The sequence below is a fragment of the Poecilia reticulata genome, chromosome 17, assembly GCF_904066995.2.
Source record: "Poecilia reticulata chromosome 17, P_reticulata-male-v2, whole genome shotgun sequence".
NCBI classification, from domain to species: Eukaryota; Metazoa; Chordata; class Actinopteri; order Cyprinodontiformes; family Poeciliidae; genus Poecilia; species Poecilia reticulata.
This window is the reverse complement of record NC_088846.1, coordinates 24,412,927-24,677,729: the sequence shown is the minus strand read 5'-3', so window position 1 is coordinate 24,677,729 and position 264,803 is coordinate 24,412,927. Positions and strand designations below refer to the sequence as shown.

Here is a 264,803-nt window from a genome sequence, read left to right as displayed (position 1 = left end):
TACAAACCCAAAATAATCTGGACAATTTATTCACAAAAGAAAATAACAATATCCTGCTTATTTTGTACTAGAGGAGAGAAGTATAACTAGTTTGGCTGGATAAGGGAAACAGTTTTTTCCAACTGCTGACTATCAAGATGAACGGTGCCTGTTATTGCGCAACAGCCAGCCTCACCTAAACCCTCTCAATTCTCAGAGTGACTATTGACCAGCTCTAATGGGTCGGAAAAGTCTCTAGTAACATGCTTTGTTTTTCATTCAGTGGGTAGAAAATCCAGAAATTTAACTCAAGTAAGGGTAAAAGTACTTCATAATAAAATTACTCAAGTAAAAGTAAAAAGTACAGTGTATTAAAAATACTATTAAAAGTATTTTTACCCAACTCTGCACTTATGAAATTAAACTTTTCCTCATATTATACTGAAAACTTTGCAAGGGACTAATGAAATATAAACGGGTGAAAAACTAATTTCCTCTGAATGAATCCAGAGACATTTTCTGCTGCAGTGCTCACGGTTCTCACCTTTGTGTTTGGAAATTTCAGACTTTATTCAGTGAAAGTTTTATTTGTCCAACACACATAAATAACAAGGCAGTTCAAAGTGCCTTACATGACAAAAACATAAAGAATTTGGACTACAAACTATTATTAATGCTTATTTTTGGCAAAGGCATCTCTAAACAGGTGCCTTTATTTGAAATAATTCAGTGCTTCAGCAGTTTTGCAGTTTTCTGGAGGTTAGTTCCAGAGTAGAGGACTGTAAGGACTTTAAACTGGGCTCTATTTCCTGGTCTTAGTTCAACAATATGTCTTATTGACTGTCCATGTTAAAATAATATGCATTAAAAAATCTGATAAAATAGATTGTACCAAAATATTGTATTTTTCATTGTAATGCAAAATACAATGTGCATTCTAATAACTCAAAACTCTTAGAATGAAAGATTTTAAGTTTTATTTAGGTTGTCAGCAGTTCAGCTACTCCCGGTTTGACCCCAATATTTTGCCCTGTGAGGTAATAAAATGTCTGTATGCTTATGTTTTCATTTAAACTCCAAAGCTTCCTCTTCGTTTATTTTTGGGCAAGTTTTTGTATAAACTCTTTTAGTTGCACAACATTGGCAAAATGGTCTGAAAAGTCGACCACATCCAGCAGCTATATTACTAGAGGATGCTACTTATCTTTGAGCAAAGTCAACTTGATTAAGAACTGACAGAAGCTTGCGTTATGATTTTTTCACGATGTTGGTTGGTTGGTTGGTTGGTTGGTTGGTTGGTTGGTTGGTTGGTTGGTTCAAATGCAGGAGGCAAAGGCACAGAGTACATTTAGGGAAATTTAAAGAACAAGATGAAGAATAAAACTTACAACAAAAGACAAGGTGAACTTAGGGGGCCAGAGCAAACAGGAATCCAAAAAATAACGACAAGGAGATAACAGGAGTGCATGTGAGGATCTGGTGGGGAATGAGTGGAAATGAGAGGCTTAAATACAGTTGAATGCTGACCAGAAGACCTGGGCTGATGAGTTAACTCACAGGTGTCAAACTTAAGGCCCGAGGGCCAAATCTGGTCTGCTATTGGTTTTTATTGGGCCCTCTAGACTCTAAATTACATCAATAAGTTCTTCCAGTTTTCCACAAATCTGCAAAATTCACACAAAATCAACAAATTTCCACATTTTTTCTAATTTTACTGCATATTCTCTTCAAAATTGGTCAGAAACATTGAGCTTAAGCCACCTCAGCCTCACTTGATTTTATAGTCTGTAATTGATACGAGTAATAAAAAGTCACATTTATCATCATACATTATTGTAAAAATTCCTTACAAACATTTCTAAATTGGCACCACAAAATCTGTCATTTTGATTGCAAAAAAATACAAAAAGAATAACAAAATTCGAGAGGAACAGCTATTTAGTGATATTTTAATAGCTTGGTTATAAAAAGAATGTATTGGTTTTATCAATACATTCAGACACAACAGGCCCTTTAAGAAAATTCTGATTTTTGTTCTGGTTCTGCTCTCATCCCCAGAACCAGAAGCAAACATGGTTTATGCACCATAAATCTTGAAAAACCCGTTTGAACCATTGTAAATGAAACATTGACCAGCATGATGTGTAATGATGATTTTGATGATGACAATCGACAAAATGTAATGTTTGTTACTGGTTTTCTCAGTAGTTGACCATATGATGTGTCTTTGACATTTATGTTTTCATTTCTAGATGCAGAAAAGATATTGAACATACAGAACGACACAACCTTTTCTGTAAGAGGGAAGCAGGAACTTGGTTCCCTTTATCTGTTCCATGTAAATATTTTTGCCTCTCTGCTCTTTCAGTTGGGGCTTGATGTAATGAGAATATATGCATCAAAGCTGATCGCTGGATCTTTACACTTTGACTTTATAATGGTAAGATTGTTTTGTTTGGGGTTGTTTTAAAGTAAGTTTGCAAGGTCGCCTATAAAATTCAACTATTAATTTAAATATAATTCCAACTTTTGCCCTGCATACAATTATCTTAAAGATAAAATATTTGTATTGAGTAAGAATGAGTTTAATTCAGAATTATTTTGAATTAAAAATCTTAAATTTTCTAAATCAATCCATGTGTTGTCTTTGACTTACCCAAGTTTGGGTTGTAGTTGAAACAGGGAAGGAAACCCAGACCTCTGTCTTCCTGCTCACTCTCTCCAGCTCTTTTTGGAGAAGCTCAATGAGTTTTGAGGCCAGAAGAAATAAATATAACATTTTCCTAATCTCACACTGATGTTGGGTCTCCTCCATAATAGATGTACTATATGTCTAGTTTTTCACATTGTTGACTTGAATGAGTATTAGTATTCATGCCTGGTTTGATAAAACATTTTCACTATTCCTTCACTTTTTACAATGTTTCCTTGTTGAATTTATTGAGTATTAATGCACAAGAAGAGAAGAGTTGAATCCAAGAGAGTATTTGGTTATTATATTCGTCTTCTCCGAATGGTGTTGCTGTTCAGTCTCGCGATATCTCGATTCCCGGGTTATTTAACATTAATGAACGCGGGAAAGCTTTTCCCGCTTCAGAGTGTTTCAGCGTCGTCATTCTTTAGCTGTTTTAGAAGCAGTAACATGAACTCTGATATTCCTCGTCCCGTTTTCACCGATGGTAAGTTTGAATTTGTTTCTCTGATCGGCTGCACTGTGAGTTGTTGTGTGTTTTGCTGTTAGGTTTGTTTTATGAAAATAGCAGCGTGGCGAGCAGGAGGTCTATGAACATGAGGCCTGTGTACCGTAGACAGAGTTCGATAAATCTTCCGCTGCCATCTAAAATAACTTTTTCATTTAAAAAGTTACAACATTTAATTTTAATAAAGTACTTTAAGTTTAATTAAAAAGCATCTATTTTTTTCCTGTCGTTTTCTTTTTCTTTTTACAATTTGAGTTAATTTAAAGATTTGCATCATTTTATCTTGGTTAGTTGTTGAGGCTTCTTGAATACCGTTGTGTATTTCCTGAGTCAATGTTTCATTTGATAGTGTTGGGAATGGAAATCCCAATCGATGAATCATAATTTGTATTGACACACGGAGCATAAAATCAGCCAAGAAAAGCATTCAGACTTTAATTATTTTATTCACTTTCAGCGCTGAAAGGAGACGCTTTTACCATTTCATTCGAGAAGAGTTTCTAAAAAAGTCTGTGCAGCGTCTGAAGAGAAGGAGGAGGGTAGCTGATTATATGGACTGAAGACACTCCCTGAAATCTCACCATGTCTCTGTGGCCTGAGAAAACGTTTCTTTTTCGTGAGAAATGGACCTTGGTGTCTAACAGAATCAAACATGTAACTCTTTACTATGGGCCCTTTGTCTAACAGCGTGTGACTCTTTCTCGACCTTGGTAAAGCGTCTCAACATTCCCCCTGTTGGGCTCTAAAAGAGCCCCAAAAAAGGAAGACAAACCCTAGAGTAGACACTGTCCCTTCCGGAAAACATCCCCCGAGGCTTTTGCAGATGTTGATATACATAGCTTCATTTCAAGTATTGATGTTGTCTTTCATTCATTTCATTTCATTTCATGTCAATTTTGGAGGTAAAAACGGACAGGGCACACGTATGCCTCTTAGGCGGTGGATCGCAATCACAATGTCCCCCTTAGAAGCTAATAAAGAATATGTAAAGAAATAAAATTTTAAAGGATGTTAGAGTTAAGATTGGAAAAAGGAAATTCAACCCTCCATGGCATTTACTGTTTCTTTTTTGTGGTGGGAAAAAAACGTTGCCTTGCAGTCGTGCAGAGCTTCGTAACCTTCAATTACACATCAATCTTAATTTCAGACCGTAAATTATCATTTCATTTTTGATTTTTGATTTATTTATTTTTAAACCAGATTTGTTTGTTTTTGGTTGGTATTAGCTCAGGTCAATGCTGTGCCATAGAAGGTTAAAGAACTGTAAAAAAGCAAAATCCGAAAATGTTTTCTGTTTTTTCTTTAGTAATAAAAGTTAAAAGAGATAAATGTTATATTTAATGACACATGAAATGGTTAAAAGTTATATTGAAGGAATTGTTAGAATGCACTGCAATGCAAATTGAATGAAATATTAGGATATTATTTCAAAACTTAATAGAATGCCAAAAGAAATAAAGTATTGGGTTAATATTTTCAAATGAATAAAATGTAAATGAGTAAGAGTTACTAAAATGCAAAATCAATAAAGTGTTAGGTAACACGCAAAAAGTCAATAAAATGTTAGATTAAAATTTGTTTTAAAAGTTAAGAACTAAAACATAAACCAAATTTAATAAAAGGTAAAATGTTAAGATACTATCCTTAAATGTCAAGGAAGCAATAAGGAATAATGCGTAAAACGATCTAGTAGTAAGTTAATAAACCAAACTTATTTGAAATTTTAAATATTTAAAAGTTAATGAACCACAGAAAGGATGTAATGTTAAATGGGATGGTAAGAAAAGCTTAGAAGTAATGAATATGGAAAGGCACAGAACATACAACTAACACTAAACAGCAAACCAATAAATAAGGATCAAGGCAGCACAGTCAAAATATACTGGTATGAATGAACTATGATGAGGAAACAAGTAAAGATGCTTTCTAAGTAAAATGTAATAGTAATAAAGTTTAATCATATCAGTCTCTCTATAGCGAGACCTATCAATGTCAAATCAGTTTCTGCGTGTGTCCAGATGTTGAGCCGGCGCAGCTCGATGGGAAACCTGACAGGCCCGCGAGGCTTCAGTGGCGTTTCAGCTGTAAACTGGTCCACCAATCGTGGAAGGCGCCACAGTTCCAATCCCGGCACACCGAAAGGATTGGACTTCATTCTGCAACACAAAAACACAACACAAAGGGAATCAGTGGATTATATAAAGAAAATTAAAGTGAAGGAAGCATCTATTTTTGTCACTAGATACTAGTACTGGCCTTAAACTCTGGAAAGCTGAAGTTCCACGGTCGTCTTTTGGTTCTGGGAAACCATCTGATAGGCAGGGGGGGTTCTATTGGTACCACTGCTCTTCTCTATGTTGGAGGTGATGCACTGAACAGCCAAGGACCTCAGGCAGGGAGCAGCAGAATCCACAGGTGATGAAGAGAGCAAGGAAGATTATTTCAGGTTGTGCATCTTCAGAATGTTTTTTCTTTCTTTCTTTTTTTATTTTTTGTTAAAGGCTGCTCTTTGAAGCTGAAGATCAGGTTTTTTTATATACTAAGCCAACAGAGCATCAATATATCAATAACATTTGTTATTTAAGTTCTCCTCTTAATAATAGTTAAAGAAATGCTTAAATTAAGTTACACATTTCAACTTTTAAAAATAACATTTCTTGTTTTAAGTGTTGCCATACTCATAGGATCAGACAAAATCAGAAACCAAACAAAAATCATGTAAAAGATCAGATTATGAAATGAATGTGCAAAACTGCCCACAGTCATGTTTTATCAAAGGAATATCATTTGAAATGTACATATTATCCCTAATAGAAACTTTACCACAAATCTTAAATCATCTATAAATCTTTTGCTTTTGTTATTTTAATTAAATTCAATCAAATAGTCCTCATTTAATAAGAAGTAGCCCGCTATACTAAAGGCTTGTAAAATATTATCAATAGTGTGAAACGTTAATGATCCGTATTAAATTAAGATTATATTCCATTCATGTAATAAAAGACAACCCTGTTTTGTCTCAAACCAAAAACTGTAAATTATGATTATGAGAAATGTTTAGACATTTTAGACAGACCTTGAATCAATAATTACACATAGAACTAGAGTTTTAGTTTTATTCTGTCAATCTGTTTGACCCGCTTTAAGCAGTTCCATAATTGCTCATTTGTAAATCCCAATTTAGACCAATTTACTTTGAATCTTCATTTATCTTCTCATTTTAAAACCTCATATATTATGATTAGCCTGTTTTACGAGAATAAAGTTAACCCTGTCACTCCTTTAACTGCCTTAGTTTATTTTCAGCATGGTTTTAAATCCCAAAAGTTCAACACTTTTAACCTTTGAAAAATTGGTTCTTTTGAAACCCTTCTATAAAATATTTATCTAACTGAATTACCCTCTTTTGTAGTGTTTAATCGATGTTTTGGGGAGAAGTCTGATACAACTAGATTTATTAAGTTATATAATGTTCAGGTTAGACCTTTCTGCATGACTTGGTTAAACAATTTATTTTGAATTATAGCAAGAGAGAAGCAGCAATCAAACAATTTATTTCATGTTTTTGTAGAAATCTATTTGACACATGACACCATTGTTAATTTTAATGTATTCAATTCAGAATATTCAGTATTACTTTGGAAACTCATTCGCATAGTTGACCCATTTGTGAATTTTGATTTAACCTTTTATATTTTGCTGAAGCCCAAAACTGAAAATTTTCTCAATATATTAGATTAACTCACAATTTGTAGATTAGATTAATTCCATGCATCTCCCCCTGTTTCTGTATCGAAACACTGTTTAAGTGTTTCGCCCAAATTTTCTTTCATTGCTAACTATAACAGTTGGGTGTAATTTAAACAGGGTGCTTACACCTCAGTGAAATAATTGAATAGTTGATTGAACATATGTTCAGTAAACCCATAATTTGGTTCAGTAATGTTACGTGGAATAAAGTGTCCTAGGATTTAAAATGGAGTCCAAATAAATCTAAATCATTACTTAAATAGCAGTCCTTATATTTATAGCCACAGTAATTTGAGCCAAATAGATTTTAGACTATCCTCTTTTGTATTCAAAGTGTGGCTGGTTGTGCTTTTGTAAATCAGGAAATTAACAATTTTTACCGTACTTTTATCCTTTTTCAATCGTCGTGCTGGAGGAGAAAAACCCATTAGCCAGATGTTGGACAATCAGAGTTATAATCATTCAGGCAAACAAAATATTTCTGTAAGCTGCAGAGTTCTAACACCCTGCTGCATCGGGCCTTCACTTGTACCATTAAACTTATCCTGGGGGGTCAAATAGAGGTCAGAATGCAAAGGCAGTAGACCATGAATGTAAATAAACAGTAAACACTGTAAATAAACTAAGGTGAGAAAAAGTGGCATCACACAATTCGAAAATTCAAGAAAAACCATTAAAAACTACCAAGTTTTATTGGCAGCCATTTTGTCTCCAACCTGTAGACTGAGTGGAATCCCAGGGGCCCCGGAGTCCAGGTCACATGACCAGAGGCGTAGAACCCAGGACCAACCAGGGCAACAGACAAGCAGGACCGTCTCTGAGTCTCAGTCCAACTTCACATGTGATGTTCTATTTGCCCCATCAGAAGCTGTCCAGGGCAGCATTCAGTCCCGCTGTGCAGAAAAATCTGGACAAAGTGTGTGGCCCCCCTTGACAGAGCGAGGGAGAGACGGAGAGATACAGCATGTCAATGTTTTCAAACCTCCGTCTCATGTCGGGCAGAATCCGGTGGCCTTTTCTGCCATAGGAGACCCTCAGAAACAACGGCTGGGTCTCGTCCTTTAGCCAGGTGTTTCCTCAGAGATCACAGTCAAACATCCAATGCGAGATCCTGCAAGCTGCAATCCGTCCTCATGTGACAACAGGAAAAATCAATCCAACCTCACTGACCTCTGTAGAAGCTGTAAGAATCGTCCAATAGGTCTTTGCCCTCAAACAGCAGTCCAGCAGAAGATGGTACAATTCATAGGTGTAGAAAGTGCAAATGTCCAAGTCAGCGCGGCTAAGAACAGCAGAGGGCTGATGCCTTTTCTCCTCGCACGGCCCTGAACCCGCAAAACCTGGCCCCCATGGTCCCCGTCAGACCACAGGAAGCAGCACTGCCAGAGTAAAACACAAAGTAAATTAAGAAAATAAAAGTGTATGCCACCTTTTGCTCACATAATTATAAATTAACTGTCTTTTCTGTAGCTTGTGATGTAGATGAAGATTTGCCTCTTTTTTTTGTTTCTTTTCTTTTGTTTCAGCCAGGCTCAGGGTCACTGGAGCGGCTCAGATAACGTCCACTGCCTCAGTCTGAGCTCAAAAGATAAAATAGAAATGCATTAAGATGATTCACCCTCAGATGTTTCAGAATAACCGGTTGTAGACCCAACTCCTTTCAAAAATCAAACTCTAAGAAATTATTAAACATTTTGACAAAATTTAGTATTTCCAGCTTCATACACTTTTCATCTATGATTATTCAAATCATATGTAAAATAATTAATTCAATATGTACAATTTTACACAAAGATCCTTGTGATATCGCCACACTTAAGACAACCAGTTAATTTCCTTAATAATTGGTCAAAAGAAAACTGTAATCAGTTATTCTTATTCCATTAATGAAAATATTACCATTATCCTGATATTTTTCAAACTGCTGAGTGTTGTGTTTATGTATTGTTTTCTTTTTTAGAATTAAAAAATTGTTCACATTTTGTCAGAATTTTTCTCCATGTCCCCTTTGGGGCTCCGTAGAATTTAAAGTACTTTTAACCAGAATGTTCTCAATGATAGCAATTACAACTGTAACTTTATACAATTAAAATTAGAGGTGATGCAGGAAACCCATCAATCTGAAAATAAACATGGCATAGATATTGATTATAAGATTATAAGAATTGAAGATATTCAATTTTAAATTACCAATTTTAATTTAGTAAGAGCTTCTATATAACTCTGTATTTCAGTCATGCAGGAAGGCACAGTATGAGAGCGAGCTCAGTGAATAAACTCACAATATACCAATGTCAAATGAATACATTCATAATTAACCGTATCTTTAAACCGACTAGTAATTAGTCTATTTCTTCTCCACCCCCTGTTGATATAATTTAAAAATTTGAAAGCAATTTTGCATTTACTTTTCTCCAAAACTAAAATTTTACAGGGTTTCACAAGTTTTCCAAATCATCTATCTAGATTTGAAAGTAGACTATCAGATGTTTTAAATGTAAAGTTTTATCAGAAATGTTTTATCTTTAGGTAGTTTTATCAGAAATGCTTTATGTTTATCATTTCCCCCTTTTGTTTTCTTATGTAAATAGAAAACAAACATTTCTGACAACAACATTTCTATTGTTCTCAGAAATATTTTTCAGAGATTCTTTTTCTGTACATATTTCTAAAATGTCCAACTGAAACTGTACTGCAAAGGCCAAAAGTTGTATTATTTTAAAGAGTTCAGATCAGAATTTGGATTACTTTCCTAAAAGGCCGTGTCAATGTTTATTTTGAACTGACAAAAGATAAATTGATCAGATTTTTCTTTTGTGGCAGAGGAGCAAAAAATGTTAAAATTAAAAATATTATGCAGTACTGTAAGATGTCATTGCGTTTCAAATCGAATGTTTTGTTGGACTTGAATTTATGCATCAATTCAATCAAAATTTAAGGCACACAAGTGTTGTGGGCCAGTTGTTGTCCAATTAGTTTGTTTTTTTACATAATCAATTACTATTATATCAATTTTAAAAGTTTCATCATGCCCAATTTGTGCCTTTCTACCAAGACACACATGTGTTTCGAAAGCAGCAGTTAGTTCAGTTAGTAAGTTAGTTAGTTTTGTTTTTAGAAAATAAAAACAACAATAATATTAATAAAAATGAAAAGAAAATAAAACATGTCAAACTAAATGAAACAGTCTCGTAATGAATGCTCTCTGGTTTTAAACCAAAGCTGAAATGTGATTATTCCTTTTCGAACATATTATTTCCCACTTTGAAGTAAGGTAACCGAATTATCTAGATTTAGAATCATTAATTGTCTTTGAGACAAGAATATGTTGTAACCAATGTAATAAACCATAATTGAATCTAGGGCTGTTTCATAATCACCCTTTGAATCAAACACATACTCATATTTATTTACCAATTCAGTTCCCTCTTTAGACATTTTAAGGTTATCAAGTTTCAAATGAAAAGAAATCCTGTTTTTGGTAAGATAATGAGAGAGAAAATATTGTTTAGTCCATGATAAAGTTCAAGTCTGCTATAAACCTCAATTTTCAAGTTTCATTAAGTTTAAATTTAAACCCCTCTACAGCTAAGCCGAGTTTCAAAAACTTCAACCCATTAGATGTCACTTTATTTTGTTTATAACTTTTCCTGTTATGTAATTTCATTCATCTTTCATTTAGTTAATTTTCCCACATGTGAAAATAGTGAATTGTGCCGGATAAGTTTAGTTCCAATCAGTTTTCCCTTAGCGTCATTTATTCCTTCCAGCCAGTATTTTCCCTGAAGGCTGTCTGTTTAACAGGTCGCCTCCTTTCTTCTGCACCAGGTATTCTATCCCTTTTTTTTGTTTTTCTCTTCTTCCCTTATTTTGATATTCATCATGCTCCGCCAAATAAGTTATTACTGGTTCTATTTGCTCACAGAGCGTAATCTATGACCTGATGCCCCACTTTGGATCGTATTTTTCCTTTTTCAAGTTCACCCTCCATCTGTTTAGGCTCAAAATTTAGACTCAAAAATCACCTCTTATATTCTTTTTTTTGCGGTTTCGCTCGCACGGCGGCGAGGTAATCAAACACAACAGAAATTCAAACCGAGCAGACAAAATCAAAAACCTCCCACAGATTATAATTTCCCAATGTTGACCATGGTTTTAAAACACATTGCAATAAACAGAAAAGAGTACATTTAAACACATAACATCTGCTTCAGCGGCAGAAGCTTACACACACAGCTGACAGATACAAACACAGCTGACAGATACACAGAAATGGATCCATGCTTTTCAGCTCCTATTTTTGTCCTCTTAACTCTTATTATTCAACAGAGGATCAGATCGCGATCAACCTTATCTCATTCTTATCCTACAGTGGACCCTCTCAACACTTGGCGTTTCTTGAGTAAGTCTCAGATGGCTAACGCGTTCTTTTCCGAGGGCAGTACTCCCAGGATAAAACCGACAAAACCTAGCCTTAACCTTTCCCGCGTCCAGGAAAAGCTGGGGACGGCCAGTTCCCACTGCAAGCCAATCAACCTTTACACCTAAATCTTCACACCTAAAAACTACTTTATTTCTTCACACCTAAATCTACTTTTTCTTGTTTATACTCCTATGAACAGTTAAACATGTAGACAGGCCAGTGAATTTGAACAGAAATGTAAAAGCAATATGAAATTTAGAAACAGTGCAGACGACGGCTGATAACTGAAATTTATACAGACCTGAGAAACAGTACAATGGTGTATATTAAGGAACAAGTGTCCTTACCTTTCATGTGGGCCCCACACCAGAGTACTGTTCCGGAAAGCCTGCGCCTGAACGGCCAGTCCAATCTCTGCTCATGTGTCAACACAAAACCATCCTCTGCTACCAACTGTTGGGAATGGAAATCCCAATCGATGAATCATAATTTGTATTGACACGCGGAGCATAAAATCAGCCAAGAAAAGCATTCAGACTTTAATTATTTTATTCACTTTCAGCGCTGAAAGGAGACGCTTTTACCATTACATTCGAGAAGAACTTCTGAAAAGGTCTGTGCAGCGTCTGAAGAGAAGGAGGAGGGTAGCTGATTATATGGACTGAAGACACTCCCTGAAATCTCACCATGTCTCTGTGGCCTGGGAAAACGTTTCTTTTTCGTGAGAAATGGACCTTGGTGTCTAACAGAATCAAACATGTAACTCTTTACTATGGGCCCTTTGTCTAACAGCGTGTGACTCTTTCTCGACCTTGGTAAAGCGTCTCAACAATAGTAAATGATTAATTTATATATTAATATTATTAACTATTATTATTATTAAATATAGAATTAGCTTAATAAAATTAATCTTTTGTTTTATTCATTTCTACTGTCTTCCCTGATTGAAATGAAAGCTAAAATGGCTTTCATCCGAGGTTATGAAAATGGAATAAAAATGATCAAATTACATTAAATATACAAATTATATAAGTAAGAATTTAAAAAGATAAATATCAGTATGTCAAAATACTTTATGTAGAAAATGAAAAACAAAGCTGACTGAAGATTGACTTGGGTTTTTTTCTCCTTTTCAGTCCTCAATGGAGACGGGAACCACCGTCTAATTAATACAGTCAGGAATGCATTCCCCACATTGCGGGAGCTGACAGGTGGAGCTGCTCAGCGCCTACCCAGAGCTTATAAGCTCCTACCCATAGCTGCTCGGTTTCTATACAGACCTACTCAGTTTCTATACAGACCTACTCAGTTTCTATACAGACCTACTCAGTTTCTATACAGACCTACTCAGTTTCTATACAGAACTGAACATCTGCCACCCAGAACTGATGAGCCACCCAGAACTGATGAGCCACCCAGAACTGATGAGCCACCCAGAACTGATCAGCTGCCACCCAGAACTGATCAGCTGCCACCCAGAACTGAACATCTGCCACCCAGAACTGATCAGCTGCCACCCAGAACTGAACATCTGCCACCCAGAACTGATCAGCTGCCACCCAGAACTGATCAGCTGCCACCCAGAACTGAACATCTGCCACCCAGAACTGAACATCTGCCACCCAGAACTGAACATCTGCCACCCAGAACTGATCAGCTGCCACCCAGAACTGATCAGCTGCCACCTAGAGGTGATCGGATTATCTAATCTTTTAACATAAATTATTTTTTCACCTTCCTTTGTTGTTGATGAAAAAATATTGGATATGATTAGAAAAACGATTTCAACAAATGATCGTAATAAAAGTCTCACAGATCTATAAATGGTGATAAAGTTGATCTTTAACTTTGAACTGCCTTATTGCTGAAAATGTGTTATATAAATAAAATGACATTACCTTTTGAAATTAAAGAATAACTTCAGCTTCTGTTCATGTTTCTAGTGCTAAGACTTTGGAGAAATGGGATACGTTTCCCTCTGGGAACAGGCCCACTCAGTTTCCTTAATGTGTTCGTCAAACCGGTGGATCTGACCTCTGAACATATTCAGTTCAATGTTGGCTTGTCAGGTGAGTTCAGATGGACCTCATCTTTATACTTTTCATTTTGCTGTAGAGGAAAATAATAAATAAAATAATATCCTGATCCACATTGAGCTTAGCTTTAATGTTTAGAAACAAAATAACATCGGGTTGTGTTTATTTCTGTTTCTCTTCAGTTTCAGTTCTGCCTTTTCCTCTCACTCTGGGTTCGGTTGGCCGTGACATCAACTTGGTGAACCGACCCTTTGGACTTTTTCAAGCCAGAGTTGACTTCGCACGTGAGTTCAGATTGTCTAAACCTTTTGGACTTTAATTTCTGTTTTCCGTCATCCATGCTGGTTGAGGAGGAATACTTTGTTAAACAAAGACATATATATCCAGACAAAGTAATTACATTTAATAAAAATAAATGTAAGAACACATTATAGAATTAAATTGTCTTCAGTTAAAGCTGCTCAAAAATGTTAAGAGGTTTTTGACGAATCTTTCATATTTTAAATTTTTTTATAAAACAATTTTCTTAATGTGACATTTTTTAATTTATTAGTGTATTTATTTTTGCTAGATGTGTTCAGATTCAAAACCGTGGATGAAAAACCGAGTCCTCATATCTGTCTCCTCTACAGGTCTCTCCTTCGAGGACGGAGAAATCAGAGTCTATTTTCCAGTGACGATTCGTTTTCAGAGGGACTAGAAATATGACCAGCCTGCTGCAGAAGGTGAGGATGGAAATAGAGCTTAAACCAGGGAAATGGTTTAAACCAAATGTTCAAGTCAAAAGTATTTACAGGTCAAAATAATAATAATAATAATAATAATAATAATAATAATAATAATAATAATAATAATAATAATAATAATAATAATAATGCAAAGATTAAAATGGAAGCAAGCAACAAAAGATTTTATTCTTTGATTTTTTTTTTGTAGAAAGGGAATGTTATTCATTGTAGATCCAAAACTTTAGAACTTTAGAACGATTTGACACATCATTTTCTGTCTAATAATAATAATAATAATAATAATAATAATAATAATAATAATAATAATAATAATAAATCAAATAATTTTGGGTTTAATTGAGCAAATTTATCCTGTTACAAGAAAAAGATTTGCATTATTGTCTTTCAAAACACTTGCCATATCTAGCCAAGTTTAATAAATTAAATAAAAGCTGATTTAGGAACAGCAAAAGTAGTTTTTTCAGTAAAAGTCTAAACGGATTATAAAAGCTTGGTAAATACTTTGTGTTGTACTTAACATATTCTATTGTAAGGAAATAAAATAGATTATTATTTTACTCTGATTACAAATAAAAAGTTTGTATCTGCACCTGTGATGGACAGGCTGAATCTGTATCATTCCTGAATTGCAGTTGGGAGCCACACAAAATCACTCCAAGGGCCACAAATGGCCCTCGGGCCGCACTTTGACTCCCCTGGTTTAAGCTGTCTTTGTGTTCAGACTACCATACTTTATGGGATCATATTTTGTAACCTGACATGGTGAAGAAAAGCTAAAACTTGATTAAAGAGCAGAACTTTAAGTGGTTCTTAATCGGTCACATTTGAGGTCTTAGGAGACAAAACGCTTCATGAAAACAGTCAACATGACTCTTGTATCAGGATACAGTGACTTACAAAAGTATTTAATCCCCTTTCGCTTTTCCACATGTTGCCATATTACAAACACAGACATATTTCATTGGAATTTAAAGTAAAAACAAAGCAAATTGTTATACATTTGTAAAGTAGAAAATTATACATGATTCAAAAGATTTTTTACAAATGAAAAACTGAAAATCTGATATGAATAAGTTTTCAACCCCCTGACTCCACAGAGTCGGGGGGGGGGGGGGGGTTGCTGTAACTACAGCTTCGGGTCTTTAGGTTTTGTCTCTAGCAGCTTTGCTAGAGACAATATTTTAGTGACAAAAATATTTGCCCATTCTTCTTTGCAAAACAACTAAAGCCCAGTCAGATTAGTTGGAGAAAGTTTGAGAACAGCAGTTTTCAGGTCTTGCCACAGATTCTCGATTGGGTTCAGGTCTGGACTTTGACTGGGCCATTCTAACACATGAATATGTTTTGTTTAAAACCATTCCATTGCAGCCCTGGCTTTATGTTCAGGGTTGCTGTCCTGCTGTAAGGTGAGTAGATGCCAACAGGTTTTCTTCCCTGTATTTGGCTCCGTCCATCTTCCCATCAACTCTGACCATCTTCCCTGTCTCTGCTGAAGAGAGTTACCCCCCAGAGCATGATACTGCCACCACCATATCTGACAGTGGGGATGGTGGATTCAAAGTAGTTATTAGTACTCTGCTGCACATAGTGTTTTGCCTTTTGATCAAAACGTTTAATTTTGATCTGTTCTGAACAAAGCTCCTTCTTCCACATGTTTGCTGTCCAACATGGCTTCTGGAAAACTGCAAACAGGACTTTTTATGGTTTCCTTTAAACTATGACTTTATGCCACATTTCCACAAAGGTCACATTTGAACAATGATGACTATTAGTTGTCCTGTGGACAGATTCCCCAACCTGAGCTATGAATCTCTGCAGTTGGACCAGAGTCACCATGGGTCTTTTGGCTACATCTCTGATCAGAGCTCTTTAGGTGGACAGTCTTGTCTTGTCTTGGTAGGTTTAAAAGTCGCCTTGATAGGGGACTTTTCTCCTTTCGTGTTCAGCGTCTTTAAATCCTGATGAGGAACTCGAAAGTTATTCACCGAGACCATTCACACCCCATGCACTTCTTCTCACACTTTCTTTGACTTTACAAACAAAAGATTGACGGAGCTACACAAAGAAGGGCATTGTTGAGAAATGGAGCCACTCTCTTTCCACTTTTGGATGGTGACATCTCTCTGAGATGTCCAAAGCTTAGGAATTTTTTTTTTTAGCTTAAACCTGCTAAAATATTCTCCACAACTTTCTCCCTGACCTGACTGGTGTGTTCCTTAAACTTCATGATCCTGTTTGCTCCTCAGGATTCTCTTACCCAACATCTGAGATTAGATAACACACACAGCTGGACTCCATTTAGTCATCAGACAACTTCTGAAGTCAATCAGAGAAAAGGGGGCTGAAATCTTTTGCACACCGCACTTTTTAGTTTTTATTTGAAAAAAAAAATCATGCTTTGAATCATGCATAATTTTCTTTCTACTTTTTAAAAAAATTCCAATGAAATACAAAAATATTGATGTTTGTGGGTGTACTATGACAAAACATGGAAATGGTATGAATGATTTTGCAAGTAACTTTATATGGGTTAGTTTTCACAGTAAAGTCGGACCTTTTTGTCATTTTGGGGGGTTTCAAACAAATACAACATGTGAAAACAGCAAAATATCACTTATTCTAACAACCCTTTGTAGGACAAGTCCTACTTCTGTATCACACTTCCCACTGTTAAATTCCATTCATTAAACTTTGTTTCTGCAGTTTAATCCCACTTCAAAGTTGTTTTCTTTGTGGATCTTAATTTTCAACCACCACATAAAGGGAGATGGATTCACATTTTCAGAATTATTGTAATAATAATTGTAGATATTGCCACATGTAATATAGTTGCCTAATTTCTTTCTACATATGGCTGAGAGAATAAACTAAACTTTGTTTTCTTTTTCGGGGTGTCCTACAGGTGAAACTTTTTCCAACATCATCAATGTTGCATCACATCTTGGTTTTTATATCAGAAAAACAACTTAGGAATGTTTCCATCTTCAAATGTCTTAAAGCGCCTTCTTATTATACATGAGGGGTTGACAGTTAATCAGGATGAACAAAATGTTTTTTGTTAATTATTGCAACAAGGTTTATGTTTAGGCCAATGATTTTCTCAATACAGGATTCTCTTTGTATATTATGGCTGCAGGAAACAAATGTGTAACTTTAACATGTAACATTTGACATGTTTGATATGCTGTAACTCTATTGACGGTCAGTCCTCTGAAAGAATGCTGTACTTGATCAAAGTATTCAATAAAAGTATTCAATAAAAGCATTTCAAACATCAAACCAAGTTATTTGTGTTCTTATCCAAAAGCTTATGAAAAATCTGTGCTTTTGTAATATGTTGTTTTTGTTTAAAAACATTTGCATGAAAATGGGAACTTTTTAGTCCATGGGCCAGACCATTTTTTGTCCATTTCAGGGTGGCAAAGTCTATCAATATTTTTTGAAAAGATACATGTCTCTAGTTAATATTTTGGTATGATAGTCCTTCCAAAATGGTAGCTGAGTCATGGTTATCATCTCATGAAGTAAACAACCCCTTTGGAAAAATTTTGTTTTTTGAGACTCGTGTATCTCTTGTTTAGGGTCATGGTATGGGCATTTGTCAAAGGTCTATAATGCAATATTTGGTATCACTCTTGGCTTTCATTTGAATCAGGTTTTGAGTCTCTCTGACCAACACAGAGGTCATTAGAGGTCGTTAAACCAACAATAATACACATTTTTCCACACCTTTTGACCAAACTAGATAAATTTATTTCATCCCAGTGGTATCCAGGGACATCAGGGACACAAGAGTTCATGACTAAAATACTCAACAGACTCTAATGAATCAGAAAATGTATGATATACCTACACTGTCTGCCTATGGGAGGCGATTATGAGCTGTAATTTGAAGTTACAGACTTGGGCTATAACCTTAACTGGTGTATATGTTGGGGGTTTGGTGGGGGGTTGTTTAGCGTGCCTCTTGTGTCTAGTTTGTTAGTTATAAAACAGTTAATCAGTAATAGAAATGTACACTTACATAGACTTTAGGATTTTTATCAGATTTTGTGAGCATTTCCATCATGGGCTACACAATAGTAGCTCATGATGGCCACATAGAGACACAGCAGAATGAGGGAGAATACCACCCTCATTAAATGACAAATTCTGAGGTAAAAATAAAAAAATGATTATTTTCAGATGCTTAGCCTACTATGAGTACTTACTTATGAGTACTACTTACTTTCCACAAAATATCATGCCTTTATTATTATATTACTAATTATTGTTTATATTTGAGCACTGTAATATCACTGTATTAAAATACACATATTTATTTTCATCTATGCTCAATATAATATTTATATTTTAAACCCCTGAAAGGTTTCTAATTGTAACCCATAATTTCCCATGATGTTTTTCAGTAAATATTGAATCTTTGCCTCTCCCAGACTGTGGATAAACCAAGAAAACAAAGAAAACTGCCAGTGAAGAAAAGGGAAGGGTTTTAGCTTTTCAAGAAAAGCAATAATGAAATTAAAGGACCAAATAATGCAAATTTAATGGAAAAAAATATACTTTTGCTTTTCTCTGCCAATCTCACAAAAATCCAGCAGGTGGCGATAAGACCTTCGTTAGTAATCCCAAGAAGGAGAAGAAGAAGAAGAAGAAGAAGGAGAAGAAGAACGGAAGGACGATCATGCTACAAAGCTAATAGTGTCAATAATGGTAATCATTTTTCAACATACACGCTATGTTTTACAAAAATAACATTAAAATATCAATCTGCTTACATGTTATATTAACATTGCCGTAAACCTCATAGTTACTCTGATAGCAGCTAGCATCGGTGTTAGCATTTAGCGGCTAGTCAACAAGAGACGTTTTAATGCTTTTATACAAGCCCTGGTGTTTTAAGATGCTGTGCTTTGTGATGCTGTGGCCTCTTTGCGCAGGGATGTTTCACATTAGCGGACAGCGGATTAAATCGGGATTTTTCGGATGCCTTGGCATAATTAAACCTGAATTCGGTTTCACAAAATCAGTAACTCATAAATTTACCATAGTAATGTATTCTGTGAAGTGGGTCTGCTCCAGTCCAGGATGACAGCCGGTTCTGGAACTTTATCTGTTCAGTCAACGGCCAGAAACTAATGTTTTCTTATCTGATTGGGTCTTTTTAAAAGCATCTTGCTTTACAATACCACTTACTCATTTTGGTATTCAATTAATTATTATCATTACTTTAACATTTTAAGGTTAGAAATTGTTCATTTTGAAACGAAACATTTGGACTCTTGTTACCATGTTAATTGTGTTTCTGAAGACTACTGTTCCAGTTTGACAGAAAGGCCTTTAATAGACCATTGCAGTGAGGAGGTTAGAGAAATGACTGATAAAGAAATAAATGTATCATTGTAATCAAGTCAATCGATCCGCTATTGTTGCATCCGTTTTTTTTATCGAGTATGATGTGCTTCAATTCTTCATAATCCTCAATTAAAACATGTTGTTTTTTTGGTGAATGGTTTGGCGTACGCAATTTATCTAGTGCAGCTTCAGTGAATCTGTGATCGATCTCATTGTTGAAGAAATCTGTGGATGCTCCTTCACCTGACTCAACGTACCTGCTTCTCCTGAGCCTGGTTTGGACTTTGTGAAACAGATAAAACCAGGATGAACTGATGGCCCTATTGTCAAGCCTGAGTTTATCGCTTATCCTGGATTTCAGAATCCTCTGATACAACCCTCTGTTCTTGTTTTGTGTTTTTATGTCAGAGTGCTCAACTAAAAGATGTCATCATCAAGCCTGACGCTCCCAGCTTTCTGCTGCTGGACAAACATGCAGATTACATCGCAGCCTATGGCTCCAAGAAGGATGACTATGTGAGTAAAACCTGTTTACACCCAGACCACAACTGGAAACTGCCCAGAAAGTTGTCAGTCACATTCATATACGTTGATATTTATTATTTTAATCAGTCAGGAATATCCACAAACATAGAAAACTTAGTTTTCAACTTTCATGACATCTAAGATCACATAGGGATCCCCAGAACCAAACATAAAGCAGTTATTCAGCTTGTATGCATCACAAACCTGGAACAAACTGCCAGAAAACTGCAAAGCTGCTGAATCACAGTTCTTTTAAATCAAAGTGAAAACCCCACCTGGTTAGAGTTGCTTTTGAACCATAATAAATGAAACATTTACCAACTTTTTGATATGTAATGATCAGACTTGGGTAGTAATTAGCTACATTTACTTAATCACGTTTATTTGAGTAATTTTTGGGGGGAAAAATTACATTTAGGAGTGTTTCTACTACACTGTATTTTTTACTTCTACTTGAATAATTTTTATTATAAAGCATTTCTACTCTTGAGTAAAATTGATGTATTTTCTACCCACTGAATGAAAAACAAAAATGTTTTAACCAAATATTCACCAGATACAGACACACACCTGCAGGTTTTGTTAAAGTTTCCTAAGTGTTTTACTGAAAAGAAACTGATCTATACAAATGAACTTGATTTAGTTCGAAACTAGGGAAAGAAAAACAACAACTACCTCTTATTAACCTGATCAATGCCTGGGCTGATCAGGCATTCATCAGGCCAGATCAAAGCCTGATCTTCTGATGTTTCAGTTGAACTAACTCTGTTGAACCAACCAGGAGTACACGCTGTCGGAGTACCTGAGGATGAGCGGCATCTACTGGGGGCTGACGGTGATGGACCTGATGGACCAGCTGCACCGGATGAACCGCCAGGAGATTGTAGATTTCATCAAAGCCTGTCAGCACGAGTGTGGCGGCATCAGCGCCAGCATCGGACACGACCCTCACCTGCTCTACACCCTCAGCGCCGTCCAGGTGAATCCTGATGGACTTTCACTCTGAACTTAATCATATTTGCTGATCTGTTTGGATCCTCTGTAATTATTTTGTTGTAACAAAGAGCTGTTTTATCAGGTTTTTCTTTTAGTTTAGATCAGAGGTGTCCAAAATATGACTACTCATCCCCTGATCACAAGTCAAGAATGGTAAAGATTTGACCAACAAAATGGAAAGCAATTAATGACCCTAAGAATTTGGAACTTATCAGTTTTTCTTTTAATAAGGCAACAGTTTGAAGCTCTTTTTATGTTTTAGATCTTCATCGATTTACACATTTAATAAAAAATGGTTTAATGTTGAGAAAGTAAAACTGAAAAAATCACAAACTATTTCTTCTTTCATCCATTTTGTGTCCCAGCAGTAATCTAAATTAGCCAGTTTTTTGGGGGTAAACAGTTTGTCCCCCCTGGTTCAGACCGACTGTCTCTGTCTCTCAGATCTTGTGCCTGTATGACAGTTTGGACGCCCTCGATGTGGACAAAGTGGTGGAATACGTGAAGGGGCTTCAGCAGGAGGACGGCTCGTTTGCAGGAGACAAATGGGGTAACAAATATCTAATATAAGTTATTATTCAGATCATGATCAGCTCGTATTTTAATCTTATAATTTGTAAACCTTATAATAACCTTATAATTTGAAAACGTGAACGATCTGAATTGCTGGATTTCCTTCAGTGCTTCTTTTACTGCTTTGTGTCATTGTGTCAATTTTCAAATAAATGTGTTTTTGTGTGAGGGTTTTTGTGTTTTTAAAATGTTCACTTATTTGTTTTTATTTCTTTTTATGGGGAAAAATAGGCAAAATAGTAACTAAAAAGCTGTAATGTTGCCTTTAAAGTTTGGAATTAAAAATGTCAGTAAATAAAGTGTCAATGTTTTTATTACATGGATTTTACTGTAAGGTCAACATTTATAAGACTTTTTCTGTCTTTTCAGGAGAAATCGACACGCGGTTTTCGTTCTGTGCTGTTGCTACGCTGGCATTGCTGGTATGTTTGGTTTTATTTTGGTCCAGTTTTGAGAAAAAAAAATCTTCATAATCATGTTTAGAAGCAACTAATGCAGGAAATATAAAATAGCTGCATTGTAAAGTTTTGAAGGTTCTGTATTTATTAAAATAATCTCTATTTGTCAGTCAGTGCTGTTTTGTTTTTAAAGAAATAAACATCTAAAAACTAAACAGTTAATTGTTTCTTGAAATGAAGTACAGTGAACGTATCCCGTCTTGTTTCACACTTAAATGTTTTCTGATAATTAATGGAAACCTGAATACATTTTGAAAAAAAGAATTTTTTTATTTTTTTTTGTCATTTTATGCAAAACAACCTTGAAATCTAATTTTATTAATTTTTACTATCTGTGTAAACACATTAATCTTTACTAAAGGAAGAAATGCTTAACGCCAGATCTAGCTTTCGCTACTTTCCATCTGTAAATTTAATCCGTCCAACGTGAATTAAATGAGCCAATCACACCAAACATTGTTTTAATTAAATCATAATCATTTACACATCACTACATTCTGCATAGATACTGTCAAACATGGTGGTGGCTGTACGATGCTCTGGGCTTGTTTAGCTGCTTCAATGTAACCGTGACGTTTGATCCATCTCTGGATCCTTAAAAAGAAAAATATTCAAATGTTTTGAAGTGGCCTAGTCAAAGTCTAGATGTGGCATCAACCTAAACTGACTTTTCATGCTTAGAAACCTTCCATGTGTTTCGGTCTAAATTCTTCCACCAGTTAAAAATCTGACCAATGAATTCTCAGGTTTACATTTTTATCAATTATTAAACTAAATCATTTATTATCAACAGTTTGTATTTGCTCAGGTTACCTTTGATATTTAAATTTGTTCAGAACATTTAAAGTGTGACCAAAGAAGAAGCAGAAACTTTATAAATTAGCAGTTTTGTACGGCAGCTGAACATGAACAGGCTAGTTAGCGTTAGCTTGTCCTGATCCGTCTCCGTCCTCGCTCAGGGAAAGATGGACACGATAAACGTTGACCGAGCCGTGGAGTTCGTCTTGTCTTGCATGAACTTCGACGGAGGTTTCGGCTGCAGGCCGGGCTCAGAGTCTCACGCGGGTCAGGTGAGTTCACACCTGGACACTTTTAAAACTTCGCCCTTTATAACCAAAACAAATCAAAGTCTCTGCTGATACATGCTTTAAATTAAAATGTGAGAACTGAGAGGCTGTTGGTCGCAGAATGAATCCATTTATCTGTGTTTGTCCATCAGATTTACTGCTGCACCGGTTTCCTGTCGCTCACCGGTCAGCTGCACCAGCTCAACGCCGACCTGCTGGGCTGGTGGCTCTGCGAGAGGCAGCTGCCGTCCGGAGGCCTCAACGGGCGACCCGAGAAGGTTTGTGCCCTTCAGATGAACTTTCTCTGCTCGTTAGAGTCATAAGGCAAAAATAAGGCATTTAAATGTACCTGAGCACATTTAAAAAAGGGGATTATTACAGGTTTGTTGTTGTTCTTTAATGTTTATTAAGGTTTTTGAGTTTGGATTAATCAGATATCTTGAATCAAATTAACAGAAAATGCAGAAACTTGTCCTTTTTTTATTAAAAACAAAGTCAATATGAAACTATCAGTGTTGTTTGATATCTTCCCTTTTTTCATCTAATCTTAGGCAAAATATGTTTATTTGTAAGTACAGTTTATTATTTAAGATGCTAGTCAGCTGCTTCCAGTTTTAAGGATACTACATTGTTGCCATGGTTACACTTTATAACTGTCTGATGGTAACAAAGTAAGAGCAGAAATCCTCCCAGCTGCACGGCGTCAAAAACCTGTGGGAATAATTTACCCAAAAATGAACCAAAATCTAGAAACTGAACAAATCAGATCCAACCAAGTAGATAAACTCCAACAAGCTGCTGGATTCTAGATTTATAAATCTGGTTCAGAAACCAACATTTATACCTCAACATCTCTTACAGTATTATTCTCAGTTCACATTAGTAAAAAAAATGTTAAAAATGAACAAACTTAAAAATATTTTTCCCTGTTTAAGACCAAAAACGGAGCCACTGAAGAACCTTAACTCTCTTTATCGACTTTTTCTCTGCATCAGTCAAGAGGCGTGTTGATCTAAAATGATATTTCCTGTAGCGAAGTTTCAGCTCAGATGTTTGCGATCACAGCTGGTCGTTCAGACAAACCTCCGTCTCTCTCAGCTTCCAGACGTTTGCTACTCTTGGTGGGTCCTGGCGTCTCTGAAAATCATCGGCAGGATTCACTGGATCGACAAAGCCAAGCTGCAGCGCTTCATCCTGGCCTGCCAGGACGAGGAGACGGGAGGATTCGCCGACCGGCCGGGAGACATGGTGAGGAAAACGACTTCCTGCTGCTGATGATGATGATGCTGCTGCTGAAGCTTCACGCTCTCAATTTATGTTCCTGTTTTATACAGCACCTTTTGAAAGCATTGCCCCTTTAAAGGTTTCTTCTTTATTTTTACTTTGTTGTCACATAAAATAACCTGAATAAACACAAAATGCAGTTTTTCAATTGAAAAGAGTAAAACTAACTTCAGAAAAAGATTTATCTACTAAATCATGAATAAACAGCAACTAGACACCAAATTAGTTCAGTTTTACTAAATACTTGGGCTGCAACTAGTGATTATTTTAATAATTGATTATTCTGTCAGTTATTCTGACGATTAATTGATTAATTGAATAAGAACATTGACATATTTTGAAGATCTTTTTATTTAACTACTTAAATGTTTTTAAACAATATTAGAAAGGCATACAAAAATTCAAGTAAATAACTAAATTCATTTTAAATAAGAAAATGAATATTGTCTAAAATGCAAAAGCATTCATTTAGTGTTTGCTTGATTATTCGTAGAAAAGTCAGGTACAGTTTATTGCTGATCTGTTGGTCATGTGATCAGAACTGGTCCTAATCTCCTCCACAGTGACGTTAATCACCAGTTAACAGATTTTACAGCCATTTTGGGTTTGGATGGGCATGTTATGTTTCCTCAAACCATCAAAATCGGCTGAAACCTTGAAAAAATGAAAGACATTGTTGATAATCAACATTGAAGGATTTCATTGTGCATCGGCGGTTTGACCTCTTGACCCCTCCTCTTGCAGGTGGATCCGTTCCACACTCTGTTTGGTGTGGCGGGCCTCTCGCTCCTCGGCGACGAGGCGATCAAGCCGGTGAATCCCGTCCTGTGTATGCCGGAGGACGTCCTGCAGAGGGTCGGCCTGCAGCCCGACCTCCTCAGCTAGCGCCCCTTAGCCAACGCATCATCATCATCATCATCATCATCACGATGAACTGAAACGCTGCTCCGCCCCCAGCCTGAGTCATTACCACTACAGCTGCTCCCTGGATGCAGATGGAGAACCGCTGCTCTGCTTTTCATCCATCTGTGTTTGGAAGAAACCGTCAGAAAATGACATTCCTTCGTTTCTCAAGCCGTTTTTAGGAGGAAAACCTGGAAATTTCACTCATTTCCTCGCATTGCAGCCACAAACTTCACTGCAGTTTATTGGGATTTTTTTGTGATGGATCCACTGGAAGTACTCCATAGTTTGTGAAGTAGAAGGAAAATGTTACATTTTTACAAATAAACAAATTAAAAATGTCCAAAGTTGATGTTATTCATCCTTTTATCAGCCTAGAGTTTAGTTATGGATGTCAGGATGACCTGAACACCACATGTTGCTCTTCTCAGGCTTTTATTTGTGAAAAATATTTACAAGTTTCACAATTATGTCTTTCTTTGTATCGATCTAAAACACAAAATCTCAATAAATACTTAGTAGTTTTTGGTTGAAATGTAAAAACATGAACATATTTTGAGGGGCTTCTACTACGACTGCAACGATTATTTTAGTTATCGATTAATCGATTGTTCTGACGATTAATCGGATAGTAAAACTGCCACATTCTGCAGAATTTTTAAAGTGTTTAATCATTATAAATCATTGATCAGAATTTATTAACAGTTAATTGTTTATTTAAATGGTAGTTTAATCACAATTATTCCAACAATCACTTATAGTGATTAGTCAATTCAACTGATCATGATTAATTGTCTCAATAACAGATTAATCACAATTATTTATTTCAATAACGATTATTTAAATAATCGATTAATCGTTCCAGCTCTCGTTTCTGCCCCCCAAACCAAAAATGTTTTCCAGTTTCATCATAAAAGAATTTGAGTTTCTTTACAGGAAAAGAAAAAATGTCAGAAGATTCAGTTTGTTGTGCTCAGTAATGAAACGGCCTATTTAAAGTAAGAGCGTGTCTGTGGAGTCGCTGCACACCGTTTTATGTCTCCATCACACCAACGTGAGCGAAGCTGCTTTGATTTTAACTAAATGTTATGTTTGATGTTCCAGTATTTATTGAAACCTGTCGCTCTGCAGGAAAATGTTCACTCAACAGATTCTTCAGTTTCGCTCCACATCCGTAAATCACTGTCAGTAATAACTGCTGAGTGTGTTTTGTTATAAAGCTTTATGAACGAACATCAGTGTTTTAATGTCCGAATCCAAACTAAAAACTATGATTTGCTAAATTAACAGTTACTATAGAAATAGTTTGTTTATAAAAGGGTTACTATGTTTTAATAAATTAAAATCAATTAAAAAGATATTTTTGTTTCTCACTTCTTCATTTGATGCCTTTAAAAAAATCTTTGTTTACAGAATATTTCACAACAGTTTATAAAATCTGCACTGATTTCTGACTAAAGCCAAACTATTTCCATTATTTATTTTTTATTCTTAAGATCATCTAACTATATTTTTACCCCGATTGAATTGAAATAATTCAAATAGTCATTAATAAAATGTACAGCTTAGAAGGATTTTTTTATTTTGCAGTTTTCAGCTGTGAAATTGAATCATTTCATCTAAGATTTAATTCCATTCATCCATCCATTTTCTTTCACCCTTGTCCCTCAGTGGGGTCAGGAGGGTTGCTGGTGCCCATCTCCAGCTAACGTTCCGGGCGAGAGGCGGGGTCACCCTGGACAGGTCGCCAGTCTGTCGCAGGGCAACACAGAGACACACAACCATGCACACACACACTCACACCTAGGGGCAATTTAGATGGACCAATTAACCTGACAGTCATGTTTTTGGACTGTGGGAGGAAACCGGAGTACCCGGAGAAAACCCACCATGCACAGGGAGAACATGCAAACTCCATGCAGAAAGACCGGGGCCGGGAATCGAACCCAGAACCTTCTTGCTGCAAGGCAACAGCTCTACCAACTGCACCACTGTGCAGCCCCAATTTTTAATTCCTTGATACGTTAAACGTTTAAAGTCCATTTTGATTGGTTGATCCTGAGTAAACAACTGCAGAAGCATTTAAACATTTTGTCATGAAGTTGAAAGTATTGTGAATGTTGTTTTTAAAATTCTGCCATTAATGTGACATTATTTAATCTATCAAACTAAAACAGGCAGGAGTTTATTACAACAAACAAAAGTGATGTTTTTTGGAAGGAGTTCTGTAAAAATTAAAAAAAAATAAAAATCTGTTATTTGTTTGCAACGTTTTGGCAGAAAATTAGCTCCATGAAGGAGATTTTTGATATTTTGAGTGGAAAAGAAACCCTGCATCTTCATATTAGAGGCTTTAGCTGCTGCTTACCACTAGATGGCAGCATCGTCCTTTAAACAGACTTTTAGTTAATTTAATCACATTACATTTATTGTTTGACGTCTAAAAGCAAAAAAACTTCAAATAAGGAATAAAACCGGTATGTTGTTGGAATAATGAGCTTAATCTGGAGATTTTATCTGTTAATGTTTTTAAAATCATAGTAAATTAACCGAAAAAAAGAATGAATGTTATTAATATTAAATTAATATCTAATATTTGGCTCAGTATTGAGCGACAGAGTGAAGCTGCTTTTGCACTGAAAAAACACAAAATCTTACCAAGAATTTTCTAGTGCAAATTTCAGTAACATTTTATTTGAAGGGTTGAGCATAAGACTGACATGACACTGACAAACATGACATGACACTGTCATAAACATGACATGACACTGTCATAAACCTGACATGACACTGTCATAAACATGACATGACACTGTCATAAACATGACATGACACCATCATAAACATGACATGACACTGTCATAAACATGACATGACACTGTCATGATCATCAATAAGTCTTTATGAATGTTTATGACTGTTGTCATGAAGTGTCAATAATGACACTTTTAATGCAAAGTTGCATTAAAAGTCCATTAAAAATGCCAACTTTGCATAATTTTGTAAATTGATAATTTAATGCAAAATTGATATTTTTAATGGACTTTTAATGCAACTTTTAGAGCAACTTTGCATTAAAAGTGTCATTATTGACCGAATGACACTTCATGACAACAGTCATAAACATTCATTAAGACTTATTGATGTTCATGACAGATGTCATGTCATGTTTATGACAGTGTCATGTCAGTCTTATGCACAACCCTTCAAATAAAATGTTACCCAAATTCCTTATGTTTGAAATAAGACAAAACTAACAACTTGTCAGTAAGACATAGCAGCTTGTTTTCAGTCTGCTTAATATTGATGAAAACGTCTAGTTACACTGGCAAATAAATTCCTTTATAACAAGATATTTTTCCATGTTATCAGTGAAATAATCTACTATTGGAACTGAAACTTTTTCATCAATATAAAGGAATAATTCCTGAAATATTATCTGTAAGTTAGTTTTGTCTTATTTGAAATGTGTTATGATATCTGAGCTACACTGAAAAAAAGGAAAACATGAGGACCTCTGTTAGAAGTGATCAAATTAAGTTTATCCAAGTAAAAATATCAAGTGTCTTAAATAACTTTGACAAACTTAATTTGATTAAATCTCGCAAATTAGCTGAATTTTTAAAAGTTTGAGCTCTGTTGTCTTTTTTCAGTGTAACTAGACCAAAAACACTTTCTAAGGTTTTGCAGAGTTTTTATGCAGATTGTTTCTCTTCCTCTGTAGCAATTTGGCAGGAAGTCATCATGGCTGCATCTCCATCTGCTGGCGTGTGATTTGTGACTCGTGTCTCGGCTGCCAGGAGGAATCAGCGCTGTGGTGTGGATGCATCGCCTCCTCTGTGGCTCTCGGGGGCCTCCTGGGGCCCCGCGGACTGGCAGCTCAGTGATCTGCTGCGCGGCGTGCATCACCGTCCCTGTGGGGTTGGAACGGCATGATGGAGGAGTTTCTGTCCGGCTCTCAGTGGCAGCCTGTCAGAGGATCCCAGTCGTGCTCTGGGAGAGTTTCTGCATTCAGCACTGAACGGGTCAGACAGCTGCACAGGAAACTTTTTCAATTAAATGGAATATTACTAAGTTCTTGTTTGAGATTTCTAATGTTAAACAATAAATCAATGGGTTTTGGTTAATAAATGAATATTGTTAAAGACAAAAAGTATAGTACTTGGTTCAAACAAGCATACAGAAAAGGATGGGGGCCACTGAAAAAAAAAAAACAGAAAAGGAAATCTGACTTTTTCTTCCCAAAAAGATTAAAAGCAAAATTCTGAGAAAAAAGTAAAAAAATAAAAAAGATTTAAGAGAATGGTCAGAATTCTGAGATCAACATCAGAATTTTGAGATTAATGTCAAATGTCAGAAAAAAATCTGAATTTTGAGAAAAATCTCAGAATTCTGAGATTAAAGTCAGAATTCTTTGAAAACAAGTCAACATTTTGAGAAAAGTCACATTTGTGAGATTAATGTCAAAATTCTAAAAAAAAAACAACCTGAATTTTGAAAAAAAAAAAAAAAATCTGAATTCTGAGATTAAAGTCAGAATTCATATCTCTTCAATATATGAAATAATATTTTAGAATAATTTTGTTAGAGCCCTGCGACAGACTGACGACCTGTCCAGGGTGACCCCGCCTCTCGCCCAGCTGGAGAGGCACCAGCAACCCTCCCGACCCCACTGAGGGACATGCGTGTCAGAAAATGGATGGATGGATTTTTGTTAGATGTATCTAAGTGTTTTGTTTATAATTCTGCTTGATTCCTGTAACGTCTCTTTAAGTTTTTAGAAAAGCGTAAATATGATCCAAAGCTGTTTGGGTCAATAAATAAGACACTCATAAAGGACGTCGTATAGCTGAGCCACTGTTTGGATAACAAACTGTCTTGGTTTTTCCCTTATTTGATTTGATTAAGCCTGAAATAAGAACTTTAATTATTTCTGAGCTTCAATATCGTCAGACAATATGAGCAAAGGAAAAAATATAAAATACTTCCATAAACTTAAACTGAAACAGAAAAAAGCAGCCCATTAAGCATTGAATCATTCTGCAGGACAAGTACAAATACCATTAGTTCACATTTTATAGTTTAATATAAATTACATTATCTACATTTTGTATTGACTGTAATTAATTTTTATACGCATGCTAAATCTGCCATATATTTGAATGATTTTAATGATTTCTAATGTATGTTGTGTGTTTTTAAAGGAAGAGTAGCTGGGTGTAAAGCCCAGCAATAAACAGTTATTTATTATTTAATCTATTTATGCAGAAAAGGGCCTGGCAGTCTGGAAATGCCACTGCTGCTGGTCTATGCATCGGTTTTTATTCCACAGCTCCGTCTGAGTAATTAGAGGCAGGTGATTCTCTCCTCCTCGTGACGGAGATGAGGACGGCCCCCTGCAGTGCAGCTGAGATAGGAAAATCACACTTTCCCGGGAACAATCTCTAACAGTTGGCTTCAGAATGTCAGACAAATAATGACGTGATAGCACAAGCTGTACGGAAAATCATTATCACCACTCACTAATGGGACGGCGGCGAGAAGTCTGCAATGTTCTCATATGGCTTGAAAAGACACACTGTCTTGTTTTTGGTTTGCATTTGTCATTGTAATTTATCTCTTTTTTCAATCAGAAACTCCCATCTTTTAAGTTTTAAAATGCACAAATATTCTCCTTGTTTGCTAAGATCTCTTTTCAGTGTTTAAGTCCAGACTGAAAACGTGTTTATTTTCCCTGCAAAACCAGTAAAAAAAAGAGAAGATTCACGTTTTTGGATAATCGCTGCAGCTGAATTTAAATGTCTTGGTTTCTGTTCCTGATAACTTTAGAATTGTCTTATTATTTTTACCTAGGTAAATTTTATTTTTTGTTTTATAATTTATCTGCCTGTGAAGTCAATGTGCTGCTTTTACTTGACTGACACTCAGAAGTTGTAACTTTTTTACTTCTGGGTTCAAATTATGACTCCAGTATATTAGAAAAAACATTTATTGCGATACATCAGTTTATAATTGCGATTATGATATTGATTTTGATTAACCTGGTTTTCCTTACCATTTTTTTCTTGTTCTCCTATTATAGTTTCGACACCATGTTTTGTGTCCATCTGTTTATCTGGGATCGAGTTGCCGTGGTAACAGATAAAAACAAGAAGGAAACGCAGACATCACTCGCTTTGCGTTCATGAGTTATTCTCCCTAATATTCCCACATAGATGAACTTTGTTCTGTTTCCTGAGGTTTCTGTCACTTATCGCCTCCCAAACAGTTATAAGCCAGTGAGTTTCCATCATTCCTTGTCAGATTATTTCATTTTCCTATTTGTAATTAAATATACATTTACACTAATTTTATGTTGCACTCACGAAACAGACAAGAGTTCTTCTTCAGTTTTGGAAACTTTATTCGCGCCAGACTGCGTGTATCTTTTTGTAATTGTTCTCTCAGATGCACAGAAACAAAACCGTCACAAAGTTTCTTCTTCCAGTCGCTTCCAGAGCTACAACTTTACAACTTTACAACTGAGTAAAGTTGTAAAGTTGACGCTACTTACGCTACAAAACAGTGATGTGGCAAACAGCTCAGACTCTCCAAAACCCCCAAAGCCTCATACACTTAGCTCATACACTTATAAAGAGTGTTTGATCCATAACTTAAAAAAATTCATAATTAAAATTAATAATTTTAATAATAAAATAGCTACAACTCAAATGTGATTTTTATTTTTTGTGTATCCGACTTTTCACGGTAGTCTGAACGACCCAATTCCGATCTTTTTACTCATAGAAAAAGTAAATCTGATTTGTGTCACCTTCATAAATGTTATTAAATCGGATACTCGTCTGGTTTCAACCGTCATGTCGCGTTCTTTCTTACTTTTACGTCATTAATGTGAGTCATGCGTCATAATTCTGCGCCAGAAGAAGCCAGGCGCGGTTAATCAGGACGGAAACGATGGCTGAAAATTATAATTATGAACTTATTAAAGTTGTAAAAATACTCCTAGAAGTAAACAGAAGTAAATGTAACTAGTTGCCAATCAACTCTGCACGTCAGAACAGAAAACCATCAACAAATTCAAGTTCAATTATGCTGAAAGCAGTTTAGCTACAGTTAGCATGCTAATCACGTATTTTGTGCTAGCTGCAGCTAGCATGTATGCAGCTTCTCTTGCTACATGGGATTTCCCTGCTGCAAAGTGAACCTGAGTTCTGTATGAATCTCGGTGTTTATTTAGCTGACGGACGGGCAGCAGTAATCTGCGTGGCCCCTCCGTTTCGTTTCTGGGCAGAGACAAAACGACACGTCCTGGTTGTTAGGCTACCGAGAAACCCCACCGGCGCTCATTAGCGGGGAAGAGACAGATGAAGAGGACGACGCGGAGAAGGAAGTGTGAGGAAAAGAAGCAAGGAGGAGACAGATGGATGGATCACAGCCCTCGACTCTCAGTCATGTTTGTTTGCATAGAAAGCAGCAGCGCATTCTCCTCCCCGTCTTCCTCCGGGTCCTGTCATCCTTGCGCTGTCTCTCAGCGCAAACTACCGCGGATGAGTCCACAGGCACAACCGGCATCCACAGCAACACGTGCAGTTTAAAGGAACCTTTGCATACAGATTGTTGTTATTACCATCTTGTTGCTATTCTCCACCACCATCTGAAACCAAGGACTGACTTTGTGCTGTGAAGTAAATCAGACACGGTTGTTTTGTTTACATTTATTTCACAATTCACCTCACGTTAACCCTGAAATGGACAGACACTAAGAGCCCGCTGCGCGGAACCCCGTGGGAAACCTCCTGGTTATTCAACGCATTATGGATTTCTGAACTCTTCCTGAGTTGAAACATTAGTATTGTCTCTAAATTAATATGAACTTGTTTTCTTTGCATTGTTTGAGCTCTGGAAGCTCTTCTTCTTTTTCATCATTATGATAATTTCTCATTTTCTGCAAATACATTTTTTGCTTGGAATTTCGGAGACATGTTGAAAGTAGTTTATAGAATAAAAGAACAAAGTTCATTTTACTCAAATATAAGAGTAAAATCAGAGAAACTGATCAATTTAAGTAGTGTCTTAGTTTTTCATGAATCAATGTGATTTTTCATGACACATTTTCATAATTTTCTTAAAGACCTTTATTTTAAACTTTAGGGTTTGTATCCCCCAGAACACACTGCCCATTTGTGGTTTAAACATATTTGCATATTTCTAATAAGTTATTAAACAACTTTTATATTATTGTAAGCAATGAATCTACCATGTATGTTTTGCATTTTAATAATAAACAATACCACAAATCAGCGTCAATTCATTTTATGTATCAGGAAGTAGTGAATGTCTCAAGTCAGTTTAAAAAAATTAAGTTCAACCCAATCCTCCATGTAGCGACAGTGGAAAGGAAAAACTTTTAACAGGAAGAAACCTCCAACAGAAGCAGAGCCGTATACTTCAAGCATCAATCTGCCACCACCCTTAGAAACGCTGCAACACCCTGAATACATATATAATATACAGTTAATTAAAAATAATCCACATTTCAGGGTAAAATAAAGCTTAAGATCGATTTAAATAGTACTTTTAATGACTCAAAGAAAATCTAAGAGTAACTATTCCTCTTTCGTACCCCTAACTGGGAAACGTGACATTTCATGTCTTATCTAAGCTGTTTAAATTTAAATTTTTTTTAAAATTCAAAAATATATATTTAAGCCCTCTTGGAGGATGGCATTTAAAAAAAAAACATTTCTGGATTTTCTACTCACTGAATGAAAAACATGTTTTAACCCTAAATTCATCAGACAGACACACACCTGCAGTTTTTTATTGAAAGAAACTGATTTGGAAACATTTTCTTTTGCCTGACTTTGTTAATTTTTTGTTATTTATATTAATTATTGCCATTTTGGTGTTTAAAATACCAAAGATTTCCACTTAACCTTTTTACTTTGGTCCGTCTTAAAAAGTTAGTTTTGTCTTATTTCAAAGATATTTGCACCTTCTAGACTAAAATTCTTGGTAAGATTTTGTGTTTTTGAAGCGTAAAGTAGATATTACATTCATACAGTTGATTAATAAAACCCTTGAGAGCGGAAATAGAGAAAACCTGCAGCAGATGAAGAGGTGGAGATCGAATCAGTCGCTGCTGATCGGCTTCAGCCCGATTCCCTCTCAGTCATCCGGGTGTTGATGTTCAAAAGGCCATATGGTGATTAGATTTTAATTTCTGCTTCTTCTCAGCAGCGACGGAGACGAATCTGTCAGAGATGATTCATCTTCATGAACAAAAACAAACTGCTTTGTTTTTCTCTCCTGTGTTTAGATTGTGATTCTGCTGCAGAAAGCTGCTTCATGTTGCTGCTGAAATGCGAAACCAAACAATTTTAACAAACTTAAAATACAAATAAATAGCTGCTTCTGTGTGTGATGAGTTTGTCTTAAAAATATTGAAGATATTTTCACATTTATATAAAAACAGTTTTGATTTGATTGGTAAAATAATATTTAAAAGCAGAAAACTAAAATTTCCACTGAATTTCCACAACAAAATACAATATTAGAAGTACTTTTTGATTTTTAGGTTTTAAACTATGTGAGTCTTCATTTTATTTTATTTTTTACATAATTTTCTACAAATGTCTAGATCCCACAGAAGAAATTGTGTCTATCCTTTTCTACTTTTCTTTTTTTTAACAAAGGTTTACAATAGAGGTGTGCCGATCGATCGGCCACTGATCATAATCGGTCGATTTCCATGAAAAAGTGTATGATCGGTGATCGGCGATCATTGGCTCTTGTTGCCGATACCGATCACCTGCATCTCATTTCTCAGCCTGTCTGTGCAGCTGGTCTCCTCTTTCCTTCACACTGCACAAACGCGCAGCAACAAATCCTAAGCGATGTGGAACTATAACGCACTGAGTGAATGGGGAAGTTTGCGTGTTGTGGCGGAAAATTGAAGCACGTCAAAATGCATCAACACAACGAATCTTATAAAAACAATGCCATATTGGGGGGGTTTAGCTACATCGAGGCTCACTGCAGTAAAAATGACATATGGAGGATCAGATAGCAGGTAAAGCAGCGCGCAGCTACAAACACTCACCCGGATTAGCATGACGGTCATAAAGCTAAACAAATAACCCGCAAAATTATTTAAGTCTTTGAGCTGCGATGTAAGACGCTAGTTCTGCTCTCGCTGTTGAACCGCTGCTATGCGCTACAGGTAGTAATATTTCACAGACGGAGCGCCGCTTCTGCTCCACCTGGTAGTGACTCTCACACCGAACCTCTGCTTAAAGCTGCAGCATCTAATCTAAAAAATACATTTTACATACGTATTAAAACTTTCGCTGTCCTAACATGAGACACATAATATCTAAAAAAATAATCGATCTCCTCCCTGTTCTCCATAATTACTCTGCTCAGTCAGAAATAGCCAATCAGAGCTAGCAGTAATCAGCTAGCCGCCATGCTAACAGGAAGTTTTGATTCAGTAACTCTGGATTGTTTATTGTAATGGATCCTATTTTTGCCTTTGAATGTTAGGTTTTATACTTGAATTTTTTGGGCAATGTTGAGAGGTTTTATTTTGACTCTTTGCATTATTTAGCCTCTTCAGAGCCTCCATATGTTATCAGTCTGTTAAAGATAGTATTATTGATAGCAGTACAATTTGCACAATGCCTGTTTTGTTTAGTTTTCTTCTTGGAAAAAGTTATTAAAAACAAGTTTTTGTCTAAATTAAGGTGAATTCATGGTTCCTTTTTCCACATAATGTAACCGGTAGTGTTTATGATAAAATAAAAATTATGTGATCGGTATTGGTGATCGGTATCGGTGATCGGCCCTCATGGGTGATCAGAATCGGCAGGAAAAAACCTGATCGGCACATCTCTAGTTTACATAACTAAAAATAGAAATAGAACAATGGTTCTTTAAAAATGACTATAGTAGAAATGATTTTTCCCCTAAAAGGATTTGTGGCTCTAAACAGGTTCTATTTCTCTGGGCTGAGCGTTGCAGGCTGCAGGTTCTTCTTGAGTCTACAGGCCACATAAAATCTTATGGAGCACCAGATTTGGCCCCCATACCATCAGTTTGACACGTGTGTTCAACAGTTTATTATGACGTCATCCTGGCAACTCGGTTTGCAAAGTGAAATATTTTACATGAATTAATTACATGAGCCATAACAAGACCCCTCCTGATTATTAAGTCATTGTCCCGTTACCTAGCAACCAAAGCGGAGCTCCTCCCACTTCGTTACTAGAAGATTTTGGTTGGTCAGTTGTTTTTACCCATGTTTATGCTGCATAATGGCTGCTGAAAAAGGCAAGTCTTTTTTGTTGTTGACTTAACATCCAGAAACCACATGCTGCATTATTCTTGGTTGTGCAGGAGGCTCCACTTCTGCTTTTCAAAGATGTACAGTTGTATAATTAGGCATCTGTTTGTAGCCATTTTCATGTGTGAGTGTAAACACTGAGTTTGCCAGCAGTAGATTATTTAGATTTAAAATGACAAGATGTCATAAAACAGCTCAAAATAGGCAGAAGACCCCTCCTGATTTTAATCAGACTAAAATCTGATCATCTAAGAATGATTTTGTGTAAAAACTATAATGAATTTACCAATCCTAACCTGTTTAAAGAAGCTAAGGGTCTCCTTACATTTATGAACTAATAAGGAAAGAAGTTACTTTTTCACACAGTGAATCATTCAGATCATTTTTTTAATATTAATGAAGGAAATACTCATTTGAAATCTGGAGTTTTGATCTACTTTGGTTATATTTGTCACATTCATGGTTACATTGATGCTCATGCGAGTAAGTAGTTGAACTTATTGGATATTTTTACCAAAAAATTAAAATACGAACATCTGAGAAATTTTAAGCTTTGTGTTTTTTATTTACCTATTTATCTCTCCTTGGTAGCCAATAACCGATAAACCAATAACTTTCTTCTTCAAGTTATTGGTTTTGTGGCATAATATAGAGGTTTAATGCATAAGTTGCAGTTTATGAATTTATGTCTTAAACCTATATTATGGCATCTCAATGGGATATTCAAGCTTAATTAAATACAATAATATGATTTTAGTCTCTAAAAGTTTAATGAAAATATTATGTAAAAAAGAAAAATCATCTCATCTCTGTCTTCAGTCAGAGGCTTCTTCAGATTCGCTGTAATACAGACTGCTACAGGAGGTTTTTTTTCTCAACTAATAAGAGTAACATTTCATTTTTCTTTTGGATCAATAAAGTATTTTAGAAGTAAATTGAATCCACTTTATAAGCGACTTTGACAAAAAACAACTTTAATAAATTGACTATAAAAGAAAAAGTTTTTTACCTGATGACAGAAATTTGTGAAATTATTCACGTTCCCATTATTTTCTATTTTTACCATTTCAAGGTGTTTTGGAGAACATTTCTCTTTATCTTATTAAGGAAAAGTCATTTTCAAATTATAAAAATTGATCACAGATTATATTTCTTTCAGCATCTCTGGATCAAATTCAAAACAAGTAAAGTGAAAACCATTTTTCCACTGCTCTAATACTTATATTGAACACTGATTGGTTATTTCAACAACCTTCTGAACTGTTTGTGCTCCTGCTGCCGTTTTACTCATTCTGCTCTTCACAGTCGATGCAAATGTTGTGTTACGCAGTGAAACTTTGTTGTGCAGAGCAATAATCCAGCTCCACTTCCAATATGAACCTCGGTGTAATTTATCTTCAAAATGTCACTGCTGCAGGATAATTTAAATGTCTTTATAGGATCAAATTTACATAATGCAGTGCAATGCAATATTTCAGCTCTCAGTGGACCACAGTGCTGTTTTGTATTTTAGAGCGAGATTATTAGTTAGATGTTGACAAACTGCGCAAAATCACACAAAAACTAAACAAAAACAAACATTAATCAAAATATTTATTTTACCTCTTTATAACAGAAACTATAGAACAAATCCTCCATTTACTGTTTTCTTTGTTTTTACCGCATTATGTTTTTACATATATATTTTTTATATATTATTTGGTTTTCTGCAAAAATACAGAAAACAACTCATTTGTGTGAATCGTGAAGATAAATTACACAAGTTGGTGTCAGAAAGACAATCCAACATAAAACATAAGCCAAATCACAAACATGGCTTCTATACCTCATCTGTTGAGGCCAGAGTTAAACTCAAGGCTCCCGGGCCGAATCCGGACCGCCATAGCTATTAATGTGGCCCTCAAGACTCTAGAGCACAGGTGTCAAGCTCCAGTCCATGAGGGCCACTGACCAGAAACTTTTAGATATGCCTCTGCTGCACCACACCTGAATAGAATAATTAGCTCATTAGCAAGGCTCTGGAGAACTGATCTACACAAGAAGGAGGTAATTAAGCCACTTCATTCCAGTGTTTTGTACCTGTGGCACATCTAAAAACTGCAGGACAGCGGCCCTTCAGGAATGGAGTTTGACACGCCTGCTCTAGAGCAGGGCTGGGCAATCCTGGTCCTGGAGGGCCGGAGTCCTGCAACTCTTTAGATGTCTCCCTGGTCCAACACGCTTGAATCCAACAGCTGAATCACCTCCTCAGTGCAGGCAGGTTCTCCAGAGTCCTGCTAACGACCTCATTATTTGACTCAGGTGTGTTGAAGTAGAGGTACATCTAAAAGTTGTAGGAGACCGGCCCTCCAGGCCTGGAGCTGCCCAGCCCTGCTCTAGAGGGCCACATAAATAGAATGTCAACATGACAGTTGTCTGTTTAACTATTATTTTACCAGTTAAATCAAGTCAATTTGTATACAAATATATTTGTGTAGTACTAAATTACATCAATGTGAAAAAAAATGTTTATTATTTAATATTATAGCTTTCTGTCTGCATACAACTGTATAATATAACAGGTAAATAAATTTTTTGAACATAATCATGCTGGGATAATTATCAGCAGATGCACAACTATACAATCATACCAACATCTTTCACACAAAGGCAGAAGTAGAGCCTCCTGTATGGAGTGAAAATAGTCTCAAAATGCATGTGCAGACTATTTTCACTCCATACTCCTGCAGTGACTAATGGTAAATCAACAACAAAGCAATAAAACCAGCTGACCAAATGTTGCATCCTAAAAGTACTGTATTTTAATTATTGCTATGTTTTTAAAGTTATGGATAAAAGTCTTTTTTTAAATTTATTTAATATACACTGCTCAAAAAAATAAAGGGAACACTTAAACAACACAATATAACTCCAAGTAAATCAAACTTCTGTGAAATCAAACTGTCCACTTAGGAAGCAACACTGATTGACAACGGGGACCCTCGTCGGGTCAATCAGTGTTGCTTCCTAAGTGAACAGTTTGATTTCACAGAAGTTTGATTTACTTGGAGTTATATTGTGTTGTTTAAGTGTTCCCTTTATTTTTTTGAGCAGTATATTTTATTTGCCTTGTTATTTTTGTTCAGCTGCAGAAGTTTTGCAGACTCTGAGACGCTGTGTGCTTTGTAGTGGAAGTAGCCTCAGTTGTAACGTTGTAGCTCTGGGAGAATAAACTTTGTAACGGTTTTGTTTCTGGTCGTCTGTCTGGCTGCTTCTGAGAGAACAATGACAAAAAAGATTCGCAGCAGGGGGCAAATAAAGTTTTCCAAATCAGAAATGGAGTCCTGTCTGTTTCATGAGTGCAACTGAGAGCTCAGCTTGGCAACATCACAGTCCCCGTCAATTTTAACATTTTGAAAGGCTGAGTGTTTTTTTTTAATTAGTTGGGATGTTTTTAGATCCAAATTGAGGCACAAAAATGTGCAAAAAGTGAATTTTGTGTAGGCTGATGAATCTGAAGCTTGGACTTACAGGTACTGTAGCCCAGGACTTTCCTAACCCTCCAAGATTTTTCCTTTTGTTTCTTTTTTAATGAATACATATTTTGCACACATTGTACTTCATATAAAACTATTGAATCTATAGGAAAGTGGGGGGAGCTACAGACTAATTCATGCACATATAATTTTAGAGAACTGATGAGTTTCTGCTCCATACATCACACTCCCCCCCTCAGACCCTCCAGACTAGCAGCAGCAGTAAAAACCCAGAAATTCTGAGACTAATAAAAATTCAGAATTTTCTGAGTTTGACAAGTCAAAAAATTAGCTCGAAAAAGTTTTTCTGAAATTTTGAGATTAATCCCAGAAATTTTTATATAAAAACCAATAAAAATTCTGAGTTTCAAAAGTTGAGAACTTTTGACTTGGAAATTTTCTTAGTTTCAAAAGTAAAACATTTTCTACCTTTGAAACTTGGAAATTTTGTTGTTTTTTCTCAATCAAAAATGTTCAACTTTTGGAAATTTTCTGAGTTTCAGAAGTCAAAACTTTCACTTTTGAAACTCAAATGTCTGTGTAGCCCGTGTTTTTTCTGAGAATAAAATTTCTCAGATTAATGTAAATATTTTTTTCTATCAATTTTTTTGACTTCTCACATTCAGAAATTGTCTTGTTTGTGCAGAGAATATCTGTGAATTATTTATGTGGCTAATTTTTGATTTCTCAAACTCAGAAATTTCTCTGTTTTTTTTCTCTAAAATTTTCTGAGATTACTCTCAAAATTTCTGACATTTTTCCATCATATTCTACTTTTCAAGCTCAGAAACGTCCCTGTTTCTCTTGAAAATTTCTGAAACGAATCTAAAAATGTCTGAGTGTTTTGGCAGTAATTGTCTTCTCTTTTTTTTCCCTACCCACGGCCCTAACATTTGACATGTCTTCATGAGGCGAACACAGCGGCTTTTTGTTTCTCTTGGCTCCTCTCCTCATGTTGATGTTAAAGTAGACAGATCAGGTGACTAAGCCGGGTGGGCGGGACTTCTGCGCCATCGACCAATAGCAGCGCAGAACGCGAGCAGGCTCCAGCAGCGGCGGCTCTGTGGTACGCGTGGAAGAGGAGGGGGACGAAGCCCGAGAGACACGGAGAAATCCAAATAACGGTACACTCCAACATACATGGAGCCCGCCGACCGCCGCATTTAAACCGTCCCGCCTCCAAAACCGCTTCCTGTAATGTTTACGTTTGAGGAGACGGACGCGGCGAACGCGTTTTAAAAGCCGAGGGACGGCAGCGGTCCACCATTGTGCGCGCAGAAATTGGAAGAATGGCCTGGATGTGGAAGGTAAGAGCTGCTTTCTCCCTCTCATTCCTGCTAAAAAAAATAATTAAAACGAGTGGACATATGGAGCCCGAGACGTGGGTAGGTCTCCGTCTGGGAGTGTTTTAGCTGACGGATGGTGAAATGCGAGCCGAAGCAGCAGCATGTGTTTGGTGGGAAAGATGCTCCATGGAGGTAATTAACCCCCCCGGTTTACATCAGATGTGGGCTTCCGGTTTTTTTTCTTATTGTTTGGTGATTTTTGGGGGGTTGTGTTGTAGGTGTTTTGTTTTTATTTTATTTCCAGCATCTGGTGTGCTGTCGGGCAGGTGAAGGCCAGCCAGGCTGTGAGAACAGCATCCTTCAGGTCCAGGTGTTTACATGCTGAGCTGAAGGGAAGTAAACAAACGGGATCCTACTCTGGAAACTCACGTATTTAACCAACACTGCATTTCAAACTAGAAATCATCATGACCTACATTTCCACAAAATAAACACATTACCTGCAGCATCTGACAGTTTAAATTCTAGTTTTTTTGTCTGTAGCACCAATTCAGAGCAAATTTAATCCAAAACACTTTTTAAATTGATGGATACAAATTTATGCATAGTCCAGATTAATTTGCATAATCCATTTTAATCCATATGGTAAATGAAGTTTCAATCGAGGGATACCCAGCCGAGCATGCATGTGGCGACAGTGGACAGGAACAAGTTTGTATTATATTTAAGTTAATTTACTATTAGCTTTTGGCTTAAAATGCAAAAATGAGTCTAAATTTGACAAAAAAAATCATGAAATTTGGTCGAGCAGTCTCCTGTCCTGGGAGAATGATTAGGAAATGCTTCATGTCAAAAATTTCTGTCGACTTTGGCAGTAAAATTGGAAAATATTTGGTGTAAAAATGAAATGTGAATGTGGATTTCTGAGCTGAAAATATGACCTGTTGTAAACAAAAGGTATTTAGTTTTAAATGACTGGTTAATCTCATTCTTTTAACTTTTAACGGTATTATCTCAAAGGCTTCGTCTTGCCACTCTGCAATAAAGAGCAGAGTTTTAGATTGTCTGACTTGTAGTTAACCTGAGCTGTGGACCTTTGCAGCTCCTCCAGAGTAAACTTTGGCAATGTTAGTGTTTGTTTCTGTTGCCAGAAATAACGATCCAACAACATGAGAGAAACTCTTTAATAAAGAGACTGGAACAATTTCATTGTTTTATTTGACCGTTTGTTTCATTTGAGTTTTTATTGGCTTCAGTTGTAGTTTTCGTCTGTTTCTGGTAACGAGAGTCAAACGCCAGTTTTAGTTAGTTTTTCTTTTTTTTCTTTGCAAAGTCTCTTTTTGGTTTTGTCCGTTAACAAAAATGTTTTTGTCATTTTGTTAGTTTGATCCTTATCTTCTTTGCTTATCTCTTTGCGAGCTGCACTATTTTCATCAAACTGTTTATTTATGTAAATTTTTATGTTTTTGATTAATTTTTTTTCTTATAAACCAGATTCCATGTAATGTTTTTTTTTTATATATATTAGCAATTAAATATTCGTGGTTCTAATTTTTAACCAAACAGAAAAATTCAAGATTTTAACAGCATCAGTGAATTTGCTGTTTGACGCGTTTTCAGTAGCGATGCTCCGATCAGGTTTTTGCTGCCGATTCTGATTCCGATCACACATGAGGGCCGATCACTGCCGATCACTGCCGATCACCTGGATTGGCTGTTAATTTTATCACTGTGAAAAAGTGTATGATCACCGATCACAATCGGCACACCTCTAGTTTTCAGACTGAAAACGTCAGTGCTACTATGTGATCTGGCAAAATGGAGAAATGATCTGGCAATAAATTCACCTAATTTAGACACAAACATGCAAAATACTCGCAGGCACAAAACAGCAGCTTTTCAGTCAAAAGGACTGAAAAACCTGCGACCAGTAAAATAATATTTAACAGTAAGACTCTCAGTTCCATAAATTATACATTAGTCAAATAAATCTGCTTTTATCAAATAATGTCAAGTAATAAAGAAACATCCATTCAGAGTCAAATGCCGGTTGCATCAAAATAAGCAATCCTGAGTTACTGAATCAAAACTTCCTGAGAGCAAAGCTTAATGCTGGTTCTGATTGGCTCGCTGAGTAATGCTGGTTCTGATTGGCTCGCTGAGTAATGCTGGTTCTGATTGGCTCGCTGAGTAATGCTGGTTCTGATTGGCTCGCTGAGTAATGCTGGTTCTGATTGGCTCGCTGAGTGATGCTGGTTCTGATTGGCTCGCTGAGTGATGCTGGTTCTGATTGGCTCGCTGATTATTGCTGGTTCTGATTGGCTCGCTGAGTAATGCTGGTTCTGATTGGTTGGTTCTGACTGAGCAGAGTAATTCTGCAGAACAGGGAGGAGGCAGAGGAGATCCATTATTTTCCAGATTATCTGTCTTACGTTATAGTGAAAGTTTTAAACTTATGTAAAATCTTTTGTTTGTTTATTTACCTGCTGCAGCTTTAAGCTGAGCTTCGGTGTGAGAGTTCACTGCTGATTGGAGGTTGAACAGCTGTGAAATATCCTAGAAGCATTTTATTTAAATTATTACTGTTTTTCTTAAGTTATGGATAAAACACTGTTTTATTCATTTATTTAATATATTTCATTTGCCTTGTTGTTTTTGTTCAGCTGCAGAAGTTTTGCAGACTCTGAGACGCTGTGTGCTTTGTAGTGGAAGTAGCCTCAGTTGTGACTTTGTAGCTCTGGGAGAATAAACTTTGTAACGGTTTTGTTTCTGGTCGTCTGTCTGGCTGCTTCTGAGAGAACAATGACAAAAAGGATTCACAGCGGGGGGCAAATAAAGCTGCAGAAACTGAAGAAGAACTCTTGTCTGTTTTATGAGTGCCAGTATCATGTGGCGGCGATCCAACATCGAGGGCAGAACCAGCGTTTTACGCCGCCGGCTTGATGAATAATTTTTCGGGTTATTTTGTTTATCTTTCTGACCGTCATGCTCCTCCTGGTGAGTGTTGGCAGCTGTGCGCCGCTTCACCTGCTGTCTGATCGCTCCGGATGTCTTTTCTTTCCTGCATTGAGCCTCACATCAAGCCAAACTCGAATCAAGTGCTTGTTTTTTAAATGCCATAGTAGATTCGTTGTGTTGATGCATTTTGACGTGATTTTCTCTCGAGGTAATTTTCCGTCGAAACACGCAAAATGACCTCAGAGCTTTAAATTTCCACACGACAGGATTTGTTTCTGCGCGCCTGAGCAGTGGGAGGGAGAGAGGAGACCAGCTGAGAATGAGATGCAGGTGATCGGTTTCAGTGATCGGCGATCACCGATCATACACTTTTTCACAGAATTTGGCCGATTGTGATCGGCGGCCGATTGTGATCGGCGGCCGATCGATCGGCACACCTCTAGTTTTCAGACTGAAAAAAATTTGGATTTTCAGTTTTTATTCATTCATAAGCAGCAAGACAAACCACTGTTTTCAGTCTCCACGTGTCATGTATTTGAGATAATGAACACCAAGCTTTCTCATCTGTAATTATTAACACTAACTGCGGTGTTGACAAATTTAACTTGAGTTCTGGGAGAAACTTAATATGATTTTAACAGCAGTAAGCCCCTGGTAGTCTGGGGTCAAAAAGAATAGAAAAAATCAGCTTGTTTGCAACCAAAGATCAATAAAAAATAGCAGAAGCGGAATATAATAGGCTTGCAGCACAGTTTAACTCTGCCAAAGCTCATTAAGTGGCGATATTGAATTATCGCCCCTCTAATCCATAGCAGAGTCGCTCGATGCCATTCAGCTCAGTGTGTTGAGGTTTTTATTTCCAGCTTTTACTTCATGTGTTGGAACGACTCTGCTGGGTAAATCTTAACTTACAAGCCACCTACGAGATTTCTAAACTTTCTGAGCTGTCAGTCATCTAATACCCTCCTCCTCCTCCTCTTCCTCATCAGGAAACGTTTTTCCCGCAGTGTTTTACTTCAAAAGCTTCACATCGTCTGCTGGTTCCCCTCGTTATCGCAGACGGCGCTTAATTTCACACCAGATTTGGCTGCATAGTGTGTTAATATATTTCAAAACCAGGGAACAAAGGAAAAATAATTACACTGTACAAAGTGCTGAGCGACTGAAGGAAATGCAATCTGGAGGTGGACAGCAGAAAATGAGGTGTGGCTTCAAATTAAATGTCAGTTTTTATGGTTTAAGTTCAGACGCAAAGTTTCATGAAGAAGTTTAAGGAGAACCTGGATTTTTCCGTTTCTGACTCGTTAGACGTCCTTATAAACGACATTATGAACGAGACGCATTCAAGATTACAGATTTGATGTTGCATCAAATAAATCTTTGTGGAAAAATGTTCAATATCATTTAAATTCATCACAGTAATGGTCAGAAATGCATTCTGTAAGGGCCAGATTGTATTTCTGCTAAAATATAAACGAATAGCGGATTAAATAATCAATTTTTTCAGATTGATCAGTCCATACAGGATCCTGCTTTTGCTTTTGTGATTTTTTTGGAATCAACCGATTTACTGGTTTTTTGTTAGAAAGTTTGCCATATTTGTGCTTATGTATGATGGTCAATGTGACTTATAACATCAAGAGGCTGAGACAGCAGAATAGTGGAAGTAAGAAATACTGCCACCTGCAGGTGGAAGTTAGCCTCACTAAAACCAATGTTTGTGACCATTTTTACTGAAAATGTGCAATAAAATCACTGTTATGCTTTAACATGAAAAGAATGTGGGAATCTGTTAATTTTACATGAATTTCCAAGGTAGCAAAACAGCTAAAAACTGGAGGGACTGATTCGTCTGGAGTCTATATGTCCACATAAAGAGCTACGGCGGGCCAGATTTGGCCCACAGACCTCATGTTTCACACATGTAAGGTTACCAAATGTTAAATCTAGAGCTAAAACGGTTTAATCAAGAGGAATCGATTCTTAAATAATCACCAGATTCATCATTAACTGGAGTATACAGACTTTAAAAAACCAACATATTCAAAGCAGTAATTAAACCCAAACTGTACAATTGAGACAATTTAAAATGATGAGTTTCTCTGATTTTACTTTCTGTGTTTGAGTAAAATGAACTTTGTTCTTTTATTCTATGAGCTCCTGACAACATGTCTCTGACATTCTAGGAAACATTTAGTTTATATTTGCAGGAAATGGTCAAAATAACAAAAAGATGCAAAGAAAATAAGTTCGTGTTCATTAGAAACAACAACACTAATGTTTTAACTCAGGAAGGGTTCAGGAATCAATAACTGGAGGAAGAACCAGGAGGTTCAGTGCTGTGGCTCTTAGCTGTACATATTTTACATTTACAATAAAACTCCTTCCTCTGTCAATATGCTTTATCCAAAAATCCTCAACTGGTGTAATTTTAGCTTCACCAAGGGATGATTGCACTTTAGGCAATAAAATGTTTATTTTCTTCTTTAAAAAAGAAATTTAAATATTTGTTTCTGTTTTTTTGCATCTCTTAATGTATTTCTAATATAAAACAGGTTTAAGTGGTTAAATTAAAAATCTGCAGATTTTTTTTCCAATTGATTAATTAATCGTCAGCATAGTTGATTACTAAAATCATCATTAGCTGCAGCCCTAATCGAATCGTCGTCTTTAGGAGCCGTTAGCAGATAAAGCATGTTATATAATTGTTGGGTTGCCATGTTTTGGTGTGATCTGTGCAGAAACATCCATCCATAATGACGCGAGCGAACTCAGCTGTTGATCTCTCATCTACGCCTCGGCGTGATTCAGGATTCCTGCGGTTTTATGTGCAGGATACCTGCTGAGCGCCGCGGTGCACGCAGAGTTCCCACCGTTGTTGGGTTGTGTTTTAATTGAGGAGAGTTCAGCCATGAACGCCGACTGCTCTGCAGCTCGAACCTTCAAAGCAAAAACACAAAGCGTAACCAAGTATTTCTGTCTAGTTTCTATTGAAATAACACAAAACTAAATTACTCTGGTTTCTGGAAGACATAGGAGCTTATTTTAAGTAAATAATTACTTAATATTGATGAAAAACTGCTAGTTCTACCAGCAGATTATTTCACTTGTCCAATAAATACTTTCCTAGTGCTGGAACTTGAGCTTTTTCATCAATATTAAGAAATTATTGATTTAAACAAGCTGCTGTATCTTGCTAAAAACTAATTTGTAAGTTAGTTTTGTCTTTTTTCAGTGCACTAAGTAAGCTTGTTCTGCAACAATTAGTTGCTGATTGTTGCAGTTGCTCAATAAATCGCATGATAAATTAAAGTGAACTCAGTAATTTCCATTCGGATTATTTGTATTTTTTGAAGAGCAGTTTAGTTTACAGAGTCTTGATAATCTATTTTATTTCTGGTTTCAGTTGTATTTGCTTTTTTTTAATAAAAAGTTTTATTTATTGTTTTCAGTTCTGGTGTTTTGTTTTGGATATTTAAAATATCTTCCAGATTCAATAACTTGCATTATTGTACAATTATTAATAAAATACTTGCATATCATCTCAAAACAACAATATTATCATTTATTTCATTGCATTTTGCTCTTATATCTGCTAAGACTTTGTGTTTTTGCAGTGCATGTGTGTGAGACAAAGGCTGATTTGAAGATTTTCATTAATTAATGGGTTAACATGCAAACAGGCTCTCGTGTGTTGAGAGGCTTTGTTGCAGCTTTTTGTGAGAGTGGCCCAGTTCTTACCAGGGATGAATGGAGCTTTTTACAGAGTTCCTCTTGTGTAACTACATAAAAACCTAATAAGTAGGGCTCTGTCGTAGTTTTAAATAAAGCACAGGACTCCAGCGAGAGGCTGAACGAAGCTGGTGCTCTGGTTTAGATTTTTGTCTTCTTTTTCCCCCTTGAGACGTTTCACGCTTTTGTCCTTTTTCCTCATTTTGGACCCTGAAGCTGTAAGATTCCTGCATAAAACCTTAACGGTTAAAAACATCTCCATTGTAGTTAAATAGGTCTCTTCATAAAATAATAACTAATTTGTGAAAGTATGAATAACTTAAATCCACGGGGATTTAATTAGTTTTGTCTTTATAAGTTAAGCGGATAAAAGACATGGAGTTGATTTGATGGGTGGTGATTGTATGTGGGAGATTTTTCAGAAACAGAAAAGTTGCTACAATATTAGCAGTGGGAGAAAATACAATTTGATTCAACTTAAGAAAGAAAAGATGGCGGACTCAGACATGCAAAACCCCCCCTGGACGTCCAAGAAGCTAGCAAGCAACTTTAAAGAGTAAAGAATAGAAAAGTTAGATTAAACTTTGTTAAAAAACATCCGAAAAAGTCAACGCAGTTCTGGAAAAAATATTCTTTGGATGGAAGAAATCCTGCTAATAAAGGAACGACAGCTGTGTTTCCATTACAAATGTGCAAAAAACTTTGTCAATAAACACTATTTAGCAATTTCAGTGTTTGTATTGAACAGGAAACACAATTAAAATCACATGTGAATAAGTTTGTTCACGCAGTAAAAATAACATGACATGCCTTCATTTTCCTACCACTTCCTGTTGTCTTTATTTGTCGTTTCCAACAGTAGCAACATCCTGTGGTTGATCATGTGACTTGTGATGCGAAATGTTTCCATTGCAGAAAATACGTTACACCATCCTGGCAAAAATGTTTTATTAAAAAATGTTAACTTTTAAAAAAAAATTCCCCTTTAAAAAAACCAAAAATAGCGAATAAAAAAATACCAGTAATTATTTTAAATGTAGTTGTCTACATTTTAAATGTAATTAAAAGTATATTTTATTTCATATTTAAAAACGTATGATGTTTAAGATTTTATTTATGAGATAATTTATTTTGTAAATAAATTATTTTTGTAATTTATTTATGAAAATAAACTAATATTTTATTTTTACAAATCCAATTGTGCAGTTTTATGGCTAAAGGAAATGAAGCTACTGACACAAACTAAAGCCAGCCAGTATTAATATTTAGCTCTTCCTCCTAATAAACATGTCTCAAAAATCACTTTATTAAAACAGAGGGACTCATGTTGATGCTCTTATTTTGAAATGTAACAGGAGATTTGTGCTATGAAGGCAGGAGAAGACGGTGCCAATGTTGGACCGGCTGTCACAATCTGTCCGAAGTAATTATATCCAAGATCTTCTGATATAACAGTAAAGTAGTGAAACTAAATAAATAAATAAATGAATTGGAGGCATTTCCGTCCAATCAGGTGTGGTCCTTCAGAAACACCTTCCTTTGGAAATTACTAGTTCATCTGCAGACATCCCTACTTAAATTGAGCTAATATTTTATTTATTAAAGACTAAGGTTTGGATAACAAACATCAACTGAAAGCTGCAGCAGTAAAAACCGGGCAGAGCGTCAAAAATGAGGAAATCCCTGCAGCATCTGGTGATTTCCACAAGTTAAAGACTTCAGGCTGTTTCTGCCCGCGAAGGAGTTTTCAGACAAGTATTAGAAATTAACGTTTTATTTCCAGTTTTTTTTTAAATTTTGCCCAATTTCTTCTATACATCCTGCTTATCATTCTGTGTTACTGATTTATCAGTTTATACTAATTAAACTGCAGAGCAGATTTTATTTTTATTTTAGCAACACGGCAAAAACACCAAAATCTAACCGAGTATGTTGGTCCAGTTTCCAGAGCAGATATTTCAGTTGAGGAAAGTTAAGTTGGACAAAACTAAGTCATTAGTAGCTTTTCAGCACAATATAGCAGCTTGTTTTAAGTCAGTAATCCCTTAATATTGATGACGAACTACTGGTTACAAGTGAAACAATCTGCCAGTGCAGCAAGACACAAATATGGATTAGAGAGATGGGGGGAAAAAACCCTGAGTTTTATCTTAGAATTTAGTCTGAGAGTTTAGATGTTAATCTCAAAATTCTGACTTTTTTTTCTTCAGAATTTTGTTTTAGTGTCAGAATTCTGACTTTTATCTTAGAATTTAGGTTTTTTAGCCCAAATTTTGACTTTTTTTCTCAGATTTTTTATTTTAATCTTGGAGATAAAAATCAAGAAAGTAGTCTGAATTCTCTTCTGTAGCAACAGGTTGACTTAACATCCCTTAAGTAGAAATGTTTGCACATATTATTAATGAAACTCAAAATAACTTATGCATTTTTTGAGAAGAAAAAGGAGAAATCAGATTTCAGTCCAACTGTAGCCGAATCCTCTTCCATCTTTGTCTCGCGCTCTGCTGTCGCCGTCCATTCTCTGAACCAACAGGCGCATTTAAGCATGCGGCTGCTTAAATGTAACCTGGATCTGTGGTGCACACACACACACACACACACACACACACACACACACTGACATGCTGCTGCAGATAGGGTTAGCTTTATTCCCCAGAGGTGATAACCTTCCTGCTGTCTAATCCCCCAGAGCAGCAGCGGCAGCAGCCAACACCGTGCTCACACAGGGAGATCATATCAGCATCCAGGAAGGATTTGCTGGATCGGACGTTGTGCAGCCGGTCTTGTTGTACAGGTGCTCTCTAATCCTGCAGTGTTTAATCGAGTGCCACTCTGAAAGTTCAGCTTGCTTGAACTTTGCTGACAGGAACTACCAGAGCATAACTTCTTTTCTTTTTTTTTCCTCTCGTTGGGAGAAAAACACAAAGAAAAGACATCCGGGGTTTAATGAAAGAGTTGATATGGCAGCCTGGAAATTAAGTTCTGCTCTTTAGTTGTAGCTGCGGTCAGCTGCCTAAAATTACATGTCACTCACTGCGAACCTCTGGGCCATAACCCCTATTATTACTGTACAAGCTTTCACAAAGGAGCTGTAATGTCGACGCTGAAGTTTTACACTTTAATTATCCCTGAACTGGAGCTCACAGAGGACATCACACTGGAGGGAGTGAAGCCATATTTCTGAAATTATTCGTCTTGACATTGCAGAAAAATACTCTCCAGTCAATACTGTAAAATGGTGTTTTTCTGTGTGAAAAGTGAAGAATGTTGCAGACTACATTGACCAACCAGCGCATCCACTGGGCATCGAGTCGGGTTTAAAGTTTGGTGCTGAGCAGTTCAAGGTCTGAGGCTGTTTGTTCAGCCTCTTCTTTCAGGTGGAAGAGGCTGTATTTTTAAAATTTATGTCAACAGAAGCATCTTAGAGAAGCTGAAACAATGGATGGAGACAATATTTAATAACTGGACACTAGTTAGAAGTTGTAAGATTCAAGAGCGTCTCTTTACATGAGCGTCAGGCCAATCAAATCAACTTCCTGTTTCTCGAGTCGATCTGCTTCAGGATAAAAATTTACACAAAACTGAAGACATTTCAGCAGATAAAGTTTGTTAACCTTCTTGTAATTTCATCTGTTTCAACTGGACGACCACTTCAGACGCTGACGTGTGTGTCGGCCATGTTTAGAAGAACAAACAAGGCGTAGTACATGTGACTGCGTGTCTCCCTCTGTGCATGCGAGTCGCTTTACGGCACATAAACAAGTTTAGCAAAGTCCAGGTCATCAGCAGGTCACTTAATCCATGTTTGTTGGTGCAGGAATGCAGCTAAAAGTTTCAAAAATTGACCCCTGCTGTTAAATGTTTGCAGTGGAGTCTGATGGTGGTTGCATTAAAGGGGAAGTATTGTGCTAAATGCACATTTTATATGTTTTTATGCTTCCATTTGGGTCTTAACTGTTACTAAAAACAGAACAAGTGCTAAAAAAACTCCAAAAAGTAGATTTTTGGGAATAAATTCTTCTCGGTATCTGGAAAATGAGCTTTTTTCAAAAACCTTTTGAATGTAATGTCACAAATCAGCAGGCATAGCCCGTTACATAGCAACCCAAGCAGAGCTCCAGCATGTTTGGTCAGCTGGTTTTACAGATGTAGTGATGTACAATGGCTGCTGGAAAAGACAAAAGTTTTGTTACTGACTTGCTGTCCAGAAACCACTTGCTGCATTCTTGTTGATTGTGCAGGAGGCTCCACTTCTGCTTTTCAAAGGTGTATGGTTGTATAATTGTGCATCTGTTTGCGGCCATTTCCATGTGTGAGTGTAAACATTGAGTCGGGAGGTGATTTTGATTTAAAGAGACAAGACGCAATAAAACAGCTCAAAGTACGACAAACTGATCACAGTTAAATTTTGTAAAAATGACTTTATGCAACAAAAGTGTGTAGCCCTTAGAGCTATCCTAACCTTTTCGAAGAACAGGCCACCTTTCAGGTTTTTATGTGAACCACAAAAAGAAATAAGATCTCAGTGAAACAGATGAGCATGAGGACCTGAGGTGGTAGCAGATCGAGTCAGACTGTCTTTGGTCGTGTTGTAAAATCTTCTATTTTCTTTCATCTTTTATTTGATTGAGGTAAACTAAAGCTACGCCTGATGCAGAACGGACCTCTGATCCGGCTGTAATCCTGTATGCATTTCCTCATCGGCTTTCCCAGACAGTGAGGTGGCGAGATTCGACTTGGCTCGCCTGATTTTACGCAGCTTGGCTCCAGATTTCAGTTCGCCCTTCAACCAAGCCTCTGAATAAGCAGAAAATCCCTGTAATTGCATTAGTGTGGTCCAACTCAAAGCTTCGGCCAGCCCCGCTCCCTCCACATCGGCTTTTTGGTTGAATTTATCACCCTGACATGTTTGCTGGAGTTTTATCCCTCTGCTGCTGCAGCTGCAGATAACACACAGCATCAGATACCCAGCGTGAATCCGCGTCTCCTGCTGAAATTGTCAGGTTGGGGTGTAAAGTTGGAGCTGTCCTCTGTGGTAGATGGCCTGCTGCTGATATTACAGAGTCCTGTTTTCTGAGGGCTCTTGTGCAAACCGGGATAATAAAAGGTTGCGGGTTCTGTGTTATTAGCCCCAGTTGGAAGCTGGGAGAGCTCTGGGCGCCGCCGCTGGGAGGCTGATTGCCTCTGCCAGCTGAAGAGGTCAACAGGCGGTTAAATGAGGGAATTAGGCAGGGAGGCAATATTTTTGATGAAATATAATCTGCTGCGACCGTGAACCTTCATCTGTGGCGGTGATTTTGATTAAAAACAAGTGGAAATGATTCCAAAATGCTCTTTAGATGAACTGATTCTGCTTTGTCACTGTTTTTTTCCCCCCCTCTTCATTTCCTTTGTATTGATCTCCTCGACAAGCTGCCAGCACTTGCTGCAGCTTTCGTGTTTGCTGTTGACACCCCTCACACGCTGAATGCCACCGGTCTCCCACCTTCGGACCTGTCGGCGCGGCGCAGCCGAGCCGCAGGGCTTTTTCACACAACGCACTCTGACTCTGTGAGCTTTATTGTTGTTTTGCAGCCCAAACACCCGCCGTGTGTTTGCCACAAAGCGGGAGCAGGTGGCCTTCGATGCACCTGGATGGTTTATTATATCCAACAGCTGCTGCAGCTCCATGACGCTGCTGCTGCTGCTGCTGCTGCTGCTGCTGCTGCTGCTGCTGCTGAAGCTCTTGCAAATTCAGAAGCAGCAGATTAATGAAAATCAAAACACTCAGCTTGCTAATCATCTGAATGCCTCCAATGATAGAAAAGTCAGGGAAATTTCTGCTGCAGGCGTATTAAGGTTTCTGCTCCTACATGCTTCTGCTTATTTTTGTCACAGTTAATCAGCTGTGCTCCCTTCGAAGGGCAAGTATCGAGGATTTTAAAGAATAAACAACCCATTTAACAACTTTGCTGGACGATAAATTGTCCCAGAAGTTGTTGCAATATAATTGTAATGGCATAAAAATGCAGGAACACATTATCATAGTGATCAATTAACTTTGAATTCTGATGAACATTTAACACTGGAAGACATTTTAAAACAACAGAAACGGCAAATAAAAAGCATTATGAAGTTATCCTTCAAAACGACGGCTAGTTGAGACCAAAACACCAGACTGAAGAGTTTTATCACCCAGTTTTTGGTGGAAAGAGCGAAAATGAAAAATGATAATTCATGCAAATGGAAATGATTAGAGGTGCAACGACCGCAGTTTTCTGGCTGATTGTCGATCTGTAAAAAACCTGACCTGCCGATTCCATATAATTTATTTTTGTCTGAAATGTTGCTGAATATGAAGAAAGTCACAGAGTTTGACAGCAGTGAGGTGAATATTGTCACTGCAGACGTGACCTGGTGGGCGGCTCCGCCGGTCAGACCTGCAGAAGAGGACGGAGGACGATGTTCAGCTCTGTGCTGAGGTGGATCAGCTTCACATGTGAACATCGGCCGATCAACGATCTCATATGAAGCACAACGTCTCCCCCTTCAGAGACCGTTGGACTTTTTCTGATAACATAAAGAGATGCAGAAATTTGGCTGCGTCGCCGCCGACACGTTCGGTCTAGAAAGGTTAAAGGTCAGTAATCGGCCAGAAAATTACAATCGTGCACCTCTAATAATAAATATGGTTAAAATGAATTGAGAAAAAGGGGCTGCACAGTGGTGCAGTTGGTAGAGCTGTTGACTTGCAGCAAGGTTCTGGGTTCGATTCCCGGCCCCGGTCTTTCTGCATGGAGTTTGCATGTTCTCCCTGTGCATGTGTGGGTTTTCTCCTGGTACTCTGGTTTCCTCCCACAGCCCAAAAACATGACTGTCAGGTTAATTGGCCTCTCCAAATTGCCCCTAGGTGTGTGTGTGCATGGTTGTGTGTCTCTGTGTTGCCCTGCGACAGACTGGCGACCTGTCCAGGGTGACCCCGCCAGGTACGCTAGCTGGAGAGGAACCAGCAACCCTCCTGACCCCACTGAGGGACAAGGGTGAAAGAAAATGGATGGATGAATTGAGAAAAATGAAGAGAAACAGTGGAATTTGGAAAATAATAAAATTGATTTTAAAACCTGTTTAAAAAAGTTGGTTGTTTATTTACGCAGATAAAATGTTTTAGAGGTAAAGCTGACAAAACGAATGTTTGTTTTGGGTTTTCAGTCGTCATCCTTCCGAAGGCTGAACTCCAAACACAACAAATCCCATTTACTGCTCTAAAACCTCTCCCGCCTGCAGGAAGGGCTTTTCTTTTTTCTCTGAAACATTTCTTTAACAAATAACACCTGTGGGAAAACCTCTGAAGTGAAGAAGAAGCGTGTTTGCTTCTCCGCCTTGAATTATGCTCTGTAATTCGCCTCGTCTGCCTGTCCAACCCTTCCAGCCCCTCAGATGTCTGTGTGCTTTTCAGCTTTTCATATATCTGCTCAGATTTCTCCGAGCGAGCGGGAGTCCTGCTGCGTGTAATCACCGTCGGTGAGATGAGCCTCTGTTATGGAGTTACGGAGGGATTTCATTGAGTTTCGCGGAAAATATCAGTCGCTAAATGTCAGTAATCCTGCTCTGGCATTTGGCAAATTGAAATAGATTTTCCCTAGTCTGTGTGTTTCACAACAAACGGATTCCCGGCCTCTCCTTCTTGTGATTCCGCTGCAGAGAAACTCCAGGCTCCGTGTTCGGAGATGACATCTGGCCCAACGTCAGGACATCTGCGGCAGATGGAGAGCAGCTGATGCTGTGCGGTACGGTAGCTTTGTCCTTGGCCGGCAGCGAGGTCTTCCCCGCCTGGCGGCCATCTGCAGCCGTGAGCACAGAGCCGCTGACCCTAAGATATTACAGACGAGCAAAGCTAAAGGGGCTGTTGTTCTAAGTGAGCAGCTGAGGCCGGTTTCTGGTTCTGGCTGAAAGCCTCCAGATATTCTGGCTCGACCTGCAGCTCAAAGGGCCGTTTAATCTTTGCAGCCGCCTCTTTCTGCAGGCCAGGTTGGATCTTTTTCTCTTTCAGCTTCGTTTTTATGTTTCTGTGCAGCTTTTCAAGTACAAGTGTAGCCCAAAGAGCTTTTCAGAGAAAGCAAAACTTTAAATTAAACGGGTTTAAAAAAACTTAAAATATATGAGAAAATACTCACTTCTTTATGTTTTCCTCTGGAGAATCGGTGGATTTCTTTAAAGTGACCAATAATTTCACTGATTTTCTGAAGGGTTTTTTTGGAGGAAACGTTTCTGAACTCAAAGGATGAACAATTATTTACCGGAACAATTAATTGGATTAAACGATCAAACTCAATAATTTCCATTTGTATGATTTATTGTTTTTCATTTTCTACCAAAAACGGAATAATAAAACTCTTCAGTCTGGTGTTTTGGTCTGGACTAGCCCTTTATTTTTAAAGGGTTATTTTGTTTACAGAGACTTCATCATTAATTTATTTAGTATGTTTTCCAGTTCTACTATTAAATATTCATTAGAATTTAACATTTATTGATCTTTGAGAATGTGTTCTTGCATTATTCTGCCATTTTTACCATAATATTGCTTGAAAATTGTCTCAAAAAACAATATTATTGTTTATCGCAATAACTTCTGGCACAATTTATTATCCAGCAAAATTTGTTAAGTGTCAGGCCTCATCGTCAACTTATTTAGTGATTAAATATGGATAATTGGAGTATAAAGACTCATTTGCTGATTTTGCTCATTTCAGCCTCTACCTTTATGCTATAATGCAGCTAGCATAGCATGTTTCGAATGCTAAGGCTAGTTGGCATAGCCACCGATGACGGTGGATAAACAGTTTTCCTGAAACTATAAGTTCTTTCTCCGCCATTAGCAGGTTTCCAGCCAGTACACAGGGATGATTGACGGCGCTAAGCCCCGCCTCCTGGCTCTGATTGGTTGTTTTTTGTGCATTTCTTCAATAGTTGCTCAGGGAGGAGATGGAGGAGATCATTCTCTTCACAGATTGTCTGTCTTGTATTATATTGTCACAACATGGTGGCAGTTTTAATAAATATTTATATATATATATATATATTTTTTATTTTTTTAAATAAAAGTTGCATACTGCAGCAAAATCCACATTTCTGCTGCTTCTCAAAACAAACACTTAAAATAATCCGCCCAGCCACCCAGTTAGTGTTTTTTGGTACCTGGAAAATTATTCATTTCAAAAACCTCCGGATTGTTGAGTCACAGTCGTTACTGTTACCTAGCAACCCAAGCTGATATCCAGCATGTTTGGTCAGCTGGTTTTACCGCTGTATGTTCTGTACAATGGCTGCTGGAAAAGACGAGGGTTTTGTTGTTGACTTACTATTCAGAAACCATTCTTGTTGGTTGTGCAGGTGGCTCCACTTCTGCTTTTCAAAGTTGTACGGTTTTGAAATTGCACATCTGTTTGTAGCCATTTTCACCCGCTAGTGTAAACGTTAAGTAAAGTTTTTATGGATTTGAAGAGACCCTGAAACGGCTCCTTCTGAAAGAAGCTGAAAAAAGGCAGAACAGCAGAATAAAATCTCATTTTCTCAGAATCATTTTGAGCAAAAAATGTGATAAAGTTCTTTGTAGCCCATAAACTTATCCTAACCTGTCAAAAGGAAGCATAATGGGTCACCTTTATGAACTCGGCATAGTCCATTTATACCTTCATTTAAAACACAAGTTCTGACTGTGTGTGAATTTTGCTGCTCAGACAAACATGAACTCAGGAAGAAGCAGCAGCTTTTACCTGGAAAACATTCAGATCCGCTGAAAACCGTCGCATAAAAACTATTCGACCATGAAGAACAGCTTCTTCCTTTTTTCACCTTTTTGCACTTTCTCGAGCGTCAGCCTTCGCATCGGACCGTAGAGAATCACCAAGCTGCCTTAGAACATATGGGATGGGTTTTTTTTTTTCTACTCACCTAGATGCAAAAGTTTCCTTCCTGCTCTCCAGATGGGGAGGTGGATGCTGCCGGGAATTTAATCCTCTGTACTTGCAGGGATTTATTTCCATTTGATATCAGATATGCATTAGTCCAATTGGTTTCTCTGCATCCTGTTGCAGATTCACTCCCACTAATGCTGGTTTGTTTGTATTTAAAATGTTTTTTTTTTTGTACCTTTTGTTTGCGTAAACTGCATAAAAATCAAACTTCTTCCTTTTCGGGCCTGATTGAGATGCTGCGTTTTGCTTCAGGCTCTATAATGATCCAGTTTGACGCCAGCAGAACAGATTAGTGTTCATTTGACCTGGATTGAAGGATTTGCTTTTCATATGTCACGGCTGATAAGTGTGATACCACTGAGGGAACAACATCAGGACATGTTGCTCTGCACAGATGAGGAGAAAGTGGAGCTGGTGGCCAATGTGGGCATCTGGACCACGAAAAGCCGCCATGCAGGCTTTCATGCCGCTTTCATCTGATGTTTTCCTGCTGAGTCTTTCATGACTCCAAATGGTGACTAACAGGAAGTGCATCTTTCATAATAAAAGCCATTAAATGGCTTGTTGAAAGGCTTAAGATTGACACAAATTGACTATTTTTTGGAGATAAATTTGTTTAAAAATTTAAAATTGACACACAACCACATCATGTTTTTTTTTTCTTTTGGAGATGGATATGTTTAAAATTTTAAAATTGACATAAATCCACTTTTTTTTCTGTTTTTTGGAGATAAATATATGTAGAAAAAGTTTAACATTGCTACAAATCCACATCATGTTTTCTTTTTTTCTTTTCTTTTCTTGTTTTAAGATATAAAAAATCTATAATTGGCACAAATCCACTCCATGTTTTTTTTTGGGGGGGAGATAAATGTATTTAAACATTTAAAACTGACACAAAAGCACATCATAAGAAATGTTGGTAACACTTTATTTGAATGGGGTGAATAAGACTAACATGACACTTTAATAAACATGACATAACATGTTATTAACATGAATAAGCCTTCATGAATATTTATGACTGTTGTCATAAAGAGTCATTCGGTAAATTATGACACTTTTAATACAATGTTGACATTCAAAATGTCTGTTATGACAACTTGACATTAACCAATAAATCATTAGTTTAAACTTTACCTTTAACAACATAAAGCTACCTAATTTTTAAAGTGCAATCAGTAATACTTTCATAAATTTATATCAGTAATGATATATTGGTTAATGTCAAGTTGTCATAACAAAGACATTTTGAATAATGTCAACTTTGTATTAAAAGTGTCATAATTTACCGAATGACGCTTTATGACAACAGTCATAAATATTCATGAAGGCTTATTAATATTCATGACATGTTATATCATGTTTATTAAAGTACCATGACAGTTTTATTCACCCCCCTTCAAATAAAGTTACCAAATCGTTTTCATTCTTTTCAGATTTTGCATGTAACCACCTATGAAAAGTTCTCACCTCTTTGGATGTTTTCCTCCGTTTTTATTGTCTTTATAAGTAAAAATTTGCCTATTTGACACAAAAAATAACAAAAAAAACCTTTAATGTCAAAGTAAAAAATTATTTGGAAAATCAAAACTTAATAATAATAATAATAATAATTCTTACTTTTGGTAAAAGTTACAGAAATATGAAAGCAATGAAAGAAAGTGATTATTTTTTCTTTTCATTTTGTCTTTTTAAAAGTTTTAAAAGAGCTAATGAAGTACAAACAGTACATTTCTAATAATAATCATAATGAATTTCATTTGTTAGTCCCATCCAAGGACACTTTACAATAAAACAAAGATAAAAAGTGTTTATCACATAAACCTGCTAATCGTATCAATGTTCTTTTTATGTTTTATCTCAGATTATTGATCTTCACCTGCTTTTATTTTGTCTTTTTGACCTTCTTCCTCCCAACAGGATTTTTCCAAAACTGACTCCGACCATCTGTCACGTCTTCCTCTGAAAAGGTTCCAGGACTGTATGATCCTGCATAAAGACACGTGAATCTTTATTGCAGTCACATAACAAACAATCTAATGAGAAATCTTTATATTTTATATTACAAACGTGTTGCTGTAAAAACTACCTGGAGCTTTTTTTTATCCTGCGTTGCCTCAAAATGTGAGTTTGTTTCTTTTTTGTTTCTGTCAGCAGAAAGAAACGGGACGGATTGATTCTCCTTTTCATTTTCTATGAATGAATGAATGAATGAATGAAAGCGTTCATCACAAGGTCACTACATCGCCTCTCTGTGAGCGCACTGCGCCCTCTGCTGGCCGTGATCTCCATCAGCATCCTGCGTCAGATCAACCATGAGACAAACGGCAAAATGTCTGCAGTAGAAAACTCAGATTTTCTTTTTCATTTTGAGTTTGTTTTTGCTTTCAGGTGTGAAATAAGTGAAAAAGTGTTTCAAGGAAATAATTTGAGTCATTCTTTGTTGTTTAGGTTTGTCTTGTGCTCAAGGTCGTTGTTGACGTCGCATTTTTCCATTTCATCTCCTTTTCTTGGTGGAAAAAAACACAAACCTCTCAGGAAAACACACCAAAGGAAGAAAGAAGCATGCAGTTAATTCATCTAAGTGCTATTTTTCAGAATTTTCATCGATTTCTTTTGTCTGTTTCTTTTCTTTAAAATTACAAATGATAGGAAATATTTTCAAAAACTGGCTTTTGTTTCCTCTCTTCTGTGAGATGACCTGGATTAAAAGTCCAAATAAATACAGGCTGTAAAACATTCTTATAAACCAGATAATAATCAATTTTTTCCCAAAATTAAATCTTCTTGAACAGCAAATGTAAGTCATAGATAAAATCAATTTATTGCCAAGCCCTACTAAGCTAACATTTGATGCTAAATTTACTAAAACAAAATATTAACTCGGAAAAAACATATTAAGAGACAATAAAGTTTATTTCTCCTCTATTCTAAATGATTTTTGCTGGTTAGTGATTTTATTAGCCGATTTATCTTAAAGCTGTAAAAGTTCAACTAATGTTCAAACATTTGCTGCAATTTTTTTCTCTGCTTGTAAGTTTAGAAAAAAAAACAAAAACAAACTGAAACTTTTGAAAAGTAGACAAGCGTTGAAAAACCAACAAGAGATAAATTTGCATGAATTAGAGGAATTTCACAAAGTTAAAACCCAAATAGTTTTACCATCATAAAACGTAGTAGTTCTACTTTAATGACCCAAATCTCTGACAGGACCATAGTAGACTGAAGGAAAAGAAAAAATAGGATTAAATATCTGCCAAAAAACTCAAAAAATGTGGAAATTAATTTCAGAGATTTTCTAGAAAATACTGATAAATTTCAGAGTTTGAAAAGTTTAATATTTTCAGGAAAAACTCAGAAATTTTGACATTATTCTCTGAAATTTTCAAGAAAAAAACGGACATTTCTGAGATTAAAAAGAACCTAAAATGTTAACATTTTGCTAGAAAAACTGGAAAATTTTGATATTTCAGAAATTTTCTACATAAGTCTCAGAAATTTTGAGATTAATCTCTGAAATTTCCTAGAAAAAAATGGGAAATTTCTGAATTTGAAAAGTTTAAAATTTGCTCGAAAAATTCAAAAATTTTGACGATATCAGAAATTTTCTGGGAAAAACTAGAAAAGTTTTTACTTTTGAAACAAGGAAAAATAAAAAAAAATTTCTCTAGGAAATTTCTGAGATCAATCTCAACATTTTAGAAAATTTCCCAGCAATTTTTTCACTTTTCAGGCTCTGAATTTTTTCTCCTCTAGAAATTTCTTCCCCTCTAAAATGCCCCTAATTCTCCGTTGCACAGGTCTGATGGCCGTAGCTCATGCCAGCTGCATTCCCAGTTTGTTCCCAGTTTGAAACCTCCAGCGGGCGAAACTCGGAGCTTGTTCGTGATTCTGTTCCTGGCAGCAAACACTCCGCCTCTTCCTCCTCCGGGGAAACAATATTTTATTATCTCGATACTCGGGTGACTTTTGAAGTGAGACGCTCTGCAGAAAACATGCCACGAATAAAGTCCACACACCCACAGCGCCGCGCTTTCAATCTCCAGAGCAGATTTTTGTTTATCTGGGTTTTATTACCTCGGAGAGAAACGTCGGAGGGAGAGAGAGACTAAATATATTTTCTTAAACACCTTAATTGAAATTGGGTTTTAACTGGCCGCTGAAGCGTGATGGCAGGAATCGGGTGCCGGGAAGAAGAAGCAGCTTTGCATTGCAAATGTAATCTCAGCTTTTCTTTGTGCCTGCTGCCCAGGAGACACTCAAAAATAGCTGGCAGGTATGTGTTTTTTTTACACAAACTGTTTCCTCCAGGTTGAACCTCTCATTATTCCAAGACCCGTTGCCATTAACTTTTTAGATTGAACTGCGGCGCGGCCCTGTTGTTTACTGAGCTGGGGGATTATTCATTGTGGGAAATTGTATTCTGTTCATGCCCAGATAGAGCCTGGTGGGGGTGAAATTTTGATTGCACAATATGTATGAGGAAATAAACAGCTAATTTGCCTTGAATTTCCATTCATCACACTAGTGAACTGAGCACTCCTTGTAGGCAAGTCTTCAGTTTGGAGGTTTAATACCCACTCGGTGCACATTACGGGAAAACAGCCAGAGAAACAGGCAGGTTGAGTTTCGACGATGTTTACAGATTTCTTTCTTTTTTTTGTAGATATTAACAAATGTTAATGAAACTGAACGCTTTTTATGACCTGTAAAAAATAACCTGCTAAACCATCCATCCATCCATTTTCTTTACACCCTTGTCCCTCAGTGGGGTCAGGAGGGTTGCTGGTGCCTCTCCAGCCAACGTTCCGGGCGAGAGGCGGGGTCACCTGGACAGGTCGCCAGTCTGTCACAGGGCAACACAGAGACACACAACCATGCACACACACACTCACACCTAGGGACAATTTGGAGAGGCCAATTAACCTGACAGTCATGTTTTTGGACTGTGGGAGGAAACCGGAGTACGCGGAGAAAACCCACGCATGCACAGGGAGAACATGCAAACTCCATGCAGAAAGATCGGGGCCGGGAATCGAACCCAGAACCTTCTTGCTGCAAGGGAACAGCTCTACCACTGTGCAGCCTGCTAAACCAGGTTTTATTTAATTTAATGGCGTCCAAACGTTTCGTCAATTGAGCCAAAATTCACGATTCAAAAGTAGAAGCACATAAAGTGGTGCAATTTTTTTATTAATATTTACATTTTTTTCAAAAATGATGTTTATTGTAGATCCAAAACTTGAGAGAGATTTTAACAATGATGTTGGAGTAAATATCTCGCAAAAAAACCCAAAAAAACTCAGGACTTCAGTGATTAAACTCAGAATTTTTCTAGAAAAATCTTGGACATTTTTGAGTTTCAAAAGTCAAATATTTTTTGCCTTTTAAAAATGTTCTGATTTTCAAAAGTTGCAAATTTTCGACATTTGAAAATCAGAAGTTTTTTGCTGTAAATACATTCCTGTTTTTCTTGACAATCACCCTAATAAGCCGTATCTTATTAGTTTTCATTCCTTTTGGGCTAAATTGAATACATTTATTTAAAGTAATTTTATTTCACACACTTTCAAAATGCTTGCTACATTTAGCCAAGTTTAAGAAAGAATAAAAGCTGATTCAGATGCAGCAACGTTGTTGTTTTTTCAGTAAAAGTCTCTGGATAAACTACAGCTAAACCAAGGTTAGCTCGGTTATAAAACAGTTTGTTAGAAAAATTTGTTGGTAATAATTTTACCCTGTTTACAAATTAAAACTCTCCATTTGCATATATGAATTTATTTTTGCCATTTTTGAATTGCAGTTGGGGGGGGGGGCGCACAAAATCAGTCCAAGGGCCACAAATGGCCCTCGGGCCGCTCTTTGGACACCCCTCATGAATTACCTGATGGTTCTTTACACTTAAATTTGTTCTAAACTTTCAGTTGCAGGAACTCAGACCTGAACAAGCAACCAAATAAAAATAAAATTCCGTTTCATCTTATTTTGGGTGTGAATTGTTTCTGTAAGATGCATTAAAACTGGATCTGCACAGTTTATCATTTTACATCTCATCCCAGCGTGAATCTGTGAATTTTCCTGCTTTTGAATTGATGCTCTGCTGGAATATCTGGAAGGAGTTTCAGCTGCAATGTGTTGTAACTTTCCACTGAAATATTCAGCTGCTAAACTGGAGCTTCAGTGTTTTTCATGCACACAACTGATGATATCAATCAATTGATATCATCAGTTGTGTAAAACCAGAGAGCTTCAGTACAGTGGTGGAGTCTCTTATTTTGAAGGGGAAGGGTTCAGAATTGATAAACAAATGACATTGTTGTACATTTAAGGATAAATGATCGACTTTAAATCATAAAAATGCACATTTTAAAGCCTTTTTGGATGAAAGTTATATTATTGCTGAATAATATCCCACTGGAAACATAAACTAAAAATAATTGACATTCAAGGAGTTACCTTAAAGTTATTTCTGTTCCTTAAATGAGAAAGCCCTAATGATGATGTCATGGCTTGGTGAGAGTTATTGATTAATTGGAAGCACATTTGTGGATTTATTTGACCTCAAACATGCAGTTTCCTTTTGTGAGGGTCCAGATAAATCGAAATAGATCAGCTTTCAGGAGAACAATGAACAATCCCGGTTCATGTGGGAGTTCTGTGTCCCAGAAACGAACCAGTTTTAGTCCAAAATGTGCAGCTGGATCCCAGAACAAAAGCAAAACTAAATCTTGTGAAAATGGTGGCTAAAGCCGCGTTTTCTGTACAAATGAGCACAAAACTCATTCCTCTGATGTCGAGGAAACACAAGATTGCAGCTTAATAAGAAACCCAATTAAAATCTCACACGAGTTGGTTTGTTCATGTGATAAGTCGTTAAAAAAAACATGCAGCGCCGTCGTCCTAAAACGTCTTCATCTGTCCACCAGCAGTGACTCCTGGCTGCTGGTCACATGACTCGTGTTTCCATCACACTTTTGTGAAATGCACTTACATGTCAACCTTATTGAAAAACGTGGTAGTTTGTAAAAATTTCGTATTTTTGTGATTCCAAATTGTGCAGTTTTAGGGTCAACACAGATATTTAAACCTGGAAAACCAGTCAGTGGGGAGGAAGCCAGGCAGCGACGTAAAACGGATCAGAGTTTGGAAATGGAGACGGGAATGAAAACCTTGCATCATTTTTCTGATGAAGCCAAAGTGGAAATGTTTGGCCAAAATGACCATCCTTACATTTGGGAGAGAAACCGGATGGTTGCACCAACATAACTATGAAACATGGGGGGTGTTCGCCCAAAAACAAGCCCATGTTGTGGGGTTGTTTTGCTGCAGGAGGAACTGGTGCACTTCATAAACTAGATGGAGGTAAAACCATTGAAGCAACATCAATCAGGAAGTTAAAGCTTGGAGATTGGTTTTCCAAATGGACCCCAACGCTGAGCAGACAACCAAAAGTGTCTGTACAACGTGAATGTTTTGGTGTGGCCGTCTCGATCCTTTGGGAACATCGTGGGCGATGCGGCCTAGAAACCCGACTCGGTCACTTCGTACATCTGAAACGGCTGTGAATTCAAATCACTCTCCTGCTCAGACATGTTCTCAAATGACGTATTTTGGTAAATGTTCTCCGTTGTGATGCACATCTCTCTCAGTTCCTTAATTTCACCCCAGTGCAGCAGCAGCAGCATCGTCGGCTCAAACCGCTGGTTGGTCCTGGATGTAATGCATTCCCTCTGACGCGCTGCAGGAGAGATGGAAGGAAAGTTATGGCCCTCCTGCGTGGCAGGTCCCAGTGATCCGGCACACTCAGAGAACCGAGATCAATAGTCCATCAGAGTACAAGCTTTAGCACCTTCAGAAATGGGCCCCTCGAAGCTTTCAGCCGGCGCAGATGAAATAAAACGTCCCCAGGCTGCGGCTGTAAATAGCGCTGCAGTTAGCGGCCATCATCGGCCGATCCGATGGTGCCAAACAAGGTCAACGCAGTCGCATATGGGGGCCGCCGTCTTCAAGGAAAATGTTTTAACATTGACCAAAAGCTTTAATGCTCGGACTTTATAGCCATCTGCCGCCTCTCTGATGGCGATAATGGCTCTGCTCTCCCACTGTACTGCACTTCTGCCGAGCCGCTCCTCGCCGCGCCGTCTCACGGCTCGATGGTCTGACTTAACGTCCCCCTGATGGATGAACAGGCGCCAGCTTCCAGTTTCTCCACCGGCTGAGGTTCAGCGCCCCGTGACGCCCACGCCGAGGCCTCCGGTCGCCTCCAGACTCTGACACATCGTTTCCCCCGTGATTTGTGACAAGGGGGTCGAGGTTGATGGAGACGAGGAAATTTTCCGTCCTCCCGAGTGCAGGCCGAGGTTTTTCAGCTCGGCAGGCTGAGCCGAAGGTTGTTTCCTGCCTCCCTTGGAGAACCTCCTGCATCACGAGGAATTGGTTTCAAGCCCCGTAATGGAGGCCTGATGATAGGCTATTACAGCACATTTTCAGAAAATGACCTGCATTTTTTTAATAAAATAGGACAGACTAGCTGTGCCCCTTTGTAATATGCAGCTTTTACATGAAAGTGGAAGGAGAAACGGGGAAAAGGCAGAATTACTCCTCATAGGGAATCTTTTTGCATCAAATTATCTCCGCGTGCCATGAAAGAGTGCAGCTGTGTTCACACACTCTTTCCAATTTCATCACATTACAACCACAAACTTTAATGTGTTTTGCTGTAATTTTATGTGAGTAGGGTAAAATGCTAATCTGAAAAGTGTGGCATGCTTTTATTATAAGCCCCTGAGTCTGGCAGTAGGTTTAGGCCTCATGTCTTCAGCAGGTCCAAGACATTTTCTTCCTGTATTAAAGGTGACCTGTTGTGCTTCCTTAAACAGGTTATGATGCGTGTGCGGTCTAGTCAAAACATGCTCACTGCATGTTTTTGTAAAAAATCACCTTCAGATAATGATATTTCAGCCTTATCGGTTCTGCCTCTTGTGAGCTGCTGGCCACGCCTCCCCCAGTTAGTTTGGTCTAAAACAGGACGAAACTAACTTACATGTAACTTTTTCAGGAGTTTAAGTAAATAATTCATTATTTTTGTTCCATTGGCAGATTATTCCACCTTTTCCCATGTATAATTTAAATAATCTGCCAGTGGAACTAGTATTTTTACATCAATAAAAATTATTTACTTAAAACCGGCTCATATTTCTACCTGAAAAATTACTTGTCAGTTAGTTTTGTCTTATTTCAAGTTGAGATATTTGCACTGGAAGCTAGACAAAAATTCTTGGTAAAATTTTGTGTTTTTGCAGTGCAGTTTGTTTCAAAGTGGGTGAAAAATGTCACATAAAATCCCTGTAAAAAAAAAAATCTTGAAACTTTTTAGTTGTGAGGCGACAAAAAGTGACAGTCGATGGCTTTGCATGGTGCTCTGCATACGTCTGCTAAATGGAGGTTGACTTTCCAGGCCAGCTTCGCAGCCTCCATGTTTTTATGTTTTTATCTGCACCCCTGCTGCACCACAGCTGTTTGATCTCGTCTTGATGATGCAAAGCCTCGCCGCCCCCTGCTTTAGGATGTTTGATATTGGAGTCCAGAGCTCGCAGCCACGGTTTTTGCTGTTCCACTGCTTCCCATCATTTCACCATCAGATAACTTCAAAGAAAAACACCAACTTTCCAAAAGCTGGAGGTTTGCTCTGCTGTTGTTTGTTTGGATTAGCAGTTTCCTGCAGTAAACGCGAGTTAAAAAGAAACATCTCGCGTCATCAGCCTCAGGCTCTGAGATGTTGTAGCAATCAGATCATCTATTTATTTATTTTACCATATCTTGATTTCTCGCGTGTTCTGCGCGTTGATCTCCAGTCCTGCTTTCTCCTCTGTGAAACCTTTCCTCCTGCATCACTTATTCATTATTCATCACTCTCGGCTCTTTCTGCTGGACCATAATACCCATTACCTCCAGATTCTGCCATCTGTAACACCCCAGCTGCTGGTGTATTTGGAGAAATGCTGAGAGGAAGCAGATTATGCAAAGTGAACATGGTTCGTAATCCTTTAGCAAAACACCTGGAGTTTGCCCAGGTACATTTAGATGTTACTGCCAGTTTGTCCCTCTGGTCAGTCGCTGTGCTGCAATAACAAGTCGGTTCAGGTCTATATTATGAAGCTCTGGACCTTGAATTTGTAGCGAGTTTTATTTCTGCTGTGGCACTGCAATGCAGATCCCTTGGGTGAGTCAGCTGAGGAAACATGGAGAAAATATGGAAAAGTAAAGAACTTCTTATATAACAGGTGCAGAAGTTTTATTCATATGGGGGAAGCCTGTATTTCAGTTTGGCCTCCATTTTGCTTTATTGTTGTTGGAGCCAAATGCCAGTGATGTGCAAAGGTTTGAAATGAAAGTTTCTTGTAAACCTTTAAAGTGGTCTTTATTAGTAGTTTTTTCATACCTTCTTTTAAGCTTTTCTTTTTGGACTTTGGTTGCTAAACTTTCAAATTGGTTAAAACTACTTTTACCAATATCTGCAAACATCAATAAAACTAAACAAAGAGATGAGGAAACTATGTAATCCTGCAAAGTTTTGATCCCCCCCCCCCCCATTTAATCTTTTATTTTATGCACTAAAATAAAAGCTGTGGCTGAGTTTCCAATGCAAATATTGCAAAACTTTGTTGATGTTCCACAAAATTTGAAAAAACACAATTTTACAATTGCGGTGTTTCCACAATTAAATTCACACATGATTAAGTTTGTTCTCACGACAAATCATTGAAAAACATGACATGCCTTCATCCTTCTACCACTTCCTGTCGTCTTCTTTGTAGTTTCTGCCAGTAGTAACTTCTGATTGTTGGGGGGAAAGAAAAACACCCTATTCTAATGCAAAAACTTTGACATTATTCAAAAGTGGCATTTTCTTAAACCCTTGTCCCTCAGTGGGGTCGGGAGGGTTGCTGGTGCCTCTCCAGCTAACGTTCCGGGCGAGAGACGGGGTCACCCTGGACAGGTCGCCAGTCTGTCGCATGGCAACACAGAGACACACAGGACAAACAACCAGGCGCACACACACTCACACTAGGGGCAATTTGGAGAGACCAATTAACCTGACAGTCATGTTTTTGGACTGTGGGAGGAAACCGGAGTACCCGGAGAAAACCCACCATGCACAGGGAGAACATGCAAACTCCATGCAGAAAGACCGGGGCCGGGAATCGAACCCAGAACCTTCTTGCTGCAAGGGAACAGCTCTACCAACTGCACCACTGTGCAGCCCAGTGGCATTTCCATTAAGTGAATTTATAATTTTCAGTTATATGGTGAATGAAAACGCAGCTCGTGTGAAATCTGATGTTTGTTTTGTGAGTTTCTTAAAGACCAGAACATTGTAGTCTTTCCTGATAAAACCCAGAATAGAAAGTAAATGTACTTTTCTTTCTTACCGTGGCTGTATTTGAACGAGTCGACCTTTTCGGTGTTTTATTTCAGTCCCATTGATCTTCCTGAAGGGACTCCATTGTTGGTTTGTCTCTGCGGATTTTATTTAATAGATGATGTGAATTCGTATCTACTTCAGCTGGTGGACCAGCATCCACTCGTTACTTTTCCATCACACACACACACACACACACACACACACACACACACACAGTCGTACGCTACTATCCAACAGGGGACATTCCATTGACTTCCATTCATTTCTACAGCCTAACCCTAACCCTTTTCCTAACCCTAACCATCACATACCTAACCCTTTTCCTAACCCTAACCAAAAGTCAATTCACACCTTAGTCCTAACTGCAACCCCTGACCCTAAAACAGGGTCATTTCCAAGAGGGGACCTACAAAATGTCCCCTCTTCAACGGTGAGTCCCCTGTTGGTCAGTGTAAAATGACACGCATGTCCCCTGTTGGATAGTTACACATGAACACACACACACACACACACACACACACACACACACACACACACACACACCTATAAAACATTTGAAAAAGCTGAGCTGGCTTTTTAAAAGTATATCTTCTGCCTCACATCCGGGATGAAATGCTGCGCTTCAGTGAGCGGAGATTAAGAGGTAATCTCTGCAAATTGACTGTAGAAGGAGGAGGAGAGACTTTCGTACACTTGGATCTTAAGGGAAGATGTTACTCTGAGTCATTAGCCTTGAATCAAAAAGGCAAAGATTGAATTTAACACTTTCTTCAAAGTCCCTCTGCTGCTTTGAAAACTTCTCCTCATGGGGAGCAAAGCTCGCTTCTTCTCAGACATTTTTGATGTGGCTCTGCTCAGATCCGCTTTCAAGACTCGTAATTTGTCCCAAATGAGCTTCAGCTTTAAAAGGTAATTAAGACTTTGCATCTTTAGATGGTGAAATTAAAGTATTTGCTCTGCAGACTTTGAATGGACCACGTTTTTCTTTTGATAAAGAATTTTCTTTGGTATCTAATGGCTGACATTTAAAAATAAAAAGTGGCTGTGAAATGTCTCAGGGAGACAAGACCCTATTTCTGCAGGCCACCAACCAATTAAGAGAAGTAAATTAGATTTCTCCTGCTTGTACTGTTTGTTTATTTATGTATACAGAGGCAATGTGCAACATTTCATTAACCCTTTAGAGGGAGAGGTGCGCGGCACCAGGTTTAGCAAAAAATGCTAATTTCCACCTGGACAGGTTGAAGTCTGATTTAATTACATACATGTTTTATTTTTCAGATCTCACTAAAACCAAACAAAACAAACTACAAACCAACAGACAATTCATGGAACAATTTCCATTCCTTCATTAATATTGAGTACAAATCTGCGAATTTAGCCGCCATATTTTAGCCAAATGTTCAGACATGTTATAATCTCGTTTGCTGAACTCCTCCAATGACTTCACTTCACATTCATGAAGCAATAAAACGCTTTTTAACATATATATTTGTATTTCTTTGTTCATGCGCCCCCCTTTTATAATGCTGCCCTGGGCAACTGCCCATGTGCCAAAATCCATCACCGGGTTTTGCTTTCCTGCATGAAAAAAATCCTGTTTTGTTTTTCAAAATTAAAAACTTTACAAAGTGTCTGCACACCATTAAAAAGTCTTAATTTCATATATCTACAATGAAGACCTTAAAATATCTTTCATTTATTTTAAAAGTTGTTCTTAATGTGGTAATCACAGGTGTTAAATTTTTAACTCGTATATTATATGTAATTTTCTTTTTTCTCATGTTACTTTGCTGCTACACAAAAGTTTGAGTTGCTTTCTGTGACCCGAGGCGGTTGCAGGTCTTGGTAGCTAGCTGCTAATAGCCCATTGCTAGCTGGTTAGCTTTTTTACATCCATCCAGTTGGTTGAATGATGTTTGTCTTCACTATTGAGCTGTGAGCCCATATGATTTATTTATTAATTCTGTTCATAATGGTCTTATAAAGGTCTTAAAAAGTCTTAAAGTTGAGTTGGTGAAACCTGCAGAAACCCTGGTTTTACAGCTCCACAGTCTGGCCTCAGATGTTTCCTTCTATGTCAACGTTTGGATTTACAGCCAGTCAAATATTGTGAAATATTAGCTCCAGGTTTTGCTTATTGCTTCCTTTCTCTCCACAGAGGAAGTCTCTCATCGCCACCAGCCTGATCGTGGTGGTTTCGCTCTTTGTGGTTGTGGTGAACTTCTCGCAGAAGCCGTACTTCCTCCTGCAGCCTGTGTTCGGTCAGACGTTCGGCAACCACTGGATGTTCTCCAAGCAGTCATACAAGGCTTTCAAGCCTCACCTGGGCTACGTCAGCATCCCAAAACAGGAGGTGAGAGACGACATACGCGATGAGAATCAACAGCTGAAATTTTTTTTTTTCCACATTTAGTGTTCATTCACACCAGCCCTGTTTAATCCGCTTTAATCTAACTTTAGTTATTTTATCTGGAAAGTTCAGTTCGTTTGTGAAAGCTGATCAAACTGATGCAAATCAAAAAAAGTGAACTCTGATCCAACTAAAAACCTGCGTTTTTGTCCGGCTGAAGTGACCTCTGATGCGGTTTGGATGCATATGTAAATGCAAATACCTGAGACTGCTCCAAAAGCAGGAAGTGGAATAAATCACAGTGCATTCTGGGTAAATACAACCAAAACAAATGCGACAGTCCAGCACTTTTTCTTTTAAAACCAAAAACAAAAGCAAAAACCTACAACTGCTAAAATACGCTGTTCCATTTTTGTTTACATTTTGTGAACAAAGTTGTGCTCATGTCTTCTTCAGAGGGTTTCATGTTGTTTCCTTCAGAGGTTCTTGGTGCAGCGCCCCCGCAGGTGAAGAAGGGAACAGGTTTCTCAAAGGATTTGGTTTGTTTGACACAAAGAGAACCGCAGCAGCTGAAAATGTAACAAATGATGCAGTAGTCTACCAGACTACTAGGTGTCAAACATTCTTAATCAGTTTCATACTTTGTCAGTATTAAAATGCTGAAAAATACAATTTTGTAATTACGATGTTTCCTTTAAATACAAAAATCTGAATTAAAATTTCACATGAATAAGTTTGTTCATGTGATAAATAATTAAAAAACATCATCATCCTAAACCTTCCTGTTCTTTTCTTCTTTGTAGTTTCTGCCAGTAGTAACATCCTGTTAATGCAAAAATAAAAACCTAAACAGATTTTTTTCTAAATTGGCGTGTTTCTATTGAGCAGATTTATTTTTAAAATGTCTTTTTGTCATTTTTGACCGTTAAATTTTCGTCTTGCACTGTGAGGGATGTAGGCATGATGTGTGAGGCGTCCATCACGCCAAGTAAAGGTTAATGTGTTTCCACCAGAAGCCTTTTATGGAAATTAACCCCACTATTAAGAGGTCTTCTCAGAGCCACAGTTTGTCCGTCCCATTTCCACAAATTCTCCTCCATTGCATCAGTTTAAGCACATTAATCTCAACATGACGTTTCTCGAGAGCAGATTTGAAACTTTTGACTTATTTTAGTCCAGACAGCAATCTTGTTTCCAATCTCCAGTTCAGCTTGATGCCCATTTTGTAAATTATGTCCCCGTTTTGAGTAAAATGGCCTTTGGAGCTGCTTTCTGAATGACAAACAGTTGCACAGGCTGCTTCCTTTTCTCACTTTTAGTTTTATTTTTCTGATTCAAAATCTTCAGTTCACATAAAAACTGAATCGATTCATGTTTATAGTTCACCGCTTCAACATTTTGAACCAAACGCACAGCAACAGGAAGAACCAGTTCTTGTTCATTCATCAACTGTGAGCATAATTACTCAACATTTTATACATGCCACTGTTTATTTTGTATTAATAAACATGGTTATTTCATAAAGGTATTTTCCTAATGTGTGACTTAGGAATGCACAGAAAAGAATAGAATAAGTTTTGTTCTGATATTTTCAGAGTAAGATTACGCTACTGCAGCTTCTGCCTTTTGCATTTCTTCATTTGTGGCGCCAAGATGCTGAGGCAGATTTATTAACTGTGTTTCAGCAGAAGTTATAAATATATGGAGGGAAAACGAGACGTTGGAAAGGATGACGGCGTCACACATTTTAAAGATGAAGGAAAATGAGACGCTCAGCGTGACTCGAGGATGTTTCAGAGCAGGATTACTGGAGCTTTGGGTTTTAGGTCTCAAACTTTAACAGGATTTCTTTGCTGGTTTTTTTCCCCCCCGATACTTTGGATTTTATTACTTTACAATAAAACGAAATCACCTTATTTTTATTGGAAGCTCTTTTATATTTCTCTAATCTCTTGCATCATAACATTTGATTTCTTATTCTTCAAGCATCTATTGACATTAACTTATCACCACATCTCAGATATTTTCTTAATTCACTGTAACTGTGCAGCAGGATCCCAAAATGTCTCTCTTGATGCCATATGTGTGCCGAATGGAGAGGTACCCAGAGGTTTTACTCAAGTAAAAGTCAAAAGTAGCCGTCCAAGAAATTACTCAAGTAAGAGTAAAAAAGTATTTGGTAAAAAGTCGACTGAAGTACTGAGTAACAGATCAAATCGTCAATCACTTATTATTTAAAAATTACATAATCAGACGGACCAAAATATAAAGTTAAGTGTAAATGTTGGTATTTTAAGGACAAAATTGACAACAATTCATACAAATAATTAAAAACAACAAAATCAGGCAACATGACAGTTTTCCAGTTCAAACTTATGAAACTTTAATGAAAACTGCAGGTCTGTGTCTGGTGAATGTTTGGTTAAAACACGTTTGAATTTCATTCAATGGGTATAAAATCCAGAAATTTTAAAGTAAAAGTATTGATACTTTATAATAAAATTACAAAAGTAAAAGTAAAAAGTACAGCGTAATAAAAATACTCCTAAAAGTACTTTTACTGAACTCTGGCCACATTTCTTTGTAAACACAAACAGCCTTGACTGCCTTCAAACTGCTTCTTATTATCTTTTCATTGCGATTTATGTAAACTGAACCATCAAATCCTTTCTTAGTGTTCTAGGTGTTAAATAGCCACACAAATAAATAAAAGCTCTGTGCAGCAAAAGGTGAAGGAGGATGAGGATAAAAGAGATGAAGGTTGCAGAAGACGCTTCGTCCTTCGTGAGAAGTGGATGTCTCGCGTTTGGGGTGGAGGGAAAAAAAGGGTTGATATTGGCAGATTAATGCGCAGCATCTTCCTCTGCCTCTGGAGACTTTCATCCACAAAACACGGGCCCAGAGGCAATCATGCATTACACCAATCTCTACGTCTGCGCCTCCTCCAGCCTTCAGACGAGCCTGCTTAAATCACCGGCCTCTCCCTGTGGAGATTTAGGGAAGTCATTGGAAAAGAAAGAAAGGCAGCCTCTGCAGAATTACGCCTCCGTTTGCTTCTCTTGCTCTACTCCAACTTGTTCTTTGCTGTGAACTTGAACGGGAAGCGATGGGCTTTAGCAACAAACCAGCCTGGAGAGGCAGAGGTGTTTCTGTTTGACGCTGTTACCTGATCCACCGAACGGTGTCATTTCCCTAGCATGTATTATGCATAACCTGGCAGAAGCGGAAGCTGCCTTAGCTCCCGGCCTTATTTTCCTCATTTGATTGAGTCTGTCTGCAGGTGTGATTTATTGTTCCTGTTCTGCTCTCTCTGAGAAATACAAAACATTTGTCTTGCAGCACTTTGCATTCATGCCCTCCGGTCCGTCACACGCCGAGCAGAAACATTTCCATCCTGGTTTTTGTCCGTTCGCTTTGGCAAATGACTGAAATGTTAAACAAAGTTCTTCTGCATGCTTCCTGTTAAAGCTGCAGTATGCAACTTTTGTTAAAAATATGTTTTTTATGTGTTTGTTAAAATTTTCACCACATCATTACAGTGTAATATGAGACGGATAACCTGTGAAAAGATCAATCTGTTCCACCTCTTTCCTGAGCTACTATTGCTGTTGGTAGAAATGCATTACTTCTGACCAAAAACAACCAATGAGAGTCAGGAGGCGGGTCTTAGTGCTGTCAATCATCCTCGTGTACTCGCTGCTAAATGTGCTGATGGCAGAGAAACGACTTACAGTTACAGAAAAACTGTTTATCCTCTGTCCTCAGTGGCCAGGCTAACTAGCCTTAGCATTCACAGCATTCTGGGCCATCAGGAACAGCAGAGAGAAACGGAGGAGAGTGATTGTCAGCGCTAAGACCCGCCTCCTTGCTCTGATTGGTTGTTTCTTGTTGGCACTGGGAGCACTGGCAGAAGGCTCCATTTTTACACAGATCATCTGCCTCATGACATAGTGATGTACTACAGCAAATATGTAAAACAGAATTTGTTTTACAAAAGTTACATACTGCAGCTTTAAGAAGAAATCTTTAGATTTGATCCCGTTTAATAGAAGCATCTGCTCAGATATTTTCAGATTTTGCTTCTGTCGTCTTTAATGCTAGTAATTCATGCAAGAGAGTGACTAAACTGGATTGCCCAATCCAAACTTGTTCTCCTAATTAGCAAAGTAATTATTTATTAATCAATTAGTGGAGAGACTCGACGTCTTTTCTCTGTGAGTTGAATTAAAATCAGGGCTTCTGAATGTTTAAAGACCTCTGAGATTAAAATGAAAGGACCAGCTGTTTTATTAGCTCCTGATCAATTTACTTTCAGTCTCAGTTATTAGTTAATTAAAGTTGTTGGGTTTTGCAAGTTGCAGATTTTATGACCTGCATTTTGATGTTTAATCAGAAGTCGGTTTTAATTGCATTTCTCAGCATTTCTTGCTTGATTTTATTTTGTCCGCCTTTGACCAGACCATTAAAAACAAGATTGTTTAGCTAGAGATGCGTCTGATCTATTAACTCACTTTTCATTTAAATTGAGGTTTTGTGGAAGATTCAGCTGGTATTTTTCACCCAAATTGTTTCAAGGATTTGCTTTTTTTTTTGCCCCTTTTATTTTATCCACCTTAATTTGGAAGATTTATTTGTGCAGAAAGAAATAAGCACTAAAAATAATTATTTGACGGCAGACTTTATTTTTGGAAGAAGGATTTTAAATTCCCACAGAGACGCTGCGATTTGCAGCTTGTTAATGCAATCATTATTGCTTATTAATTAATAGAGTTTAAAGCGACTTAACGAACGTCAAGGTTAAGTTCACAGCCCAGCGCTTTAATTTAACGACGGCTGCGTCTGCAGCTTTTATTTTTAAATAACCCTCTTCATATTTACCACACTCATTCCTTCACATCAGAGGCTCTGCTGAGTGCTGGGATTAGTGGGATTATAAAAATGCCCTTTGTTGTGATTACTGGTACTTTACATTTTATTGAATCACAAAGATTTGTTGGTAACTAGATTCCAGGATTTGTTCTCATTAGACCAGCTTTTCCAGATGAAGCCAGATGTTTACACACACTTTATAAAAATAAAACTTTCTCTGTTCAAGTTTGGATTATCAAAATTATTAGTTATCTAATTTCTTCAAAGTTAAAAATGTACAGCCACTTGTGGGTAAGATAATTTAATTTATATATGAATTAGAAGGAAATACAAACAAAACACAAAAACCAAAAGAAAGACAGAAAGCTTAAAAGTACAAAAACTAAAGGTTGGTTCCCATGTATAAAACTACTGAGGGTTTCTCTTTATCTTAAGTTTGTTTGTTTGTGATTAGAGACATATAAAGCTAAATGTTGGTTAAGTATAAAGCTAAATGTTGGCTAAATATAAAGCTAGATGTTGGTTAAATATAAAGCTAAATGTTTGTTAAATATAAAGCTAAATGTTGGTTAAATATAAAGCCAACTGTTAACTATAAAGCTAAATGTTGGTTAAATATAAAGCTAAATGTTGGTTAAATATAAAGCTAAATGTTGGTTAAATATAAAGCTAAATGTTGGTTAAATATAAAGCTAAATGTTGGTTAAATATAAAGCTAAATGTTGGTTAAATATAAAGCTAAATGTTGGTTAAATATAAAGCTAAATGTTGGTTAAATATAAAGCTAAATGTTGGTTAAATATAAAGCTAAATGTTTAAGTATAAAGCTAAATGTTGATTAAATATAAAGCTAAATGTTGGCTAAATATAAAGCTAACTGTTTGTTAAATATAAAGCTAAATGTTGGTTAAATATAAAGCTAACTGTTGGTTAAATATAAAGCTAACTGTTTAAGTATAAAGCTAAATGTTGATTAAATATAAAGCTAAATGTTGGCTAAATATAAAGCTAACTGTTTGTTAAATATAAAGCTAAATGTTGGTTAAATATAAAGCTAACTGTTGGTTAAGTATAAAACTAAGTGTTGGTTCCAGTTGTTCTTGGTTGAGTTCTAGATTTGTATAAAGCTAAATGTTGGTTCTCCAGGTTTGGTTCTTGTTCTGGGTTACTAAGTAAACTAACAGGAGTTTCTCTGTTGCTCCGATATTAAAAGTATAAAGCTAAATGTTGGTTGGTTCTCCATTTATTAACAAATGTTAACTGGCTGTGCATTAAATTAAGTTCCAAAACATTATTGCAATTCTGTAATCTGAAAAATTCATGCAAAATCCACAGTTTCCCCTCCTTTTATTTGTGCTAATGCACAATTTGAAGTTCATTGCAATTTTTTCACAAAAATTGTCAAAAACATTGGGTTTAAGTGATGCTACACTTCAAAAACAAAAAATCTTACCAAAATCTCTGGTTTAATTTGTAGTGTAAATATGTCAGTAAACTTCACATAAGAGAAAACTAACTGAGACGTAACTTTTCAGCAGGATAAAGAAGCTTGTTTCAAGTCAGTAATTCCTTAATATTAATGAAAATGTGCCAGTTCCACTGGCAGATTGTTTCACTTTTAGCAAAGAAAAATGCCTTGGATGAGTTTTTCTAGAACAGTGTTTTTCAACCTGTTTTGAGTGAAGGTACATTGTTTTAATTTGAAAAAATCACGAGGCACACCATCAACCAAAAATGTAAACAAAGATATTCTATAGCCGCCTATATTACATATATACAGGGCCGTGCAGAGACCACTAAGGGGCAGGTGCTCAACAACAAAAAGGGCCCATCTAACCGCATTCTAGGACAGAATGTTAACAAAGCCTCTCAGCTTTCAGAGTTTAATAAACAATGATAAATTACAAAAATGTGACATATACAATCAAAGCTAAGGAAAATCTCTATATAGAGCATAACACTATATCTATGTAAGATATTTTATTAGTTATTTCTTTCTGCAGATCTATTTTGCTATAGGAAAGTATTGCAATATTCAAACCTGCAATTTAGCAGGATATGTAAATCAGAGCTGGACCACCAGACATATTTTGTCTTTACAGAATTACACTATTAAAAATATAAACAAGGGCACAATGGCCTTCTGAGTTTTGCTTTAAAAAAAACTTTTAAAAAATTAAAATCAGACATTTTTGACTCATGAAGTTAAATTTTTTTTTTGCAAAACAAACTTATTTGCGCATGTCAGAAATCTTTTCTTGCTATTCTAAGTTTTTGTTTGTGACTCAAAGTTTTGCTTGTAATTCTCACATGACGTCGTGGGCAGGGCCTAAAATCGCAACAAAAGATTTCTGATGTGTACAAATAAAAGTTTATGTTTGGCAGATAACTTTTTAAGTTCACAAGACAAAAATGAGTTAAATTTTAAAAAAAGTTTTTTAAACAAAACGTTCTATTTTTTAAAAAGGAATCATTGCAATTCCAAAAGTTTTGATTACAATTTTATTTTACTTAACTGAAGTTAGTTTTGTTTTTTCATTCAATAATTGGGGAAAAAAAAATAACTGCATACTCTGGTTTGCAGACCCTAAACTTAAAGTTTGGATTGAGTTTTTTCCCCTTCATTAATGACACACTTTTATTACATACATTATATCTATCATGGTAATTATTTTTTGTTTATGTTTTTAGGAAAATAATAATTTAAAAAAAAAACGCATTTTCTTTGTCTCCGTTGTTCTGAGCGCTTCACTGGCGGAGCAGATTTATTCCTAAAAGACAGTAGATAGATTTATAGCACACGTGTCAAACTCGTGGACCGCCATGTCATTTTATGTGCCCCCCCCCCTCTCCTCCCACCCTCACCCAGCGTTTTATAGGCCCATGATTCACTTAAAATATGTTTTCAGCACGAATTGACTACAAACTACATCTCCCATAATGCATTCCGATTGTTACCAGCCAACATTACGGCTTCTCGCCACTAGAGAGCAGCAGAGTCACCTCAAGCTGCTTATTGATTTGACCAGCGAATAAAACTGAGACATCGACAAGCTAACGTCAAAATGTCCAAGAAAAGAAACATCGATTTACAAGTAAGACTGTGAATGAAGATGTGTGTGAGTTGGTGTCAGGGCGGCAGGTGGCGCTAGACTTTTTTTGTTATTCGTTATCTTGACCGACAACATAAAAAAAATCGTTCATGTACTATTTTTGTCCGTGAAATTACAATCATATTAACATCGGCTATTTAGCCGCATTTTATGCGTTTAGTTAATATTCACCGTGAATCCAGATCCCATCACAAATTAAGCAGATAAATGCATTTACATTTTTCTCCGTAGTGACAAAAACTTCTGACTGAGGCCTCAATAACTTTTAATAAATTAAATTAAGTGGTGTTACGTCAATCCGCGTTTCCCTATCAGATACGGTTCCCCCTGTGTCTTCTTGCCGCTCCGCCCCGCCCACGCGGCAAAATACGCGCGTGCTCGTGCTGAGCACTGAGAAAACACGCGCGTAGGGAACTACGGACACCGTGAAAGCTCAAACAACATGTTTCGGCAAAGTTGTCACTTTCTTCACGTTTTTGCGGGAAACAAATGGTAATAATACTAATAACAATAATAATAAAAAATAATAGTAATGATAAATACATATATGTCACATATATTATAGATACCGTATGTTATACAGTGCGGAGATACAGTGCAGACCGTTCCCCTTGTTTTACAGTGGGGGAATGGTATCTGATGGCCATATTTCGCCCATCAGATACCGTTCCCCCACTGTAAAACAAGGGGAACGATATCTGATAGGTAATATCGAGCATTAAAATACATTGCCCTGTTTTTATTTCATAAATATATATATGTATATATAACTAAACATATATATACATTTATAGTAATTATAATATACATGTGACATATATGTATTTATCATCACTATTATTATTATTATTATTGTTGTTATTGTTGTTATTATTAGTTTCCCGCTAAAACGTGAAAAAAGTGACAACTTTGCCGAAACATATTGTTTGAGCTTTCACGGTGTCCGTAGTTCCCTACGTGCGAGCTTTCTCATTGCTCAGCACGAACACGCACGTATTTTGCCGCGTGGGCGGGGCGGAGCGGCAAGAAGACGCAGGGGGAACGGTATCTGATGGAGAAACGCGGATTGACGTAACAGCGGCTTCACTTAAACTAGCATCACTTCGCCCGCTGGGGCCTGAACGCACTTCCTCCTGGTCCCCATCTGCAGAAAAATATGCGCTAATTCATCAGTCAGTTGGATCTGTCAGGGTAAAACACTCTTACCTTTTTCTGTCAGTGTTTTACCCTGTTCGCTGTCCGGTGTACGCTTTTACCAGGATTTTTTTTGTCGTTTTGCGTGTTTTCGCTTCTCTGAAACGGACAGATGTTACATCTGCAGCTCCTCCAGGACGCCGCTCTCCTGGGTAACTTGCACCAAGAAGGCTCCATTTGTTAAATCCGCTGGATGAGTTACTTCCAGCGGTTTTTAATTCTTTGCAGCGGCCGAGCCGCGTCCGAAGTGGCTGAGCAGCGGACTGCGCATGTTACAGTCTAAATAACTTCTGCGTCATCATTTATTTCCTCAAGATAAACTCCCGGCTCCTCAAACGGATTAACACAACGATGCATTCTCTTTGGTTTTATCTAGTCTGTAATGGAGACTTGAATTTAACGCGCCATTTCAACCAAAGGTTTTGAATGCGCTAACCAGCCAGACGCTCCAAAGCGTTATTTAACAATATGAAGTGTTGTTTAATTTATTTTTAACATTGTATTTTCATACATTTATGCTAGGGCTGCCCAAGACTAGTTTTCCAGAGCTACCATCTGCAACTTTAGATGCGTTCCTTCTCTAACACACCTGGATCATTGACTCATTATCAGCCTTTACAGAACTGAGTTGCTGCTAATTAGGGAAGTCAACCTTTTGTCTGGGGTGTTTTAGCAGGGATGCATTTAAAGTTGCAGTCTGGAGGACTGAACCTGGGCACTCCTGATTTGTATCGTCAATGTGGCCCGTTGAGGGTGGCCAATATGCTTTAGTGGCCCTCGGTGAAATTGAGTTTGACACCCCTGGTTTATAGATTATGCATTTAAAGCCGGACCAATCACACCGCTGGCGCCTCAGCGCGTTGCCTCGCGCGCTGCAGTAGCTGGATTAAGTTTACCTCAGCACAGATCCCGCGCACCTCTTTTCACTCAAACTGGACACAGGCTGACCTGTATGGATATTTACATCAACCCAGCAGTAGTATCGCTGCGGGTATTTGCTGATTATTCCAAATGAGATGGCTTCATGAAAATAAATGGGGAACTATTCATAACCGTGGTATCAGGTTCTCGCTGCTACTTTTATTATGTTTTTCTTTTTTTGTTTCTTTGTTTTATCGCAGCATGCTTAATAACCCAACAAGGGAAAAAAAAACTAATTTACTCAAAAATGACTACGAGAGGGCAACAAAACGCAACTAACCTGATAGAAGAACATTAACTGGTCTTGCAATGCAATCAAAGAAGCAAAATCAAGGATAAAATCTCCATTGCAAATGTTTTGGGTAGAGTGTCACTTTATGCTGCGGTGGTAAGAGTAAACAGTCGATCTCACAAAGGGGCGATTCATAAACACACAGTAAAGAGGTTGAGATGGGGGCTGTTAGAGAATAAGAAAAGGTACAAAAATAAATAAGGTGAGATTAAACATAAAATTATTTGGCTGATGATCTGCTTGGTGCATCAACCTTGTCACTGAGTTCAAATGTAAAAAAAATCTAATTATTAGATGTTAAATGTTTTCTTTATGAACAGAGCAAGCAATTAAGGCAAGACATGATATGTTTAATGGGATCCTCCTCACTGACAGTTCAAAATGGATCAAGCAGATGGTTTAGAGACAGTTTCTAAATGTGATGTGTGTAACTTCTGGAAAAATATTTACTCTATAAAACACCTGTATTAATTTGTTTGTTTATGGGTGTTGTCATAGGTAAAATCTCTGATTTTTACACGTATGTATGAGTTGAAAAACAGGACAAATACAAAACTTAAATTTATGCACATTTATTGACTTGCATTCACGAATTTAGACGTCTATGCATGCATTTTCAATTGCCAGTAGTCCCACCTTACACATAACTCCTTGTGTTTCCATAGCAACTAAAACAAACAATAACCTGACACAGGTTGTTTGACATCATGTCATCAATGCTCTCATCGATGATGTTATAAAGCTTCAAAAGAATATTATCATTTGGAATACAAGAATTTTCAGTTTGCTTTTCAACTTCCTTGGAGATACGACACTTTCAGAGAGACGATTTCAAACTGTGACTTTTGAAACCATTTCAACTTACTGTGAAGATGATTCTTTCTATCGGTTGGGGCCTTGGCTATATAGTCACAAAGGGAGTTGAGAAATTACTGGGTCATCGTATTGAAGAAGTTGCTGAAGAACGTGAAGAGGATAGCAGGTGCAGATACTTTGGTTTTGAGGAACTGATTCCTGAAGACCAAAGTGACATTGACGTTTCCGCCAACGTTGTCAGTGCCACTTCAGATATCATGACAAATTTTACTCCTGAAGATACCGTCGCTTTGGAAAGCATCTGTGGACTGTACTGGGAACCTTGCTCTGGGGATGCTGACACTGATTGTGAAAGTGTTGATGAAGACCAAAGCGACATGGACGCTTCCGCTAAACTTATCAGTGCCATTTCAAGTGTCGTGACAGATTTGACAAATTTTACCCCTGAAGATATCGTGGCTGTGGAGAGCATCTGTGGACTGTACTTAGAAACTTGCCCTGGGGACGCACACACTGATTGTGAAAGTGTGGATGTTCCCCTTGAACAAATGGACCTGGCTGTTGTAGCGAGCTGTGACACTAAGGAAGATGTGATTAATGTTGAACATATCTATGAGGATGCATCAGTGGAAGAAACCTCTTCTGTTGATGGGAACTCAAAAGATAAAGACACTGATCGTGAAAGTGTGGCTGTTCACGTTGATCAAATGGACCTGGCTGTTAAAGCGAGCTGTGACAGCAAGGAAGATGCGATTAATTTTGAACATGTCTATGAGGATTCATCAGTGGAAAAAACCTCTTCTGCTGATGGAAACTCAAAAGATACAGTTCAAGATTACGCAGACCATATTGATGGCATGGACGCTGAAGATATGGAGGTTTCCTCTAAGGAAGTCCATTCTGTAAACATTATTGCTGAGGATGTTGTGGCACATTTTGAAGATGTTTCTGAGGATTCTCCAGAAGAACTACACTCAGAAGAAGACACTGAATTAGAAAATTTTGACAGGAGGATTTTTTCTAGGAAGAGATCCAAACTGGGATATCTAAATCTTGAAAATTATGTGTCAAATTTAGACACAATTTCTGAGTGTTCTTCTTCAGACGAAAACTCAGAACTCAAGTTAAGCCTCAATTTGACACCTCCTCAAATTGAGCCACAACATTGTGACAGCAAGGATGTTGAAGAAATGGATGTTTCCTTTAAGGAAGTTCATTCCGAAAGTGGAAATGCCAGGAATGTTCTGTCGCGAGTTTCTAAGTGGATTCGCCAGTTAGGGAATAGGTTGGCAAATCTCCGACCAAGGAGAAAAAACTAACCATTTTCTTTCTTGGCGAAGAAAAGTTTGAGGAAGCTCCTTAATGACCTGATAATAACCTTACGCAGCCTTGGCAGAGTCCAAGTCTCACTGAAAACGAACCCAACTTACTAATGGCAATGCGGCCCGAACTCGGATACCAGTCGTACAGGGACCTGACAGCTGTATCAAAGGGCCTGGTACCCCATATTCCCAGAGGACCCCCCCACAGAACTCCCCAAGGGACGTGATCGAACGCCTTCTCCAAGTCCACAAAACACATGTAGACCGGTTGGGCGAACTCCCATGCATCCTCCAGGACCTTGCTGAGGGTGTAGAGCTGGTCCAGCATTCCACGGCCAGGACGAACTTGAATCCGAGGTTCAACTATCTGACGGACACTCCTCTCCAGGAACCTAAATAGATCTTGCCAAGGAGGCTCAAGAGTGTGACCCCTCTGTAATTGGAGCACATCCTGGCGTCTTTTGAACAGGAGGATCACCACCACAGTCTGCCAATCCAGGGGAACTGCCCCCGATGTCCATGCAATATTGCAGAGTTGCATCAGCCAACACAACCCTACAACATCTGGAGCCTTAAGGAACGGATCTCATCCATCCCCGTGGCCCTGCCACCGAGGAGCTTTTTAACCACCTCAGCGGCCTCGTCCCAGGAGATTGATGAGCCCAACCCAGAGTCCCCAAGCTCAGTTTCCTCAACGGAAGGCATGTTGGTGGGATTGAGGAGGTCTTCGAAGTATTCTGCCCCCCGGCCCACAACATCCCGAGTCGAGGTCAGCAGCACACCATCCCCACTATAAACAGTGTTGGTGCTGCACTACTTCCCCCTCCTGAGTCGCCGGATGGTGGACCCGAATTGACTCGAAGCTGCATGGAAGTCTTTCTCCATGGCCTCTAAAAAACTCCTCCCATGTCTGAGATTTCGCCAAAAAAAAACTCAGGAGAGGCCATGGAGACCACAAAACACATGTAGTCTCATGTAGTCTCCATGGCTACATGGCTCCACACATGTCCGAGTTTTTGGCAAAAACTCGGGCATGGGAGGAGTTTGGAGAGGCCATGGAGAATGACTTCCATACAACTTTGAGGCGATTCTGGTCCACCATCTGGCGTCTCAGGAGGGGGTAGATGTTGTAGAGTTGTGTTGGCTGATACGACTCTGCAATATTGCATGGAGAGGGAAGTCTGGGCCTCCCTACTGAAGCTGCTGCCCCTGCGACCTGACCCCGGATAAGCGGAAGAAAATGGATGGATAGATGGATGGATGGATGGGTTGAGGGGCACCAGACTTATCTTCTATTTGAAAAAGAAGATAAGTGAGAGTCCAAAGAAAAACACAAGAAAAACAAAAATCAACTCTATGCAAAAGAAAACAAATCAACACGGTCAGGGCGAGGCCTGCCGTTCACTGTCCAGTGGATCACGCAGGAGGCGGACCGATGGTGGGGAGACTGGAGTCCAGGAACGGCACAGGAGGCAGACCTGTCGAGTCCAAAGGCCAACAACGGCGCAGGCTGGACCCCCGAAGAGCCGAAGGCTGGCAGCCAGGTGGCTGCACAGACCCACGAAGAGGAAGAGATGGATGCTGGGCGCTCTGGCAGGAGTACCTGGAGGAACTGGCAGATGGGTCATGAGCACCGGCAGACTGCACAGGTACGAGCTCAGGCAGCTCGGAGTCTGCCTGACTCCAAGCAGACTCCTGGGCTCGAAGGGAGCACTGGGAGAGTCGCTGGGAGACTCACCGGGAGCACTGGTAGGAGACAAGGAGTCACTGGGAGGAGACGAGGAGTCACTGGGAGGAGACGAGGAATCACTGGGAGGAGACGAGGAATCTCTGGGAGAAGACTGGAACCCACTTACTTGGGCCGGAACAGGGCAGAATGCGGTGGCAGGAGGCGAGAAGACTGCGGCGGCAGGAGGCGAGAAGACTGCGGCGGCGAGAAGACTGCGGCGGCTGGAGGCGAGAAGACTGCGGCGGCAGGAGGCGAGAAGACTGCGGCGGCTGGAGGCGAGAAGACTGCGGCGGCTGGAGGAGGGGGGAAAACAGGATGGAGTTCAGGAACCAGCCATGCCCCCAGCTGTGCAGCCTGTCAACAGTCAAACTGCTTGGAAACCATGACCAGGGGTACTGAGGCTGGCAGAATGGCTAGGGATGGTGCTGGAGAATGAGAGGGACCTGGAGCTGTGGAAGAGGATGAAGAGTGAAAGATTGAAATGTCTGGCTTGGGCGAAAGGGGTTTGCCAGCCATGACAGCTAAAGCTGCCTGGCGATGCCACTCCACCTCTTCCAACAGCTCCGTCAAGTTCATGAAGGAGCTGTGTTGGCTCTCCAAGACCATTCCTAGAGAGTCAATCAAGGGGTGGGCGGGACAACATGGAAACTCAACTTAACATAGAAACCTAAATTAAGACACAGAAAAACCAAATCCTCACACAGAGTACTTCACTATGGAGGACCAAAACCGACATAATAAATAAAATAATAAATATATAAATAAAAGAATAAATATATATTTTGATGAGAATTAAAAGCATACATATTTTGATAAGAAATATATTATTCTTTATATATTTCTTTATTCTTTCATTTATATATTCTTCCACAGCTCCAGTCCCCTCTCATTCTCCAGCACCATCCCCAGCCATTCTGACTATGGAGGATCAAAACCGACATAATAAGAAATAACAGAATAAATATATAAATGACTCCATACTCTGCGAACCAGACCATAAACTTACTTAAAATCTGGGTTGAGTTTTTTCCCCTCCATTAATAACACACTTTTATTACATAGCAGGGCAGTGCAGAGACCACTAAAGGGGCAGGGGCTCAACAACAAAAAAAGGGCACATATGGAGAGCCGTTTCAGCCAAAATTAAATAAATAAATAAATGGGTGAAGTAAATAAAAAATGAGTAAAATAAATCAAAAAATGAAGAAAATGAGTGAAATTAAAAAATGTGTTAAATAACAGCTTTTTCATTAAACCAATTTTTCATTTATTTTTCATATCAATTTCTCTTTTTCATTTGTCCATTTTTCATTTATCCCTTTATCTATTTACCCATTTTTCATTAACATCATTTAACAATTTTTCAATTTCCTTTTTCCATTAACCTGATTTTCTATTTCCCAGTTTTATTAATCAATTTCTCATATATCCCTATTTTTATTTTATATTTTTCTTTTATCTATTTTTCATTTAACATTTGTTTGAAAAATTGTTAATTTTCCCATTTTACAATTTTCCTTATTCATTTAGTATTTCCTTATTTTCTTATTTATCACATTCTATTTCCCCGCCAAACTTAGAAAAAAATAAATGCAAATGAGGAGAAGCACGTCATCAGGCTACAACTTCCCCAATTGGTTGGTTAGCGTCACACCCATACTTTGCTTCAAGAAAGATGGCGACCTACTAACAGGTTATCAATAAGCAGAAGCTCATTAACTTCATTAGAAAATAGTGTTATTACTCCTGACTTTAGTTCTCGTGTGGCCGCTCAGACAGAACGTGTTTCAGCTGGCGGCTCTCATGGACTCGGAGCTTCACCGTCGGGAGTTTTTATAGTTTGGACGAAGCTGCCGCTGAAGTTGGCTTACGACTGAAGGTTCGGGACACCTTCGTAGCTAACAGCTGTGATCCAACTTTGAGGAGCAGACTTTACTGTACATCGTAAGTGAACTGCAATATCCAGAGGCAGCTCTATGGAGCATCTAGCTGAAAGAATGATTCACTTCCTGCTAAAGAGCCCCCTGGTGGTTGAAGGAAAATCCACAGGAAAGCTGTACCGGCCTACAAGCTGCATGGTTCAAAGCTTAGGAAAAAAGTAACAGCTTATAGTCTGGAAAATACGGTACCGTAGGTGAAATTGGATCATTTCCACGGCACACCTGCCGATCACTCACGGCACTCTAGTGTGCCGCGGCACAGTGGTTGAAAAACACTGCTCTAGATCTTGCTGAGACATTAGTTTTTTTTAATCTTGAAAATGTCCTTCAGGCGATAAAAGGCCAACTTTGTAATTGTCTTTATATGTCTCTGAAGGTTCAGGTCAGATTTCAGGCCTGGCTGCTGGTTTCTGGATGTAATATATGAAACCATGTGCTGATAAAAAAAAGTTTAAGAACAGGTTTGAGTCAAATCAACCTAAAGCCTCAAGTCGTTTCGGATTAAGATGATTAAATCTCAGAAATCACAGACGTTCGTTTGAAAGTGAAGGTTTTTAAAGTTTTATTCAGTTCTAAATACTGTGACAGTTGACAAATGATTAGAAAGAAAATTATTGTGTGTGTGTGTGTGTGTGTTATTGCTTCAAAGTTAACTAAGGAGTTGCGATTTGTCAGTTGGTTCTACCTAAATCCAAAGTTTACAGTTCTAATTAAAGATTAAGCACTTTATGACTTCCTTTAGTGTCTATCTGTGCAGCTCCTGCAGGGCTGTGCAACAGTTCATAAAATACAGCCCTGGGAAAGGCAGTTAATTAGAACAGAGACCCAAGAGAACCTAAATTTATCACATTGTGAAACGCTGCTGAGCCTTATCTCTGGGTTTTACAGCTTTAGAACAATGTGTGCACGTTTTCTATCACTGAAGAGCTGAAAGTGCAGAAAACTTGCTGGAAATGTTCGCCTTCTGTATAAATCTTGACCTCAAAAAAGACAACGCAAGACACAATAGGTTAACAAGGGGTAAAGGATAACGGGCTTGTGAAAGGGTCATGATGCAAATACAGAACATTCATCATTTAAATGGAAAGAAATTCAGAGAGATACCAACCAGCCAATCACAAACTGGTAGGTACACTGTTCAGTTTGCTCAAATATAGGAGGATTTTATTTATAAGTATTTGACCTTTAGAACATCTGAAGACCTTTAAAGGACATTGCAGAAATATAGAATTACTAATTTATGTGAAGTTCAATCAATCGTTTAACTTGAAGGCAGAAATAAGGCGACTTTTCAATTATTTTTATGAAAGGACTGAAGAGATGAGGCACATTATCATGATCTTTATGGCACGGATGGATGGATGTATGGATGGAGGGATGGATGGATGGAGGGATAGAAGAACACATGGATGGATGATTGAATGAATGGATGGATGATTGAATGGATGGATGGATAAATGGACGGATGAACAAATGGATGGATGATTGGATGGATGGATGAACAAATGGATGGATGATTGGATGGATGGATTGGATGGATGGATGAACAAATGGATGGATGGATGATTGAATGGATGGATGGCTGGGTGGATAGATGAACAAATGGATGGATGGATGGACGGACAGATAGATGGATGATTGAATGGATGAACAAATGGATGGATGATTGAATGGATGGATGGATAGATGAACAAATGGATGGATGGATGGTTGGTTGGATGGGCATATGGTTGGTTGGATGAACAGATGGTTGGTTGGATGGTTCGATGATTGGTTGGATGAACAGATGGTTGGTTGGATGGATGGAGGGATAGAAGAACAAATGGATGGATGATTGAATGAATGGATGGATGATTGAATGGATGGATAAATGGACGGATGAACAAATGGATGGATGATTGGATAGATGGATGAACAAATGGATGGATGATTGGAGGGATGGATGAACAAATGGATGATTGGATGGATGGATGATTGAATGGATGGATGGCTGGATGGATAGATGAACAAATGGATGGATGGACGGATGGATGATTGAATGGATGAACAAATGGATGGATGATTGAATGGATGGATGGATAGATGAACAAATGGATGGATGAACAAATGGATGGATGGTTGGTTGGATGGGCAGATGGTTGGTTGGATGAACAGATGGTTGGTTGGTTGGTTGGATGGTTCGATGATTGGTTGAATGAACAGATGGTTGGTTGGTTGGATGAACAGATGGTTGGTTGGATGGACAGATGGTTGGCCAAACAGATGGTTGGTTGGATTGTTGGTTAGATGGATGGTTGGCCAAACAGACGGTTGGATGAACAGATGGTTGGTTGGATGGATGGTTGGATTGTTGGTTGGATGGTTGGTTGGATGAACAGCTGGTTGGTTGGATGGATGTACAGATGGTTGGTTGGATGGATGGTTGGATTGTTGGTTAGATGGATGGTTGGCCAAACAGATGGTTGGATGAACAGATGGTTGGTTGGTTGGTTGGTTAGATGGATGGTTGGTTGGATGGAAAGATGGTTGGTTGGATGGCTGGTTGGATGGAAAGATGGTTGGTTGGATGGCTGGTTGGATGGAAAGATGGTTGGTTGGATGGCTGGTTGGATGGACATATGGTTGGCCAAACAGATGGCTGGTTGGATTGCTGGTTGGATGGATGGACAGATGGTTGGTTGGATGGATGGATGGATGGATGGTTATTTGGATGGACAGATGGATGGTTGGTTGGTTGGATGGATGGACACTCAGACATGTTTCATAAATGTTTTATTTTCCTGGTCTGTAAAATCTGCCATTTTCTTCTTCTTCTCTGTTTGCGTCTCAGTTTGTTTTGATGAGATTAATCTCACTTACACCAAAACAAAGAAGCCAACGCTTTATTTAACATGCACTTAATGGAGAATCAGTGAAATGTCACTGATTTAAAGATGAACAGCGGCTGTAAACACCGTCACAGTAGATAATCCAGCAGATTCTCTCATTACCACTTGGCTTATCTGAGCTCACGACTCGACGGCGAGCTTACAGGAGATCAGCCGCTGAAAATGAAACAAAAACATCTCCTTTCTCAAGAGACATCAATCTTCTGTAAATTACTCCATCTTCTGTTTTTTTCTCTCTCCCCTCTCATCTGTGGATGCAATCAGAGGGTTATGAAATAATCTCGGCACCTGGCCGGGTCACTCTGCAGCCGTCGAGCTGCCTTGAGCTGTCAGCCGCTCATCCATCATCGCAGGCTGCCCTCATAACTCCATCACGCCTTTCAGCGCACACAGATTGGCTCAGCTCAGTGGGGAACGCTGAAATAAAGCTCACAAAGCTGCCTGCGGAGAAGCCCTTGAGCCAGGCATTTGACCCTCCGCTGCAGGCCAAGCGCTTATTAAAGGTGGCCAGTCATGCATCCTTCAGCAGGTTGACAGAAATCAGATTTTATTCAGGTCAGTTCTGCCTATTTTGAGTTTTTTGGGGCCTCCTGTCACTTTAAATCCAAATAAGCTACTGCTGTCCACCCCCCAACTCAATGTTTACTACTTCTGCTTTGAAAAGCAAAGGTGGGACCTCCTGCACAACCAGCAAGAATGCAGCAAGTGGTTTCTAGATGGTAAATCAACAACAAAATTACATATATCCTGCCATGTTGTTTTTTTGTTTAAGCTGTTTTGTTTTTATTTTAAGTTAAATGTGGTTTCTAACTAAACTAAACATAACCAGGAGTGGAGCCTCTTACACAACCAGCAAGAATTCAGCAAGTGGTTTCTAGATGGTAAATCAGCAACAAAATGACATATATCCTGCTATGTTGTCTTCCATGTTGTTTATTTCTTGCTTGTTTTTGTTGTTTTGTTTTCATTTAATTTCTAAAAATTGTTTTAGTGATTTAATGAAGTTGTATGTAAGAATAGCGTTAGCATTGCTGCAGCTAAATGTGGACTGTAACTAAAGTAAGCTAAACTAAACTAACCACTGCAGCTAGAAAACACACGATAAAATTAGCTGACCAGACGCACTGGAACTTAACTTGGGTTGCTAGGTAACAGGCTGGGCTTTGCAGGGGTTGCTAGGTAACGGTGCAGTGCCCCTTGAATGTGACTCAACAATTGGGAAGTTTTTGGTGTCATTTTCCAGACACCAAAAACATAAACTTATTGCCAAAATATGTCTGTTTTTTTTAAGTGCCTGGGCTGTTTTTAGGAGCGGATGAGACACAAATGAAAATACAAAACAACATTAAGTTTCATAGTAAATTAAAGTTTTTCTAAAATACAGACAAAGCTTTTGTATGGCTTAGATCAAAATGTACTTACGCGTCAGAATGGTCCAGTCAAAGTCCAGAACTTGAAACTAAAGTTTAAAATTAATATTCACATATCAATATGAAATGTCAGTCAAGATGATGATGCTGCCTTGTGTTGGTTTACGCAGTGGAAGAAGTTATTTTTGTTTTCTTACTGGAAAAATGTGAATTTTTGGCTGAACCTTCAGATCCTTCAGTTCTGAACTCTGTCTCTTACAAAACTTGAGCGTCTATTTCTTTTTGCCTGAACTATTGACTTGGTTTCTCTGCAAATCATCTATAAAAATTAAATCCACCAAACTTTCACTTTTCAAATCCATATATTTTTATGAGGGGAAGCTGGCTGCTTCTCTGTAGCTGACCCTGATCTTTAACCTTTAGAAAATAATCTAAAAACACGTTTTTCTGGGGGGGGTTTTCCAGCCGTTGAAGCTGAACTGCGAGCTGTGCAGCATCGTGTCCAGCTCCGGTCAGATGTTGGGCCAGGCTGCCGGCGCGCAGATCGACCGCTCGCCCTGCATCTGGCGCATGAACAACGCTCCCACGCGAGGGTTCGAAAACGACGTCGGGCGGCGGACCACGCTCAGGGTCGTCTCTCACACCAGCGTGCCGCTGCTGCTGCAGAAGCCGCAGCACTTCTTCGGCCAGGGCAACGACACCGTGTACGTGGTGTGGGGGCCGCTGCGGAACATGAGGAAGGACGGGAAGGGCATCGTGTACAACATGCTGCGGCAGGCGTCGGAGAACTACCCGCACGCTCGCATCTACGCCACCACAGAGGACCGGATGAACTACTGCGACATGGTGTTCAAGAAGGAGACGGGCAAAGACAGGTGAGACCAGCAGCACTTCCTGTTCGCCCGGCACAAATTAATTAAGATTCAGTATTGAAATAATCAGCAACGAGTTTAATCAATCAAGTTTTATGTTTATTTGGTAGCACTTTATTTGAATGGGGTGTGGATAAGACTCACATGTCATAAACATGAAGGATCTTCATACATTTTTACAACTGTTTTCATTCAGTAAATAATGTTCAGCAAAGTAGCACTAAAAGTTGCATTAAAAGTTTCATTTAAAGTTGCATTAAATGTGTCCATTTTTAATTACTTGGTTAATAATGACACTTTTAATGCAAAGTTGTTCTAAAAGTTGCATTAAAAGTGTCAACTTTGCATTACTTGGAAAATAATGACAATTTAATGCAACTTTGCATTTAAAGTTCCACTAAAAGTTGCATTAAAAATGTCAATTTTGAAATATTTGATAAATAATGACACTTTAAACACAACTTTTAATGCGACTTGATGTTAAAAGTTTCATTAAAAGTTGCTTTAAAAGGGTCAACTCTTCATTATATGAAGTTCAGTTGTTTATTTGCATTTTTTTTTTTAACATATTTTTAATATTCTATAAAATAAGCTTAAGGGATTCAATGTAAAATCAGCAGATTCAGCTGTTTTTTAAATCCAATTACTGGTCAGAATAATTGATTGGTAAAATAATCATCAGTCGCAGCCCTACTCCTGATTTCTGTTTTGCCATGAACTCTTCTAAATTTTGCAGTTTAGTTCTTCTCGCCTCTGATCTTCCATCAGAGTCGGATTTACTTGTAAAGAGGTTCAACATGAGGCCGTTTAAGGAGTAGCTGCGTGGAGCAGCCGCAGCGGGAAGGAGATGATCCAGAAACGCTGGTTAATTAGGCAGCTCTGGTTTGGCGCTCCTTCTGAGATCCAGCTGCCCCAACAGATTGACTCGTTCTACTTTCAGTAAAATAAATAAAAAACGCAGAATTAAAGCTGCAGGTCAGTTTTCTGTGAGATAAATCATCAGTTTTATGAACAGTTGACCTCAACGTGTGTTATGTTCCACCTTAAAGTGAACAAATCATAATTTTTACAAGGTTTCATCTTTACGTGTGTTCAGGATTTTTATTTAGCTCATGATAATTATAATAATCTAAAAAAAACAACATCGTATTTGTTTCTCTAGCATATTCAGACATGAATATTTAATTATTTATATGTATAATTTGTAATCTTGTATTTTTTATAAATATATTTTTGCCTAAAAATACTGCAGAACTAAACAAATTCCCATGAAAATGTCAAAATCTGCACAGAAACATAAAGATTGAACCCATAGCACATTATTTAGACAGATTATCAGATAAATTAAAGTTAATCTGGGAGTTAGATTCACTTTAAATATTTACTTCTAGTATTTGTAGGTTGTCTGGATCTAAAATATATTTGTCCTTTTAAGATCAGCTCATGATTACAAATGCACTGATCCGACACCAATATCTGTATCGGTCCCGATATTTTAAAAAATTCTAGATTGAGCATCAGTGGCAATATGCCTGATCTATAAAGGCGGATCTATTCAGTGTAACTATATTTTCTGCTCTGAGCGACATCATGCTTTATTATTTATTTTACATTATATTTAGAACTTCTAATCGCGCTTTCTGAAGAATCCAACAGGTTTGTTGCAGTTTATTTTTTACATGTTTGACCAACATGGTCACCTTCCTTCTTGTTCTTTGGTTTCATGTCTGAATGTCTGCAGCTCACAATAGTCGCCCCACTGTTGCCAACTCTGCAACTTTCTTGCGATATTTATCAGCATTTCAGACAAAACCAAATCAGAATCGGCAGGTCAGGCTTTGTACAGATCGGTAATCGATCCTGCAATCGGTGCATTCCTATTGACGCATTTTAAATAGTTTATAGAAGCATATTTCATACTTTCAGTATTTTTAGGTTGGGATATATTTGCCCTTTAAAAGGTGCTCGTGTTGTTCCTCTTTGTCTGCTGATCCGCCTGAGAGAATCGCAGGTTAATGACTGCAGGAAGGCGGCAGCAGACGCGCTATTGTTGAGGACAAACCTCATTTCTTCCTGCTCATCTCCACAGAGCACCGCTCTCCTGCCGCTCCCTTATGTCATCAAGACCTCTCTTAACTTCTTAAGAGGATTAACATGTTCGGTAATAGGCGTAGCATCCATTTCATTTCAGCTCCATTGTGCGGTTCTCATTCAGGATGGCAGCAATAACACTGAATTTCATGTTCGGCGTCCCGGTTTGAGTGCGGCTCAGCTGTGCAGAAACCCAGAGAGCGCAGCTAGAGGTGCGGGATTAGGGATGGATGCTCAGGGAAAGGAATCTCATTACGGGACGTAACGCTCCCGGGGAAGACGCCAGCCGTCAATCGATGCTGATTGGTAACACAGACCCAACTCGAGGAGCAACAATGAGGCACTTTGAATGAATATGTAATGAGAAGTTTCTCTACACGCCTGTGCCTGTCTTGTCACAATTTTGGCTGCAAACACTTCAGCGCTCTGACACAATGAATATCCACGGAAACAGTTTTCAAATTGGGTTATACGGCGTGCAGCTTACTGTAATCAGAAGGGAATAACTGCTGTCATTAGCTGGAGCTAATTCAAACTGATCCAACCCTGCAGCTCTTTGTTGCTCTCTTAGCTAACTTCAGACATGAGTCCAGAAAAAACCCTCTTTTAACAGCGCATTACTGCAGCAGCTCCTCTGTAATTTGTATTTGTGCATGCAGTGGCGTACGGTCAGCGCCTCCCTACTGGTGCACGGATAATAATCAGTCTGGTAAAAGAAAAAAAAAAAAAAGATGGAACAGCGATCAACACTTCTTCTAATTATCCACATTGCCGCCAGCAGATGAGAAGATGCGGCGTCTCGGCTTGTGCTTGCATGCCTGATCAAGACGAACGCCTTGTCAGAGCTGAACACGCTGCAAAAATACAAAACCTTACCAAGTAGCTTCGGTCTAGTTTCTAGTGTAAATATCTCGGTGCTGTTGAAATAAGACAAAACTAATTTACGTGCAACTTCTCAGCAAGATATAGGTGCTGGTTTTAAGTAAATAATTGCATAATATTATTGAAAAAGTTCTAGTTCCACTCGTTTATAACTAGGTGTGCATTGATTGGAGTTTTCTGGTCGATTGCCGATTACGATCTTTTAAAAAGCCTGACCTGCTGATTCTGATTATTGCTAAATATAGCAATAAAGTCACTGAGTTGGTAACAACCATCGTTAACATATATAAATCACCTGGTGGGCCGTTCTGTCAGGCAAACCTCTAAAAGTAAAACAGGACAGTGGTTGATTTTTAGACCTTTGATGAAATGGATAATATCGGTGAATAATTATCGGCCGATACCCGATTTCACAAAATTAAAGAAATTGACATCCATAAATCGGTGACCTACTTCTGACAAGACATTTTCCCATGTTACAAGTGAAATCATCTGGAATTAAACTTTTTTCATGAATATTAAGGAGTTGCTGACTTAAAACAAGCTCCAAATCTTGCTTAACAGTTACTTATAAGTTAGTTTTTCTTATTTCAAGTGGACTAAGATTTGATATGATTTTGTGTTTTTGCAGTGTAATTCTCCAGCAGATCTTGTGGTTTGTCAGGAAACTCGTTTCTGCACAGAGCTGAGAAGTTGAACCGAAACGTTATCATTATGAAGTACAGGAAGAAAGACAGCGAGTTGCTCAGGATGGAGAGGAAATTAAAAATCTTTTAAACCAGACGTGATGTACCTACAAAAGCAACAGATTTTAATTGATAAATTCACTCCTGTGTTTGGGAAAGAGAGGGACAGGGTTATTAAAATGTTAAGATTACCAAGAGAAAACACACAAACATCACAAAAGCTCTTCTTAAAAAGGAGCAACTTTATAATTAAAGAGGAAAATGTAAATGTAAAATTTAAGACTCAGAACCACTAGAAAAAGCCTTTATGGGTGAAGCTGTGTAAAGATTTAAGCATGAAAATAATAAATCAGACGTTTGAGATAAATTATCGGCCAAAATCGGAATCAGCAGGTCAGGCTTTTTAAAGATCGGAAATCAGCGATCGGCCAGAAACAATCAATCGGTGCAGCAGGATCTTTTTAATTAGTTTTTGTAAATAAAAATCACAGATCACAACTATTTTAAATAACCTAATTATTGCGTAATATTTTTACAGTTACACCGGTGCATTTATTTGATGCTGAGAATCATATCAGGGATAGAAAGTTAAGCGTAAAACCGCGTTGATGACTGAGATGAAACATCTGGACAATGGGAGCGTTTGTGGCCTCTGATGATCCTCATTCTCTCCAAGCAATAAGGAGGAAATTCAGTTTAGCAGATAACAAGTTGTGGCTGTGAATGTGTGTGACAGCCGCCTGGGCCTGAGATTCATGTGAGTGGGCTGCGGCCGGATGTCGCCCAGGCCGAGCCGCTCCGTTATCAGCTCTGCCTCCTGTGGTTGTCGGAGCGTATCGGCGCGCTGCCGTTAGCGACGCCAGATAACGGACCTTACAAAGACACAGCACTTAAATCACGTTGTCACTTTGCAGCGGCTGTGTGGCCGGGGTCTCCGCCTCCCATCCGCCCACTTCGCCATTACCAGCAGCAGATGCTCAAACTGCGGCTTTGCTGTTTCCAGCAGCTTTAAGTTGATTCAGCTTTCATCACTCTTAAATTATTGGCATCTCTTACACACCCTCCTGTTTGTTTCTACTGTCTTAGTACCTGCCAGGGGAATTAAGGTGTAGAAGGGGAAAACATTGGATCTATGGGAGATGCAAAACCATCCATCCATTTTCTTTACACCCTTGTCCCTTATTGTGGTCGGGAGGGTTGCTGGTGCCTCTCCAGCTAACGTTCCGGGCGAGAGGAAGGGTCACCCTGGACAGGTCGCCAGTCTGTCGCAGGGCAACACAGAGACACACAACCATCCACACACACTCACATCTAGGGGCAATTTGGAGAGACCAATTAACCTGACAGTCATGTTTTTGGACTGTGGGAGGAAACTGGAGTACCAGGAGAAAACCCACGCATGCACAGGGAGAACATGGAGACTCCATGCAGAAAGACCAGGGCCAGGAATCGAACCCAGAACCTTCTTGCTGCAAGGCAGCAGCTCTACCAACTGTGCCACTGTGCAGCCCGTGATTGCAAATGATTAATATTTGAATTGTGATGGCACACTCGCACATGAAAATGGCTGCAACCATCCATCTTTGAAAAGCAGAAGTGGAACCTCCTGCACAATCAACAAGAATGCAGCAAGTAGTTTCTGAATAGTAACAACATTACTGTCTTTTCCAGTAGCTTTACTGTTAAAGACATGTATTTTGCAGATGACCAAACGTGCTGGAGCTCTGCTTGTGTTGCTAGGTAATGGGTGGAGCTCTACTTGTGTTGCTAGGTAATGGGTGGAGCTCTGCTTGTGTTGCTAGGTAACAGCGCCGGCCATTACCAGACACCAAGAAACTTTAACTTATGGCTAAAAAACCTCAGGATGTTTTTTAAGCACTTGCGTTGTTTTTAGAAGCAGTTGAACCGGTATAAAATTATACAAATGTTAAAAAAATTTGAATTTTGTGTAACATTTTTCCTTTAAAATCTAGCTAATGCTGATTAGGCTTCCAGTGATGCTAACGGCTTAAATGAAACATTTGATGTCTCACATTTCATGTAATTTGCAGCAACCGCTCCTGTTTATTGCCTTTTATTGATCAGGCCATAAACATCAGAAGCTGTAATAAAAATTTTAAGGCTCATTGTCAGATCAGTCTGGACATTATGAGGGTCTGAGCTGCTCTGCATTAACCTGAGCATCGCAGAGAGCTTCCTGTTATTAAACCGACGTAAAACCCAGTGAGTCGTCATAATGAAGGGTTAAAGCTCCAGACAGTCGGCGCAGCTAAGCTGACACTGAGCTCCGTTACATTACAAATCGTTTCAACTTCCCTCACATCGCATCTGTTACGGACCTGAGCAGAGAGAAATGTTTGGGAAGAAAACTCTGTCACCTGATTGGTCACGGCATCTCTTTGAAGTAGCCTGCAAGGCTCCTGATTGGCTCTCTTGGAAGCAAATCGTATTCTGATGGTTTCCTGCAGCTTGCTTCTGCTTGAAGACAAAAAAATGTGATTTTATTTTTTAGTTTATAAGAGTTTGGAAATTGTTCTCAGACTTGCTGCTACAAATTGTGAAAAAGTGAAGAAATGACTTATGCAATGATTTTTCCAACTATGATATTTATCTTTCCATAAGAGCAAATTTTCCCAGAACGTTTGTTTACTACTGTGAAAATTTCTCAAAACAGGGTCATTTCATGGATAACTTTGAAACTGCAGAAGTTTTTACCACAAAAACCAAAAGAAAAGTAATCATACTTTAAAACTTAGTTGAATCCGCAAATGGGGTTAGAAAATAAATTAGCTTAATGGAAAAACTACAAGTTTTTAAAACACTCAGGTTTTGTGATAAAAGATGGTTTTGACACACCAACAATAAAGTTGCTTCAAGAAAGTCAATGGGACAGAAAACATAGACTCGTCAAAATACAGTCATAGGAAAAACAAAAAGTACATCCAGTTTCAATCCTACGGTTTTATCAGGAAATACCGCAATGTTCTTGTATTTAACTGGTTGTATATTTATTTAAATTAACTCAAAAAACAAGCACCATATTTCACTCCAGCCATATAACTGTGCAAATTGGAAATACTGACTTAAATTTGTTTAATAGAAACACCAATTTTGCGCGTATTTCACTAACCTGCGATGGAAACACTTTTTCTTTGCGTCACACGGCTCCCGTGATCAACAACCCGGATGTTGCTACTGCCGGAAACCATGAAGAACACAACAGGAAGTAGTTGGAAGATGAAGCATGTTTTTTGTTTGTTTGTCGTGTGATCAAACTTATTCACACGTTATTTAAATTTTTTCTTATTTAATGGAAACACTGCAATTGTAAACTTATGTTTTTTCGACATTAGCGGCATATCTGCAAAGTTTTGCTCACATTTGCATCGGAAACGCAGCTACTGACACGTTTAAAGTGATTTTTCTGATAAGACTTCTAATCGGCAACAATTTAAACTATGTTGCAGTTTAACATATTATGTTGTAATAAAAAAAACAGATTTTTTTTTTTTTTTTTACATATTTAAAAGTAAGTGAGTTGATGAGTTATGAATTTAAAAATAGAAATGACAGAAAAGTTTGAAGGAAGTAAAAAAAAAAAACATCCCTATGTAGAAAACTTCTCAGCAACACAGGTGTCATTTAGTCATGGCTCATTTATCTCTGTGTAATAGAAATCACCCTGAAATGCAGAAAGCATGAAATTACATGACTTTTTTTCTGTTTTCTTATTTTACAGCATCCATTTCATTCAACTTTAACTCCTGCTGAGATGTCATAATGGAACAGGAGGCAGGGTGGCAGTAATAAAATCTTAGATGACAAGCTGAATTTACTTCTGATGAGGTTTTTTTTTCTGTTTGTTGAAACATAAAAAGCAGGATCTGCTGCAGATTTTCCAGCTGTGATTAAATATGAATGCATAAATACGAGCAATAAAACCTGAACACACAAGGCAGCAAAAGGATCATTAAAAGTTAACACCAACAGAAGCAAAACCAGACTTTTTTTTAAGTGACGTCCACGTCGAAGAAGCACCAAATTAAAAATCTGCATTCTGTAATCACAAATTAGTCACATCCTGCTCTCTCTCCCAGGCCTTTGAGTTTTATTTTAACCCGCTTTTGTAGCCGTGAATGTCAGGACAGCGTAATCACGCTCCATAATCTCCAGCTGCCCACTTCATATATCTGTATTCGCCCCTGGCAGTCGCCGCTTTCTCCTCCTAAAATAGCTTCAAACGAAACACCGTTCAGCTGAACCGCTCCTCGTCTTTGTTGTAGTCGCCGGCTCGGAGATTCAGCCTGTTTCTTTTTTCATGAACAGCCTTTTAACAGCTGCATGCTTTTGTACTTTTCAACAGTTTAAATTATCTATCAGTGCGGGGGCTTCGTGTGTTCAGAAACTTTCTGGTACAATTGAGAATATAAATACTTCCTTTGTTCACTTCCCAGTTTAATAGCTCATATTTTTCCAGCTTTGATATTCTGCTGAACCTGAAAGAACATGAACCCACAAAAATACAACAAACAAATCCAATTCCTCCAAACGAGCATTTGGTTCAATCGTTTTTAAAGTGTTTACTGTCAGGATCAATAATACACTCTTCAAAGGGCTCCAGTTTTAACCCGTTGCTTAACACAGTTTAACCAAAACAAGTGATAAAACATTTATATCTTTATATCCATTTTCCCTTCATCTATTAGTGACAAAAATAAAAATTTGAAATTTGACAAACGGATTAGGGCTGTTGTAAACGATTATTTTAGTAATCGAGTAATCTATAGATTTTTCTTACGATTAATCGAGTAATCGGATAAAAACAATTATGAAATAAAATATTGGTAAATCTTCCATAACACCAGTGTTACTATCGGATATCAACATCAGTCTATTTTTTCCACATTTGTGCTTCCCTACCAGTTACTTTTTTGTAGACCGGGGGAGCAATACGGGATATTTACGGCTCCTCCGTTCAGAAACTCATCTACCAGCCATGTTCCGCCTCCCGTTTGTTCAGACCGGGATGATATAAGTTTATTGTGCGGTTTGTCCGTAAAGCTGCTCTTACCCTGTAAGCATCAACCCTCAGCCGCCCGCCGTGTTCAGTCTCTCCGCTCACCTGTATAAATCCTCCTCAGCTTCTTCCCACCGTTCAACCAGCAGCTCCGGAGCAGAAAGGCTGCCGAACTCCCGGCATCGCGCCGGTCATTTTAAGGATGTTTATTGGTCCCACAAAAAACGATGAAAACCCGGAATTATCACCAATCAGTAAAATCCCCGCGGGCCGAACTTGAAGATTGGACGTTATGCCGCTAACACGTAGCTTCCGTCAACAACTCAGAGGCGGAAGTCAGAGCTCTGCGCAACGCAAATAATGTTCCGGCTGAAACACGGTGCGCTAAATGATAAAACATAAATTAACGAAGCATCGAGGCAGGTCAATTTTCCTCAAGGAATTTTAATAATCGAGGTACTCGAATCACTCGAATCGTTTCAGCCCTAAAACGGATCCCGTTTGTTGTTCAGTTTCATCATCTTCTCCTTCTTACTAAGTTCAAGCCATTTTCACTGCAAAAACACAAAATTTTAGCAATTAATTTTGGTTTAATTTCTAGTGCAAACATCTTGGTACACTTAAAATAAGACAGAACTGACTTACAGATAACCTTTCAGCAAGATATGAGAGCTTGTTTAAATTAAATTATTCCTTAATATTGGTAGAAAAAGTAACAAATTTTACTGGATGATAAATTGTTCCAGAAATGATCACGATAAACTAGCGGTTCTCAACGTGGGCGGTACCGCCACCCAGGGGGCGTTCAGAGGACGGCAAGGGGCGCTGGCGGACATTTTTACAAAAGGGGGGCGCTGGGATGCCTTTGGGGGGCGTTTGGTCGAAGGTAAACTTTACACCTTAAATACACAACAATGCCAGTTTAGACTTTGAGCAACTTGGTAAAACTGTATTGTGTAACATTAAAACATGCCTGGCTGCAACTGTATCGATGGCAGCTGTTCTTCTTCTATTCAGTGTTTGTTAGCTTCTGTTAGCTTCTTGGCGCAGCTCCGTTCTCCTGCTACTGGTAGCTAAAATCACGATACCCTCATTGTGTATCCCTCTGAAAAATGAACCCATTTAAATAAAGAAATCCCTCCATGGATGATACAACGATAGAGAGCGTTCATTTTATAGCGTTAACACGGTGCTGTAAGTGGTCCGGTATGAAACGGGGGTAATAGAACAACACAGCACTTTTAAATTTCAATAATCAGAATGCAGAAATTGTTTCTGACGCGCACATTGTGCAAAACTCTGAAACAGGAGAAGCAGGACATAAAACGGAGCGACGAACTAGATGTGAATTATGGCATAAAAACAGAGAATCTGATGCTGAACAGTGAAAAATCAACACATGATGTGAAACACATGACGATTAGGCGGTGCAGCAGGTGATGAGATTACTGATGATGACCGTCAATAAACGATAAAATAAATCTAGCAACAGGAAAGAAACTAAAGTGGACATAACAATAAACCCAATAAACCAATAGATGATAAAACTAATCAAATCTTCCGCAATGTCTTCTCAGAAGGAACCACAACCGACCTTACCTAGAGAGGCAGAGAAGCTTGAAAGAATCTTGAAAAGAGTCAGCGTGATATCTCTTGAGAGACAAACCCTCAATAAAACAATAGAGGACATGAAGAGTCAAATTACCAACATGGAACTTGCTCTACAGGAAAAAGATGAACTGCTTCGGGAAAGGGACAAGTTGCTTCAGGAAAAAGATGAAGAGCTAAAAAGCAAGTGTGAAGCAAACACCACCTTGGAGCTGACAAACGCAACCCTGATGCAGGAGAACACAACCTTGAGGCAGCAGAGCAAAATTTATGAGCATCTTTCAGCGCAAAAATGAAGACTTGGAGCGAAAAAGCACAGCAGACAAGCTGAGGAGCGACACGCTTGAGGAGACCATGTTCCGTGAGCAGGACGATCACCGCCAACATTTGAGGGAATTACGCGCCCTTGAACAGGACTTCGAGCGCTTGACAGAGGCAAGCAATATCTTGACGCAGCAGAATTCCCACTTGTGGAATCGTAAAGCAACCTTGCAGAAGAAAATCACCACCTTGAAGCAGAATATCAGAACCTTGGAGCAGGAAAACACCATATTGGAGGAGGAAAACACGACCTTTGAGCAGGAAAACACCGTCTTAAAGCAGCAAAACACCAACTTGGAGCAGGAAAACACTGCCTTGAAGCAGCAAAACACCATCTTGGAGCAGGAAAACACTGCCTTGAAGCAGCAAAACACCATCTTGGAGCAGGAAAACACTGCCTTGGAGCGTATAAATATCAACCTGCAACTTGAAGTGGAACAGCTGAACCAAAGGCTGAGGAACAGAGGAGCAGCAGAACCAGCAGCCATCTGAATTGGAAACCCACGAGGACAGTCAGTCAGTTTCAGACACGCCACAGGAGCAGCCATCTGTACTCAGACATGTGGTCAGGGGCTTCACTAATACACTTGTGAAAATGTACACAACAGGCACACTGAGATATTGGGTTGAACTTTAGTACTTCGAAATAAAGAAGTGTCATGAGGGCTCCAGGCTTCATATTTGACTTTTGGTGGCAGGAGAGCTTGAGGCCCACAGAACTGGGGTGCTATGGGAACTTGACGCCATTGAACTCGGGTCTCCTTCGTCACTAGACAATCAGACTCGCTGGTCTCCGGACTGACCTCCAGGGCTTTGTGGCGAATCCCTTTGGTCTCTCGGCCGACCTCAAGGGTTTTTTGTGTGTGGAAATGCAAGGGTTTGCATTTGCAAAACCGACATAATAAGAAATGAAAGTGTATATATATATATATATATATATATATATATATATATATATATATATATAAGGGTTTGGTCATTTTCCAAACCCTTGCCTTGGAAAATGATTCCAAGGCAATCATTTTCGAAGAATCTGACCTTGATAGACTGGCATCCTCTGTGTTGTAGCAGCAGAGGAATGGTGAGTGTCCCTTTGCTGGGGATTCTTTCACCCGTAGAGCGATATAGAAGGGAATCCTCTGTAAATGGGGGGCGATGATGTCACGGAGTAGCAAGGTGAGTAGGATTACACACGCTAATCTAGCGGTTCTCAACGTGGGCGGTACCGCCCCCCAGGGGGCGTTCAGAGGACGACAGGGGGCGCTGGCAGACATTCTTACAAAAGGGGGACGCTGGGATGCCTTTGGGGGGCGTTTGGTCGAAGCTAAACTTTACACCTCAAATGCACAAGAATGCCAGTTTAGACTTTGAGCAACTTGGTAAAACTGTATTGTGTAACATTAAAACATGCTTGGCTGCAACTGTATCGATGGCAGCTGTTCTTCTTCTATTCAGTGTTTGTTAGCTTCTGTTAGCTTCTTGGCGCAGCTCCGTTCTCCTGCTACTGGTAGCTAAAATCACGATACCCTCACTGTGTATCCCTCTGAAAAATGAACCCATTTAAATAAAGAAATCCCTCCATGGGTGATACCACGATAGAGAGCGTTCATTTTATAGCGTTAACACCGGCGCTGTAAGTGGTCCGGTATGAAACGGGTGATGGAACAACACAGCACTTTTAAATTTCAATAATCATAATGCAGAAATTGTTTTCGTTGTTTTAAAAGGTTTATGTCAGTCTGCCTTTTCCCTATTGATACGTTTCCTGACCGCCCTGCACCTTAGGGGCTTAAAAAAAAAGACGAGCACGTTGCGCAAAACTTTGAAACAGGAGAAGCGGGACATAAAACGGAGCGACGAACTAGATGTGAATTATGGCATAAAAACAGAGAATCTGACGCTGAACAGTGAAAAATCAACACATGATGTGCAACACATGACGATTAGGCAGCGCAGCAGGTGATGAGTGAAGATTACTGATGGTTAGCGTCAATTACTGATGGTGAGCGTCAATAAATGATTAAATAAATCTAGAAACAGGAAAGAAACTAAAGTGGACATAGCAATAAACCAAGAGAGGATAATACTAATCAAATGAAACTAAATGGAAATGAATGAAGAACAAAATGCAAAAATAAACTAAGATACTAAAGTAAATACAGAGGAATAAACTGGTATGGCAAGACCTTTCGAGCAATAATTAATACTCGACTGTATGGCAAGAATAAACAGACACTATTTCCAGATAAAAGGTAAAATAATATTGTTGAAGTGTCATGGGTTTGTTGAGACCATATCTAATACTGATAATAAATATATCTTACAGACCATAACAGTAAAGAACTGATCACTTATTTATGTTTTTAATTAGATTTGATATATTTATTTCTTCAACATTATTTTTCATGTCTGTTAATGTCATGAGGCTGAGACTCCATGACACTTTCAATTTGACTCCTTAGGATTTGATTAAGAACCAGATTTGTTCTTTGTAATTTCTGTCCAGTAAAACTATTAATCTATAATCAATAGACAGGTCTATATAAAGATATTATCCATGTTTCTGTCTCATATTTCTATGGCATTAAAAGGACCTGGAACTTTTGTTTTTCCACTGAAAGCTCTGGTTTGCACAATAAATGCCATGTGGGTGAAATTTTATGGATGATACTCTGATGTCCCATTCTCCTGAAGGCAGCACAGAGCTGCACCACCAGAAACTGACAAACACTGAAGAGAAGAAGAGCTATGATTAATGTAGTTACAGTTTCTATCCATGTTTTAATGTTGCAGAGCTCAGTCATTCTGCAAATAGTTCAAAGTTTAAACTGGCATGTTGAACATCTTTTATCTGGTAATTTTGTGGAATATTTAACTAGAAAATGGCACAAAATAAGAATATTTTTTCCACTCTGATTGGCTGCTGTTAGGCCTACCAATTTTAAGATGAATTTTCATTCATTGCATTTTTCGTAGACGCCTGTGAAAATACTTTCTATTCCCATGACTTTTTTGTTCTCTAGGAAATTATCTTGATGATAAATACAGAAACAAGCATAAAAATCAAAACTTCTACAATAGTGATAGTAATGTTAATAATAAAATAATGGTCAGTGCAAAGTAGCATGCAAATTCTTTGGTGGGGGGCGGTGAGGGACCTGGATAAGGGTTAGGGGGGCGCTGGGCTGAAAAAGGTTGAGAAAAACTGCGATAAACGATAATATTGTTTTTATGAGACATTTTCAAGTATTATAATGGTAATAATGGCATAATAAGGCAAGAACACATTATCACAGATCAATAAACTTTAAATTGTAATGAAACACTGGAACTGGAAGACGATTTAAACATTTAAAATAAAGCAACAAATAAGGTGAATTATGAAGTCTCTCTAAGCAAAACGAGCTAATTCAAACCAAATCACCAGACTGAAGATTTTTATCATCCAGTTTTTGGTAGAAAGATAGAAAAACGATAAATCATGAAAATGGGAATTATTTAGCTTGTTTTAATTGATTAATTGATTACTGCTTATTGTGACAGGCATAATTCAATTGGCCGATTCAAAAACATCTTCCCCATGTAATAAGTGATAGTTTTTCATTAATATTATTGAATTATTTAGTCAAAACAAACTCCTGCATCTTTCTGAAAAGTTACTTTATATAAGCGTACCAAGATATTTGCACTAGAAACTAAATCAAAGATTGTGTGTTTTGCCGCTCAGGTGGTAAGCAGGAACTTTCAGTGCTGTTTGTAGTTGTATGCAAATCATTATTAACAGGTCAAAGTAACCGATTGTTTGGGATCAATTGGAGTTCAAGCTATTAACTCTGACAAAGCAACCGGCTCCTTATTGAAAAGAAACGTTTGCTTCACCGCCGCTAAAACGAGTCAAACAAAAAGAAAAACTGATTGCAAATCTTGAAGTGCCTCAACGGAAAATGAATTAATGTGCTAAAAAACAATCAGAAAACTCTGATGATCCAGTCGGCATCGCTGAGCCGGTGAATCGGTGTCAAATAAGTCACCAGCAGCGCCCGCTCCTCTGCATCCGACTGTATCTGTAATTGCTTTGTGTTTTCCCTGACAAGACAACAAACAGCCGGCATCAGGATTTGTCGAGTAGGAGGCGTAAGCGCGTTATTCCTCGCTGTAATTTTATGCTCATCACTATGACCTCTTTAAGGAGAACAGAGAGCAGGAGGAGGAGTTATTGTACCGTTTCCCGTCGCGTGGCGATGATCTTCAGGCTCGTCTCGCCTCGTCCCGGCCAAGAATTTGTCACCAAGCAAGCGTGTAATGACATTACTTCTGTGTGCTGAGAGCTTGTAATTGGTGTGAAATTATCTTATTAAATGAAGCCACTGGAAACTCCTGGGCTTGAATAACGAATTCTTGGGGGTTCACTGGGTCAAAGGCGATCAATTCAGACAAATGGAGAAGCGGTTGAACTGGCCGCTCCCAAAGCAGGAGGAAGATCTTTCCTTCCTGCGTTTGGCGTGACCCCATCAGAGGGAGAAAAGCAAACTGTCACATAAAGGCAGAGTGCAGTCTTCGCTAAAGGCCATTTGCATTCACGGTTTAATAATGTAACGACTCTCGGATGATACCAGCAAATTTATTAGCAGGGAACGCGACACTGGGCTGGTCAGCAGATTTCTGCTATTAAATGTCTGAAATGCCTCTTATCCTCGGTGATTCAGGACTTTAGCTCACGATGCCGTGCGGCTCTTCGCTTCCTTCTCCTTTATTACCTTCACAAATTAGATGCAAGTCATTTAACAATTTCCTTTGGTCAGTGTCGAAGTTTGTGTGGTGGATCTAAAAAGCCGGCATTGTAATGAAAATGAAATCATTTCACAATTTATTGCTTACTTAAAACCAGGTGTTTAAACATATAGTATAAAACCCCCCATATTCTTTTCACTAAACCTAAACCAGAATTATTGATATTTACTAACAGGATATTTTGCAAAGAAGATTTTTAAGGTTATTACTAAGTTCACTCGTAGATCTACTTTAAGGCATTTTAAGTTGAAAGTGTCATTATCGTCCGTAAACGAGTCCGAAATCAACATAAAAAAAACAGATAATCATTTGCAAATCAACTCAAATAAACTACTTTGTTTATTCACCAAGTTTGTGAACTCAAATAAGGAAATTGACTTTGATCCCCCTTCTGCGATCAATGAAAACATTTAAAATATAGATGTATAAAAAAGGCAAAATAAAAAGATTAAAAGTTTGTTCTTGTAAATTTCTAGATATGAAATCAGAAAGTTAAAATAGTGCAAATAATTGATGGTATTGATCAGAAGACATTGATTGTAACGTACTATGTTCATTTTATTAATCTTGTGAGAGTGTTTTCACTTTGCACTTCACACAATATGAGCAGGAAACGAAATTATTTTAGTAATCAATTATTCTATTGATTAATCAGATAAAAAATATAATAATCTGCAGATTTTTCATTTAGCCACTTCTGCTTATTTTATCCAATAATGTAAAGATGCAACTAAACAAATAATTCAATATTTTTGTAAATAAGAAAAAAAACAATTTAGCATTTTTTTCTGAACATTTCATCATTTGTAGCAAAGGATGCAACAAAAAAAAGAAATAACGTCATAAGAACAGAGTTACGGAAAAGTGTATTCTTTATTCCAAATGCAAATGTTTATAGTTTTTTCGTAAAGTTTCATCTTCATGTATACTTCAGTTAATTATTTCAATACCTGATTCATGACAATTGATCTGAATGATCATTTCAGCGCTAATATACATTTATAAAAGGGAAAACAAATCATACATTTTTTGTTCTTTTAAATTTGTGTAATACTAAAGTAGTTCCAAAGTTGGAAAACATGTTTGCAAAGCTGGATGGTCTGCAAACTTACTCAGTTACTCCAGATTTGTCAGAAGGAACGGCTGTACCAGCTTTCTGATAAAATAAAACTTTTCTTCAGTGTTTTAGTTAAAACACCAACAGTTTTCTTTGAGCTCAGCTCAACATGCTTTGTTTACTTTATGGGTTTTACTCCCATATCTATATCAGATTAGATTTACTTCCTGCCTTTTTACTCCCAATAATTTTGTTACGAGTCCGGCAGACATTTGTCTCCCTGGCTTTGACAGAAACTGCTGCAGCTTCTTATGCGAACATAATCGCATTCAGCTCACACGAATCGCTCGTTGTAGCAGCTGGGCAGGGAAGCAGGTAGGAGACACGGTTATCCTCCAGACTCTAAAGCTGTAAATGCATTTTCTGCTCTGATCTATTGCGCCTGAATGAACCCCACAGCAGCAAAACGACACGCTTCTGCTCCACCAGTCATGTCGCAGGTCAGCCTCGTCTAAAAGCTTAATTAGATCAAACGCTGTTGCTTTAGAAAATACCAACGTAAACAGGTGAAATGGCCTTGTGACACAAAGCTCCAGTCTGTCTCTGCTGAGATTCTTGCTTATTTACTGCTCCGCTGGCTTTTATTCAACATCATGTTTTAGTCTGGCATCAAGAACTGAATGAACTTTTAATAGCAGGAATAGCTAAATAAATTATCTTTTTAAAAGAGAATGTGGTGCAGTTGGTAGAGCTGTTGCCTTGCAGCCAGAAGGTTCTGGGTTCGATTCCCGGCCCCAGTCTTTCTGCATGGAGTTTGCATGTTCTCCCTGTGCATGTGTGGGTTTTCTCCGGGTACTCCGGCTTCCTCCCACAATCCAAAAACATGACTGTCAGGTTAATTGGCCTCTCCAGATTGTCCCTAGGTGTGTGTGTGTGTGTGCATGGTTGTTTGTCCTGTGTGTCTCTGTGTTGTCCTGCAACAGACTATAATGTAATCAAAGACCGTCTCTTTCAGATGGTCTTTCTTCTTTCTCCTCTTTTTTTCATCCAACCTGTTTTCATCCAACTTTACCTCATTTAAAGCCTGTTTCCCTTCACTCATGGTCCTTTTTCCTATTTCTAGTCTTTTTTTCTTCCCTCTTGTCAGCCGTATCGCCCTTTTTCATCCAAACTTGTCTCTTTTTTGTCCTCATTATCCTTCTACACATTATGTTCTTGGCTTCTGTTCGTTTTATTCTGTTGGTTTTTTTTTTATATCCTAGAAAAAGTAAACTTATACAACGCAGATTTCCACATTGTCAAATTGAGTCAGTCTAATCTCACATTCAAATTCAGTTTATCAGCAGCAAATCAATTTAGCAAGTCCTTGTCCTTCATCCTTTATAATATCTGTTTCATCCACTTTCCTGAACTCAAATTTAATTTCTTCCCATGGTACCATCTGGGCAGATTAAACGGATAAACTCACATCTTCCCTAAAACCTTAAAAAAAAAAAAAGAAATATGAATAAATGTTATATGGGTAAAAATTTAAAAATCTATTTAAAAAATCCTTTATTAATATCTTTAAGATGATAGCAACACAAATGAAAATCTTTACTGCACAAATATTTGATACCAATTTGGTTAGATTTGAAGAAGGTTCACCCCTGCCCGTTACCTAGCAACCACAGTGAAGTTCCGCCAGTTACCTAGCAACCTAAACTGAGTTACAGAATGTTTGGTCAGCTTGTTTTACTGCTGTAATCCTGTCTTAAAGAAGCCAAGTGTTAAGAGTATTTTTGCTCTCCGTGTGTGACTGATGTGGAAATGGAGCAGCTAACTGGCCGTGGTTTTCTGCGCTTTGCTGTGTGGGAACAGGGTGTTTCTGCGTGAAGGTGAGAACGTGTGAAGAGTGGTGTGCCATCACGTACGGTGTGAGATATTTCCCAGTTTTTTATGTTGTAAAATTTTACCACTTGCCCACCTTCTTCTGCTGTTTCTTGTCCGCTTTTCATCTTTTCCCACCTCGGTGGTTCACATTTCAGCTAATGTAGGTGAGAACCGTTTCATCAGGGCAGTTGGTGCCGACCCATACAGTACTCAGCATTTATTCATAGCTTTTAGAATTTTTCCCACTTGATTCTATGTATTTTATTGGAATTATATGCAACAATTTTTCAGCATGTTTATTTTTTTTTATAATACATAAATAGCTGGTGGGTCACTTGCTGTTACACATCAGCACTAGGCATCAGTATGGATGGACCCCTTGGATGTTAGTGTTTACATTCAGACATTTTGTGCGCACAACACTGGCTGGCAAAAAGACGATTCCTGTACATGCCATCCATAGTTGCACTGCCACGGTAGAACAATCCTGTTAGCTAGAAATGTAGGTATTATTAATTTAGTGCAGTGCATCACAGCAAAGGGAAAAATAATGCAGAAAAATTGTTAAAGAACAACTCTTAGCCACTTTTTTTCTCGCTCTCTGTGTCAACTATGCTGCAAACAGACGCATATCCATAGCAACTGACAACATCACTAATGTACCAGGATTCAACATCATAAAACATTAAAACATTTCCCACACATAGAACAGAATATCCAGATCATCCTATCAGCCTAATATCCAAGTTTTATCAAAACAGAAAGGTCCATTAGCGTTGACTTCCGTATAGAAATGGAGGAAGGTTCATGGCCGACCCACTTTGACAAAATAATTTATCTTGCCTGCATCAGAAGAGTTTGGACAACTTCTTCCTGCTGCATCAGTGGCCTAATTTTTACCATAATGCCCAGGAACGGTAGTTTTGTGTATTTAGCTTCACCCATTTTCCCATTCACTCTGCTGCTTTTTTCTACTGATTTATTTGACTTTGTGTTGGTCTATCATATAAAATCCCAATGAAACCCGTCAAACTGTGCGGTTTAAAATGTTGAGTTGGAAGGGATGCTTTGCAAACGGCTGCTTATCTTGAATCTCAAACACTGTTTCTGGTGTTTGTTCTCTGATGTGCTGTTTCTTTGGAGACACTATCAATAAATCTGCAGAGGACACTTGGATGTAAAATGCTGCTTGCTGCTTAATGCGAGGCAACAGTCACTCCATCATGTCAGATAATGCATTTATGGTCGCAGTCCAGACAAAGATGGATCTCAAATTTGTGTCCTAAGCAAGAAAAATGAGTTCGCCCACAATGCTCTGTGCCCCATCAGTCGTAATGCATCCTGTCAGTGTTATATATTCAACTTTAAATTGAAAGTGAACTATTCGGTTCCAATTATACACAACGCTGTGTGAAATGGGCAGCAGTCACCTCCAGGCTACGGTGTTGAAATCCCCAAAACCAGAGTTTCTCCACTGATAAGTCATGTTTCCGCTGTGGGTCTCCCCTGATAAATACCACCTTCAATGAGTCATTTTAAACTCTAAGGGGGGGCTGGCACCTTCTTGCAACTTTGATTTTTAAATTATAGTAATTCCAGCAAAGACTTGAGGCCAAATTAGACGTTGTACATTCTTGTTTCCAGTGTCTTAGCCCAAATTCCCAGCTAATAATTATAAACTTTTTGACATGCAGCTGGAACAATTGCCTTCATTTCACCACTGTTACATATTATAATTTTAAAATTATACAATCAAAGTACTTGTTGTTTTATAGTGAAAGGTTCATGGCTGAAACGATTCATTGTGATGAATCAATTATTAATCTGTTAATCTGGAGTATACAGAGTCAAAAAAGGTCATTTAATGAAATAATGATACATAAGAAATATTTTACTGTTGTTTAGAAGCGAATTTCTGGCTGCAAAGTAAAGTAATTCTGATCTTTCATCCTTACCTGGGGAAGGTAATCCTAATGAATCCAGTTTGTTTCATAAAACGGTTGAAATAAGTCCACATAGCACAGCTCCGATCGCCCTGCTGCCACATAGAAGATGGCGGACGCTTTTACGTATGACTCAGCGCTCCATGAGGCGTCTACGTATTCATGTCTATGGCCCCATGAGGGGGTCTACGTATTAATGTCTATGGCCCCATGAGGGGGTCTACGTATTAATGTCTATGGCATGGGTGCTCAAACTTTTTGAGAGCAAGATCTACTTTTTCTCTCAGCAGCCGCCTGAGATCTACCTCATGACATAAAAATTGCAAATTAAACTCTATTGACTTATTTTATATGCGAATATACATCAGTTATAGCATAAATAATAAAGTCACAGAAAACCTAATCCAGTTTCTTCCTCAGTGAGATTCTGACACTGGGAGCAGCTTACTGGTTTCTGGTTACTGGTCTCTGGTTACTGGTTTCTCAGTCAGAAGCTGGTTGCAAACCTGACGCCAGCAGGTGTCAGTCAGTCATGGTGGATCTGAAATTTGGTTTGATGACCTCAATATGAGAAAATACAGACTGATAGGGGGAACCAAAGAGCCCAATAAAGGTAAAGGCAAATCTTCTGAAGTCGGGATATAATTAATTTAATTTCACATAATTATCGCGGTAGAATTTGTTAAAACTTAATGAAATATATTTGTCCTATTTGATGTTTGTTGTGACGTATGCTCACAAACGAACGAGGTAATTAGTCCAATTTTGTCGTTTATTGAATATTCAGAAACTACAGCAGGTGTGATGAGCCACAGGAATGGTAAAAAAAAAAAAAAAAGGTAAAACAACCCGAACAGACTATCAACTGAAAACATCTCCTACCTTTTTACTCTGTCGTTTAAGCACACCCGTTGCCGTGGCAACCGCCTGCACCCCGCAAGCCGAGCAAAGATTAGGATTAAAAACACAACATTCAGTCCGTTACATATCAGGTTCCCAGGCTTGATATTTATTTCTCGATTATTAATAAGCCTCTCATGAACACAGCGGTGGTTGAGTAGCTAATTTAAACTCCTGCTCTGCTCGTCAGTCGGTCTTTGAGTCGTTTTTTTTTTTTTTTGTTAATGGAACCGAAACGCACAGAATTGCGCAACACCTTGTTGAAACAATAATTACTGAGATTATTAATTTTAAATGTTTCGTTGACTTTTTATAATTATTCTTTTTTAATGGAGCTACAAACGTTTAGGATCTTAGTGAATATTTTTGATAAGCCTACCAGAAGAGGAAGTGCTGGACTCAGCGTCCTGGCGGCGTTCAGTTTGTCACCTGCCGAGATCGACTCAAAACCTTTCCGCGATCGACCGGTCGATCGCGATCGACGTATTGAGCACCCCTGGTCTATGGCCTCAGCCAGCTTACTAATTCTTTGGTTACCTAGCAACAACCTGCTGCGTAACAAGCAGTTACAAATTCCCGCTCAAATTTTGGTTACCTAGCAACGGCCCGTTGCAGCAGAAGTTTCAGTTTTTTCCACTGTGCCTCATAACAGCTTAAAAATAAACAACGGTTTGGAGTGAAAACTGCGGATAAAACAGGAAAGACCATGGCACTAATTTGGCAGTATTTCATATAATTAAAACAAAAAGCAATAATCAATCATTTTTGATAATAACATGATGTTTCTCAGCCCTAGTGTTTTCTAAAGGAATTTTATTACATTTTAGGCAATAAAATTTTTACTTTCTTATTAAAAAATGAATTATTTGTTTGTTTGCTTTATTTTATGTATTAAATTATTTAATAAAAAATCTGCAGAATGTGGCAGTATTTTTTATCCAGTGAATCGTCAGAATAATTGATAAAAAAAAATGTATTGTTAGTAGAAAACTTCCCCTCAGCCACTCCTGTCAGACTCGAAAAGCATTACACTAATAATCAAAACAATAAATTAGGGCTGTTGTAAACGATTATTTTAGTAATCGAGTAATCTATAGATTTTTCTTACGATTAATCGAGTAATCGGATAAAAACTATTATGAAATAAAATATTGGTAAATCTTCCATAGCACCAGTGTTACTATCGGATATCAACATCAGTCTATTTTTTCCACATTTGTGCTTCCCTACCAGTTACTTTTTTGTAGACCGGGGGAGCAATACGGGATATTTACGGCTCCTCCATTCAGAAACTCATCTACCAGCCATGTTCCGCCTCCCGTTTGTTCAGACCGGGATGATATAAGTTTATTGTGCGGTTCGTCCGTAAAGCTGCTCTTACCCTGTAAGCATCAACCCTCAGCCGCCCGCTGTGTTCAGTCTCTCCGCTCACCTGTATAAATCCTCCTCAGCTTCTTCCCGCCGTTCATCCAGCAGCTCCGGAGCAGAAAGGCTGCCGAACTCCCGGCATCGCGCCGGTCATTTTAAGGATGTTTATTGGTCCCACAAAAACGATAAAAACCCGGAATTATCACCAATCAGTAAAATCCCCGCGGGCCGAACTTGAAGATTGGACGTTATGCCGCTAACACGTAGCTTCCGTCAACAACTCAGAGGCGGAAGTCAGAGCTCCGCGCAGCGCAAATAATGTTCCGGCTGAAACACAGTGCGCTAAATGATAAAACATAAATTAACGAAGCTTCGAGGCAGGTCAATTTTCCTTGAGGAATTTTAATAATCGAGGTACTCGAATCACTCGAGGAATCGTTTCAGCCCTACAATAAATAAAAATATCCCTGCAAAGCCTCAGTAAATATATTGTCATCATGAAAGTCTTCCAGTTTTGCTTACATCAGTCACTCTTACCTCCCACGCTGTATCCGCCTCTCATTTCCCATAAAGTTACAACATCCCTGGATTAAAGACATTAGAGATGCATAAAATGTTTTAATAAGGAAATATTTAAATAATAAAAACTGAAAAGGTAGCTCTGTGTTTAGTAAAAGTGCCAAACTGATGAGAATATATTCCCCTAAGGGAAGAATAATCACTTCATTATTCCATCTGTCACCCTGGTTAGGGTTTTTGATTTGTGCGGAGAATTATTTACCAACGACGTGACGAAAATAAAAATGTAAAGTCACGACAGTGTGCTCTCTAAGCCTCCTGTAAAACCAGGAGCGAGAGGGTGTTACATATCGAATTCAAAGCACATTTATATGTGAGCCTCCATAAATCTCCTTTACTGTATGAGAGGGGACCCGGTGTGGCTTAAGAGCAGCGAGGGAGAGCTTACCGGCGCCACGGTTAGTGGGATTACTCCCTATTGTCGGTTTTTGAAAAGGTATAGCTCCAGTTTCAAAGCGGTTCTAAATTATTCAACAAACCAGGTGAGATTAATTGATTATTGAGCTCTAAATCAATGATAATCAGCGGTTCTGTGTGTAATAGGTGATCTTAGGTCTTTGTCTTGATCTCTGCCCCTGGAGAAATCTCTGAAATTGGCCCTCATCAGATTCACTAATCCTCGGTTTTTACTCGCCCGTCTTAGATCGTCTTAGCTCCTTCTTATTATGCTGGAAAGGTTGAAGGGATTTCCACGTTTGCCTCATGCTGTTTTCCACTCTCGTTTTTGAGTGGAAAAGTTGCACTTATGACAAATGTATTCAGACCCCTGCCAACCTGCTCAGACCTTCAAACACACCAAGGTCTGATTTTATGCAAATTAAATCCTCATAAATGGTTTATGGGTGTTGTGCATGAAGGTAACAGCACCGTGTTGTTGCTGGTACCAACCCTGCTAGACTTTGCTGCTCTGCTAGGGCAAAGCCAATAATCTGTTATGCGGCATTGGTTGAAAAAGCCTCTCTGCTGGCACTGGGCTTTGATTACCAAGACACTTCAGACTCACCTTGAATAATGCATGGATCAGACTCATCTGTTTTACCAAAAGAGATGCTGCTTTCTCTTGTGTGGGCCACAGTTTGGAATAATCGTGGGATTCTGTTCTCATCTTGGAATCAAGAACTCAAAAATCAAGATTTCATGAAATCCAGGGAAAAGTATAGTCCAATGAAAACTACAGGAGATTTGTTCATCCATTTTCCATACCTGCAGAATCTGGATACTAATTGAGGCTGTGTTAGGTGTTGAAACGTATTTTGGAGTTCTCTTAGGTAGACTTCAGAAATTATATTTAAAAAGTCACCTAATAACTGTCCACTTTTTGCACGTTTTTATACTCGCATTTCGGTCTCAAGTGCTTCTAAAAAAAACACCTAGTCATTTTTTTTCCTCAATAAGTTAATGGTTTTCGGGAAAATGAGCCGTATAAAAAACCTCCTGATGGTTGAGTCCCACTGCGCCGTTACCTAGCAACCCCAGCCCAGCCCTGTCCATTACCTAGCATCCCAAGTGGAGCTTCAGATTGTTTGGTCAGCTGGTTGTACCGCTTTATGCGCTGTACAATGGCTGCTGGAAAAGACAAGTGTTTTGTTGTTGACTTACTATCAAGAAACTACTTGCTGTACTCTTGTTGGTTGTGCAGGAGGCTCCACTTCTGCTTTTCAAAGATGTATGGTTGCATGATTGCGCATCTTTTTGCAGCCTTTTTCACGTGCAAGTGTAAACGTTCAGTTGGAGGGTGTGGCCAGCAACACCTTATTGGGATTTAAAGTGACGGGAAGCCTTAAAACAGATCATACACAGAACTGAGCAACTAAGTTCTCATTATCTAAAAATGTAATGAACATGTTTTTTTATAGCTCATATGCCTATATTAACCTGTTCAAGGAAACATAACGGGTCACCTTTAATTCTTGTCCCATGTCTGACCCACGAAGCGTCGTAATCAATGCTTTGGCTGCTCTGCCAGATAGGCCAGAAGTCATCTCTTGGACTCTGGATGAACTCAATCTGTACACAAATTTTTCTTTCTCGTTCATTCTGAACATAAATTATGCAATCAACTGCTACTATTTTTTCACAAGTGAAATACAGATGCACACTTTCTTGGATTCATCCAGTCAAGTTCTGTGGCTAGTATTGCAGAATAAAAGTCCACATAACAACAGATTTTACTCATTTTTCAGCTCACATGTGGTTCAAAAACGTGATTGTTTAAGGTTTTTATTTTCACTTTCAGACGTCAATCATCTGAGATTCACCATCCTAATGTTTGTTTTGCTGAAACATAAATGGTGAGGCTGTGGACATGTGACAGGTGGTCTGTTTCCATGACATTACATTTGGCACTCCTGCTGGTATCAAGGTGATCAAACTGGATCTCATTTTGGGGTTTGGGTTTGGTTGAGCTGAGGTATGGCAAGCAGTGAAATAGATGTTACCAACATAGGTCTGTGCCTCAGAGTGCTGGTTACTGAACCTCTTTGGCACAAAAATAACCTAACAAATAACGGAAAGATCTGTTGTATGTTTTTCATTTACAACAGATAAAGAGGATGGTTTTATTTAATGCATAAATAACAAAGTACATTGCTAGTGCAGGCTGCTAAACACTGGACACGGTAACATCAGTTAGGCCTTTCACAATAACAGATGTTGCTGGACGATAAATTGTCCCTGAAATGTCCAGAGAACATTTTAATCTAATATAAAGATAATGGCATAGTAATGCAGGTTTTCCCTGTCATAGACTAATAAAGATTAATTTACTCCACACTGGAACTGGAAGACATTTTAAATATCCAAAATAAAATCCAACAACCAAAAATAAAAATGAAATAAAAAATTTTTCTACGTTTTCAGCTGGTGTGGTTCCCTTTCTCGCATGTGGGGGTGCTGCACCAAGAACCAGTGAAGGAAACGACACAAAAACCTCTGCAGAAGACATGAGCGCAACTTCCTTCTTCTCAAATGTAAACAAAACTGGAGTGGCTTCAGATTTCAACGGTTGTAGGATTTTTCTTTAGTCTTTGGTAAAAGACAACAAACCATTTCCTTCGCTAGTGCTACAATCACACATTTGTTTTGGTTATATTTACCCAGAATGCCCTGAGCTGTAGTCCACTTACTTCTTTTGTTGTGGTTTCCGGTCCACTTGGTGTTCACATCTGCATTCGAACTGCACCAGAGTTTACTTCAACGGAACCGAGACCAAGGTTTTTAAGTGGACTAGAGTTTGCTTTCTTTGGTCCACATCGAGCGAACCGAACTTTGGATGGATGGATAATTTATTAGTCAAATGCTGGGAAACAACACAGGCGAGAAAAGGCGACAATAACTCCTAACATCACGTCATCCCACCGATGGCGTCACATTGAGGATTATCACGGCTGCTGAATTCCCTAAAACGTAGCCAAAATTGTGTGTGGTGGCCTTTGATTCACGTCCAGGGCCGTTGACGGATCCAGCTCTGTCTTTTGAAATGAGAAACGAGCTTACACAATCGTTCTGAAAAATCTGCCTGCTTGTTTCAAAGGGGCGGAGGAGAAACTAGCTTTGAAGCTATAGTGGAGTGTGACTGAGAGGATGACACTGTCTGTGGGCGGTAATTGTTTGAAATGACTATCAGAGAGGAAGGCTGCGTTTGACTGTGATTCACTTTCCAGGCATTAGAGTGCAGCCAGTTGACCTCAATTAACAGCTTAAATGGCTGCCATGTTATACAGCTGCACACACACCTTTCTTTCTACTGTACAGATATTGTATTTTTTCCTCTGGGGTGTAAAAAGTTTAACAAATTAGACTGTCGCTTAGTTAAAAATGTTTTCCAGAAGTGGCCTACTGCAGGAGTAAGCATAATTATGATTTATGATCCGATATGAATGATACAGCATCATATAAATGCAGTAAAACTTATTGATTTATTGAAAAGAGCTAAAATTAATTTAAAAAATATTAAATAAACATGCAGACTGGAAATACTTCATGAGCTAAAATTATTGCTGCTTCATGAAAAATTTAACAGCTTAGGCACAAAATGGGACAAAAATCCAAAAAATTAGACATGGGAGATTTACACTGAAAGAGTAAATCAAACATGAAGTGTTCCTGCGCTGATCACAAATTAGGTAAATTGAGTAAAAGCAAATTATGCAACCAAGCAGAAAAGCTCTGCAAAACAAAACAAAACAAAACGTAAAATTGGTGATTACAGATCAGTTCATCCCTTTGCTAATTTCTCCATTTTTTTGACGTATTTTATCCTCATAAACATTTACTACTTTTTTCTTTTCTTTTATATTGCAGAGTTAATGCAATGTAATTTAATTTTAAGAAATGGCTCCTGGTTTTTTACCAAAGACTAAGGAGAAATCCCACAATCACTAAAATCTCACATCGCTTCGTTTTTGTTTACATTTCATGAAGAAGGAAGTTGCGTTCATGTCTTCTTCAGAGGTTTGCATGTCGTTTCCTTCAGTGGTTCTTGGTGCAGCGCCCCCAGAGGTGAGGAGGGGGAACAGAGTGTTCAAAGTGCTTGGACTGCAGTGTGAAAGTGAACCACAGGAGCTGAAAATGTAACAAATGTTGCATTTTTGGCCGAACCGAGTCCACCGGACTATCAGGTGTGAAAACTCCCTTAGAGGCCTGGCAGCTGTGAAAATCCTGCAGAAAAGCAATAAAGATTGCCCCCCTGCTTTTTGCTCTCAGCTTTCATGCTTTTTGATGACTAATAAATCTATCCATAGATCTAGATGCTGGCGCTGCAGCATCCAAAGTGAGATGGATGTCACCTTCTCAGTTCAGACCAGATTTCTCCCCCAAAATGAAGTACAAAACAGAAAAGGAGTACACTTTCCCAGCACCGGGCAGTCCCGCTCGGGGCACAAAGGATGTCAGGTTGCTTGTAAAACAAACACTTCACACACATTTACCTTAGACTTAGTCTATAGGACACAGATTAACATCCGTCTTCTCCTCAAAGTCTTTGCCTCAGACTCACTGGGGTGATGCAGAATTAATGAGAGAAAACTGCTGGGAAGGTGGTGGGCATGAAAGCAACAGACAACGTCTTCTGCTCTGAGAGAATTATTAAAGTGCCGGTTGCCAGGCGGAGACGAGATCATCAGTGGGAGCCAGCCTCGGCGCGCGTCATAAGGGAGGCAGAGAGCAGGAAAATATGTTCTGTTTTGGCTCCCGTCATTTAGCGCCATCTGCTCGGTCATTTGGGTGTTTGTGTTTGCTTTTTTTTCCCCTCCCCTGTAAACTTGACAGGGGACAAATGCAGCGGGTGTGAAGCAAGATAGGATGATAGATGCTCTCTGCATGCAAAGTGTCAGTAAACAGAGCAGCCAAGATCAAGCAGGGCGCAGCAGGGGAGTACAAGTCAGGAAAAACACGATACCGCACCGCTCATCATTAGAATGTTATCCTTTTAATGGGAGTCTTCATCTGCTTTCTCTGTTGATTTTTATTTAATGTAAGGCTTTTGAACATGTAGAAATAATAATGTCACACTGAGTTTTTAATCTTTGGTTTAATCTTCAAAAAATACTTCAAAAATTAAATTGTCTTCTTTTTAATGAATTGCATATTAGTTGATATCAATTATTATTGATTCGTTTCTTGTTTTAGAAATACTGGTGGCTGTTATTCAACAGGTTGTTGCTAGGTAACCACAGAGTGAGTGAGTTGCTAGGTAGCCAAAGAGTGAGTGAGTTGCTAGGTAACCAAAGAGTGAGTGAGTTGATTCCACCAACTTTGTGTAGCTAGCTGTGAGAGCTTGAATAGCCTTTCTTCTGCCTACATCCCCCAGAATGCTGTGCGGTTCTGGATCGGAGTTCAGTGAAATTATTGAATATTGATATTGATCATGTCTTGATTTATTGCCCACCACTAATGTTCTAATAAGTTTTAATTGGTAATCTTCAGCGGTGGGCGCAGTTCCACTTATGGGCTAATAGCAGAGCTAACGCTTCATGTAGCGCCTTAGCGTTTCTGCTAACTTTGAAAACTTTTAGCGCTGATATTGTAAAGTTTGCTGCGATCTAAAATATTTTGAAGCTCTAGTAACAACAACAAAAATCAAAGCCCACAGCATCAAACATGCTTAACAGCTGTGATGATGTATTTTTGCTAACAAGATGTTTGGCTTTCCACAAATATAGTTCTGTGTATTAGAGACAAACATTTGTACTTTGGTCTCATCTGTCTAAAAGTAATTCTTACAGAAATCTTGAAGCTCAGCTTTTATTTTAGGGAATCTGACAAAACTGGGGTGAAGTTGACATCCAGTCCTGGAAAGATTATCAACTCTCTTAAATACAGTGGTGGAGTAAGTACTCAAAAAATGTACTTAAGTTAAAGTACAAATACACAGACAAAAATGTACTCAAGTAAAAGTAAAACTACCACATTAACATTTGTACTTAAGTAAAAGTAAAAAAGTATTGGCTTTTAAAAATACTTAAGTATTAAAAGTAAAAGTACTTGCTGAATGGATTACTTAATCCCTAATACAATATCATTAAGTGAACCGATCATATTTAATTTTAATACATCAGAAATGCGCCATTTTAATGAACAATGCCACAGATAAAGCATGTTTTTATCATGTTTACTCTCTGTAAAATAGTCTATACTTAGATATGTGATTCTATGCATCATAATTTCAGGGATGGAAACATCTGGTCTCCTTTCAAAACATAACATGAACTTCACTTTTTTTGCTACTAGTGGCATTTATTTTTAAAGAAATCCAACAGAAAGGGGATGGAAAGAAGGTGGGTGGGAGAGGACAGGCAACCAAGAAGCCAGTAGCAGAGTTGTAGTCAAGACCACCTACCCAAGACCAGCACCCCGCGCTACGTGACACAAAACAATTTACTTTTACCTATCAAATTTACTTCTCAAATTGATCTGAAAGATCCACATTCCCATAAAAAAACTAGATATTAAATACTTAGAGCTGAAATAAATTTAATCAGTAAAGATCCGTCCAGAATAATCTAATCGTTCCTGAATGTCATATCAATGCAGATTTTGGTATCAGCGTTGTCCCATAAATGCGACACCTCAGTCAACACCTCCACACAATAATTCAGCACGAGTGACTTTTTTTTATCGCAGATGCAACATGTGTCTCTGTACAGCTAGCTTTGCTAGCATCGCGTCCACAGATCTTACCTTTCTTTAAGCTTTCCTTCCAAGTGACGCTAAAAGTTGGACGAAGTCCCGCCGTCTGTGAAAGCGAAGCGCTGCTGATTTTACATGTCGCCATATCAATTTATGCAGCGCTATTATATTACTGACCAGTGGCGCAACTACACATTATTCAGGTGGATGCAAAAACATAGATCGGCGCCCCCCTCCCTCCCCCCTCCCGAGGGAAGGAACGTCAGGGTGAAAGAGCGATGCTCACTCACCCCCGAGGCGACGATACGTGAAGGGTACAACTCGCTACATTTACCTCGTTATGTGCGCGAGGTGAAGGAGCGTAAGGCGCGCCGCCCCCTCCAGACGGGGTTTTGGCGCCCCCTCTGGTGCTGCGCCCCTATGCGTTGCATACCCTGCATACCCACTTTTTGCGCCACTGTTACTGACGATTAGACAGATATCGCCTCCCGCTCAGAGGAAACCACTGCGCATGTCTTGGAGCTCTGCGTGCGAGTAAAGGTGGAGCCGATGGGTGACAACAGACACTAAGTCACGTTATTGCTGGGATTTTACGGCGCCACCTTAAATCCCTGAACTTCACATTTTAACGGAAAAAAAGAGCAACGCGACTTGGATGTAACGAGTAACGCGACAGTTTTGTAGAAATGTAGTGAAGTAGAAAGTACAGATACTTACTGTAAAATGTAGTGGAGTAAAAGTAGAAAGTATCCATTATTAAATCTACTTAAGTAAAGTACAGATACACGAAAATTTTACTTAAGCACAGTAACGTTACTTCCCACCACTGCTTAAATGTTTTCCACTAATGACTAAACTTAAACCAACAAGCTACAAAAACTTGCTTTAATAAAAGTGATGAGTAATTTCCCGGTTGGGATGAATAAAGTACTTCTATCCATCCATCCATCCATCCATCCATCCATCCATCCATCCATCCATCCATCCATCCATCCATCCATCCATCCATGAGACTTCCTGATTTTAAATTAACCAAGAACATTTGATTGACAACATCCTTCCATTTCCCCATGACTGCAAATTCAGCAACTCAGACTCTAAATATTTAGTTAGATTATTATCTCAGATTATTCAGTGTAAACACTCGCCTAATGTTACATTTAGATCTTGTTTCAAAGTCTCTCTGTATTTAGTGCTCCATGAATAACTGTCTGCAAAGGTTACAATTGTTTTATTTCACAATGGTCTCAGACGTCAAAGTTGTCAAGTCTCCACAAAGACATCACAGCAGAAAAGGCTAAATAATGATGACAGGAAGGCGGATCAGAAATGTGTCATCATCATGGGCAGTGACTCCACCACGCTTTGTGACCCTGACATTTCCTGCAGCTCTCAAGGGTAATAAATTTATTCCTGTTTGCAGTGATATTTTCATTATGGCATCGTCTTCTCTCTCTTTGCTCATCATCACCTAAACGGAGGTTAATGTGACTCTCGGCGTAGGAAACTCATCATATCCCAGATTATCAAGTCAGTTCAGTTGGAAAATCATATTCAGAGTTTGTAAAGATGCTTTACGAACTCTGAATTTGTAAAGCATCTTTACGAATTCATAGAAAGTGGACTTTTTTGAAAATCCACTTTCAAGGACTTTCAAGAAAGTCCTTGAAAGTGGTTGATATTCAATCTGCTGTTTTGTAATAAGGTGGAATCAAACGTTTGACTAAAAGCTTAAATTTGGAAAACGTTATTTACAGTTGAAACCAGATATTTTCATAAATCCAATAAAAAGACAGACACATTTTTTCTCACCGTCTGAAGTTAAATCAGACTAAACTTTTCTTCCTGTAGAGTCATCAAAATTATTAATTATCTTTAATTAGAATCATCAAAATTATTTCTATTTGCTAAATTACAGAAATTGATATTTTGTTTAGTAACTTTTGTGTTTAAGCATTTAATTAGTGCAGAAAGGTCATTTTCCCTAACATTTGTTTTGATTATTTGAAACAAATCCTAATAAATTACTTATTGATCTGTGTAACTGAAATAAAGGCTGGCATATATTTTATATGTTAAACACTGAAATTGGAGGATATTTTTTGTTAAATTAGTGTTTTGTTCTGGAACCAGTCAGATATTTAGGTGACATTTCAAAACATAATCTTTGTTATATTTTAGTTTACCTAGAATACTGTCACAAAATTATTAGTGGTAGAAGTGATTTGAAACTCTTTCTTTTTTGCCTAAGTGTGGAGTTGAAAAGTTTGAAAACTTGCCCTGAAAATGCTTGAAAATAGCTTGAATTTACTGAAAAAAAGACTCTCCACTGCTCTGTGTCTTCGCTGAAGGTGCTTCAGGAGGAATACAAGGTCATTAACTCCTTCTGAGAGAGACGAACGGAACAATGGGGAAGGTTTAGAGGGTCAGAGTGAAAAATTGTTGATAGAGTTGATAAAAACCAGCAGCAAAGATGGAGTGTGCACAGAAAATGGTGATAGAAAGGGGAATCCCCTGAGAGACAGGAGATTTGAAAATGGTGCAGAATATTGAACCAAAAACAAAGAAGAACTCAAGGGAGTAAAAATTCAATATCTCTATTCCCTAAGGAACTGCAGCATGACACACTAATCCCTGCAAAAAAAAGTAATGCATATCAAAGGCCTAAACAAAGGAAAGCAACAGAACAACCTTCCCACCGGCGTCTGGAATAAACTCAGTGCAGCTGAAATGTTTGAGGATGAAAGTTTCACTTACAGCTTTTAGTAAACATCCCAAAACAATCGAAAAAACAATAGAAAGTATCATAAAACAAAAATAAACTATACCTGCTTTAGGCTGGATCTGGTTTCCTTTGCAGAACTTTTACAGACTTTTAAGTAATGTTCAAAACAAGATGCTCAACTCTAAACTGTGTCAATGACCTGATTAATTAAAACGATTAATTTCTTACCTTTCAGGGAATGTTACTCAAACTTTTCCAGGCCGAGGATCACAGAGCACCTAACTCAACAACACCTTAATATATACAACCTGGAACGAAAATATTAGTCTCTTCACTTACTGTCTTTGTTCATCCTAATGGACACGACTACTCAGAATCTAAACGTATAGATTCTAAGTTAGCTTGGTAAGCTAGCTGAGCATCGCACTTTGAGCTCACATCTCGGCAAATAAACGGTTGTTTGCATGCAGTACCCTGGGGACGATAAGGGGTTCCTGCAGACCAACAGTAGTCTGGGGACCACAGTTTGAGAAAGACCGCCATAAGGGGACATTGAGAAAAAAATAAGAGAAAAGCGATCCCACCTTACTTTCTCCAGATCCTGAGAAATGTTTGAAAAATCGTAAGCTCCTTTTTTAGGTTGAAAAAGTGTGTTTATTCAGTTTCTGCAATGCGGGTAGTGGAGTGGAAACGAGAGACACGGAGGACGATTTACGTTTTCTACGGTCTACAAATATACAACAAACTTCCAGAAAACTGCAAAACTGCTGAAACACTGAGTTCCTTTAAGTCGAGGCTAAACACAGACCTGTTTAGAGTTGACTTTGATTAATAATAACTGGAACACTGATCAATATCATATTTGATGTGCTTGATCATTTTGATGATGTCATTGAATAAAACGTAACGTTTATTGCTTGTTTCATAATTGGTGACTTTATAATATTTTTATGGTGTAAAGCTCTTTGAACTGCCTTATTGCTGAAATACCAGTAATCTTGACTTTACTATTAAACGGCTTTAATCAAAATTTAGATAATGCGTATTTCTCAAAGGATTTACTATCATCATTTATCAAGTTTCTTTAATCTTTAATCACTTAAACTTCTGCGATTTAATTACATGAAATGAAACGCATCAAATAATAAATAAGTAATAACAGTTCTATAAGTTATTAGATTTAATAAAGTCTAGCAGTCATCAATCATTCATTGGTCTCTCTAGAGTTTAATTAAAGAGGTTTGTTGGCTTGTTTCCTGAGTCCCCATAGTTAACTCTAAATAGAGCGTGGAAGTAAAAGGTCCAGAAAGTTTTCTGCTGAGAACAGAACGAGACATTTTATGGCACCGAATCAGCAGGATTATCTGAGTCAGTTCAGGTTTAAGGTTCCCACATTCCTGCCACTGTCCATGGCTGGAGGAGATAACTTCATATCTAACTTTATTATGGAAAATTCACATTTTGGACGTTTTTATAAGTTAATTTGGGTTTCAGCTGCTTCTAAAACCAACCCAATCACTTTAAGAAAACACAAAGCCGTTATTAGGCAATAAGTTCATGTCATTTGGTGTCTGGAAAATGAGCCGTTTTGAAAACCTAAAGATTGTTGAGTCACACAGCGCCGTTACCTAGCAACCCCAGGACTTTTAGTCAGCTGTACATGCTGTACAATGGCTACTGGAAAAGAGACATGTTTTGTTGATGACTCAACATTCAGAAACCATTTGCTGCAATCTTGTTGGTTGTGCAGGAGGCTCTACTGCTTTTCAAAGATGTACGGGTGTATAATTGCGCATCTGTTTGCAGCCATTTTCCCATGCGAGTGTGAATGTTGAGTTGGGGGCGTGGCCAGTAACGGTCTTTGGATTTAAAGTGACAAGACGCCTTAAAACAGTTCATTCTGAAGGGAGCTCAAAATGCACAGAACTGCTCAGAGAGAATAATCAGGTTAGAATACACAAAAATCAACGTTTTGTGTATTCTAACCTGTTCAGGGAAGCACAAATAGGCCACTTATACAAATAAAAAGTGGTAGTGGTAGTTTAAATTACTAAAAAAAGTTGATTAATATCCATTTATCTGCAGAAAATGTAAAATGTAAAAGTGTGAGGCTGAAGTAAAGACCAGAAAACTGTCATTTCAAAACAGGATGTCTCCTGAAGAGACGAAGTTAATCAGCAGACATTGTTTGCTGCTCTGCTGCATTGTTACTTTAGTGCATTCTCATGCTGAATACAAAAGCAAAGTGAATGTTAGAAAAGAAATTCAAGGTTTTACAAGCCGTTCAGTAGAAGAAGAGCCTCAGTTTCCTGTTTGCAGTAGCTGCAGGACAGAAAACAACAGAAACAGGAGCTGAAGGAAAACGTTTGACCAGCTCTTCATCTGCATGCATGAAACACTCCAAATATTCTTTCATCACATCAAATTTACCCTCTAACCTGCTTAATATGCATGAAAAGAAAGTCAGTGTACTTTACTGTAGCGAATCATGGGAGTCAAAGACAAAAACCCCCTCAAACAAACGGCTGAGCTTCCCCTTCATCAGCAGAAGGCTTTTTCTCCGTGGGCCGGCTTCCTTTCTCTGCCTTATTAATGGCTCTGTGTATGAGAGTAAACAAAACCAGGCCTTTTCAAAAAAGAGCACATTTTCTTTTCATAATGCAGGTTGTGGAGGTCATTCGCCATGCTTCACGCCGCCTCCCGGCAGAAATACGGACCGACTCAGCAAGCCCACACAGCTGCCTCCTTCGTTTTATCATTACAATAAATTACTCTGCTCCGCGGTCTTCCTAAAGAAAAAACGTTCCACCATTAAAAGCCTCCCGTTTTTGTTACTATTTGTTCCCGGTGTGGTGGTATCGGGGGAGGGAGGAGGGGGGGTGGGTGGACGCATCGCAGTTTAGTTTTCGACACAGGAAGACGTTGTGTGATGTTCTTCTGCGCAGAACCGCCCACAGGCAAAAACCTGCCTCACAGATTACTGCTGAGTGAAGGAAGCAACTAATAACAAACTCGTCTGCATCAGGCAGCGGCCTGACATGAGTGAAAGCTCACACGTTGATGAGGAAGAAGAAAAATATCACAGCCTGTCTAGTGGAAAAGCAGTGAAATAGTTCTCGTGCAGCCAGAGACCTTATTGTTTACATACTGAAGGCTGTGATTGAATGGCAATTTGTTTAAAGTAACACAGAAAGACTGGAATAAGATGCAAAGGGAAATAGATGCTTGACATGCTCTGAGAAATGGAAGAGCCTGGATGAAATGCTTTTACCAGGTTGTTATGAAAAGTGTCAAGTTGGTTAAAAGACCTGCATGCTCCCTCCGCAGCTGAAAAAGGTTTTACACTAAAACCCGAGGACCTGGAAAGAAATGACAAGTATTGACAGTGTGTGTTGGTGGATCATAAGTAGATTATAGTAGAGCCTCAAATACAAAACAAAGGAGCAGGAGACGAAATAAACAGATCAACACGGCATAAATTCCTCTTTTCCTGTCGGCCCTTCACGTTGTCTGGAATGCTTTCTGATACTGAACCTGGCAGGATTAGTGACCTCACAAAGCTCCTTCGCTGGAAAGTGTGATTGAAATAAAAAAGTCTTTTAAGGAGACCTGTTATTGTACTTCTGTTTGTGTCTCTGCTGCTTCTAAAAACACCAAATTGTTGGGTTTTTTTCTTTAAAAAAATATTCAGCTGTTTTTGTCAACAAGTTAATATTTTTGGTGTCTTAAAATTGAGCCAGGTACTGCACCGTTACCTAGCAACCCTAGCTGAGCCCAGCATGTTTGGTCAGCTGGTTTTACTGCTGTATCCACTGCACAATGGCTGCTGGAAAAGACAAGTGTTTTATTGCTGACCTGCCATGTAGAAACCACTTGCAGCATTCTTGTTAGTTGTGTAGCAGGCTCCACTTCTGCTTTTCAGAGATGTACAGTTGTATAAGCAGCAGCTTATTTGGATTTAAGGGGACAGGAGGCCCTAAAACAGCTAATAAGCCGAACTGAGCAGACTAAAATTTTATCTAAGAATGATTTTGTTTAAAAAATGTAATGTATGTGTTTTGTATTGCCCATATTCTAACCTGCTGAATGAAGCATAATAGGTTTCCTTTAATGTTCTTCAAGGATCCTTAGTGGGCTGAGTTTAAAATATTCAGTGGCAAACCCCAAAAATGCCAGCTATTCCACAGGAGCATCTTACTGGGCTTAATGAAGCAACATAACTATAATATATCTGCATTAAAAGTATAAAAAAAAAAAATAAGGGCTCACAGTTTACAGTTTTCTGGTCAATTGTTGATCTTTATAAAGGCTGACTTTTATCAGCAGTTCAAATATAAACATGCTTTAGTCGAGTTTGACAAGCATTAAAAAATACTCATGAGGTTATTTATTATTTGTGTTTTTGTTATCATTCAGGTTCAACTTTCTGACTTGGTAACAATCAGAACATTCAATGTCTCCCAGATTCAAAGTCAAAAATCCGGCTATATGCTGATGACATTGTCCTTGTTTGCTATAATTTTGTCGATGCTTTTGAAATGTGGTCCAACTTAAGAAAAAGTCCAAAATGATTGGTTGTGATACAGTAGAGTCACAAAATAAGTTTATAAAAATGTCTGGGAAAAGTGAAAAATCTTCTGACAGAGAAGCAAAGTTTTCCTCGAGTGAAGGTAACGTATATTTAACTCGATGATAAAGTCCTTGCTTTGAGTTGAACCCAAATTATCACGTACAAAACATCTGCATTATGCTGTTTCGTGCCAATCCATCTATTTTATAATTCATTTCAGGCAAGCATGAAATGTTTTAATGAGAGCGCCGAGCATCCTTCTACGTCTCAGGTATTCAGCTCTTGTCTTTACATGCCCTCACCTTGCTCTTCTCTCTTCAAAGCAAAACCAGCGACTGCACTTTTATACATATGCATATACATGCCTATAAAAAGTTAAATTCCAATCAAATAGTAATTTCTTTCTTTATTGTTAAGTGGGAGTAACTGAAGCTGCATTTTATCACCATCAGACCGAGATTAATCCCAGTGAAACACGATCAAAATGCTCTTAATTTTTATTTTTCTGTAGAAGGTATTTTAGGGTCAAATATGGGAGGAATGAAAGAAGAGTTTTACAGTGTGCATGTTGACCTAGAGTCATAATAAAATATGATAATGAAAGAAATAATAAAAGCTGTTTTTTCAGTGAAAGTCTGTGGATAAATGAGGTTTAACTCGGTTTTAAAAAGGTGAATAATGTAAGAAAATGTTGTTTGTGATCGTTTTACCCGGTTTACAAATTAAAACTCCATAAATTTATGGGACAAATTTGTGTCATTTTTTAATTGTAGTTGGGGGTCTCAAAAAACAGTCATCAGTCTTTTCCAGCAACAAAAAAAAAAAATCTCACTGGAAATTTTTGAGTTTTGAAACAGAAAAATTTAAAAAGCCAAAAATATTTTTGGCTTTTCTAAAAAAACAAATGTAGATTTTTGCTGATTTTGTGTTTCATATCTACAAAACCCCACCACTGATAAAATCCCTCTCAAGTTTTGGATCTACAATGAAAATCCATTTTGACAACATTTTTAAAGTCTTTTTTTGCTTGAGTTTACTTTTCTTGTTGTTGTTTTTGGCCTACAACTACTTTCGATTCGACCTTTTTGGCTTACGTGACAAAATGTTTGGACACCCCTGACCTGAGTTATCTAAACCTGTAAAAACCTGAAGGAAAATCCACAGGAGGTTTGCTTGCAGGTCAGAGGAGGAAGAGGAAACTTCACTTTATCTAAGAAAGGTGTATCAATCATCTTGCTGAAGTTTGGGCAAGAAAACAAAAAATCTCCCTGAGTCCCTGTGTAAGCATGACGTCCTCTCAGCCATCAGCTTGCCACAATGGCGCTGAGGTATTTTCCTCTGAGTGTTTCTGACAGGTGACAGATCGTATCGGCGCAGCATGCAGAGCCATCACCAGGCACGGTTCGGCTGAATCGCCCGTCATTGCAGATTATCTCACACAAATGGACAGCTCTCCTGCCGCGAATGTCAAGAGCGAGTTATTGAGCGGAATCGGAGGCAGATGAGTGTCTGGCGCATCCCGGGCAGTTCTCCACGCCGGCTTAGCTCCTCGTTCTCCAGACGTAAAGCTCCAGGAGCTGCAGCTTGTTTCGATCCTGCCTGTTCCAATAACTCCCACCTCACCTCTCCTCGGTCTTTGAAAGAAAGTTTCTTTATGCCCTTTCTTTCCTGCTCTGTTTTCGCCCAAGCGCTGTTTATTTCACTTTGCAAGACGAGAGGTTCAGTGGAGACTAAAAGGGATTCTCTTAAAAGCAAAGCGCCGTCGAGTCGGACCTTATGACACGTTTTGTCTGCCGCCTTTGAGTAAAAGGAGATTCTTCTGCTGTAACAAAACAGCCAAATTGCATTCTCCGTGTCCCCGGGCTGTGGATGTTATTTGTCGCCTGCCGAAGCGGCTTCACAGCCTGCCTTATCTTCCCTTTTAAATTGACCACACAATAACAGCCGCCTCTCCGCAAAGTTGTCCCATTAAAGCCGTCACAGGTAAACACTGCTGCCTGTTTCGGGCCTCGAATGCCATCAGCCGCTCTGGGCCTCCGCAACCAGCAGCCGTCGAGCTTTGAAATGTTAGTTATCAGTGCAGCAGATCCCTCCTCCTCCTCCTCCTTCGTTTATTCCGGAGCATCCAGCTCTCCGTCGGGGACGTGGTGCGTGTGCCGGCCCGTGTTTGCGTGCTGGCCTGTTTGTCTGCTGCCGAAGTGGCAAACTGCTAATGAATAATGCAGGGTGATGGTGATGGTGATGTGTTGACAGCTCCGACGGCTGAGAGCTGCCGAGCCGCGTATTGGTGATGATGTCCCATTTCCCTTCCGCGCTATTCCACCCTTTTATTACGACAAATTGCTTCTCTTTTTTTTTCTTCTTTTTTTGTAATTTCTCCTCCCCAACAACCTCCTGCATGTTTGTGTGCATCAGTGTTTGAAGGAGTTTGTCGGGCTCAAAATCCAAACATTTTGAATAATGCAGCTGAAAGTTAGCAGCTGATTGGTTTCTAAATTGATTCCTCTTGCTTGCATTTCTGGATTGGATCGGTATCTCTGACTAACACGGTGGTTCCTCATTATTTATTCGCAGTTTCTCCAGACGGTTTTTATCCATATCACACAGAAATTGTTTAAAAATGAATAGTGTTTTATGAAGCTCTGGAAAAAATGGAAAAACTCCTCATGGTTTTTCCACCAAATATTGATTTCTGAACTCTTCCTGAGTTAAAACATTAGTGTTGTTGTTGTTTCTAAATGAATATTAACTTGTTTTCTTTTTATTGTTTTAGGTCTGAAAGCTCTGCATTTTTTTCATCATTTTCTGCAAATAAATACTAAATTTTTGCTTGGAATTTCGGAAACATGTCTGTAGTTCATGGGATAAAAGAACAAGGTTCATTTTACTCAAACAAACTACACAATAAATTCTGCAGAGTTAAATCAACACTATGCTGAGTCTATGTGGTCCTCGTCAGAGTTGGTGTTAATTTAACTCCTAGAGTTATTTCAAAAATAGTTCGAGTAGTTCAAACTTTTTCAAGCGTTAAAATGAATTCATTTCTTGTTGAAATAATTCTGAAAAGAGTTAAATTAACACTAATTCTGATAAGGACCACATAGACTCGGCATAGTGTTGATTTAACTCTGCAGAATTTGTTGTGTATAGAGAGTAAAATCAGATAAACTGATCATTTTAAGTGGTCTCTTAATTCTCTCTTGTAATGTTTTTTTTTTCCTTTCTGCACTTCTCAAATCGATGTTTAAAGTTTCCAAGAGTGAGTGAGAATCATCCCAAGATGCTAAAGTGTCACACGGAGGATTAATAGTAGCAGAATATGGAGATGGTACTCTTTTTATTAAAAAAGTAAATAAATAAATAAATAAATAAATAAAGGGAACGGTGAGCGTTTCTTTGTTAGACTTACCTGATTGTTTTTGAGAAAGTCCAAATTTGCAGCTTCCATGTCAGAAAGCAAGCCGTAGAGTTTTAATCTGGGCCTCAGGTCAAAATGTCTGCGGCTCCTACAGCCTGTCAAACACCTGGACATAGATCTGAGGTAAAAACCACAGCAGTTTAAAAATCACAGCAAACTTCAGTATCACAAACGACTTCACACCAGCAGAGTGGCGTCTCTTTGTTGAGAAAAATCGGATACATTTGTTTCTTTTTAACCAAGTGGCTGGATTTGCTACGAACCCAGTGACGCTTTTTATTTATGCATCATATTTTATGATCGCATTTTCAGCTGAATGACGTTTTCCTGACATCATCCTGCCTGAGCTGAGGATCTCTGCAGCTCCTCCAGAGTTAGCAGGAGTCTTTTTGGCTCGACGCCGATGTTAATCGCTCGTTTCGAAACGGGAAAAAATGCACCGAACAGCTTCTCAGTGTCTCAGTCCTCTTCAGTTTGGGCGTGAAAGACACAGAGGTGAACTGTTGTTCCCATTATTTGCGCAGTGGAGTTCAGAGCAGAGGCATCATTACTGAGCAGCGTGAGGCTGGAGACACCATCATTACAACGCCCCAAAATGGGTTTATTTCTAAACTTATTTACTTTGAGCCTGCGTCTCTTTCAGAGCTATAAGCACTGTAAAACAAACATAATGGAAATCTCTCTCCTGTGTTCCTGTTTGACTTGGCTGCATTTAATGAGCCTGGTGTTTGCAAACTGTTTTTAAGCATTTGCAGAGAAAGCCGAGTGATGCTTCTGCTCGGCTTGAGGTCTGGGAAGAAAAGTCAGTTATTTGTCTGGTTGGAGGTCGTTTTCATGTTAATGGTGTTCGCCGAACACTTTCTCTAAGTTTAGTCCAGTTGTTTCCCATAGAACAGGCGAGTCAAACTCATTTTCGTTTTGGGCCAAATCAAGATCATGAACGCTCTTAAATCTCCAGTTGTGCCCGAATGTGTTGATAAAACCTGATCACAAACTGTTAAAATATCAACAAATTCTTAAAATGAAATAATACTGAACAACTTTTCAGTTCCTTCAGGATTCTGTGATTCTTTTTGTCATTTTTTGCTATAAAAATCAAAGTGTTTGTGGAACTAATTTGGAAATATTTGCGCTTATTTATGGCAATAAATGCGACTTTTTATTACTTGCTGTATAGATCCTGGATTCTAATCTGACATCAATTAAGGCTGAGGCAGCTGTTTAGGACAAGTAAAGTTTATGACAATTGTTGAGAAAAATGCAATAAATTTCCAATTATTAGTGCAAAAAAGTGCAGAAATTTGTTGATTTTGTGTGAATTTCCACAATAATTCTCAAGAAACTGGAAGGACTGATTGATATAATTTGGCAGTAAACGGATAAAAAGCGTATTAATTTAATTGATAACATGATATTTAAGAACTCTTGGTATTTAGTCTAACATAGAGGGACACATAAAAAGCTGTGGCGGACCAGATGTGGCCCATGAACCTTAAGTTTGACACATGTGTCATAGAATATTTAATTCCAGATAAATTATGAAGCTCTAATTTAAAACTTTCAGTTGGATAAAGTTCAATATTTACAGCTCTAGATAAAATTAAGAGACAATTTAAAATGATCAGTTTCTCTGATTTTACTTTTTATAGGTTTATGTTTGAGTAAAATGAACATTTTTATTTTATTCTATGAACCACTGACAACATGTCTCTGAAATTCAAAGCAAAAATTTAGTGTTTATTTGCAGAAAATGAGAAATGGTCAAAATAACTAAAAAGATGCAGAGCTTTCAGACCTCAAATAAAGCAAAGAAAACAAGTTAATGTTAATTTATAAACAACAACACTGATGTTTTAACTCAGGAAGAGTTCAGAGATCAATATTTGGCAGAGAAACCATGAGGGGGTTTTCAATGTGGTTCAGTGCACAGATGTTCGATCGGTCACCGATCATAATCGGCCGATTTTCGTGAAAAAGGGTATGATCGGTGATCGGCGATCATTGGCTCTTGTTGCCGATACCGATCACCTGCTTCTCATTTCGCAGCCTGCCTGTGCAGCTGGTCTCCTCTTTCCTTCACTCTGCGCAAACGCGCAGCAAAAAATCCTAAGCGATGTGGAACTATAACGCACTGAGTGAATGGGGAAGTTTGCGTGTTGCCTTCATATGTTATCAGTCTGTTAAAGATAGTATTATTGATAGTACAATTTGCACAATGCCTGTTTTGTTTAGTTTTCTTCTTGGAAAAAGTTATTAAAAACAAGTTTTTGTCTAAATTAAGGTGAATTCATGGTTCCTTTTTCCACATAATGTAACCGGTAGTGTTTATGATAAAAAAATAATAATAATTATTATGTGATCGGAATCGGTGATCGGCCCTCATGGGTGATCGGTATCGGTATCGGCAGGAAAAACCTGATCGGCACATTTCTAATATATATATATATAGGAAAGCGTACATGGAACGACATAACCAAGTGGTGGGCATAGTGTACAGGAACATCTGTGCAGAATATGGACTGGAAGCCCCGAGATCAAAGTGGGGAACATCCCCAAATGGAGAACCAACCGGACATTGTGGTGGTGGATAAAGAACAGAGGAAAGCCGTTGTGGTGGATGTAGCAATACCAAGTGACTACAACATCAGGAAAAAGGAGCATGAGAAATTGGAGAAATACCAGGGCCTCAGGGAGGAACTGGAAAAGACCTGGAAGGTGAAGACCACAGTGGTGCCTGTGGTCATCGGGGCCCTCGGGGCAGTCACCCCCAAACTGGAGCAGTGGCTCAAACAGATCCCAGGAACAACATCAGACATCTCAGTCCAGAAATGTGCAGTTCTAGGCACAGCCAAGATACTGGAGGACCCTCAAGCTCCCAGGCCTCTGGTAGAGGACCCGAGCTCAGAGGACGAGAGAGATCACCATCGGAGGGTGAGAAGGGAAATAAACATCATAAATCTATATAATGGCTCTATATAAATACATATATTTATTGGTAGAGAGCTCAATCAAACCAAAGTCATGAATTTTGGACCCTGGTGTAGATTTGTTTCTTCTTTCTTTTATGAAATAATAGCCTAGGTTTTCAGTCTGTTGTGTCTCTGGAGAGTCCAGACGGCCACAGGTGGTTTTCAGGTAAAATACATATTAAACATATCTTCATATATTTTTGTTTTCAGCATACTTTGGCTTGCTGAGTGGCCTCAGGGAGTCTGTGGCCCCCTGCCCGGTCTGACCTGCAGACTCAGACTTTCTTCTCAACCTCCAGCCAAGATGAAACTCCAACTCCGTGTTGTTGGATAAAAATGATCAAAGCTGACATGTCTTAACTTTGAACATCCACAAATCAAACACTAATAGTCTGGGGCTCATCAAAAGATTATACATGTTGGTATTGATTTGCCCACCAGGTGCTTGAATAATTGAAGAGCTGCCTGTTGTTGCTCAGCTTTTCAGCAGCTTTTTTTTTTTTTTATCATCTCCAGTCAAGTGTAAAAGATCCAAAACTTGAGTGTTAAATTAAAAATCACATTGAACTGGGCATCTGTTGAAGGAGACGATGGTGTTTCTGCTGACCTGCTATTACCGTTACATTCACATTTACATGCGAGCTGAGGATGAGCTCTCAGAGGAAGCATTTGTTGGAATAATTTAACGACTCGGTTGAGCTGTAATGCATCAGCAAAAGGTGCAAAGGTCACTGGAACAGCATTAATGAAACTCTGCGATTGCAAATCATCCATCCATCCATCCATCCAGTTTCTTACACCCTTACCCCTTCGTGGGGTCGGGAGGGTTGCTGGTGCCTCTCCAGCTAACGTTCCGGGCGAGAGGCGGGGTCACCCTGGACAGGTCGCCAGTCTGTTGCAGGGCAACACAGAGACACACAACCATGCACACACACTCACACCTAGGGACAACTTGGAGAGGCCAATTAACCTGACAGTCATGTTTTTGGACTGTGGGAGGAAACCGGAGTACCAGGAGAAAACCCACGCATGCACAGGGAGAACATGCAAACTCCATGCAGAAAGGGCCGGGAATCGAACCCAGAACCTTCTGGCTGCAAGGCAACAGCTCTACCAACTGCGCCACTGTGCAGCCCGTGATTGCAAATGATTAATATTTGAATTGTGATGGATATTATTCTGACCAAGATTTTTATTTTATTTTGTCTGCGTTTGCAGGATTCAGTCCGGCTCGTACCTGAGCACCGGCTGGTTCACACTCATCCTGGCCATGGACATGTGCAAAGAGATCCACATCTACGGCATGATAAACGACACCTACTGCAAGTAAGACATGGAAATAAAAACATCAGATTTCATAAATCTCATAAATTAAATATGTTCATTCACATCTTTAACTGCACACCGTTTCATTTCCAGCAGTGGAGAAACACAAATTATGGTTTAGTACAAGTTAAAGTACTATTTTCTCTTAACTTCCTTTTAAAATACTTAAAGTATTGAAAGTAAAAGTACTTCAAATACAAACAAATACATTCAAACATGGACCCTCTGCATGTTGCTGTTTATATCTGGACATTTTCCACACAGCGGTAGAGATCAATAACATGGTTTTAACTGAACATTTTTGATCATTAGTGCGTCAGTAAGTGATATATTTCTTTAACTTGAGATAACAGGGAGGATTAAAAAGTGTTCATGTCTTCCTCCTCTTTTTCAGACAGAAAAGTAGCAATAAGCTAATTATTTTGTATGCACATGTTTTCTCTGCTTATTTTCTTGTTTTTAAAACCCTGTTTGAAATAAATAAATACCTCGCTACATCCCACCACCGTCCATTTCGAAGCCAAGCTGTTGGATTTAATGGTTAGATTTCCTTTCTGGCATCCATACTGGATTTTTCTGTGGCGTCACTGGGCCTATCTCTGCCTGCCTTGTGTTTCTTGCTGTCCCTTCTGCTTTGAGTCTCTCCTGTCGTCTTTCCCCTGAATGCTGGCTGAGTGATTACCGTCGGGCTGCGAGGCCGTAGGAGGGATGACAAACACGCCGCTCTGGGTTCGGCTGCTCTCTTTCTTACTCTCTCTCTAAATGCGTCGCATTCTCGATGAACTCATCATCCACCTGAACCTCCTCTATCCCCCCCCCCCCCGAATCAAACACGCTTCCCAAATGCATGCTGGAAATCCAGCTTTTCATCCTCCGTACGTTCCCCGGTGCGCAGCGGGAGCCGAGATAAGAGCTGCAGACACATGGCAGAGAGGCGCGCGTAATTCAACCGGCACAGAGGAGATTTGATGATTTAGCGAGGCAGTTACTGGATACTTCTCCCCCTCTCTGCCTGTGCATCGTTTATTTCCCCCCCGTCCTCACTGACGCCTGCAGATGTTGTGTTTTTACAAGTTTTCCGAACTGACAACTTGCATGTTTGCATGAAGCGGTTCAAGGTTTTCAGATTTAGAGCCGATGCTGCAGAGATGGTGAAATCAGTGGCAGGATGGAGCAAAGTACAAGTACTTCGAATACTGAAGTATATTTTTAATGTACCTGTACTTAGGCCTGTCGCAATAAGCAATAAATAATCAATTGATCACATGATACATTAAAACAGGCTCAATTTCCACTTGCGTGATTTATTGTTTTCCTCTTGTACCAAAATCTCAACAAAAGTCTTCAGTCTTTTTTTTGAAGGACAGTTTTGTTTACAGACTTCATGATTCATTTTATTTGTTGTTTCTGTTGTTGTTGTTTTTAAAAATGTCTCCCAGTCCCAGTGTTAAATGTTCATTAGAATTTAAAGTTTATTGATCTTTGAGAATGTGTTCTTGCATCATTATGCCATTATTATCATTATATTACTCAAAACCACAATATTATTGTTTATTTGAATTATTTCTGGGACGGTTTATCATCCAGCTAAATGTGTAACCAGGCTACTGGAGTAGAGTTTTGTCTGTTTATTTGGACCTTTACTTACGTGCCGTGTAAGGCTGGGAAAATATGGCTGAAAATCTCACAACACAAGCATTTCATATTTGTTGAATAATTAAATATTTTTTGTTTTAAATATCTGACATGATGCCAAACTGCTCACGTGACCTTTCTTGTTTTCCAAACAATTTTCACTCCATGTTGTTTTGTTTTTTTTAAAGAAGTTACAAGGAAACCTTTAACTGGTGCTGCTCGAGTTACTCAACAGGTCATTGCTAGGTAACCAAAGAGTGAGTTGCTAGGTAACCAAAGGGTTAGTGAGTCAGTTGATTCCACCAATTTTGGTTCAACCGTTAAAGCCTTTCCTCTGCATTTCCCAGAATGCTGTGCGGTTCTGGATTGGAGTTCAGTGAAATTATTGGATAATATTTCAGATGTATTGATATTCATCACATTTCTATCTCAATACATATTGTTATTGATTTATTGTCCAGCCGCAATGCTGATACAGGTTTCCAATGGCTTCTAATCAACACTGGTGGGCCCACTTCCGCCAGCGCGCTGATAGCGAAGCTAATGTTTGGTTTAGCATGCTTTAGCGGTCCTGCTACAATGTTGCCTAGATGAGTGCGATCCCATCTGTTTATATTGATCATGTGACTATTGTCACTGTCCAGCACTCGTGTAGGGTTTGAGTATTTTCTCCAGCTCTGGTGAAACTGAATTTATTCGTTAAACCCGGCGCCCCGCTGTGTGACAGAGGAGAAGCGGTTGTGTGTTACAGGGACCTGGCAGACGGCCACAGTCGCTGCTGCTGTTACGACTGTTTCTCTTCTGTCTCGTTCATCCTCCCAATGCAGTTGTTACACAAGTCATCCGCTCATAAAGCTGTCAGACGCCATTAAAAACAGACACCAGAGGACACACTGAACCCGATGCGCTGCGTTGTGCTCTTGCTTTTGTGTGGTTGAGTTCATATTCCTTTTAATGAACACTATAAACAGGGAATTTAGGACAAAACACAATAACTTTCTTTACTCTGAAGTGAGACATTTGCTGCATGTTTCAGATTTACTCTGCTGATTATTTTATAATTCAATGCCCTCCAGCTAACATGCTACATTTCATCGATATGCCACGGTTTACATTAGTGTTGTTGCTTCACTCACTTACCTGAGACATCATTTTTCATCCCAACAGGAGTTTATGCAGCTCTGAGTTAAAAACTCAACTGTATTCTCTTGCTGGGTATAAATTGCACATAAAAACTCAGTTTTTTAAACAATTAGCATCTGCAAATAAACATTATGGATACAATGTTTATATATCCATGATATATATGTTTATGGATATAAACATTATGCATAAACATGGATATAATTGTAATATTAAACGGTTTAATCGCCTAGAGCGACTAGATGACAGAAATATACCTGAGTGAAGTTGGACCCCCGCCATCTTCAAATTATACAAAACTGGTGTAAAGCGTTTGTGCTGTTGTCATTTTAAAGATATTAAAAATAATTATTACAAAATATGGTGTCAGTCAATGTGCTACAAATGTTTTAGATGCACAAACATAGTGCAGTTAATTAACAATTTTATTTGATTTTGTTAACATGAGGGGGAGGCAGGTTGATTTCTGATGACCTCTGGAAACTTTTTAAAAAATTAAATCTTAAAAATTGTAACAGCACAAATGGAAACAATTTGCTTCCACAGCTGATTGTCTCCATATTTCATCTGATTTTGTAAATTTGGACTGGCTGCTTGACCTTTGATGACCTCTGGAAACATTTATGAATATCTTTAAAATAATATCAGCCCAAACATTTGACACCTCAAAATGTTTTTAATCGATACGCATATCAGAAAGTCGACATGTTTAGTTTTTGAAAATAAATCTTGAAATCAAAACTAACCTTATAAAATCTTCAAATCTTATTTAATAGCACCAGGAAACATTAAAGATAGTAAGTGAGTCCGTTTTATTTATACAGAAAAACACAAAGTGCTTTACCAGGGGAAAGAAATGTTAAAAATACAAATAACAACATAAAACAAAATAAAGACAGAAAACAGAGAAGATGATTTTAAACTAGTTAAAAGTCGTTCTGTATAAATGAGTTTTCTACTGTTCCTAAAACAATCAGAACAGACAATCTGACTTACTGCATATCGTGTTATCAGTATCGTTGTTTTTAATTGCCCAGTCCTAAATAGTTTTTAAAACTTTAGAAAAACCTGAGGAACCAGAGAATACTAAATGATCAAAAAACAAATAGCAGCTTGAATATAATAAAACATAGTCTAAAACGTCTGCACAGTATCGGTATAGTTCTTGTTAAAATAAAAACACAGATGGTTGAAACCCTGTTGTTGGGATTTAACCGTGTTTTATTCTCTGAGAAGCTTTTAACTCGTTGGGATTCGCTCCGATTGAACAGCATTTGTTAGATTTTGGCTGACAAACCCTTCGCTCTCAGATGCAGCTGCAGTTCATCCCGGAGCTGCAGGACAGGGAAACCTGACTCCCCACGCGGTGTGTTGCACACAACCAATGGGAAGCTGCTGTTGCAGGAAAGTGTTTGGAAACGGATAAGTGCTCAGAGAGAACACTCGGCTGCTGATTGAATGTATCGGTTCATCCCGACTGAAGACGGTAACGGGTCATTCAGAAGCATCGATGCTGGCCGCCTGCCCAAAGTGAGGCTCCGCTGAGACAAAATCCTGGCATTCACTCTGAAATCAGGCGTAATTTTAATTGGTAGTTTTATTATTGAGGAAAATTTCATCCTGCTAAGATTCAGCTGTGGAAAATTTCAAGCCATCTGCCATAAATTACTATGTCTTTATTAAGTCCAGAACCTTTTAAATGTAAAATTCACTCATTTTTAATTTCATTTTTTATTTTTTTACAAAGACCATTCATGTTGCATTGGCCCAGTCAAAGTCCTTTTTAAATCCCAGTGTCCATTCATTGTCCATTCATCCAATCTGACTCAGCTTGAGCTGTTTTACAAAAACAAATTTGGTAAAACGGGAGCATAGAGGTGTTAAACTCTACTTAGTTTTGAAATATCAATGAATTAAGGGTTGGAACTTTAATCTGTTCATTTTTATTAATTAATTACATCAATATCTTAAAGCAATTAAACACATTTTTGTTTTTTTCCATACAAAAGTCCAGAGTAGGAACCTTCGTGTTGTGTTTCTGGTACATCTGTAAATGTGACGCACAAGCGTCGTCGTTTGAAAAAATCAGCCATAGATGACAAAACCGCGTCTTTTGGTCCATTTGAGGTAAATTTTTTTCTTAAAAAAAAAAGAAAAACGATGTGAAGGAACCCTAGAAAAACTATAAATGTGTTCAAGTTGTGCTAATCAGAGTTAGCCTCTCAGTGAAGCTATTCTAGCCTGAAGTATCATCTCAATGCTAATCATGTTGCAGCAGCTAACAGTCGTCCCCAATGCTAACGTTAGAATTGGAGCATTTAAATACAAACCCTGTAATTAAATTTTAATCAAATCTCACCACTAAATAGAACAAAATTAAATGTGAAAAGTTTTAGTTGTGTGAATGTTTTTGCAAGACTTAACCGTCCAACTATATTGATTACTGGACGAACTCTTCCTTCAAAATAAAAGGTTTTATCACCTAATTCAAGCTTCTCTTCCTCCTCCGTAGAGACAGATTTAGTCTGATAACGTTTCTCTCCTCCTCCTTTAGGACTGAGGGCTACAGGCAGGTTCCCTACCACTACTACGAGGCGGGCAGCCGGGACGAGTGTGCAGAGTACCATCTGCACGAGAGCGCCCCCTACGGCGGACACCGCTTCATCACAGAGAAGTCAGTTTTCGCCAAGTGGGCCAAGAGCCACTCCATCAAGTTCTTCAACCCTACGTGGCAGCTGTCGTGACCCCGGCCGACCCCAATGAGCACGAGAAAACCCGCACTACAACAAACACACACATCGGTTTTCAGATTTCTCCCCATTTCTGTCATTTTGCTCCCATTTGGTTCTTCAGAATTAGGTGAAATCTGAAGACTAAACGTGGACGTGCATCTTTCATACCTTTGGCTTCTTGGATTGTACGTTTTCAGCAGACGAATGTGGAACGCTCCCTGCTCTGCACTGGCAGAACCAAACATTTGTGGCTCTGTGAGTCCAGCAAAGAACGCCTTGAGAGGAAAAGACGTTATCTGGTGTTAACTCGTTTTGGATTTGGGGGGGAAGAACTCCAACCGGACGATTTGTGTCGGCTTGGACGTCTCGTCAGCTTCTCTGCTGTTTCGCCTCCTGTCAGGTTGTAATTAATCTGTAACAAGCTTCGTTCAGGCTTTCATCTACTGAAGGCAGATGCTCTGTCAGCTTCAATTTGCATCGATCCGTTTAAAAAAATCTTCAGCAAACAAGATTGTCTCACAAAGCGATCAAAAATCAGGTTGTAGGTAAAACTGGTGATGTAAATCGGCTTCGTTGTGTTTCAACCTGAAGATGTCGGCTCCTTTTTCGTGCTTTAATCCAGAGAAGCTAAATTTCATTGTGGCTTTGGTTTTAGTCTCTGGAGGGTTTGCTGATTTACTGTGCCAGTGACAATGTAAGCAGCACAGCACAGAGAGCGAGGTGCAATTAGAGAGTCCATCTCTCTGGAAGCAGTTTGGGCCCCTACAGAGGAGGAGATTTATGTGTGCAGTGAAACCATTTGAAGTTAATTGTATCCCATTATCATTTCGTGCCTGCAATATACTTTGCAGTTCATTGTATAGACAAAGAAGAAGATGCATTTGCTCTCTTCCTCTCATCTTCTCATCCAGCTTTGTGCCTCTTTGTGTAACACATTGCCGTGTGGTCTTTATCCCGTTTGTCATGGGTGCAGCGCGCTCGTCTCTCGCTCAGTAACGTCTCATCGCATCTGTTACAGGACGGTGAGGAACAACCAGTGGGTCTCTGCTGGGGCCTGTGGGACCAGCGATGACAACTGAAAAGTGTCAAAGACTTCTAGTTTAGGCAAACAGTGAGATACTTGCTGCAGCGTAAGCAGACAGGATTGTCGTGGTTTGCAGGTCGGCTGTAGTAACATGTGAAAACTGGGCTAAAAGTTTGGAACAAAATGTGCATTTAGAGCTGCTGGACAAAATCACTAAAATAATGTATAATGCTTAGCGAATAAGGACCAAAAGTGACACAATTTAGTACACAAGTACACTGCTTTTTACGGCTTTTTTAAACCATAATCATCAAAACTGCAAGAACTACAGGCTGAAATACTCAAAGGGAGTGTTCACACCTGATAGTCTGGTAGATTCGGTCAGACTGGAGCCCAAAATTGCAACATTTGTTACATTTTCAGATGCTGTGGCTCGCTTTCACACTCCAACAATCAAAATGATTGAAAAACCTGTTCCCCTCCTCGCCTGTGGGGGCGCTACACCAATAACCACTGAAGTAAAAAATACAAAAACCTCAGAAGACGACACTGAGTGCAACTTCCTTTGTCACGAAATATAAACAAAAATGGAGTGACGTCAGATTTTAGTGGTGGTACGATTTCTCTCTTGTCATTTCTCTCTGTATCGTTAGACTCTTGCGTTTGTTTTAGTAGAATTTACCCAGAATGCCCTGCGCTGTAGTCCACTTCCTGCTTTTAGAGCGTTCTCCAGTCTGCTTGGTGTTCACAGATGCATTCAAATGGCACCATACTTCACTTTAATCGAACCGAGACTGAGGCTTTTGGGCGGACCAGAGGTTGCCGAGTTTGATTTCGTGGTCACATTTCCCCAAACAAACCTGACTTTCTAAATTAGGGGAGTCGAACTCATTTCCCTTCTTAAAGGGCCAGTTGTGCCAGAATGTATTGATAAAACCTGTTCACAAACTGTTAAAATATGAATAAATCCTTAAAATTAAATATCATTGAACATCTTTTCAGTTCCCCCAGGATTTTGTGATTTTTTTGCAATAAAAATCAGTGCTAATTTGGAAATATTTGCGCTTATTTATGACAATAAATGCGACTTCTTATTACTCGCTGTATAAATCATGGACTATAATCTGACATCAATTAAGGCTGAGGCAGCTATTTAGTACAAGTAAGAAAGTTTTTGACAGTTTTTGAGAAAAATCTGGAATAAACTCCCTATTATCAGCACAAAAATGTGCAGTGATTGTTGACGTTGCGTGAATTTCCACGATAATTCTCAAGAAACTGGAGGGACTGATTGATATAATTTGGTAGTAAACATAAAAACTGCAGTGATTTGATTGATAACATGATATTTTTAAGCTCACTTAGTGTTTAGTCAAGAATCTAGAGGGTCACATAAAAAGCTATGGTGGCCCGGATTTGGCCCACGGGCCTTAAGTTTGACACGTGATCTAGACAAATCAACTAAAGTTTGTGATGAGTTTCACTTTCTGAAAGAAGTGAAAAAAATATCGAACTCTTTCACAATATACATTTTTTCCCAGCTGTTTTTGTTTAAATAATGGACACGGGATGATGTTTATCTCCACTTAGACGTCTCACTGCAGCGCAATGTTTACAGAAGTAAAAATGGACGTTTTTGGATCGATAAGTTGTTAAGCAATCAGCGCCAACAGTATTATTACAAGATCATAACAAGAAGAAGGAAGTGTCGGCTCTTTTTGCTTCAGCCACCGTTCACATCCGGATTTACCGCGTTTGGCTTCTTCTGGTGCCGAATTGTGACTCACGTCTCACGTCGATGACGTAAAAGTTGGATAAACCGTGACTGCAGACGCATATCAGATACGTATCTGATTTAGTATATCTGACATATTAAAGTCTCACAAATTGGATCTTTTTCCAGGTGAAAAGATTGGAGTTGTGAAAAAATCAGATTCGGGTTTCATTTGGCTCCTGTGTGAACGTAACTCTAAATGTAGGAAAAAAAACAAGCAGCTAAACATTGAACCGCAGTAATAAAGTTTTGGTCGAGGTATGAGATATCTGCTCTTCAACGAACAAATGATATAGATTATTAAAAAAGAAAAAGGCATGTAGTGGATTTTCTTCCTCAGCCGTGGATAAAAACATTAAGATGGAGCTGAAAGCCTGTTGGAAAACAAACCAGCGTTAATGTGCCTCAAGTTAAAGGGACCCCTGTGGAGTTTCCCCGCAAACAAACAGCAGCTTCAGTCACATTCAGTCAAAATGTGTTCTGTTAAGTTGTGTTCAGCAGACGCGGTAATTAAACTCCTTTAAGACTTTCTTTCAGCTGCCTTTAAACCACAGATAACAGCCTGCAGAGCCACAATAAAAAACACAAATTCAGCACCGCGTAACGCAGGAGATGATCTTTATCACTGCTTAGAAAGTCATTGTAGGAATTTGATCTGTTTTTATAACAGAAGTGGGTAATATTAGACTTTAAAGTATAAGAACTTGTAGCATTAGGATTTTCATACTGCAGACAGAAACTCACAAATCAACAAACAAAACAGAAATATTCTGCAAAATGCAGAATATTTCAGAATTTGTCAGTTTGAGGAGGTAATCTAAAAAACTTTGGGTTGTGTTTTTAATCATTAGAGACATAATAATGCAAGAAAACACGATCAAATATCAATTAACTCTAAATTCTAATGAACATTTAGCACCAGAAGACATTTTAAATATTCAACGTAAATGAACAAAAAAACAGAAACAATAATTACAATTAATTATGAAGCATCTGTAATCCAAATTGTCCTTCAAAAACTTATGTAAAATTCACTTTTTGCTAGTTTTATGTCCATTTGGTCTTAACTGTCCAAGTGTTTTAAAAGAACCCTACCAGTTCTTGGCAATATGTTTGTTTTCTGGTGTTTCAAAATCCAGATTCTATAGGCACTGCGCCGTTACCTAGCAACCCCAGCCAAGTCCAGCCCTGTTGCCTAGCAACACAAGCTCAGCTCCAGTACATTTGGTCAGCTGGTTTTACCACTGTATGTACTGTACAATGGCAACTGGAAAAGATAAGTGCTTTGATGTAAACTTACCATCCAGAAACCACTTGCTGCATTTTGTTGGCAGTGCAGGAGGCTCTACTTCTGCTTTTCAAAGATGTACAGTTGTATAATTTTCCCAACCAAGTGTAAACGTTAAGTTGAGCAGCAGATCATTTGGATCTAAAGTGGCACCAGTGCATGTTTTTGGTCTAAACGCTCTAAACCTTCCCATATAATCCGTGAAGCTGTATTAAAATCGACATTATTATGTAGAAAATCCTGACATTTTTCACCACATCGGCCACGCCGAGTCCATTCCTTCTCTAGGTTTTCAAACGTGTTTGTCTGCAGGGAATCCCTATGAAGTTTAATAGCACAGCAAACATTCAGACTGTGCACACCTCAGTAAAACAGCCACTATTGATTATATGTTTTAGCTGTTGAATTTACGGCTATAAGTTACATAAAGGGGTTCGGCATATTAATCTGTCAGTAGCTGTTACATTTCGCTATAGAGGTATTGTACCTTAAAAAGCTCTAACTCAAATCCAGCCTTTTAGAAACATCCGTCCTTGAGAGACAACACAGCTGCTCCAGTGATTCATCCGTTCAGTAATTGTGCTTATTTCTCCAGGAGAAGCACCGAATGATGAGCTCCATAAAACTGCTGTATGCATTAATCTGTTTGTGGGTTTATGCTCCTTATTAGTCTGCAGAGATGAGCTTTAACTCACAAAGCTAAAGCTAAAGTAATTGTTTTAATTTGGCAAATAAATTCCAGTGTTTATCAGAAACTAAATGCATAGAGATTAACTTCCTGCCTACTGGCAGTAGATAAAGCAAACGAAGGCTAACGCGGCTAAAAGCTCAGGAGGAGCTTTGCTTTAGCTCAGTTTTCACTGGAATGGTGATTATAGTTTTACCTGCAAATCGTGGCGTATTTGTAGTTGCTACAGGTGCGTGGCATTCCTGCGTCAGCAAAATGTAAAAGTGTCCTGTTTTAAATTCCTGAGCTGGACCGAAGGTTTTTGGGGGTTGGTCCGGGTCAGCGTTCCCAGCGCCGCCCCGCCCCGCTGGGCTTCACCAGCAGCTGGGGGTCGAGTTTCTGCTGAACAATGCAGCCTGAACGAGTTGAGGACTTCGTTCTGCTCCGGAGGGAAACCGCACTGCAAAAAAAAAAAAAAACACAAAATCTCACCAACTGCTTTTGGTAGAGATGAGAAAGTGAAAGTCTGGTGATTCAATTCCAGTTTTTAGGCTCATGATTTGTTTCAGAAGAGATTTTTAATGCAGAATTCAGATGTTTTAGATTCTCTTTAAATTTTATGACTGACAAGAGGAAAATACATTTATTTAAAACACATAGTCCTGTCACAGCAAGCAATAAATCAGTTAATCATATGATAAATAAGCTCACTAGTTTCCATTTGCAGGATTTGTTGTTTTCCCTTTTCTCTCTCTTTTTACGACAACCAGACCCTTTTATGAAGGACAGTTGCTTACAGAGATTTCATAAATCATTTTATGAAATGAACTATGTCATAAAATAAAATAATTTTATGAAAATATATTTATTACGAAAAATATTTTGAACTATAATTTTACAAAAAAAATGAAACAGATTAAAAATCGAGTTTTGAGCATTTTGAATTGATTCAGATTTTTTTTTCAGCACCACTAATTTTTGGTCTATTGCAAATATCTTACTAGAAAAAAACTAGCAAATATCTAATAAGTCAAAACTAACTTTCAAGTAACTTTTAAGCAAGATGTAAGTTTGTTTAAGTAAATAATTCATTCATATTGATCAGATTATGTCACGTATAACATGGGAAACATGTTGTAAATAAAATAATCTGCCAGTGGAACTAGAACTTTTTCATCAATATTAAGGAATTATTTACTTAAAACAAGCTCATATATGATGCCTAAAAGTTATTAGCAAGTTAGTTTTGTCTTATTTTAAATGTCCTAAGACGTTTTCTCTAGAAATTAGACCAAAAATACTTGGTAGGATTTTGTGTTTTTGCAGTGCAGCCCTCGCAGTCGTGCATGTTTCCAGATTAACAACCATTTCTCTGGATTTTCCCTCTCAGCCTGGGATTGTACCGTCATCTGGCAGCTCTTCATCACTCTTACCACTGCAGCACACACTGTAACCGCTTTTCACTCAGTGGGGAACGTTCTGCTGTTTTATCTTCATCTAATGTGACTTTAACGGGACTTTTATTACTTCAGTTCAAGATTTGCTCCAAGACTTTTGTTGTATTTTTTTTCTTTTAATAACAGTTGCCTTTATTGTATTTTGTGTGCAGTTTTTTTTTATTGTGGCTTATTTTCTGATCAGCAAACGTACAAAAACCCATGAAAGAATATGTTTTATTGAATTATCAGTCAATTACAGACATAAATTCAAATGGGACTGAATTTGGAGAATGGGAAGATTTTACTACCTTAAAATGATCTTAAAGTTTTGTCTTGACAAAAGAAATTAGAGGGAAATTGTAGCAATGTGACCTGATAACGAAATAAAAAATGAAATTAAACAGCGAGGACCTTTAACATTCACTAATTAACATCATATATCTTGCTTTGTGCAAAGTGCATGGCACAAAAAGGTCAGCCTGACATTTTCTGTTGGTTTCTGTGTTATTTCAGCATAAAAGATGTTTCAACTCTGTTAAATTACTCTTCTGAAAACAAGTTAGAAAATATTCAAAACAATGTTTTGCTCATGTTATAACTGAAAAAGATCTGACAATGGAAGTAGCATTTTTTAAAATCAAAATTCAAGAGTTACTTGTAAGTTAGTTTTGTCTTTTTACAGGTGTACTGAGATATTTTCATTTGAAACTAGACAAAAAATACATACAGCTTTTCTGAAACTTGTTAGATTTAAAAACCTTTAAAAGAGTTTTATATACAGTTGTCTGCAAAGTTATTGATGCCTCAATTATTTCTACTTTGCTTCACTTCCATGTAATCCTTCAGAGTCTCTTTGTGCATCTACAGCAGTCGAGTCCAACTCATTTTCGTTTTGGACCAAATCAAGATCACGAATGCTCTTAAAGGGCCGGTTGTGCCAGAACGTCTTGATAAAACCTGATCACAAACTGTTAAAATATCAATCAATTCTTAAAGTTAAATATTATTGAACATCATTTCAGTCCCTCCAGGATTTTTTTATAATGAAAATCAAGTGTTTGTGGCACTAATTTGAAAATATTTGCTCTTATTTATGACGGTAAATGCAACTTTTATTACTTGCTGTTTAGACTATGGACTGTAATCTGACATCAATTAAGGCTGAGGCAGCTGTTTAGTAAAAGTAAAAAAATTTTGACAGTTTTTGAGAAAAATCTGCAATAAACTCCCAATTATGTGTATGTATTTTGATTTTGATCATTCTCAAGAACCTGGAGGGACTGATTGATAAAATCTGGCAGTAAACAGATAAAACCTGCATTGATTTGATTGATAACATAATATTTTATATCTACATAAAAAGCTACTGCGGGCCGTATTTGGCCCGCGGGCCTTGAGTTTGACACATGTGGACTACAGGATTTCTGAAGGTTTTTCTGTGAGCTCTGGCTGCTTTTCACTCCTCTTCAGCTGTTTGTGAATCCATCTAACTCTGACATTTTATTTGTGAAACGGTTCCTAAACTCAAAGGGAGAGTCAGGGCTGTGTTAACAACTAACCAGAGAACTGAATAGATATTTACATTCTGCTGCCACACAGACACATTTATTAAGTAAATACTGATTCAGCGTTATCTTTCTGCCCACACAATGTCATATCCAGCTAACTCTGACTGCCGCTATCACAGTTTGTAGGACTTTGAGTTAAATGTATCTGATTTCTGTAATGTGGTTGGTTGTAATGCTCTGGATTTAACTGTGGTGTTTAGCTCTTTGTGCTTATTTATGTTACCATTCATCTTTGTGTTTCCTCTCTTCATCAGCCTAGCCTGATCCTTTGTTCAGTAATCACCTTCCTCTGTGTTTGCCTTCAGTCATTGGCAAATTTACTTCTTCCTCATCGGTTTTCTTCTTTTTATTCACCTTTTGTGCTTCTTGCTGCTCTTTTCAAGTTGTAGAAATGATATAACAAAATTCCTTAACCTCATGTTACACCATGTAGACACTCTGTCTGCAGTGATGAAGATTATCTCACTTTGACATGTTGAAGTAGGGGAGTTTAAACTTTTTTTAAATGAAATAATACTAATTTAGCAATTATCTATCAAATATAAAACCACTTAGAACTTGAGTGGGCCTTTATCATATCATTTATCGTGATACATTTCTTATCATGATCAGAATTCTGATTTATTGTCAACACGATATGTTCAAATGATATGTTCAAATGTTTAAAAAAAAATAAGTGGGATTGTTAATTTTGCTTTTTTCCCACCATTTCTTCAATCAGAGCATCAGTAAATATCAATATCTTTGAAAATATGATTAAATCCAGTTACTGTGTGATACAGATCATTAGTGTCCTAAAGAAGTGTATTGCACATGGATTAGATTTTTCAGAGCAGTATTTTTGTTTTGGGAGCTATAATTGCTCTATCATGCTGTTACAGCCATACAGTAATAGTTATTAAATAGCCACTTTTCTCATTATCATAACATACCACAAAATATTGTGATAAAACTTTGAGTCCATATCTCCCACCTCTACTTAGGGGAAACTATATTTAACACTTCTTCGTTTGTCTCAGCTCCAGTAGATTCATGACGGACACATTCAGGTTCACTGTATTTATTCTAACAAAAGAGGAAATCCAGTTGGTGGTTCCCATCAGTCCTGTGCATTAAATAAAATAGAATAAATAACCCTAAACAAACTACAAAGCAGTAACTCCCAGTGAGCAGTTAATGGCATTTAAAAGTTATAAATTTAAAGATGGCTAACATAACAGTTAAAAACATTTATAAAACACAGCAAAATTACTCATGAAACTCATGTATTATTAAATTTGTATAAAATATATGTTACAATATAATATTTGTTAACAAAACACTGAGCTGATCCTAATACATACCTCCGTTACCAACGGCAACAGAAAAAATGGGGGAGGAGCTGTCAGGTACTGGTTGCTATGGTAACCACCAACTGCCAAGAGCAGCGCAACAGAACTGAACACCAATAAATGTCTGGAGAAACAACTTGTTGACTAAACAAAATGAATTCAAATAATAAAGACATTTTGACAAACTTGACATCTACAGTATTGTTAAAAATAAAACCTTGTTACACATAGACTGATTATAGAGCCCCAAACTTTCAGCCCAAGACGGTCAAATGATGAGTAAACATGAAATAAAGTAGCCGAGCATACAGCCCACGTCTTGCATCCTAACACAAACTAACATGGACACATCTCAAATGATACAAAATCCATGTTTTTTTCTAGTTTAATCACACATAAAGCATATTTTTATGTGTAAACTGAGGATATGGCTTTCAGATACTGAGACATACGTATATGTTTAGGCAAAACACTTTTTCACTACTCTATTTGTTCAGATTTAATTTTTATAAGCATTTACTGAACAATAATTCTGAGTCTGAAATGAAGTATGAACAAATACTTTCAGAACAAATGTTGATCAGGACAAATTCAATCAAATATTTTACTTCATCAGAAAGAAACATAATGAAATCAAGGATGGTTTTATAATTTGACATAGCATCAGATATTTAAAAGGTAAACATAATTACTCACAGCTTCAGATATAATTTAAATAGCTTGTAAATGTAGATTTGGATCCAATCAGGTTTCATGCAAGAGCAAATCCTTTGTTTCCAGTCATCTTCATTCAGTGTATTTTGTCTTATTTGAGCTCTGATTCTGCACATCTAGATGGAGAATAACACAAACTGCTCTATATTTTAACACTCCGTCCCCTTTAAAACACATTAGATTTACCCAGCGGTGTCCTAAGCAATTAAAAATACATCAGTGACAGTGCAGGGGTCAGTATGTTGCCTAAAAACTGTTTGGCTGAGACCCAGAACCCTGAATTTTAAAACCAGAGCTTAAGACTCAAGAACAGTGAGTGTCTCTGGCTCTTCAGCTAGGGGAAGATGATGAAATATTAAAATATCTATATTTCATTTTATATTTTTTTTGAGAATTCAACCCAAACCATATTAAATATACTGAAACCCAGGTGTTAACCTCCTTATAATCAGGATTTTCTACTGCTTAGTTTTGAATCTAACTCATTTTTCCCATTTCAATTTTGCCTGTTTTTATTCACAGCCTCGACTTGTTTAGATCCATCCTTCCTCTAACCTGAAACTGATGGGGGTCTTTTTTCTACCTTTTTTATTTTTTTTAAATCTGCTGTCTAAATGTAAATCAGGGGGGGAAAAGCAAGAAGAAGAAGAAACAAGTGTTCAAGCAAACTGAAGGTCATTTGATAATAAAAATAATTGAAAATCTGCTGGCTTCTAATTAAAGCGAGCCGCACAAAGACGGGAGTTTAGTCTCCTCATTCCTCCTGTTTTGGGAGGCGTTTACTGCCTCCCCTCGGACTCGGGAGCCGCTCCTTAAAGAACTACTAATTGTCTGATTTCAATTCTCTGTCAAGCGTTTTACTCCTTCGTGAATTCAGCTGCCAATTTCTCAAAGTGCTTTCTCTTCAACGGTATTCCTGTCGCCTCCTTTCTTGTGCTTTTTGTTTTGCATTGTAGCACTCCTTTCCTTTAAATCATTCAGGTCAAGTGTCCTTGTAGAATTGTATCACAGGGAGTGTTTGAGCTGCACAGAATGTGTTTTTGTTTTATTATTATTTTTTTTTCCAACACATCCAACCCACTCCTGCCGTCCGGGGGGGAAAACGCTGCATGTTGTGGAAGTGTGTGTTTTGTTAAGAAGTGATTATATGTTTGTTGGTCTGTCATTTGCTGTCTGCTTATTAGATTCACTGTGAATGTTCTTATTATTTCCGATGTAAATTCTGTCCTCTGTGTGTTTTATTCTCTTTTCGGGGATTAAAGAAATCCATCAAACAATCTTTGTGCGATTAAATTCCTCTCGAGTCAAAACCGAGTGTGCAGAACGAGAATACACCCGACTCGGTGACGCGCTCATGTTCCATGAATGTGGGACTCGGGCGCAGCTGTCACGTCACATCAGGCGTCTCGTTAAGATTTTTAAAAAACGGAGCCCAGACGGTGCCGAGTCCAGACTTTTCCCCGACAGCTGCGGTTTGGATGTAAGCTGTGCACAAATGAACGGGAGCTTGATTATCGATGCACTCGTTTGTGTTCTTTCCGCCACAGCAATCCATAAAATATGAAGAGGAGAAATTAAAGGACTAGCTGATACGATCCCTCTAATTTATGACAGCAGAAATGTTTTTCAAGTAAATGAGGCTGGAGGATGGTGACATAAACACTTCACTTCAAAACACTACACACTTACCAAGTATCTTTGTTCTACTTTTGAGTGCAAATATCTTTGAAATGTCAAACTAACTTACAAGTTACTTTTAAAAGCTTGTTTTCAGTCAATAATTCCTTAATATTGATGAAAAAGTACCTGTTTACCTGGATTTTTCCACTTTTGACAAGACATTTTTCTCATATTATTAGAAATGGAACCAGGACTTTTCAAATTAATTTTAAGGAATTATTAAGGTAACTGAAGATAAGCTCCTACATTTTGCTGAAAAGTTACTTGTAAGTAAGTTTTGTCTTATTTTTAGATATTTGCACTTTAAACCAGGTAAAATACTTGGTAAGATTTTGTGTTTTTGCAGTGTTCTTATACAATTTCTTCACACTGCTTCAATTTAGTTCACATTTTGTCACATTGACAATCACAAACTAACATGTTTTAAAGAAAAATTCATAATTTTAAGATAAATATACAGTTCAGACAGGGGCTGCACATTGGTGCAGTTGGTAGAGCTGTTGCCTTGCAGCAAGAAGGTTCTGGGTTCGATTCCCGGCCCTGGTCTTTCTGCATGGAGTTTGCATGTTCTCCCTGTGCATGCGTGGGTTTTCTTTGGGTACTCTGCTACCACACTTTTTCCTTCCCCTAAACTTTCCGTTTCATTAGTATGCTTGAATCCTGCAGTCCTGACAGTCAGCTTCTTTAGGAGCAACATTTTGTTGGTTGCCCTCCTTGTGCAGAGTGTTGGTGACTTCTCTGTAAGTAATTCTTAACAAAAAAATATTTAATTACTTTTACAGGTCTGATGCACTATTGAAATATATAAACATATAAAAAACAGAGTGAAACATTTTGAATAAATCTATAATTTATTCAAATTTATTTATGTGCATGTGTGGGTTTTCTCCAGGTACTCCGGTTTCCTCCCACAGTCCAAAAACATGACTGTCAGGTTAATTGGCCTCTCAATTCTTCCTAGGTGTGTGTGTGTGTGTGTTGTTTGTCATGGTTGTGTATCCTGTCTGTCTCTGTGTTGCCCTGCAACAGACTGGCAACCTGTCCAGGATGATGCCGCCTCTCGCCCGAAATGTTCGCTGGAGAGGCACCAGCACCCCTTGTTGGAAAATCTGAATGTTTGCCACTCAATGCAGAGCGTCAACCAATCAGAGAGCCTCTGCTATGTGACGTAGTGGCCTGTAGTTGGTCCCAGGATATGCAGACACTGATGCGGTTATAGCAGGTCATCAAACTGGGCTCAGCTGAGACGAAAACAGGGCTGATGGTGACCCTCATCAGCGCCCAGCCAGCTTACGAAACTCACAAAACCTCTGAATTATCTGGTCAATTCAAACTATTCCCCCGACGGCGACATTCTGTTGATTTCAGTAAATAAAATCTAGTCACTCAATATTTAATCCGCCATTGTTCAAAGTAACCGAGTGAAGAAACAAATGCAAGAGGCTCCAACACGCTTTGTGCCACCATCAGCTGTCACTGTTGTTTGTTCAATAGAAACTGAACACAGAATTTTCAGCAAAGACATTTGAGCCTCTGTTATGTTTCTAGAAGCTTTCACTACATATTACTTTGGTGCGACTTTCTCAGTTTCATCCACCACAGTACAGAGACCGGCAAAGGAAAACATCGGCTGATATTGACGCGCGTCCAGAGCAAAATGTCAAGACTCTGACTTCAACGTGTAAACACGTCCAACTTGATGCGTTTTTGATGTGCGAACCGTTCGGTGTGAACGAATGCAGCATAAGGCGTTCAACGGTGAAGGTCGTCGGTTGTACTGCATTTCATTTAGGGCAATCAGTATAAAGGGACCTGGAATACATTTGCATGCCACACTTTTCAGATTCCTATTGCCGTTCACCCTAAAATAATGCCCTACTTTATGTTTTATGCTGAAATGCATCGTAAACCCAATAAAATCCTCACATGACACTAAACCAAATGTCATTCCTGTAAAGTTGCTTTGTGACTTAATGTTCAAAGTTAAACTAGTTTGTTATCAAAGTTTAGTTCTAATGAAGTGAAAGTCTGGCTACATTTTTCTCAGCTGCATTTTGTCACGCGGATGAAAATGAACCAGTGATTCTTTTACTCCGTTTGTTGGTTTGTTGCGATGATGAGTCGCCTTTAGCATCAATCAGGTTTAAGTCATATTCATTCCTGCTCTACTTCTCCAGTGACAACCGGTTTGCTGAATTAGATCAAGGTGGGTTTTTTTTTTTTCTCTGACTGGGCAATTAAAAAGAAAAGGGAATTAAGCATCTCCTTATTATACGTGGCTTGTTTTTAGACTAATCTCTGCATGCAGAGCCTCAGAGGATCCCAGGTGTTTTGTTGTCTCCTATTTATCAAAATGATACACAGCACAGGTAAAGTAAACACGTCTGACGCTGTGGCGCCCCTTCTGACCTCAGCTTAATTTATTAACGGTGAGCTGCTGTCTGCCAGCGCTGAGCCTCAGCAGCAGAGTCTCCTGTCCTCTGAAGAGTCGTCCAATCACATTAACAAACAGCTTTACAGAAACTCCTCCAGGCTCTTCGTCGTTCCTGCGTAACGAAAACCGAGAAGCACAGGAGCAGAGACTGACGGAGACCAAGATGCTAAAACGTCAACCTCAGAATATTCAAGACATACTATACCATACTGGAGCACACTAAACAGTACTGTACCACACTACGCTACACCTGACACATTATGATATCTACCATACCAAACACCATCCGCCACCGATTAGAGAGCCTCAAACTTTCAGCCCAAAATGGTCAATTATGATAAAACCTGAAATAAACAAAGAAGTAGCCGAGCATACAGCACAGACTAACATGGCCTCATCTCAAATTATACAAAATCCATGTCTTTTTTTCTATTTTAATTACATAGTAAGGAATATTTTTAGGTGTTACAACATCTTTAAACTGAATGATACGGTTTTCAGATACTGAGACAGATGTTTATTTTTAGGCCCAACACTTTTTCACTCCTCTACTTGTTCAGATTGCATTTTTTATAAGTATTTAACTGAAGAATAATTGATTGTCTAAAATGAGCATCAGAGCGTAAAGGACTGATGAAGCATTCAAGTATGAACAAACATCTTGAAATACATTCAGAACAAATGTTGATTTGGACGAATTCAGTAAAATATTTGGTAACTTTATTTGAAGGGGAGTGAATAAGACTGTCATGACACTGTCATAAACATGATATAACACGTCATGAACATGAATAAGCCTTCATGAATATTTATGACTTGTCATAAAGCGTCATTCGGTAAATTATGACACTTTTAATACAAAGTTGACATTATTCAAAATGTCTTTGTTATGACAACTTGACATTAACCAAGAAATCATTACTGATATAAATTTGTGATAAAAGTATTACTGATTGCACTTTAAAAATTAGGTAACTTTATGTTATTAAAGGTAAAGTTTAAACAGTAATGATTTATTGGTTAATATCAAGTTGTCATAACAGACATTTTGAATAATGTCAACTTTGTATTAAAAGTGTTATAATTTACCGAATGACGCTTTATGACAACAGTCATAAATATTCATGACATGAGTTATATCATGTTCATGACATGTGTTATGTCATGTTCATGACATGTGTTGTCATGTTCATGACATGTGTTATGTCATGTTCATGACATGTGTTGTCATGTTCATGACATGTGTTGTCATGTTTATGACATGTGTTATGTCATGTTTATGACATGTGTTATGTCATGTTTATGACATGTGTTATGTCATGTTTATGACATGTGTTATGTCATGTTTATGACATGTGTTATGTCATGTTTATGACAGTGTCATGACAGTCTTATTCACGCCCCTTCAAATAAAGTTACCAAATATTTTACTTCATAGGAAGTAAAACATAATTGTGGAGGCCAAGTTAATGTAGAAAGTATTCAGTTACTGTTAAAACGTATTTGTTTAATTAAAAATTTTATAAGTGTTTTTGTTCACATTTTTAGGTAGAATTATTATATTGCATGTAACTAATTTCATAATGTTTTACTGTCAATAAGTGTTACTAGAAGTATGTTTTATAGCTTAAATGGCCACCTGGCAATTGTATGCAAATGAGGTGGGCCGTGTAAGAACGAGGGAGATGGGAGAGAGAGGGGAAGGTGCTGCAAAAGGAGCGACAGAGCCACACGGTTTCTCAACCGTAGTTTGTTTGTGGAGTTTAGCGAAGAACTTTATTGCTCTTGTAATAGAATTACTCAAAAAACTGTGGAATAAATTTTTGTTTATATCTTTACATCGGAGCGCTGCGGACATTTTTATTTTTTCCTCTTCAAACACACGAGTACATCAGAGAACTTAGCCTTGTGGCATCACAATAATGAAATGAAGGATGGTTTCGTAATTCAACATAGCATTGGATATATGAAAGGTAAACATAATTACTCACAGCTTCAGATAATTAAATAGCTTGTAAATGTAGATTTGGATCCAATCAGGTTTCATGTAAGAGCAAATCCTTTGTTTCCAGTCATCTTCATTCAGTGTATTTTGTCTTATTTGAGCTCTGATTCTGCACATCTAGATGGAGAATAACACAAACTGCTCTATATTTTAACACTCCGTCCCCTTTAAAACACATTAGATTTACCCAGCGGTGTCCTAAGCAATTAGAAATACATCCTACCGTACAACACCACACCACACCGTACCACCTGAAGTTACAGAGCACTGTAAAATAAACTAAGGTCCACAAAGAGTTGTGCAAATGAAAATTACATAAAAATAATAAAAAAGAAACATGTTTAAGAAAGAGTCAACCTCTTAAAATTTGCCAAAGGTTCCAGAAAATAAACAGGTTTTAAAAAGATTAATGGACTCCAAAGGACAGATTATTCAGACGGTTGGGATCTCAGCCCAGCAGAGCACATCGGGGTTGTGGTGTATTTGTGGAGACGGTCATCATAGATGTGCAGCCGACAAACATGCAGTAATCCTGTGTTGTGTTGTCATCTCACTGTGGAGCCAACATCTCAAAGGTATTTTCCTTGCTGAATCTTTCCCACAAAGAATTATGGCAGCTCAGGCGGGAAGAAGCGGCTCTAGCCCAGAACGTCATAAAAATATTGATTTGAAATCAGCAGAAATGTTTAAATGGAGGTAGTGCTTAGTGACGGTGGGTCATGACAGCTAATAAACCAAAGGTGTCAGGGATCCACACGTTTTCAGCTGTCTTTGTGAGAGTCTCAGAAGGTACAGTGACATGGGTGATGTATTAACTAATAACCAAATGGCTGCGAGCGTTGCTACCGAGCCCATTCATTTCTCTAAAGTGCTGTATACACAGAGCTGTGCAGGAGTAATGGACACGATGTAATTTATAATGCAGGGAGAACTAATGAGCTGCTGGAGAAGTGTTTTTTTAGTACCCTTTACTTTAAAGAAAGACGAAAATCTGGCATTTTACTTTAGGCTTCGTTCACACTGCAGCCTGAAGAGAAACAATTCCCAGTTTTTATCAAATTGGATTTTTATTTTTGCCATGGTCTTCCAAATATATGCGATTTGCATGTGACCGAAAGTGTCCCGCATGCGCAGTAGGGGGCGCAATAACGTCACACAGAGAGCGTTCTCAGTGCTTTGCCAACCGCCATAAAAAGAAGAAGAAGAGCAGCTCAGTGTTTGCGGAAGTAAACATGGAGGCTAACGGTGGAGCTTAGCTTACGATTTTAAAGTTGTTGTCGATCGGAGCCAATATATTAACAACTTAATCCTCGTTATAGTCCGTCATGGTTGTTGTTTTTCTTTCCACTTGCGAGTATCAGGAAGCAGAATAGTGACGTTTGTCGAGTATCAGTGACGCTCAATTCGGATGAACGCGACCTGGACGTTATGGTTGCATGTGAATCGGATACCCAAGTGGCCTGGGTCGCATTGGAAAATAACCCAACCTGTGTTGTTTAGACTGTCATGAAAAGATCGGAAACGGGTCACATCAAGGCAAAACTAATAAAAATATGAATGGAGTCACTTCGGGCTGCAGTGTGAACTCGGTCTTACACCGATTAAACTCACTTAAATCTGAATCCATACTCGCCTCTTCCTCCTCTCCCAGCAGCTCGTGCATTTTAGGATTTTCTGTTGCATCCGCAGATGAAATTGTACAAGGACAATGAGACGATCGGGATGGACGCAATGTGTGCAAATTTGTTCATGCTGAGCGTTTGACCTCTGAAACATGTTAGCAAGAGAAACGTTCCCTCCAGGGCCAGATGGTGCTGCGGAACATACAATTACTGTAGCTCAGGGACGCTGTGGAAGAAAAACGGCGAAACATGAGAGATGAGGGGAAGAAAGAGAGGTGGAAGGTCCTAACTGTACAAATATTAGCTTTTTCTGCTCTGCCTTTGAAAATATTTGAATGGAGCTCGTTTTGTTTAACAGCCTCATAAAAATTCTTTAATGCCTGAATGGCTTGGGAAGCCGTTCAAACACCCCAGACTAAAATGCAATCAGGCTGGGGTGGCTGGTAATGCTCACATCACCAAGACTCAAAATTAGGTACATTTACATTTTTACGCACAGAAGCTTTTCTTTTAAGGTTTTTTGTTGTTGTAAAGACATTGTGGCCTATAATGCCTTAAAAAAAGCATTTCCCTGCACAGTTTATGTCTATACATGGAAACTCTGCTATGTACAGGCTGTTCAGTTTTCACAGATTCAACAATTTGAGGATTTTTGTGGAACGTAATTCCAAATTATTAATGAGAAATTTGCCTGTTGAAAGATTTTTCTGTCAGATACTCTAAAGAAAACGCAGCTTGGTGGCAGAAATAAATAGGCTCAATGCTACTTGGCTTGGTATTGGCTGGCTTTTGTGCCCCCAATAGTGGAAATAAGGAAGTCTAGATATTAGCTTCTGTGTTAGAGCTAAGACGGTTTCTACTCACCATATTATTGCATATTAAAGGACACTCACCAGCCACTTTATTAGGTACACCTTACCAGGTTGGACCCCCTTTGCCTTCAGAACTGCCTTAATCCTTTGAGGCAGAAATTCAACAAGCTAACATTCCTCAGAGAGTCTGCTTCATATCGACATGTTAGCATCACGCAGTTGCTGCAGATTTGTCGGCTGCACATCCATGATGCCAATCTCCCGTTCCACCATCCAAAAGGTTTTCTGTTAAACTGAGATCTGGTGGTATTTTTAATAAAATAAAATAAAAACTTCCCCCATACTTTAAGCATATTACATTTCTGCCAAGTTTATTTTATCTTTATCAGACTAATTAATGTCCTAAAACTATTTACAGACAGTCCAAATACAAATAATATTGTGCTTCCTCTGGTTGACAGATTTTAGAAAACTTTATTAAAAAGGAAAGTTTTCTAGCGTTTCAATATTCGCATCACATAAATTTGGTACGCTTAGTAAATTTAGTGAGGCTGAGAGCTGTTTTTGATAAATCATTAAATCTAATTATCCATGTTTCTGACATCTCATTTTTACTGAACTCCTCTGTCATCACTTCCTGTTTTCCTGACGTGTTGCATTAACGACCGTCTTGGTGCTTTGTTGACAGCCAATTAGTCGGGTTTGTCTGACAAACATCAAGTCAAAGCTCGGCGTAACAAATCACCTTCCACTGGGCGCTCGTCTCCAGCTGTGTTTGTTTTCTCTGCAGCTTTGAGTCATTTGCATATTTCATCAGTGCTGTTCAAGACATGCGTGTCTTGTTTTGGGGGATTTTGCCTGATTTTTATATTTTGTTAATTGGTGCATTTAACTGATTTCAACACTGAAAAACTCCTTGAACTGTAACCAGATTTTTACATTAACTGAGTAAAATGGCACAAAACCTTTCTCCCCCCTCATTTTGTAGCATTAAATCAGACTAAACGTTTCCTGGTTTAGATTAATTAGGATTACCAAAATTAATAAATGCCAAAATGACATACAGTTTTGTAGTTTTTGTTAAAATTGCCTGAAACGGAAACGCCCACAAGCTTGTTGCAATATTTTTCTGACAGAACCAGTGTGGATATTTTTATGTGACACCAAAACATTTGACTTTGGTAACTTTAGCCCATTTTCTAACTAATTTGGCTTTATGCATTGTGCCATTGTCCATTTGGGAGATCAACGTAATCCCAGACTTTAACTTTTTGGTTGATGTTTCTTCCTATTTGCTGTTTGTTTTGTGAATAATGCTAGTCTCTCCTGCAGCACAAAAAGCACAATGGATCCAACCCTGTACTTCACAGCTGGGATGATGTTGTCAAGCTAGAAAGTTTCCACCATTTTATTCCAAATTTGCTGTGGTTATAATAGCAGAACATAACTTTCTATCTCACTTTTGAAAACGACTTAAGGAAATTAAGGTGAGTTTGCGTTGCTGCTTTGAGGTTTGTATGTTTGATGGGCTCCTCTTGTGAAACGTTAATGTGCTGAAATCATTGTGGTGGAATTCACAGTGTCCTGCAGCATCATGTTTGGTACTTCAGCTTCACATAATGTCACCAACAACGTTTGTTTTCATAATAAAACAAGAATAAATTGACTGTCTAAGAATTACATCCCGAGGCCCTATGAGTTCCTCAGATCAGATAATTATGAGTTGAGAAGCAAATTGAGCAAATGGCAGATTATTTCACTCATAACAAACTTTTTCATCAATATTAAGGAATTATGACTTTAAAAAAGCTCCTATGTCGTGCTGAAAAGTTACTTGTGGGTTATTATGCCTGGCTTCAAGTGTAATAAGATATTCTCAATCGAAACTAGACCAAAAATACTTGGTAAAAGTTTGTGTTTTTGCAGCGTGGAAATCATTTTGACCTCCTGACTGAATTCAAACAGGAAAAGTTTAGTCTGATATTAATTTAGGTAGTCAGGGGGAATAAAGTATTTAAAAATAATGCTTTGAGGTGTTGCAGATCTTGATCTATTTATGTCTTCTCTGCAAGCTAACAGTTCACATCATGCATAAATTGGAAAAGGTGTGAAAAATAAAGCAGTGTGTCATTTTTATAATTAATTTCTTACAGGTTTCATAAAGCCTCCAACCATACCTCCATGTAGCTGCTTTGGTTGTTGACTTCACTTCAGTTGCCTCGTTCTTACACCCACCTGACAAAAAAAATACGAGCGCTGCACTAATTAGCTGGTGTTTAGACTGATTACGCCTACCTTCCTCCTCCCTCCGGTGGCTCCGGCTCCTGCCTTCGCTTTCTCCAAACACTCGGAGGAAAATGTACGGGAGCTGACACTAAATGTCAACGATTTCGAGATTATCTGAGGGAACAGAAAACATTCAGCTGTGACTAATTGCAGCTGCAGCTCTGACGAAATAAATCTCTGTTGTCATGCATGGCTTTCTCCTGAGACTTTCCGTACAGTCATTAAACCACTTAAGTAGCAGAAGTATAGCAGGAACTTAAACGAAGGCTGTGTAACATACAGCCACAAGCTCAATAATGTTTCAGTTTAATGTCCTTGTTTACGTCCATCTCCTCGCATCTTGTCAGCAGCCGTGATTGTAATCAAACTTTACACCCCCCATCAGCTCCAGCCTGCCTGGGTAAAATTGAGCTGTTTCCTGAAAAGTCTGCCGTGGCTCGTCTCAGTCCATCAAGCCATTCTCAAGCTTTTTCCTGCAGATGCATTAGCCACAGTTTTTCTTTATGCATCCTTCATACATTTTCAGTTTTGTGCCGACGACGTCCTGGAGTGTGTGACAGCTGAACAATGTGACTGACTGCTCCGTCAAATTCGCTGCCAGGAAGCGTCAGCTGCACTGAAGGAGGCTGAAGATCGCTCTGTTACTGGATCCAGGTTCTAAAAAATAAACTCTAGTTATTGTGAAACATTTGGAGAATAAACTTCTATAAATTATCTAATCAAAAAAGCTTCAAATTAGCATAAGTGCAGTTGTCTCTTTTAGAAGCAAATCTGAAAGTAAACTCACACTGAGAAAAAGTCGTTTTTACCTTTTTGTCCAAATTTAAATCAGATTTGGGGCAACGATAAATGTATTTATTCCACAGTATCATTATTTATTAAACAAAGATGAATCCAGAATAGAAAATTAAGTACGCCCCATGATTCAACAGATCTTGGTCTATTTATGTCGCTTTCAAAAGTGACACAAATGGAAACTTTTATGTCACTTTGGATATAAAAGTGACATATTCACAGTTCAGTATTTGCTGATCTTTCTGTGGAACATAACCCAAAAGTATTAATTAAAAATTCACCCATTCACAAAGCATAGCTAAAATGTTTTAAATGAAAGTAGCTTGGGAAGCTGAAATATAGTTTGCTACTTGACACACTCTTGGTTGGCATTTGGAAAGCCCAGCATTCATTGTTGTAACATCAATTCTAACTATAAGGATGTCAAACATCCGAACTCTTTGAAAAACCTGTTCCCCTCCTCACCTGTGGTGGCGCTGCAACAAGAATCACTGAGGAAAAGGACATGAAAACCTCTGAAGAAAACATTAGGTGGAGCTTCCTTCTTCACAAAATGTAAATAAAAAGAAAGTGGAGCAGTGTCTTTGGTGAAAGACCAAGAGGCATTTCTCCCTCTAGTGCTAGCGCGTTTGTTTTGGTTGTATTTACCCAAGATGCCCTCTGCTATAGTTTGCTTCCTGCTTTTGGAGGAGTCTCCAGACCACTTGCATTCACATATTTATTCAAACCGCACCAGAGTTCACTTCAACAGCACCGGAAACAAGGTTTTTAGGTGGACCAGATTTCGCTTTTGTCCGCGTTAGTTTGATTATGCTTTCAAACCCCAAACACACCGACTGTCTACACAAACAACCAGAGATTTATTACAGTGGACAAAACTTGGCTGCTCTGCAAAAACACAAAATCTTACCAAGTATTCTTGGTCTAGTTTCTAGTGCAAATATCTTAAATAAGATCAAACTAACTTGCAAGTAATTTTTCAATAAGACAAAGGAGCTTCTTTTAATGAAATACTTACTTAATATTGGTGTAAAAGTATCAGTTCCCCTGGTAAGTTATTTCAGTTACAGTGTACTGTTATCACTACGTGTTAGATACTCTGTGTATGTTAACGTAGATCAACAGCAAGCCAAACTCAATTTCATGAGCCAGGAAGCTGAGCGTCTTGCTCCTTTATTACGTTTTCTTGACACTTACAACTTTGAGCAGTGGTGTGGAAAAGCTCAATGACAGGTTGAGTGAAACTATAAGAAATAGAAAAAATTAACTATGCATCAGCTCTAAATACACAGAATAAACTTGTAGTGTCTGAATAGAATTAACCTGAGCTGCAGTTAAGAAACAGTCACGTAGCAACCGTTGCTATGTAAACAAAAACTATCAGGCTATGGCTTTTCTAGAATAAACACATTTGGAAAACAATCTCAAAATAAACTAACAAGACATCTAACACCAAACAGAACATAGATTGAACTTACAGCCGTTGTTTTCGGAGGTGTAAGAACACAGGAGGTGGAGTTCATACATTAACAGGCTTTCTCTCTCTGAACAGGTATTCATTCCAAACTGCAACTGCCTCTGCTACCCACAATGCACTAATATCTCAAAATTCTCTTTCAAAATAAAATACAGATAAATTAATACTATAGAACTTTTTAAAGCTAATTAAGACATTTCCAACTTCCAGCCTGGGGAAAATGTCTTGCAATAAGTGAAATAATGTGGCAGTAGAACTAGTACTTTTTAATCAATATTAAGAAATTAACTTAAAACAAGCTCCTATCTTTCTGAAAAGATAGATATAAAACGCCTGCTCTCATAGAAATCCAAAGGAAAGTCCAAAGGACACATTCTGACACACACAGCCTGTGTTTCAAACCTTTAGCGTTTTCAGTTACCTTTTGTAGATTCTGCTGTGTTTGTATTTTGCTGAATATGTTTTTAATTTGTTTACTTTGTTCAGTCATCTAATTATTTTCAGTGATGATACTTATGAGTCCTTCTGTTTCCACACATCTAAGGAATGCCTGCTGCTTTTTGTATTTTGTTATTCAGTACTTTGAACCTTTTTGAACGAGTTATAAGGGTTTGCAGGTTACAAAAACATCTAACCAGAGTAAAAGATATTGTCAAAGAAGACATTTTAATGTAACTGCCTTAAAAGGGTTGCTTCTGCAACCTTTTCAGGAGAAATGACGAGATGAATCTTCAAAATCCATTAACGTTGCCAGAAACATGCAGATGGTGACAGAGGCTTTTTAGCAAAGAAGGAAATGCATCCCAGCCTCACATGTGTATTTTCTGTTTCAACATGGCCGCCTTTCCTGCCTCACAAACAGACCAGATTCAATCCTCTGAGACTTTCTGGTGTCTTTGGAGGTTTCTCATTCCAGCGTTGTTCTCAGGAGGTTCCTAAGCATAACACAGTAATCACATGTCGCACAGCAACACGTGCTCAAAGGGAAAAAGGCTGCATATGATGAAAGGTTTTGCATCCCTCTGCACCCAGAAGACGTCCAGCTGTCTTTGCAGATTCAGTTCTGTGAAAAAGTATTTCCCTCCATAGATATTTCCTCTGTCCAGTTTTGTTTGGGCTAGATAAACTGAGTAAATGCAAAATGCGGTTTTCAAATAAAGATTTTATTTTTTAAGGGAAAATAACTATTTTTATCAACCTTACCCTGCATGAGAAAGTATTTGCTGCTTTTTTATGTGGTGGCTTTAACTGGGATCCAGTGCTTGGACTGGTAATAAGTTTATTTTTGTCCATTCTTCCTTGCAAAATTATTTTAATTCAACTACATCAGAGGATTTCTGAACATGAACAGCTTGTTTAAGGTCACACAACAGGATCATAATTAATGCTGCAGCTATTACAGGTTATTATAGCAGTTGGTGATTCTATCAATTAATCAGGAAAAAAAGCAGAACATTCTGCTTATTTTTTACTTACCAAGTAAGCTTATTTTATGCAATATTAAAATATGCTAAAAAATGCATAGAAACAAACAATTAAGTTCCTATTTCTTAACAAGAAAATACACTATATTGTCTAAAATACAAAAACATTGCATTTATTCAGCAAATGCTTGATCATTTGTAGCAAAGAATGCATCTACAGATAAATAAATACAAAATAAGTACTAAAATAAACCCTTTCTGATCCACTTAACATCAACACAATGCAGGGCTATTATTATTTGTTCCAATTAATACATTGTTTGCAAAATTCTAAACCGGAAGTGAACCGCCATCTTGTTAAAGAAGCGCAGCGAAGCCTAACAGATGAACTACAACAAAAAGAAAGGATATAAACTCTTAACCAATGTTCAAGATAAATATATATCAACAAAATATCTGCTGTTGGCATCGGTCCGTATGAGACAGAGAATGGAAACATGTCAGACGATGTGAACAATCTGCCTCCTCCTGCGTTCACACTGCAGTAACCCAATTGAAGTAACTCGATTCCGATTTTTTTTTTTTGTCAAATCGGATTTGTTTTTGTCGGGGCCGTTCACACTTCCAAATAAATGCGACCTGCATGCGGGCAAACGACATGAAAGTGTCCCGCATGCGCAGTAGATGGCGCAATAACGTCAGCGTTCTCAGTGTTTTGCCAAAAGAAGAAGTGCTCTGTGTTTGCGGAAGTAAACATGGAGGCTAACGGTGGAGCTTAGCTTACATATTTGAAGTTGTTGTCCGACCGGAGCAGCATATTAACAGCTTAACTCTCATTATAGTCCGTCATGGTTGTGTTATTCTTCCCGCCTGCGCGGATCAGGGCGCAGAATTTGTCGAGTATCAGTGACGTTCAATTCGGATGAACGCGACCTGGACGGTAGGTCGCATTTGAATCGGGTAAGTATCGGACATGCAAGTTTCCTGGGTCTCATTCGAAAAGAATCCGACCCGTGTTGTTCAGACTGTCATGAAAAGATCAGATACGTTTAAGCGGATTTGTAAAGGAACTACGAACTGTTCACGTGAATAATAAGCTTCTAGTGACTGGCAGAGTAAGTACATGTAACAACATATACTACTAGGCTTCATGTCCGACTTAGCTTTCAAATACATTAGCGCTAATTTTGCTAGTTCGGCAGTAACACAGTAAATATATCTGATATTTATGTTAGTGTTACACAAAGGTAGGTAGAGAACTCAAAAATTGTAATCTAGTAATAGTTGCAATGTACTTACATTGTTTATAAGTAGATAGGAACAAGGCGAGAGCTAGTTCTAAGCTTGTGGCTTGTTTATTGTTGTCATAGCAACTGTCATGACAGTTAACGGATACCTTTGAAGCGGCTGTCGGTTTCTAAATTCCCGGAAGTGTGACGTCACATGTACAGAATTTGAACCAGGTGAAACTAAAGGCGTTTTCGCACTGCAGGGAACGGTACGGAACGGAACGTTTTCGACCGTGTTTGTATTAGAACTTCCGACCGGTTCCACCCGGCCCCTTGGAACCACAAGAGCTGTGGTTCTAATCGGGCCGGCCTAGCGGTTCTGCTCAGAACCAGCAGCTGATTGGCCGCTGGTTGTTATGGAGTCAGACGTTGATTTTCCGTTGACAGCTGGCTCTCACTAAACTGTATTTTAGTTTGTAAAGAGTGCTCTTTTCAATATTTTTATTATTAGTTTTAATTAGCAATGGATTCGTCTCAATATAATGCCATCACCTGGTCTAACGATGAGGGTTTTTTTTCCTCCGCTTACTCGCTGGTGAACGAGTACAGAATGAACTAGATCGATCAACGAGGAAAGAGAAAGTTTTCTTGACAACGGGTTGACCCTCGTCGGGTCAATCAGTGTTGCTTCCTAAGTGGACAGTTTGATTTCACAGAAGTTTGATTTACTTGGAGTTATATTGTGTTGTTTAAGTGTTTCCTTTATTTTTTTGAGCAGTATATATAAAAGTGGTGCAGGTAAGAGAAAAATATATATAATTAATTTTTAAAAATACTCTCTGAGAGTTGTTTCTTTCTGTAAATGGCAGTTTTTTGAGTATATGTCCTTATTATTGAATTATTAGCTTACAATTATTTTAATTAAAGAACCATCACATTGATAATAGTAAATTTGATAAGACACAGTCAGACTTTGACTAGGCCAGAGTTGGCCTTGATGTTACAGTTTGGCTCAGACTGAGAAGTAACTCATTTTCCCAAGAATAAAGCTGCGAGTGACAAAACATTCCTGGAAGAAGTAGCAACTCTTAAAACTGTAAACCCAGCTTCTGTTGTCCTGCACAGAATAATAAATGACTTTGGTATTCTTCAGTCCTTCAGTCCTGACCTCCAGTAGCTCCCTCTTCACCCATGAGGCTGTTCCCAGCATCTGGCCATGCTTTATTTCCCCCCTGCTAGAGTGAGCATGTCGGGGCCGGATGTGAGTTGCTCCCTGTGGACCCCGATGATGAGACGGAGCATTTACATTAGCCCGGTGAAGCAGGAGCCGCGGCACGCTGCCAACCCTCCGGCTCCGAGCATACAGCCACACCATGTGGTGCGTTTAATGTCAGGGGGATCCAGGCCGCTCTCTGAGACAGAGACAAACTGGCACGGAGTCAGATCATAAAGTCAGATAAACAACAATACTCAGGAAGTTAATTAGCTGTTACTCCTGCAGCCAAACTAGTCGTAAGCCAAAAAAAGAGAGACAGCCCTCTGAACCGCGGCCAGTAATTACCAGCGAGTGGAGCTGGAGAGGACGGAGCCCGACCCTCAATCTTCTGCTTTGGACAGACAGCAGGTTGTTCTGTTAGAGGGTAATTCAGGATGGAGAGAAATTGGAAATTACCTTTGACACAAACCGTAACCAAGCATCAAGGACAAATTTCCTTCGGATTTCAGCACGTCTCTTTGCAAAGATTCAAATGACAATGGTGCTTTTTGTGAGAGGGGCTAAATTTGAGTTTCCATTAGCTGGAGAGGTGGGTGAACGCATTAATGGTTGCAATATTTTAAGAAGCGCTGCATTATGCAGGGATTTTTCTTTTTGGGAAATCAGAAAATAGGAGAAGTGCCGCTCTTCATCCGAGCCGAGTTAAAAAATGGGAGGAAATAACAGCAGAAATGGGTTTTCAAAGCATCACAGTGTGGAAACAATTCATTTAACTAAAAAAAAAAACAAACATAATAGTGAATATAAAGAAAGGATGAAAAAAGAACAAATGGAACAGATTGTACAAAATAATGAAAAACATGAACAAAACAAAAATGTACACAGTTATGGTATTAAAAGATTAAAAACCGCAATGATTTAAGTTTGGAATGTAAATATCCACAGTAGTTCATTACAAAAACGCTAAATCTTAAAAAGTATGTTTATTTTCTAGTGCAAAATTAGCTCACTTAAAATAAGACAGAAACTAACTTACAAGGAACTTCAGGAAGATATGAGCTAGTTTTATGTCAATAATCCTTTAATATTGATGAAAAAGTACTTGTTCCATTGGCAGATTATTTCCCTTATAATGAGACATTTTTCCAATGTTATAAGGTAAATTATCTGGTTCTTTCTCTTCAACAGTAAGGGATTAACTTAGATCAAGCTCCTATTTCTTGCTGAAGTTACTTGTAAGTTAGTTTTGTCTTATTTCTAGTGCACTAAGGTGTTTGCATTAGAAACTAGACCAAATATTCTTGGTAAGATTTTGTGTTTTTGCAGTGTTGTTATGCGGTTTTGATTCTGCAAAACATTAATGACTGACAGACAGTGAGCAAATAAAACATTAACAGTTTGGTCAAAGCGTCCCTGGATCATAGCAGAGCGAAAAATGGATTTGATGGAATCCAAAGATCCAAATGAAATGACGTCATGATTGTCTATCATAGTCATGTGACCATTTTCAGAAACTTTGGTTGGAAGTTAGAAACATGGATGTCCAGTTTTCTTTACATCAATTATCAGATTGTATTTTTAAGTTTCTCATTCCACATGAATGAATGCTCTTCATCTGCGGCACCAATAATTGATTGTGGAGTTCCTCATGGCACCTTACTAGTTACTGTGTTGTTCTTATTTTAAATGTTGACTTAATCATCTTATTGTAGTGCACTTGAAATAAGACAAAGTAACATAAAAGTAGCTTTTCAGAAAGATATAGAAGCTTGTTTTAAGTAAACAATTCGTAAATGTTGATTTTTAAGACGTACTAGTTACTCTGGCAGATTAACTTGTAACAAGACATGTTTTCATGTTTTAAATCAATATTCAAGAATTATTGACTTAAAACAAGCTCTTATATCTTGCTAAAAACAATTACTTTTAAATAATTTTTGTCTTAATTCAAGTGTAGAAAAATATTTGCACTAGTAATTATGGAAAAACTCTTTGCAAGATTTTGTGTTCTTGCAGCGTACAGCTCCTGGACTGATTAAGTCTGCCCTTGTAATCCTGCTCCTCGACACCCACAGAATCGAAATGGGAAAAAAAAAGAAGTTCAATAAATGTGGACTGAATCTCAAAACAACCGGTTTGTGTGAACTTTAACTCGGGTCATTCCTGGAGCAAGTCCTAGTGTGGGTATGCAACAGATCGCGCTGTGTGGGCGGCCCGGCTCAGCGTAACCTTACCGTGACCATCAGGCCACGAACAGACCCACAGACTTAAAATGTAAGCAGCCCGGCAGGCGGGCGGCCTCTGGAGCATGCTGATCGATCATAATGGCCCCTTGTAGCACCAAGGTTAGGGCGCTCCGGGCGTATTGTCAGGGCCGGCTCGATCATGATGATGAGGCTGCTCATGGTGGGGGATGCTGATCAGTTTCTTTAACATGCATGAAGCTCTTGCAACGTTACTGTTAATCCCAGGTTTGATTCCTTTCTTGTTTTCTATAATTGGCTGCAGATCCTGACCCTCTCTCTGATTTATGAGTGAAAGCTTTCCTCCGCTGCGGCGCTGCAGGGGGACCTTGACGCGGGACTCTGACTGGCTTTTTGTCCTTTCCATAATTAGAGAGTACATCCAATTCACCCTGTTCATTACCCCTGGGCCCTGTGACAAATGATGAGCCGACTTGTTTTAATGTGGGCTTTCTGGAAGTCCTGTTTGGGGTGAATGAGCAACATCACATGCAAGCGAGATGAGAAATGCCATAAATGCTAAATGTTAAGTGAATTTCTGACGGCGTAGTGCACAGACACGAGCTATTTGGTTCACGAGTGCAGCAAAAACGTCAGGAAGCTTTCAGCTCCTGTGCAAGTCAAATAATAAATAACATTCACATGCAGTACACTGCAAAAAACACAACATCTTACCAAGTACTTTTGGTCTAGCGTTTAGCAAAAATATCGTAGTTTTGTCTTATTTCAAGTGTACCATTTTAAAAGTAGTTTATTTCAACAAGCAGCTATATAACAAGACATTTTTTCCATGTTGCAGATAAAATAATCTGCCAGTAGAACTAGAACTTTTTCATCAATAAGAAGGAATTATTGATTTAAAACAAACTTCTTGCTTAAAAAGTTACTTGTAATTTTAAATGTGCCTTATTTCAAGTGAGTTAAGACATTTTCATGAGTACAGACTGGCAACCAAGTGGAGATGATGTATAACCTGTTCCAAACTCAAGGCTCAGGGGCCGAATCCAGCCCCAGATATTTTTTTATCTGTTCCACTAGACCAGTCGTTCTTAACCTGGGTTCGATCGAACCCCAGGGGTTCGGTGAGTCGGTCTCAGGGGTTCGGCGGAGCCTCTGCCGCGGAGGTAAAGACACACTTGTGTAAAGTCGTGATGACGCCCCGCTTTGCCATCACTTGCTGCAGAGGATCACGTTACATTGCTGAGCCAATCAGAGCTGCGGAGGAGCCCTGATTGAAGGAGTTCTACTCTCAGCATGGATTTGAGCTTGTGTCTTTAATTACTTCAGCAAAACTCACAGTTTTTACCAGATTCTATAGTCTAAATCTGCTCTTTTCAGGGTTGCTACTGCCTCTAGTGGCGTGGGGTGGTAACACAGCTAATATAATTACATTACTAAATCAGAATACCAAATATTTACAGAATATTTTGTGTGTCGGGGAGGGGGGGGGGGATAAGAAGGGTTTGGTGAATGCGCATATGAAACTGGGGGTTCGGTACCTCAAGAAAGGTTAAGAACCACTGATCTAGACTCTACGTTACATAAATATAACTTTCTACAACAGTTGTGTTCTTAAAAATTATTTTATCAATCAAATCAAAGCAGTTTTTTTCTGTGTACTGCCAAATCACATCATTGTGTATTATTTTGCTTTTAATTTTATCACTAAAATAAACAGAAAACTGCCCCTATGAACTCCTGGATGTAAAACAGATTCAAAGGTTTGGGCGAGCAGAGGATGAATGGTCAGCATTCATTTGTCCATCTTCACACTCAGACCTACATTTTTTTCTCATCACCTTATGTTAGCAGTTGTAACAATTCTCAAAATGCAAGCAGTGCTTAGTTTTGACGTTTTGTTCGAGTGTCTGCAGAGGGAAACGGGCATCACCAGCCACGTGAAATGTGTTTCTGCTTTTCACATCTAAACAGTGCTGTACATATTTTTGATTCTAGTTTCCTCTTCTGCTTTTTCTTTTCTTCTGGAATGCACTTTGGCATCTGCTTTTCATTCAAACCTTCATTTTCCAATTTCTGTTGAAAATGGAGGATAACAACGCGCTGTTTTTCTTCTCTTTCCTCTTCTATTTGGAAATTTTAAAAATTTTTTATGCTATTCAGGAAGCAGCTCAAGGACGCTGATTGTTTGCACAAGGTCTGAGGTGCCAGTATTTGTAAAGCTTTAAATATTTGTTTTTACGAAGCAAAACAACTGAATAAATGTTACGGACCTGAAAAATGTGTTCAAATCTCTTCATTTAGTTTATCTTCAACTCTTAAATATGTTGAAAATGAAAAAAAAACAGTGCATTATTTCCAGTTGGTGATGCTAAGAGTAAAAGGAACATTATGGTTTGACTATTTCATTCCACAGAGATGCAGTGTTGTTGTTTCCTGTCCATTTTGATTTATTTATATTTTTTGCCAAAGATAAGAATAACCTTCAGCTAAACTTGGAAATCTGTAGATTTTAGGGTGGCAAGACCCGGCCAGTAAAAGTTTTAGGAGGGCACAGCTAAAAAAAGTATGGAGGACCAAAACTGACATAATTAAAAATGTTGTTTCTCCTTTCCTTACATATTCATTTTCATCAGGAAATGTATATATTTTCCTTTTCCTTTTCTTTATGCTTGTTTTTTTTATTCAATAAAATATTTAAAGATATTTATAAATATATATTTTTTTATTTTAAAAGTGAATAAATATTTTGTATATAGAGTTATAGTAATTACATTTTATAAGTTTAATTCATTTTATAAGTAGATTAAGAATTTCTATTAACTTTCTTTGACCCAAACTTGGTTTTCCGGGGGGGACCAGTGCGGTGGCCAACATTTTTAAAGACGGGGCCATGGCCCCCCTGGCTCCTTCTTTTGGACACCACTGCATTGATGGGACAAAACCAAATACAGCCCATTCAAACTGGACTTGGGGTAAATTTCAGTAAACCTGTGTCAATCATCAGCCCCAGTCTTCACAATATTTAATCCTTCCTAGTTTTCAGTCAATCAGTCATTAAAAACAACCTGTTTGCAGCGTCTGTACTGACACTTGGTGTACTGGGTCAGGACAAGGTCCATTAGGGGATTTGCTTGTTTGCCATGGCTGTGTGTGCAGGAGGAATAAGGTGATGGGAGGCCCCAGCTCTAACCAGGTCTTTAATTAAGCTGCTCCCTGAGGCGTGATGGAGGAGGGAATCTAGTTTCAGGGGTGGCTGGTTGGTAAAGAGCTGGATCAGGTGGTTCATAAACTGTGATTCAGGTCAAACTTCACAGAGAAAAACCCTTCATGGAGACTCATCCTCTGATTTTACAAAATAGATTTTCTCCTACTGTTTGAATAGAAGAAGAGAATTTGTTTTTTTATTATGCAACACATGCACAAAAGGATACAAAATAACCTTTTATTAGTAAATGAGAGGTTTTAGTTCTCTAGTTTGAGTCAAGATCTCCCTGCTGAGAACATTTGAAATCCTAAAAGTGAGATTGTTACGTCTGCAAAATGTTCTTCCTTTGGTGGAAAGGTCGCTCTGATCACAGGTGATGTGTTTACCTGTTGAATAGGTAACCTTTAACCTTTATCTCTGCTGAGCTAACCATTTATTCTTTTTATGTGTTTTGTTTAGGTCTTCATGGAGATTCAAAAACCAAAACTGTTCTCCTGAGTCTTAAGTGACATCCTGATGCAAACATCTGGAAATCCTGAATTTGTTGTGCATAAATGTTTGAAAACCAGATCTGTTAGTTCCGCATCTTTATAACATATTTGCTCTTATTTCATTATCACCAAACCTGGTTTCCAATTCTGTCTATCATTGTTTATGATTATCAGATTATCATCCTCCTATAGTTTAATATTCTCAGTTACCTCTAGTTTGACGGTTTTAGTAAAATACGTACTTTTGTTTTTGGTTTTCTGTGTTTGGAGACACGATTTCACCTGTGGACAAAATATTTCCATGTTCACTTTTTCTTCAAGGTTTGTTGTTTCCTGTTTTTATTGTTCAAGTCTGACTCCTCATGCGAAAGCAAACAATTAACTTTCCAGATGATAAAACAAAGAAAAGATAAAATGCAGAGAACGCAGACTGAAGGTAGAGCAGCAGTAAATATCGAGTCGAAAAGAAAAGTAGCTGGAAAAGACGCAAGTCTTCCAGTTCAGAGGAAATCTGTTTTATACGAAAGTATTAGGGCCATAATAAGAAATGGATGAATAAAATTATGACAATAAAGTTGTAATATTCTGACCTTATTTTCGTAATGCAGCTTTATTCTCATATTTATTTTACTTCTTGTAATATGACTATTTTTGTAATATTACAACTTTATTCTTGTAAAATAACTTTAATTGTAACTTTATTACGTTATTCTCTTAATATTATGATTTGTTTTCATAATAATACAATTTTATTTTCGTAAAATCATGACTTTATCGTCATAATTTTATCACTTTATTCTCATAATACTGCAGCTTTATTCCGGTATTATTTCAACTTTAAACTCTTAATTTTATCACTTTATTTTCATACTAATGCGACTTTATTATCTTTATTATTGTCGTAATTTTGTGACTATTCTTGTTTTATTTCAACATTATTCTCTTTATTCATAATTTTATTATGTTATTCTCATAATTTCACTATTTTATTTTTTTTGTAAGTAGCAGAAAGTCTTCTGCAAAAATGAACACGTTTGTTTTATTTTAAATTCAAGAAAACAGATCTTTTCACTTCCTCATTTCTGCTAAATATTGACAGTGAAATATGTTCAATCATCAAACTTTTGAGTCTTTTTATCATCAGCATATTATGTATATGTTACAGTTTTCCTTCACTGTAGCAAAAATTAAGTCATAAATCTTTATTTTCCAGAAATTCTAAATAATTTTTTTCAGGTATGCAGCTGGTTCTACCGTCGTTTTTATTGTCATTTTATTTGGGCGATCTAAAGTACAAGAGATTAATGATCAGAGAAAGGAACTGGAAAATAAGACGAATCAGTAACATTTTGTGACATGTTTAGATTTTGCTGCTTTCAGATCCACAGAACTAATGATGGACTGGTTTTACATTTAAACCTCCAAACTGCTCTAGTTGGATAGGAAGAAGAACCATTTTCACTTGTAGAAGGGTAAAATTACTAATTTTCCCAGAATTGGGTTTGAGATTAGAAACTCCCAGCTTCCCTTTACTTCCCTTCAACAAACACAGACGGAAAAAAGAAAACATTTGAGTTAAACTCCTCGTCTGGAAGGCATTGTTAGCCGATCCAAGCTAAGAGGTTTCGTGTTATTTCCCGTGACTCTGATGGAAACACTGAAGTGAGTTCAGGAAAGTCGGCCTATTCCTTCAGGACTGTCTGTAATCTCAAGTCGATTGAGTGCAATTTCAGGCAAACGGTTCAGCAGCTCCTCTCAGGATTAGTTTGTTTTTATCTTTGAAATGTAGAATGTGAGGGAAAAATGCTGTGAAGTTATTTTAATACCAGAGTCTCTGAAAGATTAAAATTACAAGATTTACTATAGATAACACTGAGCTTTGTGTTTTTCGCTCTGACTGGCTTGTTTTTAATTTGTTTAATTCATCCCTGCTTTTGGAAAAAACTCAAACATCCATCATGTTTGAATTTTCTGAATTTGTTTAGTTTGTTTTCTTTAATCGGATGTATAGAAGAAAGGATGCATATGATAGTTTAGTGTTAAATTTGTTCTGAACCTCATAATTTTGTCAGTTCATGTTAAACTTTGAGACAATGACAACACCTTCTCTTGGACTAATCCCAAACTGATAAAGTTTTTATTTGGACTATTCTCTTATGTAAACCAAACACGCTTGGCGTTCAAAGTGCGTTTGGTGTGAACGCAACATTAGATGACGTTACCCCGGACGAGCCCCCAATTTTTGTTATGGCACTATCCAGAGGCAGATAAACCAAAACATAAAGATGATCCATCAGTGAGACCTCAAGCAGCTGCAATTCACAGATATACAATTTTAAAGTTATTTATTTGCAGTGTAATATTTTACTTTTAATTTTATCACCAAAATAAACAGAAAAAAACTGGAACCGCCCCTACAAACTTATTGTTTGGTGTAGTTATTTTGTTTCTTTGCTCACGCCACTTGTTTCTGCTCCATTTTTAATAAAATTTTAATTAACTATTAATATAGCAGCAATTCACAACATGTCATTTGAAGGCATTTTACAAAACTCAGTTTAATCTGGTCAGACATTTCAGTTGATCCTACTGCAGCTTTATCAGTGAATTAAAGCTGCAGGAAATATCTTTTACAAGAAATGTTTTTACTACATTTGTTAATATGTTCTGACAGTATAATATGAGACAGATAATCTGTGAAAAGCTCAATCTCCACCTCCTCACTGAGCTGCTATTGCCGTCTGAAAAAATGCACAGAAATCAACGAATCAGAGCCAGGAGGCGGGTCTTAGCGCTGTTAATCAATAATTAACTTACTCTTCCAGGAAAACCGTTTATCTGCCATCAACTGTGGCCATGCTAACTAGTATTAGCATTCATGAGGTACCTGAGCATAACGGAGGGTGAGCACAAGAGTGATTGACAGCACTAAGACCCTCCTCCTGGCTCTGACTAGGTGTTTCTGACAGAGTGGTGTATTTTTGCAGTTAGCACAGGGAGAAAGCAGAGGAGCTAGATATTTTTCCTGATTATAACTTATACTGTCACATTGTAATGATGAACATATATATTTTTTAAAATAAAAATTATACGGTGTAGCTTTAAGTCCAGTTAATTATTCAAGTAGTTAAAGTTTTCTATCTCGGGAAACCCAGCAGACTGTAAGCAGTCTCTTGCTTTGAGTCGTTGACTTTACAGCAATCCCTCACATGGAGCATGCATGTAGCGACAGTGGAGAGGAAAAGCTTGTTACCTGCTTAGTATGAGATTTAAATGTTGGTAAAAAATGACACAGTCGTTCTTTACTTTATTAGCAGACGACAATGTAATGTCGTCCAGCTTAGGTTATTTTATTATGCATTTAAAAAATAGTATTTTGCAAACTCTAAAAAATCTGGTTGTGGTTATATAACCACCTACAAACAATTTCCAGTTTATAACGTTTTTCTTTTCTGCTATCTGTAAAAGAAACAGCAAATATTTTATGTGTTTTCTGCAAATCAGCTGCATCATTTTGTTGTCTCAAGTTTCCTCTTCAAGCAGCTCTTTGAACTTTGGCTTGAGAAGTTCTTTGTACACAAGATATTAATATTAATGCAGTAAAAGACGCTGCTGGTGTTTGAGATATGAAATGCATCACATCCAGCAGGATTAAAGAGAGATTAGAGCTAAAAGTTTTAAAGCTTTTAAAATCCCATGTGATAGAAAAAAGGCCAAACATCCCGTTTATAGTCAAGATTTGGAGAAATATTTGTACTTTTCTTTTAATTTGCCAGCCAACTCTGCAGCTTCCAACCACAAATAAACTATAAATTCATGAAATATAGAGACATAAACGGTAAATGTTCCTCAGTTGGCTGGAAGAATTGCAGCATTGTTTACTTTTTAACCAAAAAACAAATTACTAGTCACTGATTGAAGGATAAACCTCAAAACATTAGAAGCTTTAGAGCTTAAAAGCTAAAACCTGGATTCTGGTCCATTAACGGCAGCGAGGAAGAAACTGGATGATATTATTATGAAATAAATAGGGGAAAAAAAGCTTTGCTAGCACTTTGTGATGTTATTTCACCAACCGTGTAACTAAAGAGAAAGTCAGACACTAGAAAAATGTTGCAGGAAAGAAGCACAAGTTTTAATGTTGAAGCAACTGTAACAGTTTTTAAGTTAGGAAAATGTCAATTATTTTTTTAAATTAGTGCTAAAAAGTCAGAATGCTCTTTTTTCTTAACCCATTTATAGGTTTATCTTTGAAAGGCTCTTGTTTTTTCAAATCAGATTCAGTGCCAGTGTTTTATTTTAGAATAGTGTAAACATCTAAATCCGACATCATCAGCTGTTTTTTCCCTTCATGCAGCGTAAACAACTTTTCACAGCAGATGTGTTTAGATGGGGAGATGATTTTATTCCTAGTGGATGAACTAATTATGCTACATCCAAATATCTAATGAGCATTTCATCTAAACTTGGATCAAGTGCAGGTACATCAAGCAGGTATATTTAGTTTAATTTGTATGTCAAAGTCAGATTTATTTATATAACACATTTCCAACAACTCATGTAAATATTTGAAAGAATATAAACAGAGTGAAAACTCTTTGATTTGGGGAATATTTGACAGTTTGTGGAAATAGAAAAGATGTTGTAAGGAGTTAAAAAATGGTTTTTATTTGGCTGGATTGTTAAATTAGCAGATTTCTGAATTAAAAACATAATCTTGAAATAGTGGAGCCAAGGTCCGAAAATAAACGTTACAAATAATCTGAGAAGTAACGTGAAGAGGGCTTTTGGTCCAGAAACGTCCTCACAACCTGCACTGTAAAAACACTAAATCTTACCAAGTATTTTTAGTCTCGTTTCAAATGCAAATATCTTGGTACACATGAAATAAGACAAAACTACAAGCAACTTTTTAGCAAGATATGGGAGCTTGTTCCAAATCAATAACAAGCTTTTTCAATATTGATGGAGAAAATACTAACTCCACTGGCAGATTATTTCACTTAAAACATTTTCCATGTTACAATGGAAATAATCTGCCAACAAATTAAATCAATATTAAGGAATTATTGACTTAAACTGCATGGAAGAAGTTAGAGACACGAAAAAAACTTTATTTTCTCTGAATTCTGAGAGAAAAAGTCAGAATTCCTGTTTTCAGTGACCCTAATCCTCTTTCGTAAAGCGGTCATGATTTATTCATTCATTCATCTATGTATGTATTTCTACCCCTCAGTAAAAGTCGCGGGTCTCCCTCCTCTCCGCCGCGCCACCGGAAGCCGGGCGGCGTTAAGACCCAGCAGATGTACAGTACAGCGAACATCTGTCGCCGCGGTCTCCGCTCCGTATGAATCTCGCCCGGACTCCAGTCTGGAGACACTCAGGCTCCGAGGCGGGCTGGGATCAGGACCGGAGCGGATCCAGGGGCGGGGGAGGATGTGCGCGGATGAGTCCGGACCATGAGAGCAGAAAAGTGGAGCCAGACGCACTGAGCCGCAGCGTTAAGACAGCGCGCAGCAGCAAGATGAAGACACCTATGGTAAATGTTTCTGCCGCGCGTTCTCAAGCACTCAACTGTTTGGGGGGTGAGGGGAATTCTTTCTTCTTTCCGTTTCTTCGAGTGCAGCCAGATCAGGTCGCCACATTGCATCACGGCTGTGTGATGAATGATGTCGCTGAGGGGATTAGAGGATCTGGACCGTCAGACATCCAGCTGTGCGCGCCGTTTGGCACCAGAGCTCCGCCGCAGCTCGGACCTCAGCGCGCTGACGGGCTGATTCCCACCGGCCAAACGCTACCGTCTCATTTTTTGCATCTCTAAAAAGTGCAATAAATCTCTAGTTATTGGACATTTATGGGCGTATTTTGATTTTTGAAAGAGTCAAAGTCAGTTGGATTCGATGCGATTTCATGGAATCTGTTTCAACTTTTACAGTTTTACTCGTCCAGTTGATGCACATAAACAAGAAATTTGACTTTGACGTTTAGAATATAAGATAAGAAACGCGAAATAAAAAAACAAACAAAACGTTTTTCGTTCTTGTAAATTTATAAGCAGTATTTTATTTTACAAACGAGGAAGAGAAGATTGGAATGCAAATTCAAATCTTCTCTGTGTTTTGTGTTTTGTTTCAACTTGAACTCAAACTGAAAACGCCTGCATGAAACGATCATTTATATCATTTCCAGAACTTTTTTTTCTTTATCCATGCGAATAAACATTAGTTTTTAATTATAGCGGGTTGGAGATTTTGTTTTTACTTCTTTAAATATTGAAATCAGCGCTGCAGCCACAGAGGGGCAGAAGTGGGAACCTCCAAAAGCTATGAATTTACAATGTGCATAATTTATGTTTCACTGATCAGGCATAACATTATGACCTCTGACAGCGACCAACACTTATTTATATCTTTATTATAGCATTTTTTTTATAAGTATACTTTGGACTCCAAGGAAATATGTTTTTCTTCAGCACCATTATATGGACTTAACCCATAATGAAATATCAGGAAATGAGTTATTTTTGCACCACCTCTTGTGTTAAAGTCCATTTTATATACGTCTTCATGAATGTGTAGATTATTACACAGAATGTCAGTGACACTGCAAAAACAAAATCTTACCAAATGATTTTGGTCTCATTTTAGTGCAAATATCTTACTACACTTCAAATAAGGCAGAGCTAGCTTACATTCAACTTTTCAACAAGACATAAGATTTGTTTTAAGTCAATAAATCCATAATATTGATCTTTAAAAGTACAAGTTCCACTGGAATTTCACTTATGGGAAAAATATCTTGTTATAAGTGGAGCTAGTAATTTTTTAAAATCAATATTAAGGAATTATTGGCTTAAAACAAACTCTTATGTCTTGTTGAAAAGTTACTTGTAAGTTAGTTTTGTCTTATTTCAAGTGTACCAAGATATTTGCACTAGAAACTAAACCGAATCTAGTTGTTAAATTTGTTGTTTTTGCAGTGATGCTGAGTTGCCTCTAGTTGGATCGGACTCACAGCTGCACAACATCCACAAGGTGTCTCCGTAAAAAATGCATTTGTAATGCAGAATGCATGGTGGAAAAAAGCCAAATAAGTTAAAAATATGTGATATGTTTTTCCTCCAAAATTGATGGGTTGGGTGCATGATGCGGTCAGCAGACTGGGTCGCCCCTGTGCTGTTCGCCTCCCAGTCTGCAGATGTTTTTAGCCGGCGATGCATGTGCTGGTCATAATGTTGTGCCTCTTTGTTTTTTGCTAATATCAATGTGATTTCTTGAATGTCCGTCTCTCACTCCAGCTCCTGCCTGCAAGTTAACAAACATTCAGAGTTTTTTCCTGCACATTGATGCTGTTATTAAATTCATACTGAACCAAATCAAGTTTATACTTTACCCCATTTTTACTTGATTTACAGACTTTGAGGCTTTTAGATCCGTCAGTTTTTCTTGGTTTAAATACCAGTGAGCTGGTATCTAAATGTGGTTGTTTGAATGTTGAAATCAGGTCTGTTGCTCCGTGGAAAAGCATAAAAAAGCATCAATTTAAAGGTTTTGTGGTTTAAAAAATCCAAACAATGCATCAGGGTTATTTATAAAAAAATGCTTTTATGTGACCTAAATTTTAAACTCTGCCTAAATGAACTCCTGAATGTGCGTTGTGATGTTTGGTTTTGGTTTCCCTCCCGACGTAATGAATCTACCTGTCGGTGGAAAATGTTCTATGGCAGTGAGTTTGCTGGGAAGCGAGTAATTCCTCGAAGCGGTGGCAGGATAACAGCCAGTCAGACACAAACGCACATATCTGTTATGAATGTTTTCCCGCTCCCTCACTTTAAACTTCACTGCGACGCCTTCCTCTTTGCTGTAAATGTAACAATATAAGCTGAAAGCTCACACTCCTTCTGTTGCTGTCTGTGTGTGAGTCTGTCGCAGGCAGAGAATGAGAGGCGGCAGGAGCCTCCGAGACAAACGGAGGCATGGAGCTGCTGCCTAATCCGTTCAGTCACTCCTAACGCTGCTCTCTGACTGCCGTAGAGAGAAAAATGCCCAAAATGACGGCGCAGATGTTGTTTTTAACTTACAGAAGTGAAGATTTTCTCAGCTTACACAGATCGAGACTTCGTTGAAGAGCGACACCGACATTCTAGTAGCAGAAGTAACACACACTGCAGAAACAAAAAATATTAACCAAGTATTTTTGGTCTGCAAATGTCTTGGTGCGCTTGAAATAAAACAAAACTAACTTGCATGTAACTTTTCAGCAAACTTGTTTTAAGTCACTAATTTTTTAATGATGATAAAAAAAAGTACTAGTTTCACTCGCATGGGAAAATGTTTTGTCATAAGAGAAATAATCTGGCTTTTTCATCAATTCTACGGGATTATTGACTGAAAACAAGCTCCTATGTCATGCTGAAAAGTTACTTGTAAGTTACTATCAAATGTTATTAGATATTTCCAATAGAAATTAGATCAAATTTACTGGAGACATTTTGTGAGTTTTGCTGACGGAGTTCCGCTGGGGTTGCTAGGTGACGGGCTGGGCTTTGCTGGGGTTGCTACGTGACGGGCTGGGCTTTGCTGGGGTTGCTAGGTGACGGGCTGGGCCTTGCTGGGGTTGCTAGGTGACGGGCTGGGCCTTGCTGGGGTTGCTTGGTGACGGGGCAGTGCCTGCTGATTGCTGACGTTACATTCTGGACGTTTTTGAAACGGCTCATTTTCCAGACACCAAAAACCACAAACTTATTGCTAAAATCTGTCTGGATGTTTGTTGGTTGGTTATTTTTTAAAGTTTGGTCTGCTGTGGTGTATTTAGCATGGACAGGAAGGTGGGATATGAGAGAGGGGGGAGATGATATTTTCTTGGGTTTTGTATTATTTCAAGTATATATATGATGTGCATTGATGACTTTGATGATGTCACTCATCAAAATGTGATGTTTGTTGCTGGTTTTCTCATATGTTGACTGCATGGTGTCCTTTATGGTTTCTATGATGTAAATCACTTTGACCTGCCTTGTTTCTACACAAATAAACTTGATTGATTGATCAGGCCCGGACTTGAACCTGTGACTGCCGCATTCAGGAGTGAGGCCTCCTTGGGTCACGCTTTGCCTCTGCGCCACCGCCACGCCGCTGGGTGTTTTTAAATATTATTTTAAGGGCTTGGGCTGTTGTTTTTATTTTTTAGAAGCAGTTCAGACCCAAATGGAAGCATAAAAACATTAAAACTGTGAGTTTTGCATAACGGGTCCCCTTCAAGCCCAGTCCTTCGCCATCACAGCTTTAATGGTTGGGTCACCTCCATAGCGTGTCATCACTCTGCAGAGCTCTGGCAGTGAACCCTTCATCAGCTCCAGATGTGTTGAGCCAGACGCGCTGAGGACTGACCTTCGACCCCGCTGGTCCAGTTCAGGTTCAGCAGGGCTAATCAGTCTGCATCTGCGTCTCTGTCTCCAGCGCCATGGGGTAGCCGTGCTTCTCGTCCTCCTCCTGTGCGCCAGCTTGTTCCTCGTGTACAACGGCAGCTTCAACAGCCCTTCCAGGGAGACTAACGACACCCGCGTCCGACAGCATGAGCATCTGCAGCAGCCGCCCGAAGCCTGCGGCACCGCGGCGAAGCCTCACCTGCCGGCCCTCCAGGGATACATCGGCATCATCGACCATAAGGTAGGCAGATGTGGCTCTTCTGTTATTCAGGGGGATGAAAACTCTGAATGTGCATCTAATGCATTGCAAAGTAGCAGCCGGAGCCTGTGAAGGCGAAGCCGGTTTCAAATTTCCTCCATTACGAGTCCATCTCTCTCTTTCCACCTCGAACATGAAAGCACACACATGCTCTCTCTTACCGCCGTCCGCCACTCATCTACTTAGAGGCGGAGAGGCTCCTCTCTGCCGTTTATCACAATTTTCTCCAGCAGTGTTGCGCCACACTCAATACCCACCTGTCGTTGCTAATAACGGTTTAGGCTACAAATGAAATCCTTGGCTGCATTCTTCCACTCTAATTGATAAACCCAGGAGACCCTCGGCGAGCCGAGCCCTGACGTCACCGCCGGCTATCGACTTCCATCTGTTTACCAGGAGAAAACAATCAATGTGAGTAGCAGGGAGCTAAAGGCTCTGCAAGTAAAGCAGACCTACCTGCTCACAAGGTGAAGGCTCATTCAGGCAGCATTTAGTTGACGGTCTGAATCTTCCTCTGCTCCATAGAACAGTAGTTTTTCTCCCACTGCGGTTACTTTATGGTCTGCAGGTCTCTTTTTGTGTCGGGTTGATTTCAATAAAAATTGTCCTTCTGCAGCTTTTTAGTCGTTTTCTGTCTCTGCAGCCATTCCACGTCCCTCAGAGCTCTTATCCTCCATTTGTGATACTTTGACATCTCTGTGCCCATTTTGCATGTTTTTTTCCCCCCATTTCACTGCAGTCATTTTGCAACTTTCAAAAGCCTTTTGCTTCTCTCTAAGCATTTTGTATCTACTTGTGGTCACTTTATGCCTTTTATTTGTCTGTTTTGCTTCCCTAATTACTAACATCTGTGCTGTGGTATTTTAAAGTGTCTTAATGGCATGTTTTCAGCCTTTAGATGCTGTTTTTCATGTTTCTCTTGGGGTTTTTCTGCAGCCTTTAGTATTTCTTGCCATCTGATATGAGTTTGTTATGATTTGATGACTTTGTGTTGCATCCCTGAGGAGAATTACCTTCCATTTTACATATTTTAAAATCTCAGACATTTTGCACACTTCTTCTCTCTGTGCCTATGTTAGATGTTTCAATCTTTGGTTTATGTTTCTCTCTGTTGATACCTTGACGTCTCTTTGTGACCGTTTTTCATTTCACTGCAGTCATTTTGAAACTTTCAAAAGTCTCTTGCATCTCTAAACATTTTGCATCTATTTGTGGTATTTGTCCTTTCTGCATCCATAATTACTAATATCTGTCATGTGTAACATTTTAAATTGTATTAATGTCATTTTTTGCATCTTTTAGCTGCTACTTTTCATGTCTCTGTGATTTTTCTGTAGCCTTTTATATTTCTTGTCATTTGGCATCTCTTTGTTGTGATTGGATGACTTTGTTTTGAAGTGTTGCATCCTGGAGGACAATTACTTTTCGTTTCATATATTCTGTCGTCTCTGAATTCCCTTTTTCTTTTCTTCTTCTCTGTTTTATGCTTCAATCTTTGGTTTGTGTTTCTATCTGTAGACATGCTGCATCTGTTTGTGGTCATTCTATGTTTTTGTTCTCATTCGACTTTCCGAAAAAGTTAAATTCATATTTTTTTATTAAATGCAGTTTTTTAAAACCTCTTTATTTTCTACCCCTTAAACTTTCAGTAACCTTTTCTTACAACGTTTGACTCTATTGTATGTCTCTGAAACTCTTTTGCAACTATTTTAAGTTCTTTTTTAGCCTTCATTCAAAAAGTTTAATCTCACAGTGGAAAATTCACATTGTTATTAATTTAGTTTTTCTTCTCTTTGGTGATTCTGCATCTCATATTTTCTGTTTATGGTTCTTTGAAGTTGGGATTGTGCAGTTCTAGTTTTTCTTAATTTCCTTTCAGTTATTTTAATGTATCTCTTTCTAGTTTGTCTCTTTGTAGCCATTTTGCAATCCTTTAGCATTATTTTTGGTCATCCTTTGAACCATTTACATCCTCATCAGACTTATTTATCCTTCTTTGTAGTGATCTAAAAGTCCTTGAATTTCCTTTTATTCGTAACATTAGTTTAGCATCCTTTCTTTCGGTAAGCTCCTGCATTTCTTTTCTTTTTTTTCTCTTGTGTAGCTTCTTTGTATTCTATATAAATGATCCTTTTACAAATTTTTTGTGCCTCCTTCAAACACAAAAGTGATATTTCCTCTATCGCTTCTATTTGCCGTCTTTCTGTAACCATATGAATTGATTCAGTTTCTGTTTTTGACATTTTATGAGTACGATGTTCTCTGTTGTTCTGTTTTTTGCTTGTTTCCATAATTTTGCATCAATCCATGTTTAATTTTGCATCTTAAAATAATTAGGCATCTCTTCACTCTCTCTTTTTTAATTTTGTACCCTCCTGCCCTGTCCTGTTTTGCGTTCCCTGCCGCTGTTTGACGATCTCGACATGAAAAGTCACGTCTGTGGCTTCGGGTTTCTGGTCTGGTTTCTAGTTGGCCCGTTCTGTAATCCATCTGTGGCAGGACTGTGGACTCCATGAGTGGCAGCTCAATTCTTGCTGCCATCTCTGTCTCGGGGAGATCTGCCGGCTTCTGGAAAGCGTGTATCGTCAGATTACGGCATTTGCATATGAGTAATTGGACGGCAAGCTGCGTGCATTTACAGAAGGCTGCTGCGGTACAGATTACAGAAAATCAACGGCATGCGAATGTGTCGGCTGCAGAGATTTAGGAGTTGACATGTTGTTCCTGAACATCAGAAATAGCCTGGTGTGTAAATGACCGTCTATGTTAAACACCAGGCAGCTTGAAGCTCAGTCTTGATGCAGATGTAAACGGAAAAATGAAACAGAAACATTCGAATGTGTGAAACTTCAACGTTATATAAAAGCCAGAAGCAATAACTAATTAATCAGTTAATCACGTGACAAACTAAAATTATATTTATAACTTTCAGCCTGATGGTTAATAGTGTTTGAAGCTCAGTTTTGTTTACAGAGACGTCATAATCAATTTTATTCATGGTTTCGGTTGTGTGTGGCTTTATCTCCTCTTTATTTATCGTTTTGATTTTTGTGTTTCAGTTCCAGTGCCAGGTGTTTATTACTAGACTTTGGGAGGGAAAACTTGCATTACATTATGAAGATGGTCTCAAAACCACAATATTATTGTTTATTACTGAGAAAATTTATTGTGACAGACGATATATATATATATATATATATATATATATATATATATATATATATATATATATATATATATATATATATATATATATATATATATATATATATATATATATATATATATATATATGAATGAAACATTTTGTATGGAAAAATTTTTCCAATCGGTCTGAGACACTCAGCTCTGTACTTAACTTCATGGTTTCCCCCCGAAAACCTGCTAAGCCCACACGGCGCCCAGACAGCTGCCATGTTTTTTAGTTAAAAAATGTTTGTAGTTGACAGGAAATTTGAAAATGTCTCCTGATCGTTATGTGTTGCCAAATTATATCAATCAGTCCCTCCAGTTTCTTGAGAATTATCGTGGAAATTCACACAAATTTTAACAAATCCCTTCTGTTTTTTGTGCTAATAATTGGGAGTTTATTGCAGATTTCTCTCATGATGGATGATTTCATCCATCATGGGGTTGGTTTCTTACTTGTCCTAATCAGCTGCCTCAGCCTTAACTGATGTCAGATTATAATCCATGATCTATACAGCGAGTAATGAAAAGTCACATTTACCGTCACAAATATCGCAATTATTTTCAAATTAGCACCACAAACACAAAATCCTGGAGGAACTGAAAAGATGTTCAATAAAAATGTTTAATTTTAAGGATTGATTGATATTTCAACAGTTTGTGATCAGGTTTTATCAATACATTCTGGCACAACCGGCCCTTTAAGAGCGTTCGTGATCTGAATTTGGCCCAAAACGAAAATGAGTTGGACTCCGCTGGTTTAGAGCATGACAAGAAACTGGAGACAAAGTAAACACAAATCATCACATCTCCACCACCGGGCTTCACAGTTGATTTGTAGTATTTGATGCTGTTGATTATGAACGTTTCTACTTTCACTTTGTGTGACGGATGTCATTCTAGGCGTCTTCTGGTTCAGTCAGAGAGAAAATGTCTCCTCCTGGCGGTTTTTGTTCAGGGTTTTCTGTCTGTCCTGTAATGAAATTCAACTTTGAAGAAAACTGAGTCTGAGATGTATTCCTTGTGTTTCTCAGACTAATTTCATCCTCTGCCATTGGGGGGAATTTGCTGGTATTGGTCCAATTTCTTTGTGTTTTTATGGCTGCAGGCTCTGGTTCTGGAACAGGAACAAATTGGTTTCATCAGAAGTTGGAGACACTGGGAACCGCAGGCCAAACGACTCCAAAAACTTTGGAGTTTAGTTTCATTTTTGAACAAATAAACAAACAAAATTAGCATCTCCCATCACCTCCAAGGTTATTTTGATGCCATCCATCATGGGGTTTAAGTAGTTGAAGTTGCAATTAGCAGCTTCACTCACCAGTAATTATTTTTCATTAAATCCATAAAAAGTCATTTCCTTCTTCTGTTAATCGTTTAAGATCGCCAGGTGGTGTTCATAAATCTCTCCAGTTGTGTTTAACTCCTGCTGCAGATGAGAGATCGGCTGATTTAGATCGAATTAAACACGCAGAGCTCGTTTAAAACAGTGTTATTAAATTAAGGTGGTGATATTAGGGCATTTGGTTGCAGGAATATTGTCATAAATTTTACATGGTTTGTTTGGTGAAATTGTCTTTAAGCACTGAAATATTTCAGAAAAAAAAAGAAAAAGGAAGAAGATGCACCTTCTAGAGGTCCATCTTGTAGAGATGTGGCTGCATCTCGGCTTTCTGGTTGTGGAAATGTGAACTGGATCTTCTACAGATAAAGAGAGGACTCTATTTGCTTGGTGCTTGTTTCATTTATTGGGCTTTTTATTTTGGCCAATAAAATAAAATAGAAATAATTTGCATTTGGGCTTTCCTGAAGTAACTAAACCTAACTTTTAAGAAAGTAATTTAAAAAGTTGCCTAAGATTTTTGCTCTCTATTTCACCCTTAAACTAACAGAAATAATTTACTTAATACCATCTAAACAACATTTAGTCTGATTTAAAGTTACAGTCAGGAAAAACTGTTTGTATGTGGGCCTCTGTTTTTTTTCATAGCATTTCAAATCATTATAAATCTTTGCTTTGACTTGATGTATCAGGATAGGTTTTGGATTATAGATAAAAAAATAAATCTGTGTAATCTGTGCTCCAGAGGAGCGGTTAGTCTTTTCTCCTCAGTCACTCTGATCGCTCACATATCGAACGCCGCGTTAGATGAATGTGCAGTATGTCGTATTTCAGGACGCACATTTCGCCCGGCCTGAAAAGCCAATACTCGGTGACCATGTGTGTTTTGATTTGATGAGGATTTGTCTGCGATGCGTCACTGAGCGCAGCTGCGGATGAGAATTGATTTTCTTCGAGTGAACCGGAGCAGCCGAGCATCATAAGTAAACCGCAGGCTTATTTATTTATTTTTCTTTCTTTCCGCTTTTAGCTTATTGGCATTTTGGTGACAGGGGACATCATTAGGGGCCACGGCTCCTCTGCAGATCGGTTACACTTCTTCACACCAGCCGTTTTATCGTCCTACATATTTCTTGTAATCGATACTTTGATGATATGGATGCGTTTTTCCACTCCAGAACGTTGCCCTTTCCAGTTCTGAGGACTGCATCCTCTGCAGGATACCACATGGCTTGTAAAAGTCATCATCCTTATCTCATTTTTGTTCTCCTGCAGCACTGAATGATCAGTGTTTAGAAAAGTCCTCCGACTTGACCATTTGTCTTCCTCCTCTTTGCTGCCTGACCTCTTTGCTATATTGATCTGTCTGAGATATAAGCCAGCCGGCACGCAGCGGTGCGATGCCAGTCAGCCTTTGACCGCTTTACTTTATCTTCCACAAGAGTATTAAACCCTTCACAACACAGAAAGTGTCGGAAAGGCTGTGTGCTATTCGTCAGGAATTTTAAATGCTTTTTCTTCCACCGTCTCTGCCTTATTTTTGCTCCTGAAAATCCATAAAGATTTCCGTGCTCAATATTTTTACTGCAGCATGTTTGATTTGGGTCGGAATGAAGGGTAATTTCTTTCTACTTATGGAGGAGTATTGGTAGGGCTGCCAAGGAAAGAGACAAGATAACAGGGGCGTAGCCACAGGGGGGGTCAGAGGGGGCCGGCTACCCTTGACATCTGACTGGCCTCCCCACCAAAGCTGTCAGTTTGTTCATTTTATATCATACATAGATTAACATGTTGTCTAGAGATGCACTGATTCACTTTTTTCATTACCAATACTGATCTGATACAGTAACACAATTCTGAATTGTTTTACATTTTTTAAACACTTACTTAAATGTACAGAATTACAAATGCATTTGATAACTGTGCACCAGTACAGCTCACTTAAATACACCAATAGCATCACAAGCTTGATCAAACAAACAGTTCTCACATGCAAAACAGATCCATGTGTTTGGTTTAGTTAAATAAATAGTTCTGTTATTCAAGTTATGGCCCACTGTTCACTGTAATCTGAGTATGTTTTCACACCTGATAGTCCAGTAGAGTCAGTCCGATTGGGGACCAAAATTGCAACATTTGTTACATTTTCAGTTTGTGCAGTTTGCTTTCATTGTTCCCCTCCTCGCCTGTGGGGGCGCTGCACCAAGACCTACTGAAGGAAACGACATGAAAGCCTCACAAAATGTAAAAAAGAAATGTAGTAATGATAGATTTTAGCGGTTGTTGGATTTTTCTTTTATCTTTGGTGAAAAACCACAAGTCGTTTCTTCTGCTAGCACTAGACTAGCACTTTTATTTTTGTTGTATTTACCCAGAATCCCCCAGTCCACTTCCTGCTCCAGTCTGCTTGGTGTTCACATCTGCATTCAAACTGCACCAGAGTTCACTTCAACTCAACCGAGCCCTCAGTATTTAGGCGGAGTTCGCTGTTTTGGTTAGTCAGAGTTCGATTGCGTGTTCACACATCCCCAAACGAACCAGACTTTCTAGAAAAACGAACTGGAGTTTGATTAAAACTGACTAAACAGGGCTGGAGTGCATTCAAATGAAAATGCAATTTTAGTGTGCCGCCGCTGTACAGTTTGTGCTGCTGAGAGATAAGGAGGAAAAGTTAGGCTGGAGATGAAGGGGATGGAGAAACTCTTTCAGAAGAAGGGCGAAGAGAATGAGAGGACAAAGATGAGGAAGGGTATGGAAAGGAGAGGGTGATAAAAGAGAATAGACGAGTCAGAAAAGGTTCAGCCTGAGCGAAAGAGACAGCAGATCGAAAGAGGGGAAAGACACCGACCGACACATGCGTGAAAGATGGTGTGAAATCCCAGCGGGGCCTCCATTCTTTTAGTCCTATCCTGCTTTTTATTTTCTCACCGAGGAGAAGAAGGGCAGAAAAAACGCTGCCGCCTGTCTCTCAGCGGAGATGTGTGAGCTTCTTCCTCTGATTGCTGCCCTGACACCGGAGTCATGCAGATTTCCGAGTGGGAAGTCAGGTGTAGTCGGAGTAATGGAGGAGTCTTGTCAAACATGTGGAGCAGGAGACGAACAAATGTGGCTCGCTGTTCCCGACTCACAATGAGGATTTTCACATGATTAAAAGCAAAGCCTTGAACTTTTTCTGGCAACTGTTGAGGTTGCAGTTTTTCTCCCTTATTGTTTTCTGGAACTTAAACCTCGCAAATTCATTTCACATCTCAGGTGATTCATTTGTTTTGGGCTGTGGCTTGGCAGCCATATTGTTCCCACAAGATGTTGAATTCAAGCTTCGGAAAACTCACTTTTCTCTCAACAGACAGTAAAACTTTTCATTTTTAAAATACGGCTTTGATTAAGAAGTAACCGCAGGAGCTGGGTACGTTTTTATCGGGTCATAGTCGATAATCCTCAGTTCTCTGAATCAGCTTTGCTCCTGAAACGTTTCTGCTTCTATTCCCGGTTGGGGATTAGAGTGTCTGTCATCTCTAATTGCTTTAGTTTTTGCTTCTAAGCATTCAGACTTTCTTGTAGTGTATTCATGCTCTCACAGAGACAATCAATAGTTCTTTGAACTTTCTTCCAAGTTTGGCTGCCTGTTATCTCTTGTTTTGGTTTTCTACATGACCTTTTTAGAGGATTTCTCCAGTTTTTTGTTGATTCTTCTTTAATAAGGTCAACGAATAAACCTGTACTTTGTCTAAAACCACTGTGTCATCATTTTAGATGCCTTTTATGGTGCTCAGAACAATGTTGATGATTAGTTGCCAGGTAAATGTTACCAAATTAACTGTCAGGTAATTATATGAAATTATATCCATCCATCCATCCATCCATTTTCTTTCACCCTTGTCCCTTAGTGGGGTCGGGAGGGTTGCTGGTGCCCATCTCCAGCTAGCGTGCCGGGCGAGAGGTGGGGTCACCCTGGACAGGTCGCCAGTCTGTCGCAGGGCTACACAGAGACACACAGGACACACAACCAGGCACACACACACTCACACCTAGGGACAATTTGGAGAGGCCAATTAACCTGACAGTCATGTTTTTGGACTGTGGGAGGAAACCGGAGTACCTGGAGAAAACCCACGCATGCACAGGGAGAACATGCAAACTCCCTGCAGAAAGACCGGGGCCGGGAATTGAACCTAGAACCTTCTTGCTGCAAGGCAACAGCTCTACCAACTGCGCCACTGTGCAGCCTAAATTAACTGTCAGGTAGTGGATGAAATTATATTTATAGTAAAAACTTAAACCTAGTAAAACTGTTTTTAATGTGCTATGTGGCCGGACTAACTACTGTTGGAATATTTAACTAATAACAATTTCACAGCATTTTCAAATACTTTAGTCACAGGTTGACTAGAAGAAGGTGCAAAGCACTGTGTGTGTTAAATACAAGGCAGCCATGTTGGATTTTGAGGACGAGGTCGGTAAGAAACCTCTGACTTTTCCTACAAAGTTCCACCTTTTAGTACATTTTCTATTACAATTCCCAGGAACTAACCAAGATCTGGTTAGTTTGACACGAAGCAGTGTGAACGAGAACTGCAGCAGCTGAAAATGTAACAAATGTTGCCATTTTGGTCCCTAATTTAGCTGAGTTTACCAGACCATCAGGTGAGAAAACTGTCTGCGTTTTGATTTCTGTTTCAAATCTCCATCAGTTTTCTATTTGCTCCATCAGTCAGCCACATGTAGGTTGTTTTAGTTTTCAGTTTCTACTGCCAGAAATGTTTTCTGAACAGGTTTTGTTGTTGTTCTTGACCGTTCTGCTGTTGTTGTGTCTTTGGTATTTGCAGCTTTTGACTTTGTCTGCCTTCCATAAATCATACAGCCACAGCACATGATATCATTTGCCTTTGTCAGCAAGCACATAAAGTAAAAACTGTGTTGCCTTTAAAATGGTCTATCTTTGACGGGAAACACATGGTAGCTCTTTATTGTTAGCATCTGTTAGCATGTCCGGTTTGTGCCGTTTAGCACAAACAGGTCTGAAAAAAGCTGAAGTTGATATTTGGAGTGACACTTTAACTTTTATTTAATCTTAAATCTAAATAAATATGTCGCTGTTGGGGATATTAAGTCAAAATTTCACAAAAAGGAGTGGTAGCTTTCTCCTCATCTGCTTGTCTCAGTATTCTTTGCACTTTAAATGCTAAATAAGTCAACCAACTGCTTTGTAGGATGTTTAAATTACTTTAAACACTTTTCAACAATTGAAGTTGAAAAGTTGGAAACTTTTGTAAAAAGACGCAGGACTCCATTTGCATAACATTTGGTAAAATACACATTCAGTGTTTTTTTTAATGTGGTGATGTTTTGCTAAAAAGATGCTTTTACGTTTGGATTTAGTTTAAGGCGAATGGATGGTACGGGTATGGATTTTAGATGGAAATTGCAAAATAACTGGAAGTTTAAAGTCTAACATTTTTTAACAATGTCTATCAAATTAGGAAAAGTTCTGTCTTTGCAGAGCTGCCTCCGAAAAAGTAGATCTGAAACGTCTCTGTGCTTCCTCTTCTGGGAGCAGCTACTGAAAACCCCACTGAGATGGAATAGAGAATTTAAAAAAGGAGATATTCTTCAGCTGAAGCCTTGGTTAGAGTCACTTTTAGACATATCCAGGCTGCAAATTCTCCCTGACTTGGTACACTTTGCTGGAAGGCGTTAGTGGGAATCTATCTGTGCCAAGGAGACATGACAAGGCATCCTTCTATGAACCGAAGCAAAGGTGACAGCTGGAGAACTGAGATTTTTAATATTTCATCTCTGACAGCTACATCTCTCTTTTTTTTTTTTTTCTCCAGCAGCAAAGTCATTTTTCACCGCTCATTAGGATTTAGCTTTTCAGCAGCTGGATGGGGAAACAAAAAAAAAAAAAGCCTCCCCAGTTAGGCCGTTGTGGTCGATGCCTCTGTCAGCTAATGCGAACCACCACTGAAGTCTGCACTTTGTGTGTTTGTGAGGGCTGCCTTTGAGCCGTCCCACGTTACAAAGCTAACAGCAACTGAGGCGGTTTGTTCTATTTTTGAACAGAAGCTCTTTGTAGAATACTAAAAATGCTCACTTTCGCCCGAGCAGGAGAGAATGGGGATTTGGTTCCACCACAGCGGTCCCAATCGGAGCATGCTTTTGGATTCCCACTTATCTCTGGTGCATTCTGTTCCCGCCAAACACAACGCAGCTCCGGGCCCTTTCCTGCTCAGGCCTGGAAAGCAATTACGGCTGATGGGTGGGAGAGAGGAAGCTACCTCTCGATTAAGGGATAAATCTAACACGCTGTGCTTCTTTGTATCCTCTCTTGTTGGGTATTCACCAGTGAATTTGTGTATTCTCAATATAAAGGAAGCAAAGGAAAATCTGTTATGGCTCATGTAATGAGTAGAAAGGTAACGCCTGGCAGCTGCTTTTACAATAAAGCAGATTTCTTTGCTTCTCCGTCCTCTGGACTCAGCTGCTTTAGGTGTGAGTGATGAGCATGGTAGGAACAGCCCAGCCGTAATTTGTGAACTTTCCAGATAAGAAACACGCCAGTTGTAAAGCCTAATTATTAAAAGGGACATGTTTTGTGGGTTTTTGTGCTTCCATTTGGGTTTCAGCTGCTTCTAAAACCATCCAGCAATTTTCTCGCAATAAATTCAGTCTGGAAAATTAAGCGTTTCAAAAACCTCCTGAAATATAAAATTAAATAATGTTGCTACTCTTGGGATTATCATAAATGTTACTTTTGGAAATCCAAAATTATGCTCAATTATGCTTCAATTTATTGAAATTTAAGTAAATTTAATTCAATTTTGTTTAACTTCCACTTTACTTTGAAAGAATTTAATGTTGAGGGCCCTGCTCCGTTGCCTAGCAACCTCAGCCAAGCCCAGACCCGTTACCTAGCAACCCAAGTACAGTCCCAATTCTGTTGGTCAGCTGGTTTAATCTCTGTAGGTCCTGTACAATGGCTGCTGGGAAAGACCAGTGTTTTCCTGTTGACTTACCATCCAGAAACCACTGGCTGTATTCTTGTTGGTTGTGCAGGAGGCATGAAAACAGAAAAATGATTTAAATAAATGTCAAAAACTAAACCTGGAAGGCATTTTGTGGAGTTTTCTCAAGAGGATAGACTAGAGATGTCCTAATAAGTTACGTATCCATTACAAAACTTTGTCAATATTCTGACAAAGTATATATATATATATATATATATATATATATATATATATATATATATATATATATATATATATATATATATATATATAGAGAGGTGTGCCGATCGATCGGCCACCGATTATAATCGGCCGATTTTCGTGAAAAAGTGTATGATCGGTGATCGCCGATCACGGTCTCTTGTTGCCGATCACACAAGCCGATCACCTGCATCTCATTTCGCAGCCTGCCTTTGCAGCTGGTCTCCTCTTTCCTTCACACTGCACAAACGCGCAGCAACAAATCCTAAGCGATGTGGAACTATAACGCACTGAGTGAATGGGGATGTTTGTGTGTTGCGGCGGAAAATTGAAGCACGTGGGGTGAAGCACGTCAAAATGCATCAACACAACGAAGCTAATACGACATAAAAACAATGCCATACTTGACGGAGTTTGGCTACATCGAGGCTCACTGCAGTAAAAAAGACATATGGAGGATCAGATAGCAGGTAAAGCAGCGCACAGCTACAAACACTCACCCGGATTAGCATGACGGTCAGAAAGCTAAACAAATAACCCGCAAAATTATTTAAGTCTTCGAGCTGCGATGTAAGACGCTGGTTCTGCTCTCGCTGTTGAACCGCTGCTATGCGCTACGGGTAGTAATATTTCACAGACGGAGCGCCGCTTCTGCTCCACCTGGTAGTGACTCTCACACCGAACCTCTGTTTAATGCTGCAGCATCTAACCTAAAAAATTACATTTTACATTAAAACTTTCGCTGTCCTAACATGAGACAGATAATCCCTAAAAAAATAATCGATCTCCTCCCTGCTCTGCATAATTACTCCGCTCAGTCAGAAACAACCACTCAGAACTAGCAGTAATCAGCTAGCCGCCATGCTAACAGAAAGTTTTCATTCAGTAACTCTGGATTGTTTATTGTAATGGATCCTGTATTTGTCTTTGAATGTTAAGTTTTATACTTGAATTTTTTGGCAATGTTGAGAGGTTTTATTTTGGCTCTTTGCATTATTTAGCCTCTTCAGAGCCTCCATATGTTATCAGTCTGTTAAAGATAGTATTACCAATAGTACAATTTGCACAATGCCTGTTTTTTTCTTGGAAAAAGTTATTAAAAACAAGTTTTTGTCTAAATTAAGGTGAATTCATGGTTTCTTTTTCCACATAATGTAACCGGTAGTGTCTATGATAAAAAATAAATAAAATTATGTGATCGGTATCGGTGTGTATATATATATATATATATATATATATATATATATATATATATATATATATATATAAAAATATATATAAACACGCGATTTTGCAGTTGCGGTGTTCCCAGTAAATAATAAGCAATTAAAATCACACATGAATCAATTTGCGCCGTCATTCTCCTACCACTTCCTGTCGTCTTCTTTGTCTTTTCCGCCAGTAGTAACATCCGTTAGTTGATTGTGTGACTTGTGTGATGTGAAAAAGTGTTTCATTACAGTTTTGCGAAATACCCAAATTTAAATACAGCCAGAAAACCACCTCATCTTGGTGCTAAAACGTTTCATAAGCTAATTTGTTTTCGTAATTCCAATTTGCAGAATTACATGGTGCTGCTAGATTTGGAGAAGTTTTGCCTGGCAGAGTGGGTTAATACTGTAGAGTCAACATGTTGCAAGACGCCTGCTAGAGAAGACTGAATGCTGAGTTTAGTCATGATTTTTAACCTACAAAATCAGAGTTCTGCGCCTTTGAGAGCCAATATTTTCACCTTGGTGCTGTAACCATCATCAGTGCTGCCGCCACCGAGCCGTCTGCACCGTTGACAAAGTTTCTATATCTGCATGCAGTTGCAGAAGCCTAATAAGTGATATTAATGCCCATGCTGTTGATGCATCTCCACTCAGCTATTAGCAGAGCATCTGATGCTGTCATCATCATCATCATCATCAGGGCATTGGCTGCAATATTGATGAGACGATGATGGAAGGAGGAATTAACACACTAATTGCAGGCCGAGGAAATGAAGCCATCTTCTGCTCATAAACAGACAGATACTCGTTTGCGCCGCTGATACGAGCCTCTGCATCTGTTAATTTTATTAGCGCCGGCCAGCTGTCTTTATTCCAGCCTCTGTCAGGTCTCAGATGATAATTCAGAGTTAAAATCTGACTTCTGTTTTGCACCACAACTTTTCCCTGAGGTCACCTTTGAATAGCATTAACTTGGAGGAAATATGAGAATTCAAGGATGGCTTTCACGCCGACCAATCATATCATTCTGCTTTAATTAAACATTAATGACACTTATGCTGGTGTTAAAAATAATCCACAGTGTGGAAATAGGCTGACTTTTTGTTCTAAGTTCGGTAAATGTGCAAAAGTCACGTTTGCAGGCGTTTATTAAAAATAGCATCGGTTTATATTTGATGGGTTTCACGCCACTTGCAATTAAGGCCCCCACATTACTTTATTACAGCAGGAGAAACCTTCCCACTGTTTTACAACGAGCCCACATCCCAGCTGATTTGAATCTCATTATCATGCACAAGCGTCGAGGAGTTTTATAGAGACGCTGTCAGATGATATGTTTGTTAAATTTGCAGCTCCCAGCAGCACAACAAAGGACAGGACAAGGACTCCGCAGCTACATAAAGCTCAGAATAAAGGTTGTCAGGCGTTCAGAAGCCGTTCTTCTTTACATCTTTATGGCCCTTTTGACAGCGTAAGGCATTCGGCTTCGACCTCCTCTCTTTATAAGGCCCACAAGGAACTTGTTATTTTCACTGCGGCCTGAATTACAATAGTTTTATTTTTTTTTGTCGGCAGAGCTCTGTTTCATCTGAAACGATTAATCGGATTAATAGTGATGAATGGATTATTGAAATAATCGTTAACGGGAGTTTTAAAAAAAGGCCATTTGTTGGAAGAATAACAGATTCAGTGCAGTAATTAAGCCAAAACTGTACAAAACTACATATTTTGCATAAAAAAACAAAACAAAAAACATTTGTCTAAATATTTTCTACAGAAAATTCATCAAATGGCATCAGCTTTAGCTTCACCTGGTGAAATTCTGTACAAAACAAATCGCGTATTAAGCATCTTTTGATAATTGCTGTCCAATTAAGCTCAGGAGAAATGGCCGAACTTTTCACATGTTGCTCAAGGGTCACTAAAGGAGCGCTGGCTTATTGCATTTTGTGCAATGAAATGTTTATTTTCTTATTTTAAAACTACTTATTTGTTTATTTGCATATTCTAATATATTCCTAATATTCTAGAAAAAAGTGGTTAGCCAAAAAATCTGCAAAAAGTGCCAATTTTTTAAAATCCGATAATCGATTAATTAGCTGAATAACAAATACAAGAATTGATCACTGAAATAATCACTAGTTGTAGCCTTTGTAGCCACAGCTAACCAGTAAAGGTTGCCCAGGAACAGATTCAGGGTGAGACGGGCGCAGGCGGGAAACCACAGATGAGCTGTTGAATTTTCTTTGGCTACGTCACACAGCAGGCGATTGAGACCCCTACGCGACCCCTATGCGACCTTTGTCCGGCCTTTTCACTGCAGTCTCAACCGTCCCATTCAGATCTTTCTAAATTCAAAATGTTTGATCTTTCACTTTCATATGTGGAACTAAGTTGGATACGAATCTATTCTCAAAGTGTCTGCAGTCAAAACCGTCATGTTGCATTGTTTTACTTTTACATCACTGATGTCAGACATGCATCATAATTCAGAAAAAAAAGCAGAGGCTGTAAATCTGGAGGTAAACAGAGACTGAAAACTATAATTATAGAAATAAGAAAGAACTAAAATGTATCCCAACCCTTCTGGTTCTGATTAGACATCCAAACAATCTTCCCTCCAGAAGCTGCAGACAACGCCGTGTTGTTCTTTCTTTTTATTATCTTTTTTTGTCTTGTTATGATCTCGTGACAAGTTCCCATTCTGCTCCCATTGCTGAATAAAGTGGGTCCATAAAAAGCTCCATCCATTATTACTTAAACAATGCGCCGCTGTGTGTCGTCAACGTTCTTCTGCTGCTGCATACGGGTCACTTCGGGGTCATAAACTCTTCACACAGATGTTTGATTGCAGTCGCATTGAATAAGTCATATGAACGACCAGACAAAAGAATGAAAAATTGGATGTCAGCAGTTGAGCATCAAGTCCTGCAGTGTGAGCCTTTCATCCACCTGTCTGAAAGCAGAAGAACACATCTGTTTTAGCTCATTCAAGTACGTCACGAAAAGGAATGAAACAAAGAGAAAATGATGGATTAAGGCAACCTTTTTTCTGAAGGAGTTCATATTTACGTAGCTGAATCACCTGAATGCATTGAAGAGTTGCTCCTGTGCTGCGGCTCTGTGTTTTCCACCTTTTCCTCAGCGGCTGATCAGGGCTCATTAAGGGATAAAATGCCGTGGGAGAGTCTTCCCGACAGAAAGCTGTTAGCATGCACCGATGCATTGTTTGGGTCTTTATGAATTCCTGCTAAGCTGAATACACTCAGGATTAAACTAATGAGCCTTCTGTTTACGGAGGAGCTCATCGCCATGGTAAAAACCAGGAGAAAAGAACAAGAAAAAATGCTTTTCACTGATGCGAGTCCATTCCAGAGTTGCTGGCAGGAATCATTACCTTCATACTGAAGATCAACCTGAGCGAATGTATCTCATTTGTGTTCCTAATCATCAGGTTGACAATTATAACACCTCAGACGTGTTTTCATTAACTAAATGAAAAGGCATTACCTTGGTAATAAACACCAGCTTTATGATTCATTTCATTAGCGCGCTGCTATTAAAAGTGTCTTTGGGGAGATAAAAAGCTCTCCTTTAAGTTCCTGCAGCTCACAGTAGAAACTTCGACATTATTACTTGGAATGGTATAGTTTGAAAACTTCAAAAGATTTTAAATATACTGCATAGCTGTGCTTTGTTTTTATTAGGTTTTCATATATAAATAACATCTAAACTTGCAGGTATTAGGCTACAATCACACAGCAAGCAAATGAAAAACAAATCCGCTTTTTTCTGCCCATATTTGACTTTTATCCGACTTTTTCACAGCAGTCTGAAGAGTCTAATTCTGAAAAAGAAATATGTGATACTATATCTGATTGTTTTCAAAGCGTCTGCAGTCTAAACGGTCATATTGTATTTAGTCCGAAACATGCGCCATAATTCTGCATCAGAACAAGTCAGACGCAGTAAATGGGACGTAAACAATAGTTGAAAATTATAATAATGAGCTTATGGGAAAAGTTTGTGTCACTGAAACACATCCCACCACTCCTGGTTCTGACTACACATCTAAAAAGACTCATTTGCAGAAGTTGCAGTCAACGCTCCATTGCTATCAGCTCTGCTTTGTTTTTATTAGCTTTCGTTGTCTTGCTATAACCTCGTGGTGATACTGCTGGCTCGTCGGCTCCATCCATTGTTACTTTTGTGAGCAGTTTGCTGCTGTGTGATGTCAACGCTCTTCTTTTGCTTTAAGCTTCTCAAATTAATCAACTTTAACAGTCTGTACTTTTAGGCCAGATTAAGACCACTTACCATCTGCTGTGACCCTTTTAACCTGTTAAAATGCTTCATAACTGCTACATCCTGCTGTCACCAGAAGGTTTATCGACTCTTGCGGCCTGAAAAGGTCGTAACTTCCTTCGGTCTCCCAGCAACCAGCACAGCCGACCATGGGCACAGTTTAGACACGTCATGATCCTGAGCTGTTTGGCTTTTGGCTTCCTTCCGTGTTTGTGTTTTGATCACTTCCTTGTCCATATTAATTTGGTTTATTCTTGTTTTGATCTTTATTCATTGGATTTATTTCTCTTTGATCATTATTATTAGTTTTGTCCTTTGATTATGTAGTGGGTAGGAGTCTTTATTTTGCTTCCCTGTGTTAATTAGTCTCCTTCCCTCATATACAGCTGCCTGCATTCTGCCTCAGCTGTTCCTCATTTGCCTCTAATTAGTTCACTTGGGTCTTTTTCTATTTCCACCCAGTCTTGTATATAAGCTCCTCAATTTTCATTGTTCTTCACTGGATCCATCTGTTACCTGATCTGTTTTCTACAACTTTCCATTTCCTGCCTTACCTGCATTTCTTCATGTAAATTTTTTTTTTTTTAGCATTTTCTCATTACATTTTTCAATTTTACACCTTTATGTTACAAATATGACAAGAAGTGTGTTCCTAGCTTCCCAAGTCGAAATCCTTGAACAACATGTTGGTTAATATCGAGGGTTCTGGCTACAAGCCTGAAAAAGCAACTAAATGACCAAAAATTTAGCATTTATTGACTAAAGTTACAATTTATATTTGTGTAGTATAGGGCTGGATGATACTGCTGAAAAACTCATCACGATATGAGCATTTCATGTCAGTTAATATCAATAAATGCTGATTCATTTTTGTCTTAAAGATCTGAAATGCAGCCAGAATGGTGGCGTGATCCTAACCGTTTTATCCAGTTTTCACTCCAGCAGTTATGAAGCAAAGTGGCAAAACCTTAAACTGCTGCTGTGTCAGTTACTCAGCAGACTGTTGCTAGGTAACCACAAGTTACGAAACAAGCTGTTGCTAGGTAACCAAAGAGTGATTGAGTTAGTTGATCCCACCAACTTTGCTTAGCTAGCCGTGACAGGTTGAGTGGCCAAAGCTTTTCCTTTGCCTACATCCCCCAGAATGCTGTGCGGCTCTGAATCAGCGTTCAGTTAATATTCCATATATTCTACCAGACATATTATCTATTGACATCGATCACGTGTCTATCTCGATATGTATATTATCCAATAATGTTTAATTATGTTCTGAAGCCTGATTGTATCAGATTATTACATGTAGCGGGTTTACAAGGCCTGAGCGTACCACAGTATTTGTGGGAATGAAAATCATTGTTTGTTGTTGCTGATTCTGGAAATTCTTTTGGTCAAAAATTCACAACTTCCTTCTGTTTACCAGCTACTGATGAATTAAGCCGAATTTCAGAGCAATGTAGAGGTGTGTGTCTTTCTCCTCAGCTGAGTGTGATGCAGTATTTGATGATATGATGATATATGCAGTTTCCCTTTGGAGATCAATAAAGCATATTATATTCTATGACATGGAGAGTGATGACTGTTGGCTTAGAGGGGTTCTGTTTGTTGAAAAACTCAAGAGTTTGGGTCTGCTTGGTCTCCCAGCAACCAGCAGAGCCAGGAGTTGGGGCAATTTGGAGGTGTGTTCCCTCTATCCCAGCTAGATTCCTATGGTGTCTGAACATACTGAGTATTTACTGGCTTAGAAAGCACAAATTGCTCTATTAAATGCTTTTTTTTAACCCAGAGGAGTAGTAGGATACAATAAATTAGTAGATGTTCCACAAAAAACAAAACGGCCTCTGACTGACCCGTCGTGACCCTGCAACGACCTCCCATGCTCTGACCGACCCGTCGTGACCCTGCAACGACCTCCCACGCTATGTGTCAAATTTTCACACTCAATTTGACAAAATGTACACAGGAGTCGCATACACTCAGATCTCAGGATTTAGATCTCATATGGAAGTTTACATCAGTGTGGACTGGTGGTTCAAGAGGCAAATTAAGCAGCTGCTTAGGACCTCCACACCACCAGGGGGCTCCCAAGTGCACTAAGCCAGCATGATTAAGAAAAAAAAGTTTAATCTCTTCCTGCTGTTAGCAAGTTAGCAAGATATCAAACTTGCTAACAAGTTTACGCAAATTTGCTGTATCAGCTGATGTTACTTTCAAATAATTAAAATAATGTGGCACTTTAATACGACTTTACAGCTTAAAATCCAAATGATATACTATTTTTTAGTTTGTTACGCCTGTAAGGTTGAAATCAATAGCGCCAACCGACACTGGGATGATGTACGCTAATTACAAACGATGCTCATTAAAGCAGTTACACTTGACATGTTGGGGCCCCAAATGAAAAATCGCTTGGGGTCCCAAAAAGGCTTTGGCCGGCCCTGCTGGAAATGACAACGTCTCCATAATTACACTTTAATTTGTGTTAAGTTTGTGGTTTCTGGTCTAACCAAATGTGCAGCAGTTCAAGTGGCATTGGGACGTTTTCGAGGCGTTGTGAGCGCTTAGCAAAGCGTGCACACAAACTCTGACACAGAAGCTCAGGTGGAATTGAAGCCACGCTCACGTGCTCCGCCTGTCAATTTAAAATCTGTTGCCTCCCTCGAGATTCCTCCTGCTTGACGGGTGTTGTCACCGGCAGCTGGTGTTTTATGCACACACAATCATCCACACACTCCTTTTTCAGTTACAGGCGCTCATTATCCTCCATTCCAGCACATAATGGACACACTCCAGCAAGAGCATTTAGCAATGAAAATATTTCAGAGGGGCAGCAGAGCTTTTCCCGCTCGGCAGCTGATGTGTTGGGAATGTTTTATTGATATCTCTTTGTTGTTCTTGTAAGAGCGCATCACAAATTGCTTCTCTGGGATTCTGTCCAACATGATTTAGTTCTTTAACACGCCATTTCACAGACTGGAGGAAGATGTTTTGGGTCGGTGTGAAAATTGTTTGTCATCTTGAGCTTGATGCTTAACAGTTTGCCTGAGTGCCAGATTTCCTCCCATCATCTCCGTCAAATTCGGCTTCTTTTATCTCCTTGGTTTCTTTTCCAGCTGGCTGTGTCTGGCGCAGGAAGAGGCAGGTTTTACACTCCGGAGAAAGATGTGATTTGGAAAGTGTAAGAGAGGCACAGAGACGCGAGCAGACTTCTCCTGACAACACGAGCATCTCGTTATTGATTCAGGCCATTGTTTACCACGCAGCGCAGGAACATAACCGTCCCGATCACTCCCCATTTACCGATCAGAGGGGATTATAGACGACATGTCACTCCGACTCTGGAATAAACATTAATGAGAGGAAGGCGGCTGCAGCTCGGATCCTGATTTCAGGAGGTCCTGCAGATGTTTTAATGACGTTTCCCTGCTGCTTTGCATAATGACCTCATGGGATATTATAATTTCCAAGGCAGTGTGAAGAAAGTGAGGGTGCATTTTATTTATTTATTTATCCATTTATTTCAAACAGGTTTTTAAAAACAAGGAAAACAAGTAACCAGAAGGACAAGAGAAGACGTGCAAACATAACCAAGGACAAAATAATTAGCTTGCTGCTTGTTTGAAAAGGAAGAAACATCCAATTTTAATAAAATATATTACCTACCAACACATGTTGAGGTATTCATACGACTACTGAGCTGGAAAAAAGTTATATTACAGAAACACTAAATGATTACAAACTGTCTCATAACAGAACAAGAAAACTGACCAATGTTGTTATTGTAAATAACAATCGGACATATGGTATAAGAATAATTACCAACGTCTTCTTCTTGTACAAATACACCTAATATGTTCACAATATTACAGAATTGCATAATATGATGGAGTATTGGGGAAATACTAATAAACAAATACATTTAGGAGAATAAAGTCATAATATCACAACTGGCTCTAATACTTCATCATAATATGTCAAACAAATACAATTAAAGAAACTAATGATTGTAAATTAACAACAATAATCTACTAATGATGTTAATAACAACAAAGAAGCAAAGATAAAACTCGTTATCCTCGGGCGTATTTGTGCTGATCCTCTTCTTCCCTGCACTCTGTGAATATTATGTGTTTCATTTCAACCCGGTTGATTCTTTGTTTTAACTCCTGATTGAGTTCGGCTCCAGAAATCTCCTCGTTTCCAACTTTTGCTGATCGCTCCTGGAATCCCTCCGTGTTTCTGCTGCCCTACATTTCCCCCGTCTCCAAAGTGCTTCTGTCTCCAGCAGCCACTCCTCTTCCTCGCTCCTCTTCTTCATCTATCAGATTGCCTTTCATTCTCAACCCGCCTCCACCCTCCTGAAACCGCTCTCCCTCCTGAAGTCCCTCTGACGTTTTCCTGCCACCTACTGCTGCAGTTTCTGAGCAGGAAAACCGGAAGAGCTTCTCTGACTTGGTAAACTGGAGCTCATCTTTTGTATTCATGCCAAGGCAATCATTTTTATAATTTTCTTTTTCCAGGGGTGTGTCTGTGTGGTCCTCGCTGCAGTTATCTCTCCGCTCCTCCATCTGGGGGGAAGTTATAGGGATAAGCAGTGTCTGCATCACTGTACAGTCTGCACCAGTGGCTAGCTGGCTGATATGGAGTCAATTAAGGCGGAGGGAGTGTGTGTTGCAACCGAGTGCAAGCCTGCACACTCCAGCAGGAAGCCTGGGTCCTCTCCTTCCAGTTGATTAGAATATGAACTCACAGTGGGGGGGAGGCGTTTGTTGTCTTTATGATTGCCTGCCTGGTATGGGGTGGAGAAACGGGAGGCGGTTCGGGTTTTATCTGGTGGAAAAAAGGAGCAGAAACAAGCCGACGCTTTGTTCTTTTCACCTTTCTGCAGCGGCTCGGAGGAGAGTTGGGTTTAATGACACAGAGTCTTGCCTTCAGGGCAGAACCCGGCTGCACGTGAGCTTCAAAGGTGTGTTTTAAGTTCAAGGGTGTTTCTGAGTAAAGGACGGCGCCAACAACCGAACTTATCTGCAAGTCGTGACTCAAAGGGAAGGAGGCCACGGCTTGGACTGAGTGTATTTACATTCACCGAATAAAAACACACATTTCTCCTCTGTCTGAAGTTAAAACAAACTAAACTTCTCTTGTTTTGGATCAGTTACAATTACCCACATTATTCCTAATTCCTAAACGCCAGAAAACGTAGTAACTCCTTACACTAATTATATTTAAACGCCAACTTTTATCTGTGATTCATCACAACTTTAATTTCCCCCCAAACCAATTATTAGTAATTAGGTGAGTTTCCAACTGATTATAACACTGCAAAAACACAAAATATACCAGGTATTTTTGTTCTAGTTTCTACATATTCAGTTGAAATAAGTCAGAACTAACTAGGCTTGTTTTAAATCAATAAATGATGAATAAGTGTTTGTACCATCAGCAGATTATTTTCCTTATAACATCAGAAAAATGTCTCGTTATAAAATAAATAATCTGACAGTGTAACTAGCAGCTTTTCATTAATATTATTGACTTAAACAGGCTCCTGCATCTTACTGGAAAGTTACTTCTAAGTTAGTTGTGTCTTATTTCAAGTGTACTAAGATATCGGCACTAAAATACTTTTTAAAGATTTTGTGTTTTTGCAGTGCAGACAATCAAGAAAGGAACATTTTATTCTTGTCATTTAAAGTTTTCTCAGCTGGAGAAAATGATGGTACATCCTGTTCTGGGTTTGAATGGATTCAGTCACCTGGTGACTTTATGTAGAGCCGATTATGCTAAATAATCTTAATACTTGTTATAATACAATAAGAGGTAACAAAGCACAAATGTGCATCTTTTGTTCCCAAATGTCCAGAACTCTGTGGAAAAACGTGCTTTTTAAATGACAATCGTTTTGTCCTCTCGTTGTGCTGCAAGCTCAGCTCAGGACTTTCACCTTTTCATGTGTTTTAGGTTCATCTTTTCTTCTGTTTTTCGCTAAAAAGGAGAAAAGAATCGCGCTCCATTGCAAACAATCCTCTCCTCTGAGGTCAGGATCTTTATGGCAGATCTGGGACGGCAGAAACACAGAAACTGACCTTGATGTTCGATTTGTTTTGAGAGGGTCAGTAACTAAAGGCTAAAAATATCTCCTCGCTGCCGGGTCCAGCAAGGAGCAGCAAAGCTGTGTCATTCCAGACCGTTGGAAACTTATTACTGCTTCAGATTAATCAGACCTCATTCAGCAGAAGGTTGGTTTTTACCTTCACAATGAGTGGGAGCATGATATCCTTCATGTCATCTCAACATACACGCTTTCTTAGAACGGCACTAATATTCTGTTCCTTTGACTGATTTGATCATTTTAAGAAGATTTTCAGGTAATCCAAGCAAAAATGTGCCGAATACCTCGATTCTTTCCCATGTTTGTGTTTCAAAGAATTTCATTTGAACTTTGCTCTTGTGGGAGTTTAGTTTTCAGTGTCGCGCTTTTCTTTACACTTTTCAGAAAGTGTCAAAATATTCAGAGCAGGAAAATAAAACATTATTCAATTCTCAAGGGCCTTGGCAAAAAAAAAAAAAAAAAAAAAAAACACTTCAGCCTGTCTGCAAGCACACAATTCAGTTAGATTAGTTTGAAAAATGAGCAGGTTAGTCTCGGTGTTCTGCCTCTGATCGTCAGGCTGGAAGATAAATTCGCTGCTTTGTATAATATTTGCAATGTGGGATGTTATAATCTTCCAAACTAATGGATCAATGTGCCTCTATGTTTTATTATTGCAACTCAACTCTGATTTTTTTTTTTTTTTCAGCAAATGTTGCAGGATTATTGCTAACACAAAGTTAATAATATTTAATGTGGAAACATTCGACACTCATCTGCAGGAGATTTGTTGAAGGATTATTATTGTAGCTTTAGATTATAAAAGCTACAATTTTGGCATAAATGGAGCCATTTTGTTCATTCATGTAAATGAGAGGTTATTTTTAGAAAATGTCAAAGGAAGCAAAGTCAGAAAAACATCCAACCTGTAGTTTGTGAAAAACTGCATCTGAACATGTTAAACCCAACCAGAACCTAAACGAGCCGAGGAGGAACAGTAAATATGGCCAAGCCCAAAACTATTCACACCACTGGTAGATTTAAGATCCCCAAGAATGAACGGCGATCGCTCTAAAAACAGGAAGTGACCTGTAGAGCAGGGCATTCTGGGTAAATAAAACCACTAAGATCTGACACTACTACATTTTGTGAAGAAGGAAGTTGCGTTCTGGTTTTCTTCAGAGGTTTTTATGTCATTTCCTTTGGTGATTCTTGGTGCAGCGCCGCCACAGGCGAGGAGGGGAACAAACTGTTCAAAGGGTTTTTGTCATTTGACATTTCAAAAACACAAAATCTTATTTCTGGTCTAGTTTTAGTGCAAACATATATTTTTTCCTCCACACAAGCAGTTTACGTCTTCACTGCATTTTTGTTACGTTAAACAGCGACAGCAGAAGTTGTTCAGAGTCAGTTGTTTGTTCAAGAACTGAAAACGTTAAAACTGTGTCTTCTGTTGAGTATTAATTATCAAATCTATGTATTCAAAATCACAATACTTTGACTTTTTGAACTCGATTCACCATTTTTTCTACTAAAAACCTAGAACTATGACCAAAAACTAAATTAAAACTAAACTATATAAAAACTAGCAAACTCATTCCAGGAACTAAAACTGAATTAGCCACAAAAAAACAAACAACAACAACAACAAATACCCCTTAGAAATATAACAGATGTATCTTTAAAGATTCTTTGCAGATAGAAATAATCTGTAATGAAAAACTCAAAACTATTACAACCCTGGTTTGCAAATGCATTCTCTGCAAAAACAAAGTTTTAATAAGTATTATGGTCCAGTTTCTACTGCAAATACCTCAATACACTTGAACTAAGACAAAACTAACTTCAGGAAGTTTGTTTTAAGTCAATAATTCCTTAATACTGATTTTTTTAAAGTACTAGGTGTAAGTGAAATAATCTGCCACTGGTTCGACCTTTTTAACCTTAAAAATTAATATTAAGGAATTATTTTCTTAAAATAAGCTCCTACATCGTGCTGAAAAGTTGCCTGTACGTTAATCTTGTCTTATTTTAAGTGTACTAACACATTTTAGATTTTGTGTTTCTGGAGTGTGCAGGGTGAAAGTGAACCGCTCCAGCTGAAAACGTATCAAATGTTTCTGTTTTGGTCCCCAATCAAACAAAACCAACCAGACTGTCAGGAGTGAAAACAGCCTAAATCCAGCAGCCGTTATGCTGTAAATTCAGGAGAGGTGTGAATACTTTGAAACCTAATAATCCCGACCATAATCGTCGAACTTCTTCATGCAGCTCACAGCAGCACAGCTTGTCTTTGGAGTTTTTACCGCAGCGACCCGAACCGCCTCACAGAGACTTTTCTCCTCAAACGCGCCCCAGAGATCGGCTGTGATTAACTCTTAAGCCAGGAGTTTTAGCTGCATGTTCTCCAGGTGAGGCAAATCAAACGCAGCATTAAGCAGAATTTCCCGCGCCTGGCAGATTGCGACGCGGTTCACGTTTTGGGCGAGCACGAGGCCCAGTGGTCATATAGTGCGATTTCCTGGCTTTGGATCAGCTTTTATGCTCGGCAACATTTTTACTTAGAAAACCGATTCCTTTGACTGTTTACTGCTGGCTTTACGCTGCTCTAAATGCAGAAAGCGCTCCTTATCTTGTTTTCATTTGATCAGACCTTTGGTTTGTTTATATTTAAGGCTGATGAAAACCAAATCCTTTTTAAGCTCCACTCAAATCTGCGTCTTTATCTCATTCAGGGTCCACCGTTGCTCTGTTTCTGCCATTTTACCAATTAAAACAGCTACAGTTGCTCGTTTACACTCCTCAGAATAATTTATTTTGAAAATTAAATGAGCAAAAATGTTGTAATGAAGTGTGTTCATGTTGCGTCTTCCAGCTGAGTTTGGAGGCTTTTTTTCCACGCAGGTGCACCATTAGATATCCACTCTGCAGCTCTGCTGAACTTCTCTTTGTCCTCACACACTTGCACTGAAGGACTCCCTTTACAACGCTGCTAGCTTTGAAGATCAGAGCGCCGCCGACTCCTCTGCTTCAAACGCTCGGGATGATATTAGCTTTTACTTTAACCAGTCCCCCTTAACAAGATCATCAGCCATGTCGCCTATCAAAAACCCCACTCTTTATCGGCGAGTTTTCATTATTTTCCTTTTAAGTCAGACGTTGTTGTTTTTCTCCCCCTGAAGGAGATAATTGCCCTCCATCAAAGACGTCTGCCGGCGGGATCCTCGCGGAAAACTGGGCCCTAATTAAGACCGGAGCGCCGGAGCGGCAGGAGCTGTCAACCTGGAGTATGACTGCTGACCGCCAGAATCCCTAATTGCCTCAGTTTTGATATCCACTCCCTCCTCTTCGTCCTCCTCCTCTCCTTGTCTTCATTAGCTCTCGGCTTACTTCCCACTCGGCTCTCCCTAATGACTGGTCAAACGTACATCCCAGACAAACAGCTCCAAACAAGCCCTGCTCCGCTGACTCTGCCCTGCAGCGCTCAACCTGCCGGAGTCTGTCAGCACAACGCGTTGAGGTCTGACTCTCCTCTAAATGCGCCACTTTAAGCTCAAATACTCTGCTTACTGTAACATCTGCGGCTTCAACAGCAGATGTTTGGATTTTACCTCTAATTGGTCGCTGATGTCGTTCCACCTCCCGCCGTTGGTAGTTTTTGTTTTCTACATTTCTTCCCTCTCACTTTACTGAAACACACCGTTTCTCCTTCTGCTCTTCTTCTATTATAACCTCCAAGAAAGGAAAATATTTGTAGAGCGGTCTTTAGGTGCTGACCCTGTTTAGTCCACTTTAATCGAACTGGTTCTAGTACAGGGTGTCAAACTCCAGTCCTCCAGGGTCGCCGGCCTGCAGTTTTTAGATGTGCCACAGGTACAAAACACTGGAATGAAATGGTTTAATTACCTCCTCCTCGTGTAGATCAGTTCTCCAGAGCCTTGCTAACGACCTAATTATTATATTCAGGTGTGGTGCAGCAGAGGCACATCTAAAAGTTTCAGGCCCTCCAGGACTGGAGTTTGACGCCTGTGGTCTAGAAAGTCCGGTTCATTTGGGGAGATGTGAATACACAACCAAACTCGGGTCTCGGTTTGGTTGAAGTGAATTCTGGTGCGGTTTGAATATGTGAACTCCAAGCGGACCGGAGACCACTTCAAAAACAGGGAGTGGACTATAGCGCGTGTATTCTGGGTAAATACAACCAAAACAAATGTGTTAGCCTAGCGCTAGTGGGAGAAAAACTGGTGGTTTTTCACTAAAAGCAAAAGAGAAATGTTATAACTGCTTAAATGTGACGCTACTCCATTTTTATTTACATTTTGTGAAGAAGGAAGTTGCGCTCAGCATCAGAGCCTCAAACAGCAGCCCTCCTCTGTGACCCCCCACTGAGCTCCTTCAGACTAGCCAGCAGCGATTAGCAAGCTTCTCTGAGCTCAATATATGAGCTGCTTATCAGTTAAACTCTGGTAAAAAAAAAATTGTTAAAGGGTTTCAGGAAGAGCAGAAACATTTAAAGAGACAGAAGCCCAATTTAAAGATGACAAATTACAAAGTATAATTTCTTCTAAGTTGTATTTGCTACACAGCTCTGGAAATAAACTAAACCCACTGAGCTGAACCTCCACCAAATATTGATCTCTGAACTCTTCCTGAGTTAAAACATCAGTTGTTGTTTCTAAATGAACATTAACTTGTTTTCTTTGCTTTATTTGAGGTCTGAAAGCACTGCATCTTTTTGTTATTTTGACCATTTCTCATTTTCTGCCAAGAAAAATTAAATTTTTGCTTAGAACTTCGGAGACGTGTTGTCAATAATTCATAGGATAAAAGAACAAAGTTCATTTTACTCAAACATAAACCTATAAAGAGTAAAATCAGAGAAATTGATCATCTTAAATAGTATTTTTTTCTGTGTGGCATTTCTTTGATAACTGAAGTTAATATAATTACTTAATAGTAACATTTTATAGCACAATGTGCTGTAAAACACATATCACCGCCCCTTTAAAGGCATCATAATCTCTCTGTTTTGACTTTGAAGAAAGTAATAAAAATGTCTCCCTGTTTCATTTATTTCTGTAAAACGTTTAGTTTTGTATTTTGTATTGAGCTCCACCTGAGGAGACGGCAGAAAACAAAGCCTCCATTGATGAGCCTAAAGGTCAGAGGAGGCTGGAAACGCTTTGCTCCTGCGCTGCGTCTCGGGGCAACGACCAGACGGCCGGACAACCAGACGGTCAGACAACCAGACGACCAGATGGCCGGGGAGGATGATGACTGCTGCCTCTCAATGCTCACATCGGCAGGCCGGATCCTCCGTCTCACATCCTTCGAGACCCAGCATCCTTTGCTAAGCCCTCGCTCGACAGCATTTACCCACATAAAATCAATAACACTCGAATGCCATTTCTCTGCTCTGAGGGGGACGTCGGGCGAAATGCTTCGCTGCAGTCAGAGCGTCTGTTCCTCCAGGGTCGGAGTGGAGGGGCGACGGCGACTCGGCTGAGGAATTAAAGCTGATTTCATTCCCCCTGAAGGCCCATGTGAGTTTTAACCACCAATTATTACCCGCGTTACCCTTGGGCACCAGATGACTCTGACCATGAAGATAATCAGAGCTGCACGCTCTTTTTTTTTTTTTTTTATGTACAAATCACGCAGTGCTAATCTGTGATTATACAATTTCTCCAAGGATTTCCTTCCTCCCTGTTGTTTAATTACCAACTCCTACACACACAGAGTCTAAATGTCACTCAATAACGCCAGCAGTGTGAGTCATAACGACCCACATATTAAGCTACAAACCTGAGCTTTCAATGACCTCCAGGACTTTCCAAGAGCCAGACTCTAAAAGGACCTGTGGTTAACAGTAATGCTAGAAATGACCTTCATTTAACCTCGTTTGCCACGTTGAAATCAAAATATCTTTTTTTACAAGAGAGATCTGGCCAAGAATAGCAAACAGAAATATTCAGTTACAACATTTTGTTCCCAATAAACAAATGCAGTTAAATAAAACATCTAAATGCCTTCAGACGACGTTAAGCTCTGATTGCAAACTGTTCCATGAGTTTGGAGCAGAAAAGCTGAAAGCTTCTGTTTCTGTTCTGACAACAGAAACAATAAAATGTGAACGTTTATTTTCTTTGGACTGCTTTACTTATTAAATAAATTTAATTTTCACAAAATGGAAACAAGAATGCAAGAAATCTTGGTGTTTAAAATGGGCAAGCATAAGATAATGATGTTCCACTTACTAACAGCGCCAAAGGTTAGCATCTGTAGGATTTCTGTTTTGTGTTTGTTTGTTGCTAGCACTAAAGGCAAATGTTTTTTTTGGGATTTTTTGGTTGTATTTACCCAGAATCCTCTGCACTATCGTCCACTTCCTGCTTTTGAAAGCGCTGTAGCTTTCCTCATTGAAAGTTTTAAGTTTGGTTTGTTTGCTTTCTCAGCATCCTGTGACCGTTTTTAAAGTGAAATCAACTAAATAAAAGCGTCGTCAGGCTACCAGCTGCCCGGTTTTTGACCAACAAAGGAGCGGACCGGTTATTTTGCCGTCCATCATGGTGGAGTGTGTCGCGTTCTGAAAAGCGTGACGTCACATGCAACGACCCAATAGGGGTCCTGGCCTCTGTTGGCCCCCGTCCAGAACCGCCCCTGTTGGGCCCGCAAGCAGCAGCTAACGGGTTCTATGACGTCATTACGCCTCTGTTTTTATGACTTTAGGTAAAAAAAAGTAAGTAACACTTTGACCACTTTGGACAGTGGTGTCCAGACAAAGTTAATCAAATTAAAAATGTAAAAATTATTATTATTTTAGTTTTACCTGCTCAACAATAAACTGTTTTTATGAAATATGTATGTTTCATAAAAACAGATTTATTTATTTTTATTTTTTAGATGCTGTTGCAGTAATCAATGCGACTGAAGATAAACGCCTGGATGAGTTTCTCTACATCTGACATTAGTCCTCTAATCCTGGAAATGTTCTTCAGGTGATAGGAGGCCGTCTTTGTAAACGTCTTTATGTGGCTCTGAAGGTTCAAGTCAGAATTTCTGCTGTTTTACAGCTGAATGCAGTTTCTCCTTGTTTGGTTCTGGTTCTGGGGATGCAGAAGAAAATCATTTAAAGGACCACAATTGGCCCCCGGGCCACACGTTGTGCACCCCTGACTAAGAAGGTCTTTATGCGCCGGGACTTCTGCGAGAAAACGAACATTTTCTATCGTGAACGTCGTGTTTAATTCTGTTAATCGATAAACAGTCTCTGTCGTCACGTCGCCTTTCTTGCTCCCTGAACACCAAACCGTCTCCGTCTCGCCGCCTCCTCAGGTGGTCTGGGCCGAGTTTCCTCCCGCCTCCATCCCCTTCTCTGTCTCTTAAGGTTAATCCATCCAGCTCAGAAAGCGGTCAGGAAGTCAGGTGGGAAGTCGGACAGTGATGACTCCTGCAGCGCTGTGAAGGACAAGCCCAGGAGGAGGCAGATAAGGGTTCAGATGCCAGCAGAATAAAGAAACGGCAGACGGACGGGGGGAGGCCGTCGGGGCCTCTGCTCCAGCAGGAGGATCAGATAAAAGATGCGGCTTCTTGTTGTTGGTCTGCATTTCGTTTTGGGGACTTTGTGTCTTTATGGGCCGCAGCTGATGGATAGACGGGCTTTTAGTGAAACCAGGGCAGGAACACGGAGAGAGGGACAAGTGGGACAAGGACACCCGTCATCCGTCCCTGAAACTTCACACTAAAGGCAAGAGTAATGCTGCATGACGCTGCGACGGCATCTTTACTTTTATTTTAGTCTATGAAACACAAAAAAGACCAAACTTCTCAGGTTTTAGGTCTTTTAAATAATTTAAATTATTTCTGTTTGCCAGAAAACTTACTGAAAATCTTCTACTTTTACACCAATTATATTTAAATACCATCTTTTTTCTTTGATTTTCCTCATCACAACTTCATTTGTTTCTCCCCCAACTCATTGATTAGTGAGTCGTGCAAAAACACAAAATCTCACCAAGTATTTTTGTGTAGTTTCTATTTAAAATGTCTTAGTACACTTGAAATAAGACAAAACTAACTTACAAGTAACTTTCCATCAAGATATAGAAGCTTTTATAAGTAAATGTTTTAATATTGATAAAAACAAAGTCTTAGTTCTGGTTGATTATTTCAATTATAACAAGACATTTTTCCATGTTAGAAGTGACATAATCAACCAGTGAAATTAGGACTTTTTCATGAATATTAAGGAATTATTGAGTTAAAACAAACATCTTGCTGAAAGTTTTCTTTTTCCAAGTACTACAATATTTGCACCAGAAACTAGACAAAACAACTTGGTAATATTGGTGAATTAATAAAAATGACATATTTCTATTGAATTCCAATTGAAACAGTAAAAGGGATTTAAGAAATTCAGTTTTTCATTCGAGTTTTATTTTTCTTTGGTTTATTTCTCTTGTTGGCTACTTATCTGCTTGTTTTTAATTAATTTTTCATGCTAAAAGTCTGAAAACGATCCCAATATCTTCCATTTATTAGCTGTTAAGAGATTATTTTGCTAAGAGATCAAGCAGTTAAAGCATTAAAGCAGCGTCTTAATGCAGTTTACCAAATGAAAAACAAACCAAATAAAACAAGATGTTTTCCACATTTCGCTGACTAAAGATCATGCATGTTTGCTGCTGCAGCGTTAGAAGATTTGAGGGAAATGCAACACATCCTTAAAGTCGAGGCAAACCCTTCATAGCAACGTGAAGTGGCGCCTCCAGGAGGAGGAATGTCATTATCTAACGCTGCATGGAAAGGTTAAATCTACTGGTGAAAACATAGAGGGTCCCTGGGAAAGTACAAACCATTAACTCTGCAGCCCTGCAGCATCCACTGTTTGTGGAAAACGCCATAAAAATCCTAACGTTTCTCTTAAATGTGACTCTTAACACATTTGGGTTTAATATATGCAGGCGCTGAGTTAATTATTCATGTTTCATGAAAGGTCAGGTTTTAGTCAGGAAGCGGTCAAAATGTCCCTCCAGCAGAAAAATGAGGATGTTGTTTGGTGTTTTCATCATCGTTTTAAACTCCTCAGAGGCGCCACGTTCTGCTTCTAGCACCCAGAAAATGTTTGCAGCTTTCAGGTGTATTTGTGTACAAAGTTCATGAACCTATTGTGACTCATTTCGCCTCCTTGAACAGGTCAGGACAGGTCTATACAAAACATGCTCATTACAGTTTGTTTTTTTGCACAAAATCATTCTTGGATTATGAGATTTTAGTTTGGTCAGCAGTGTTATAGTACTCGAGATCGGTCTTGGTCTCGTTACCGGTCTTGAGACCATTTTTTGATAGTCTCGGTCTCGTCTCGGACTCGACCGCATTTGGTCTCGGTCTCGGGTGCTGAGGACTCGGCATTTTATTTCAAGACCAGTTGAGACCGGAACTGTGGAAATATCATTAAACGTACAGCATACTATCCAGTTTATTTGTTAACATCTTTGTTTTCAGTGGATGCAAAATGCACCGATTAAAAACCAAGCAATTACGTGTTTCTGTTACTCCCCGCTCCCCTCCCCACCTTTACTCGCACGCGGCTCTGAGACATGCGCAGTGGTTTCCTCTGAGCAGTAGAAGGTGTCTGTCTAATCGTCAGTAATATAGAATAGCGCTGCATAAATCATACGAAATCCGATGGCTACAGCTAACTCAGCAGCGCTTCGCTTTCACAGACAGTGGGGACAACGTCTAACTTTTTTCGTCACTTAGAAAAGTAGCTCAAAGAAAGGTAAGCTCCGTTGACATGATGCTAGCAAAGCTAGCTGTATAGAGACATAGGCATTTGTGATGAAAAAAAGTCACTCACTGCCTGAATTATTGTGCGGAGGTGTTGACTGACTTGTCGCAAATATGGGACAACGCTGTGTCCAAAAGTCTGCAATATAGTGACGTGACATTCAGGAACAGTCCGATTCTTCTGAACTGCTCTTTACTTAGAAAATAGGACTGGAGTGTCACTGAGAGCCGTCCTCTGTTCTTGTAATGCTTTGCGTACACTGCAGTAGCTATCATTATTTTATTTAATCATGTACATTGATATTTTTTAAATTAACAAATAAATAAAACACACGAACGAAAAAGCACACACATTGCTCTATGATTGTTTTTGATCAAAGTGGCAGCTGTAATGTGTGCCATGGTGTCAGACTACCTGGCTTCATGTAGCGGGGGAGAGGGTGAAAACAGTCACAGTGAGCACGTTGTGCTTGGTTACTTCTTTGTTGCTCCTTGGTCAGTGTTCATAGTTGAGCGTTATTTACCATCAGGGCATTGCCTCAATTGCTATGTTTAATGGTGCAGACAGTGATGGTTTCTGACATGAGCAATATGGGCAAACACCCAGGGTGTTATCTTTTTAGGGATGGCACGAGACCTCCACGGATTGTAGCACAGAGATAGAAGCACTTCATTTTAATATTGGTCAAATTTATAAAATATTTAATATCTAGGTGTTTTTATGGGAATATGGATCTTTCAAATCAATTTGAGAAGCAATTTTGATCATATTTCACATTTTATTGCGTCATTTAGCGCGTGGTCTTGGTTTTGACTCGGTCTCGACTTCCCTCAGTTTTGGTCTTGACTTGGTCTCGAACCCTAAAAGTCTTGGTCTTGTCTCGGTTTTGATACGCTCTGGTCTTGGTCTTGTCTTGGTCTCGGGTTAGGTGGTCTTGACCACAACACTGTTGGTCAGTTCTGCCTATTTTGAGGCGTTTCAGATAATCTGCTGCTGGCCACTTCCCGCAAACTCAACGTTTACACTCGCATGTGAAAATGGCTGCAAAAAGATTACAACCGTACATCTCTGAAAAGCATTAGTAGAGCCTCCTGCACAAACAACAAGAGCGCAGCAAGTGGTTTCTGGATGTTAAGTCAACAACAAAACACTTGTCTTTTCCAGCAGCCATTGTACAGCGGTAAAACCAGTTGACCAAACGTGCTGGAGCTTCGCTGGGGTTGCTAGGTAACGCCTGTCAGTTGTGACTTAACAATAACTCATATTGAAACATGATGATTAGGAACCTGCAACCTTTTGCACATTAGCTAAAAACGACTATCTAACTAAAGCCCACACACTGCTCTGTGTGCTACAGTTTAGCTCTAAGCAGAGCTCTGCACCAGTTTCTGATATTTTTACATTGACTTGAAAGTTTCTCATTCATCTTTAACAGTTTTCAAATACATGTTTAGCTTCTTTTTTCTGCTGTTTATGCCCATTTCTCGCATTTCTCACATCAAATGCTTCTTTAATTTTCACCAAACATCCAGCGTCCAGCTTTCACGCTGCACTCTCACAGGAAATGCAGTTTTTTTTCCTACTATTTTACTTCTCATAACTGATGTGCCTCCCCTGTCACTTCTCTTCCTATACACACACACACATATATATATATATATATATTTGTACTTATGTGTAAATGCCTGATTATGCAAATCTCACACACATCTAACACCTGGATTCTTTCCTGAGGCAGAGAAATGTCTGCATTGTTTCAGGTGTTTTTGGCTCTAGTGGCCTTTATTTGATAGTTAATTGGGTAATGAGAGAAGAGGGAAGACATGCAGCAAAGGTCGCCAAGGCCGGGAATCGAACCTGCGACAGCTGCGTGGAGGACTAAGGTTGTGCTTAACCCCTGCACACCCATTGTTTCAGGTTTATGTTGCTAATTGTTTGAATCCACTTTAATCTGGTAAAAAACAACATTAAAAATCAACTATAAATGTGCAGAACACTTTAAAAAGTGCTGCTTTTAATGTACGTTTGTGAAAGTATAGATGATTGTAACTAATCTATGTTTTAAGTACAGGCTGGGTTTATGATAAGGTGCAGATCAGTTAATTGAATCAGTCAGTTCATCATCATGGTTCTGATTGGTGTATAGGAATATTAAGAAAATTAACTATATTTCAAACCACATTAAGTATTTAACATCTCCAGCAGCAGCAGCTTCATTTAAAATCCTTATTAAGTAGAAAATGTCCATTGTGGACTTTCTGTAATTTAGTTGAATAGAAGGACGTTCGGTCAAAAGTTAGACTCAAAACTTTCCCGGAAAGTTTAATGAGCTTCGAAAGGAGATTAAAAAAAATGCTCTGCCTTATAAATGTTAAAGAAAAGAAAGGATGTGTTTTTATTCCAGCTTGAAAAAGTTCTTAAACTAAAATCCTGTCAGATGTTCAAACAGGGAAACTGTTTACGCCGATAAACATCTAACAGGCTGAGAGATGCAGATGTAATCTGTTAAAACGCTTTTTATCACGCAGTTTAATGTTGGATACCCATCTTAAAGTCTGAATATTGCTCAGATGAATGCAGGGTTGTTAAAATCTAAAATATATCTGTGAATAGCAGAGGGAGGACGGAGCGTGATAAGAATTAAACTAATGCGCGAGCGGATATCAGATGGATGTCTCAGACTTCAGATTATTCTTCCCTGCAGAGGTTTAAAGTGGAGCAGCTCCGCTACTTTTCGTTTTCCTGGATTTCTTCTCTCCCGTGTGGATTTTAACCTCCAGTAAGACAAAAGAACTGGAGCCGTAATCAGAATCCATTATTTAGGCCGGGGTTGCATTGATAATCACGGCTTTGATCAGGGAACAACCAGACACGGTTCTGGAGGAAGAAAACTTTAAATGCAGCGAATCTTTTAATTATGAGCAAAGGTATTTTGCTGGGCAAGGAGGAACAAAGCCGGTGATATTGAATACATAAATGATAAATGTGTCTTGAATTATAAACCATTTATTGTATGAATTATTAAACGGAGCGCTGTTTTCATCAGGGGATTTTGGGAATAAATTCGATTTGAGTCGTAGGTTCGGTTAAAAAGAGTGAGAGGGAATCTGGTTCTGGTTCTGATGAACCCGACCCAGAGGAGTTCTGTGTCGACTCAGCGCTTTGCAAAGGTTTTAACACTCCCACTGTCACCAAACGATGTGTGAAAGTGTTTTTGTTTGGGTTTGATCAACTAAGCTTTACGTCACAAACATACGAAGCCACTGGATCACCAACATGGTGACAAACTGAGAAAAATGCAGAATTTGTTTAAAAAAAGTTTGTTTTTAACAAATAATCAGAGAAACGTGAGTTTAGTTTAACCAACTTTTACTGCAGTTGCAGCTGCAAGAGATTTGAGTTGTATCTGGACAAAACTGAAAATATTTTTAAATGTTTTCACAACTGAACTGTTAGCTCTTTTAGGACTTTGACTAGGCCATTATTACACATCCTTTATGCTTTGAGTTTGGTTTTCCTGCTGGATTTGGACTATAATTTGGCCAAATAACAGCCTCTTATAAATGAAAGTAGAACTAGCACTTTTTCATCATTTTTAAGGAATTATTGACTTAAAACAAGCTTTTGTATTTTGCTGAAAAGTTACTTGTAAGTTGTCTTTTTTTCAAGTGTAATAAGATGTTTGCATTAGAAAGATACTTGGTAGGGTTTTGAGTTTTTGAATGCAGGTGAAAACCAGGGTTATAATAGTTTTTCATTATAGTTTTATTATGTTGTGACTTTGTTGGGCTAATTCAGTTAGTTTTAGTTTTTAGAATGAGTTACTTTTATTAGGTTTTAGTAGTTAGATGAAGTTTAGTTTTAGATTTTTTTAGCTAAAAACTAAACTAATAAGTTTAGTTTTTAAATGTTTGGGTGCAGAATTAAAAAACATAAAAGTTTGTGATTGTGTTTACATTTATTGGGTAATTGGTACTCAACAGAAAGTTGAACATTAATTACAACTTTTGCTGTCGCATTTTGTGGACGAACGTTTGCCAGGAGGAGTGAAGACGTCAACTGGTTGTGTGGGAAAATATAATCAATTTCACTTCACATCAGATCCATAAACACGAAATCGATTATTACATTTATAATTTCAGTTTGTTTTAGTTAGTTTTATACAAACACAATATAGTTCCAGTTGTAGTTTTTCCCATGAATTACTGTTTTTATTTATTTCATTTAGCAAAAAGGTTTTCCCTGTTTCAGTTTGCGTTCCTTCGTTTTTGTGATGCACGCCACAGTTTTTCGCTCAACTTTTTGACTTCATAAAACGCTGTGGAGTTTGTAACCAGACGCAGACGCAGGGGGTTGGAATCACTCGTCCAGCTCTTTACTTGTGGCTGAAATCCCTCCTCAGGCAGATCAAACCTCTGAAGAGGCTGGAGCAGGACGAGGCGGTGAGGCGGCTTTAATTCTCCCTGAAACAAAGGAGCCAGGAATGAGGTGTGCAGAGCCACTTAGAGGCTCTGGGGTAAAAATGGGATTTGTGACCTGCTGCCGCGGCGGCGCGGCGCCCTGATTGACTGTCAAGAAGCCGGGAGGCGAGGGGAGGGAGGCGGCACGTCTGCTGCTGCCGGTGATGATGGAGACCACCAGGACCTCATTAGCTCCACGTTTCATCAAACATCACAGCAGCAGGGCTGCTCTCACTTCCTCCCCATACCTCTTTCTCCTCTGCCCTTCTTTTCATTTCCTTCCTTTCATCACGTCTTTCTTACCTCTGCCTTCCTCCCAGGTTTCATTAACGACACGGGTCTGCTAATCTTCCCCCACGTCAAAGTCGGGGCATGAAAACGATAATGGCACATCCCCCGTATCGTACATCTGCCGCCGCCATAATCATTTGTTTTTGTTAATGCCAAGGAAATGGAAATTGGTGGAGGAGTAGGAATGTAAATAGCTGCCGAGTATCTGGTGGGGTGATATTTCAGGGCACATTAAAAGGCTCCGGCTTGCATATCATTGCTTTTCAGGGTGGAGGTCTGAGCAGAAGCAGGAGAAAAAAAAACCACCCCCAGACATGTGCACTCATGCTAAGCAGAACCTGCGGTAGCCTCAAACATGCCAACACAATGTAGAGCAGCTTGACATACATAAATAGGGCCGGGATAATGATTTATGTGCATGCACAGGAGAAAAACAGGCCACACACTTTATGAAAATTTCATGTAAAAACATGCAAGACGGAATCGGAGGGAAAAAGTGGGTGTGAAAAGAGCAAAGCGAGCAAAATGCCAAATTAGATTCAAATGAAAAAACAGTAAAACTACTGATAATAAAACTATTCTAACACAACGACACATTGATTATAGTGAAACGCTAACAGCTAAAGTAGCAGCGGCTTTATGTGACAGAGCTTTAGGGACAAACTGTCAGGGGGTGTGGTTGGTGGGGGTGAGAATGAACGTGGAGACCCAGATGAAGATGAAGATGATGATGAGTTTAATGATGAGAAGCTCACAGTCCAGGGTCAGGCAGCAAATTAGCACAAAGCTAATACCGGTAGCAACTGACATAAAAGACTGTAGGCTGAAACAAGCAACCTCAGGACTTCACAGTTCAACTGAGGAAAACTGAGTGACAAGCGACAGCATACGACGTTAGACGAGGATCCGACGAGGAACACAGACAACAGGTGGGACTAGATCAGTGTTTTTCAACCCTGGTCCTCAAGGCACACTGCCCTGAATGTTTTAGGTGTTTCCCTGCTTCAACACACATGATTTCAATTGATGGCTGATTAACAAGCTGAACTGCAATCATCTCTGAATGGGGTGTGTTAAAGCAGGGAAACACCTAAAACATGCAGGGCAGTGTGCCTTGAGGACCAGGGTTGGGAAACACTGGACTAGATGCTCTGGGAGGGTGATCACAGGAACGAGACACAGCTGGGATCAACCAAGACAGCAGAGACTCAGGGGAAAACAGGACTAGACAGAAAGAAACTCAAAACACAGAACCTAACAAACTAAAAATAAATTAATACAATTAGGATAAAAATAGAGTCATAATATTAACATTTTTCTTGAAATATGACTATTCTTATATTATTTATACTTTGTTTTCATCCGACTTTATTGTAATAAACACTCTTAACAGTCTAACTTTATTCTGGTATAATTTTGACTTTATTCTCGTATTATAACTTAATTCACTTAATATTCTTGAAATATTACGACTTTACTCACATTATTCTTTATAACTTTATTCTGGCAATATTTACACTTTATTCTAATAATATAATGACTTAATTCTCATAATATTGTGTCTTTATTCTCATGCTAACTTTATTTTTGAAGTATTATCACTTCAAAAATGATAATACTTGCAAAATATTCTTGCAATATTTTGACTTTATTCTCCTAAAATCATGACTTAATTGTAATATGTCATTATTCTCATGCTAACTTTATATTTTAAGTATTATCACTTTGTTCTCCTTATTTTGTTTACTAATTTTTTTTATATTTTCCTTAGTGTGTCCCAATGTGCCATTATAGCTTTAAAGTGTAAAAACTAAAATAAATCAGAAATTCAAAGGTTATTCCAGGTAAAGGTTAATATCCTTTTTGTTTAGGTCAGAATCTAAATGTTCAAAGGCAAACGGGAAGGTAGCAGACCGACTAAAAACCAGCAGCTGCATCAGTAATCAGGCGGTGCAGACAGAACCGCAGGTCCATTAATCAGGTGACTCAACAGGCAGCGAGCAGCTTCAACAATCTAAGGGACAGACGGGCAATCAGCGGAAACTTTCTGCGACGCATCAGAGGGTGTGAAGGACATTTAGTTCTCTGAAACATGAAAGATTTAAACTCACTCTGCAGCCGAGGCCCTGGGAAAGACAACGCAGAGACAATACACACACACAAAAATTCTATTTGGTCTTAAAACCAAATATTTGGTTTTAAAGATGATGATGACAACAACTTAACACAGGAGTCTGTTTACGTGTTGTCAGGTCATGTAACCTGGGATTAGCATGTTGTAGGTTTAAAGAAAAAACAGGAAACAAGCTGAACAAGACATGGAGTAGTGAAACAGAATCCAAAAAAAGAAATATAAAAAACCAGGAGCTCAAATACTGAAGCAAATGAGAAAGGAGTTGAAATCAGAGCAGATGTGGAACAGCTGCGGCAGAATAGAGGGAGGCAAACTGAGGGAAATAACTCAAAACTAATTATTAAAATGATCTACAAGCAGAGAGGAAAAGGCTAAAGCAGATCTAGAAGAAATAAATCTACAAAGAACAGAAAACAAGAGTAAACTAAACACAAAGAAATGAACTTGTATGGCAACACATTACGAACGATAATAAACACACAAAACTCAGGTGAATACTAGAGCCGGACTATGAAAAATGAAATTATGAGAATAAAATTATTATTACTAGAATAAAAAGTCATGGTATTACCAAAATAAAGCCGTAATATTCATTGTAAATTCATGTTTTTTTAATTTTTAAAGCGTGGCCGTAATTATGCTGCTATACAACTGAACATAAAAGAACAAGAAGGAAATTATCGAAACACAAACAGTTACAGTGAATATTCTCAGATGCGCTAACCGTCCGTCAGTATCGTCATCTGGTTGTTGATCATGTGACTCGTGATGTAAAAAATGTGTATTTTGCCAAATTCACTAGTTTTAATAAACGCTGAGAAAACTTCTCATCATATTGCAAAAACATTTCAATATAATAAGTATGGGTGCGATGTCAGTCTCACAGCAGGATGTCTTGGGTGCAGAATGTCGTAGATTATGATGTTTTAAATGCCAGGCATTCACACACTGTTGGTAAAATACAACAAAAACTACTTTCACCTCCCTTATTTTCCATAAATATTACAGATTTAGTGATAAAACAGTCAAAGTAAATGGAAATGATGGAAAAATTTTTGTTCTGCTCAACAATCATCATCGAAGGATTCAACAATATTATCATGAATCCATGCTTTGCTATTGTTCAGCTGTGATTTATTAAAGCTTTGGAAGATGATGACATTAATATAATACAAACTTAACGGTCATTATAATGTGTGTAATGTTTTACAAACATTACAACATCTGAAAAGAACATTTAAAAATAAACTGCAGCTGAATGTGGTGCACAAATATGCAAAATGTATTTTTATTTGTACTTTTCACTAAATAAATGTTTGCTCCAGTGTTTTTTCTTTAGTCAGACTGTGCCGTCATACGTGTAATCATTTAAATTCAGCAGCGTGACTTTCCTGCGTTGGATGTTTTCTGTGTTGAAAACTGCTCTCTTCATATTTAAATCGGCACCAGGATGAGAGGGTTTTGGGGTAAACACACACATTCCTCCTGTGTGTGTGAAAGGCAGCGCGGTTTAAGGTGAATCCTCTGTAAGACCCCGGGGCCTCCACCACTCGCAAAGCGATATGACAAGCTACATACGCCCTGGAGGCTGTGTCGCTATCTGTTTGTCAACAAAGCATTCCTGCTTCAAACCGCAGCGAGGCAATTCGCCAAAGTTCTCCAAAGTGTTGTTTTTTTTTATCTGCGTTCCTCACAAACTCACAACATGTTTGACTTACACAAAAACCAGTAAAATGGGTGGATTTTTATCTGAGTGTAGAGAAAAACTAAATAAAAACCCAATTTCTTTGATTCATTGTTACCGTCAAGTTTGAATATCTTATGGAAGTTTGTTTATTGTTCTGATTAAGTTCAATTCAAGTTGTACCTCGCTGCATACGGAAAACGTACGGTGCAGTTTTAAAAAAGCTCAACTTTAGAGATTTAAAGCGGCTCATACGCCAAGACTTTGGTTCTGGCTCAGTTGGGCTTTTTCAGAACCAGAGAACGATTTGTGTCTGCTGGTCTCAGCTCTACGACGACTGTTTTAAGAAATCTTATCTATAAATTTATTTGCAAAGTAAACAAGTCCGATAATGGAGTCATTATAGGGGACGTATTATGTAAAACTTACATTTCGGACGTTTGTGTACTTTTATTTGGGTCTAAACAGCTTCTAAAAACAGTCAAAGCGCTTAAAAAAAAAAAAACTACCCAGCTTGTTTTTGGCACCCCGTTACCTAACAACCCCAGCAAAGCCCGGCCCGTTACTTAGCAACTCCAGCAAAGCCACCCCATTGCCTAGCAACCCCATCTGGTCTCCAGCTCCTTTGATTAGCTGGTTTAATCGCTGTGTTTTGTTGTTGCTTTACCATCCAGAAACCACTTGCTGTGTTCTTGTTGGTTGTGCAGGAGGCTCTACTTCTGCTTTTCAAAGATTCTACGGTTGTAGAATTGCACATCTGTTTGCAGCCATTTTTTATGTGAACGTGTAAACGTTGAGTTGGGGTGGGTGTGGCCAGCAGCAACTTATTTGGATTTAAAGTGACAGAGGCTCAAAAATGGCTCAAAGTAGGCAGAACTGAAATCTGATTATTTAAGGATGATTTTATGTAAAACAAAATGTAACATGTTTCGTATAGCCCATAAACTCATCTTAACCTGTTGAAGGATGGATAATATCTCACTTTTGACCATATTGTTGTAAGATATGTATTTTGGAAACATTGGTATGACTGCCTCCTAAACGGTTTTTTATGTATTGTTATCTTTCTTTAATTACTGATTGTTCTTTGATGTGATTTGTACTACGAGTCTGTGATAAAAACCTGCCGTTGTATTTAATTACTCTTCTTTCCTGCAGCCTCTCAGGATGCACTGCCACACCTGCTCTCTGATCACCAGCTCCGGCCATCTCATCGGCGGACGCCGGGGAAAGGAGATCGACCGGGCCGAGTGCGTCATCCGCATGAACGACGCCCCCACCGCCGGCGCCTTCGGCCAGGACGTCGGCCGCCGCACCTCCCTGCGGGTCATCGCCCACTCCAGCATGCAGCGGGTGCTGCGCAGCCGCCACGAGCTGCTGAACGCCAGCCAGGACACGGTGTTCATCTTCTGGGGCCCCAGCAGCTACATGCGGCGGGACGGGAAGGGCCTGGTGTACAACAACCTGCGGCTGATGAACCAGGTGCTGCCCAAGCTCAAGGTCTACATCATCTCCTGGCAGAAGATGCTGCAGTTTGACGAGCTGTTCAAGAAGGAGACGGGAAAGGACAGGTGAGACTCCACCACAGTTGGTTCTGGTGTGACGTCACGCTGCTGTGAACTTTGTATCTGGCAGCCATCTTGGCAGCCAGTTGCTATGGAGTCGCTATGACAACAGTGACGTGCGGTCAGGGGAGGCCTCACCTGTCATCATGGAAAAATAATAATATAAAATCATTTATATTGCTATTTTCACCCTGTGGTTTTGTACTACAAAGTATCTGTTTTTTACTTAGCTTAACCAATTCTGATTAGTTTTTCTTCAAAATCGCTGGATTTTCGCAGCGAAGCCGGTGAGGCAGCAGCGAGCTGAGCCTCACCTGGGATTTTGCAACCTCTCACTAACCGCACTGGCTGCCATTATATGACAGCATGTTCGTCCTGTCTGTACGCCGGCAATAAAATGGTTAAGAAACATTTAATATATGGACTGATTTTCCATAATTTAGCTTATGTATATAATGTAGTCTTTTTTGTCACTATCTGTGTGTGTATCGTGTTTTGTGTGCGGAAGAGCGAACAGAAACGGCAGAGAACAGACTCGAGGTGAGGCAGGCAGTTCTCTTGCCTCACCGCTGGGGGCGCTCATGGTCCCAGATAATGTGACTGCACAACTGCAGAGTAAGACACGGTGAGCTAGCCATGGAGCTAGCCACACAGTAAATAAGTAAAGTACAGCGATATATTTGTTTTCTTCTCTCTTCCGACTCCAACATGAAAGACTACATTTCTACACTTAAACAGTTTTCTAAGGTGGATTTTCAATTGAAGCAGGAGATGATAACTAAAGGAAGACCAACACCGGAGCTGAAAGTTTTACTTCAAGACAGTTTGATGATATTTAAACGGAGTAGAAAAGACATGCCGAGGATAGACTTGGCTTTGGATCAACGTTATTTTTGTGCAGAATTAGCGGTGCATGGATTTCATTGATACGTGAAGGTAAGACAGTAATAAGATGTTTTTGTTTAGTTTTTTAATTAAATGTGCGTTTTGTGGGCTACAGTTAATGTTTAAATAATTTAGTAAAGTAGAAGCGGTAGCTAATCTACCACAGCTATTATTTATTAATAAAACATTAAGCTTAAAACGTACTACAACAACAGACTAAATGTTCTGTTCTGTGTGCAAAATTCTTGAATGTTTTTTTGTGTCAAATCCTAAAACATGAAGTGGCATTGTTGTCAGTTGCTATGGCAACGAGTCTGCGTAGCTTGGCGACTACAGATCACTTTGCTGTGGATCATAGCACGAAATTAATACCTACATTTCTAAGTTTCACTGAGTTAACGCCTTCTGTTTGTAAATGTCTCACCCAAAACTCCTCCAGTGGCAGCTTTAGCCTCACCTGGTTCAAAATCTTAAACCTTTAAGAATCTTTTTCTGTCAAATTGTTCATCAGTTTGTAGAAAAAAATAATAGCAGATCTGATGTTACATAAAAAGAGAAAAGTCTTTGCTTTTCACCTGCTGATGTTAGAAATATCTCTGTCTGCTGATGATCGAGCATTCACTAAAGAAATGCTGTTATTTCATTACATGTACATTTTATCTTTTAAATAACCTATTGAATTATTAGTTTGCATTTCTTAATGTATTTATAATATTACATAAAAAGCTTAAATGTGCACATGAAAAATCTACAGAATGTAAAGGTTTTTTTTTTCATCCAATTAATCGTCAGAATAATCGATTACTAAAATAATTGTTAGCAGCAGCACTAATTGCAAAGAACGGAAATACTTATCTTCATTCAGCCAGCTGACTGGCAGTGCACAGCAGCAGTTTGGCAGCAGATAAAACCAGAGAAATGTCCGTTCACTCCATAATGTCTGTAGAATCTCAACAGAAAGATTTTAAATCTGCTTGTTTGTTGTCCAAACTAAAAAAGTTCCCGTCTACAGTTCAAATAAAGTTGCAATAAATTAATATATGACTTTGTTTTTCTCCTAATAAGTTAAATTTGCTTGTAAAAGTAGATGGAGCAGCTTTGTTTGGTGTAATTAAGCCTTGTCCAGATGCCGCTTAATTGATATAGCAATTAAAGCGCTGGATGGGAGGAGCGATCGCCTGCAGCGAACGATGTGGTTTTTATATGCAAAGTGATGAAGTTGTTTCCTTGCAGCCAGAAGCTCCTCGGTTTTAATCTACGTTGCCTTTAGGAGTGAGTCTCTGTGCTCTGTTGCTTAAATGACCTCTACGTAAACAACCGTCCGATTTAAAAGTGACAGTCTAGAACTTTACAAAACAGCTTTTGTATTCCTGAAACTAAAATTATTTTCAGATTTTCTAATAATACAGGGTGGGCCATGAGTTTCCATTCATAGGAGAATGTAAAATGCATATAAGATGAGTTTGACAAAAGAGCGAAGAATTTAAATTATACCGATGGCTTGATCGGGAAGCAGCCGCATGGTTGCACGAAACTTTAACAGAAAACATGGAGCGAGCTTCACACACGACACTGCGGCAAAACTTATTTCAGATCAACCACAAAGTTTTCCAAGTTTTACACCGAGTCCCACCAGAATAAAAACGGCTGTCCAATATAAAATGTTTATTTTTCCTGTGTATGGAACCTTATGGCCCACCCTGTATAACTTTAGGTGATTCATTTTACCAAAAGAATCACCTGGATGCTCAATGTCTGGACGAGATTTCAGACAATTAACTTCTGTTGTATTTTGGGTTTTTACAGTGAGATAACTGCAGACAGCGCTGGGCGTTCATCGGGAAAATTTAGATTTTTTATCCTGATAATGGCGTTTAAAAAAAGAAACTGACATGCTAAATGTTGCTTTAAACCATCAGTTGATATCAGTACATTTGAAAAAAAATTGGATTTTGAATGTTTTTAAAAAGCAGTATTTGTGTTTGCTGTGCTATTCATTAGCAGTTACCTAATAAATAAGCAATAAATAGATTTTGTCATTATTTCCATCATCGGGTGGCGCAGGGGTTGAGCACAACCCACATATGGAGGCCTTAGTCCTCGATGCAGCTGCTGCAGGTTCGATTCCCGGCCTTGGCGACCTTTGCTGCATGTCTTCCCCCTTCTCTCATTCCTGTCAATTAACTATCAAATAATGGCCACTAGAGCCAAAAAAATCTTTAAAAAAATAAATTATTTCCATCATTATCATATAACAGAACCACCAATAGTTATAGGTCCATATCGCTCAGCCCTGCGGTTTCTCTGGGTTTTAATCAGCCCAAGTTTGTCTCATGATTCCACATTAATGAAATCTCAGCTGAAAGTATCAATGTGCTTCTCTGCCATAGATCATCCTAAATGTTACACACTGGAACTCTTCTAACTCTAATGCCATCATTTACGCCGGCTCATCTGCGCCCGCTGAGCGAGCTGCTGGTGTGCTGTGACCTGACTTAATCCTTCTGCAAACACATATTTATCTAACTACAAGCTTCAGGGATTACGCCGCTGAATATGATCCAAATAGTCTCTTTTTTTCTCCCTCTGGACTTCAAACTGGAGGCCCAGAGAGCCTCAGTGACGGCTCAATTTTCTGCAGCACATTTAGATGCAATCTGGAAAGAGACCTTAACAGTTAAAGTATTAATTTCTGATGCTAATTGACAAGCTGAAGGATAGTCGTTGACATAAATCACTTTGTCGCATGTCGAGTCAGAAAGACTCAGAAAAGAGACAAAAGCATATAGAAAACGTTAACTACAACACAAAGTATTCATATTTTTACAACTAACCTTTTATAATAAGTAAAAACTCGTCTGTTCAAATATTTTTTTACTCCAGTAGCGACTTTGGGTCCTAAATCTGATGAAGAATCTCTGACAGAAGCTACAGATTAGGGTGACGGCCAGGAGGCCTTCCAACCTAAAGATACTCTTCTCAGAACACGCTAAGAAATATAGAAAACTAAATATTTTTCACATTTTATAAGTAGAAAGAAATCTGCCAATATTCAAATTTACAAATTCAGATTTGGATAGTAACTAGTTACATTTACTTGAGTAACTTTATTTTAACAAATTTACTTTTAGGAGTATTTCTACCATGCTGTACTTTTATTCTGAAGTATTTCTTCTCTTACTTTGGTAAAAATTTCTGGATTTTCTCCCCACTGAATGGAAAACAAAATCATTTTTACCAAACTTTCACCAGACACAGACACACCTGCAGTTTTATGAATCTATGAACAAATTTAAGACAAACTGATTTCTTGATGAAAAGTTACTTTTAAGTTAGTTTTGTCTTTGTTCCAGACTTATGCTGCACAGAAGCTGAACGCTGCTTCTCCATGTTTGGTTCTGGTTCTGGGGATGCAGAGCAGAACCAGACGACCTGAGAGGTCTGGAAGGTTGCTATGACAACAGCAGATCTTTAATGTATTGGGGTGCTGAGCCGTTCAGTGATTTATAAACTAACAGCAGTATTTTAAAGTCTATTCTCTGAGCCAGACGTTAGAACTGGGTGATGTAACTTCCTGGTTTTAGTCAGAACTCCAGCAGCAGCATCTCGATCAGCTTAGTTTGACCCGTGAAGACGCTGCTGCTGTAATTAATGCGACTAAAGATAAACACATGGATGAGTTTCTCTAGATCCTGCTGGGATGTTAGTCCTCTGTTCCTGGAAATGTTCTTCAGGTCGACTTTGTTTATCTTTAGAAATATGGAAATAATGTCACAACAACTTATTGGATGTTCTAGTCAAGGTTGGTGAGAACAATGTGATTTCAGGTAGAGGTGCACCGATTGCAGTTACTGTTTTTTTTTTAAAAAGCCTGACCTGCCGATTCCCATTTTGGTCAATACCGATTTTTTTGGTCTGAAATGTTGCTAAATATATCAAGAAAGTAGCTGAATTGGCAACAGTGGGGTCACTATTGTTAAATGCAAACGTTCAAACATGACCTGGTGATCCGCTCCATCACTCAGACCTGCAGAAGAGGACAGTGTTTGATTATCTTTGCTGAGGCAGATAAGATCGGCTTCACATGCAAGTATCCATCAATCACCTCTAATTTCTTGTGAAGTAAACTCGTCTTCACTGGGTGATTTTCACTCATTGTGATGTAATATTTTTTTGCATCTGCCTTTGTTGAGAGTTGCGGTTGAGTGGTAAAAAAAATGAATGCAAGTCACGCAAAAGAAACGGTGTAATGTCTGCCCAGTTTCTGCATTTCAGAATCTGCGACGCTTTATTTAAAGCCGAAAAGGCATTAAAGGTCTCCGATTTAATGAGTCCAAGCTGAGTTCTTTGTCTGGTGGCCATTAATGCTTAATGAATCCCCAACCGTACACACAGGCTGTGTTAGTCTCTTCCTGTCTTTATCCCAGCTTTTGTCTGGAGTATCATTGGAGATTGGATCTGAATTGGGCTTAAGACAGATGCCAGGGGAGGAACACGCCAAGCGGAGGATTTAGAGACTGATTCAGACATCCATCCCTTAGAATCTGTGCCTGCAATTATAGGAGCAGCTTACAGTGAGAAGGCAGCTTGTGTTACTGTTATTTACTGCATCGACTCTTTGTATTTTTAGACTTTAACATCTGTGAGGCTTAGCATTGGTCATCTCTGCTCTGTGGAGTGTTAAATCACCTCTAATGGCTGCATTCAGAGGAATCCATTTGTATGCATATATGTTTTTAAAAAATCCACATTGTAACTTGCTTTACAAAGTGGACATTTTTCCCACTAAGAGCATCATCAATAGCAGATTTTCTGAATAATCATCAGAGCGATCAGCAACTCTGCAAGCTTGTAATTGTAATTATTGGTTATGCCTTTTGAGTAAGGGTAATTATAATAATGTGGGACGATGCCACATTCCCCCGGTTCTTATAACAAAGCCGGAGTGGAGCTGAAAAGCAGGTGTCTCTCTGTCGTCTTTGTGCTAAATTGCCAAGACAGAATGAGACTCAACTGGTAATTAAAGGCAAATTAGCTTTTAAAATATGTGCTTTTTTCCTCCCTCCTCTGGTGATTTATGTGGCCATAATGGTTCATAACCAGCAGCACTGATGTGGCGCGGTCCGCTGGGGGGAAATATTCAGGATCTCAGGAGTGTTCGGTCACTCAAAGCATGTCTGGATGATTTTAAGGCTAAACTGAATCCATAAAAGTGTGGTTTATGGGGAAAGGTTGGAAACGCAGACAGCCGGCCACAGCAGACAGAGATGGATGCGTTTAGTATCCAAAGTAAAGCATTTGTAGCCGTACACTTAAATGTGACCTGTTATTCTTCCTATGGGCGAAACAAAACATGTTCATTAAAGTTTTTGCACAAAATCATTCTTAGATAATCAGATTTTATTCTGCTCAGTTCTGCCTATTTTGAGCTGTTTTCGGGTGTGAGCTGCTGCTGGCTACGCCCCCAACTCAACGTTTACACTGGCATGTGAAAATGGCTGTCAACAGGTGCACTTTTATACATTTATACATCTTTGAAAAGCAGAAGTGGAGCCTTCTGCACAACCAACAAGAATGCAAGAAGTGGTTTCGGGTCAACAAAACACTTGTCTTTTCCGTACAGTGGTAAAAACAGCTGACCAGACGAGCTTGAGCTCAACCTGGGTTGCTAGGTAACGGGCTGGGCTTTGCTGTGGTTGCTAGGTAACGACGCATTGTGATGTTACATTTGGAAGTTTTTGTAACGGCTCACTTTCCAGGCGCCAAAAGACATAAATTTATTGTCAAAAAAACTTTTTTTTAAAACAATGTTTTTAGAATTAAACAGAAGAACAAAAACGTGCAAAATGTAAATTTAGCAAAATGGATCCCGTCTAAAACACACCTGAAACAGTCCACAGGTTAAAAAAACCTCTGAGATAAATGTAAATAATTGGACTCTTTCTAAAGGAAACTCACTCTGACTTCAATCAAATGGAGGGTGACCTTTAAATGGCCACACGCACGCACACACACACACACACACACACACGTTTCAAGCATTTTTGACTGATAAGGCTGCTTCTCAGACTGATGGTGGGCAAACATTCACTGAGAGACAGGAAATGTCAGCGGTTTCCTTTACATGTGACAGAAATGATGAGAGTTTACTGACCAGAAGACGTGTCGGCATTAAAGGAGCAACGCGACAAGAGTCACTCATGATTACATCTAAAGGAAAATCAGGATGAAGAGCAGGGGTGGGAATATTTTACTACCTCATGATTTGATTGAATTTGAAAATTCGTAATAATTTAACTAAAGCAGAAATCCCGTAATCACTAAAACCTGATGCTACTCCATCTTTGTTTACATTTTGTGAAAAAGGAAGTTGTGCTCATGTCTTCTTCAAAGGTTTTCATGTTGTTTCTCTCAGTGATTCTTGCTGCAGCGCCCCCACAGGTGAGGAGGGGAACAGGTTTTTACTTTTGCAAGCCCCATTTAAATTTCTTCAGGAATTTTCTAGTTTTTTCTACTATTCACTAATTAGTGTGTGTAGAACAAACATTACAAACTGACAAAAAGCAAGAAGGAGTGTTGACCTACAAAACAATTAACCACATACTAGAATGAGAAACTGCAATAAAAATTAAAATAACCAACCAAACAGAAAAAAAACAAGCAAACAAACAAGCACATTAAAATGAAGACATTCAAAACAAAACGCATTACATTGTTTATCTGTTCTCTAATTGATTAACCTAGCATCACAGATATTTTTTGGGAAAAGTGGAAAACAAAGGAAGGCAAAGAAAGCAAACAAGTAGAAAAATAAGTAAATAAAAGTGTATGCCTGAACAAAGAATAAATGGAGGATAACTTTAAAAAAACACATTAACTCATCAGCAATTAAATGGCATCTAGAAATATGGAGAATATTTTGCTGAAATATTCAAACTAATTTCAATCTATTGATGATTGTTGCTCCATAAGTTTGTTTTTAGGACTCAATGCAGTGTGAAAACGAACCACAGCAGCTGAAAATGTGACAAATGTTGCATCTTTGGTCCCAAATGGAACCAAATCTTCTGGACTATCAGGTGTTAAAACATCCCTAGAAGCTGAACAGAATGAATGAGCTGGAGTTCGGTGCCAAGGTGAAGCTGGAGGGAGCAGAAATGGGGAAACTGGCTGATCTTAAGGGGTCAACCATTAAAAAGTGTTGGATAGAAGGAAACCTCCGAACTGAAGGAGAAAGTCTTTCGGTCAGTAGAGATTCATGCTAAGACGTGTGAGGCGGAGCAGAAGGCGGCTTAAGATGATGCTGAGATTTTCTGAGGGAGTAACCAGGGTTACTGGGCTGCAATCAGCATCAGTAAGGGCTTTATTTTGGGTGGAGGATCCCCAGATCCTCCAGATTTAGATTTTTAATAACTCTCCTGCGACTCAGCGGAGCGAAATGAAATAAGGAGCAGGAACAAAAGAAAATCGCTGCAAATAATGAGCAGAATCAAGACGAGGGATGTTAAGAGCCTGAAAAAGCTCCGCATACACACACACAAAAAAAACACTTGCTAATGGTGCTATTATTGCCCCTGTGGAGAGAAACACGCTGCAGAAACAGAAGCTGTGATCAGACGGAAAGCTCGCTGCAAGTGGAGTACAGTTTGAAAAGGGAGAGAGAAATGAAGGAGTAATCAACCCTTAACACGACCGTAATCATTTCTGACGCTCGGGTCAAACTGAACCAGCCGAAACCGGAGAAAAACGTTCACATTTTATAGAGGAGATCTGTCATTTTTACAGTATTTACACACAATCACACTTTTAAATAACTTTTATCTGCACCAGGTGGGACAGAGATTAGGACACAAATAATTAAATTACAAGGATAAAGTCGCAATTTTATGAGAACTTTACATGTTCAGTATCTTGTGAAGTTATGCTTTCGGTTTGGTTTTACAAATAAATCCATCATCTATAATATCAGCATCAGATTATTAGCAATAATCTGACAGGTGATTGTGTCCTGCTACTGATAATAATCTATCATGAGAAAATTCTCATGCAAATTTAATATTATGACTTATTATTACAGCTTTATTCTCATAATATTATGAATTTATTCTCCTATTAAAATGACTTTATTCTCAAAATATGATTGTTTTATTCTCATAAAAGTTTATTTTTGTAATATTATAGCTTTGTTTGCAACTTTTTCACTTTATTCTTGTAATTTTCTTTTTTTATTTTCTATTTTCTAACCTTAAACCAAAACTTTGTAGTAACATTTTAACCGTCGTAATGAGTTAAAGCAGAAATGTCATTTTGGGCCATATCAGAAATCTAAATGCTCTTAAAGGGCCGGTTGTGCCAGAATATGTTGATAAAACAAGCGGTTAAAATATCACTAACTAGCTGTTCCTCCAGGATTCTGTGATTGTTTTAGTGATTTTTTTGGAATAAAATTTACAGTAGTGGCAATTTAGAGATGTTGTGAGGAATTTTTATAATATTTGCGCTAATCTATGACTATGACGTTTTATGACTCGTATCAATTATGAACTGTAAAATCAAGTACTGCTGGTCACTTAAACTCAATGTTTTTGACTAATTTTGAGAAAATATGCTGTAAAATCAGAAAAAAATGTCTAAATGTGTTGATTTTGTGTGGATTTTGCAGATTTGTGAAAAACTGGAGGGACTCATTGATGTAATTTGGAGTCTAGTGGGCCACATAAAAAACTACGGCGGACCAGATTTGGCCCCCGTGCCTCGAGTTTGACACCTGTGAGTTAAAGGACCTGTCAGAGAACCTGCTATTTTTCAGTTTGCTTTCTTGATTAATTAAAAATGTAAATCTTTTGTTGTCATGTGAACCATGTTTCAACAAAAATAAGATTTTAAGTCTCAGGGATGAAGATTAAACTCCCCGTTAAACAGGTGCTTTAGCTACATCTGCAATGCCAAACTGTGCAAACATCCCGTCCCGTCGCTCCTTCTGGGGGATAAACGTGGCACCCCCTCGCTGCCACCCTCCCGTCTCTTTAAAATACAGCCATTGAAGCCGAGAGCTTGACATTTCACACCACATTATTCACCAGCATGCTCACAAACAAGGAAATGAGGAAGACTTCTTAAGTGAGATTAGCCGCATGGCTCCTGATTAGGGCCTCCATGCATCCGTAGCAGATTGCTTTATGACGAGACGCCGCGCTTTGAAGTTTTCTAATTTGCAAAATTAGGGTGCGCACGCAGGGATGTTGTGATATTAAAGCCCAGAGGCCCTGTTTTGTTGTTTACCCATCAGAACAAATCAACATGTTCCAGACAGGACAACCTGGATCCAGTCGTAATTAAATGAAAATGAGAAGTTGGTGCTTCAGCTGCGATGGCGTCGCTCTGCGTCAGCCCTGACTCTAATAACGGCGACGATGGCCGGTTGTCACCGCTCATTATGCTGTCACTCAGGCGCCGTTGGATTCAGTGGGAGTGGGTCGCTTCCCCCACAGGTTGTGATAAACGGCTGGTGGGTTTTCGCAGCGACGGAAGAACCAGGGAGAAACCAGGCAAACATGTAAAAGGATAACAGACTCTGCATGATTTATAGGAGCGGAGCTGAAGGCTTGGTATAAATCACTGTTCAGAAGTGCAGAACATGAAATGTTGCTCTAATTATCAGTACGTTTCATTTTTTCAGCTTTACCCAGTTTAGTGTTTTGGCTGGAGGCTAAAAAAGCTGTTAAAGGATCTAAAATAGTCAATCACAGGACCAGCAGAGACACAGACAGACAAAGACAGACAGTTCTTTCTGTGCTCTGTTAAACAGCTTTTCATCGCTGGATTATATGATTTATATTAAATAAAGTCATTTTAACCTTGTAGCTTTTTGAAGTATTGGTGTAGAAATACATCCAGTTCTCTAGACAAGGCGATGCCTCAAAACGGTTCCCAGGAATAAAATAAGGATTTCATTAACAGAATAAAGTTCACAGATGTTAAATCTGGAATCAGGGCCGTTTTCATGTTTTAACAGCCTACTGGTAATGTAGATGGTAAGTTGGGGCACAAAGACGTGTGTGGATTCATGCACTGCTGTCATAAGTTAAACATTACGACGGGGCCATTGTCGATTGCAAACAACAACAACAAAAAAAAGAGTAAACTTCCAGTAAAAAAATCTCAAATTTTTTACATTTTCTGAAGAAAATTTCTTAGTTTGAAATGTAAAAATTGTGGATTTTTGAATCTCAGGAATTCCAAGTTTTTTTCCCTCAAATTTCTGGGATTAATTAAAAAAAGAAGAAGAAAAAAAGAGTTTTTTTCTAATAAATTTTTGACTTTTCACAGTTTTTTTTTCTAGAAAATTTCTTTTTGTTGGACATTTACTCCTTTTTTTCTGTGAACAATATACCGTTGTAGGTTTTGTTCTAGCTAATTTTTTTGGTGCAGCGTTTTTGCAAATTTTGAAAACTTACTGCACTTTTTTTCAGTTAAATAAATTTTTCCAGATGAATCCTAAAGTGCTAATTCACTTGGCTGTTTTGTAAACTTGCAGTTGAATAAGGTTCAACATCTGTGTTGAAATTTTGGTTATAAATTAGACATATATATTCATGCTCTTATTTTTATGTTAGCTTTTAGTGTTAGCACTGCTAGCTTTTAGCTGGTGGTTTCCACTTTTGAGCGCTTTTGTGTCAGTTTAACAACATTAATCTTGTAATAGTTGTTAATAAGAAATATTACCCAAGTAAAATTAAATAACTGAGCTCATACATGTTCCTGCCTGTTTATGTGATTAGTCCTCAACTTGTTATTTCTCTTAGCATGAGGTAAATGCAACTTAATTTTCTTCTTTCTTTCCAGATGGAAGGATACTTTGCCAGCAACATTTGGCCTCTTGATAAAAGACGTTAGTGAGTCATATTTATCTAAAAAGACTAAATGCACTGTTAGAGCATCTGTAATTCTGTTACCTGGCAACCATTTATAGCCTTGGTTGAAAGCATGGCAGCTGTAGTTGATGAGACGTGAATGTAACGCTGAGACTTATGAACTCCATGGGTTTAATTTGTTCCCAGCTCAGGATTTGTAGCTGGAAGATCTTCATCTCTCCTGAGAAGGTTTATGACTGTCTTTATGGAAACTTTTGAACAATATTACACACTTGAACTTAGCTTAGCTTAGCAAGCTAAATGCTAACATTTATATATTGCTGTTTTAAGAATAAACATTTAATTTAGTGGTCTGGTTTTTATGATGAGGCTATTAGTATATTGAGAAAAAAAGGAGTAAATTCCCACAACAAAAAAATCTCAGAAATCTTTTAATATTTTTGAAGTAAAAATTGTTGGACTTCTAAATCTCAGAAATTTCCAGAAGATAAAAAAAGCAAATTTCTGAGAGTGACAGCAAGCTAAATGCATTTAGCTAGCTAACTTTAGCTAGCAATGTAATTGCTAAATGCTAGCATTTAGCTTGCTAGCACTATCAGCAGGTTAACATTTAGCTTGCTAGCATGGAGTAGTAGCAAACATGCAGCTCTTTTTCATGCATGCTTATTCAAATTCAAATATGAAAATACTTTATTGATCCCAAAAGGAAATTAAATGTTGTTTTAACTCATATTAATTCAAGTTAGATGGTGATGATTGCTGTCCAACTACACACCATCCAAAACAAGAAGGAACAGTTAACCAAAAGAAAAAAATAATTTTTTCCAGCTCCGTTGGTCCTGAGTGGCACAATTTGTTATAAGGTTTCTAAGTTTGTTTTAATTTGCCCACTAACTGAAGTACTTTTGAATAATATACTTTTATTTGTGCTGGTTTTTCAATATTTTGAAGCGTGTCGGTTGGTTTTTCTCATCTCTGACTTTGTTTTTGAAATCAACTGATTGATTTGGGATTCTTGTCTCAGTGCCTCGGTTTTGTGTTTTTTTGCAATCACGGAAAGAATTCAGTAATAATCAATAAGATTTTAGTCTCACTATAAAATCTCTTCCTCTGTCAGGAAACATTTCCTCATTGCCTCGCAGCTTCTACAAGCGAGATCTAAACACTCTGAACGTCTTTTATTCCAGCGTTTCTTTGCCTGACGCCTCCCTGTGCACCTTCCTGTCTGTTAGGCTGGAACGTCTGAAGACCTTTTCAAACACATGAACCCTCTTTTCCCAAAGTGTCGCCTCATTCAGCAGCAAGCGAGCGGGCTTTTCTTCTTAGCCTCGCCTTGTTTAGGTCTCATCCCCCAACGGGAGTGTTTCTCTCTTTTTTTCCTGGTTGCTTCTAAAGAGTTTGTAACCAGCTTTGAAAAGCAGCAGAGGCAGGTTGGGGGATAAAGAAGGAAACTTGTCAAACTGATCTTAAGAAATCACATGAACCTGATTTCCACAGACACTCTTGCAATGCTTTCTTTACAACTGCAACTCTAAAATACTAATTTTCATTAAAAAAATACAAAAATAAAAATATTTTTGCATTTTCACTTGACATTTCCAGTCAGAACCATTACATAAAGTAGCTGTTATAAATATATGGAAGTCCAGTTTTGAGTTTTGGCCATAAATGTGTTATTTAGTGAGAGAAAATGGCTTTGAAATTGAAAACCAGTAAAAAATACAGGTTTTTATCAAGTTAATTTTTCACAAGTTCCCTTTTTTCAGTTTGTCTGGTTTTGAAGATCATCAGAGAAATATCATTCTGTGTCTTGAAAAAGTCAAAAACAAGTGCTCAAACGGTTCCCAGGGGTAAAAAACACAAAGCGATATCCGGTTTATTGGACTGCTGATCATATTAACTGAAACTGGCTCGGCTTAAAATGAGGTAAAGATCAATAGTACATTTGAGAAAGTCCAATACGACAGAGTGAGTCAGCCTGAGCCGTGGTCTTGGATGGATTATGAAACAACATGGCCGCAGGCACAGACATGGAGAAGCTTTTCTCTCTCCTCCCATGGAAAAGCAAGACTGAAATCTACTCTGCATCCTCCACACCAAACAAATTACCACCTGCAGCAAATACGTTTCGTCTGAAAAGGTTATTTCAACCCAACGTTTGCTGTGATTGTCAATCCTTGTGTTACAGGAGGAGAAGATTATATGCTTTGCTTTTCACTCCCGATAGTCCGGCAGACTCGGTTCGACTGAGGACCAAATTTACAACATTCGTTACATTTTTAGCTGCTGCGATTTGCTTTCTCACTGCACCGTGTCAAACGAACCAGCTAATTGAAAAACCTGTTCCCCTCTTCACCTGTGGCGGCGCTGCACTGAGAACTATTGAAGGAAGCAACATAAAAACCTCAGAAGAAGACATGATCGCAACTTCCTCCTTCACGAAATGTAAACAGAAACGGAGTAGCATCGTATTTTAGCGGTTAGGATTTCTCTCTTGTCTTTGGTAAAAACACCACGACTCGTTTCCACTGCTAGCATTTTGGTTGTATTTACCCAGAATGCCCTGCACCATAGTCCACTTCCTGCTTGTGGAGCGGCATCCGGTCCGCTTGGCATTCAAACCGCACCAGAGTCCAATCAAACTGAGGCTTTTAGGCGGATTAATGTTTGCTTTTTTGCTCTGCGTCAGAATTCATTCACGCCTTCCCAAACGAACTGGACTTATAAACAAATGAACCACAAATATCTTGGGTTTGTGCAGTTGTGCAATTAATTATTGACTAATTAATATTAAAAAACCTACTATCATTACATGTTCTATTATTGATCAGAGAGATATTTGAAGATGCATTTTCGTGTCTATGTGCAACCTTCATTTTTCCCAGACTCAAACACGTTTCCATGTATTTATCCTGCAGAGAAAAAACTCAACTTACTCATTTTTTGTTCAGTTTCAGTATTTCTGTTCTTTGCGAACAGTTTGTGTTGTGATGGGAGATCTATAAATACATGTTTACTGTTGGTGGAATAATACAGATGGCGCTGCTGCGTGATTAATTACTGAATTCAGTGCATTAAGCAGAAATATTGCTTTTCCTCCTGTTCTCAGCTTGGTTCGTTTTCTCTCATAAACCTTCACATATGGTGAGCGGCTTGTTGTTAGTGAATAAAACCATCTAATGACTCAGAGTGACAAATAGTTTCAAGGCTTACTTTCAGACATGCAACATTTTATGCTAATATGATAATCTGGGAGAACAGCCCATCAGATTCTGATGCATAAACATATGCACCTGTTCTGATCCTGGTCCGGATTAGACTGAGCCGGCATGATGAAATGCACAGCTGTGTGTGATGCAGCTGAAGGATCCTAGTTACATGTTGCGTCAGCTCAAAGATGAATATCTTCACACTCCGAATGAGGGAACAGGAACAGTTGCGATGCATTTCTTCACTGAAATATTCATGATCCAGTTTGCAGAACCACTAATTGTCCCAGACGTGTTCTGATGACGGCAGCGAAACCCGTCGGCTCGGCTGCGCCTGGCAGACATTACAGCTGAGGCTAAAGGACAGCAGCCAGACATCAGGAGTCTGAAGTTGACTGAAGGTTTTAGCCTGAGATGTCCACAGCTTCTGGTTAAACGACCCAAATAAAACATAAACTCCTTCAACCTGGCAGGCGATGACGAGATTCTCATTTATGAAAATTCACATTTTGTGTGTTTTTATGCTTCCGTTTTGGTTTCAACTGCTTCTAAAAACAGATCATGTGAATAAAAGAAACTCGCTCAACTGCTTTATTTGGCAACATGTCAATGATTTTGGTGTCTGGAAAATGTAACATTACATTTGACGGGCACTCCGTCGTTACCTAGCAACCTCAGCCCGTCACCTAGCAACCAAAGTGGAACTCTAGCAAGTTTGGTTTTACTGCTGTATGCGCTGTACAACGGCTGCTGGGAATGACAAGTGTTTGTTATTGACTTACCACCCAGGAACCACTTGCTGAGTTATTTTTGGTTGTGCAGAAGGCTCCATTTTTGCTTTTCAAAGATGTACGGTGGGATAACTGCAGATCTGTTTGCAGCTATTTTCACCTGTGAGTGAAAACGTTGAGCTGAGGGGCGTGGCCAGCAGATCATTTGGATTTAAAGTGACAGGAAGCCCAAAATAGGCAGAACTGACCAGACTGAATTCTCATTATCAAATAATTATTTTGAGCAGAAAATGTCATAAACGGCGTACTGGGTCAAGTTGAGGTAACAAGGTGAACAATGGGGCAATAGATTTACACTCACACACACCTAAGGGCAATTTTAGATCATTCAGTGAACCTAACAATAATGTTTTAGATTGCTGTTGTTTCGATAATTTTGTCTCTGTGATTGGGAAAAATACAAATAAAAAAAAATAAATATGCATAAACATAAAAGAAGCATAAAATAGACCAAGAGAACTAGTTCACAACTTCAAAAATAAGTTAACTTTCTATCTTCTTAATTCCTCTGAGTGGTGAGATATATTTTTAATGCGGGAGCAACTCTGCTTCCGAGCTGATGGACATTTAGATGGAAAGAGATTTCTTAATGCAATGTAAATATTACTTCATATTTATTTCATCGGATCTCATCTCTTTGTGGTGGAAAAGCAGACGGACCACCACAGCTGGAAAATGGGATTTTAACTTGGACAGAAGCTGATAGAGAGTTTGATTATTTGGCAGATTTCATTTGTATCCGTCTGGATTTATAGTTTAATGAAGCTGGGAGGCGTCAGATGAATCGACCTCTGCATCAAGATGGATCTTTATTCATTGCTGTGGGATCCTCTGGTTATCCGTTTCAGTTAATAAGGGACGTCCAAAGCGTATCAAACCGATCTGAACTGTGGTCTTCCTCCGTCTGCAGGAAGATTTCCAACTCGTGGCTGAGCACCGGCTGGTTCACCATGACCATCGCTCTGGAGCTCTGCGATCGGATCAACGTGTTCGGCATGGTGGCCCCCGACTTCTGCAGGTAAGAGCCGAAGGTGGAGCTGAATGCTAACGACAAATTCACAGACAAGAACCGACTGACAGGTTTCCAGGCCGAGCTGCACTGCAGCGCTCGATAAGAAACGTTTAAATAGTTTCCAAAAACGAGGAAGAAACGGCTGATAATGGATTTTGTGACAGCAGGTATTTGTGGGAAGCTGATACCCATAATTGCATGGCCATGTGTTAATATGTGTTGCAGGTTAAATATATTTTGTCACATTTAAACCTCACATTTATATTTTGTTTTGGGGGAAAGAGGAGTTGAGTTGCAGCTCAACACAAAATTGTGCAGCATAGTGGGAGTAAAAAGATACACAGCTTTCAATCGTTTTTCCTCAAACTTTGACGTGCATTTGAACTCAGCCCCCTCTTGACACTGAAAAGAAATATATGAACACAACAGGGTATTCGGGCCATTGTTGACAGAAAAAAGAGGACATTTTTCCTCGTCTCTTCTTGAAGCTCCAAAAGTCAACAAACTGCTAGAGAAAAACCAGAAATTTGAGAGTTTTTCCAGAAAAGACGAGGGGATTTCTGAATTTGAAAAGTGAAACACTTGCTAGAAAAATGTTGATTAATCTCAGATATTTTCTAGAAAAAAACCCATAAAAATTTCTGAGTTTAAAAAGTCCAAAAATATGCTGGTAAGGTCTCAGAAATATTTAAGTTAATCTCAGAAATGTTCTATTAAATTTCATTTTTATGTATTTCTGAGTTTCAAAAGGCAGATTTGTGTTCTTCCTTTTATTTTTCCCTGATCTACAACGACCTCGACTGATACCCACAGACGTACTGATCAACCCCTCGACTCTCAAAGCACATAAAAATGACTAGACATAAATATCGGCTGCTAATATCGGCCCGGTTTTACTTACTGGACCAAACAATAACTAACATCAGTTCATGCCACTGTTAATGCGGCTATATTGTGTAGATAGAAATATGAAAACATGTTCTTTCACTACCCAATTATTCAGAACTATTGAAGTTGGACGGACGTTTTTGAAGACGTTGAATGATATTACTTTGAGCATTAAAACCAAAAACCCAAACAGATGCGAATGAAAGCCTGTATTTTCTGTACTAAAACTTTTATTTCACCTGGATGAACTCTCTCCTGGTCTTTGTCTCACTTGACTCAAAGCTTTTGTGCGTTTCGGTTAGTTGATTTCTGAGCCACTCGGCATCATCAGCCACAACAGTTGAAAACGTTTCCTTGTCTGCAGCGCGGCGTCGATAAAACGACCCGGTTATTGGCTGCCACTCGATTGATCGTCGGCTGCTGAAGGAGACAAAAGGCTCGGTGGCCGAGAATCTTAATTCAGAAAAACATTAGAGACGCATTTCTGTTGTGTTCCTCATTAAAATAGAGAGTCATGTTTTACAGCGTAAATGTGGAATATTGTCTCAGGACAAAATATTTCTTTAAGAACAGATTTAGATGTAATACAGTGTCGATGTGGTTTTGTTGCTGTAGGGGTGTACAAAGTGTGGCTTGGGGGCCATTTATGGTCCTCTTGATGGTTTTGTGGGTCCTGAGGTCACAATTCTGCACAAGAGAAAATCCATTCAGTTTTTTACAGATAAAAAAAAACAAAAATGTTACATGTTAAAATGTCAGTAATGCAACAAAAATCATTTTTCATTTATTAACCAGGTTTTTGCATAAATGTAACTTTTTCTAGTAAATAAATCCAAACATCCACCAGATGTCGAGGCCACTGATTAACACAAGAGTGATTTCCTGTTGTTGATCTTTGACTGAAAAACAAAAACAGTCGACTCAGAAACTTTGTATTCCTTTCTTATAATTGTACAATTATGCAAGAACCTTTTTCATTTTTGAATGTTCAGTCATTTACTTTTTCACAAGTATCTGTTTTTTTCATTTGCCTAAAAATGAAAGATGTTTAATTGATTGTTTAGCCGATTAAATGAAAAAAGGTACAATACATTTATTTTAAAATTACTTTTAAAAGAAGCTGAAGGAAAATAAATGTCATTTATTTGACACTTTAATTCACGGTTCAGTCCTTGTGGATGTTTTTCTAATATTTTGTAAATAATTTCCCATATTTACAGATTTATTTGTAGAGCGTATCTAAAATGAAATTTTTTCCATGTTACAGAAACTCTGGACTTCATTACAAACTCAGGTTCACTCCTGGCATCCCACCTCGTTAGTGGAGTTTATTGATTAGATTTGCAGCTCACGTCTCATTCATCTCAGCCAGAACTTTAATTGGACCGTTTCATTGAGCAAGCAACAAACCTTATTAGATTTCTCAATAAAAGAGAACAAACTGTTCAATGTTCAGCATATCCTCGACCCAGGCGTAGGTCGATTAAAGTCTTTTTTTAAAATATTTTTTGTTTATTTAAGGTCTATGGACAAATTCAATCCCAGCAGACATGAAGGAGGAATGTTGCTTCATTTCTTTCAGAAATTGCTTGCTCTCAGCGGTCCGTTGTAGTTCTCATGACAACTGAGGTGTGCAGATTTTACTGGATGTGCATTTAAAGTATGTGTTTCAAACAGCTTTTCCACTGACACATTAAATCAAGCTGATTTACTGACATTTCCCTGCAAAGCAAACAGAATGCAGCATTATCTTAACAGCAGTTCAGCAATTTAACAGCTTGAGCCACAAAGTTTGGTGGTTCTGAGTTGAATTTCTGTGACTATTTACCCCAAACTCCTCCAGACTAGTGGCAGCAGCAACGCCTGGTGGAACTGCACAACCGCTAAGCTCCTAAAATCAGCTTTAAATGGCATCAATGGTTGAGAATTGTTGCTTGTTGACTAGATGAAAGGGACGTGTTGGAAAGGGCAGGAGGTTCTTAAAGAGACAGGCTCATTGAAAAACGTCAGATGCAAGTCAAGTTTCTTTTCAGTTCTTTCTGGTATGTACAGAGTTTTTATAACAACTGAAGGTAACTTGGTTTCTTGGTTGTGCTATAAAATGGCACTATAAGCCTGGAAAATACATAACACATAATTCTCCCCCTTTAAATTTATGAAGGAGTTTGTTTATGGTAGGAAACGAAACTCTCATCTCACAAAGGTAATAATAGATGTAAAAGGTGTCGCATTAAAAAAGTGTTGTGTTATTTACGTTTGATAAAAACTGTACAGTTGGTGATTGGGCTGGACAATATGGCTAAAAAATGTCACAAGATAATCGTTCCTTATCAGTCTATTGATAATTATTGATTAGTTTTGTTTTAAATATCTGAACTGGTTGTGTGACCTTTCATATTTTATCCACAGTTTTCACTATGCGCTGCTGTTTTTTTTTTGTTTTTTTTAAGCAGTTATGAAGCACAGAGGTGAAATCTTAAACTGCTGCTGTGGCAGTTACTCAACAAGTTGTTGCTAGGTAACCAGAGAGTGAGTGAGTTGCTAGGTAACCAAAGAGTGGGTGAGTTAGTTGATGTCGTCATTACTTCCAGTTAGAAGGAGCATGTTTGTAAAATTAAAAGATTAGTTAAAGGCTCAGTCTAATTTGGGATTAATTGTAGGTTTGTCTCATAATCAGTTCAGGCTCATTATTGCAGTTTATTTCTTTTAATTTACTGTCACGGCACTGCAAGAAAACGAAATTTTACCAAGTATTTTTGGTCTGATTTGTAGTGCAAATATCTTGGCACATAAAACTAATTTAAAAGTAACTTTTCAGCAATAAATTTTAGTAAATAAGACCTTAATATAGATAATCTGCCAGCTCCACTGTCAGATTATGTTCCTGTTTCAGTGCCAGTGGAACGAGTACTGTTTGTATCTATAGTGAAGAATTGACATAAAATAACCTTATTTATTTTGCTGAAGAGCTACTTTTGTTAGTCTTCTTTTAATTCAAATGTGGCAAAACATTTTCACTAGAAATCAAACTAAAATACGTTTTTGGGGTTTTTGCAGTGTGACGATGAGATTGGAGGCTAAAAACAATTCGGTGCCAGACGTCATGTGACGTGCCAGTCATTTTTAACCACAGGTTTCATCTTAATCCAGTCTGATTCATAAGAAAACAGAAGCAGACTTTGCAAAAAAACAAAAAAAAGGAAGCAATGAAAAATAGCTTTCTTAATTCACCTCAAAGTCTCCACTCACTATAAGTGGAGAGCACAAACAGAGGGCACTTTTAACTAAAATAAAACCTTGGATGTTATAACAAACCTTCCTATTTTGACACACAAACAGAAGCACACTCCTTTGCTTGCTGCTGCAGCATTTTGAGAGATGTGATTGTAGTTATCTTGACAGCTTGATCAGTTTAAAACACGTAGAAACCCAGTTTTGAGGGATGAGGTCGAGCTTCAGGCCCAGAGTAGCTGGTAAACCCAGAGACATGATCAGATAAGAGGAAAAATGATGACTGTATGAATATGCAATGTATGTATTATATGTCAGGAGACAGATGAATATATGATGATAAATGATGGCGAGAATGACTGATGTTGCTGAAAATGCTGAAATTTAGAAATTGGTGAAATGTCTCATGAATATTTAATGAGAACCCGAATGAAGTGCTTTCAGAAAACAACAATGAAATCAACTAAATGATGGGAAAAAATCACTTGAGAAACTTGCTTAGCTAACAAGCTGAACTGAAAAATCCTCACAATTATTTCAAAACATGAATATTAGGCTTAAAGTTTAGAGCAAAGGAAATGTATTCATATTGTAACGCAGAAGGAAACAAACACAGAGACGCAGCATTCAGTTCTTATATTCATCTAATCTGGAACAAACTTCCAGAAAACTGAAAAACTGCTGAAACATCAAGGCTAAAAACTTATTTAAAATAACTGGCACATCACTAACTTTGGTCAATAATTTCTATCACAGACTAGTTTTGTATAGTTTTTGAGATAGTTCTCTTATTTCAAGTGTTTTAATATATTTGAAGTGTAAACAAAACTTAACTGATAAAAATGCAACAACAACAAAAAAAAGCTGTCAAAACTGCTATAAAAATGAGCCGTGCACTTTCAATATTTTAATAATCAAGTTTAAACTGTGAAACTTTTTTAATTTTCTTATTTCAGGCTTGGATGAAAGTGCCACTTTTAAATATGAATCTAATTAAACTTATCTGCTCAGCAAATGATAAATTAAAGCCAACCATCCTCCTTCACCTTGAAATGAAAAATGCTTCATGGTATGTAATGAAACTCATTAAAATCCTCCTAAATGTCGCCCGTTTCCGTCTCCGCAGGGAGCCTCAGCACCAGTCCGTCCCCTACCACTACTACGAGCCGCGGGGGACCGACGAGTGCGCCATGTACATCTCCCACGAGCGCGGCAAGCGCGGCAGCCACCACCGCTTCATCACGGAGAAGCGCGCCTTCGCCAACTGGGCAAGGACGTTTGACATCCACTTCTTCCAGCCGGACTGGAGCCCCCCGCCTCTCCCAGACAACCGGACACTGCCGGGAACGGCAGCCGCCGCCGTGGTTCTGCAGACTACGTGACTGCCAATGGAGCTGGGATGAGCTTTTAGAGATCCAATCGCTCCGATGGACAACTGGAAAAACAGATGGATGAGGAGTGCCTTTGCTGCAGCCAGAGTTTTATTCATGGAGGGACATGATGCGGCTCAGAGCTGTTTGAAACCCTGGAAGGCAGCGTCATCAAACGCTCTGAAAGCTTGTGTGTGTGTGTGTGTGTGTGTGTGCGTGTGCCATGTATTTGATGTATTGTGGGGACTATTTTCCTGACATATTCCACTGTGGGGACCCAGTGGTCCTGTGGGGATGAAAGTCTGGTCCCCACAAGGAGAAATGTTGTGTTTGTGTTAGGGGTTAGGTTTAAGACTACGGTGTGAATCGAGTATTGATTAGGTTAGGTTAGGTATGTGATGGTTAGGGTTAGGCTGCAGAAATGAATGGAAGTCAATGGAAAGTCCCCACAGTAATATAGACACATACTGTGTGCTGACTGGAGCATTTAACTTTTGTCCAGAAGGGCCCCTGCAAAGAACGACAGAGGCAGAACAACTATGGATCATTATAGTCAGAGGAGCAACTTATCCATATTGAGACAAAATAAAAAACATATTAAAGCTAATTTAAAATATAAATGTTTTTCTCCTGCTGCAGACCTTGATATTAATTCATGCCGCCATGAAATGGCATTCAGAACAATATTTATTTTCAAATGTGGCCATAATTTATTTTTTTGAGGGTATTTGTATTGAAAACACTTATTTAAATAATAACACTAAAGCCCACAGATCCAGGACCCATGTTGGCATTTTTTGTTTTAATTATTAAAAGTGAAATTTGAAGTTGTATTATGGCAACAGGGCGTAAAAGTAAATTTTATATTGGGTTTTTGCTTTTTCAAATGACCAGAAACGGACGTCCCCTCTTGGCAGGTTAACCTGATAGTTCACTGTCGGTAACATTGGCGTGTATGTGTGTGTGTATCTGTGTGTGTGTGTGTATGTGTGTGTGTGTGTGTGTTCTCACCAGAGGGATCACAGAAGACACAGACTGGAGGACAGTTTCCCGGATTGAAAGACCCGAACAGGACAGAGATGAAATTTTCATTCCCCTCAAACCACAAACATCAACGCACTTCCCTGAGATTTTATTTGATGAACTACAGTAGTTAGTGATGCGTAATTTGTAAATTTTTGACATTTTAAATTCAGAAATTTTCTGGAAAAAACTTGAAAATTTCTAAGTTTCAAAAGTCAATACTTTTCCAAGATTTTTCTTGAACATGTCTGAGTTTTTCCAAATCTTCAAACTCAAGTTTTCTAGCAAAAAAGTGGAAATTTCTGAGTTTGAAAAGTCAAAAATTCGCTAGAAAAAATTCTAATTTTGAGTTTAATCTCAGAAATTTTGTGGGGGAAAAAAATTGACATTTCTAAGATTAATCCCAAAATTAGTTGTTTTTTTCTAGCAAATTCTCGTCTTTTCAAACTCAGAAAAGTCCACTTTTTTCCTGGAAATTTTCTGACAATCTCAAAATCTGAGTTTTTTTCAAGCAATTTTCAGAGGTTTTGCTTGGCTAAAATAGACTTTTTTTTCCTGTCCACAATGGCCCTAACTTGAGATGAACAAGTTTTGAGTGCATAAATACTTTTGCAAGGTCACTTCACCTGAATACATCAATAAAGCTACAGATTTCAAACAAATAAATGTTTTAAATTTGACCTTTTGAACATGTGAACTGTTGCTTCAAACAGTAAAAAACTTGTTGCAGAGGTCACGCAGTAGCAACAAAAGGCTCGATCCTTTTCAAAGCAGTTAAATAAATCGCGTCCCTGACTTTCATCTCTGCTTTGTGAGTTCAGCCGAGTCGAACTCTGCGCCGCTGCGCAGCTGGGATGACTGACAGGTGTGGAACAGCGGCTGGATGTTTTCACTTCTCCTGTATGTTTATATCGCAGGTCTTTTGTTGGCTCCAGTCGGCTGTTAATAGTGCAATTTATTTAACTACAAGCTGGATTCCATGTAAAAGCTCAGCCAGGTGGCACCAAGCAAGCAGGAGATAAAGATGGAGAGCAGAGGTGCAGCAGCAGCATCCGTCCGTCCGTCCGCTGCAGCCTGACTCACCTCACAGAGGTGTGACAGGTGGAGAAACACCAGCTTTTCTCTTTTTTTTTTTTTGTTAAACTGAGCGTCTCTTGCTCTGGATTGATTTTTTATGAGTTACATGTGAACTCCTCCCGATTTTTCTTGTCTCCTTCATGAATAAAACTCGGTTGTCAGTCAGGGAAAACGAGACATTATTTTAATGTTGCATGCTGGTGCTGAATCCTACGGGGCGGCGTTTGTAAAGTTGCACAGCAAAATAACAGCAAGGATTTGGGATATTTAGCAACTAAACATTTACCTTCATGTTAAGTGTTTAATTAGAAGGTAAATGTTTAGTTAGGAAGCTAAAAATGTAGTTTCAAGCTCAGTATGTATTTCAAAGGTCAAATATTTAGCATGAAGCCAAATATTTAGTTAGAAAACTAAACATTAAGCTTCAAAAAGAAGCATTTAGTTAACCAAATATTCAGATTCAAACTAAGTAGTAAACAAGCTAAACATTTAGATTCAAGCTAAATATTTATTTTGCAAGTTAAGTATTTCAGTTGAAGGCAACTATTTAGTTAGCAAGCTAAATGTTTAGCTTCCATCTAAATATTTAGCCTCAAGCAATTAAATATTTAGTTTGAGGTTCAACCTTTAGTTAGCAAGCTAAATACTGGCCTTCAAACTAAACACTTAGTTAATAAGCACATATTCAGCTTCAAACTAAGTCTGTAGTTAACAAGCTAAATATTAAGTTTGCATCTAAATATTTATTTCACAAGAATTTAATTTGAAGGTAAATATTTAGCTAACATGCTGAATATGTAGCTTCAAGCTAGAAAGTTAGCATCTTAAATATTTAGCTTGAAACAATATTTAATATGCTAAACAATTTAGTTTGAAGCTAAATTGCTTGTTAATTAAATATTCAACTTGTTAACTAAATATTTAGTTTGAAATTGTGACATTTAGGGAATAATTGTCCAAACTGCAAAGCCACAATCAATAAAATTAACAAAAGGTTTAGAAAAAGAACAAATCAGGACTGAACAGAACTACTCCAACATGCTGCCACCACCGTGCTTCACCATGGACATTGATTGAGGTTTTCTTCCATGCATAACGTGTCGAGACCAAAAAGTGATATTTTGGTCTCATTTGACCAGAGATTCTGATTCTACATGTTTACCGTTTCCTTTAATTTGGACCTGGACTTCTTGTGGCCATTTTTATTCTATAAAGCCCAAATTTCTGGATGGCAAGTTTGAGAAACCCAATGTTCGTCTTAAAACCTTTGCATAATAACTGGGTGATTTTGTAAGGAGCTGAATTTTATTTTTGGGTATCTGGATAAAAGAGGCTGAATAAAAATCTCATTTAGATTTTCATTTGTAAACCAATGTAAAAACACAAAATCTTATCAAGTAATTTTTATTTAGTTTGTTGAGAAAATATCTGGTAACAGTTTATTTGAAGGGTTGTGCATAAGACTGACATGATACTGTCATAAACATGACATAACATGTCATAAACATCAATAAGTCTTTATGAATGTTTATGTCATGAAGTGTCATTCGGTAAATGACACTTTTATTGCAAAGTTGCTCTAAAAGTTGCATTGAAAGTCCATTAAAAATGCCAATTTCGCATGATTTCGTAAATTATTATAATTTAATGCAAAGTTGGCATTTTAATGGACTTTCAATGCAACTTTTAGAGCAACTTTGCAATAAAAGTGTCATTATTTACCGAATGACACTTCATGACATAAACATTCATAAAGACTTCATGTTCATAACAGGTGTTATGTCGTGTTTATGACAGTGTCATGTCAGTCTTATGCACAACCCTTCAAATAAAGTGTTTCCAAATATCCCAACAAAACTAACTCAAAAGTAACTCCTTAGCAAGACATAAGGGTTTGTTTTAAGTCAAAAAGTCCTTAATAATGATGAAAAAGTACCGATTCCACCGGCATTTTATTCACTTATAACAACACATTTTTCCCACGTTATAATTATAAAAATCTGCCAGTGGAACTATAATTTTTTTCATCATTATTCAGGGATTATTTACTTTGAACAAGCTCCTGCATATTGCTGAAAGGTTATTTATGAAGTAGTTTTGTCTCATTTCAAGTATACTAATATATTTGTACTATAAACTAGACCAAAACTACTTGGTAAGATTTCTTTGTTTTGGCAGTGAACAAGCATCATTCCTCCAGCTCCGTGTTAATCTGTCACATAAAATCTCAATAAAACGTGATACAGTTTAAGGTTATATCAACACTTGTGCATTTAAATTATTTTTCGAGAGCTGCATGAAAGGTTTGTCAGCTGGATTCGAGTAATTTGAAGCCATTTTCTTTACTGCTTCTATATCCAAGGACACTTTTGAACACTTCTAAGACATAGTGCAGAATAAAAGCTGGAGATGGCGGTGAAGTGATGCAAAGAAAGTACGTACGCTGGTCTCATTTTTCTTCAATCCATAAACGTTGCATTAACTGAGAAAGAATAATTGTTGGGAAAATAAAGTATTAACTGTGACTTTTTAGTCATAAAACGTTTTCTCATCAGCAGGACAGGAAACCAGTGACTCACCTTCACCCTCGGCTGCCATTTTTACTTTTCAATCTTGCCCCTTCCATCTGGTTGTGACATGGGGCTGTGTCATGCTGAAATAATAATGAACGACAGGCAGCAGCTACAAGGCTCGCTCATTATTCCCAAGAGCTGCAAATAGATCCTCCGGCGTGTTCATAACCCAGTGTGTGAGCAGTTTTTGTGCTTAAAAATGGCAGCAAACTGGCTTTCCGCCTGAATGTAAGGCACATAGATCAAGGTAACAAAGGGTAATCAAGCACAGCAGAGGGACACCTCACCTCGATTATGAGGTCGTAGAGCCTTCACTCGATCAATAAAATGTCCTTCATTAGCATTTAGGATGATTTAGGGCTTCCCACTGAGCTGGAAAAATGACTAAAGAATCATCGCTGTCCTTTGAATCTTTTAAAAGTCACATATATGTTGAAATAAGGGCTGCACAATTATCAGATCGCATTACAAGGTTTTTTTTTTAAATATCTGCTCTGAATTGTTTCAAAAGTTTTATTAGGACAAGTGAGAACATGGCCTAGAAAATGTACATCCCAGCAGTATTTATCTACAATCCTAATGATATAATTGCCTAAATTAACCTGACCTATATAAGAGATGAAAAGGTAAAAATAATTAGAAGTTTCCTGAAAAATGATGAAATTCCCAGCTAATCCGGTGAGCAAATGCATGTGCAATTCCATGCACAATGTGTTTGTTTGTATGCAAAGCGCACACTAAGAAGATTAACCCACCTGCCACTCACAGCTGAGCCACAAATAATGAAACATCATTTTTACTCTGAAAATATTTTAATCAAGCGAGGTGTTAAAACAAAAACAGTCCGAGGCTGCACACCTCAGGCGAAGCTGAATAAATAAAGCCTGCATCCTGAAAATTAATCACTGCTAAATTGGGTTGTGCTCTACCTTCTGCTGGGATTAACATGCAAATCCAACCAGAGCAGGTATCGTGGATTGGGACAAATTAACCACGGAGATTAAAACTGTTGCCATGTGCCAGGCTGTCGAAAATGCGCATTTCTGCTGGGAAGTTTTACATACATGACCGGGGTCTTCGCTAGGCGTGGTGGGACAACCTTGATTTAAAAGTTGACAGAAGAGTTAACATATATTTAAAATTTTAAAAAAAACGTACAACGTTAACTGCTTTTTAAAAACCAAAAATAATTGCTACACTTCTGATAGATTATTATGTAAAGTGGGTCTCCGGTAGCAGCTTGCTAACAGCCGAAATGCCCAAATACTTTAGTGGTCCTCTAAAAAGAAGTGTAAATGCATATTTTAATAGTTTAAACACCAAATATCACTCAATACTCAATAATACGCAAGGTGGAAATCGTCTTAGCCTTACCGGAGAAGCTAACGTCTTCAGTCTTGTTTACTTCCGCCATTGGTTGTACGGCCAATCAGCGGCAAGGAAGATAAATTGCGTTTTTCGATTGGCTGCTTTGCAAAGAACAACCAATAGCGCGTTAGCTGGCATTTTGTTAATATTTTTGCTTCTGAAGCTGATTTTGCTCTACAAAACAACTCCGCAAACAGGCTAACTTTCTCCGATGCCTATTTATGTCTATTTGAGTTATATTTTCATCTTCAAGCACTTGTGCACCCAGGAAGTTGAAAGAACACCATGTTTTCTCCTCCTACAGGGAAAAAGAATCATTATTTTATTTTTAACTCCTCTGACAATAAATTAAACATGCAATATATATATTTTAGTAAAACAAACTATAGAAGAAATAAACTATTGTAGGTTTGAAAAAGATATTTTTCCTCTCGTTGGTGTAAAGAATGTTTTTAGTCTGACAGTTTAAAAAAAAAAAAAAAAGCTTTACTGTACAAAGCCAAATTTAATGAACGTGCTTCTCCAATTATGTATTCATGGGCATAATTACTATGATTACTAAAAGCTAAAAATGGGGGGGGGGAAATCCCTTTTGTTGTACAAAACATTTTCTGTTTAAACAATATGTGGTTTTACAATTTACAATTTAATCCCAGATGTTATAAAACTTTCCATCTGCATCAGCTCCACTTGCTGGAGGGTGAATTTTGTAACATTCTTGCAGTCGCAAAATTACTCCAAAGGTGGCATTTTTCTGCCGCTCATCAGCTCATAGCCTCTAAGTTGCAATATTCCCTCTACAACATGGCTGCCCTCATCACTGACTGCCAGGGCAGTGAGCAGCAGCAGAGTGATGGAGGTGCTCACACCATGAGAGAGTGTTTAACGTCACAGTTTCTCCTCAGACTGAGGACGTGATCCTATCTCACAAGTCATAAAACAGCTGAGGACTGAAGCTCAGAGCTCTGCAGTAAAAATGTGCCGTCATTTTCCACAGATGTCAAAGATAATCCGCAAAAAGAAGCGACCTTAGAGTGAAGGACAGAGAATACGTCTCAGAATTTTGATTACAGTTTTTTGACTGACCTCTAAACTTTTGGCCAAGTTCGCAGTACTTGCAGGATAAATATATAAAAACAATTCAGTGGGTTTTTGTTTAAATAGTTTAGCTATTTTGTTTTTACTTGCTGAGTAATGCATCAAGTTTGAAATACTTTAATAAAGCAAACCACCAATTTAGATTTTTGTTTATCTTTGTACATCTGAGATATTAAAAAATGGTGTCACTTGTTTGTGGGCTTCTTTCTTTATTTTCCATGTATTTTTTATGATTTCCTATTGTTTCTTTTTTTCTTTCAAAAAGAGAAAAAACAATAATTAGAGAATTAGGGAATGACTTTTTCTTCAAACATTTATATTTTGCCAACATTAATGGATGAATGAGCTAAGTCTTCACTTTAGTAAATGTTGCTGGATGTTTGTGGTCCTACTTTATATTAAATAAAATAAGAAAAAAAACTTGGTCAATGAAAGAAAAAACATTTTAAAATAGGATATTTTCCACTTTGACTTTTTTTTTTAATTTCAGCAAAACCTTCTTCTACAAAAAATGTAAATTGTGTCTTTCTGTGTGAAAATTTGTCTCATTCTTTAATTGAGATTGTGACCACACACAAACCTTGCAAGGGACGCAATTGTCCCCAGAGCCACAGTTTGGACACCGCTGATTTAAGGACTTATAAGATCTTAATATTTATGGTAAAAAAAAAAAAAAAAGATTATGCCCAGTCCCCAAAGCAATTGGAGAGACTAAAATCAAAATATTTATGCTCATTTTACAGTGCAGCGATTGTAGATCAGTAACTTTTCTGAGGGACGTCGTAGCAACGCCACCAAGACGTTTTAATCCAAAATAAAGTTTCTGGGCTGCAGCAAAACGTGGCAATCAGAGACAAAAGAGACGCCATGAAACATTTGATCATTTACCGCCACAAATCAGTTTGATTGAACAACAATTACCAAGACAAAGACGACAGGGTTGGAGGGTTGACATGACTCAACACCTCACCGTGTCGCCATCAGCTCAGATCACTTCACAGCCAGCGAGTCTCTGTTTCTCCTGACAGAAGATTGGCTTGTTGATTTTTGGACATCATAAAACTTTTACAGACGTAGCATCTATCAGAACTGCTTGTAAATAATGTGTTAGACCACGGACACAGCTGGCTGCATGTTTAATTTAGGCTCACTGCAATGCAGCCTGTGGATGAGTTGAAGGTTTTCAGATTAAAAGCTTGTGGGCAGTACTTGCCAATAGTTTAAAAAAAGGAAAAGAAAATCATGCCAAGCTCCACATATTGATGTATTAAATGTTCTGAAACATAAACAGACTACATCTTTGGCTTCTGGTATGGGCCTTCAATTATATTTCCTATTTAAAAACCTCATTCTTTCCATAATTTCAGCTTTTGATAATTATTTTCTCCAGTATTACAGCATCAGTAACCATGGTTACGCTCACCGTTTGTCCTCCAGCATGGGGTATGGTGACATTTTGTGAAGTCATTGCAAAAACACTCATCTGAAAACTGGTTTTATTTTGTTTGCTTTGGTCTAAATTAGCGTATAACTAGTGTACAAAGTGTGACATAAAATCCACTTTTTGAATGTTTTTATTCTTAATTTGTATCTCAGCTGCATCTAAAAAGAGTCCAGACATTTTTTTTAGGAATTATAGAGCATCAAGCCAATTCGTTTTTTAAAAATGTACCTTATTTATTCAGATTTTTGGTTTTGTTTTTTCAACCAGGGCTTCACGCACCACGTTCTCCCACCAAATACGGAAGAAAGACTAAAAAGGGATTACAGGAAATAAGAAAAAGGAGAAGAAATAAGTGTTGTATAAATAATGCATAAGAAAGAAAAGGTACACAGTGTGGCTGACGCAGCAGCTGCCTTTCCGTACATACAGTTTCATTTCCAGCTTCATCCATTTTCCATTTCAGCCCCGAGGAAGAGTGGCAGCGGGCGGCCGATGGGCGGAGCGCGGCCAAGGAGCGAAGATAAACTACCTCCGGTTCGATCCATCCGCCTTCAGTCCCTCTGCCAAACAACGATCCTAATGCAGAGCGGTTGCACCGGTGGAAAAGGCCAAAGAATCAACGTCACGGAGGGAAGATTCATTCGGGAGAGCCGGTTGGTCTCTGGCGGAATCGCTGGAGCACAGAGATGCAGACTGGCTGGAGAAAAGCATCACCAAAAACACAATCAGCAGCAGAGGAGCTAATGAATGCTGCAACACGGACTCAAGTTTAGTGAATGGAAACCAGGACGGGTCAGACCACTGCAAAAACACTAAATCTTACCAAGTAGTTTCAGTCTAGATTCTAGTGCAAACAGCTTAGTACATGTCAAATAAGACAAAACTAACTTACAAGAACGTTTTCAGCAAGATGTATCAGCTTGTTAAAGTCAATCATTTCTTAATAATGATGAAAATGTACTAGTTCCACTGGCAGATTATTTCACTATAAAACATTTTCCCCTTGTTATAAGTTAAATAATCAGCCAATGGGACAAATTTTTTAAAAATCAATATTTAGTATTTATTTAAATCAAGCTCCTATGTCTTGTTGAAGTTAGTTTTGTGTTTTTTTCCCCCAAGTGCACCAAGATGTTTGCACTAGAAAGTTGACCAGAAATACTTGGTTAATATTTTGTGTTTTTGCAGGTTGGTGAGGCGTCGGATTGTTATCCTTCATCAGTGAGTCGCAGGTAAAAGGAGTGTAATGGAGTGTAAACAAACTGGTGTGACGTTAAAGCCAGGGGTGTCCGAACTAAAGTCAAAAGAAGCAGCGGGACACAAAAATGTTTATCTGTTATGAAAAATGCAAAACAATCTGATGTCTATACAGAAGGAATCTGTTAATTATTTTAGATGTATTCTAAGCTGCAAGATACAAGTATCTCTTTTTCTTCTTAAAACCTTCTTTAAAAATATGCTTTTTACATATTTGTTGAAACCGTCACCATTCCATGACAGTTTATGAGACAGATAATCCGTGAAAAGATGATTCTCCTCCATCTTCAGCCTGAGTTGCTACTGCCATGTAAAGAAATGAACCAAAAACAACCAATCAGAGCCAGGAGGCGGGTCTTATCGCTGTCAATCAACCTCATATAATCCTGCTAAAAATGCTAATGATGGTTTATCTGCCGTTATTGGTCAGATAAACGGCAGGCTAGTTAGCATGCTATGCTAGCTGCAGTGTAGAAGAGCGCAAGTGGGTGATGGAGAGGTTGATTGACAGCACTAAGACCCGCCTCCTGGCTCTGATTAGTTGTTTCTAGTTAGCAGCGGGAGAAGGTGGAGGAGCTCGGTTTTTTCTGTGTCAAACTAAACTGTCACGACAGTTACAGTTTCAACAAATGTGTAAAAAAAAGAAGATATAAAATAAGCTTCATGCTGCAGCTTTAAATCTCTTTAATGAAGGGATGTGCTCCAATTCTACTTTTGAGTAAAAGTTGCTGGTTGGTTGTGGAGTTATATGCTGTCAAATTAAAATGAAAGCAAAACATCTGGTTGATAAAATAGAAAATTTGAGCAACACAAACTATTCATATTTTACGACTATTCTAGTTTGTCTGCAGCATTTTACTTTAGTTTGCTCTAAGCATACCAATACGCTGAAATAAACCTGATGTTCTTGAATTGTGGACAGCGGCCACACAGAATCATTCCACCAGCCGCAAACCGGCCCAGGGCCGCACTTTGGACCCCTGCATTAATCTCCCCACGGCCCACTCACGACCAATCAGCGTGTTTTTCCTTCTGGGACCCGGCAGACAGTCAGAGTAGCACTTAAACAAATAGGCTGCTGCAGCTGAAATATGCGGGGCAACGCGCTCTCCAAATAAATTACATTATCTGCAGACTCAGTTCAGTGCATTATAAAGCATGTCGGTGCAACTGAGGAGCAAAACTCTGCATGCGACAGAAAAATATGGAGGAACAGAACAAGGGAAATAGATGAAAAACGGCTGAACATTTAACCAGAAAACAAAATAAAACAAAAGCAAACTTAAGTACAGTTTTTGAAAAATTGTTCACACATATAACAAAACTTTTACATATTTTATGGGGATTTTATGTGACAGAGCAACAAAAAGTAGCGAAAAACAAGAGGAAATATGTTTTTATAAATTTCATACTAATAAAAATGCAAAAAGTGAGTTTGTGTCTAAAAGCTCTAAATAAATACAACACAACCATTTAAATTATTAGATCAAATAATCTAGACGGAGAACGTTGGCGAACAAACGGCATCATGAAGGAACACGGCAGAGAAGAAGTTATGGAGCCGTTTCAAGTAAAGTTAGAAAATAAAATCCTAAATGTTCAATCCATCATTTAAAAGTGTAAAGAGTTTGAACAAACAGCCGACCGGAGGCTGTGGCGGACGTCCAAATTAACTAAACATACAGCTAATGGCTCAGTCAAAGTCCAGACCTAAATCCTAACGTCAATGTAAAACTCGAAAACTAAAGTTCAGAATCCCTCTGGATCATATCTGACTGACCTCCAGTTATTTTTGTAGAGGTAGAAAGTTTAGAAAACCTGGGGAAAAAATTAACACACAACTTTCCACCACTTTCTTTATACCACGGAGTAAAAGGGCCAGACTAAGAAAAAACTGTAATGACAAGAATAAAGTCGTACAGTAAAACGATGTTCTCATTAACGGACTTTACTCTCCTAATATTATCATTTTATTCTTGTGCTTAACATTCTCTGTTACTCCATCCTCTCCTCTGTTATGAGTTACTTTGTGTTGCTCTGTCACATAAGATCCTCAGTTACTTTTACAAGACAGTAGCAAGATCCAGATTTTCAAAAATTTCCAAGAGCGCTTAGTCAGCTGTTTTCACAAAGTTTACAATGTCACTGACAATTAATAGCAGGACATAAATATGTTTTCTATAAGAGTAGAAAACCAGGAAATGCACAGACGTTCACAGACTGTAGTTTTTATAAATTTTGGTTTGTTTTATTCATTTATTTACATGCAATAACACTGTGAACCATGTCAATAGTTCACAGGTTTCCAAATATCAATGAAGCAGCTAATCCAGCATAAAGTGCTGATTCTGCATGTTAACCTGAACATGCTGCGCTGAAATTTAAATATTTGTAAAATATTACCCATTTAGGTAATGTAAAGGATATAAAGTTAGACATCAGATTGGTAAGACACATTTATTATATTAAGAATATTTACTAGGAGTTTGAGCCTCAACAAAAGCTACAGCTGCTGATTTGTTCCTTTGGGAAACATTGCCGACAGACGCTCAAGGAAACATTTAGGAGATCTTGCTAATATACATCATATTACACAATTACAATTAAAGTTGCAGTATGTAACTTTTATAAAAATATATATTTTTAACTTGTTTATTACAATTATTTTTGTGATAATCAAATGGATAATCTGCAAAAAACAAAAACTGCAGAAATACAACGCTCAGTCAAACAACCAATCAGAGCCAGGGGGCGGGTCCTAGCGCTGTCAATCACTCTTGTGTTTACCCCTGACAATTGTTTTTATGCTAAGCTGTAGCTTAGCAAAACACACGTAACCTGCCACGAATGCTAAGGCTAGTTAGCATAGCTGCTGGTTTTCCTGTAAGGTAACGGTTTTCCACCATCTTGTTTTTTGTATAATAACAAAAGATGGTAAATAGTGATAAATTTTATATAAGATTAACATTTTACAATCTAATCACCAAAGTAAACAAATATCAGTAAGAATAGAAAACACGCGTAACAGAAAAACAAAAACATTATTTCCACCCTTAGCACATTGAGTAGCATACACGAGGATGATTGACAGCACTAAGACCCGCCTCC

General features: G+C 38.4%; 4 protein-coding genes and 4 long non-coding RNA genes across 11 annotated transcripts in view; 5 read left to right on the top strand and 3 right to left on the bottom strand.

Moving 5' to 3' along the window:
* The first annotated feature begins 12,470 nt into the window (after positions 1-12,470).
* LOC103479932 (uncharacterized) lies at positions 12,471-14,193 on the top strand. The gene is made up of 4 exons (XR_014084358.1): positions 12,471-13,043; positions 13,296-13,421; positions 13,571-13,672; positions 14,021-14,193. It is a non-coding gene; the product is annotated as an uncharacterized LOC103479932 (long non-coding RNA).
* A 4,553-nt stretch (positions 14,194-18,746) lies between these two features.
* On the top strand, positions 18,747-26,656 carry rabggtb (Rab geranylgeranyltransferase subunit beta). Its single transcript, XM_081598481.1, has 9 exons — positions 18,747-18,850; positions 19,901-20,008; positions 20,799-20,996; positions 21,458-21,563; positions 21,956-22,008; positions 23,004-23,114; positions 23,264-23,389; positions 24,210-24,359; positions 25,140-26,656. Exons 1-9 carry the CDS (start codon positions 18,848-18,850, stop codon positions 25,278-25,280), a joined length of 996 nt encoding a protein of 331 aa, XP_081454607.1. The 5' UTR covers positions 18,747-18,847; the 3' UTR covers positions 25,281-26,656.
* Positions 26,657-41,026: 14,370 nt separating this feature from the next.
* On the top strand, positions 41,027-155,036 carry st6galnac3 (ST6 (alpha-N-acetyl-neuraminyl-2,3-beta-galactosyl-1,3)-N-acetylgalactosaminide alpha-2,6-sialyltransferase 3). The gene is made up of 5 exons (XM_081597902.1): positions 41,027-41,464; positions 71,676-71,870; positions 92,787-93,196; positions 138,337-138,444; positions 143,777-155,036. The coding sequence occupies exons 1-5, from the start codon at positions 41,447-41,449 to the stop codon at positions 143,964-143,966; spliced, it is 921 nt and encodes a 306-aa protein (XP_081454028.1). The 5' UTR covers positions 41,027-41,446; the 3' UTR covers positions 143,967-155,036.
* LOC145547899 (uncharacterized) lies at positions 96,956-118,262 on the bottom strand. The gene is made up of 3 exons (XR_014084168.1): positions 114,741-118,262; positions 99,983-100,047; positions 96,956-99,330 (listed from the first exon to the last, which is right to left on the bottom strand). It is a non-coding gene; the product is annotated as an uncharacterized LOC145547899 (long non-coding RNA).
* On the bottom strand, positions 149,083-173,696 carry LOC103479929 (uncharacterized). 4 transcript variants are annotated; one of them, XR_014084166.1, is made up of 4 exons: positions 169,594-173,696; positions 166,872-167,805; positions 164,608-165,255; positions 149,083-149,167 (listed from the first exon to the last, which is right to left on the bottom strand). It is a non-coding gene; the product is annotated as an uncharacterized LOC103479929 (long non-coding RNA). The 4 variants fall into 4 exon arrangements; XR_014084165.1 differs by lacking the exon at positions 149,083-149,167 and adding an exon at positions 157,810-157,985; XR_014084164.1 differs by lacking the exon at positions 149,083-149,167 and adding an exon at positions 166,412-166,637 and having other exon boundaries at positions 164,440-165,255.
* On the top strand, positions 167,813-176,716 carry LOC145547898 (uncharacterized). The gene is made up of 2 exons (XR_014084167.1): positions 167,813-169,409; positions 176,608-176,716. It is a non-coding gene; the product is annotated as an uncharacterized LOC145547898 (long non-coding RNA).
* Positions 176,717-181,764: 5,048 nt separating this feature from the next.
* st6galnac5a (ST6 (alpha-N-acetyl-neuraminyl-2,3-beta-galactosyl-1,3)-N-acetylgalactosaminide alpha-2,6-sialyltransferase 5a) lies at positions 181,765-253,558 on the top strand. Its single transcript, XM_081597969.1, has 5 exons — positions 181,765-182,178; positions 186,098-186,307; positions 229,189-229,601; positions 246,265-246,372; positions 251,612-253,558. The coding sequence occupies exons 1-5, from the start codon at positions 181,987-181,989 to the stop codon at positions 251,865-251,867; spliced, it is 1,179 nt and encodes a 392-aa protein (XP_081454095.1). The 5' UTR covers positions 181,765-181,986; the 3' UTR covers positions 251,868-253,558.
* Positions 253,559-260,552: 6,994 nt separating this feature from the next.
* The window catches only part of pigk (phosphatidylinositol glycan anchor biosynthesis, class K), a 43,471-nt gene continuing 39,220 nt past the window's right edge, over positions 260,553-264,803 (bottom strand). The window contains exon 11 of the mRNA XM_008434640.3: positions 260,553-264,803. This exon is cut by the window's right edge and continues 475 nt beyond it. The gene's annotated coding sequence lies outside the window, so the exon portion shown is untranslated.

What these genes read in the sequence shown, in the direction of transcription:
- st6galnac5a (XM_081597969.1), top strand. Translation starts at nt 181,987, where the DNA reads ATGAATCTCGCCCGGACTCCAGTCTGGAGACACTCAGGCTCCGAGGCG. An exon ending in GCAAGATGAAGACACCTATG is followed by an intron (nt 182,179 to 186,097) that starts GTAAATGTTTCT and finishes CTCTGTCTCCAG; the next exon opens with CGCCATGGGGTAGCCGTGCT. An exon ending in AAGGAGACGGGAAAGGACAG is followed by an intron (nt 229,602 to 246,264) that starts GTGAGACTCCAC and finishes CTCCGTCTGCAG; the next exon opens with GAAGATTTCCAACTCGTGGC.
- rabggtb (XM_081598481.1), top strand. An exon ending in GCTCCAAGAAGGATGACTAT is followed by an intron (nt 20,009 to 20,798) that starts GTGAGTAAAACC and finishes TGAACCAACCAG; the next exon opens with GAGTACACGCTGTCGGAGTA. An exon ending in CAGAGTCTCACGCGGGTCAG is followed by an intron (nt 23,115 to 23,263) that starts GTGAGTTCACAC and finishes TTTGTCCATCAG; the next exon opens with ATTTACTGCTGCACCGGTTT.
- st6galnac3 (XM_081597902.1), top strand. An exon ending in AAGGAGACGGGCAAAGACAG is followed by an intron (nt 93,197 to 138,336) that starts GTGAGACCAGCA and finishes CTGCGTTTGCAG; the next exon opens with GATTCAGTCCGGCTCGTACC. An exon ending in ATAAACGACACCTACTGCAA is followed by an intron (nt 138,445 to 143,776) that starts GTAAGACATGGA and finishes CTCCTCCTTTAG; the next exon opens with GACTGAGGGCTACAGGCAGG.